At 34.6% G+C, this 280,611-nt stretch overlaps 9 protein-coding genes and 1 long non-coding RNA gene across 11 annotated transcripts; 5 read left to right on the forward strand and 5 right to left on the reverse strand.

The window, feature by feature from the left end:
• Positions 1 to 2,562: 2,562 nt before the first annotated feature.
• On the reverse strand, positions 2,563 to 2,739 carry LOC144342148 (uncharacterized). The gene is made up of 2 exons (XR_013418710.1): positions 2,677 to 2,739; positions 2,563 to 2,646 (listed from the first exon to the last, which is right to left on the reverse strand). It is a non-coding gene; the product is annotated as an uncharacterized LOC144342148 (long non-coding RNA).
• A 3,583-nt stretch (positions 2,740 to 6,322) lies between these two features.
• LOC146748008 (leucine-rich repeat serine/threonine-protein kinase 2-like) lies at positions 6,323 to 78,810 on the forward strand. Its single transcript, XM_085497526.1, has 67 exons — positions 6,323 to 6,452; positions 7,017 to 7,105; positions 7,198 to 7,277; positions 7,881 to 7,969; positions 8,296 to 8,424; positions 8,971 to 9,102; positions 10,112 to 10,240; positions 10,681 to 10,800; positions 11,416 to 11,522; positions 11,687 to 11,766; positions 11,966 to 12,072; positions 14,617 to 14,746; positions 20,720 to 20,850; positions 21,559 to 21,687; positions 22,526 to 22,609; positions 23,377 to 23,519; positions 24,295 to 24,412; positions 24,632 to 24,732; positions 26,313 to 26,432; positions 27,079 to 27,178; positions 27,338 to 27,436; positions 27,706 to 27,915; positions 28,100 to 28,216; positions 30,958 to 31,104; positions 32,108 to 32,239; positions 32,336 to 32,436; positions 33,402 to 33,495; positions 34,519 to 34,736; positions 35,445 to 35,555; positions 39,998 to 40,134; positions 42,820 to 42,971; positions 48,027 to 48,147; positions 49,860 to 49,971; positions 50,222 to 50,296; positions 50,795 to 50,905; positions 51,750 to 51,845; positions 51,949 to 52,091; positions 52,520 to 52,640; positions 53,059 to 53,188; positions 53,328 to 53,487; positions 53,871 to 53,925; positions 54,030 to 54,164; positions 55,112 to 55,270; positions 55,711 to 55,799; positions 56,107 to 56,207; positions 56,419 to 56,519; positions 57,569 to 57,640; positions 58,494 to 58,576; positions 60,193 to 60,320; positions 66,740 to 66,849; positions 68,435 to 68,508; positions 68,842 to 68,905; positions 69,203 to 69,268; positions 70,120 to 70,287; positions 70,437 to 70,535; positions 71,018 to 71,146; positions 71,464 to 71,571; positions 71,680 to 71,784; positions 72,571 to 72,681; positions 72,789 to 72,899; positions 73,522 to 73,715; positions 73,869 to 73,947; positions 75,627 to 75,796; positions 76,908 to 77,042; positions 77,907 to 78,094; positions 78,513 to 78,590; positions 78,701 to 78,810. Exons 1-67 carry the CDS (start codon positions 6,323 to 6,325, stop codon positions 78,808 to 78,810), a joined length of 7,857 nt encoding a protein of 2,618 aa, XP_085353652.1.
• Positions 78,811 to 80,894: 2,084 nt separating this feature from the next.
• LOC102801074 (aminoacylase-1-like) lies at positions 80,895 to 115,883 on the reverse strand. The gene is made up of 16 exons (XM_085496616.1): positions 115,782 to 115,883; positions 115,542 to 115,671; positions 112,926 to 113,095; positions 112,331 to 112,402; positions 111,819 to 111,841; positions 111,385 to 111,461; positions 110,395 to 110,481; positions 110,216 to 110,272; positions 109,904 to 109,977; positions 108,594 to 108,643; positions 108,394 to 108,457; positions 108,221 to 108,301; positions 106,844 to 106,912; positions 106,175 to 106,254; positions 105,683 to 105,743; positions 80,895 to 81,451 (listed from the first exon to the last, which is right to left on the reverse strand). The coding sequence occupies exons 2-16, from the start codon at positions 115,645 to 115,647 to the stop codon at positions 81,299 to 81,301; spliced, it is 1,224 nt and encodes a 407-aa protein (XP_085352742.1). The 5' UTR covers positions 115,648 to 115,671; positions 115,782 to 115,883; the 3' UTR covers positions 80,895 to 81,298.
• Positions 115,884 to 118,944: 3,061 nt separating this feature from the next.
• On the reverse strand, positions 118,945 to 141,122 carry LOC100377599 (aminoacylase-1-like). The gene is made up of 15 exons (XM_085497250.1): positions 140,923 to 141,122; positions 138,792 to 138,961; positions 136,315 to 136,386; positions 135,900 to 135,922; positions 134,181 to 134,257; positions 133,565 to 133,654; positions 132,613 to 132,669; positions 132,124 to 132,197; positions 131,734 to 131,783; positions 130,263 to 130,326; positions 129,315 to 129,395; positions 125,370 to 125,438; positions 124,968 to 125,047; positions 119,874 to 119,934; positions 118,945 to 119,660 (listed from the first exon to the last, which is right to left on the reverse strand). The coding sequence occupies exons 1-15, from the start codon at positions 141,029 to 141,031 to the stop codon at positions 119,508 to 119,510; spliced, it is 1,230 nt and encodes a 409-aa protein (XP_085353376.1). The 5' UTR covers positions 141,032 to 141,122; the 3' UTR covers positions 118,945 to 119,507.
• Positions 140,384 to 147,258, forward strand: LOC100377449 (putative protein-lysine deacylase ABHD14B). 2 transcript variants are annotated; one of them, XM_078006043.2, is made up of 4 exons: positions 140,384 to 140,474; positions 145,168 to 145,521; positions 146,417 to 146,643; positions 147,058 to 147,258. In XM_078006043.2, exons 2-4 carry the CDS (start codon positions 145,221 to 145,223, stop codon positions 147,241 to 147,243), a joined length of 714 nt encoding a protein of 237 aa, XP_077862169.1. In that variant the 5' UTR covers positions 140,384 to 140,474; positions 145,168 to 145,220; the 3' UTR covers positions 147,244 to 147,258. The 2 variants fall into 2 exon arrangements, with proteins under 2 accessions (XP_077862169.1, XP_002741871.1); XM_002741825.3 differs by lacking the exon at positions 140,384 to 140,474 and adding an exon at positions 141,328 to 141,389.
• An 11,150-nt stretch (positions 147,259 to 158,408) lies between these two features.
• LOC144342154 (putative protein-lysine deacylase ABHD14B) lies at positions 158,409 to 188,900 on the forward strand. Its single transcript, XM_085497251.1, has 4 exons — positions 158,409 to 158,525; positions 162,055 to 162,519; positions 184,107 to 184,333; positions 186,530 to 188,900. Exons 2-4 carry the CDS (start codon positions 162,075 to 162,077, stop codon positions 186,713 to 186,715), a joined length of 858 nt encoding a protein of 285 aa, XP_085353377.1. The 5' UTR covers positions 158,409 to 158,525; positions 162,055 to 162,074; the 3' UTR covers positions 186,716 to 188,900.
• A 5,178-nt stretch (positions 188,901 to 194,078) lies between these two features.
• On the forward strand, positions 194,079 to 203,431 carry LOC146748009 (uncharacterized). Its single transcript, XM_085497252.1, has 3 exons — positions 194,079 to 197,246; positions 198,365 to 198,524; positions 201,933 to 203,431. The coding sequence occupies exons 1-3, from the start codon at positions 194,134 to 194,136 to the stop codon at positions 202,068 to 202,070; spliced, it is 3,411 nt and encodes a 1,136-aa protein (XP_085353378.1). The 5' UTR covers positions 194,079 to 194,133; the 3' UTR covers positions 202,071 to 203,431.
• A 12,305-nt stretch (positions 203,432 to 215,736) lies between these two features.
• On the reverse strand, positions 215,737 to 235,624 carry LOC100378046 (putative protein-lysine deacylase ABHD14B). Its single transcript, XM_002741829.4, has 4 exons — positions 235,410 to 235,624; positions 220,276 to 220,755; positions 217,544 to 217,770; positions 215,737 to 217,117 (listed from the first exon to the last, which is right to left on the reverse strand). Exons 2-4 carry the CDS (start codon positions 220,739 to 220,741, stop codon positions 216,932 to 216,934), a joined length of 879 nt encoding a protein of 292 aa, XP_002741875.1. The 5' UTR covers positions 220,742 to 220,755; positions 235,410 to 235,624; the 3' UTR covers positions 215,737 to 216,931.
• A 1,571-nt stretch (positions 235,625 to 237,195) lies between these two features.
• Positions 237,196 to 239,523, reverse strand: LOC100378195 (putative protein-lysine deacylase ABHD14B). Its single transcript, XM_002741830.3, has 3 exons — positions 239,031 to 239,523; positions 238,111 to 238,337; positions 237,196 to 237,564 (listed from the first exon to the last, which is right to left on the reverse strand). The coding sequence occupies exons 1-3, from the start codon at positions 239,491 to 239,493 to the stop codon at positions 237,379 to 237,381; spliced, it is 876 nt and encodes a 291-aa protein (XP_002741876.2). The 5' UTR covers positions 239,494 to 239,523; the 3' UTR covers positions 237,196 to 237,378.
• Positions 239,524 to 243,618: 4,095 nt separating this feature from the next.
• Positions 243,619 to 273,819, forward strand: LOC100378346 (short transient receptor potential channel 4-like). Its single transcript, XM_085497527.1, has 9 exons — positions 243,619 to 243,768; positions 265,464 to 265,614; positions 267,573 to 267,742; positions 268,008 to 268,181; positions 269,235 to 269,971; positions 270,738 to 270,963; positions 272,228 to 272,407; positions 273,142 to 273,204; positions 273,640 to 273,819. Exons 1-9 carry the CDS (start codon positions 243,619 to 243,621, stop codon positions 273,817 to 273,819), a joined length of 2,031 nt encoding a protein of 676 aa, XP_085353653.1.
• Positions 273,820 to 280,611: the final 6,792 nt, after the last annotated feature.

Below are 280,611 nucleotides of genomic sequence, written 5' to 3' on the forward strand. Positions count from 1 at the left end.
CCGATGCCCGTTCTAAACCTAGTGTAGACATGGAGGTAGAAACCAAGGCGTTCGACATTCCAAACATTTTTTTTACCAGGACACGGTTTATAGACATTCTAATTAAAGTCTGTCCGTGGTTTATAGCTCCTGTCTATCTTGAAGTTACGTAATCGTTTTGCGGGACTTGGCTTTATTCTCGTATATTCTAAGATGGCGGCGTTGTCGTTAACTAAGGTTGCGAAAATCGTGAGAAATGGTTGAAAAATAAACTACAACGAAGACAAACTGACCAATATTTCTGTCGAGGGAACATTAGGTTTTAGTTTACCTTTGGAGGTATTTTGCTTGAGGTAAATCTACATGTTTTTGTTTTTTTCTGACCAGTTATATAAGTCGGCAGTTTTTTGCCATTTTTATCATTTTGCTTCACAGTAATGATGTGTATATAATTGACAGACGCATCATGAATTTTCAAGGTGAATGTTCCGGCGAAGGAATATCCGAACGGAACAACACCGTGCAAGCGGACGATGTGACAGACGCAGTAAAAATAAAATACCTTTCGGGACCAAGTCATATCTAGGTCAAAGGGTCAGATTGCGTATTTGAACTTTTGACGGCTATTCAACGTCTATGAAAACCGGAAAGAAAGCATTAAATCATGTAAACCTCGAAAAATCTGTTTAGTAGTCTGAATTTTAAATGCGTGCGAGCGAGCGTTTGCGCGGTCGAGAATAAAGCAGAAATTATCCGGTCGAATTCAACAAGCGGTCGCAATATCAAGCGAAAAAAAGTGATTGAAAAGCGGAAGTGGATGGGAAGTTGGGCGAAATGAGTGGTGCTATGAAATTTGTAACAAGAAGACAACAATTGCTATTGCCATATAAACACCTTGGCTGTGAGAGTTAATATTTAATCGTACAGAACATCGATTGTTCAGTATAATAAACTTTAAGGATGGTTACATAATATCAATGTTTTGAATTGTTTAATCAAGCTTTTAATGTTTTTCACAGTTGGCTAATGGATCGTAAACGGCGTGTCAACTCTTCAGGGGCCGTACGACCAATAAAATATAATAAATTTTATATGCCGGAGGTCGCTTCAACCATAAACCTAGAGACTTGTCAAGATGGTGTGTGCAATGGTCAGGTAATTCATTCACGAGATTACACACAGTGAAAGCTAGAAACTCTTACTGTGTTAAGTATTTTGACAGCCAAAACAATATTGTTCGATTTGGATTAGTTGACTTTTTTGCTATCCCTCACTGTTGGTGTAAGAATGAACAAAACTGTGTTTGCACCGTCAAATCAATTTTGGCATGCATATGTCGTCTTGAGTCAGAGCAACGATCAAAAATCCTTGCATTTGCTGGGTTGGAAAATTTCCTCAACATTACACTGAGCCACATACACCCGTGCAAGTCTGAGAGTAGGAACATAGATCTGATTCAAATTAATAATATTTTAGGTCTGTGTGTAAATGTTTCAGTCAACAATGTTAGTTATGTATGTGAATTTGGAAATATGGTGGAGTGTGATTAGATTCACAGATAATTTGTTCAAAATTGGAATTATATCTTGCATATCACTTGTGCAATCATTTTCAAAAATGTATTTAGTAACTATACATATACTGTCTACAGTTCTCGAGCCTGATAAAAAATCACTTTTCAAATGCTGTAGGTGTTTTTAATGAAATGCCGAGAGACTGTTATAGCATGTAACGCCCTCATGCGACATTACCTGGAAATTGCCCGGTGACGTTCCTGTTGAGACTTGTCACTCTTCAACTACTTCCTTGGTGACTCGTTTCTCTCATGATTGGTTGATCGGTGTATGGCATAGTTTGAGTGACAAATCTCCGCAGGAATGTCATGCCATGAGGGCGTTTCATGCTATAAAAGTCTCTCGGGCCTTACGGCTCTCGCTTGAAAAACCTTCGGCATATCTTTAAAACGCCCAAGGCGTTTGAAAATAAGTTACTCTTTATTAGGCCCGAGAACTGTTGACAGTCTAAACTATACAGTGCACATGTATTTATTTGGATTCTAAGGGACACAAAATTCTGTTGGTAGTATCAAAACCAAAATTCACAGGAAGGAATTTAGATAAATTGAATATTTGTCACAAAGTAAATATTATTTTTTGGGAAAGTTGAAACAACAATCAAATTGAACTCAATTTCCAAACAAAATATTTTTATATTATTAACGATGGTTTCAAATAAAGCATTTCAAAAGTGTATCACATTTGAACATGGCTTTTGGTACTATATAGTTATTTGTGTCTCTCAGAATTGTATAATATAATAGAAACAACCCCTCCTCCCCCCGAGACACCTAGGGGTGTATTTCATAAATGCAATTGCATTTAGTCCAGTGTTGCACACACATTTATAGCAAATCTGTAGTCAAGAATAATTACAGTTATTGTTGTAAAATAAAACCAGTTTTTGTTGCTGTAAATTTTAAAAGGTTTAAATAAAATTTATCATTAATGCAACACATATTTGTAATGATGATTATTTTACTCTTTAAATGGTTCAAAGGGTGCTTGTGCAAGTCGGAAGCTAGAGTGAAATTGCATAACTTCTTATTTTATTGGTATAGTACAAAAATAGCTGGCATCTTGTCCCATAGAATTCAGATTTTATTGGCACCTTCTCGCATAGTATGAAAATAGTTGGCACCTTCTCGCATATAATTCAGATTTTATTGGCACCTTCTCGCATAGTATGAAAATAGCTGGCACCTTCTTGCATAGAATTATGCTTTTATTGGCACCTTCTCGCATAGTATGAAAATAGCTGGCACCTTCTTGCATAGAATTATGCTTTTATTGGCACCTTCTCGCATAGTATGAAAATAACTGACACCTTCTCGCATAGTATTAACACTATGCAAGAACTAAGCAGCTAGCCGCATAAAGCTGCTTAGTTTTTGTTGCATAGGATTTCTATGCGAGAACCTTCCCGGTTAGTTCCCGGAAGGTACCAGGAAGGCATCGGGAAGGTTTTATCAAAGTTTCATTTTTATAAGGGCTGGCACATACTGTTTCTGAGTTCACCTAACTTCTGGCACATACTGTTTCTGAGTTCACCTAACTTCTGGCACATACTGTTTCTGAGTTCACCTAACTTCTGGCACACACTGTTTCTGAGTTCACCTAACTTCTGGCACATACTGTTTCTAAGTTCTTTAAGTGCTATTCCAACACCTATAGTCATGAGGTTGGAGGCTGTGTTTATCAATTCTTTATGGAGCAGAAACAAAGGCATGCATGTACCTCATCCACCATTTTGTAAATGACTTCCAGAACATGTTTTATTTTGTAATACTTTCAGTAAGAATCTATCAAAAATCTAATGAGAACATGCACAGATTCTTGCTTAATCTGATCAGAATTTGTCATGAGCAAGAAAATTTACAGATTTTTTAGAATCTAGCAAGAGGAAATCATACTGGTTCAAATGATGACACTGAGGCACTTTTAGTTATGATTACAAATTATTTTTTTTAAATCTTGCATCACAGTTATGAATCCTGACTTTAAACACTTGAAAGCGCTCTTAGAAGCATGGTTAAAATCAACAAATATTTTCAAAAGTGATTATGCTAACTATGTGTCTCTTTAAATAATTTTCCATCTAATATAATACAGTACACAAAATGTTTGTTGTTAAATTGAATTTCTTTCAAAATTTGATTATCGCAGATAAAATTATCAACACTCATGAATTAATATCAGCTGATGAATACAGATGCAGGTTCAGTCTTAGTTATGCAGTCAATTAAAAATTATGAAATAAACAGAAATTATCATTAAAGATAAAAAAGAAGTTGACTTTACCAGTGCTTTGATAAAGGTGTATATAGTTTGGTGTTAGTTTATGTTAAATTTGAGGTATATGCATGCTTCTATGGCAAAATTGCACAAAGCTCTGATTAATACTGAATATGTCAATTTATTTCATAGTGTCATAGTAAATAGATGGTCAAAGGTTGATGATAATAAGATTGAACTGATATGGATACATTGTAACAACATGGCAGATGTCCTGCAAATGGATCTCTCTTAAAAAAAAATTTGCAAGGTGAGTTCAGTTGGAGGAATTGTTTTTTTTATGGTTCCTAAATCTTGTATTGGAACTTGTTTCTAAACATTATTTGGAATATCACACTTACATACTAAATTTGCACGAGTTTTAAGATTCAGTACTTTGAACTGATGTTTATGTCAACAACGATCCACCCCCTTTTCAACATTATTATTTAGAAACAATTTTTTCAAACTTTTCTATCATGTATGTTAATGTCTTGTATGCTTGCATGTGTAACAATGGCTTTGATAATGAGTCAATAGATTAGCATCTTGTGTGTAAGTTTTTATGTACCATTTTTCAGAAATTATTCCATTACACCATACTAGTAGTTGTACCAAAATGTTGATTTTTAATTATATTTATAGTAGTGTTAATATTAGTAGCATGTATTATGTTTTGATAATTTCAAGTTATTTCTTATTAATTAAGTATTGTCCAAATTAAGGATTTATTTTGCAAATTAATTACTGCCAAATAAAGTAGATATGCTCTCATTTTTTTTTATTATTAATTGTTAACCAAAACAACTCTGAATGCAGTATTAAATTATCAAATGTTAATCACCATGATACCTTGTGACTATCATGTGTATTATATTGATGCATTGTGTATGGACCTTCTGGTTATTGACATTTGAATTGGTAATGACCTTGTCTTTTGGAATGTAGTATTATATAGTATATTTTATTTGACTCAAATTAATAAATTGGAAATACATTAACCATGGTCAATAATCATACACAAAAAACACAATATAACGAAATACAAATATAAAAAATAAAATGTTAAAACGAATAACACTAACAACTATAAGGTAATACATTGTAAAATTATGTTGATTTACACTAAAGCTGGCTTTCGGCCGGCTCTGCCTTTCCAAAAAAACAAGCGAAAATAAGTTTAAGCTAATGGTGACTAAATTTTAAATTACACTTGAACTGTACTTTAGCTCAGTACATGGGTTACTCAAAAGGTAGAATGCCTTTTCATATAAGAACAGTAAGTATTATGTAAATCTATAGGTGTCAATGTGAATATTTATTTTTTTATAACTATAACATATTGCATTGAACATGTTTTACAGGAATGTTGTTTTTTTTCTAGTAAAAAGTTATAATAGATAAATAAACTTTTACTGGGTAGACTATAAATTAAAGTGATATTAGCTGTGATTTGAACATTTTGTTGTTTAAATATAACCATACAAATCTTACTGAAATATTGTTTTAAACACAATTGCATGGGCAAAGTGACCCTACAAAAGGCTATATTGTAGAGTAAAGTGCTTTTTCGAGAATCAAGAAAACTAAGGGTTGAGCAGTTCTCATTTCATTGAAATCGCTCAGATTATGGAAACTGTAGAAAATTGTGATTCATGATGCACACTATTATGGGATGTAACACATAAAATCATCCTTGAGAAGTCATCAGAGATAAAGTTGTCTTCTTGTACTGTAATCTTCTCAGGCTTGCTTGACAAAATTGGATTTTAATAGACAGGGCTCTCTGGAGACCCAGACACAACCCAGCTGCCATCTTTTTCCATTTGCACGTAATTTAATGTACAACATGGGTACAGTGTATATAGCATGTATGCTATGTTTTCAGCTATGCCTGTTGTAAAGCAGGTCATGTTGTCAAACAGATAATAGATTGAAGAACTGTGTACTTTGTTGTTGTTTTTACAGTTGTGTTCAAAGTCCTACATGTAGAAACCATACTGGAATGCATTTTATATACTATTTTTAGAAAGTTAAAGTGATTAGATCTCAAAGATAAATAAAAGAGAGAACAATATTGGAAATCAAAATTGACAAAAAACAGAAAGACATTTTTAAACATTGTTAAATTAAAGTGTCATACAACAATTCATATAACATTGTTTATTTTGCCATCATTTGTGAGTAGATGTCTTTCACTGGAACTATTTTGTATAAATTTATCAACTGGAATATAAATTGATCCTTTTTAGGAATTTAAATTTTGTTTTCAGTGTCCGGCAAGTTTATAGTTTCATCCTGATTTATGTAATTTTTTAAACTATTTGCTATTTTTTTGTTTATTTCTGAAGAGTGTATGTGTTTGGTATTTGTTATCATCTACTTCATTTTGCCGTTCATTTTTTCAGCATACAACAGGATGTTAATGTTCACAAGATTCTATCATACTGATTTAATATAAGAAGCCAAGACGTTGATGATCCCATAAGGTACAGAGTGAACTACGTAGAAAGATGGAGGATGGATTTAATATCTTCCATGAGGAAGAGAAGACCCTAGATCTCTTGCTTCAACTAAAGAATGACTACACTCCTGAGGGTTTACGTATGGCTATCAAGGAAATAGTGCTATTAGCAGACCATGGTATGTACAATCAACGGTACATAAGATAAGGCTATGTAACTTACATTATCTGTGTTTAGGGATATGCGATAAGGTATACATGTACCATACCATAACGGTGCCTGATTGATGACATAACATAACATAACACAATGATTGTTGGGAAATGTTTTATTGTGGTAACAGAAATGAGCATGGCTATGGCCCTATTTAAAATGCAAAAACATGTAATGTACACTCCACAATTATGCAAGAACATAGAAACAAACAAAACTAAACTCTAGCTTTCTTTCAAAGACTCACTCATTCCCTTATATTTCTGAAAATGTACATTTGGCTTGCAATATTACCTGCTAATTCATGTGTCTTTATCACATATACCCTGGTATATTTAACCTTGGTAGAATGCATTTTGTACATTTGATACAAACAAATATTCTATTATTTTTGTTTCAATTGTGAAACAGTGTTCATAACTTGAAGTTGTTAACTTTGGTTGCACGAGTAGATAGCACAAACGTGTTCATAAACAATCATTAGAATTTAAATTAAACTTGTTTTCCTCTTATTGTCTGTTTAATATAGATGGTTGTACAAGAATACTGGAGGCTTACCATGCACATCGCTACATTATAGATATAATGGCAAACCATAAAAATGCTGGCATTCAAGAGGTACGAGTTCACTCAATTCACAGTATACATTATTTATATTTTTAAAGCTGGACTATTTCAGTGAAAACAAGTATTTAATTTTTTTTGAATAGGTTGGATGTACTGCTCTGAGTAAGTTCATAAAGAGGAGCTTGAAACTGAAGAATTTAATAATACAAAGCCAGGCACATAGGTAATTACAACTATTCAATGTTTATACATCAGCCACTGAAAATGATAGTAGAAATGTCAATCCGACGGTATTCAAACCAGTATTTGGAGGTTTTAAAATCTGTGTTTGGTGTTATTTAAATCAGTATTTAGCAGTATTGAAATTAGTATTTAGCAGTATCCAAATCAGTATTTAGCAGTATTGAAATCAGTATTTAGCAGTATCCAAATCAGTATTTAGCAGTATTTAAATCAGTATTTAGCAGTATTGAAATCAGTATTTAGCAGTATTGAAATCAGTATTTAGCAGTATTGAAATTGGTTTTTGACGATATTTACTTGGGTATTCGGTGGGTGTTCAAAACAGTATTACTGGTAGGTGGTATATTAGAACCAGTATCTGGTGGTATCCAAATCAGTATTTAGCAGTATTCAAATTAGTATTTAGCAGTATCCAAATCAGTATTTAGCAGTATTCAAATCAGTATTTAGCAGTATTCAACTCAAGACTAGTATTTGGTGGCATTCAAATCTATATTTTGCAATATTCAAATCTGTGAAAATTGAATATCAGATGTTGTAGTGGTGTCTTTGTATATATTTGTCATTATTTTTTTTACTGTAGATATATAATGCAAGCTATCAGTAATCATTTGGAGGATGGTGCTGTCCTTGCTGCTGCTTTTGACACTGTCAGCTATCTAGCTAGCTCATGTAAGAATCCATTCAACTTTTTATAATAACATCAGACTATTATTTGCTGTCTTAGCACATATTTGTTGATATCATATAATCCAAATTATTTCATAATTCTTTGAAGGAATTTAATATTTTTGTTATGTTGGTAAACTATTCACAATTCCAGTATAATGTATGCTATATATACAAGCTAAAGGAAATGTTTTTAGTAGAAAAGGATAGAGCAAAATATAATTATGCACCGTTATTTTATTACCTATAAATTTGTTATTGTAATGAGCATCTTGAGATTTTTTAATTTCCATGGTAATATATTAAGTGTTTTTTCATTGTTACAATAGCTTCTCGTTGCTTGGCAATGTTTGAAAAAGATATCCTGGAAACTATTTTTGGTACAATGAGAATGTTCCCAAATGATGTACACATTCAAACAGTCAGCTGCAAAGCACTCAGTCAGTTACTGAGAAATGGTGAGACAAATTAAAAATTCTGATTCCAAGATTGCTTTTTATTTATTCTATAATTGAACCAAGACATTATGAATCAACTAAAACCCAGAAAACCGAGATACTGTTATGGATCATCATTAACTTTAATCTACAATGCAGTTTTGTTTTGATATAGTAAGTTCACCATGAAAACAAATGATTGGATTTTCTTGACTTTTACTCCATGGTTTTATTTTATACTGTTGTTCAGAAATCCCAGATAATAATACATGACAGTGATTCAGATTCACCGGTCATCAGCAGCAAAATTTCCTAATTTTGTTCAATCATTTCAGACAAAGTGTTTTCTGTTAAATTTACTGTTTTATACCCCGAATATTACAAATGTCCTATGACACTAGTCGCCATTTTGGACAAAAATTATTTAACTATCAGATATTGATTTCTGCTCAGTGGGAAAATGTTTTAAAATATATACTATATTGAATAATAATTTTGTTATAAATGCAAAACAAATATTAAATTACATAAAAATGTGTTATTATATTCATATCTTGTTATTTGTAGATTCTAATCATCAATTAGATGTGGTCTCTTCTAATGATTATCATCTCATTCTATCAGCCATTAAATATCACAGCCAATCAGTACATTTGTTACAGTATGCATTCAGGACTTTACAAACTATTGCGAACATTGGTAAGTGATTGAAGTGATTGAAATTAAAACTAGTCTCAGCTTTTTTTTTATTGTTTTTTTATGCCCTCCCTGATAATATTTATAGTGGCCTTCCATCATGTATTTCCTAATCTGATTACAGCTGGTTACCATCTGTAACAGTTTGAAGGGGGGGGGGGCTATGTCATTTTGTTTTGTTTATGTGGAAATACATACAAATTATATTGAATGACTAGACACTTATAACGACTGAACACTGATAATGACTAGACACTGATAATGACTAGACACTGATAATGACTAGACACTGATAATGACTGAACACTGATAATGACTGGACACTGATAATGACTGGACACTAATAACGACTGGACACTGATAATGATTGAACACTGATAATGACTGGACACTGATAATGACTGAACACTGATAATGACTGGACACTGATAACGACTGGTCACTGATAACAACTGAACACTGATAATGACTGGACACTAATAACGACTGGACACTTATAACGACTGAACACTGATAATGACTAGACACTGATAATGACTGGACACTAATAACGACTGGACACTGATAATGACTGAACACTGATAACGACAAGACACTGATAACGACTAGACACTGGTAAGACTGGACACTGATAACGACTGGACACCGATAATGACTGGACACTGATAACGACTAAACACTGATAACGACTGGACACTGATAACGACTGGACACTGGTAAGACTGGACACTAATAACGACTGGACACTGATAACGACTGGACACCGATAATGACTAAACAATGATAATGACTGGACACTATAATCACTGGACACTGGTAATGACTGGACACTGTTAACGAATAGACACTGGTAAGACTGTACACTGATAACGACTGGACAATGATAATGACTGGACACTGATAACAACTGGACACTGATAATGACTGGACACTGATAACGACTGGACACTGATAATGACTGGACACTGATAACGACTGAACACTAACTTTAAATTAATGTATTTTTATGCAGAGGAAGCTTGTGAAAACCTCTTGTCAGGTGACATCCATCTACGAGTGATGAATGCAATGAAACATTTTCCTAAAGCTGTAGACTTACACACAACTGGTTGTGCACTTCTAGAAGCTATGGCCTACAATGGTATGTTTTTTATAATGTTAAATACTTATTTTAAATACTATAATTGTGATATTTCTACTGAATGTTACAGTATGCAAGTGCTAACTGTATATGTAGTGCCTTTTGCAGAAGAAATCATATCAATGTATGGAACTACATAGAAGGGTTTGTGGCCACAACAATGCCTGATCAAACATAAGCACCGAGAGTTGCACCTGTAAATAAGTGAAACTCATGTATAAGTGGCTTTGTGATTCCCATTGAGTCTGTACATGGAACTCACACACAGGATGTAAAATAATTATACCTAAGAAATGAACATCAAATTAAACCAGAAATTGTCTGTTAAGTTTTGATTTAAACTTAAAAAATGTATAATGGGGTAACTACATTGTAGCTTATACATGCAAGATACTAATTATTAATTCCTCTCATATGACTAGACCATTTTATTTTTATAGATGATTATAAACATCTTCTTGAGGTTCATGGATCTTCTGCCACCATCTTGAAATCCCTGCATTCGTTCCCTGATGATGGCCGGCTACAAACTTGTGCACTTAGTGCTTTGGATAAACTCAGTAAGTACATGTATATAATCTTAATACCTCGGTATATTATCTTAAATGGTGTGAATAATGCATCCTGAATGAGACACTTCTGAATTGTTTGATGAAAGAGACCATGATTCACTTAAAATTTTTAAGGAATACACATTATAAATATTAAAATGCTCCCAATTACTGTGCTTGTCAGTTAAAAATATGCAAAAAGTCAGTTAAAATAATTACAGAAAAATCTGATTTTCATAAAAAAAAGCACAATTTTAATGGCAATTAAAAATAAAAAAAAAACATGCACATGTAGCAAGCTTGGAAAAACAAATTCACCCAAAAGTGTAATTTTTTGGGGTTGTTAACTAATATTGTAGAATTTATTTTGAAAATTTAAAAATGCCACATGTTCTAGAAGACAAATGGGCTTAATTACATTACATAAAACACAGTGGTGTTATTTTACAGCATGCTTACATTAAATTCACAATGAAATTAAAGTTGTTACTAAGATTTCCAATTATAACTGACTATCACAAATTAAATTGGTTAAAAATATCATCAAAATCATGTTAATATATTTCCCAGATTTTTTTTTAGCAGGACATTTTTTATGTAATTTCTCTCTTGTTTAAACATTAGGTGATGCAGTGTTGAAAACCAAGTCTCAATTTTATTCAGTTGGTTATGACTGGCTAGAGGATATTACGCTAGTCATGGGGAAGCACAGAGCTCATGCTGGAGTGCAAGTAATTTGAAATTTAATGCATTTTGTTTTTTTATTTCATTACTTATAATTCAAATGGTTATGGTATTATGTAAATTACATAAATCATAAGATTTGTGTTGTTTTTATCTATGAAAGTAATTATTTGTATCATGTGATTCTTTATTATAATATCGTACTCTGTAGGAGGCTGCATGTCGTGTATTATGTAAAATACTACAACATCAACCACAGCTCAAGTCAAGGATTGGTGAAGACATTCATCAGTATGTCTGTTTTATTGCTTGCTATTACACAATGTTGGCATGATCCTAAATGTGTACAATAGTTTGATGTCATACTGAATTGCATAATTATTTTCATTAGCATATTGTATTGCCATAACCACAGAATGAAATGTCCATTGTCCAAATCAATCCATCTACATGAGTACAAATTATTAGAATTTTATATTATATTTATCAGATTAAGCATCCATGTGAATGTAATGGCTAGTATAATGCTTCATGAAGATGATAGCACCTTGTACTGTTCTGCATGCCGTGTAATTTACATCTTGACAACAGAAAATGGTAAGTATATGAAAACTGCTGAATGAAATACCTTCTTGCAGCTATAATTTTACCATTGTCTGAATATGCCGGTATTTAACAGTGAGCTGTAATCTAATTTTTCTGTTTTGAATTGTCATGCTTGGTATGGTTTAGGCACTCATTGAGTGAAAAATTGTAAAATACCTAGATTTTGTATTTTCCAAAATTTATTTGAATTTCACAATTGTGTCATTCTTAACCCAACATCACTTCCTATCAAGATAATTTTTGTTTTCTGGCTTGAATTGTGGATACATGTTGGCTCAACTGAGTAAGATGTCTACTTTGTAAATCATCAATTTGAAAATAGTAATAACAGTTTTTAAAAGCTGGTCACATTTATTTGGACGAACTAACTTCTTAGTCCCCATTCAAATGCAGTTCGAAAACCAGCACTAATGTTTTGAGATCCGTGTGTCTCAACCTGTATCTCAGACATGCCTGGTCTCATCAAATTCAAATACATTGCATATCTTGTACAACATATGCACATCCATTTGTTTCATGGTCCGATATGTGCTACAAATTCATCAAAATCAAGTATTTCTGCAATTCCAGATCTGGAGCTTGGTCAAGCATTGACAGATTTTGAACTTTATGGGACATTGATGCACATCATTTTGTATTTCAGATTGGATTCAAAATGGATGATTGGCCATTTTGTTTTAATGAATGCTGTTCTTAAACCAATTTTCAAACTTTATATATGTATTATACATCATGTCACACATCTGCACACACAATTGTTTCGTGATCCAATTCAAGATGGCACAATTGCAGTCAATTTTGTGTTAAAAATCCAGCAAAATCCAGCATTTCTGCCATTCTGAAACCAGATTTCAGTCATATATGGATGTTGCGTTCAAACTTGGCACAAATACATGTATTGGGCATTATGGGTTCTGATGCATATCTGTTTGGTTTTCGGATCAGATTCAAAATAGCCAACTGCGGCCATTTTGTACAGGTTCCTTAATATAACTTAATATATTTCTTAATCTCGAGATCTCACAGGGACTATATGTATAATGTGCCTTACTTGTTTTCTATAAGCTTCTGTCTTGCAACATTTCATTGTAACTTTTTAGTGATCGACATTTCGACAGAGTCCTCTTCTGTGAGCTAGCTGTTTCTTAACTATAGAGCAAGCAGTGGTGCTGGTTTCACATCTATTTGGTGACTTATATTGATATGATAATGGCATGATAATCTTTTTACTTTTTCAGACCACCTGAAATTCTTGACAAATGCAAAGCATGCTGGGAGTAATATAAGTCACTTATTCTTTTATGTTTTCTCCTCTCATCTATTGCCTCATCTTTCCTCTCCGCTTTCTTTCTCTTCACTATAATTTCCTTTTTAAATTATTTAAAACAGTTTTGCTCTGTGGTAATCTTAGTTAAAGTGCAATTTGATTCTATATATTTTTTCGCTGTCATTTCCAATATTCCCTGTCACTGAACCATATATGTCAAACTTTCTGATATGTGGTTTTCACAATGTACAGATTTCATTGGGTATCATACATTATAACCATTCTTAACACAAACATGTAATGATATCAATGAAGGTAAATTGTGGGAGAATTTCATTTCATGTTTTTCCTTTAACTTACATTGCAATATTAATGATTCCTTGAAATGTGCACAGCCCTTTTCTCCTATATCTTAGCTTTCAGAAAATGTATAAATTGCTATGATCACAGGTTTCAGTAAGGTAATGGAGAACATGGATTTTCTCATGTTGCGGTATTATACTCTAGAGGGCGGTGGTCATACAGCAGATATGTTCCAATTTTGTGTGATTGTATCCTCGGGGGCGGAGCTACGTCACAGACGTTCCATGTTGCTAAGACGTGCACCACTGTACCATGCATTTCTATGGGCTCTGTGCGCGCTGCTTTGGAACGCCGGTCGAGCCGGTGAAAATTTGAGAAAACAACACAAACTCAACTTTGAAGTAATCCCGAACAACCAAATTTATATATGTTACACACGTAGAGCTAATCTTGTTGCACTGTTCAGGGGACTCTCAACAATCATCCCAAAGTACCGTTTTCTGCGAGTTTTGGGCCTTTGTTTTCACCGCCGCGGGTTGCCAGGCGGTGAAAATGCCCGGATGTCCGCCCCCGAGGATACATCACTATGGAACCAATGCATGGCATGTATAACAGCCATGGGAGACTGCTTACTCAGCAGAGAAAAGATACATTCTGCCCAGTCTGGGAAAATCTCATTCTTTCAGATGGATGTAAAGTTAATAGTCCTGTGTACTGTTCCTATTTTCATTGTATGTAAAATGTTCAGTTGCACTTGTCACAAAGTGTAGCACTTTCACAGAGCAAATACCACCGTCCTTTAATTTTAAATTAATTGTTCCAATTCTTATGATAAATTTTCAGAATACAGGTAATTGTTGCTGGTATTTTAGACTGATTCACATCACATTTCAATTGTTTGTCTGTCTATACATAAAGCTGCTTCTATGTATGTATAACTGTATGTCAATTGGATTCCATTGCAGAGACTTTACAAGACTTGTTTATGGAGAAAGGTGCATACATACCTATACTTAAAGGTTTACATATACATCTATCTATACCTAAAGCACAACAGTTAGGATGCCAGGCTATTAGAGGACTCACATTGTTTTGGTAATTTATTTTTATAATATATTGTCTGTAAATGTAACACACCGTTCACAAAGCCTCACAGATCATTGATTCAGTGGGACAAATGTGTACGGGAAAGATAAATTTTGGGGCTCGGCACAGGAAAGATACATGTGGTTCATCGATATAGTCACCAAGACCGGAAGCAGGGGCAACAAAACCAGGCGGCACACACAGGCACTTTAACTCCACAATCTTTAATGTAATCTACTTCAGTAAAATAAACAAAGGTACAATAATTAGCATATGCATATAAATATGTGAGATAGGATATCCTGAAAATATATCAAGGAAAGAAAGAAAACCTAACCTTAGCTAATTAGAGTTTGAGTTTAAATGTGCTAATCGGTCCCTCAATGAATAATAAAATCAGCTAATTTGTCCCTAACAAAGCCAATGTTATCAACAATAACTGAACAATAACCATCAATCAATCAAAAAACACAAGTGTACATAAGTAACAAACACATGAATACGTCAACAGTTCAGCATCGATGTTCACATCAGGTCACAGTTCACTCACAGTCAGCTTCTGTGTGCAGTTCCTGAGGCTTGACAAAATCCACCGTTGGGGGCGCTGCACGACGAAATAGGGCGTGGCCTGGGTGTGTCCGGTGATTGCCCAGGCACGGCGTAGAGGGCGCTGTTCAACAACGGGCGTGGCCTGAGTGTGTCCGCAAATTATTCTGGCACAGTGTTGAGGGCGCTGTTCAACAACAATGGGCGTGACCTGGGTGTGTCCGCAGATTACTCAGGCACAGCGTTGAGGGCACTGTTCAACAACAATGTTATCAAAAGTTCATTCGTAGAAATTCTGAACAATAGTCATAATCAATCGTCATAATTCAGAAATAGTTCTCTGTACAGTGGGACACAACTTGACTACCAATCCCAACTCACAGTACAAGTGTTATTCAGCAGACAGTTTGAAAGTAGAAAGTTGAGAGGTAGAATTACTGTACCCTATATTAGCTTAGTTACAGCTGCTATCAGATGTCACCAGTCAGCGGTTCTTTTGATGGATGAGAACAGATGTCACCACAGAGTCACCAAAAGTTCAGGGTGAGATTCACCCACTCCCGTTGCATAGGAAATCTTGAACTACAGCTGGAAACGTTGATTCCGGTCCGATCTCCCGAAAACACAGTTCTCTGAGTTCCTCTTCTCATAAGCTCTCTGAATATGAGAACCACATCCCAGCTGACTCCTGGTTTAAGCAGGAATGCAACTGCTCCCCACAGAGCTGTCCCAAAACACTGTCGACACTCTGGGAACTATCTGCTGACTAATTCAAACCTGCAAGCTAAGCTAGTATCTTTACTGGGGGTAACTCCACCCTTGGACGCACCCCATAGGTCAAGGAGTCCATCATCTGATAATGACGGTGTACTTTTCGACAGGTATTAATGACTCTAAAATTCCCCAATCCCTATATGGAGTGAAACACAGTTCAGCCCATTGTTTCTGAAAAAGTGGGAAAATTGCCTGGAATGTGCTTATAACTTTGAAAATCTGGATAATTGTGCATGATTATCAATAACAATAAAACTAAAAAATAAAGAAACCTACGTCAATACACTATTATCATATGTCTAATTAGTTAACTTATTAATCTCGCGACTAATTAATATTAATCACCTCAATTCCTTATTAAGCTATTCTAATTAATTTCTGCCCTAATTAGTACTAAGTAGCCATTAACTTGCTTGTAATAAGTGATTTCATCTTCATCTTCAATTATGTCTCCATGGTTACCCCATAGCTACCAAGAAAGCTACAGTACCTTGTATAGGAAACTTAAACAGTAAACACAGTAATTCTTGAAGAAATTAAGCAACGCTCAAAAGCTCCTAATAAAAATCACAAATTATCTACGATATACTACGGCTAATCTTCAAACATTAAATCTTTGCTAATTATACTCATTACCACATAATTGGCTTTGACCTAATTCTTACTTTCCCTGTAGTTTTAACTGAAGTTCACACACACTAACCATAACACTAATTAACTGTCACTCTCACCAACTGATAGTGGGTTCTCAAGTATCAATGAACACCAGCTGGTATACATATACTCACATGTACTAGCTATCGTACCCTACTCTTAATCGTATGAAATCATTAAGGTCTAATTATTTCAATCGGTTACACTCTCCCCGTCCAAAAAGAAAGGTAGTTCCAAATCCATGGAACTCCTTAAAAACCAGTAATCTCTCAAATAGAGTCTTATCACAGTACATCTTCACTGTCATCAGGTAAACCCGATTCTAGATCATATACACAGGATAAGAACACACCAGCTGTATAGAAATAGATCAATGCTTACTGTACAAAAACGCAAATCTGGCTTCACCTTCGCCCAATACAGGGTTCCGGTTCACCAGTAGATACCTGGAATTGTCATCCCTTAATGTCCTTGCACAGTGGCCAAATGCGTCAGATCCCTCTGCATCTGTCTGCACCACCGTTCTTAGCATCCAAGGGGATTCCGTCAGTACCATTTGGATTTCTTGAGTCCAAGCTCCGCTTACACAGCAAAGGCCCATCTAAGACTGATTTAATACTATAATCCTATCATTCTGTACACAAATCATTCATTCCATTCTAACTTACCTTTATGAATTCCCACACCACCAGGATCACATTCACTGACACAGGTGTTGGGATTTCATCTTTTTCTGCCATCTACCTGGACAATTTACCATCAGTCCTAAGGTTACATATTCAACAGGTGTTTAACTCCACACAAGGAGTTTCTCTGCTATCAGAACACCTTATATGCATCACATCTCATTCAGCCCACTGTGCACAGATAATTTCATCAGTTATGAATAATTAATTTATTCAGATTAACAACTGAAAATTACATATAAAAAATCAGCTTTTCCACTCTTCGTTCTTGCAATTTTCATCTCTGTACCTGTAATCAAACAGAAAAGAAATTGTAATCATCATCCCAAATTCCATGTTTACATCCTCCCAGAACGCTCATTAGGTAGGTTTAATTCCAGACCCCACCCTGGGTGAGTTTTACATCACATCAGGACACACCGTGGGTGAGTTCTACGTCATCCTAGAATGCACCTTGAGTGATTTTCATGTCATCCCAGAACGCACCTTGGGTGAGTTTTACGTCACCCCAGGACGCACCTTGGGTGAGTTTTACGTCATCCCAGGACGCACCTTGGGTGAGTTTTACGTCATCCCAGGACGCACCTTGGGTGAGTTTTACGTCATCCCAGGACGCACCTTGGGTGAGTTTTACGTCATCCCAGGACGCACCTTGGGTGAGTTTTACGTCATCCCAGGACGCACCTTGGGTGAGTTTTACGTCATCCCAGGACGCACCTTGGGTGAGTTTTACGTCATCCCAGGACGCGTCCTGGCTAGCTCAGTCGGTAGAGCATGGGACTCTTAATCCCAGGGTCGTGGGTTCGGGCCCCACGTTGGGCGCCAAGATGTAACACACCGTTCACAAAGCCTCACAGATCATTGATTCAGTGGGACAAATGTGTACGGGAAAGATAAATTTTGGGGCTCGGCACAGGAAAGATACATGTGGTTCATCGATATAGTCACCAAGACCGGAAGCAGGGGCAACAAAACCAGGCGGCACACACAGGCACTTTAACTCCACAATCTTTAATGTAATCTACTTCAGTAAAATAAACAAAGGTACAATAATTAGCATATGCATATAAATATGTGAGATAGGATATCCTGAAAATATATCAAGGAAAGAAAGAAAACCTAACCTTAGCTAATTAGAGTTTGAGTTTAAATGTGCTAATCGGTCCCTCAATGAATAATAAAATCAGCTAATTTGTCCCTAACAAAGCCAATGTTATCAACAATAACTGAACAATAACCATCAATCAATCAAAAAACACAAGTGTACATAAGTAACAAACACATGAATACGTCAACAGTTCAGCATCGATGTTCACATCAGGTCACAGTTCACTCACAATCAGCTTCTGTGTGCAGTTCCTGAGGCTTGACAAAATCCACCGTTGGGGGCGCTGCACGACGAAATAGGGCGTGGCCTGGGTGTGTCCGGTGATTGCCCAGGCACGGCGTAGAGGGCGCTGTTCAACAACGGGCGTGGCCTGAGTGTGTCCGCAAATTATTCTGGCACAGTGTTGAGGGCGCTGTTCAACAACAATGGGCGTGACCTGGGTGTGTCCGCAGATTACTCAGGCACAGCGTTGAGGGCACTGTTCAACAACAATGTTATCAAAAGTTCATTCGTAGAAATTCTGAACAATAGTCATAATCAATCGTCATAATTCAGAAATAGTTCTCTGTACAGTGGGACACAACTTGACTACCAATCCCAACTCACAGTACAAGTGTTATTCAGCAGACAGTTTGAAAGTAGAAAGTTGAGAGGTAGAATTACTGTACCCTATATTAGCTTAGTTACAGCTGCTATCAGATGTCACCAGTCAGCGGTTCTTTTGATGGATGAGAACAGATGTCACCACAGAGTCACCAAAAGTTCAGGGTGAGATTCACCCACTCCCGTTGCATAGGAAATCTTGAACTACAGCTGGAAACGTTGATTCCGGTCCGATCTCCCGAAAACACAGTTCTCTGAGTTCCTCTTCTCATAAGCTCTCTGAATATGAGAACCACATCCCAGCTGACTCCTGGTTTAAGCAGGAATGCAACTGCTCCCCACAGAGCTGTCCCAAAACACTGTCGACACTCTGGGAACTATCTGCTGACTAATTCAAACCTGCAAGCTAAGCTAGTATCTTTACTGGGGGTAACTCCACCCTTGGACGCACCCCATAGGTCAAGGAGTCCATCATCTGATAATGACGGTGTACTTTTCGACAGGTATTAATGACTCTAAAATTCCCCAATCCCTATATGGAGTGAAACACAGTTCAGCCCATTGTTTCTGAAAAAGTGAGAAAATTGCCTGGAATGTGCTTATAACTTTGAAAATCTGGATAATTGTGCATGATTATCAATAACAATAAAACTAAAAAATAAAGAAACCTACGTCAATACACTATTATCATATGTCTAATTAGTTAACTTATTAATCTCGCGACTAATTAATATTAATCACCTCAATTCCTTATTAAGCTATTCTAATTAATTTCTGCCCTAATTAGTACTAAGTAGCCATTAACTTGCTTGTAATAAGTGATTTCATCTTCATCTTCAATTATGTCTCCATGGTTACCCCATAGCTACCAAGAAAGCTACAGTACCTTGTATAGGAAACTTAAACAGTAAACACAGTAATTCTTGAAGAAATTAAGCAACGCTCAAAAGCTCCTAATAAAAATCACAAATTATCTACGATATACTACGGCTAATCTTCAAACATTAAATCTTTGCTAATTATACTCATTACCACATAATTGGCTTTGACCTAATTCTTACTTTCCCTGTAGTTTTAACTGAAGTTCACACACACTAACCATAACACTAATTAACTGTCACTCTCACCAACTGATAGTGGGTTCTCAAGTATCAATGAACACCAGCTGGTATACATATACTCACATGTACTAGCTATCGTACCCTACTCTTAATCGTATGAAATCATTAAGGTCTAATTATTTCAATCGGTTACATAAACAATGACTTTCAGATAGTAAACACTGTTTTTGTAACCCTGAATGAGGCAAACATACTTTTAGAACAGATATTTCATGAAACTTTTTTTTTTCTATTTTATTAATTTCCCCATTTGTTTCTAATTAACCCTCAAGTCCACATGTGTGAACTGACTGTTATCTTACCGGTAGTATTTTTTTCATCATCTTTCGATAATATATTTTTTTCCATTTTTAATTTGATATTTTTTATTTAAACTTTATATGCTTGTATATATTTCTAGTTAAATAGAAACAACATTGACTATAAAATACTCCAAGTGATATTTTATTTGTTGATTATTTTATTGTTGTGCATTCATTGGTTTTAATAGTCTATTGTATAAAGAGACCCTTGTATCATATGGAGCTTTGAGTGACATCATTGCTGCCTTAGTATCGTATCCAGAGGATTTAGGTGTAGCTCAAGAAACCATTGGTGTATTAGCATGTCTCGCTGATATTGGTAAGCTATCAAACAGGAGAAATAAATAATTTACACTCCTTAACTAGCTTCAAGGCGAATTAAAGATGATCATCTCAATGTTTTCATTATCGTGGTTTCATGTCCCTAGGCTACAAAAAATGAAATACAAAATTGGGGTCATGTGAAAGAAGATCGAGTGCAAAGTGTCATGGGAAATGCCAAAATTTTCGAACTGCTTAGTTAATTTATTTCTGATGAAATTTTTGTATGGTGAAGGTTATGTATTGCAATATGTGCAATAACATGGCTTATAATGCATAGATTGAATTTAGACTCAAACTGCCTTAATCTCTACCGAATTAAATTCATTTTGTACATCACAATTTTGTTATTCTTAATTAGTAAGAATTACAAAAAGAGGGCTATAAATGTAATTTCCAAACTCTGCAGCCTGATGAAAGTTTTTTGTACACATTCAATCTTTAGAATTTCTAAATTCCAATTATTTGAGTCACATTCAAATCCATTTTGCCTTTATCAGATTCACCAACAATAAGTGTGATGGAAATCTTGTTGAATGCAGGCATGATTCTAAAAATATTACATTTTGGGTTTTTATCTTTCAATTAAAACTACTGGGGTACAAGCAGAAAAAATATGAAATTGGATCAGTTTGATATAATTGCCATTTTGCATACTGATATCATCTGTCATTCTTTATTTTTCTTGGATTTTATTTTATCTCAGAAATTGTCCGTCATCAGTGTATAACTGAGGGCATTCATGAACTCATTGTTGACAGTATGGTGAGCCACACATCATCACAGTTACTACAGGAAATGGCCCTTGAAGCACTAGCTGTCCTCTCTACCACAGGTGATTGATTCATCTAACAAGTGATTTTCGCTTCACATATATGCATGAAAGGCACAGACCAAATGTCTGCTACAAAAGTCAAATATATTTTTTTTATAGTTAAGGTAGTTTGCTTTTTAGAAAAAAACTTCTTGAAATCCAGCAAGAAGAGTTGGGTTTTAATGTTCCAAATTCTGAAATAAGAATATGAAACCTGAAAACTGGAAAAATTGATGAATGGTTTACAATTGGTTGCTATGGAAGAAACATTCTCAAAATTTTGTTCCTTGACCAATTCTAAAAAAATGATATGTAGTGCTATGAAGGCTACATAAATTATGTATTTTGAATATTTGTATAAGTTATCCATGAAAATGTTTTCCAAAATGGCTGCTTTTTAGATTATTTTGCATAGTTATGTTTTCTTGGAAACATGTCCTTCTTTCTCCGTGAAAACTTTAAATATGTATGACTTGCATGTCAGTGAATCACAACAATATTTTAATGATTCACTCTATATTTAAATGGTATTGATCTACCTTGAATATTCAAATGCTGAAGTTCTAGAAGGGAATATGGCATTGCGATACACTTATTTCATCAAAATTCACCATCATCCAATGTTTTATATCACATTATTAAGCATGGAAATACCCCATGTTTTGACTTCACTGCGATGATATGATCTTTGTCCTGTTTTTATGATTGTTTAAACATAAGGCAGGATCTCACAGTGAAAGGAAAATAGACTATTTATCTACCAGGTAATTCTAGTTTATTATGATAACAATTTTGATTAATATAAGTTAGTGTTATTGAAAATGTATTTGACACATATTATTTTTTCTCATTTTTGTAGGAGGTGTTTACGATGGTTTACTGAGAGAAACTGGTGCATTAGAGTCAACTTTAAAAGCTATGAAGACATATGTCAATTCACCAGGTAAGAAGTAGTAAGTAGCCATACACCACATATATCAAGACAAATTACCACTAGCAGTGTCGGTATTTTGCATTATGCGGCACTCAAAGAGTGTCAGGGAGTCACAAATTATGTTTATTGTAACAAAAATTATGTTTCTTGTAACATAAATTATGTTTCTTGTTAGTCACAAATTATGTTTCTTGTAACATAAATTATGTTTCTTGTAACATAAATTATGTTTATTGTAACATAAATTATGTTTCTTGTTAGTCACAAATTATGTTTCTTGTAGGCAGATATAGTACAGCAGGAATAGTGAAAATTACAGAAATTGTTAAAATGTGTAAAGTTTGATTTCATTCATTTATCTTTTAATCTTACAATGTACAAATGAAATATAATATCTGTCTGATTTATAATGTTGAAGTTGCACCATCCATGATGATTTGAGAATGTACTATCTATCAACGAAACTATCATGGCATTACAACCTCAACCTGGTGGTTTAAAATTGTATGATTAATTAAATCACTATTCAGTTTGAAACAATGTATGTTTTTAAATACTACTCAAGTTGAATGAGTGAAATTTATTACCAAACTTCATTCAAATATTTCCTGATATAGCTGATAAATCTCAATTTTCATAAATGCTACTTTATTTTGTAAATCTTGTGCAAGCCCAGCATGTATAGTAGGATATTACATTTGTACCAATACTGGATATTTATACAATATAGATAATATTTATATTAATTCAAATGATGTTTTGTGATTCTTCTCCAGCTATTCAGAAAAAAGGCTTAATTTTACTTCAAGTGTTGATTGATTCTAATTTGCTATCCAGTCCAGAATTCTGTCAAGAACTGACACAGCTGATCAACTCAGCAATGAGTAACTTTCAAGAGATCTTTGGAGTACAGGCAGAGGTAAAAAATAGCACACTTGTAGAGACTGCCACTCTCGAAGCTAGTTCTTCAGATAACGTGTATATAGATAGGGGAGGATATGAAAGAACTATATATTATGGTATACTTGCAGTCTATATGCAGCACTTAATTAACTCAAAACAAGATAGCTCAGTGCTAATTAAAATATTTCCAACATTTTTCAGTGATAAGAGAACTAACCAAATTTGAAATAGTCAATTTGTTGCCAAATCGTGCATAGCTCAATGTAGAATACAGCTCAACTCACTCATGAACTAATAACTCTTGACGTCCACAGTTCACATGATATTAGATTACATCAGGTAACTACTCATCTGCAGTCTCATCAGGTATTGCCTGTCACATATTAAAATGGTATTGACCTATCTACAAACTACCTCATTAGGGAATGCCAAATACAAAATAATGTTGATCTATTCAAAGATGGTGATGCGTTGAACATTTTTTAAACAGATTTTTTACTCTTGTGTGTGAAGCACACAATGGGAATCTTTACCCTGTGTGTGTGTGCATGTGCATGTGTGTGTGTGTGCGTGTGTGTGTTGGCTGTATATATGTCTGTTCCATCATTATCTCAAGAACCAATCATCACATTTCAATGAAACTTAGTACATTTGTTTTCTATTTTTACTTCATATGCCTCCTATTCAGCACACATGAGTTCTTTCTAAGCTTCCTTAGATTTGAACATGGTACCTGTTGCTAATGATTTGTGTCATGAAAATAATATTGATTCAATTTATTTTCTCATCAGGGGTGTGTTGCAATGCAAATCTTAGCTGAGATGTCAGACACTATGGCAGAAACTCTCGTTGAACACAAATCTCATGAAAACCTGTTTTATATTATGGACAACGACAGTGAAAACACTAGTAGGTTTTATATTGGTCATTAATTACTGGTTGTAATCCAATCATATTATTTACCTAATTTACATAAAGTAGCCTATTATTGGCTGTTCAACAGATATTGGTCAGAAAACCCACTCAAAAATGTACATATCTACCGGTATTATAAGTGCTGTGGAACTGTCCACAAACCTGCTTAGATTTGAGTTGAAACCTGTGTTTATTAAGTAACTTTAATTTTAGGTTTGGTAGAGTTGGCCTGTGAGTGCCTGTTTGTTCTCAGCTGTGTGAAAGATCTGAAAAACCAAATTTTATTGTCTGCCAGTGAAAAAGGTCTTACACTGGTGAGTACTTTACTGTAAGCACATGACTCTAATACTGTACTGCTTCTTTACTATTACAGTAACTCAGAATGGTAAGTACTAGCACTGACTATAGTATGTTACAGTAACTCTGAATGGTAAGTACTAGTACTGACTATAGTATGTTACTGTTACTTTGAATGGTAAGTACTTGTACTGACTATAGTACTGACTATAGTAATTTTCTGTTACTGTTAATCTGAATGGTAAGTACTTGTACTAACTATACTACTTTACTGTTACAGTAACTGTGAATGGTAAGTACTAGTACTGACTATAGTACTTTACTGCTTCTTTACTGTTACAGTAACTCTGAATGGTAAGTACTAGTACTGACTATAGTAATTTACTGTTACTGTTACTCTGAATGGTAAGTACTTGTATTGACTAGTACTTTACTGTTACTGTAACTGTTACTCTGAATAATAAGTACTAGTACTGACTATAGTACTTTATGGTTACTGTAACTGTTACTCGGAATAGTAAGTACTAGTACTGACTATAGTAATTTACTGTTACTGTTACTCTGAATGGTAAGTACTTGTATTGACTAGTACTTTACTGTTACTGTAACTTACTCTGAATAATAAGTACTAGTACTGACTATAGTACTTTATGGTTACTGTAACTGTTACTCGGAATAGTAAGTACTAGTACTGACTATAGTAATTTACTGTTACTGTTACTCTGAATGGTAAGTACTTGTATTGACTAGTACTTTACTGTTACTGTAACTGTTACTCTGAATGATAAGTACTAGTACTGACTATAGCACTTTTTTGTTATTGTAACTGTTACTCTGAATGGTAAGTACTAGTACTGACTATAGTACTTTATGGTTACTGTAACTGTTACTCGGAATAGTAAGTACTAGTACTGACTATAGTAATTTACTGTTACTGTTACTCTGAATGGTAAGTACTTGTATTGACTAGTACTTTACTGTTACTGTAACTTACTCTGAATAATAAGTACTAGTACTGACTATAGTACTTTATGGTTACTGTAACTGTTACTCGGAATAGTAAGTACTAGTACTGACTATAGTAATTTACTGTTACTGTTACTCTGAATGGTAAGTACTTGTATTGACTAGTACTTTACTGTTACTGTAACTGTTACTCTGAATGATAAGTACTAGTACTGACTATAGCACTTTTTTGTTATTGTAACTGTTACTCTGAATGGTAAGTACTAGTACTGACTAGTACTTTACTGTTACTGTTACTGTTACTCTAAATGGTAAGTACTAGTACTGACTATAGTACTTTACTGTTACTGTTACTCTGAATGGTAAGTACTAGTACTGACTATAGTACTTTACTGTTACTGTTACTCTAAATGGTAAGTACTAGTACTGACTATAGTACTTTACTGTTACTGTTACTCTGAATGGTAAGTACTTGTACTGACTACAGTACTTTACTGTTACAGTAACTGTTACTCTGAATGGTAAGTACTAGTACTGACTACAGTACTTTACTGTTATTGTTATTCCGTATTTAAAATTACCATGACCATATTATATCAGAAAAATAAATGACTTTTTTACTTGGTTGAAGGGTGTTGAATGTCTTCTGCAGCTTGATGCTGATGTTAATGTTGGTGAAGGTATTAATACCCCGTTGTGCTATGCATGTCAAAGACAAGACATTGAAATGGTCTGGTTACTGCTGAAACAGGTATGAAATCAATACAGCGCCCTCTGAGTTAGATTCCATAAAATTATAATTTTACAAGTTATTTTATTAAAATGACAAACAGAGCAGTGATTCATTGGTGATCTTCTGTTAATTGTCATGTGATCTGTTCAAAAAATCACAATTTTATGATAAGATTATGCTAAAAATTGTATTTAGAAAACATTGCTATTGAAAGTTAGTTGTTCATTTCCTTACCAACCAAACCATGCCCATAGCGATGACACATATAATTATATTAGTATAATGTGAAAATGTATGCCCTGCCTTTCATGTAGTGCATATTAATAACATTGATTATTTTTAATATAATTTACTGTTGCGTTTTCATGCTAAGTGGAGATATCACATATTGATTAATCGTTATGATTTGTTTTTCGTTGACCGTTTTTTTCTCATATAGTTATGAGCTTGAAATGGTACTATATAAGTAAACCTCAGTATAAGTGTTACAGTTTACAGACTATGCATTGGAGCTGTGCAATTAATTTGAGCCCTTTAACTAATGGCTACATGATGTTGATACATGCAAGACATATTGCTTGTATTTAGAAATGAATAAAGAATAACTTACATTTAATCAGGTCTTCAGACTTACAAATGTATCTCACTTGACTTTCTTTTGTAGCGTGTAACTGACATGCAGACTGCTTTGAGGTTGAGTTTAGATCAAAAGAGTAATTCTATTATTGGTTTATTACTCAAACATATGGGACATGACAAAGAAGGTATGGTGATGTTATGTTTGTATGCAATTAACAGTTTCTTTCATTATCTGCTTTCCATCAACTAAAAACTAGCACTTACATGTATGTACATGGAAAATATGATTATTCTTATAGGTAATATTTTTACACTTTATAAATACAAGATTTTTTTTTTTTCAGCTGGCATTGTATCATGGAGTGGTCTTGATTTGTGTACATTGCATCCTGAATGGTTCTATCCTACTGTTATGGGTCGTACATACACCAGTATACCCATGGGTACTGTAAAAATATTGTAACTTAGGGGGCCAGATGGTTACATTATATACTGATTGGTTCTATCCTACTATTATAGGCCGTACATACACCAATATACCCATGGGTACTGTAAAAATATTGTAACTTAGGGGGCCAGGTAGTAACATTATCCTACTGTTACAGGTCTGGTCATGCTATCAAAATAAATTATAATTTGTGATTAAAAACTGCCAAATAATCTTATTTATTTCTATGTGTGAAATTAATTTCATTGGCAATACATTTTGTAGGTTCAGGAATTGGCAAAGAGTTGGCACACAGAGTGCGAAAGTCTGAAGAAAAGAGAGAAAAAAGAAGGAAAGCTGTATCTGAAATGTGTGGATTACCAGGCTTACATAGTCGAGAGAATAAACTTAGTATAAGATATCCATGGTATGGTAGCAATCCATCACTGCATTCAATGGCATCAGACAGTTGTATAACAAGGCTTCTTGTTACAGGTATTGTACATGTATAAGCACATGACCAATTTTGGCATTGTTATGTAATATTGCATTGCAAGTTCTAGTCCATAGTCCATACACTTGTGTGCTACATGTATTTGTCTGAAAGGTAGTTGAAAAAAACTGTTCTCATTTATATGGACTTCTGATCTAGGTAAGTTGGCATATTCATGTTTTTCAGATAGCACTGATGATGAATCAGGTTTTTCGGAGATTGAAGAAACAAGGATTGCTGAACCTAGACGAAAAAGCAGACATGCCCCACTTGAACGCAGTGTATCATGTTTCATAGCACAAAGTGAGTGCACAACATAGTGACACAATCAAGTCAAAATTTACACAAATATTTTACACAAAATATAAACTTCTGGAAAGATTAATTCCTAAGATCTTTCTAAATTGAGGACATAAAGTAACAGCAAATTTAAAAACAACATATTGTTATTTAAAAGTATCAAGTGTTCTGAATCGAAAACAGAATTTCTGTGTCTAGATTGAGAACAAGTCATCATAGCTTAGCAGCTTAAAATCTCACTAGAACATCTACAGTCATTACTCTCTTAAACATTATATTTTCTTATGATATGCCCCAAATATCAAAATCATCAAACTGATATGCTTTCAAACATAGTGTTTCCATCTGAGATCACAAATTACAAACAAAATATGTATATACTTAATGGAAATTACTAACAAAAAATATATATAATCACAAAGTCAATTCATACATTTCTCTTTTCTTGCAAGGAATGAAAACAAAACTTTTGACTTGTTTTTTTGTATCAATGTTTGTTATTCATCTTTAGCTCCGCTGTCGACTTTGTCGAGCGAAGCTTATCATATGAGTGATTGTCCATTGTTTTACTTTTTTGACTTCTTCTTGAAAACTACAAGCCTGAATGCTTTGATACTTGGTGTATATGTACCTTGGGTAGACCTCTCTCAGATTTGTTCATTTTGTAATGATATCTTCAATTCTCTAATTTTGGTGAATATTTTTGTCATTTTTGGTAAAACATGATATTTTCGACTTCTTGTTAAAAAACGCAAGTCCAATTGCTTTGATATTACATATATAGGTACTACATGTGGACCTCTCTCAGATTTGTTCATTTTGTAATGATATTTTCAATTTTCTAATTTTGGTGAATATTTTTGTCATTTTTGGTAAAAGTGGTATTTTCAACTTCTTGTTAAAAACCGCAAGTCCAATTGCTTTGATATTACATATATAGGTACTACATGTGGACCTCTCTCAGATTTGTTCATTTTGTAATGATATCTTCAATTCTCTAATTTTGGTGAATATTTTTGTCATTTTTGGTAAAAAGTGATATTTTTGACTTCTTGTTAAAAACCACAATCATTTATGGTGAAAAATTATATTTTTGAATTCTTATTGAAAACAGCAAGTCCCATAGCATTGATACTATGCATATTGTTCATTTTCTAATGATATCTTCTGTTCTTTAATTGAAATGTGCATTGTTTACAGCGGAGCTATCTCAGCCGAGAAGCTGCTTGTTATTGCAATAAACTGTTAGAAACACTGTATTTCTAAGGATGGAATAAAGTTATTATTAATCTAGGGCATATGGTCAATTAGGTCCAAATTATCCTAAATATTTAGGATAATAACTGTCGCATACGACTTGTTTACCACTTCCGTGTGACTGAGAATGTTCTAGAACCGTACGGTGTCTGGGTGGAATTTTTAGAAACTGGTTGAATAGGTAATGGAACATTCTAGAAATTTGTAGTAAGTTCCAGACTCATTATGTATGCTGATGTAATGGTCTATTTATAGACAGTGTGAGTATATATAAGGGAGTTGTTCAGCACTGAGATCAGATCGGAGATCTCGTTGAATTGTATTGGAGTTTAAGTTATTGGAGTAGTGGAGTTTTACCGCGTTATTGTACTTGATGTTTGCAGAGTATAATAATACCAGTACCAGTTGAAACATCATCTGTTGGCTCCGTGTTCGCATGTTATCATCGCCGCCAGGGAAGTCTTTATGTTACTGTTGCCATTTTGGTATTTGAACCATCACACCTGTACTATACCAATTACAGTAATATTACGTTGCGTGTGACATCTGGGGGCTCGTCCGGGATCAGTGAAGACATATAGAAGACAACATGGCCAGCGGGATAAAAGATATGTCGAAACAAGAGTTGATGGAGTGAGCGGATGAACTGGGAATGACTGGAGAAGACAAAAGGAAATTTATTTTCGAGCAACTGAGTTCTCAGCGAGCTGAGAGACAAGCGGCGAGAGAAGAGAGAAAGGCAAAAATGGAAATAGAAGTAGAGGTGAGGAAAATGGAGATTGAAGAAAGAAAGGAAAAGTTACGGCTGGAAGCGGAAGCAGAACAGCGAGAAAAGGAAAGGGATGCAGAGATAAGGAAAATGGAGATTGAGGAAAGAAAGGAAAAGTTACGGCTGGAAGCGGAAGCAGGCGAAAGAGAGAAATTGCGAATGGAAGCAGAACAGCGAGAAAAGGAAAGAGAATTTGAGTTGAGGAAATTAGAGCTGCAAGCAGCAATGCCGGGGCTCCAACAGGCTGATGTTGGCAGTCAACGAAATGTGGTCAGTGATGCACAGCCACCAAAGTTGCCTGCATTTGTTGATGGTAAGGACGAACTTGATAGTTATTTATTGCGGTTTGAGAGGTTTGCAACGAATGCGAGTTGGCATAGAGATGGATGGGTCACAAAATTGAGTGCACTGTTGACTGGTAGAGCACTGGAAGTATATTCCAGGATGTCCGACACTGATGCAGTTGACTATGATTGTGTGAAGGTGGCGCTGTTGACAAGATACGATTTCACAGAGGATGGGTACAGAAAGCCATTCCGTGAAATTAAACCTGAAAGTTCCGAGAGTCCTGACCAGTTAATTGTGCGGCTTAAGAATTATTTTGCTAAATGGGTTGAGTTGTCAGGCACTGCAGCAACATATGATGGTGTTACCGACTTGATGGTGAAGGAGCAGTTTATTGGTGCCTGTACAAAAGATCTTGCAGTTCATCTTAAAGAAAGAGCACCCAAAGAATTAGATGAGTTGGCGGTAATAGCAAAGCAGTACCTAGTGGCACATGATCGACAGTTATCCACGAAGAACCAGGTGAGGCGTAATGATAATGACACTGCCATTGGTGATACTGATGTGGGACAGGGCAGTAGTATCCGGTGTTTTGTACGTCAGGGTGTTGGTCATCGAGCAGCACAATGTCCATCCCGCGTTACTGATGTCGACCATGGATAAAACCAAGTTTGCAAATGGCCGAGTGATGAGATGGGCGATGACTCTGCAGGGATATAATCATCGTGTTGAGGATATTCCTGGACTGAGGAACTTTTGAACAGTATAGTAGAATGTTATTCATTTATGACTGTATTTTATATTTTATTATATTCTACTGTATGTGATTTTCGAATTTTTGTACTCAGAGCTTTATTCAGTTCGATTTGATATATTGTATTGTTGTTTTATTTAAAATTGTTATCGTATTCGTATCATTGACGTCGTTGCTAGTCATGTAATATTATATGTTATAATATTCTTGAGAGGGGAGGCATGTCGCATACGACTTGTTTACCACTTCCGTGTCACTGAGAATGTTCTAGAACCGTACGGTGTCTGGGTGGAATTTTTAGAAACTGGTTGAATAGGTAATGGAACATTCTAGAAATTTGTAGTAAGTTTCAGACTCATTATGTATGCTGATGTAATGGTCTATTTATAGACAGTGTGAGTATATATAGGGGAGTTGTTCAGCACTGAGATCAGATCGGAGATCTCGTTGAATTGTATTGGAGTTTAAGTTATTGGAGTAGTGGAGTTTTACCGCGTTATTGTACTTGATGTTTGCAGAGTATAATAATACCAGTACCAGTTGAAACATCATCTGTTGGCTCCGTGTTCGCATGTTATCATCGCCGCCAGGGAAGTCTTTATGTTACTGTTGCCATTTTGGTATTTGAACCATCACACCTGTACTATACCAATTACGGTAATATTACGTTGCGTGTGACAATAACAATTTAGGAGAAAGGAAAATAGGGGCATTCAATAGCCACATCTTTCAACCTGACCACTTGATGAGATTCATATTACATAAACAGATTTGAATAATTTTCAATTTATATTGAAATATATATACTACATGTAATTATGATTTACAGAAAGTAGGATAGAGAACATCGTTGAGATTGCAGCATTGACTGCAGAAGAAGAAGACTGGCAAAGATTTAGTATCACCAGTGCCAATCTACCATCCAGTCCACAGGATCCTCGCTCATCATGGTATTCATCAGGTAGACTATACACACCAGTCCTGTCCTGTATTTTCATCTTTGGTTTTACTAAATAAGAGTTTAGATGTGACGATGTCATATCACATGTTCTTACAGGTGCACTACATCAACTTTCTCCATTCAGCACCAGAGGGGAACAAGATGAACAATCAATATCACCTAGAAGCTCTCCAGTATTTTTTACAATTACCAACAAGGTAAAAACCTTAGACATTATAATGATTACTTTCTTGCATAGAAGTACAGAGGTAGTCTAAGTATATTTGTATCATGCATGGTCTGAAATACAGACCAATTTTTCAAAAGAAAGCTAGAAAATCTATATTAGGCAGCTGAGAAACATTACCAATTGAAAGAAGATGTTTTCTTTCGAAAAAAATAAACTACAAAGGAGATGGTACGTTTATGTTTCACTGTGTATATATGACCGGGACAGTTTTTCAACCCTAAAATACCAAAAAAAAAATATAGTCAAAGATAATTTGCTTGTTCGTTTTTCTCACATATAGGTAGAATAGTGTGCTAATTTTTAGAGGCTGGAATGATTTAGAAGAAAATGGCACTTTTTTATGCTGCAAGCTGGACACATGGTGTATTGCTTATTTTGTACACAAGAAAGATGTCTTCAATCAATATTTATGAATTCGCATTCTGTTGTGTTAAAGTACATATTTCGTTAAAATTGACCAGATATTATTCAATATTGTGGAGGTGTTTTGTTTTGCTTGTCTTCTTTATTGAACTTGATTCAAATGAGACTGTGATTCAATAAAGATTCTCAATATTCAAAAATTGCTAAATAACACAAAATTGTAGCATTTTTTAAAATCCATATTTTTGTAAATAATTCAGGATAACAAAAAGTACCTCAGATTAGGCTTCTATCTTAATTTTAGTAATTTCTTAATGACTTCATAAAAGTGAACATGGGAAATGATATTGATAAAATTATACTAAAACAACAGATATATAATTTATTATTGTATTGTATGTGTAGTTTATTGTAGTTTATTTCAAAAAAGCATTAATACAGCAATTACCAAAACTGAAATGTCAGATTTCATTAAGGATGTAATAAAGCATTATTCTATTCTATTCTATAGTATACGGCTTACAAGAACTAATACTTGAATTTCAGAATAATCTTTGTTTTGTTCTGTAGGCTGATTCATCATTCCCTACAAAAAGGGGTCAAGAAAACCAGTTACAATTTTCATCAAGAACTCGGTCTTTAAGTCAACTTGGTCCAGTTGAAGGTACTGTATATGTCATGTGTACATTATTTAAAATCCAAATCATCACTCAACCATATGAAATCTTTGATGGCAATATACATGTACTCATATGGAAATGTGTAGTGCATGGCATAATAAAATAGTTTGTGTTGAATTTTGATTTGATCAATCTTGATGAATTGATTTTGTCTGATCGAATCTTGTAAACATGTAAGGAACTGCTCCTCGCTCGGAGATGATGGAGAGGGTGATTTCATTCAATCTTTGATCATGCGTATTGAGATAAGGTACATGCATGTCTTAATTTTATTCAAGATTCAGACAGAAATAGATGACAGGTGCATGGCCATTTTGTTTTTATTTATGTCTGTGTTAATTTTTCACAAATATATTTTACTGCCTGATTCAGTTAAAAGTTTACACACACAGTTATACTGTACTCAGTTACAACACTGCATGTGATCCAACTCTTTGTTTTCACAGGCATGTTTTGACCGACTATTCCAGTGCAAGGCATTCTCTAGGAAAATTATCTAGATACCTGCCAACCATTTAGATACAAAGTCCACACTTGTGTTATTTTGAAACCATGACTGTCAGCTGTGACTTCTATATATATTTATAGAAAATACAAAATACTAGATGGCCCTGATTGGGTTCAAACTCACAACTATAAACATCTTGTCCTTTAAAATCTACTAAATATTCTATATATCAGTAGTCGGTTTTCCAAACTTATCACTCTCAAAATGTAGTCATGAGTATTAATAAGTTGATTATGCAGAGAAACATCATCTATCTTCGATATCTTTAATGTAATTGTTATATGAACAATTGAAATAAAACCTGAAATGCATGTATCAGTTGAGTGTGATTGATCAAACTAAAGCTGGTTGACATATTGTAAGTCAGTAAGTGGACCAGGGGAATAGGATTTTTCATGGCCTGTTATTGGTTGTATTACGAAAGATGACAAATAGCCTTTTTTCTCTTTAATTAACAATGACTTTTGTTGTGAACTCTCTTTTATATGTGTCACTTCAGAACATAGTAGACTGCGCAGCTCATCCAGAGTCAGCTCTACCTCCATGGTAACAAAGTTTCAACTTGGGATAAAACACATGGACCTGTCGTCCAATCAGATTACTACCTTAGATCACATGGGTTTGACAGATAGCATGCTAATGAGCAAGTTCTCTTTTATGGAAAGAATGGACCTCAGTAACAACTCACTAACGGATTTCCCTACTCTGCTTGCAAGTGTAAGTATAGTTTTTGACTCCTGTACGTGTGTCTGTTTCATTGATATTAATTACCTAATAAGTTTCAGCTGTTCCCCTGAATTTTAAGTACAGACTTCAATGAAACTTGATTAATATAGGATTATCCACAGTCCTGATTAGTTCTTGGTTGAATATCTATTTTGCATAAAAATTTGACAATTTTGGGCTATTGGTATATCTCAAGAAGCACTCAATAGATTTGAATGATACTTCTCAAATCTGATTAGTTTTGGATTGAGCCCATGCATATCAATTACCTAATTTGCATGAATTACTCAATTCTGTTCTTAGGAAACTGGTACATAGGTGTTGTGGGATAATTTCACAGGGGTGGAACTATTAATTATTTAACACACATAATAATTAATTCTCCTACTGATTTACAGTCAAATTTATTCAATGACATTAATTGTTTAATAATAAATTTCTGATTGCCTCCAATACCCAGATTAGCATGCAGGAGTTCTCACTACATTATTAAAGCTGTCTTAGGGGGTTGACATTGAATGTTACAGAAACTGTTGTCTTTTCTGACTTTTTTGCAAATTGCAAGTGTTGACTGTACATTCATAATTTGTTATAAAATGCCACATTTGATTTGTAAAATAAATAAATAAATAATTTGTCTGAGATGTATATTATTAATATTAACATTTCTTAATAACATATATATCTGTATGTTTACAGTCACTGCCAAATCTACAGCAACTTGATCTGCGGGCTAATAAATTTGTAGTCTTTCCATCACATATATTGACGATCAGTACACTACAAATCTTAGATCTGTCTCACAATAAAGTAAGTTAGAAGGTATATTATATGTAAAAGATATAACATGGTGACATGCGTTTTATCGAGTATAGAAATTAAGTAAAATTTGATCAATCAGATTATATTTTGACCAAAATGAACAAACATATAAAGTTCATCAGTTATTTAGCAATTTAATTTGCAGGACCCTCAATTAATATTTAGGGAACTGTGTTAATCTCAAGGTCCCTTATAGAATATAACATAAACTGTATAAAACCATTGTTATCGTCTGGTAATTGCAAGTATTATCAGGCATACGATGAAAATTGTACATAATGCCATACATTCCAATTATTCCTTTCAAACTATAACTGATCTATGAATGAAGGCAAGGTGATAGATGTACATAATGTCATACATTCCAATTATTCCTTTCAAACTATATCTGATCTATGAATGAAGGCAAGGTGATAATTGTACATAATGTCATACATTCCAATTATTCCTTTCCAACTATAACTGATCTATGAATGAAGGCAAGGTGATAATTGTACATAATGTCATACATTCCAATTATTCCTTTCAAACTATATCTGATCTATGAATGAAGGCAAGGTGATAATTGTACATAATGTCATACATTCCAATTATTCCTTTCAAACTATAACTGATCTATGAATGAAAGCAAGGTGATAATTGTACATAATGTCATCAATTCCAATTATTCCTTTCAAACTATATCTGATCTATGAATGAAGGCAAGGTGATAATTGTACATAATGTCATACATTCCAATTATTCCTTTCAAACTATAACTGATCTATGAATGAAGGCAAGGTGATAATTGTACATAATGTCATACATTCCAATTATTCCTTTCAAACTATATCTGATCTATGAATGAAGGCAAGGTGATAATTGTACATAATGTCATACATTCCAATTATTTGTTTTAAACTATATCTGATCTATGAATGAAGGCAAGGTGATAATTGTACATAATGTCATACGTACCAATTATTCCTTTCAAACTATAACTGATCTATGAATGAAGGCAAGGTGATAATTGTACATAATGTCATACATTCCAATTATTCCTTTCAAACTATATCTGATCTATGAATGAAGGCAAGGTGATAATTGTACATAATGTCATACATTCCAATTATTCCTTTCAAACTATAACTGATCTATGAATGAAGGCAAGGTGATAATTGTACATAATGTCATACATTCCAATTATTCCTTTCAAACTATATCTGATCTATGAATGAAGGCAATGTGATAATTGTACATAATGTCATACATTCCAATTATTCCTTTCAAACTATATCTGATCTATGAATGAAGGCAAGGTGATAATTGTACATAATGCTATACATTCCAATTATTCCTTTCAAACTATATCTGATCTATGAATGAAGGCAAGGTGATAATTGTACATAATGTCATACATTCCAATTATTCCTTTCAAACTATATCTGATCTATGAATGAAGGCAAGGTGATAATTGTACATAATGTCATACATTCCAATTATTCCTTTCAAACTATAACTGATCTATGAATGAAGGCAAGGTGATAATTGTACATAATGTCATACATTCCAATTATTCCTTTCAAACTATATCTGATCTATGAATGAAGGCAAGGTGATAATTGTACATAATGTCATACATTCCAATTATTCCTTTCAAACTATATCTGATCTATGAATGAAGGCAAGGTGATAATTGTACATAATGCTATACATTCCAATTATTCCTTTCAAACTATATCTGATCTATGAATGAAGGCAAGGTGATAATTGTACATAATGTCATACATTCCAATTATTCCTTTCAAACTATATCTGATCTATGAATGAAGGCAAGGTGATAATTGTACATAATGTCATACATTCCAATTATTCCTTTCAAACTATAACTGATCTATGAATGAAGGCAAGGTGATAATTGTACATAATGTCATACATTCCAATTATTCCTTTCAAACTATAACTGATCTATGAATGAAGGCAAGGTGATAATTGTACATAATGTCATACATTCCAATTATTCCTTTCAAACTATATCTGATCTATGAATGAAGGCAAGGTGATAATTGTACATAATGTCATACATTCCAATTATTCCTTTCAAACTATATCTGATCTATGAATGAAGGCAAGGTGATAATTGTACATAATGTCATACATTCCAATTATTCCTTTCAAACTATATATGATCTATGAATGAAGGCAAGGTGATAATTGTACATAATGTCATACATTCCAATTATTCCTTTCAAACTATATCTGATCTATGAATGAAGGCAAGGTGATAATTGTACATAATGTCATACAGAAACAAATAAAGGTCTACAGAGATCAATCAATAATTTGGAGAAATATTGCCAAAATTGGAAACTCCAAGTGAATATGTCAAAAAGTAAAATTGTAATATTTAAAAGAGGATACTTGAGAAATACTGAAAAATTTACATATCAAGGTCAAAATATTAGTTGTGTATTTTCATACAACTACCTTGGGGTATCATTACAGTCGAATGGTAAATTCAGCGACACAAGAAATAATTTGGCAGACAAAGCCACAAGAGCTTTATATGCAATGATGACTTCCGTGCCAAAAGAAACTGACTGCAAAACAATGTTACACCTATTCAAAACATGTATAAGACCAATACTATTATATGGATCAGATGTATGGGGCTTCGAAATTCAAGAAAATAATAAATGGGACATTACACCAATCGAGAAAACCCATCTGAAATTTAGTAAAAGAATGCTTGGATTGAATAAATTTTCATCAAATCTAGCTTGTAGAGCAGAAATAGGTGAACTACCATTACTAGTAGACATCAAAATAAATCTTATAAAGTATTTGGCACGGATCAAAGAACTTCCAGAATGTAATTTAACAAAACAGGCATACCATGAACAGATAAACTGCAAACTCCCATGGATTATGTCAATTTACAAAGAGTTAAATAAGGAAGATAACACATTAGATATAAAGAATATCAATGACAAATTGAATGCAACAAAACAAAATATAAAGAGAATAGGAAACAATATTAAACAAAAATATATTGAATTCTGGAAGGAGACAATTATGGATAAACCTAAGTTGAGAACATATACTCAATTCAAAACAAACTACAACTTTGAAAGTTACTTAATTATACTGAATCTAAAACATAGAATTTCTGTCTCTAGATTCCGAACAAGTAATCACAGCCTAGCAATAGAAAAGGGTAGACATACCCAACCTAAAATTTCTTTGGAAAACAGGATTTGTAAACAATGTACTTTAGCAGAAATAGAAGATGAAATGCATCTCCTCATCAAATGCCCAAAATATCACACACTGCGAATGGATATATTCTCAAATATACAGTTTCCTGATGAAACAAAAACTGACCAACAGAAATTTACATACTTAATGAAAAATTCTAACACAAATGTAATCAAACTTGTTGGAGAATTTATACACAGCTCGTTCTTAATGAGAAACGAGAAAGATACTTAACAAAAACACTAAAATCTATCATTTATTATTTGCTATAGTTATTTTGTTCTTTTGTTTTTTAATATCTTACTTTTGTTGCTATAAACTGATGGAAACACTGTATTTCTAAGGATGCAATAAATTATCTCTTTACTTTACTTTACTTACGTTCCAAGTATTCCTTTCAAACTATAACTGATCTATGAATGAAGGCAAGGTGATAATTGTACATAATGTCATACATTCCAATTATTCCTTTCAAACTATATCTGATCTATGAATGAAGGCAAGGTGATAATTGTACATAATGTCATACATTCCAATTATTCCTTTCAAACTATATCTGATCTATGAATGAAGGCAAGGTGATAATTGTACATAATGTCATACATTCCAATTATTCCTTTCAAACTATAACTGATCTATGAATGAAAGCAAGGTGATAATTGTACATAATGTCATCAATTCCAATTATTCCTTTCAAACTATATCTGATCTATGAATGAAGGCAAGGTGATAATTGTACATAATGTCATACATTCCAATTATTCCTTTCAAACTATAACTGATCTATGAATGAAGGCAAGGTGATAATTGTACATAATGTCATACATTCCAATTATTCCTTTCAAACTATAACTGATCTATGAATGAAGGCAAGGTGATAATTGTACATAATGTCATACATTCCAATTATTCCTTTCAAACTATATCTGATCTATGAATGAAGGCAAGGTGATAATTGTACATAATGTCATACATTCCAATTATTCCTTTCAAACTATATCTGATCTATGAATGAAGGCAAGGTGATAATTGTACATAATGTCATACATTCCAATTATTCCTTTCAAACTCTATCTGATCTATGAATGAAGGCAAGGTGATAATTGTACATAATGCTATACATTCCAATTATTCCTTTCAAACTATAACTGATCTATGAATAAAGACAAGGTGATAATTGTTTTAAATTCTAGATTCAAGATGGCAGCAGTGATATGACAAGGTTTTCACCTTCTCTTCGAGAGTTATCATTGTCGCACAACGAACTTACAGAGATACCTAAATGGATTGGTGAATGTGTGCCATTGTTAGAGAAGCTCTCACTGGAGGGGTGAGTCAGTCTCCTAAAACAAATCAAACTCTAATGTCACATTGCCATGCTAAATTTTAATGACTGAAACAAATCAAACTCTAATGTCACATTGCCATGCTAAATTTCAATAACTGAAACAAATCAAACTCTAATGTCACATTGCCATGCTAAATTTTAATGACTGAAACAAATCAAACTCTAATGTCACATTGCCATGCTAAATTTCAATGACTGAAACAAATCAAACTCTAATGTCACATTGCCATGATAAACTTCAATGACTGAAACAAATCAAACTCTAATGTCACATTGCCATGCTAAATTTCAATAACTGAAACAAATCAAACTCTAATGTCACATTGCCATGCTAAATTTTAATGACTGAAACAAATCAAACTCTAATGTCACATTGCCATGCTAAATTTTAATGACTGAAACAAATCAAACTCTAATGTCACATTGCCATGCTAAATTTCAATGACTGAAACAAATCAAACTCTAATGTCACATTGCCATGCTAAACTTCAATGACTGAAACAAATCAAACTCTAATGTCACATTGCCATGATAAACTTCAATGACTGAAACAAATCAAACTCTAATGTCACATTGCCATGATAAACTTCAATGACTGAAACAAATCAAACTCTAATGTCACATTGCCATGCTAAACTTCAATGACTGAAACAAATCAAACTCTAATGTCACATTGCCATGATAAACTTCAATGACTGAAACAAATCAAACTCTAATGTCACATTGCCATGCTAAATTTCAATGACTGAAACAAATCAAACTCTAATGTCACATTGCCATGCTAAACTTCAATGACTGAAACAAATCAAACTCTAATGTCACATTGCCATGCTAAACTTCAATGACTGAAACAAATCAAACTCTAATGTCACATTGCCATGATAAACTTCAATGACTGAAACAAATCAAACTCTAATGTCACATTGCCATGCTAAACTTCAATGACTGAAACAAATCAAACTCTAATGTCACATTGCCATGATAAACTTCAATGACTGAAACAAATCAAACTCTAATGTCACATTGCCATGATAAACTTCAATGACTGAAACAAATCAAACTCTAATGTCACATTGCCATGCTAAACTTCAATGACTGAAACATATCAAACTCTAATGTCACATTGCCATGATAAACTTCAATGACTGAAACAAATCAAACTCTAATGTCACATTGCCATGCTAAATTTCAATGACTGAAACAAATCAAACTCTAATGTCACATTGCCATGATAAACTTCAATGACTGAAACAAATCAAACTCTAATGTCACATTGCCATGATAAACTTCAATGACTGAAACAAATCAAACTCTAATGTCACATTGCCATGCTAAACTTCAATGACTGAAACAAATCAAACTCTAATGTCACATTGCCATGCTAAACTTCAATGACTGAAACAAATCCAACTCTAATGTCACATTGCCATGCTAAATTTCAATGACTGAAACAAATCAAACTCTAATGTCACATTGCCATGCTAAACTTCAATGACTGAAACAAATCAAACTCTAATGTCACATTGCCATGCTAAACTTCAATGACTGAAACAAATCAAACTCTAATGTCACATTGCCATGCTAAATTTCAATGACTGAAACAAATCAAACTCTAATGTCACATTGCCATGCTAAATTTCAATGACTGAAACAAATCAAACTCTAATGTCACATTGCCATGCTAAACTTCAATGACTGAAACAAATCAAACTCTAATGTCACATTGCCATGCTAAACTTCAATGACTGAAACAAATCAAACTCTAATGTCACATTGCCATGCTAAATTTCAATGACTGAAACAAATCAAACTCTAATGTCACATTGCCATGCTAAATTTTAATGACTGAAACAAATCAAACTCTAATGTCACATTGCCATGCTAAACTTCAATGACTGAAACAAATCAAACTCTAATGTCACATTGCCATGCTAAACTTCAATGACTGAAACAAATCAAACTCTAATGTCACATTGCCATGCTAAACTTCAATGACTGAAACAAATCAAACTCTAATGTCACATTGCCATGCTAAACTTCAATGACTGAAACAAATCAAACTCTAATGTCACATTGCCATGATAAATTTTAATGACTGAAACAAATCAAACTCTAATGTCACATTGCCATGCTAAACTTCAATGACTGAAACAAATCAAACTCTAATGTCACATTGCCATGCTAAATTTTAATGACTGAAACAAATCAAACTCTAATGTCACATTGCCATGCTAAATTTCAATGACTGAAACAAATTAAACTCAAATGTCACATTGCCATGCTAAATGTCAATGACTGAAACAAATCAAACTCTAATTCAATGACTGAAACAAATCAAACTCTAATGTCACATTGCCATGCTAAACTTCAATGACTGAAACAAATCAAACTCTAATGTCACATTGCCATGATAAACTTCAATGACTGACTAGTCACAGTTCTATACAGTATAAGTGTCAATGTTGATTTTGGCTTTAGCTATTAGAGATGGGCATAGTGACGAGTGAGTTGTCAATAATAAAATAAAATAATTTTGTTGGTTATAGACATATATGCTTAGTAACCTTTTGAGAGTGTCTCAATCACAACTAGATCAATTTTAACCCATTTGTACATTTTTTTTCTACTGCTACCTTAACTGAAATTTATTTATTGATTTTTTTTCAGAAACCAATTGGAAAAACTGCCAGACACTCACTTCTTGTTGAAACGACTGAAAGTCCTCAATCTATCTCATAACAATCTTCAGACCATTCCTCCAGATTTTTTTACTAAACTGGTTGCCTTGGATACCCTACATTTAAGTCATAATCAGCTTGGTATGTATGTTCTCTAATCTACGCTTTGTATCTCCCACAATTTGCATAAAATACAACCTGGTGTAAAAAATAATGCCATTCAAAAAGTTATTGTGGTAATGTAATCTTCATAAATGATGTACTATGTTACAATGAATGTGGTAATGTAATCTTCATAAATAACGTACTATGTTACAATGAATGTGGTAATGTAATCTTCATAAATAATGTACTATGTTACAATGAATGTGGTAATGTAATCTTCATAAATGATCTACTATGTTACAATGAATGTGGTAATGTAATCTTCATAAATGATGTACTATGTTACAATGCATGTGGTAATGTAATCTTCATAAATAATGTACTATGTTACAATGAATGTGGTAATGTAATCTTCGTAAATAATGTACTATGTTACAATGAATGTGGTAATGTAATCTTCATAAATAATGTACTATGTTACAATGAATGTGCTAATGCAATCTTCATAAATGATGTACTATGTTAAAATGAATGTGGTAATGTAATCTCCATAAATGATGTACTATGTTACAATGAATGTGGTAATGTAATCTTCATAAATGATGCACTATGTTACAATGCATGTGGTAATGTAATCTTCATAAATGATGTACTATGTTACAATACATGTGGTAATGTAATCTTCATAAATAATGCACTACGTTACAATGAATATGGTAATGTAATCTCCATAAATGATGTACTATGTTACAATGAATGTGGTAATGTAATCTTCATAAATAATGGACTACGTTACAATGAATGTGGTAATGTAATCTCCATAAATGATGTACTATGTTACAATGAATGTGGTAATGTAATCTTCATAAATGATGTACTATGTTACAATGAATGTGGTAATGTAATCTTCATAAATAATGCACTACGTTACAATGAATATGGTAATGTAATCTCCATAAATGATGTACTATGTTACAATGAATGTGGTAATGTAATCTCCATAAATAATGTACTATGTTACAAGGAATGTGGTAATGTAATCTTCATAAATAATGCACTACGTTACAATGAATATGGTAATGTAATCTCCATAAATGATGTACTATGTTACAATGAATGTGGTAATGTAATCTCCATAAATGATGTACTATGTTACAAGGAATGTGGTAATGTAATCTTCATAAATGATGTACTATGTTACAATGCATGTGGTAATGTAATCTCCATAAATGATGCTCTACGTTACAATGAATGTGGTAATGTAATCTCCATAAATGATGTACTATGTTACAATGAATGTGGTAATGTAATCTTCATAAATGATGTACTACATTACAATGAATGTGGTAATGTAATCTTCATAAATGATGTACTACGTTACAATGCATGAGGTAATGTAATCTTCATAAATGATGTACTATGTTACAATGCATGTGGTAATGTAGTTTACATAAATGATGCACTATGTTACAATGAATGTGGTAATGTAATCTTCATAAATGATGTACTATGTTACAATGCATGTGGTAATGTAATTTGCATGAATGATGCATTATGTTACAATGAATGTGGTAATGTAATCTTCATAAATGATGCACTACGTTACAATGAATGTGGTAATGTAATCTCCATAAATGATGTACTATGTTACAATGAATGTGGTAATGTAATCTTCATAAATGATGTACTACATTACAATGCATGAGGTAATGTAATCTTCATAAATGATGTACTATGTTACAATGAATGTGGTAATGTAATCATCATAAATGATGTACTATGTTACAATGCATGTGGTAATGTAATCTCCATAAATGATGTACTATGTTACAATGAATGTGGTAATGTAATCTCCATAAATGATGTACTATGTTACAATGAATGTGGTAATGTAATCTTCATAAATGATGTACTACATTACAATGCATGAGGTAATGTAATCTTCATAAATGATGTACTATGTTACAATGAATGTGGTAATGTAATCATCATAAATGATGTACTATGTTACAATGCATGTGGTAATGTAATCTCCATAAATGATGTACTATGTTACAATGAATGTGGTAATGTAATCTCCATAAATGATGTAATATGTTACAATGAATGTGGTGATGTAATCTCCATAAATGATGTACTATGTTACAATGAATGTGGTAATGTAATCTTCATAAATAATGTACTATGTTACAATGAATTTAGTAATGTAATCTTCATAAATAATGCACTACGTTACAATGAATGTGGTAATGTAATCTCCATAAATGATGTACTATGTTACAATGAAATCTTCATAAATAATGCACTACGTTACAATGAATGTGGTAATGTAATTTGCATGAATGATGCATTATGTTACAATGAATGTGGTAATGTAATCTTCATAAATGATGTACTATGTTACAATGCATGTGGCAATGTAATCTTCAGAAATGATGTACTATGTTACAATGCATGTGGTAATGTAATTTACATAAATGATGCACTATGTTACAATGAATGTGGTAATGTAATCTTCATAAATGATGTACTATGTTACAATGAATGTGGTAATGTAATCTCCATAAATGATGTACTATGTTACAATGAATGTGGTAATGTAATCTCCATAAATAATGTACTATGTTACAATGAATGTGGTAATGTAATCTTCATAAATGATGTACTATGTTACAATGAATGTGGTAATGTAATCTTCATAAATGATGTACTACGTTACAATGAATGTGGTAATGTAATCTCCATAAATGATGTACTATGTTACAATGAATGTGGTAATGTAATCTTCATAAATGATGTACTATGTTACAATGAATGTGGTAATGTAATCTTCATAAATGATGTACAACGTTACAATGAATGTGGTAATGTAATCTTCATAAATGATGTACTATGTTACAATGCATGTGGTAATGTAATCTCCATAAATGATGTACTATGTTACAATGAATGTGGTAATGTAATCTCCATAAATGATGTACTATGTTACAATGAATGTGGTAATGTAATCTCCATAAATAATGTACTATGTTACAATGAATGTGGTAATGTAATCTTCATAAATGATGTGCTATGTTACAATGAATGTGGTAATGTAATCTTCATAAATGATGTACTATGTTACAATGAATGTGGTAATGTAATCTCCATAAATGATGTACTACGTTACAATGAATGTGGTAATGTAATCTTCATAAATGATGTACTATGTTACAATGAATGTGGTAATGTAATCTTCATAAATGATGTACAACGTTACAATGAATGTGGTAATGTAATCTTCATAAATGATGTACTATGTTACAATGCATGTGGTAATGTAATTTGCATGAATGATGCATTATGTTACAATGAAGGTGGTAATGTAATCTTCATAAATGATGCACTACGTTACAATGAATGTGGTAATGTAATCTCCATAAATGATGTACTATGTTACAATGAATGTGGCAATGTAATCTTCATAAATGATGTACAACATTACAATGCATGAGGTAATGTAATCTTCATAAATGATGTACTATGTTACAATGAATGTGGTAATGTAATCATCATAAATGATGTACTATGTTACAATGCATGTGGTAATGTAATCTCCATAAATGATGTACTATGTTACAATGAATGTGGTAATGTAATCTTCATAAATGATGTACAACGTTACAATGAATGTGGTAATGTAATCTTCATAAATGATGTACTATGTTACAATGCATGTGGTAATGTAGTTTACATAAATGATGCATTATGTTACAATGAATGTGGTAATGTAATCTTCATAAATGATGTACTATGTTACAATGCATGTGGTAATGTAATTTGCATGAATGATGCATTATGTTACAATGAATATGGTAATGTAATCTTCATAAATGATGCACTACGTTACAATGAATGTGGTAATGTAATCTCCATAAATGACGTACTATGTTACAATGAATGTGGTAATGTAATCTCCATAAATGATGTAATATGTTACAATGAATGTGGTAATGTAATCTCCATAAATGATGTACTATGTTACAATGAATGTGGTAATGTAATCTTCATAAATAATGTACTATGTTACAATGAATGTAGTAATGTAATCTTCATAAATAATGCACTACGTTACAATGAATGTGGTAATGTAATCTCCATAAATGATGTACTATGTTACAATGAAATCTTCATAAATAATGCACTACGTTACAATGAATGTGGTAATGTAATTTGCATGAATGATGCATTATGTTACAATGAATGTGGTAATGTAATCTTCATAAATGATGTACTATGTTACAATGCATGTGGCAATGTAATCTTCATAAATGATGTACTATGTTACAATGCATGTGGTAATGTAATCTTCATAAATGATGTACTATGTTACAATGAATGTGGTAATGTAATCTTTATAAATGATGTACTATGTTACAATGCATGTGGTAAAGTAATTTGCATGAATGATGCATTATGTTACAATGAATGTGGTAATGTAATCTTCATAAATGATGTACTATGTTACAATGCATGTGGTAATGTAATCTCCATAAATGATGTACTATGTTACAATGAATGTGGTAATGTAATCTTCATAAATGATGTACTATGTTACAATGAATGTGGTAATGTAATCTCCATAAATGATGTACTATGTTACAATGAATGTGGTAATGTAATCTCCATAAATAATGTACTTTGTTACAATGAATGTGGTAATGTAATCTTCATAAATGATGTACTATGTTACAATGAATGTGGTAATGTAATCTTCATAAATGATGTACTATGTTACAATGAATGTGGTAATGTAATCTCCATAAATGATGTACTACGTTACAATGAATGTGGTAATGTAATCTTCATAAATAGTGTACTATGTTACAATGAATGTAGTAATGTAATCTTCATAAATAATGCACTATGTTACAATGAATGTGGTAATATAATCTCCATAAATGATGTACTATGTTACAATGAATGTGATATTGACATCTTTGTGATTATATATTTCACTACTTGTTTTTTATATAACATACTCTTATCCGCATTTTGCTGGAAGTACCAGAAGTCTAAATAATGATTTCCATTCCATTTCTTTAATCTTAGAGTCACTTCCTGACCATATAGGAAGCAGACAAAGTGAGTTGAAGACCTTAATACTGTCTCATAATAGATTGGCACAGAAGGAACCATTATACATTCCAAAGTTTATACTTCAGCTAAAATGGTAAGTACACATATTTGTATAACTACATATTATTCAGAATAAATTATGTTCAACCCATCAAACATGTATCCAGTCAGGTCAATATTATTGTGGTATTTATTCTGGGAAATATCATTGTGGTATTCAGCCTAGGCAATATCATTTCGGTTTTCAGTCTGGGCAAAATCATTGTGGTATTTAGTCTGGGCAATATCATTGTGGTATTCAGTCTGGGCAATATCATTGTGGTATTCAGTCTGGGCAAAATCATTGTGGTATTCAGTCTGGGCAATATCATTGCAGCAATCAGTCTGGGCAATATCATTGTGGTATTTAGTCTGGGCAAAATCATTGTGTTATTCAGTCTGGGCAATATCATTGTGGCGTTCAGTCTGGGCAATATCATTGTGGCATTCAGTCTGGTCAATATCATTACGACATACAGTCTGGGCAATATTATTGTGGTATTCAATCCGGGTAATATTGTGCTATTCAGTCTGGGCAGTATCATTGTGGTATTCAGTCTGGGCAAAATCATTGTGGTATTCAGTCTGGGCAATATCATTGCAGCAATCAGTCTGGGCAATATCATTGTGGTATTTAGTCTGGGCAAAATCCTTGAGGTATTCAGTCTGGGCAATATCATTGTGGTATTTAGTCTGGGCAAAATCATTGAGGTATTAAGTCTAGGCAATATCATTGTGGTATTCAGTCTGGGCAATATCATTCTGGTATTCAGTCTGGGAAATATCATTGTGGTATTCAGCCTAGGCAATATCATTTCGGTTTTCAGTCCAGGCAAAATCATTGTGGTATTTAGTCTGAGCAATATCATTGTGGTATTCAGTCTAGGAAATATCATTGTGGTATTCAGTCTGGGCAAAATCATTGTGTTATTCAGTCTGGGCAATATCATTGTGGCGTTCAGTCTGGGCAATATCATTGTGGCATTCAGTCTGGTCAATATCATTACGACATACAGTCTGGGCAATATTATTGTGGTATTCAATCCGGGTAATATTGTGCTATTCAGTCTGGGCAGTATCATTGTGGTATTCAGTGTGGGCAATATTATTGTGGTATTCAGTCTGGGCAATATCATTGTGGTATTTTGTCTGGGCAATATCATTGTGGTATTCAGTGTGGGCAGTATTATTGTGGTATTCAGTCTGGGCAGTATCATTGTGGTATTCAGTCTTGGCAATATCATTGTGGTAGTCAGTCTAGGCAATATAATTGTGGTATTTGGTCTGGGCAGTATCATTGTGGTATTCAGTCCGGGCAATATCATTGTGGTATTCAGTCTGGGCAATATCATTGTGGTATTCAATCTGGGCAATATCATTGTGGTATTTAGTCTGGGCAATATCATTGTGGTATTCAGTCTGGGCAAAATTATTGTGGTATTCAGTTTGGGCAATATTATTGTGGTGTTCAGTCTGGGCAATATCACTGTGGTATTTAGTCTGGGCAGTATCATTGTGGTATTCAGTATGGGCAATATCATTGTGGTATTCAGTTTGGGCAATATAATTGTGGTATTTAGTCTGGGCAGTATCATTGTGGTATTCAGTCTGGGCAACATCTTTGTGGTATTCAGTCTGGGCAATATCATTGTGGTATTGCAAGCCAGGTGATGGCTTGTTAGTATATGTTGTGGTTGATCATGATGAAATTTGATTGGCTGATGACAGCATGATGTTGTCATTTGTATGTGTATCTTTATTTTCTAGGTTGCGGAATATTGATCTAAGTCATAATGAACTATCAGGAATTCCTCCACCATCAGCTTGGAAATCACAGACTCTTAGAGAGATACTTTTAAGCCATAACAACATAAAGAAGGTGAGGCAGTAGGTGTCATTTGTGAACTGTGCCACCACAGGCCACAATGAAATATTCGTTTTACTTTGTTTTTATGGCAATTACTGTACTTCACTGATACGAATAGTGTACATAGAATGAATGTTTTAACAACTATTTACACTTTCTAATTGATTTCTTGCAAAGTACACTCAGTATATATGAATTGTAATTTAGTAACTGATTCCAACATACAAAGTTATTATAATTGTTGTATTATGTTTATTCTTAGCTAAACATTTCTGATGGTATAAAACAGTGGATGTTGGTGGAAAGACTGTCAGTCAGTCATAATTTACTACAGGAGGTATGTAAATTATAAACAATATCTTAAGTTAGTAATGATATATTGTGCCTTAAATTGTACCCTGCTGGTGTCTAACATAAATACTTACTCTCATAAATGACATTATTATACATTTGATTTGTTTCACTTACTGAATGGCATTCTACATTAGTTCTATTTTTAGTAACATCTTGCAGTCACGACAACACTATACAGTAATGGCAGCCATTTAATCAGTTTTGGAATTTGTTTTCATCTTTTATCGAATGGACATAATATATATTTTTTTTTCCAGGGAATAATGTTCTCTGTATCGTTTTGTCCATCAGTTACATGAATTTTTCAGACCTTATGAATATAATTTCCCGTCTCAAAAATGGAAAAAATGACATAGGTTTATTTTGTGAAAGGTGACGGAAGTTTACTTTGGTGAAAGATATAATTTTGATTCTATAGCAGTGATACTAAAATATTAGCATATTTCTTTATTATTTAAGATTTATATATTTTTGTTTTCAGGTGCCTAAGGAGTTTGGCCAGCTGGTTTCCTTAACCTCTCTGAATTTTAACAACAACAAAGCCATCAGCACTATACCAGATGAGTTAGGAAAGCTTCAAAAGCTGTGGGAAGTAAGTAACTGAAGAATGAAATTCAACATTTTTAGCTCCGCTGTCGACTTTGTCATATGAGTGATTGTCTGGTGTCGTCTGTGTCAACTTTTTACTTTTTTAACTTCTTCTTGAAAACTACTTTTCGTATTGCTTTGATACTTGGTGTATATGTTCCTTGGGCAGACCTCTCTCAGATTTGTTCATTTTTGAGTAATATCATTAATTCTCTAATTTTGTAGAATATTTTTTGTAATTTTTCCTAAAAAGCGATAGTTTAGACTTATTGTTAAGAACCGCAAGTCGAATTTTTTTGATAATATATTTATGGGTACTACATGTGGACTGCTCTCAGATTTGTTCATTTTCTAATGATATCTTCAATTCTTTAATTGAAATGTACATTGCTGGCAGTGGAGCTATCTCAGCCGAGAAGCTGCTTGTTTAAATAGCAAAGGTGCATTACAATGTTTAAACATAATAGTATGGTATAATATTCTTGCTATATGTATTATTGGTAATTTGTGTTCACATCATTGATTTCTTTTCTTTCTAATTCTACATCCTAATCTTAGTGATGTCAAATATTGTATATTGGTGTTTATGCCTATCTGCAGGAGGTCACATACACAAGTATTCTGGCTGTATTAATTTTATCACATACCTCTCAGAAGATATACATGAATTTTAGTTTTTAAAATAATCACTAACATTTCCAGTAAACCAAATCCAGGTAAATTCTTGTGACTACAAACTACCCCACATGTTTCTATTCTAAATTATGTATCAAATTTTAATGAAAGTAAAGGCATGTGATAAAAGATTTAGATACCTTGTAAAACAGTGTATCAATGTTTATTTTAAGCTTCCACTTAATGACCTGAAATTAGACTTGGATCCGGTTTTACTGAAAGGAAGAACAAAGGATATCATTGGATTCCTGAATGAGAAACTAAAACGAGTATGTAATTTGTCAGTATTCTCAATATAATGTCATGTATTTGATATTATTAATGTTAACACAGTCTAAATAAAGATTCTAATAATTGGTAATACTCTTTCAGGCTGTACCATATTACAGAATGAAAGTGATGCTAGTTGGATTTGGTGGCCGAGGGAAATCCACATTGCTAAGACAACTACAGAAACTGAAACCATCACCCCTTGATAACCTAGCAACAGTAGGAATCAAAGTCAAAGACTGGAAGTAAGCTACAACATTTTTGTTTTTTGTGACTGACTCTAGCTTTGCATTGAAGATGCAACTTTTCCAACACATATTCAAAGGGAAAAAAATAATTAAATTTCATTACTGAGACATGTGTTTTATGGGTGAAATTGCTGGGACTGCACTTTGTCCAAAATGTATTATAATTTTATGTTAATTTTACTAGAAAGAAAGAATGCTGACAACTTGTTTTCCTCTATATTGTAATTATAAATCCCATTAAATCATAGATGACTAAGTTAATAGTTTATTGGTAACACACATGACAAATTGGAATTCATAATATTATTTGTTGAAACAAATACTTTTTAATATATATATTATTATTTAAAATATTTTTTATGTAATTTGATATGTCCCAAAGATTGCAAGGTTGTGACTGCATTAAATTTTAATTTATTCGTTAGGTTATCAGTGAGGAAAGGACGTAAAACTGTGCAGTATTGTTTAAGTACATGGGACTTTGCTGGCCAAGAAGATTTTTATAGTACTCATCCAATATTTTTATCACAAAGAGCTCTCTACCTGGTAAATTGTTTATTTTTCTTGTAATTTAAAACACTATTCTAAGCTCAATCTACAATGAATGTTGAGATATTCACACCAAGTCAGGGAGGAATAGTGATGACAATAAAACAAAGGAATAATCATCATCAAACTTATGTTGTGAGGGCGCTATTAAATTTCAAAACTTGTGTTCGCAAGTACTGTGGAATACTTTATTTTCGCTTGGAATTTATTTTCGCTGGAGGGATGATTCCGTGAAAATAAAATCCAGTGAATATACTTTTTTTTCCTATATTTCACATTACACTCATCAAAAATCAGTGAAAATAAACTCCATACAAAACGCCCAAAAAGCCTTTTCAGCGAAAATTAATTCCAGCGAAAATAAAGTATTCCACAGTATACAAGAGTGAGATAATAATGGTTATTTATTTGTTAGGTTGTATATGATGTGAGTAGAGGACCAGATGAGGTAATTACTCTGAAACCATGGTTACTAACAATCAATGCAAGGTCACCCAATTGTCCTATTATTGTGGTTGGAACCCATAAGGATAGAATACAACCAGGTGATAATTGCTATACAGATTTCAAAACTTACAACTTTATGGGAGTGTCAGTGTTTATATGTATGTTCATGACAATCTTGCTTTCAATGAAATATAAATTATCAAAAATGTTAAAACTAGCATGGTATTTAAATTGTAGATATGATGGAAGAATTCATACATGATATGCGAGAACGTATCTTAAAACTCTGTAAATCGCCTGGATTCCCTCGGGTCAAAGGTTACATTGAGGTGTGTAGTATTAATGAGAATCCCAGTATTGAGGCATTGAGAAGACTTTTATTTGATGTCATTGATGGGTGAGTGAGTACAGTCAATAATTAAAAAAGTCTATTAATAAGCATGAATTGATTAAAACAAATTGTATTTAATATTTTTGGAAAGTTGTAGTTTTCATGACCTAAATATGTATGTTGCATTTGTCTTAAACCATGTTGATTATAACATGTTTATAAACAAACAGTGTATTTTATGTTGTATGCCAATATTGAAAATAAAATAGTGATTTAATTGTACAGGGAAATACGACTATATTATTGTAAATTTGCTGACCTTATGTCCCTCCATGTATGAATGAAACTTTAAGACACCATTACTCTCAGCTTTCTTCCTATGTGACTGAGTCAAAAAAACAGCTGGTTGCATATAATACATTAACTATGATTGAACTATTATTTTGAAGGTTCAAGGTCAAAGGTCAACCTGTCATGGGACAAATGATTCCACACAGTTACATGGTAAAAATTGTTTACACATAATTCAGTTTACTGCATTTCTCATCAAGCATTAATCCTAGCGTAATTCCAAAAAGAAATTGTTTTTCAATTTGTGTTGCCTATAGATAATTGAGGAATTAATCCACGAAGAAGCCAGAGTCTTGAAGTCTGATGGCCTACCTCCTATTCTACAACAACGCAAGTTACTGAAACTGGTGAGAGATGCTGATGTTGAATTAGACGAAGATGAACTCTCTCATGTAAGTGTTTCATGTCATTCTCTGATTACTATCTGTGCTTGAAAATGATGGTTAAATATGTAAATATTGAAGGACTACCAATATGTAGTTGTGCTTGTGTTTGACAAATAATCAGATTCTACAATTAATTTTACATGTGTTGCAACTATTTTCACCATATGTCAAAAAAGTCCTTTAATATGCCAAAGAGAATCAAGGAAAGATGAGTGGTAAGAGGTCCTCTATAAGCCGTATAGACACTACATGTCTGTATGTTGGAGGTACTGTCATACACATAACACTAAATAAAGAAAAGATGTGTAACTTGAGAAAAAAAGCAGAAATCAACCCTCAAGGTATCAGTATCATGGACACAGTTTAACCGGAAATCAAATTTTTCACTATATACTGAGCATCTTACTGCCCATAAATGCAATGCATTATGGGAGATAATCTTTCATTTTATATAATGGAAAACTAAAACTGGAAACTGACTTAATTATATGCAACTTTTAGAAATGATTTCACAATGCTAGATTTGATATCAATAATATACAACTTTTTCATTTTTCTAAATTTTAACATATGAATTCTGACCATTTTTCATTATATTTCTCAAGTGACCCAATTTTTTTTTAGTATTTTTTTTCCATTTTTAGTATTCTGCCAGTATGAACTCATAATAGTGAAAGTATGATGAACTTGACATATAATCTTTAATTTGAATTTAACTTCCTAAATATTGCCTTTTCACATATAATTAACTTCAGCAGTTTATATCCAGTTGAAACTAATTGTAGAGATCTATACACACTGTATTGATATGCTAATTAATTGTTTTAACTTATTGTAAAACTAGGGAAATCTTCTTTAAATCATTACTAAGTGAGAAATCAACAATTACATCTAGGTAAATCTGTTATTTTCCAATCAATAGACATTTTACACCATCATTAACATTTCCTCAGGCTGTTCGATTCCTACATGAATCCGGTGTTCTCTTGCATTATGATGACCCATCATTACAACTAAAAGACCTGTACTTTGTGGATCCTGAGTGGCTTTGTAAGATGATGGCTCAGATTGTTACTGTACGTGAAATCAATCCATTCATCAATAAACAAGGGGTATGTATAATTGTCTCCATTGGATGAATGATGCTTTATACAAATTAATTCCTCTATATTGTATTTGAAATATCATTTATTGAATAATTCATGAATTAAATTCAGCTCAAGTTCCTGATTAACTGGTCAAATTTAATAGCAATACCATAAGGTTATACATTCCATGACTATTTTTTTGTAAATTTTATGGGGAATACCACTGTAGTTCAGGCATATATCTGCCCCTAAACACATCTCCTATTTTTTTTTTATGAAAAAAGTTCTAAATATAAGTGGCTACAGTATAAATGTACAAATTGGTGTGTTAAAAGGTACTGGAAGGCATGTTGTTTGTGGAAACGTTTAACCCAAGTAACTCTTAGTGTTACCCCCTGGTAATTAGAGTTTACATTAATTACAAGAAGGAAATAGTTTTCAAATTTTCTGTTGTCTATCATCAGGTTTTAAAGAAGAAAGATATACATGTTCTATTCAGCAATGGTGATTTCCCAGCAGCACTAATTCCACAATACCAGAGACTTCTTCAAAAGTGAGTTTCACTTATAACACATACACTGAATGTCTATGGAAATTTGCCCTTGAAGACCCTTGTGCTTCATTCAAATCCCAAAAATATGATCTCATTCATGCCTTTATGAAATACAATGTACCATTTATACTTAATACTGTAAATTAGGAAACATTCATATATATTCATTACTTGAGAGTGTTTGTTATGACAAACTTTCACTATCAAAAGTTTGGTGGAACATCCACTTTTTAATAAACAATTAATTCAGTATTTAAATATTATTTGTTTGTAGTGATGTAATTTTTTTTTCAACAATTTCTCATAGATTTGAAATTGCTATTCCTAAAAATGAAGATGAATTACTTATTCCATGTAAGATGCCTGTACGCAGACCACGAATACAGTTACCAGCTCAAAACAGTAAAGGTAAACACCCTTAATTCATAATGGTTCACCCTTAATTCATAATGGTTCAACCCTTAATTCATAATGGTTCAACCCTTAATTCATAATGGTTCAACCCTGTCTGGAAAAACAACAAGGAGTGAGTTAGTTTATATGTTTTTATAGATGTCTGATGCATGAAAGCTTGTTTAATTATAATTAAAATAATTAATTATTTGATGATTCTTATCAGGACTGCTACATCGACGATATGATATGCCATATATCCCGATTGGTTTTTGGTCAAGGTTGATCTGCAGACTACTACTCTTCTCCAAAATGATTATTGATGAGGTGAGTTTAAACTCAATTACAAAGATTTCCAGTATTTGGAATTCAAGGTGGTTCACCTACTTGTAAATACACAGCTAAAAATGACTTGTAGTTGACAGCTTTGGATTTGACGTTTGTATCAGAATTATGTACATGCATTTGTTTCAGAATCTGATTCAAGATGGCTGAATGGCAGCCATTTTAAGATAGAAGCCTACTCATAAATTAAAAAACTCAGAATTTATTCATTTTGCAATAAATTGTACTCCAAGGCAATATAAGAATATTGGCCTAAAAAAAGTTGGGGGTCACCAGCCTTTTTTCCCGAGAAATTGATGGTTGTATTTTAGTGGAAAGTCGCCATTTTGACACTATTATAACACTTTTACCACAGGTTCCTATGGCAGAGATATTATGCAATATCTCAAAATCTAGCCTGGTGACATAGGCTGAAAAAATCATATATTGTTAATGATGGAGTACTTTTTGTTGTTCTGAATTATTTAAAAAATCTGGGTTTTATAAAGTGTCAAAAAATGCAATTTTTCTTTAACATTGTGTTCTATGGAATTGTTCTAAAATAGCAATTTTCAAGAAATATTAGGACATGTTTTCTTAAAAAGCATAACTGTAACACACAAAATAATGCTATTTCATTGTACCATGAGACATTAGCTTCATGATTGTACATAATAAACTAATGCACATTGTCATGTGATTTATGACTAATTTTGTCAAAAATTATGACTAGGCTTCTGCCTCAAGGCCAAAAATGCATGAAAATCACACAATGTCATAGCAACAGTAGGGCTGAACTAACTTTTCAAATTTGTCCACTATTCAGGTGTGACCTGACCTCTAATATTGGTCCAGACCCCCAAATAATCACAGACAAAGTTTAGTTTTAGAAGCAAAAATGGTTATGTTAATTTAATAATAAATATTGAGTTCACTTCGTATGAGAGTAATTTCTAGTGTTCATTTATATTCATTAAAATATAAGTCACGCCGTCAGTGTTTGCCTGAAATTGTTATTTAAAATCTTATTAATTTTATTATATTCATAACAGTCTGACAGTCACCAAACTTCAAAGGTTGTGTACAAATACTGGAGAGAAGGCATTTATGTCTGTAGATCACCGGTAAGCATTGTATTATATGGTTTACTATTTTGTGAGAAATAAATTAATCCATTTGTTCAGAAAGATAAAAGCAGTATGACTATATTATCATATGCATATCATATTTTACCAAACAAACATTTCAAACATTTGAATTTTAACTTTTACAAGAACCACATTCATGACTAAATCATGCATTGTGTTGTCAAGGAAAGCCATTTTGCTCTTTGACGGCAACTGTGGTTTTTAATTGGCCTCTTCTCAAATCAATGAAAAGTGAGCACTAATTGTTCACACAATTGATAATTATATGCCATGAAATTGAGAGTGATAATAACAAATATATTCAGACTGCTAGACAATAGATACAGCTGAGTTATAAACAGATATATAGTAAACAGACATTATTTGAATACTGTAAAATACTTCATTTTTGTTTGGAATTAATTTTTGTTTAAGGAATGATTCAATGAAAATAAAATCCGGCGAATATACCATTTTTTCTATATTTATGTTCAACTTGTCAAAAATCAGTGAAAATACAAAACACCCAAAAAGTCTATTTAGCGAAAATTAATTCCAGCTGAAATAAAGTATTTCACAGTATGTACTGAGCACACCCATTGACTGCCATTTACTGACATTAAAACAAGAAAATGAACACTGAGGGCAGTATACACCTGGAATAAAAATTGTCTTGCTGATCCTTTTTTGAAGCCACTAATAATTTTGCTCCTTTCAGCACAGAATGTCACTGATCTGTTAATGAACCACTAGCTGCTATAAAATTAGTTTTCCTCTCACTGGTGAAATTCATGAATGTTTTTGTATCTCGTAGAATGGTTTACTGTATAATTTTCATGTCTTTTCTCAGCAAGAATTTTTTTTAGTAGAACCACTATCTGAAGACATTGACATGCTGGAGATTACAACTCCCTGTACAAAGAATGGCATCAGGTAATCTGTGGATGTCACAATCTTTTATGTCACTTGTTTTTTGTTATAACAATCGTTATAAAATCAAGTGCTATAAGTTTACATAAAAACATTGGATTTGTATGATTTATTTTCACTGTAGATTTTATTTTATTTTCTGGATTCATTTCAAAATGGCAGACTGGTGATCATTTGATTTTGTTAAACATCTTCAAAATGCCAGGGTTGATAAGGTTCATACATAATCAGACATCATATATCGGACAAATGCACATGCATTTTTGCTGCAATCAAATCAAAAATTGCTGGCTGGCAGCCATTTTGTTAAAATGAATGTAGTTCCACAGATCTCAATCATGCCTGTTAAATTAAGTTTAAACTTCACACATACATTACACAACATGCCTATAATGCAAATGGGAACTATGTCATTGACCTTGGCTTGTTAGAAGATGGTACAGTGATGTGTGCATTTTTTATCTGTTTATGCCCTGGAATTTCACAATATTTTGCCAAAAACTAAAAAAAAGTTCTGACACACAACATTCAACTGAAGCAATTACTGACCATTAACAATTGAATCTAATTTTGTTTGATCTTACTTTACAAAATATAATGCATGATAAAAGTTATTGAAATATGTCATTACATGTGTGTATATGCATGCGTGCATGCCTGTATTAGTCCGACACAAAATTACTATGCCTGGTCTTGTTGTTTGCACACATTAGGAAATCTTTGCAGGGTCATACATGTGTCAATGTTGCGTAGAACAAGTCAGATCAAAATCTGCTCTCTCATTGGCTGACAGTTTATGATAATCATTAGCATGAAACCTGAATGTAAACATGGTGCTTCTACTGAAGGGTGATGCAGCAGAATTACCCAGTCATTGACCCTATTGTTGCTTTATCACCTCATTGTGATAAAACTAGGTGTAAATAAGAGTAAAATCAGTTAAAATAAAGAAATGCTACAATTTGTAAAGACACTCCACACGGTAAACAAGTAAAAGGCAAAGACAAGTTTATTGAGCAAAAAACGACTTACATACATACACAAACTACAAAACTAATAAAATTACAGTTTAAAAATATACAGTTCATAAAAAACTACAAAATGGGGGTCAGGATGAAATCCAATGCCCAGGCTGGTGGGAAGAAGCTAGCCAAAAAAAGAGGGGGACGAAGGGGATGGTGGTGGGATAACGAGCGAAGAGAATACAATGCTTGAGCAGTGACGCGTAAAAAACAATGAATGAAACTGCTGAACAAAAGAAAACAAAAGAGGTAGGGACACTACAGTCCGTGTGCACAAGCTGGCTATGATTGGCTGGCGAAAAGAAGCTCATTGGTTGACAAAGATGTGAGCTGATTGGTCGAAATAAACAGGCTGTGATTGGCTGAGAGCGGAGCAACCAGACTCCTAAAATGTACCAAGCTCAAGGGTTCCATGTCTTTACAAACTCACACTTGTGCAGGCACAAGTGAACAATATGTACTTTCAGTGGGAGAGATAAAAATGAAAAAGCAAAAATTACATTGAAGCTGGTGAAATTATATTGTTACCTTGGAGATAACAGAATATTTCCACTGAGCATTTTGTAATCTATCTACCTATCTATACCTGATCTTCAGGTTACTTGGTCATGTGGTTGATCATATAGATATTCTGATTGAAGAATGGTTCCCAGGGTTATGTGTTCTTGACCCTATGTCTGGTAAAATGCCAATACAACGACTGGTACCATGTGTCTTGTGTGAAGGTGAGTTGTGTGTAACCAGACAGGTGCCATGTGGGTCATGTGAATGTGCAAATTGTGTTCCCAGATTGATGTCATATGATTTGTGTGAATGTGAGTTGTGTGTAACCAGGCTTGTGCCATATGGTTTGTGTGAAGTTGAGTTGTGTGTAACCAGACAGGTGCCATGTGGTTTGTGTGAAGGTGAGTTGTGCATAACCAGGCTTGTGCCATATGGTTTGTGTGAAGTTAAGTTGTGTGTAACCAGACTGGTGCCATATGGTTTGTGGGAAGGTGAGTTATGTGTAACCAGACTGGTGCCATGTGGTTTATGTGAAGGTAATTTGTGTAATGGGACTGATACCATGTGGGTTATGTGAAGGTAAGTTGTGTATAACCTGACTGGTGCCATGTGGGTTATGTGAAGGTAAGTTGTGTAATGGGACTGGTGCCATATGGTTTGTGTGAAGGTGAGTTGTGTAACCAGACTGGTGCCAGATGGGTAATGTGAAGGTGAGTTGTGTGTAATGGGACTGGTGCCATGTGGTTTATGTGAAGGTAATTTGTGTAATGGGACTGGTGCCATGTGGGTTATGTGAAGGTAAGTTGTGTGTAACCTGACTGGTACCATGTGGGTTATGTGAAGGTAAGTTGTGTGACCGGACTGGTGCCATGTGGGTAATGTGAAGGTGAGATGTGTAACCAGACTGGTGCCATGTGGGTAATGTGAAGGTGACTTGTGTAACCATAATGGTGCCATGTGGGGTATGTGAAACTGGTTGTGTACAACCAGACTGGTGCCATGTGGGGTATGTGAAAGTGAGTTGTGTATAACCAACTGGTGCCATGTAGGGGATGCGAAAGTGATTAGTGTATAACCAGACTGGTGCCATGTGGGGTATGTTAAAGTGAGTTGTGTAACCATACTGGTGTCATGTGGGGTATTTAAAAGTGAGTTGTGTATAACCAACTGGTGTCATGTGGGGTATGTGAAAGTGAGTTGTGTATAACCGGACTGGTGCCATGTGGGTATGTTAAAGTGAGTTGTGTAACCATATTGGTGACATGTGGGGTATGTGAAAGTGAGTTGTGTAACCATACTGGTGTCATGTGGGGTATTTAAAAGTGAGTTGTGTATACCCAACTGGTGTCATGTGGGGTATGTGAAAGTGAGTTGTGTATAACCGGACTGGTGCCATGTGGGTATGTTAAAGTGAGTTGTGTAACCATATTGGTGCCATGTGGGGTATGTGAAAGTGAGTTGTGTAACCATACTGGTGTCATGTGGGGTATGTAAAAGTGAGTTGTGTATAATCAGACTGATGCCATGTGGGGTATGTAAAAGTGAATTGTGTAACCATACTGGTGTCATGTGGGGTATTTGAAAGTGAGTTGTGTATAACCAACTGGTGCCATGTAGGGGGATGCAAAAGTGAGTAGTGTATAACCAGACTGGTGCCATGTGGGGTATGTGAAGGTGAGATGTGTAACCAGACTGGTGCCATGTGGGTAATGTGAAGGTAACTTGTGTAGCCATACTGGTGCCATGTGGGGTATGTGAAACTGGTTGTGTATAACCAGACTGGTGCCATGTGGGGTGTGTGAAAGTGAGTAGTGTATAACCAGACTGGTGCCATGTAGGGGATGCAAAAGTGAGTAGTGTATAACCAGACTGGTGCCATGTGGGGTATGTGAAGGTGAGATGTGTAACCAGACTGGTGCCATGTGGGTAATGTGAAGGTAACTTGTGTAGCCATACTGGTGCCATGTGGGGTATGTGAAACTGGTTGTGTATAACCAGACTGGTGCCATGTGGGGTATGTGAAAGTGAGTAGTGTATAACCAGACTGGTGCCATGTGGGGTATGTTAAAGTGAGTTGTGTAACCATACTGGTGTCATGTGGGGTATTTAAAAGTGAGTTGTGTATAACCAACTGGTGTCATGTGGGTATGTAAAAGTGGGTTGTGTATAACCAACTGGTGCCATGTAGGGGATGCGAAAGTGAGTAGTGTATAACCAGACTGGTGCCATGTGGGGTATGTTAAAGTGAGTTGTGTAACGATACTGGTGTCATGTGGGGTATTTAAAAGTGAGTTGTGTATAACCAACTTGTCATGTGGGTATGTAAAAGTGAGTTGTGTATAACCAGACTGGTGCCATGTGGGGTATTTAAAAGTGAGTTGTGTATAACCAACTGGTGTCATGTGGGTATGTAAAAGTGAGTTGTGTATAACCAGACTGGTGCCATGTGGGGTATGTGAAAGTGAGTTGTGTAATCATATTGGTGTCATGTGGGGTATTTGAAAGTGAGTTGTGTATAACCATATTCGTGTCATGTGGGTATGTAAAAGTGAGTTGTGTACAATCAGGCTGGTGCCATGTGGGGTATGTTAAAGTGAGTTGTGTAACCATACTGGTGTCATGTGGGGTATTTAAAAGTGAGTTGTGTATAACCAACTGGTGTCATGTGGGGTATGTGAAAGTGAGTTGTGTATAACCGGACTGGTGCCATGTGGGTATGTTAAAGTGAGTTGTGTAACCATATTGGTGCCATGTGGGGTATGTGAAAGTGAGTTGTGTAACCATACTGGTGTCATGTGGGTATGTAAAAGTGAGTTGTGTATAACCAACTGGTGTCATGTGGGGTATGTGAAAGTGAGTTGTGTATAATCAGACTGATGCCATGTGGGTATGTAAAAGTGAGTTGTGTATAAGCAGACTGGTGCCATGTGGGGTATGTAAAAGTGAGTTGTGTATAACCAACTGGTGCCATGTAGGGGGATGCAAAAGTGATTAGTGTATAACCAGACTGGTGCCATGTGGGGTATGTGAAAGTGAGCTGTGTAACCATATTGGTGTCATGTGGGGTATTTGAAAGTGAGTTGTGTATAACCAACTGGTGTCATGTGGGTATGTAAAAGTGAGTTGTGTATAACCAGACTGGTGCCATGTGGGGTATGTTAAAGTGAGTTGTGTAACCATATTGGTGCCATATGGGTATGTGAAAGTGAGTTGTGTATAATCAGACTGGTGCCATGTGGGTATGTTAAAGTGAGTTGTGTATAACCAGACTGGTGCCATGTGGGGTATGTGAAAGTGAGTTGTGTAATCATATTGGTGTCATGTGGGGTATTTGAAAGTGAGTTGTGTATAACCATATTGGTGTCATGTGGGTATGTAAAAGTGAGTTGTGTACAATCAGGCTGGTGCCATGTGGGGCATGTTAAAGTGGGTTGTGTATAATCAGACTGGTGCCATGTGGGGTATGTTAAAGTGAGTTGTGTAACCATACTGGTGTCATGTGGGGTATTTAAAAGTGAGTTGTGTATAACCAACTGGTGTCATGTGGGGTATGTGAAAGTGAGTTGTTTATAACCGGACTGGTGCCATGTGGGTATGTTAAAGTGAGTTGTGTAACCATATTGGTGCCATGTGGGGTATGTGAAAGTGAGTTGTGTAACCATACTGGTGTCATGTGGGTATGTAAAAGTGAGTTGTGTATAACCAACTGGTGTCATGTGGGGTATGTGAAAGTGAGTTGTGTATAATCAGACTGATGCCATGTGGGTATGTAAAAGTGAGTTGTGTATAAGCAGACTGGTGCCATGTGGGGTATGTAAAAGTGAGTTGTGTATAACCAACTGGTGCCATGTAGGGGGATGCGAAAGTGATTAGTGTATAACCAGACTGGTGCCATGTGGGGTATGTGAAAGTGAGCTGTGTAACCATATTGGTGTCATGTGGGGTATTTGAAAGTGAGTTGTGTATAACCAACTGGTGTCATGTGGGTATGTAAAAGTGAGTTGTGTATAACCAGACTGGTGCCATGTGGGGTATGTTAAAGTGAGTTGTGTAACCATATTGGTGCCATATGGGTATGTGAAAGTGAGTTGTGTATAATCAGACTGGTGCCATGTGGGTATGTTAAAGTGAGTTGTGTATAACCAGACTGGTGCCATGTGGGGTATGTGAAAGTGAGTTGTGTGATCATATTGGTGTCATGTGGGGTATTTGAAAGTGAGTTGTGTATAACCATATTGGTGTCATGTGGGTATGTAAAAGTGAGTTGTGTACAATCAGACTGGTGCCATGTGGGGCATGTTAAAGTGAGTTGTGTATAACCAACTGGTGCCATGTAGGGGATGCGAAAGTGATTAGTGTATAACCAGACTGGTGCCATGTGGGGTATGTGAAAGTGAGTTGTTTAACCATATTGGTGTCATGTGGGGAATTTGAAAGTGAGTTGTGTATAACCAACCGGTGCCATGTGGGTATGTAAAAGTGAGTTGTGTATAACCAGACTGGTGCCATGTGGGTATGTAAAAGTGAGTTGTGTATAACCAGACTGGTGCCATGTGGGGTATGTGAAAGTGAGTTATGTAACCATATTGGTGTCATGTGGGGTATTTGAAAGTGAGTTGTGTATAACCAACCGTGCCATGTGGGTATGTAAAAGTGAGTTGTGTATAATCAGACTGCTGCCATGTGGGTATGTTAAAATGAGTTGTGTATAACCAACTGGTGCCATGTAGGGGATGCGAAAGTGATTAGTGTATAACCAGACTGGTGCCATGTGGGGTATGTGAAAGTGAGTTGTGTAACCATATTGGTGTCATGTGGGGTATTTGAGAGTGAGTTGTGTATCATTAACCAGTGCCATGTGGGTATGTAAAAGTAAGTTGTGTATAACTGGACTGGTGCCATGTAGGGAATGTGAAAGTGAGTAGTGTATAACCAGATTGGTGCCATTTAGGGTATGTAAAAGTGAGTTGTGTAACCATACTGGTGTCATGTGAGTATGTAAAAGTGAGTTGTGTACAATCAGACTGGTGCCATGTGGGGTATGTTAAAGTGAGTTGTGTATAACCTACTGGTGCCATGTAGGGGATGTGAAAGTGAGTAGTGTATAACCAGACTGGTGCCATGTGGGGTATGTGAAAGTGAGTTGTGTAACCATATTGTGTCATGTGGATTATTTGAAAGTGAGTTGTGTATAACCACCTGGTGCCATGTGGGTATGTAAAAGTGAGTTGTGTATAACCAGACTGGTGCTATGTGGGGTATGTTAAAGTGAGTTGTGTATAACCAACTGGTGCCATGTAGGGGATGCGAAAGTGATTAGTGTATAACCAGACTGGTGCCATGTGGGGTATGTGAAAGTGAGTTGTGTAACCATATTGGTGTCATGTGGGGTATTTGAGAGTGAGTTGTGTATCATTAACCAGTGCCATGTGGGTATGTAAAAGTAAGTTGTGTATAACTGGACTGGTGCCATGTAGGGAATGTGAAAGTGAGTAGTGTATAACCAGATTGGTGCCATTTGGGGTATGTAAAAGTGAGTTGTGTAACCATACTGGTGTCATGTGAGTATGTAAAAGTGAGTTGTGTACAATCAGACTGGTGCCATGTGGGGCATGTTAAAGTGAGTTGTGTATAACCTACTGGTGCCATGTAGGGGATGTGAAAGTGAGTAGTGTATAACCAGACTGGTGCCATGTGGGGTATGTGAAAGTGAGTTGTGTAACCATATTGTGTCATGTGGATTATTTGAAAGTGAGTTGTGTATAACCACCTGGTGCCATGTGGGTATGTAAAAGTGAGTTGTGTATAACCAGACTGGTGCTATGTGGGGTATGTTAAAGTGAGTTGTGTATAACCAACTGGTGCCATGTAGGGGATGTGAAAGTGATTAGTGTATAACCAGACTGGTGCCATGTGGGGTATGTGAAAGTGAGTTGTGTAACCATATTGGTGTCATGTGGGGTATTTGAAAGTGAGTTGTGTATAAGCATCCGGTGCCATGTGGGTATGTAAAAGTGAGTTGTGTATAACCAGACTGGTGTCATGTAGGGGATGCAAAAGTGAGTTGTGTATAACTGACTGGTGCCATGTGGGATATGTGAAAGTGAGTTGTGTATAACCAACTGTGCCATGTAGGGGATGCGATAGTGAGTAGTGTATAACCAGACTGGTGTCATGTGGGGTATTTGAAAGTGAGTTGTGTACAACCAACTGGTGCCATGTAGGGGATGCGATAGTGAGTAGTGTATAACCAGACTGGTGCCATGTGGGGTATGTGAAAGTGAGTTGTGTAACCATATTGGTGTCATGTGGGGTATTTGAAAGTGATTTGTGTATAACCAACTGGTGCCATGTGGGGTATGTGAAAGTGAGTTGTGTATAACCAGACTGGTGCCATGTGGGGGTATGTGAAAGTGAGTTGTGTATAACCAGACTGGTGCCATGTGGGGGTATGTGAAAGTGAGTTGTGTATAACCAGACTGGTGCCATGTAAGGTATGTGAGTTGTGTAACAAGATTTTGCCATGTGTATTCAATTTGTTGTGTACAATAATAAATAAATTGTGAAAATATTATTGTAATGAGAACCAGGTACATATTTTTATTATTCTTGTAATTATTCTTTCATTCATTGTTTGCAGATGATATATGTTTCCATGACTACATATTAGATGAGCTAGTAGTTTGTTCTGATGTAGATGATGAAATAAAATGTCCTAAAAAAGATAGCTTAGTACCACTGTACAAGTTGGTAAGCCATGTATTATATTTTTCCAGTCTGTTGTTTTTTTGCCACCCAAGTTATTTTCCAATAATTTAAACATTTTATTGAATGACATTGAAATAAATATTATATGATACCCTGATATGTCTGGTATATTATATGATACCTTGATATGTCTGGTATATTATATGATACCTTGATATGTTTGGTATATTATATGATACCTTGATATGTCTGGTATATTATATGATACCCTGATATGTCTGGTATATTATATGATACCTTGATATGTCTGGTATATTATATGATACCTTGATATGTCTGGTATAATATATGATACCTTGATATGTTTGGTATATTATATGATACCTTGATATGTTTGGTATATTATATGATACCTTGATATGTTTGGTATATTATATGATACCTTGATATGTTTGGTATATTATATGATACCTTGATATGTCTGGTATATTATATGATACCTTGATATGTTTGGTATAATATACATGTATGATACCTTGATATGTCTGGTATATTATATAATACCTTGATATGTTTGGTATATTATATGATACCTTGATATGTCTGGTATATTATATGATACCTTGATGTGTTTGGTATATTATATAATACCTTGATATGTTTGGTATATTATATGATACCTTGATATGTCTGGTATAATATATGATACCTGATATGTTTGGTATATTATATGATACCTTGATATGTTTGGTGTATTATATGATACCTTGATATGTTTGGTATATTATATGATACCTTGATATGTTTGGTATATTATATGATACCTTGATATGTCTGGTATAATATATGATACCTGATATGTTTGGTATATTATATGATACCTTGATATGTTTGGTATATTATATGATACCTTGATATGTCTGGTATATTATATGATACCTTGATATGTGTTGTATATTATATGATACCTTGATATGTCTGGTATAATATATGATACCTGATATGTTTGGTATATTATATGATACCTTGATATGTTTGGTATATTATATGATACCTTGATATGTCTGGTATATTATATGATACCTTGATATGTGTTGTATATTATATGATACCTTGATATGTTTGGTGTATTATATGATACCTTGATATGTCTGGTATATTATATGATACCTTGATATGTCTGGTATATTACATGTATATCTTCCCTTGAAATGTCTGGTATATTATATGATACCTTGATATGTCTGGTATAATATATGATACCTGATATGTTTGGTATATTATATGATACCTTGATATGTTTGGTGTATTATATGATACCTTGATATGTCTGGTATATTATATGATACCTTGATATGTGTTGTATATTATATTATATGATACCTTGATATGTCTGGTATATTACATGTATATCTTCCCTTGATATGTCTGGTATATTATATGATACCTTGATATGTCTGGTATATTATATGATACCTTGATATGTCTGGTATATTATATCTTCCCTTGATATGTCTGGTATATTATATGATACCTTGATATGTCTGGTATATTATATCTTCCCTTGATATGTCTGGTATATTATATGATACCTTGATATGTCTAATATATATGTTATCTATCAAAGGCTCCTGATGTTGTCTTGGGTGATCTTGAAGATCGCTTCCAGATTGACTACGATCGCTTTCAGTTTGAACCAAAGTATGTAAATAATTCAATTTCTCAAACATTTGTTATCAAAATCCTTTTGTGTTCTATGGATTATACATACTTATATGAATACATGCTCACAATTTTATCCTCCTGGTTTATCACTATCACTGTCTCTTGTACATGTATGGAGTATATATACAAAGACACAGCAACTTTTAATCTCAGTTTTTAGATTGAAATGGCTTTAATTCATCAAAATATATGCTCATTATTAGATGAAATTAATATTAGAAATATTTATAGGAATACATGTACATGTAGTTAAGGCAATAAGAGATTATACCAAATTGATGAATTATATTATTTATATATTGTTTACAGTCCAGAGCATCTTCTTGGTGATGGTAGTTATGGATCTGTTTATAGGGCTTATTACAAGAACCAGGTAATGGGGGGAGGGTGGCAAGTGTTATTTTTATTGATATAAATACATTTAATTTAGTAATAGCTCAAAAATAATTTCAATGATTTTTTAATAACAAAAAAATACTGTACTTTCATTATTTCACATATATGAAAATTAACTTTTTCATAATAATTGTTGAATTTTTATGTTGCAATGTAATGACTTAAAACACTGAGAACACAAAAACAAACATATTTGTTGATTGAAGTGGAGACCGATAAAATAAAAGGCTCCTTGTTGGTATAGTGAATTTAATATTTGTTTCCTATTTCTCAGCCTGTTGCTGTCAAAGTGTTTAGTCCAGTTGGAGACATCCATCCACATCGGATGCTGAGACAGGAGGTTTGTATACATGTAAACACAAAAATACCATGTAAAGGAGGTTTGTATACATGTAAACACAAAAATACTATGTAAAGGAGGTTTGTATACATGTAAACACAAAAATACCAAGTAAAGGAGGTTTGTATACATGTAAACACAAAAATACCAAGTAAAGGAGGTTTGTATACATGTAAACACAAAAATACCAAGTAAAGGAGGTTTGTATACATGTAAACACAAAAATACCAAGTAAAGGAGGTTTGTATACATGTAAACACAAAAATACTATGTAAAGGAGGTTTGTATACATGTAAACACAAAAATACCATGTAAAGGAGGTTTGTATACATGTAAACACAAAAATACTATGTAAAGGAGGTTTGTATACATGTAAACACAAAAATACCAAGTAAAGGAGGTTTGTATACATGTAAACACAAAAATACCAAGTAAAGGAGGTTTGTATACATGTAAACACAAAAATACCATGTAAAGGAGGTTTGTATACATGTAAACACAAAAATACCAAGTAAAGGAGGTTTGTATACATGTAAACACAAAAATACCATGTAAAGGAGGTTTGTATACATGTAAACACAAAAATACCAAGTAAAGGAGGTTTGTATACATGTAAACACAAAAATACCATGTAATTCTAAAACCAGGACTATTGTAAAAATTTCATTTCAGGTGATATGATATGATTTGATATGATATTGCAATGATAATAATAGAAATAGCTAATATTGTTGTAATATGCATTTATCTATTATGTATGGAACTATATAATCCTGAACATAAAACTATAATTTCTAAGCTATGAATATGAGATATTTTAAACTTGTTTTGTTTTCTTGCTCAAAATCTAGGTAACAGTACTGAGAAAACTTCGCCATCTAAGTTTGATATCTATGATTGGTGTAGGATTACGTCCCAGAATATTGGTAATGGAGTTAGCACCACTAGGATCTTTGAGTTCAATACAGAATGCTGATAGACCATTAAGTAGAGGATTACAACACAGAATAGCATTACAGGTAAGTTTGATATCCATGATTGGTGAAGGGGTTATGTCCTAGAATATTGGTAATGAAGTTAGCACCATTAGGATCCATACTAGTACTGTATTTAATTGTTATTCTTATATGATTTCATGGCTGATGATTGAGTTGTCTCATTATTGCAGGTTGCCGAAGGTCTGATGTTTTTACACCAACATAGGATAATTTACCGAGATCTCAAACCTGATAATGTTCTTGTATTTTCTTTATCTAGTGGTGTTCTTGTAAGTATAAATTAGTGTGGATTGATATATATTGCAGGTCCATTTAATTATTCTTCATTGATTGGTTCATATCTGTCCATTATAAATATGCATCTCAAGTTACTTAATGAATTGATGGCTGATCAGCAGCCATTTTGTACATAACATTTGTTATTTGTGATATCCATGAGTGTCAGCAGCTGTTTCACGGCGATGATTATGATGATTTGGATCAAAGTTGTCATGATGATCATACATATTGTACTACAGATGCAAATCTTAGGTTTATATGCACTTCTATCGGGTTATTCTAAAAGAGCATTTATTATACAATTTCATGTGATACAAGAATGATCTAATTTCTAAGAGGTGTCACGTTGACTGAATAAAATCTAGACACAGTGCCATTTGAAGTAACATCAAATTTTTAACATGCTTAAAATTCTATACCATCATGTAGTTTTTATTTTAATAAAATCTAAAGACGTGTAATTTGACTACAGGTGAATGCCAAGATATCTGACTATGGCATATCTAGATTTGCCACACCACTTGGATTAACTGCGTCAGAGGGCACACCAGGATACAGAGCACCTGAGGTTGCTAAGGGAGATGTGGTCTATAGCAACAAGGTGAAGTTACCTATTCTTCTATATTTGATGATGGCAGAATTGTGTATAGACTTTATATATTTTTATTGAAATGGCAGACAAATATTAGTTGCCAAGCTTCTTGTTTTAAAAGGCTAATCTTAAATTTTGAATTAGTTATTAATATGCCTCTAATACTCAGCACACAGGAGTTCTTTTTGAGCTTTCTTTGATATATTTTGTTTTCAAAACTATTCAACATACATTTGAATAAATTGTCATGACAGTTGTAAAACCAACAAGAATTGTTATTTTTAACTTTATTATTACAATATTTATGTTTTTATTTGACCCCCTAGATTGATGTATACTCATTTGGTATATTACTGTATGAACTTGTGACTGGTGGGAGAAAACCATTTGAAGAGTTGGCATTCCGAGTTGAACTAGATGAGGCAGTGATGAAAGTAAATACAAAATTAATTGTTTACTACACACCACCTATATTCATTGATTAATTGAATTATTGACATGGATATAGGGAAATTTTCAATTAGTATTTTGTGCATTTACAGGGTAGAAGATTGCCACAGATAAGTGATGTAGGATGTGCTGCATGGCCTGATGTACAAGATTTGATCCATCATTGTTTAGAACAAGTACCAGAAGACAGGCCAACAGTATGTGTACCAACACAATAATATACTATAAAGTTGTTTTCATCTCAATTAAGTAAATCTTATCTTTTTGTAAATACTAGTCTATCTGGAAAAAAAAGAATAGTCACTGAAATAATAAATTAGACAAAGCAGTCTGAGATATTGCAGCCCTGTTAGCAATGAAGTCCATATATAATATCAAAGCAATCAGATATGAGGTTTTTAACAAGAACTCAAAAATATCACTTTTTACCAAAAATGACAAATCTGAAAGATTTCCATCTGTAGTACTTATATGTGTAGTATTAAAGCAATCAGACTCACAATTTTCACCAAGATGTCGAAAATATCAGTTTATACCAAAATTGACAAAAATATTAGAGAATTAACGATATCATCATGAAATGAACACATCTATAAGAGAGCTCCACCCAAGGTATATATACACCAAGTATCAAAACAATGAGAGTTGACGAGGAAAGCAACGGAAATCAGTAATATGATTAGCTTCGTTTAACAAAGTCAACAGCAGAGCTAATAAAAAGGTAGTTATAAACACTGGTGATGAAAGATATCTTCCCTCAATCATTTTGCTACTGGACTGTTTAATAATGCCCGGAAACCTGGAAACAAGGAATATATAGTGGTAGAATTTAATAAACTAGATGTTGTAGACAGAAATATTTTGTGTTGTCATTGTAGATATTATGATATTCTGTGCCTATACATTTGAAGCGATATTGATAATAGAAAGATTTTGTGATTAAAATGCTTGTCATGAGTAATTGTCTATTGTTTCATTCTCAGTCTGAACAAGTATTTGATCGTATCAACTCAGCTGAATTATTATGTTTGAAGAAAGAATATTTAGTCTTTAAGAGCTATTCTGCTGAATGTGTTGTAATCAGGGTAAGGATTGTCCAAAATCAAGTTATTCTCACTAACTCTTTAGAGCTGAGTGGGTTTGTGAAGTTCCTAGCAAGTCAAGATATTCACTTATGACTTATCTCAAATAATAATTGCAGGAAGCACATGTTAACAAGTTTGAAGTGTGGATGGGTGGTGGAGACAGCACTACTGGTGTGGTGTCCTGGATTATTGCCAATAATAAACATTCACCTGGGGCAGTTGTAGAGGTAAATACTGTTTTGTTTCTGATGTTGTCATATAGTCCTCATGTTTGTAAGAGCACTTAAACATGAAACACTTTATCTTGAGCAAAGAAAAAGTAAATAATGTAAAGAAAAATATCAGTCATCTGCATACAACTTGAGCTCAGTTGTTTCTATGGAATTGTATTCTCATTTGTATGTAAGCAAATAGTTGAATGGGTCTATTGAATTTCTATAAACATTCTATAAACTCATTATATAGAATCACCTGTATATAGAGGTTATCTGAGATTTAGTCCATTTCTTTTTTGCATTTTTATTGAAATTGTATTGGTTTGTGATAAACTTAAATATTGTCAATAATTTACCATAGAGAATTACACTAGAATTTTTTCAGAATTCTATAGAACATTTTCATAAGGGAGGGCTAGGATTGATCAGTATTTCTGAGTTCAATCCAAGACAACATTTAGTGACCATACATGTATGTGGTGCAAAAACCACTCATCAATAAAATCTTTATTTATAAGTCATCTTTCAACCATAGACCATTATGTTAGAGATATGAACTGGTTAGTAATATATAAATTGAGTCTCAAATGTAGTGATTTTGATAATTTTTGTTTGATTTGATATTTTCTACTAGGGCACTGTACTCAAAGTGAAGGAGTGTGAGCATAGTGAAAGTCGTGTGATGTGTCTTTGCTGTTTAGGTGCAAACAATGTACTAGCTGGTACAGCCAATGGTAATATCTGGTTACTTGATGCCATAACACACACAGTTAAACATCATATGCTGCCATTGTCTGATGCTGTGCTTTGTCTGGAGTCTTGTAAAGGGTAAATAAGTAATGTCAAATTCAAAAATTCATTTGTACAAAATGTATGCTTTTTATTGTATAATTATCCTTGGTATGTGAAACACTGACATGAATATTGTTTGGATGTTGTTTTATGTAACTAATATAAGAAGTATTTTGTATTTTTATCAAGGCGCCATGGACAGGAATTAGTGTTTGCTGGAGTGGCCAGTGGTCATGTGGCCGTCTTCTCATCTCATATGATGAAAACTGTGAGTGTCTTCATTACATTGTTAGTACAAAACAGAAAGACATTTAATAACAATGACTGACATTTTACTTTTAAATTAGTATTGTAAATATTTTATCACTAATATTTTTATTGTTGTCAATCAATGGAAATTACTTCTACAGATGTAAACATTTATTACATTACATTGTTACAGTGTATCCTGCGCTTCCCTTCATATTTATTTATATAACACCATCAAAACTAATAACAAAAAAAATCATTGACATTTTATATTTAAAAACTAATGGATGATAGATCGACCCACCAACCCATAATGGTCAACAGCACACTTTACATGACATATGTGTGCAAGGCACCAGTCAAGCTTGAGTTCTTTATTATTATTATTTTGCAGCATTATCAATACCAGTGAAATTTCTGCCATTATAATCAGAAAACAGTAAATGGAACAGTTTCACAGTCACTGATTGATGCTCCCTGAAACAGCATAATTTAAAATGTCATTCTTGAAATTGTTTTTTCACTCAGGCATTCACAATCTCATATGACAAAATAAAATGAGAAAAAAACTAGTTTTGGTATATAAAATATTAAATGTATATTTACATTGTGAGTGGCGGGTGGCTGATGTGGGCTTTCCAGTAGTATTGTAGTGAATGCCCGGCAACCCAGTGAATGGTATGTGGGTATGCCATCTCGGTGCAGAGTCATGGCCATGCATTACGATACGCTGACTTCCAGGATTGACTGTATGTGTTTAAAGGGTGCTTACCTGGGGTACATGTACATAGTTGTTTTGTTACCCCATCCCATGAATATGTTCAAAGCATCTGGGTAGAAGTTTTAATATTGACCATGCCAGATCGGTGATTTGATGATTAATTTGAAACCAAACGAAAGGCAATTGATCAAACATGACTGGAAAGTCTGTGGGTATTGGACATTCAAGAAGAGAAAACAACTGCAGTGATTTTGACGTGACTATATGAATAAAATAACAGGGATACTTTCATTTAGTCTTGTTTCGCAAATAAAGTAGTGTTACCTACTACAAATAGATCAGATCTATCACTCTGTACTCGGGCTCTGTAGTCATACTCCAACTTTGCTTCCCACATTTGCTTGGATAAATCATTCCCCAGGTAAACCTTTATAGTTCAAGGACCATAATAACACAAGAGCAGATGATGTATTCCAAAATTGTCTGATTTCAATATTGTAAATTCATTGTTATTGGCAATGGACAATTTTGATGCTGATTTCATTATTTAGTACCTTATAGTTTCTCTTCGTTTTAAATACCCTCTTCTTTATACATTTTAGAAAACAACACAGTATTCATATTCTGCAGCAATGTTGCATATAAAATATGCAGGACTATCCAATTGTTATATGCCACTAGATACTAAAAACAAATATTTTTTCTAGTCATTACAGAATAATTATGGGCACAATTTTGACTAGAGTTTTCGCTGAAAAAAAATGTTGCCATTAAAATTCAACAATATTATGACTGCAATTAACATTTGTTGCATATTAATTGTGTATTTTCTCGTTTATCTGGTGTTCCTTATAGCAAGGACACTTTGGATGTAGGTTATATGGGCCTGGGCTAAACCTTGTTACCATGATAACAACACCATCATTGCCTCATCTAGTGCAGTTATCACTTTATCAACACAATTTTCTTTCTAACAGGGTCCATGCATTCCAGACAAGATTCTCACTCTATCTGATACACATGACCCTGTACGTTGCATGACAGTCGCCCGTAATAAGCTTTGGATTGGCTGTGGAGGTCAGGTGATCAGTGCTACCATGGATACGCTGTCTATAACAGTGCATCCTGGAATGAGGAACGCCAATATGTAGGTTTTCATTTTTTTTTATTTAATTATAACTATTGTTAATTATGATACAACAATACAATCCTTCACATCAAGAGATTTTTTTTTTTTCATTATGGAGACATCAAACTTATTTCATTCATGTGCAATGTAGCACTTATCAATGAGAGTGACCCTCATTACGTTAGATTGTATAATTTTTTCACTAACTTGGTATGAACACTGGTTTGATTACTCACTTGGTGTTATTTGTAGAAACACTGGTTTGATTATTCACTTGGTGTTACTTTGTATGAACACTGGTTTGATTATTCACTTGGTGTTATTTGTAGAAACACTGGTTTGATTATTCACTTGGTGTTATTTGTAGAAACACTGGTTTGATTATTCACTTGGTGTTATTTGTAGAAACACTGGTTTGCTTATTCACTTGGTGTTATTTGTAGAAACACTGGTTTGATTATTCACTTGGTGTTTTTTGTAGAAACACTGGTTTGATTATTCACTTGGTGTTATTTGTAGAAACACTGGTTTGATTATTCACTTGGTGTTATTTGTAGAAACACTGGTTTGATTATTCACTTGGTGTTATTTGTAGAAACACTGGTTTGATTATTCACTTGGTGTTATTTGTAGAAACACTGGTTTGATTATTCACTTGGTGTTATTTGTAGAAACACTGGTTTGATTATTCACTTGGTGTGTTATTTGTAGAAACACTGGTTTGATTACTCACTTGGTGTTATTTGTAGAAACACTGGTTTGATTATTCACTTGGTGTTATTTGTAGGAACACTGGTTTGATTATTCACTTGGTGTTATTTGTAGAAACACTGGTTTGATTATTCACTTGGTGTTATTTGTAGAAACACTGGTTTGATTATTCACTTGGTGTTATTTGTAGAAACACTGGTTTGATTACTCACTTGGTGTTATTTGTAGAAACACTGGTTTGATTATTCACTTGGTGTTATTTGTAGGAACACTGGTTTGATTATTCACTTGGTGTTATTTGTAGGAACACTGGTCTGATTATTCACTTGGTGTTTTTTGTAGAAACACTGGTTTGATTATTCACTAGGTGTTTTTTGTAGAAACACTGGTTTGATTATTCACTTGGTGTTTTTTGTAGGAACACTGGTTTAATTACTCACATACTGGTAGGCAAACATTTGTGGTTATCTCGCCGTGGAAGCACTATTCTTGAAGTCTGGCATCCCAATAAATCAATTAAAGTAATTGAGATAAACTGTGAAAATATCATCAGGTAAGATGTAATATTTGCAAGCTTGTTATATGAATGTTACAACTCTTAGTTGTACTTAGTGTACTGAAACACTTTTCCAGTGTGGTCTTTGGGGGGGGGGGGGGGCTGACATACAATGACTACTACTATATGTGTCACAGTCTAGTCACAGTGTTCTTGCATTCTGACTGAAACAAAAATATTTTCTTATTACAACAAATGTAGTTTATGGCAGTCTAGACTTGGTATTGCTATAGTTGCAGAAATTATTATTTTCAAGGATTTATAAGATCCTGAATAAGGCAGAATTGAATAAGGCAGAGAGTTGTGAAATGATCACAAACCAACATATATAGGAATCTTGATGTAAATAACTGATTTATGTTCATCATACATACATGTAGCTATGAAAGCTGTGTATCTGATAAATCCCAATTATACATGTGGAGTAATGACATTGAACCTGTTCCAGACTATTTACATTGGATGTGGTTACACCATAGCACAAGGCAGAAATATAATGACGGCATGAATCTCATAAAACATTTTCTCTGTCATTTTAGTTTCTTATATTTCACTAAAATACAACAAGAAATCATAGAGTTGCTGATCATGTCTTTCAAACTGAGAAGTAAATACAAAATAAATGCTGAAAATACACAAATGTTGATGCAATCATGTACTTTCTGAGTGCAAGTTTTGCTGTATACTCATATTAACAATTAACACTTTTCACAGGAAGACATGACAAAAACTTACATGTGCCACAATGTTATAATTAAGTCAATAAAAACAAAAGTACACTATACATGTTCATGTCACCAGCACCACTAGGGGCAGTCTCCACTAAAGCTGTTCTGTCAAAATGATTTCTGTGTTCTACAGAAGATACTGTGAGAGTGTTGAAAGTAAAGATTGCATTGTGAAGTCAGTATCATTGCATCAGTCTACAGTATGGGTTGGTACAGCAGGTGGATATATACTGATGTTAGATACATCTACACATCAACCAATCAAAGTCATGCATAGACATAACGGACCAATCAGAGCCATTGCATCCAAAGAGACAATGGGTATGTTCACTACACAATGTCATTATGCTTGCAAGGTAAACATCTCTCCTACCACACACATTTAATCTAACAAAGAACATTTTTATAATACAGGTAAATATATCATAATTGCTCCATTTAAAGATCTCACCAGCCTTTCTCTCTAAACAACTGAGATTACCCAACCTAGATTTCAAATTAGACATGAATAACCCAGCCTCACATTGAAATTAGACGTGAATTTTAATTAGACCAGTCTTTATTAAAATTAGATTTTCAAAATTGTACCAAGTTTTGCAAAAAATCAAAACATTTTAGGGGTATAATGCCAGTGGGGAAAAACTAAGATTCATATTTTCATGGAAACAAATCTATGAAAATAATTCGTTTCACTTTCATGTATCCTCCTTTTGTTAAAGTTGTCTTCATACTTCTCCAGGTTATAATGGTGAAAAATCAATTCTTGTATCAGTTGGTTGTGGATTTGTTAGCCGTCCTGGTCACACTGCTCAAATTGGTATGATATTTGCTACCATTTTAAAACATATTAATTCAGGAAAGTGAAAAAAAAATAAGGTGAAATGCTTGTATTTTATCTTCCACTTATTATATTTTATTTGCTGACAGATGATAACTATATTTATGCCTTGGTATGGGAAGGTAACATCAGTAGTCAAGTCAAGCACCTCAAAGCAGACCATAAACGAAGACAAGAATGGCTGGAACGAAATCTGTAACAAGTAAATAAATAATAAAATAAATAAATAAATAAATAAATAAATAAATAAATAAATAAATAAATAAATAAATAAATAAATAAATAAATAAATAAATAAATAAATAAATAAATAAATAAATAAATAAATAAATAAATAAATAAATAAATAAATAAATAAATAAATAAATAAATAAATAAATAAATAAATAAATAAATAAATAAATAAATAAATAAATAAATAAATAAATAAATAAATAAATAAATAAATAAATAAATAAATAAATAAATAAATAAATAAATAAATAAATAAATAAATAAATAAATAAATAAATAAATAAATAAATAAATAAATAAATAAATAAATAAATAAATAAATAAATAAATAAATAAATAAATAAATAAATAAATAAATAAATAAATAAATAAATAAATAAATAAATAAATAAATAAATAAATAAATGGGTGATTAAGTAATGCTACATATATTAGATATTCTGTTTCATTGAACCATTGTAGTAATATTTTGGCATAACCAACTTTATAACATACTCATGTAAAAGTCTTTTTGGTTACTTCATCTCAGTGAGAGCTTGTTTATTAAACTAAAAGTGTGTAGTCTTTGAATAAACACTGTATTAAGGTAGAGATGCAGTTTACCTGACAGGTATTTTAATTAGTTAATTAGGAAACCAAGATGACCTCCATTGTCCACAAAACTATATATTTTTCGGAAAGCTTATTGTATGAATTTTAAAATTGTGTTAGTATTTTATTTTTATGGACACTGTAGTTTGAAATATGCACAAAAATGTGCTTTTTTGGTCAAAAGTGATTAAAAAAATTTAACTTCTAAACCATGCTTCGCTCTGTTTCCTCTTCAAAATTGGTTTATGAGTACATCTGTTTACTATGAAGAAAGTGCCGTCTTGTGCTATTTTTTTTTAAAGTTCTGGAATGTGCACTAAAAAGAAGCTGAGATAATTGCTAATTTGCATAACAATTCACTCAGTAGGAAGTTTGCTAATGCTCTTAATAAAAATGGCTGTAACAGTTCCAAATTTAAACCTATTATTGTTTTATAAAAGTTAAATATAGTGCATAATATGGAGATCCTGTCATTTCTTTTTTTCACCATGTTTCTTTTTTATTATTTATGTACAGCCTTGCTAAATCTTGCTAAGCATTCAAAAGAAATAATTTTGCACCTGTTATCTATATTTTAAAATCTTTTTTTGAGTATGTTCCACTATTCACAATTCTACAAAATTTTAACAGTCTATAGCCAAGACTGTTTGGATAATAAAAAGCAAAAAAAAAAAAATTCACTCCCAAGTGCCCACGAACCTGCATCTCTACCTTAAGTATTGTGAAAGATGCAGGAGTGACTTTGTGACTTTCCATTTAATACTGTATATAGAAAATGCAGTTTCTTTTTAAGGCAGAAGCCTACTTTTGCATGGCTGTAAATTGCATGACAATGGGCAATCTTTGAGTTAATGTCACATGGCACCATCAAATAACAGTGACTTATTAGTACTGGTAGTAACAATAACTTGTTGCTATTTTTAGAACAGTTCCATAGAGCACAATGTTGCATTTTTTGACACTTTTCTAAATCCAAAAATTATGGAATAATATATACGCCATAGGAACTTTCGCTAAAAGTGTTACTATCCACCAAAATTCTTGAAATAATCTGCCGACCCCAGATTTTTTCAACTAACTTATTGCAAAATGAATAAATTCTGTGTATTTTCATTTATGAGTAACTTCTACCTTAAGTATCTCTTTATGACAATTTGGTTTGAAAATGACTAAAACTAATGGGTCATCACATTTTCATATATTTCCTCATATTATTAAGGTAAAACTGGTGTCCATTTTGAATGGCATTTGATTGATGTTGGGATTTTTAAATAGATTCCACTCATGAAATTGAGGTGGAACCATTCACAGGATATATAATATAATTCTATATTATTCAGTACTCATTTACAAATTGAATGCCTTGGGGAGAGGTAAGCTTCCGTGTTACCATGTTACTATTGTAAAATAAAATTTAACAAATACAATGTAAAATGTACATCTTACATGCAAAGAATATTATATTATTCATTTACACTTTATTTATTACTCTTGGATATTTACAGTCACATCAAATCATGAGAGAATGATGACAAAACTAAACTGGTGCAATTTTTTTTTTCAATATATTTTATTTGTATTTACAACACACAAAAGAATATTTTATTAAATGATATTCACTTTTTGTTGTAATAATTAGTTAAATATATATTTTAACAATTTTTGTTTTTTGTAGCATTATTTTACAAGCATTCATCTATGGTATTTTATGAGATACAAATATACTATTATATATTTGCGTACTCGTGTGGGTGGGACATTGGCCAATCAGCACACTAGTACATCATCACATGATTTTCATATAGCTGGGACATTGGCCAATTAGCACGCTAGTACATCATCATGTGATGATCACATGATTTTCATATAGCTGGCACATTGGCCAATGCCGGTATGATCTTCTCATATATGGTGATGCCTTTGAGAAAGATTTCTTCATTCAGGAATTCATTGTGATCATGCAGTAGAATTGGTGTCTTGTTCATTGGTGAAAAACCAAGGGCAGAGTAACCTTTCTGTAAAATAAAACCAAATTACATTTATATTATTTGAGTGTTTTAGTCCTACCTGTCCAGCACAGATAAATATGACCAGTAATCATTTATGGATGGTCTCCAATAATGACCTATAATAGTCTCATTACATGGCCAGTCACATTTGTTCTCCATAATGGCCATTGTTAAAGTCCCATATAGACCAATCACATGTACAGCCAGTGGTCTTTAATATATATTCTCTACAATAGCCTATATTGGAGACAATATTGGCCAATAATATATATGGTCTACAATGGCCTATATTGGGGTCAATATTGGCCAATAATATATATGCTCTACAATGGCCTATATTGGAGACAATATTGGCCAATAATATATATGCTCTACAATAGCCTATATTGGGGTCAATATTGGCCAATAACATGTAAAGCCAGTGGTCTATAATATATATTCTCTACAATAGCCTATATTGGAGTCAATATTGGCCAATAACATGTAAAGCCAGTGGTCTATAATATATATTCTCTACAATGGCCTATATTGGAGACAATATTGGCCAATAATATATATCTACAATGGCCTATATTGGAGTCAATATTGGCCAATAACATGTAAAGCCAGTGGTCTATAATATATATTCTCTACAATGGCGTATACTGGGGTCAATATTGGCCAATAACATGTAAAGCCAGTGGTCTATAATATATATTCTCTACATTGGCATATATTGGGGTCAATATTGGCCAATAACATGTAAAGCCAGTGGTCTATAATATATATTCTCTACAATAGCCTATATTGGAGACAATATTGGCCAATAATATATATGCTCTATAATGGCCTATATTGGGGTCAATATTGGCCAATAACATGTAAAGCCAGTGGTCTATAATATATATGCTCTAAAATTGCCTATATTGGGGTCAATATTGGCCAATAACATGTAAAGCCAGTGGTCTATAATATATATTCTCTACAATAGCCTATATTGGGGTCAATATAGGCCAATAACATGTAAAGCCAGTGGTCTATAATATATATGCTCTACAATGGCCTATATTGGGGTCAATATTGGCCAATAACATGTAAAGCCAGTGGTCTATATTATATATGCTCTATAATGGCCTATATTGGGGTCAATGTTGGCCAATAACATGTAAAGCCAGTGGTCTATAATATATATTCTCTACAATAGCCTATATTGGGGTCAATATAGGCCAATAACATGTAAAGCCAGTGGTCTATAATATATATGCTCTACAATGGCCTATATTGGGGTCAATATTGGCCAATAACATGTAAAGTCAGTGGTCTATAATATATATGCTCTACAATGGCCTATATTGGGGTCAATATTGGCCAATAACATGTAAAGCCAGTGGTCTATAATATATATGCTCTACAATGGCCTATATTGGGGTCAATATTGGCCAATAACATGTAAAGCCAGTGGTCTATAATATATATTCTCTACAATGGCCTATATTGGGGTCAATATTGGCCAATAACATGTCGACCCAGTGGTCTTTAATATATATTCTCTACAATAGCCTATATTGGAGACAATATTGGCCAATGATATATATGGTCTATAATGGCCTATATTGTGGTCAATATTGGCCAATAACATGTAAAGCCAATGGTCTATAATATATATGCTCTATAATGGCCTATATTGGGGTCAATATTGGCCAATAACATGTAAAGCCAGTGGTCTATAATATATATTCTCTACAATGGCCTATATTGGAGTCAATATTGGCCAATGACATGTAAAGCCAGTGGTCTATAATATATATTCTCTACAATAGCCTATATTGGAGACAATATTGGCCAATAATATATATGGTCTATAATGGCCTATATTGGGGTAAATATTGGCCAATAACATGTAAAGCCAGTGGTCTATAATATATATTCTCTACAATAGCCTATATTGGAGACAATATTGGCCAATAATATATATGGTCTATAATGGCCTGTATTGGGGTCAATATTGGCCAATAACATGTAAAGCCAGTGGTCTATAATATATATGCTCTACAATGGCCTATATTGGGGTCAATATTGGCCAATAACATGTAAAGCCAGTGGTCTATAATATATATTCTCTACAATAGCCTATATTGGGGTCAATATTGGCCAATAACATGTAAAGCCAGTGGTCTATAATATATATGCTCTACAATGGTCTATATTGGGGTCAATATTGGCCAATAACATGTAAAGCCAGTGGTCTATAATATATATGCTCTACAATGGCCTATAATGGGGTCAATATTGGCCAATAACATGTAAAGCCAGTGGTCTACAATGGCCTATATTGGGGTCAATATTGGCCAATAACATGTAAAGCCAGTGGTCTATAATATACATGTTTTACAATGGCCTATATTGGGGTCAATATTGGCCAATAACATGTAAAGCCAGTGGTCTATAATATATATGCTCTACAATGGCCTATATTGGGGTCAATATTGGTCAATAACATGTAAAGCCAGTGGTCTATAATATATATGCTCTATAATGGCCTATATTGGGGTCAATATTGGCCAATAACATGTAAAGCCAGTGGTCGATAATATATATGCTCTACAATGGCCTATATTGGGGTCAATATTGGCCAATAACATGTAAAGCCAGTGGTCTATAATATATATGCTCTACAATGGCCTATATTGGGGTCAATATTGGCCAATAACATGTAAAGCCAGTGGTTTATAATATATATGCTCTACAATGGCCTATATTGGGGTCAATATTGGCCAATAACATGTAAAGCCAGTGGTCTATAATATATATGCTCTGCAATGGCCTATATTGGGGTCAATATTGGCCAATAACATGTAAAGCCAGTGGTCTATAATATATGTTCTCTACAATGGCCTATATTGGAGTCAATATTGGCCAATGACATGTAAAGCCAGTGGTCTATAATATATATTCTCTACAATTAAGGTAGAGATGCAGTTTACCTGACAGGTATTTTAATTAGTTAATTAGGAAACCAAGATGATCTCCATTGTCCACAAAACTATATATTTTTCGGAAAGCTTATTGTATGAATTTTAAAGTTGTGTTAGTATTTTATTTTTATGGACACTGTAGTTTGAAATATGCACAAAAATGTGCTTTTTTGGTCAAAAGTGATTAAAAAAATTTAACTTCTAAACCATGCTTCGCTCTGTTTCCTCTTCAAAATTGGTTTATGTGTACATCTGTTTACTATGAAGAAAGTGCCGTCTTGTGCTATTTTTTTTAAAGTTCTGGAATGTGCACTAAAAAGAAGCTGAGATAATTGCTAATTTGCATAACAATTCACTCAGTAGGAAGTTTGCTAATGCTCTTAAATATAAATGGCTGTAACAATTCCAAATTTTTGTTTCTTGTAGCATTATTTTACAAGCATTCATCTACAATGGCCGATATTGGGGTCAATATTGGCCAATAATATATATGCTCTACAATGGCCTATATTGAAGACAATATTGGCCAATAATATATATGCTCTACAATAGCCTATATTGGGGTCAATATTGGCCAATAACATGTAAAGCCAGTGGTCTATAATATATATTCTCTACAATGGCGTATATTGGGGTCAATATTGGCCAATAACATGTAAAGCCAGTGGTCTATAATATATATTCTCTACAATAGCCTATATTGGAGACAATATTGGCCAATAATATATATGCTCTATAATGGCCTATATTGGGGTCAATATTGGCCAATAACATGTAAAGCCAGTGGTCTATAATATATATTCTCTATATTGGGGTCAATATTGGCCAATAACATGTAAAGCCAGTGGTCTATAATATATATTCTCTACAATGTCCTATATTGGAGACAATATTGGCCAATAACATGTAAAGCCAGTGGTCTATAATATATATTCTCTACAATGGCCCATATTGGAGTCAATATTGGCCAATGACATGTAAAGCCAGTGGTCTATAATAGATAGTCTCTACAATAGCCTATATTGGAGTCAATATTGGCCAATAACATGTAAAGCCAGTGGTCTATAATATATATTCTCTACAATAGCCTATATTGGAGACAATATTGGCCAATAATATATATGCTCTATAATGGCCTATATTGGGGTCAATATTGGCCAATAATATATATTGGGGTCAATATTGGCCAATAACATGTAAAGCCAGTGGTCTATAATATATATTCTCTACAATAGCCTATATTGGAGTCAATATTGGCCAATAACATGTAAAGCCAGTGGTCTATAATATATATTCTCTACAATGGCCTATATTGGAGACAATATTGGCCAATAATATATATGCTCTACAATGGCCTATATTGGAGTCAATATTGGCCAATAACATGTAAAGCCAGTGGTCTATAATATATATTCTCTACAATGGCGTATATTGGGGTCAATATTGGCCAATAACATGTAAAGCCAGTGGTCTATAATATATATTCTCTACAATGGCGTATATTAGGGTCAATATTGGCCAATAACATGTAAAGCCAGTGGTCTATAATATATATGCTCTACAATGGCCTATATTGGGGTCAATATTGGCCAATAACATGTAAAGCCAGTGGTCTATAATATATATTCTCTACAATAGCCTATATTGGGGTCAATATTGGCCAATAACATGTAAAGCCAGTGGTCTATAATATATATGCTCTACAATGGCCTATATTGGGGTCAATATTGGCCAATAACATGTAAAGCCAGTGGTCTATAATATATATGCTCTACAATGGCCTATATTGGGGTCAATATTGGCCAATAACATGTAAAGCCAATGGTCTATAATATATATGCTCTACAATGGCCTATATTGGGGTCAATATTGGCCAATAACATGTAAAGTCAGTGGTCTATAATATATATGCTCTACAATGGCCTATATTGGGGTCAATATTGGCCAATAACATGTAAAGCCAGTGGTCTATAATATATATGCTCTACAATGGCCTATATTGGGGTCAATATTGGCCAATAACATGTAAAGCCAGTGGTCTATAATATATATTCTCTACAATGGCCTATATTGGGGTCAATATTGGCCAATAACATGTCGACCCAGTGGTCTTTAATATATATTCTCTACAATAGCCTATATTGGAGACAATATTGGCCAATAATATATATGCTCTACAATGGCCTATATTGGGGTCAATATTGGCCAATAACATGTAAAGCCAGTGGTCTATAATATATATTCTCTACAATGGCGTATATTGGGGTTCAATATTGGCCAATAACATGTAAAGCCAGTGGTCTATAATATATATGCTCTACAATGGCCTATATTGGGGTCAATATTGGTCAATAACATGTAAAGCCAGTGGTCTATAATATATATGCTCTATAATGGCCTATATTGGGGTCAATATTGGCCAATAACATGTAAAGCCAGTGGTCGATAATATATATGCTCTACAATGGCCTATATTGGGGTCAATATTGGCCAATAACATGTAAAGCCAGTGGTCTATAATATATATGCTCTACAATGGCCTATATTGGGGTCAATATTGGCCAATAACATGTAAAGCCAGTGGTCTATAATATATATCCTCTACAATGGCCTATATTGGGGTCAATATTGGCCAATAACATGTAAAGCCAGTGGTCTATAATATATATGCTCTACAATGGCCTATATTGGGGTCAATATTGGCCAATAACATGTAAAGCCAGTGGTCTATAATATATGTTCTCTACAATGGCCTATATTGGAGTCAATATTGGCCAATGACATGTAAAGCCAGTGGTCTATAATATATATTCTCTACAATTAAGGTAGAGATGCAGTTTACCTGACAGGTATTTTAATTAGTTAATTAGGAAACCAAGATGATCTCCATTGTCCACAAAACTATATATTTTTCGGAAAGCTTATTGTATGAATTTTAAAGTTGTGTTAGTATTTTATTTTTATGGACACTGTAGTTTGAAATATGCACAAAAATGTGCTTTTTTGGTCAAAAGTGATTAAAAAAAATTAACTTCTAAACCATGCTTCGCTCTGTTTCCTCTTCAAAATTGGTTTATGTGTACATCTGTTTACTATGAAGAAAGTGTCGTGTTGTGCTATTTTTTTTAAAGTTCTGGAATGTGCACTAAAAAGAAGCTGAGATAATTGCTAATTTGCATAACAATTCCCTCAGTAGGAAGTTTGCTAATGCTCTTAATAAAAATGGCTGTAACAATTCCAAATTTTTGTTTCTTGTAGCATTATTTTACAAGCATTCATCTACAATGGCCGATATTGGGGTCAATATTGGCCAATAATATATATGCTCTACAATGGCCTATATTGGAGACAATATTGGCCAATAATATATATGCTCTACAATAGCCTATATTGGGGTCAATATTGGCCAATAACATGTAAAGCCAGTGGTCTATAATATATATTCTCTACAATAGCTTATATTGGAGTCAATATTGGCCAATAACATGTAAAGCCAGTGGTCTATAATATATATTCTCTACAATGGCCTATATTGGAGACAATATTGGCCAATAATATATATGCTCTACAATGGCCTATATTGGAGTCAATATTGGCCAATAACATGTAAAGCCAGTGGTCTATAATATATATTCTCTACAATGGCGTATATTGGGGTCAATATTGGCCAATAACATGTAAAGCCAGTGGTCTATAATATATATTCTCTACAATGGCGTATATTGGGGTCAATATTGGCCAATAACATGTAAAGCCAGTGGTCTATAATATATATTCTCTACAATAGCCTATATTGGAGACAATATTGGCCAATAATATATATGCTCTATAATGGCCTATATTGGGGTCAATATTGGCCAATAACATGTAAAGCCAGTGGTCTATAATATATATGCTCTACAATGGCCTATATTGGGGTCAATATTGGCCAATAACATGTAAAGCCAGTGGTCTATAATATATATTCTCTACAATAGCCTATATTGGGGTCAATATTGGCCAATAACATGTAAAGCCAGTGGTCTATAATATATATGCTCTACAATGGCCTATATTGGGGTCAATATTGGCCAATAACATGTAAAGCCAGTGGTCTATAATATATATGCTCTACAATGGCCTATATTGGGGTCAATATTGGCCAATAACATGTAAAGCCAGTGGTCTATAATATATATTCTCTACAATGGCCTATATTGGAGTCAATATTGGCCAATGACATGTAAAGCCAGTGGTCTATAATATATATTCTCTACAATAGCCTATATTGGAGACAATATTGGCCAATAATATATATGGTCTATAATGGCCTATATTGGGGTAAATATTGGCCAATAACATGTAAAGCCAGTGGTCTATAATATATATTCTCTACAATAGCCTATATTGGAGACAATATTGGCCAATAATATATATGGTCTATAATGGCCTATATTGGGGTCAATATTGGCCAATAACATGTAAAGCCAGTGGTCTATAATATATATGCTCTACAATGGCCTATATTGGGGTCAATATTGGCCAATAACATGTAAAGCCAGTGGTCTATAATATATATTCTCTACAATAGCCTATATTGGGGTCAATATTGGCCAATAACATGTAAAGCCAGTGGTCTATAATATATATGCTCTACAATGGTCTATAATGGGGTCAATATTGGCCAATAACATGTAAAGCCAGTGGTCTATAATATATATCCTCTACAATGGCCTATATTGGGGTCAATATTGGCCAATAACATGTAAAGCCAGTGGTCTATAATATATATGCTCTACAATGGCCTATATTGGAGACAATATTGGCCAATAATATATATGCTCTATAATGGCCTATATTGGGGTCAATATTGGCCAATAACATGTAAAGCCAGTGGTCTATAATATATATGCTCTACAATGGCCTATATTGGGGTCAATATTGGCCAATAACATGTAAAGCCAGTGGTCTATAATATATATTCTCTACAATAGCCTATATTGGGGTCAATATTGGCCAATAACATGTAAAGCCAGTGGTCTATAATATATATGCTCTACAATGGCCTATATTGGGGTCAATATTGGCCAATAACATGTAAAGCCAGTGGTCTATAATATATATGCTCTACAATGGCCTATATTGGGGTCAATATTGGCCAATAACATGTAAAGCCAGTGGTCTATAATATATATTCTCTACAATGGCCTATATTGGAGTCAATATTGGCCAATGACATGTAAAGCCAGTGGTCTATAATATATATTCTCTACAATAGCCTATATTGGAGACAATATTGGCCAATAATATATATGGTCTATAATGGCCTATATAGGGGTAAATATTGGCCAATAACATGTAAAGCCAGTGGTCTATAATATATATTCTCTACAATAGCCTATATTGGAGACAATATTGGCCAATAATATATATGGTCTATAATGGCCTATATTGGGGTCAATATTGGCCAATAACATGTAAAGCCAGTGGTCTATAATATATATGCTCTACAATGGCCTATATTGGGGTCAATATTGGCCAATAACATGTAAAGCCAGTGGTCTATAATATATATTCTCTACAATAGCCTATATTGGGGTCAATATTGGCCAATAACATGTAAAGCCAGTGGTCTATAATATATATGCTCTACAATGGTCTATAATGGGGTCAATATTGGCCAATAACATGTAAAGCCAGTGGTCTATAATGGCCTATATTGGGGTCAATATTGGCCAATAACATGTAAAGCCAGTGGTCTACAATGGCCTATATTGGGGTCAATATTGGCCAATAACATGCAAAGCCAGTGGTCTATAATATATATGCTCTACAATGGCCTATATTGGGGTCAATATTGGCCAATAACATGTAAAGCCAGTGGTCTATAATATATATTCTCTACAATGGCCTATATTGGAGTCAATATTGGCCAATGACATGTAAAGCCAGTGGTCTATAATATATATTCTCTACAATAGCCTATATTGGAGACAATATTGGCCAATAATATATATGGTCTATAATGGCCTATATTGGGGTAAATATTGGCCAATAACATGTAAAGCCAGTGGTCTATAATATATATTCTCTACAATAGCCTATATTGGAGACAATATTGGCCAATAATATATATGGTCTATAATGGCCTATATTGGGGTCAATATTGGCCAATAACATGTAAAGCCAGTGGTCTATAATATATATGCTCTACAATGGCCTATATTGGGGTCAATATTGGCCAATAACATGTAAAGCCAGTGGTCTATAATATATATTCTCTACAATAGCCTATATTGGGGTCAATATTGGCCAATAACATGTAAAGCCAGTGGTCTATAATATATATGCTCTACAATGGTCTATATTGGGGTCAATATTGGCCAATAACATGTAAAGCCAGTGGTCTATAATATATATGCTCTACAATGGCCTATAATGGGGTCAATATTGGCCAATAACATGTAAAGCCAGTGGTCTATAATGGCCTATATTGGGGTCAATATTGGCCAATAACATGTATAGCCAATGGTCTATAATATATATGCTCTATAATGGCCTATATTGGGATCAATATTGGCCAATAACATGTAAAGCCAGTGGTCTATAATATATATTCTCTACAATAGCCTATATTGGGGTCAATATTGGCAATAACATGTAAAGCCAGTGATCTATAATATATATGCTCTACAATGGCCTATATTGGGGTCAATATTGGCCAATAACATGTAAAGCCAGTGGTCGATAATATATATGCTCTACAATGGCCTATATTGGGGTCAATATTGGCCAATAACATGTAAAGCCAGTGGTCTATAATATATATGCTCTACAATGGCCTATATTGGGGTCAATATTGGCCAATAACATGTAAAGCCAGTGGTCTATAATATATATGCTCTACAATGGCCTATATTGGGGTCAATATTGGCCAATAACATGTAAAGCCAGTGGTCTATAATATATATTCTCTACAATGGCGTATATTGGGGTTCAATATTGGCCAATAACATGTAAAGCCAGTGGTCTATAATATATATTCTCTACAATAGCCTATATTGGGGTCAATATTGGCCAATAACATGTAAAGCCAGTGGTCTATAATATATATGCTCTACAATGACCTATATTGGGGTCAATATTGGCCAATAACATGTAAAGCCAGTGGTCTATAATATATATGCTCTACAATGGCCTATATTGGGGTCAATATTGGTCAATAACATGTAAAGCCAGTGGTCTATAATGTATATGCTCTATAATGGCCTATATTGGGGTCAATATTGGCCAATAACATGTAAAGCCAGTGGTCGATAATATATATGCTCTACAATGGCCTATATTGGGGTCAATATTGGCCAATAACATGTAAAGCCAGTGGTCTATAATATATATGCTCTACAATGGCCTATATTGGGGTCAATATTGGCCAATAACATGTAAAGCCAGTGGTCTATAATATATATGCTCTACAATGGCCTATATTGGGGTCAATATTGGTCAATAACATGTAAAGCCAGTGGTCTATAATATATATGCTCTATAATGGCCTATATTGGGGTCAATATTGGCCAATAACATGTAAAGCCAGTGGTCGATAATATATATGCTCTACAATGGCCTATATTGGGGTCAATATTGGCCAATAACATGTAAAGCCAGTGGTCTATAATATATATGCTCTACAATGGCCTATATTGGGGTCAATATTGGCCAATAACATGTAAAGCCAGTGGTCTATAATATATATGCTCTACAATGGCCTATATTGGGGTCAATATTGGCCAATAACATGTAAAGCCAGTGGTCTATAATATATATGCTCTACAATGGCCTATATTGGGGTCAATATTGGCCAATAACATGTAAAGCCAGTGGTCTATAATATATATGCTCTACAATGGCCTATATTGGGGTCAATATTGGTCAATAACATGTAAAGCCAGTGGTCTATAATATATATGCTCTACAATGGCCTATATTGGGGTCAATATTGGCCAATAACATGTAAAGTCAGTGGTCTATAATATATATGCTCTACAATGGCCTATATTGGGGTCAATATTGGCCAATAACATGTAAAGCTAGTGGTCTATAATATATATGCTCTACAATGGCCTATATTGGGGTCAATATTGGCCAATAACAGGTAAAGCCAGTGGTCTTTAATATATATTCTCTACAATAGCCTATATTGGAGACAATATTGGCCAATAATATATATGGTCTATAATGGCCTATATTGTGGTCAATATTGGCCAATAACATGTAAAGCCAATGGTCTATAATATATATGCTCTATAATGGCCTATATTGGGGTCAATATTGGCCAATAACATGTAAAGTCAGTGGTCTATAATATATATTCTCTACAATAGCCTATATTGGAGACAATATTGGCCAATAATATATATGGTCTATAATGGCCTATATTGGGGTCAATATTGGCCAATAATGTATATGGTCTATAATGGCCTGTATTGGGGTCAATATTGGCCAATAACATGTAAAGCCAGTGGTCTATAATATATATGCTCTACAATGGCCTATATTGGGGTCAATATTGGCCAATAACATGTAAAGCCAGTGGTCTATAATATATATTCTCTACAATAGCCTATATTGGGGTCAATATTGGCCAATAACATGTAAAGCCAGTGGTCTATAATATATATGCTCTACAATGGTCTATATTGGGGTCAATATTGGCCAATAACATGCAAAGCCAGTGGTCTATAATATATATGCTCTACAATGGCCTATAATGGGGTCAATATTGGCCAATAACATGTAAAGCCAGTGGTCTATAATGGTCTATATTGGGGTCAATATTGGCCAATAACATGTATAGCCAATGGTCTATAATATATATGCTCTATAATGGCCTATATTGGGATCAATATTGGCCAATAACATGTAAAGCCAGTGGTCTATAATATATATTCTCTACAATAGCCTATATTGGGGTCAATATTGGCCAATAACATGTAAAGCCAGTGGTCTATAATATATATGCTCTACAATGGCCTATATTGGGGTCAATATTGGACAATAACATGTAAAGCCAGTGGTCTATAATATACATGTTTTACAATGGCCTATATTGGGGTCAATATTGGCCAATAACATGTAAAGTCAGTGGTCTATAATATATATGCTCTACAATGGCCTATATTAGGGTCAATATTGGCCAATAACATGTAAAGCCAGTGGTTTAAAATATATATTCTCTACAATGGCCTATATTGGGGTCAATATTGGTCAATAACATGTAAAGCCAGTGGTCTATAATATATATTCTCTACAATAGCCTATATTGGAGTTAATATTGGCCAATAACATGTAAAGCCAGTGGTCTATAATATATATTCTCTATATTGGAGTCAATATTGGCCAATAACATGTAAAGCCAGTGGTCTATAATATATATTCTCTACAATAGCCTATATTGGGGTCAATATTGGCCAATAACATGTAAAGCCAGTGGTCTATAATATATATTCTCTATATTGGGGTCAATATTGGCCAATAACATGTAAAGCCAGTGGTCTATAATATATATTCTCTACAATGTCCTATATTGGAGACAATATTGGCCAATAACATGTAAAGCCAGTGGTCTATAATATATATTCTCTACAATGGACCATATTGGAGTCAATATTGGCCAATGACATGTAAAGCCAGTGGTCTATAATAGATAGTCTCTACAATAGCCTATATTGGAGTCAATATTGGCCAATAACATGTAAAGCCAGTGGTCTATAATATATATTCTCTACAATAGCCTATATTGGAGACAATATTGGCCAATAATATATATGCTCTATAATGGCCTATATTGGGGTCAATATTGGCCAATAATATATATTGGGGTCAATATTGGCCAATAACATGTAAAGCCAGTGGTCTATAATATATATTCTCTACAATAGCCTATATTGGAGTCAATATTGGCCAATAACATGTAAAGCCAGTGGTCTATAATATATATTCTCTACAATGGCCTATATTGGAGACAATATTGGCCAATAATATATATGCTCTACAATGGCCTATATTGGAGTCAATATTGGCCAATAACATGTAAAGCCAGTGGTCTATAATATATATTCTCTACAATGGCGTATATTGGGGTCAATATTGGCCAATAACATGTAAAGCCAGTGGTCTATAATATATATTCTCTACAATGGCGTATATTAGGGTCAATATTGGCCAATAACATGTAAAGCCAGTGGTCTATAATATATATGCTCTACAATGGCCTATATTGGGGTCAATATTGGCCAATAACATGTAAAGCCAGTGGTCTATAATATATATTCTCTACAATAGCCTATATTGGGGTCAATATTGGCCAATAACATGTAAAGCCAGTGGTCTATAATATATATGCTCTACAATGGCCTATATTGGGGTCAATATTGGCCAATAACATGTAAAGCCAGTGGTCTATAATATATATGCTCTACAATGGCCTATATTGGGGTCAATATTGGCCAATAACATGTAAAACCAATGGTCTATAATATATATGCTCTATAATGGCCTATATTGGGGTCAATATTGGCCAATAACATGTAAAGCCAGTGGTCGATAATATATATGCTCTACAATGGCCTATATTGGGGTCAATATTGGCCAATAACATGTAAAGCCAGTGGTCTATAATATATATGCTCTACAATGGCCTATATTGGGGTCAATATTGGCCAATAACATGTAAAGCCAGTGGTCTATAATATATATGCTCTACAATGGCCTATATTGGGGTCAATATTGGCCAATAACATGTAAAGCCAGTGGTCTATAATATATATGCTCTACAATGGCCTATATTGGGGTCAATATTGGCCAATAACATGTAAAGCCAGTGGTCTATAATATATATTCTCTACAATGGCCTATATTGGAGTCAATATTGGCCAATGACATGTAAAGCCAGTGGTCTATAATATATATTCTCTACAATAGCCTATATTGGAGACAATATTGGCCAATAATATATATGGTCTATAATGGCCTATATTGGGGTAAATATTGGCCAATAACATGTAAAGCCAGTGGTCTATAATATATATTCTCTACAATAGCCTATATTGGAGACAATATTGGCCAATAATATATATGGTCTATAATGGCCTATATTGGGGTCAATATTGGACAATAACATGTAAAGCCAGTGGTCTATAATATATATGCTCTACAATGGCCTATATTGGGGTCAATATTGGCCAATAACATGTAAAACCAGTGGTCTATAATATATATTCTCTACAATAGCCTATATTGGGGTCAATATTGGCCAATAACATGTAAAGCCAGTGGTCTATAATATATATGCTCTACAATGGTCTATATTGGGGTCAATATTGGCCAATAACATGTAAAGCCAGTGGTCTATAATATATATGCTCTACAATGGCCTATAATGGGGTCAATATTGGCCAATAACATGTAAAGCCAGTGGTCTATAATGGCCTATATTGGGGTCAATATTGGCCAATAACATGTATAGCCAATGGTCTATAATATATATGCTCTATAATGGCCTATATTGGGATCAATATTGGCCAATAACATGTAAAGCCAGTGGTCTATAATATATATTCTCTACAATAGCCTATATTGGGGTCAATATTGGCAATAACATGTAAAGCCAGTGGTCTATAATATATATATGCTCTACAATGGCCTATATTGGGGTCAATATTGGCCAATAACATGTAAAGCCAGTGGTCTATAATATACATGTTTTACAATGGCCTATATTGGGGTCAATATTGGCCAATAACATGTAAAGCCAGTGGTCTATAATATATATGCTCTATAATGGCCTATATTGGGGTCAATATTGGCCAATAACATGTAAAGCCAGTGGTCTATAATATATATGCTCTACAATGGCCTATATTGGGGTCAATATTGGCCAATAACATGTAAAGCCAGTGGTCTATAATATATATGCTCTACAATGGCCTATATTGGGGTCAATATTGGCCAATAACATGTAAAGCCAGTGGTCTATAATATATATTCTCTACAATGGCCTATATTGGGGTCAATATTGGCCAATAACATGTCGACCCAGTGGTCTTTAATATATATTCTCTACAATAGCCTATATTGGAGACAATATTGGCCAATAATATATATGCTCTACAATGGCCTATATTGGGGTCAATATTGGCCAATAACATGTAAAGCCAGTGGTCTATAATATATATTCTCTACAATGGCGTATATTGGGGTTCAATATTGGCCAATAACATGTAAAGCCAGTGGTCTATAATATATATTCTCTACAATAGCCTATATTGGGGTCAATATTGGCCAATAACATGTAAAGCCAGTGGTCTATAATATATATGCTCTACAATGGCCTATATTGGGGTCAATATTGGCCAATAACATGTAAAGCCAGTGGTCTATAATATATATGCTCTACAATGGCCTATATTGGGGTCAATATTGGTCAATAACATGTAAAGCCAGTGGTCTATAATATATATGCTCTACAATGGCCTATATTGGGGTCAATATTGGCCAATAACATGTAAAGCCAGTGGTCGATAATATATATGCTCTACAATGGCCTATATTGGGGTCAATATTGGCCAATAACATGTAAAGCCAGTGGTCTATAATATATATGCTCTACAATGGCCTATATTGGGGTCAATATTGGTCAATAACATGTAAAGCCAGTGGTCTATAATATATATGCTCTATAATGGCCTATATTGGGGTCAATATTGGCCAATAACATGTAAAGCCAGTGGTCTATAATATATATGCTCTACAATGGCCTATATTGGGGTCAATATTGGTCAATAACATGTAAAGCCAGTGGTCTATAATATATATGCTCTACAATGGCCTATATTGGGGTCAATATTGGCCAATAACATGTAAAGCCAGTGGTCTATAATATATATGCTCTACAATGGCCTATATTGGGGTCAATATTGGCCAATAACATGTAAAGCCAGTGGTCTATAATATATATGCTCTACAATGGCCTATATTGGGGTCAATATTGGCCAATAACATGTAAAGCCAGTGGTCTATAATATATATGCTCTACAATGGCCTATATTGGGGTCAATATTGGTCAATAACATGTAAAGCCAGTGGTCTATAATATATATGTTCTACAATGGCCTATATTGGGGTCAATATTGGCCAATAACATGTAAAGTCAGTGGTCTATAATATATATGCTCTACAATGGCCTATATTGGGGTCAATATTGGCCAATAACATGTAAAGCCAGTGGTCTATAATATATATGCTCTACAATGGCCTATATTGGGGTCAATATTGGCCAATAACAGGTAAAGCCAGTGGTCTTTAATATATATTCTCTACAATAGCCTATATTGGAGACAATATTGGCCAATAATATATATGGTCTATAATGGCCTATATTGTGGTCAATATTGGCCAATAACATGTAAAGCCAATGGTCTATAATATATATGCTCTATAATGGCCTATATTGGGGTCAATATTGGCCAATAACATGTAAAGCCAGTGGTCTATAATATATATTCTCTACAATGGCCTATATTGGAGTCAATATTGGCCAATGACATGTAAAGTCAGTGGTCTATAATATATATTCTCTACAATAGCCTATATTGGAGACAATATTGGCCAATAATATATATGGTCTATAATGGCCTATATTGGGGTCAATATTGGCCAATAATATATATGGTCTATAATGGCCTATATTGGGGTCAATATTGGCCAATAACATGTAAAGCCAGTGGTCTATAATATATATGCTCTACAATGGCCTATATTGGGGTCAATATTGGCCAATAACATGTAAAGCCAGTGGTCTATAATATATATTCTCTACAATAGCCTATATTGGGGTCAATATTGGCCAATAACATGTAAAGCCAGTGGTCTATAATATATATGCTCTACAATGGTCTATATTGGGGTCAATATTGGCCAATAACATGCAAAGCCAGTGGTCTATAATATATATGCTCTACAATGGCCTATAATGGGGTCAATATTGGCCAATAACATGTAAAGCCAGTGGTCTATAATGGCCTATATTGGGGACAATATTGGCCAATAACATGTATAGCCAATGGTCTATAATATATATGCTCTATAATGGCCTATATTGGGATCAATATTGGCCAATAACATGTAAAGCCAGTGGTCTATAATATATATTCTCTACAATAGCCTATATTGGGGTCAATATTGGCCAATAACATGTAAAGCCAGTGGTCTATAATATATATGCTCTACAATGGCCTATATTGGGGTCAATATTGGACAATAACATGTAAAGCCAGTGGTCTATAATATATATGCTCTACAATGGCCTATATTGGGGTCAATATTGGCCAATAACATGTAAAGCCAGTGGTCTATAATATATATGCTCTACAATGGCCTATATTGGGGTCAATATTGGCCAATAACATGTAAAGCCAGTGGTCTATAATATATGTTCTCTACAATGGCCTATATTGGAGTCAATATTGGCCAATGACATGTAAAGCCAGTGGTCTATAATATATATTCTCTACAATTAAGGTAGAGATGCAGTTTACCTGACAGGTATTTTAATTAGTTAATTAGGAAACCAAGATGATCTCCATTGTCCACAAAACTATATATTTTTCGGAAAGCTTATTGTATGAATTTTAAAATTGTGTTAGTATTTTATTTTTATGGACACTGTAGTTTGAAATATGCACAAAAATGTGCTTTTTTGGTCAAAAGTGATTAAAAAAATTTAACTTCTAAACCATGCTTCGCTCTGTTTCCTCTTCAAAATTGGTTCATGTGTACATCTGTTTACTATGAAGAAAGTGCCGTCTTGTGCTATTTTTTTTAAAGTTCTGGAATGTGCACTAAAAAGAAGCTGAGATAATTGCTAATTTGCATAACAATTCACTCAGTAGGAAGTTTGCTAATGCTCTTAATAAAAATGGCTGTAACAATTCCAAATTTTTGTTTCTTGTAGCATTATTTTACAAGCATTCATCTACAATGGCCGATATTGGGGTCAATATTGGCCAATAATATATATGCTCTACAATGGCCTATATTGGAGACAATATTGGCCAATAATATATATGCTCTACAATAGCCTATATTGGGGTCAATATTGGCCAATAACATGTAAAGCCAATGGTCTATAATATGTATTCTCTACAATAGCCTATATTGGAGTCAATATTGGCCAATAACATGTAAAGCCAGTGGTCTATAATATATATTCTCTACAATGGCCTATATTGGAGACAATATTGGCCAATAATATATATGCTCTACAATGGCCTATATTGGAGTCAATATTGGCCAATAACATGTAAAGCCAGTGGTCTATAATATATAATCTCTACAATGGCGTATATTGGGGTCAATATTGGCCAATAACATGTAAAGCCAGTGGTCTATAATATATATTCTCTACAATGGCGTATATTGGGGTCAATATTGGCCAATAACATGTAAAGCCAGTGGTCTATAATATATATTCTCTACAATAGCCTATATTGGAGACAATATTGGCCAATAATATATATGCTCTATAATGGCCTATATTGGGGTCAATATTGGCCAATAACATGTAAAGCCAGTGGTCTATAATATATATGCTCTACAATGGCCTATATTGGGGTCAATATTGGCCAATAACATGTAAAGCCAGTGGTCTATAATGTATATTCTCTACAATAGCCTATATTGGGGTCAATATTGGCCAATAACATGTAAAGCCAGTGGTCTATAATATATATGCTCTACAATGGCCTATATTGGGGTCAATATTGGCCAATAACATGTAAAGCCAGTGGTCTATAATATATATGCTCTACAATGGCCTATATTGGGGTCAATATTGGCCAATAACATGTAAAGCCAGTGGTCTATAATATATATGCTCTATAATGGCCTATATTGGGGTCAATATTGGCCAATAACATGTAAAGCCAGTGGTCTTTAATATATATTCTCTACAATAGCCTATATTGGAGACAATATTGGCCAATAATATATATGGTCTATAATGGCCTATATTGTGGTCAATATTGGCCAATAACATGTAAAGCCAATGGTCTATAATATATATGCTCTATAATGGCCTATATTGGGGTCAATATTGGCCAATAACATGTAAAGCCAGTGGTCTATAATATATATTCTCTACAATGGCCTATATTGGAGTCAATATTGGCCAATGACATGTAAAGTCAGTGGTCTATAATATATATTGTCTACAATAGCCTATATTGGAGACAATATTGGCCAATAATATATATGGTCTATAATGGCCTATATTGGGGTCAATATTGGCCAATAATATATATGGTCTATAATGGCCTATATTGGGGTCAATATTGGCCAATAACATGTAAAGCCAGTGGTCTATAATATATATGCTCTACAATGGCCTATATTGGGGTCAATATTGGCCAATAACATGTAAAACCAGTGGTCTATAATATATATTCTCTACAATAGCCTATATTGGAGTCAATATTGGCCAATAACATGTAAAGCCAGTGGTCTATAATATATATGCTCTACAATGGTCTATATTGGGGTCAATATTGGCCAATAACATGCAAAGCCAGTGGTCTATAATATATATGCTCTATAATGGCCTATATTGGGATCAATATTGGCCAATAACATGTAAAGCCAGTGGTCTATAATATATCTTCTCTACAATAGCCTATATTGGGGTCAATATTGGCCAATAACATGTAAAGCCAGTGGTCTATAATATATATGCTCTACAATGGCCTATATTGGGGTCAATATTGGACAATAACATGTAAAGCCAGTGGTCTATAATATACATGTTTTACAATGGCCTATATTGGGGTCAATATTGGCCAATAACATGTAAAGCCAGTGGTTTAAAATATATAATCTCTACAATGGCCTATATTGGGGTCAATATTGGTCAATAACATGTAAAGCCAGTGGTCTATAATATATATTCTCTACAATAGCCTATATTGGAGTTAATATTGGCCAATAACATGTAAAGCCAGTGGTCTATAATATATATTCTCTATATTGGAGTCAATATTGGCCAATAACATGTAAAGCCAGTGGTCTATAATATATATTCTCTACAATAGCCTATATTGGGGTCAATATTGGCCAATAACATGTAAAGCCAGTGGTCTATAATATATATTCTCTATATTGGGGTCAATATTGGCCACTAACATGTAAAGCCAGTGGTCTATAATATATATTCTCTACAATGTCCTATATTGGAGACAATATTGGCCAATAACATGTAAAGCCAGTGGTCTATAATATATATTCTCTACAATGGCCCATATTGGAGTCAATATTGGCCAATGACATGTAAAGCCAGTGGTCTATAATAAATAGTCTCTACAATAGCCTATATTGGAGTCAATATTGGCCAATAACATGTAAAGCCAGTGGTCTATAATATATATTCTCTACAATAGCCTATATTGGAGACAATATTGGCCAATAATATATATGCTCTATAATGGCCTATATTGGGGTCAATATTGGCCAATAATATATATTGGGGTCAATATTGGCCAATAACATGTAAAGCCAGTGGTCTATAATATATATTCTCTACAATAGCCTATATTGGAGTCAATATTGGCCAATAACATGTAAAGCCAGTGGTCTATAATATATATTCTCTACAATGGCCTATATTGGAGACAATATTGGCCAATAATATATATGCTCTACAATGGCCTATATTGGAGTCAATATTGGCCAATAACATGTAAAGCCAGTGGTCTATAATATATATTCTCTACAATGGCGTATATTGGGGTCAATATTGGCCAATAACATGTAAAGCCAGTGGTCTATAATATATATTCTCTACAATGGCGTATATTAGGGTCAATATTGGCCAATAACATGTAAAGCCAGTGGTCTATAATATATATGCTCTACAATGGCCTATATTGGGGTCAATATTGGCCAATAACATGTAAAGCCAGTGGTCTATAATATATATTCTCTACAATAGCCTATATTGGGGTCAATATTGGCCAATAACATGTAAAGCCAGTGGTCTATAATATATATGCTCTACAATGGCCTATATTGGGGTCAATATTGGCCAATAACATGTAAAGCCAGTGGTCTATAATATATATGCTCTACAATGGCCTATATTGGGGTCAATATTGGTCAATAACATGTAAAGCCAATGGTCTATAATATATATGCTCTATAATGGCCTATATTGGGGTCAATATTGGCCAATAACATGTAAAGCCAGTGGTCGATAATATATATGCTCTACAATGGCCTATATTGGGGTCAATATTGGCCAATAACATGTAAAGCCAGTGGTCTATAATATATATGCTCTACAATGGCCTATATTGGGGTCAATATTGGCCAATAACATGTAAAGCCAGTGGTCTATAATATATATGCTCTACAATGGCCTATATTGGGGTCAATATTGGCCAATAACATGTAAAGCCAGTGGTCTATAATATATATGCTCTACAATGGCCTATATTGGGGTCAATATTGGCCAATAACATGTAAAGCCAGTGGTCTATAATATATATTCTCTACAATGGCCTATATTGGAGTCAATATTGGCCAATGACATGTAAAGCCAGTGGTCTATAATATATATTCTCTACAATAGCCTATATTGGAGACAATATTGGCCAATAATATATATGGTCTATAATGGCCTATATTGGGGTAAATATTGGCCAATAACATGTAAAGCCAGTGGTCTATAATATATATGCTCTACAATGGCCTATATTGGAGACAATATTGGCCAATAATATATATGGTCTATAATGGCCTATATTGGGGTCAATATTGGCCAATAACATGTAAAGCCAGTGGTCTATAATATATATGCTCTACAATGGCCTATATTGGGGTCAATATTGGCCAATAACATGTAAAGCCAGTGGTCTATAATATATATTCTCTACAATAGCCTATATTGGGGTCAATATTGGCCAATAACATGTAAAGCCAGTGGTCTATAATATATATGCTCTACAATGGTCTATATTGGGGTCAATATTGGCCAATAACATGTAAAGCCAGTGGTCTATAATATATATGCTCTACAATGGCCTATAATGGGGTCAATATTGGCCAATAACATGTAAAGCCAGTGGTCTATAATATATATGCTCTATAATGGCCTATATTGGGGTCAATATTGGCCAATAACATGTAAAGCCAATGGTCTATAATATATATGCTCTATAATGGCCTATATTGGGGTCAATATTGGCCAATAACATGTAAAGCCAGTGGTCTATAATATATATTCTCTACAATAGCCTATATTGGGGTCAATGTTGGCCAATAACATGTAAAGCCAGTGGTCTATAATATATATGCTCTACAATGGCCTATATTGGGGTCAATATTGGCCAATAACATGTAAAGCCAGTGGTCTATAATATATATGTTTTACAATGTCCTATATTGGGGTCAATATTGGCCAATAACATGTAAAGCCAGTGGTCTATAATATATATATGCTCTACAATGGCCTATATTAGGGTCAATAGTGGCCAATAACATGTAAAGCCAGTGGTTTAAAATATATATTCTCTACAATGGCCTATATTGGGGTCAATATTGGCCAATAACATGTAAAGCCAGTGGTCTATAATATATATTCTCTACAATAGCCTATATTGGAGTCAATATTGGCCAATAACATGTAAAGCCAGTGGTCTATAATATATAGTCTCTACAATAGCCTATATTGGGGTCAATATTGGCCAATAACATGTAAAGCCAGTGGTCTATAATATATATTCTCTATATTGGAGTCAATATTGGCCAATAACATGTAAAGCCAGTGGTCTATAATATATATTCTCTACAATAGCCTATATTGGGGTCAATATTGGCCAATAACATGTAAAGCCAGTGGTCTATAATATATATTCTCTATATTGGGGTCAATATTGGCCAATAACATGTAAAGCCAGTGGTCTATAATATATATTCTCTACAATGGCCTATATTGGAGACAATATTGGCCGATAACATGTAAAGCCAGTGGTCTATAATATATATTCTCTACAATGGCCTATATTGGAGTCAATATTGGCCAATGACATGTAAAGCCAGTGGTCTATAATAGATAGTCTCTACAATAGCCTATATTGGAGTTAATATTGGCCAATGACATGTAAAGCCAGTGGTCTATAATAGATAGTCTCTACAATAGCCTATATTGGGGTCAATATTGGCCAATAACATGTAAAGCCAGTGGTCTATAATATATATTCTCTATATTGGGGTCAATATTGGCCAATAACATGTAAAGCCAGTGGTCTATAATATATATTCTCTACAACAGCCTATATTGGAGTCAATATTGGCCAATAACATGTAAAGCCAGTGGTCTATAATATATATTCTCTACAACAGCCTATATTGGAGTCAATATTGCCAATAACATGTAAAGCCAGTGGTCTATAATATATATTCTCTACAATGGCCTATATTGGGGTCAATATTGGCCAATAACATGTAAAGCCAGTGGTCTATAATATATAGTCTCTACAATAGCCTATATTGGAGTCAATATTGGCCAATAACATGTAAAGCCAGTGGTCTATAATATATAGTCTCTACAATAGCCTATATTGGGGTCAATATTGGCCAATAACATGTAAAGCCAGTGGTCTATAATATATATTCTCTATATTGGGGTCAATATTGGCCAATAACATGTAAAGCCAGTGGTCTATAATATATATTCTCTACAACAGCCTATATTGGAGTCAATATTGGCCAATAACATGTATAGCCAGTGGTCTATAATATATATTCTCTACAATAGCCTATATTGGGGTCAATATTGGCCAATAACATGTAAGGCCAGTGGTCTATAATATATATTCTCTATATTGGGGTCAATATTGGCCAATAACATGTAAAGCCAGTGGTCTATAATATATATTCTCTATATTGGGGTCAATATTGGCCAATAACATGTAAAGCCAGTGGTCTATAATATATATTCATTACTATTCAGGTGAAACAAGGTAGGAAATGCCCTCTATGGTAGGGAATATTAAGTCCATTATCAACACTGTATTAGTCATCAGTCTGGATATGAATTTTTTCATGGACGACGATGTAGGCATTTATCAAAAGGTCAACACCTTTGTGGAACACTATGCTGATAATAAACAATAAAACTGGCTATTTTTAGAGTTCAAAACATAAATAATGCATAAATATACAAATTAATTTTTATTTTATATACCAATTGACTTACTATTCTTAAATGATTGCAATCAGTGGACGCTGGACAAATCGCTGGTTCCATCTGCATTTTCCTGGAAAATAAAAATAATCCAGTGATGTGGAAAAGCTGATATGAAGACTTTCTCTGTACCCCATGACAGAAGTTTGTTTTTTAAATCGGGTAATAAGAAAATAAAACAAAATGCACACACTATTCTATTGTAAAGTGATTCATTCAGATTATTTTGCCCAACAATATTTTAATCTGCTCAAAATAAGGTAATAATTAAATAAAAAATTTATAATTGTATTTTTCAATTTGTATTCAATTATAGTTTGTTTTTTCATATTAATACTTGTAGCTTTATAAAGTATTGATAATCATGAAAACCCAATTGAAACAACATAAGATGCAGTTACACAATAATTAAGTTAAAAAATAAAATATATGAAATAAAAACAAATTCATGCCATACAAGATTGTAGATCACCTATAGTTTGATATGAATAAGTGTACACGTACATTTCCTTACATGCATTACTAAATGCATTCCACCATGGATTACTCGGGTTGATAGAAGTCGTATTATTCACTTTGCATTGCTGGTAGAAAATAAATACAAAATGAGAAATTGTCTGGAGTTAGCAAATTCTTAAAATAAAAATTTAACTGTTAAATTTACCACTAATAAAATTATCCAGTGTATCTTGTAGAAATCATAGCCTTAGTTTAGAATGCAGTGGCAACTATTGTCAAGTTGATGTCACATAATCATTGCATCATTCTCTAATATGTAATATGTTCAATATCATTGTCACCTTCCCCTTCTTAGAACCTTTATTTCAATAACTTTGTTGCATGTACATGTAGTCCTAACTTGAACCTGAAAAATTCTGTACTGTACTATTTCATGGACAATGACAGTTATATATAATATGATCTAAATATGGCTTATGTCTGCCCAGATCTATATAACACAGTATCAGTATTGCAATGTTAGCATTCAAAGTTACAAATATAAAAGCAAAATCTGTGATTCGTTGTATACGTTAAGTATGTTTGAATGGCTCCTAATATTTATTTTGTACCATCTTTATCGTTTTACCCTACCACATACTACGACATAATTATTTAATCATTTATGATGTTTCCAGTCTGTCTACCCAGGCATTACCCATAAGCATTACGTACCACAACAAATTCACAGGTAACAGCATCACCTGCATTTTTACACCAACCTTTGATTTTGTCCTCAAATTCCTATGAGAAAAGAAACATTTAGTTGCGAAATGTACTTGTTATTTCAATAAATTGCTGGTCCCTGGATAATAGTATATTGCTGGTCCCTGGATATAGTATATGGGTGGTCCCTGGATGATAGTATATTGCTGGACCCTGGATATAGTATATGGGTAGTCCCTTGATATAGAATATTGTTGGTCCCTGGATATAGTATACGGGTGGTCCCTTGATATAGAATATTGCTGGTCCCTGGATATAGTATATGGGTGGGCCCTGGATAATAATATATTGCTGGTCCCTGGATGATAGTATAATGCTGGTCCCTGGATATAGTAAATGGGTGGTCCCTGGATGATAGTATATTGCTGGTCCCTGGATATAGTATATGGGTGGGCCCTGGATAATAGTATATTGCTGGACCCTGGATATAGTATATGGGTAGTCCCTTGATATAGAATATTGTTGGTCCCTGGATATAGTATACAAGTGGTCCCTTGATATAGAATATTGCTGGTCCCTGGATATAGTATATGGTGGGCCCTGGATAATAGTATATTGCTGGTCCCTGGATGATAGTATATTGCTGGTCCCTGGATATAGTAAATGGGTGGTCCCTGGATAATAGTATATTGCTGGTCCCTGGATGATAGTATATTGCTGGTCCCTGGATATAGTATATGGCTGGTCCCTGGATGATAGTATATTGCTGGTCCCTGGATATAGTATATGGGTGGTCCCTGGATGATAGTATATTGCTGGTCCCTGGATATAGTATGTTGTGATTGTGCAAACACATACATGTTTACTATTATTATAATAACTATGATTTCAACTTTTAATTCGGAATTATTGTATTATTATGATTTGAGACCTGTTGAATCTATATCTATATAATTACATGTACCAAATAGTTACAAGGCAATAATTACTATTAAGTGGTACAATAAATTCTTCATGTATTACTGAGCAAAATATTTTCATCAAATAAAATGAGCATATAAAAAAAAAGCAGTAACCAAACTTGTTTTATGGCAATGACTTTAATGGTTTCCCTATAGCATTTAACCCTACTCTTTGCTATGGGTACCTGTTTTTTCTTCACATTTTCAAATTACCAGTCATGTGGTCAAATGACACAAACTTTCAAGAAACATGAACGTGTCATATGTACATGTCACCTTTGACATTAAATTAACATAAACGACACAATTTCAAAATATTGCCAATAGGAATTTTGAAAAACATGATGCTGTGATAGGCCTAATGTTACTATGGAAACCATATCTGATATATTCACTATATCAATATACAGCTACATACACATACTTGCAAATTAACTGTTGGTGAGATACGGATATCAAATGATGCAGTAAAATTCACAGGTACCACATTATGTGCAATACCACCCTGGAATAAAAAAATAAAAAATAATTTACTGTTTATTCTTTGTTCTAATGTTTGTAAGTGTATGTATACAAAATGTGTTGTTTTTTACTTGCCTCGACTTTGGTTAGATTTACTGTAGTGACATCTCCAATTTTAAGCTTTTGATTTGTCTCAAGTCTGAAAAGTAAGATGATATATACATATATGATTTATATTCAAATACTAATATTAATAGTGTTTAAGGTATGTGGAATATACATATTACCATAGTTACACTTCCACTCACACTTATTTAATAATAATATACACTTACTCTTTTTTCTGTTCTTCTCTGAATGAAAGAAAAGAGTTGATAACTTTTCGCTACAGGAAAAAAAAATAGCTAGAATGGTCATTCCAGGACTGGGAGCCATTTCTTTTTATTGGCAAAAAGATGAAGATGTCGTTTCGTAGATTAGCAGATAATTGCTATCTATTCGTATGTAAATTATTCAGGTGCCATTGCACCTGCTCCGATTGGTTAGTGGCTAAGTAGCCAGGTGTTCATGAGTATATAGTAAGAATAGTATTCTATTGTATTCAGTCTCGGTTGCAAACAACTCACAATGTATTTTTTTATTTTATTTTTATAAATGTATAGTATTCTTAATATGGACGACTCCCGACATCCACCCCTAGGTACATCTGACATTGCGTCGGGTACAGGTTTCCGTATGTTTTCTCCCTTGACGGGTTTTTATATCTGTTTTTTCCTGGGCGGTCGATGTATTCGCGATGGGGCTTTGGCATCAATTTCGTGTATATTTACATATGTAAGGGGGGATAAATAAACGTTATAATAAACGCGTGTGGCTCCTGGGTGCTGCAACCACCGCATACCGCATTTCATGCTTGTTGTGTAATTTGTATGAATAATTGAAGTTAAGTATAGATAAAGTGTTAATTTCAATTAACTAAAAATGACTATTTCAATTGCTTTTATAGTCAGATTCAAACCTTTTGAGATTTTACTCTCTATTCTGAATTGATTGCCTTCGTATGCAGGTGCTTTGGTTGACCTCTCAGATTTGTTGATTTTCCTAACAATAATTTAGTTTATTAATTATTGGTAATTTCGAACGTCTTTTTTGAAAACCACCAACCCAGTCGTTCTTATATGTATATAATTATGTAAGTCACTGTCAGATTGATTTGATTCCTTCTATCAGATTATTTAGTTTTGATAACTGAAATTTCCTTATTCTAGTAAATACAGGTATCCCTGTTATGTTAAAAATTGATAGTCTGATTAATTTGATATTTCTTTCTCATTATGCATCTGAAACAGTGGAGCTATATCAGCTGACAGGCTGCTTGTTGTTGACGCTGGATTATTCTATTAGTCTCTCAATTATGACTATACTACAAATTCATTCGAAAAATAATTGACCTGGTTACATGACTAGTGATTTACATATCTTATGCATTTAGCAATACATCATGTCCATAACAATTCAATTTGTGATTAGATAAAAAAAATATATTTATGACAGCTATCTTGCTTTTTTTCTGTATTACTCTATCTAATGCATGAATACATCAGGGACTGTTATAGATATTTATTTGTATAAAGTAGAAACTCACCAGTTTTTCAGCAGCTGTATTTTCAATGAATCTGGATCCATGTCCAGGATCACCTGAGCATATCACATTCAATTCTATATAAAGAGTAAATAGTATAGTATGCACAGTGGTGCTCTTGTAAAATATCTGAATATAATTCACATTATTTTAACTCATACTAAATTATTAAATTGGATGTGTCTCTTTAAGTCATTAAAACTAAATACTGACCTTCACTTTGATACCTCAATAGTGTAATAAATGCACATTCTAGTATATATTTTTCAATCATTTTTCTGTGCAAAACAAATAATTTGAGGAGTCATTACTCACGCCAAATGGTTCTCTCTCCATAAAACACGGTAAAAACATCATCTGGATTTGCAAGACCTACAGATGAAAAATGTGATTTATATAGTTATAATTGTTGGAAGATTCAGCAGACCCCTTGTGGAAAGAAATACTTATTTATGTGTAATCTTGAAAACATTGACATCTAATCTATTTCTCACCTTCATCTAAGACATATCCCACATTCATCTCTTCAAACTCAGGTCTCTTTATAAACAGACTCATTCCAATGCTATCAGTTTCTTCATCTAGAATGAATGCAAGCTTAGACATTGGTTTTTAAGGCAAACATGATTGAATCTATGGCAAGTTGGCAAAACAACATCAAATTTATGTGGCATTTTCAGATTGTGTAGTAATATGTTGAAAACAATTGACTGTATAAGTAATTATCAAAATTGCATGACCTTTTAATGATAATTGGTTTTGTCTATTTGAATCATATCACACACAAAGTGTGTGCATCTGTAACCCATCATGCGTCAAGCGTCATGTCTATACAATGTTTTATTAAAATTAACCAAGACATGCCAAGAAACTGATGACGATATATTCATATGTACTACTAGATTATCAAGAACTACGGGATGTAAGTTTTCAACTGAAGTTCACAATACAAAAATGTAGTTTTACTGAAATAGGCTGAAAACTTTCCCGAGATAATATTATCATTAAATAGCTTCCCAATGCATCTGTGTATCATGTTTCATTGAAATATGTTTTGACATATTACTACAAATTGTCTAATTATTATGCAAATTAGTTAATTAATAAGCATACATTTATAATAACCTAACCATGTCTGTATACTATCCCAATGCATCTGTGCACCAAGTTTCATTGAAATATGTTAAATGGATATAGAGAAATTGGTGGAAAAGCTGAAATATAAGTTTTATTGAAATTTGAAAACATACCATTACACATATACCATATATGCTTTGCAATTGAATTGCAAACAAACGAAAAACAAATTGATATGCATTTGTGCCAAGAAAATAAACCCACAATGTCTGAAAAAGGAAGCAGGACAGACTGACGAACAGAACCCAAAACATTTCTGGCTGTGATTAATAAGATAATAACAAAGATAATAGATCACCAGCATGCAATGAGGAATCTACTTCACAAAGTATTCTTCCAATACTTACTGGGCATGAATGTAATATATATATTTCTCAGTAGTTTTTCTTCTTTACTTTTCAATCTTCGTACTGCTTCGATATACCTACAATATGCAAATGATATGTTTATTGTTTGTTGCATGCATGTCAAGAGTTATCACATCACAAGGATGATACTCCTCTCTAGTACTCAGATCTATGGCTTATTGATTGCAATAAAATCTAATTTAACAGTGATCTAAATATTCATTAAATATATACCAGTAAATACGAGTGAAGAACGGAATCTGGAGACTGGTGTAGCAGCATTTAACATCTTTTGATTTCTTGTTTAATGCATGGTTTGTTCTTAAAACACTGGAAAAGCTATCGGTATTGTGAAAAGCATGTAACCTGTCTAACCTAGGCGGTATACAAAACAATGTAGCCGTGTAGACTGAGAACTGAATATAAATACTTACTGTATTGTCACACTTTTCATATCCTGTGAAGAGAAACAGTTGTATCAAAACATGTATGTAAGATATTGGAATTGTGAGTTTAGTTTAAATAAACATTCTATTTTTAACCAAATGTACATATTTTATGTGAGACTTAAGAATAGTAACAATAAGAATTTGAAAATTCTATTCTATTCGTTTCAGATGTACCGGGCCGGTACATCTGTTTCAAAGTTTCAGACTGTATGGAAGTGATATGTACATTTTAAGTTCTATTAATTCCTGTTATTTCATTTGATATGGGATTTTTAATTTAAAGTATACTGAAAAAATAAATAATAATAATTCAAATTACACTCTTGACCAATCAGAATGACATATCTGGGCCAATGAAATGCTGGTGTAATATATTGATTGTTATATACATGTATTTTTAGAAAGTCATGTCTTAATTCCTGTCTATTACAGCTATATTAGTTGATCCAAGACACTATTGTACAAAGAATATGAATAACCAGTTTCATATACTGTACCTGTGTTCCTCTGCCATAAATGTCACCATTGTCCATTTTCTTGGCTTCAAACGCGTCACATTTCCAGTGCTCCTGTAAAATGTCAATGCAAATAATGTATCCATTGCCACAAGTGTGGTAAAGTCTGATAAGTGTCAATATTAATTAAACATTGGTTTAAAAAAAACAACTGTTACAATAAATTAATTTGCATGATAACATTTTAATGTAATAATTGATGTTTTAATACAACTAATCTAAAATCATTGGTGAATGTAGAAAGTGATTACAAGACCAGTAGTTAATTAGTGAAAGTTGCTCGGACCAATACACTATATATAAAGTGGTAGTAGATAATTAAATCATTGGTAATTAAACAATACAACCAGATGTTATATCCAGATATTGAATAATAACCAATTAATTAAGACCAATTAATAGTCGTTTATTTTGCGGCCATGCTGGTCACCTGCATGGAGGTTTTATTATTGTTTGAAAGCTATTGTCAAATGATATGTATATAAGAACGAGTAGAATAGTGGCCATCAATCTATTGACATTTAAATCAATGTCCAAATCAGAACATGATTACAATAAAAAATACTACTATTACTACCTGGAATACGGGCACCACATCCATATGAGAATTTAACATCAAAGAAGGAAGAGATGGATTCTTTCCTTTCCATGTTATTATACCAACTGGTTTTCCAGGATGAACTTCAATGCACTTAAACGGTAGCTCCAGTTCTTTTGCCATACGTTCAAGAAATTTTATGGCTCCATCTGTATTTAAAAAAAAAAACTAAGATAAAGAGCTTTGTTCTGTAACTGCAGCCACTTAAATTGGTGTGCCACTGGCATCAACAGCCATGTATAATTTTATAGACACTTGACAAATTGAGACAATCTTGAATCATGTTTTAATAGAAGTTTGGAAATATTATACTAAATATTTAAAGTTTTTACTTAATGTGTGTTAATTGTGGGAAATATGTAGTACATGTAAATTTCTAATTATCAGTTATTTTCAGCGTGTCCAAACATTGGCGATTAACAAATCTATCAGTCGACTATTTTCAACCTGATCTAGGGGGAAAAGATGTGTATCAAGGTCTTATTGATCTGTTCAATGTACGTACAAAATTTTAATCAAATATGTCCATGCACGATCAAGATCCAGTCCAGAAACACTTGATTAATGCCTATAATGGTCACCATTTGCCATTTTGAATTGGTTCATCAAACCATTAAATTTGTATACCTATGACATGATGTATAATGAATATATAAAATTTGAACATGGCTAATATTCGGCTATCTTGAATCGGATCGTTAAATAAATTGATGTGTATATGTATAATAGTATGTACGAGTCTCAGCACATGCCGAAAGTCGTGTTTGAAGCAAGTCGTGCAGAGATTTCCTGCCTGAACTCTTAGCACAAACCGAAATCGCACTCGGTGGTGAATTTAAGAGAACAGCTTGGTAACTAATATTTGTCTGCTATTTGAGATGTACAATGTGAAAACAATGTGATCCACATTATTGAAGTTTATAATACTTACAGAAAATATATTTGATCTTATATCTGTGGTTTTCAGTCTCACTTATTCGAGAGCACTTCTACCACTAGTTCAATTTAAATCTGAGTATCTATGAACCAAATTTCAATGATAATTATGCACATTGTGCAAATTCAGCAATTAGTAATCTTGAATTCCAATTAAAAACTACAGTAATGCGTTTAGTCAGTCGAACAAAGTTACCTATAATCAAACACTTATACAAAAAGTCTTATTGAAATGCAATAACTATTTTTTTTTAAAAAGATTGGGTAATCATTATGCAAATTAAGCAATTATTAAGCATATATTTGAATTCCAAACTAATCAGGTCTGTGTATTGTTCCAGAGCATACATGTATCAAATTTCATTATAATGTGATGATCAATTCTTAAAAAATGATTAAGCCAAAAAGTAAATTATTAACCCAAAACTAATTAGAACATTGACTGTCTTTTAGAGTATTTATGTACCAAGATTCATTGAAATAATAAATACTTGAGATATTAATGGAAAAGTTGAAATAGATTTAAGCCAAATTAAACGCATTGTCCTAAAGCATCTATGTACCAAGTTTCATTCAAATGTGATTTTTAGTACTTTAGATATCAGTGAAACAGTAATGGAACTGTTACAGCTTTGCACACAGAAGTAAAAAATACCAATAATTTGAATCCTTCTACGTCGTTCATGTGCATGTCTCATATTAAATACCATAACAGCAAATTATGATTTGAATAAAGTAAGTATTATTATCAATGTATGCATATCATCTGCCATGTTTGGGTCAAATATTGAGGGCATGATTCCCAGATTATTTTTGAGAAAATGATGATTGTATTTTAGTGGATAGTGGCCATTTTGGCAGTATTATAGTGATTTTACCATAGGTTCCTATGGCGGAGATACCGGCATTATATTTTATATCTAAAATGTAGGCAGGTGACATAGGCAGAAAAAATTATATGTTGTGAATGATGGGGTAAAAAATGCAATTTTTCTCTAACATTGTGTTCTATGGATCTATTCTAAAAATAGTGACTATACCAGTTTCTCAAAATCTGTCACTGTAAACACACAAAATAATGCCATATGGGACATTGGCTTCATGACTTTACAGCACATTACGCACAATGTCATGCGATTTATTATCAATTTTTTCAAAAATTATTAAAGTTGTTAAAAGTAAATTAATAAATGTCTTGACAAATAATAGCCATTGTACTGTACATACCTGTAGTTTAAATAATTTCCACCATGGCAAGTTATTAAATTAATGAAACAAATATACCAATATCTTTAGATCATCATATGATTGAACACAGTCCCTCTATATGATAGAGGGACTGTGGATTGAATTTAATCGCCCCTCGAAAAAATGTTACCCCCCTAAAATCAAGCAGAAACCTTTTGTGTCAGAAAAAAATTGCCCCTCATGCAGGAAATAGCGTTTCAGAGGGTCTAGATTTCAAAATATTTAAGGGGCAGCATGCCCTCAACCCCTCCCCCTCCCCCTACCCCCAGGAAGAGGAATGGTGAGAGAATCTGGCCCCTCCATGCAAAATTTCGTGAAGCCCTCAGAATCGGGGTACGTCTATCGGGACATGTACGGAGTCTGCTTCAAAGCAATATGCGTGAATAAAAAAAAAAATATCTTGTTTCATACCGTAATCGGGGTCGGGATGCACTGTCTTTATCTTAACATATTCCCTAAAATTGGTAACAGCCGGGTCTTCTTTCTTCTTCGAGTTCGTTACATTTCCTGGTTGCATTGTAAACTGCAGCCCGGCTCACAGCTGTAATTGTGATAATCAAATGAGAATATGCAAGGCGTACATCACATGATAGGGTTCCGAGAATTACGTGTTCTCTAGTTAAATACAACGTCTATTGTTACATCACTCACTTTACAGTGTATTCCAGTTTTGCTATACAGATTGTTTTGTCTTCGTTACTGGACGTCAAATGACACACTGGTTTCGCTAGTCAGTAATCGTTGGTGGCCTTTGACCTTTCATCTGTGTTCACCAGCTATGTGCTTTTCTATATTCGGGTTTGACCAGTGTGCATATATCAGGTGATTAAAAGTAGAATAGTAATAGACCATAAAATGTATTCTAATCCATCTTAATTCTGCCCTGGGAATGTTGTATGGCAGATCAGTTTTTTTTTTTTTTTGTTTCTTTTATTTATTAACACACAACATAAAATGGTTACAAATCAGATATTAGTAAAAGAAAAATAACTACATAAAAAGAAAAAAGAAAAAAAAGCATAAAGAAAAAAAAATGACAAAAATTTGTATACAAGGAATGTGTTACTGGCTTAGTTTATGTAGGTGCTGCTGTCTTATATTAAAACAGTTTTTTAAATATTGTGCTAAAGGAATTGACTTTTTCTCGTCACTTAGGAATAATACGTGATTCCAGACCAGCGACGAGTAACAAGACATTACGGTTATATTGATGAATATATTTGTTAAGATTGCGTAGAGCGGCCTTTGAATATTGATAGTTGCCATTGTGAAACCATTGGAATATATTACAGTCGTGACCACCATTGCGGACGTTTCATACCCTGTCATTATTTCTATTAGTATATAACCCTACCCAACCCTACCCTTAACCATAAATCCTGTTGCAAGCGCCCGTGGTCGTGACTATACAACTGCGGTAGTTCTTGGAATATTGCATTCTCCATCTATATTTACTTTTTTTATACATTAAAGTGTGGCACTGAGATTTCCGTATGTTATTGTACTGTTTCAATATATCGTTATCGAACTACCCGCGACATAGACGAAATTGTAAAATTCCCGATTTCCCATTGCTACCCGACTGAAACAAAATTAACTAATGAACCTTATTTTTAAAATTAGATTGGACCTAAAAAGCTGAAACGTCAAAGTTTGATATTGAAGTGCATGAACAAATTATTAGTATTCAATTTAAAAATTCTGGTTTTCATTTAATAATTGTACAGCCAAATCAGTGATACTTGTATCATTATAAAATTCACAGTAATCATGAAAAAAAAAAAAAAAATTCAAATATGGGAGGAAATCTGCCCTTTGACTTAAACATTTAATTTTAAATTTAAGGGAGTTTCAACGGAAGTTTCAATCATAACATCTTGACACAGTCCCTCTAGGGACTGTGATCTTGATGACAATTAAATGTTAAGGTGCACAAAATTAGCTTTATGTGGTCCAATCCAGCAACTGTACATTTTGTGATTTAAAGGAGAGAATCTTTTTGCTCATGATCAGTATACTGTTGTTAAAATGTTTTGGAATATACAATTCTCTGAGCAGTGAATTATTGTATTTATAGAATCGCACACAATGCCTTTTTTTCATTTTGGTACCCTCACAACTTGCCTTTGTGGCACACACCCACTTGGAAATCACATTGCCACCATTAGGTTGAATCATCTTCCAATCACACGATAAACTAAACACAGAAAAATGAGTAGAAAATTATAGGTACACGTATATAACACGGTATTTACTGTCCTTAATATGTACTTCCACGGTGTTACAAACGCTTAATTCATCAGTATCATCATTGAGACATTTCAAGATACAATGTTCCGGCAAATTGCCTCCACATACAAAGAGCGGGATTTCTGAACGACAATCGTAACCGTAACCAGGCGAATTTAGTGTAGCAAATATGTAACGCCCATTGAGTGACTTTCGGTAAGTCCCAATGTTAACGATAATAATGAGTTTCAGCGATACTGTTTTGTTTTGATTTTCATTTTGAGTTGTTTTAATGTCTACATTATTTCTGCAATTGTCAATGTTATCATTTGTGTATGGGCTATCCCACATTCCAGAAGGAGCAGTACTACATAACTAGAAACTCTTTCTGTAATGCTCAAAAAGACATTCTGACTTCACAATGACTTATCACAAATTTAAAATTATATATATCAGTGTGCATTCACTCATAGACAAGGTATCTGATTCACTGTACGTTTAGTTCTTTTTTTAGCAAAGTCCGGGAGGGGGCTTGTTCGTCAGTCCGTTCGGAGTGATTTCTCGGAGCTGGCTGGACCGATTTTTTAGAAACTTAGTACAAAGACATAGTGGTCAACCATACATGTGCACGTCAATTTATTTTCCGATTTGATCAAAAATGGCCGACTGGCAGCCATTTTTAATGCCAAAATTCAATCAAATTCAGTCCTTGTGTGTCTATCGTCATTTCTCGGAGACGGCTTGACCGATTTTGTTGAGACTTGTTACAAAAACAAAGGGACCACCCATACAGATGCACATTGTTTTACTTTTATGAAATGATAAAATATGGCCGACTGGCAGCCATGTTAATCATGGCTTTTGTCTGTACATAGATATTTCTCAGAGATGCCTCACTGATTTTAATGATACTAGGTACAAAGACACTGTGAGGAGGTATACATATTCACATGGATTTATTTTCTGGTTTGATAAATATGGCTGCCTGGCGGCCATTTTGAATGTCAAACTCCTGTAAAATCCATTTTTTTGGGTGTGTTCATCATCATTTCTGGGAGATGCCTGGCCCGATTTTGCTGAGACTTGGTACAAAGACAGAGTGACCACTGGTACAGATGCACATTGATTTATTTATTCTTTTTTTTCCTCCATGATTCAAGAAATCAATTAATGAGCTCATTTGCATATTTCATTATTAATTTGAATTCTTGTTAATATCTTTTGAACTAATAGTCCAAATTAGACCAAAGTTTGTATAGACTTACTTGATCTGTCAATATATGATATGTGCTATGCAATATTGACTAACAAGCTCAATTGCATATTTAATTTTTTATTTTTTTTAATATCTTGTGAATTATTAGTCCAAATAAGACCATACTTCGTATATTTAGACTGACTTGTATTTCATCATTGTTTCAAATTTGCTGTTAGACTCAATCAAATCAATTTAGTGTGTGTTAGTAATACAGCTTTAAAATTTGATGAAAAAATTTCCAAGTTACTACCGTAGTAGCAATAAAACTATGATCTGTGTTTGTTTTCCATGTACGTAAATATAAACAAATTCAAAGTACTCCATATATAAAATGTGGCACAACATTTATTCAATTACACAAATATATCTTTTGAAGATGTATTTGGAATGTAATTACTGTAGTCTTTCACAAATAATTAAGAGTTTTCATATTACTGCAATGGAAGCTCTATATTAGAAATGATTATATTTGTATAATGTAATGTACATTGCTTTTCATTGTCATTATCAGTTTGAAGGTACACTGTAACCTCAGTATAATGAACACCGTTATAATGAACTTCCTGATATAATGAACACATAGCGTGTCTCCCTCTCACAACAAACCCAATGTATTATGTGCTTCATTATAGTGAACATTTCACTATAACAAACTAATTGTATGTCTCCCAAAGAGTTCGTTATAGTGAGGCTACAGTGTAATTTAAATGTGTATTTTATTCTTCAGTTGAACATGTCATTGATTTAGCCAATAATCATGCTAGTACATCATCACATGATTTTCATATAGCTGGGACATTGGCCAATCAGCACACTAGTACATCATCACATTATTTTCATATAGCTGGAACATTGGCCAATCAGCACACTAGTACATCATCACATGATTTTCATATAGCTGGGACATTGGCCAATGCCGGTATGATCTTCTCATATATGGTGATGCCTTTGAGAAAGATTTCTTCATTCAGGAATTCATTGTGATCATGCAGTAAAATTGGTGTCTTGTTCATTGGTGAAAAACCAATAGCAGAGTAACCAACCTGGAAACAAATATAAAGTATATACCAATCTCAATATAGTATGTTCCATTCTTTGTACATTGATTATATTTGTGAGGTTGGTTGTGGAGTCTTTGAACAGAAAGTAAGCTTGATTTTTTTAGTCTTGACATTCAGAACATATCACTGGTCATATTTGATGTAGTGCTAATTTTGAATCAGTGTGTTTAACTAAATATGACTTATTTCTCTTACTGCTCGTAAAAAACGGCTGTCAGTGGCTGCTGGGAACACCTCCGTTTCAATCTTCATGTTCCTATAAATAACAACAGTGACATCAGACAAAGTACTGCAATGTTTATTGGCTGAATTGGTCATGTTCAAACAAGCATTATTAGCTGTCATGCATGTCATCCTACAGTGTTCTATTACCTATTCAACCATTTCCTAAAAAATATAGAATATTCCATCCAGACACAGTACGGTTCTAGAACATTCTCAGTGACACGGAAGTGGTAAATAAGTCGTATGCGACAGGGACCAGGCATGTCTATGCAAGAAATGGTTGAGGACAGTGTACTTTTAGGACCAGGCATGTCTATGCAAGAAATGGTTGAGGACAGTGTACTTTTGGGACCAGGCATATCTATGCAAGAAATGGTTGAGGAGAGTGTACTTTTGGGACCAGGCATGTCTATGCAAGAAATGGTTGAGGACAGTTTACTTTTGGAACCAGGCATGTCTATGCAAGAAATGGTTGAGAACAGTGTACTTTTGGGACCAGGCATAACTATGCAAGAAATGGTTGAGGAGAGTGTACTTTTGGGACTAGGCATATCTATGCAAGAAATGGTTGAGGACAGTGTACTTTTGGGACCAGGCATGTCTATACAAAAAATGGTTGAAGAGAGTGTACTTTTGGGACCAGTCATGTCTATGCAAGAAATGGTTGAGGACAGTGTACTTTTGGGACCAGGCATATCTATGCAAGAAATGGTTGAGGACAGTGTACTTTTGGGACCAGGCATGTCTATGCAAGAAATGGTTCAGGACAGTGTACTTTTGGGACCAGGCATGTCTATGCAAGAAATGGTTGAGGAGAGTGTACTTTTGGGACCAGGCATGTCTATGCAAGAAATGGTTGAGGACAGTGTACTTTTGGGACCAGGCATGTCTATGCAAGAAATGGTTGAGAACAGTGTACTTTTGGGACCAGGCATGTCTATGCAAGAAATGGTTGAGGACAGTGTACTTTTTGGACCAGGCATGTCTATGCAAGAAATGGTTGAGGAGAGTGTACTTTTGGGACCAGGCATGTCTATGCAAGAAATGGTTGAGGACAGTGTACTTTTGGGACCAGGCATGTCTATGCAAGAAATGGTTCAGGACAGTGTATTTTTGGGACCAGGCATGTCTATGCAAGAAATGGTTGAGGAGAGTGTACTTTTGGGACCAGGCATGTCTATGCAAGAAATGGTTGAGGACAGTGTACTTTTGGGACCAGGCATGTCTATGCAAGAAATGGTTGAGAACAGTGTACTTTTAGGACCAGGCATGTCTATGCAAGAAATGGTTGAGGACAGTGTACTTTTGGGACCAGGCATGTCTATGCAAGAAATGGTTCAGGACAGTGTACTTTTGGGACCAGGCATGTCTATGCAAGAAATGGTTGAGGAGAGTGTACTTTGGGGACCAGGCATGTCTATGCAAGAAATGGTTGAGGACAGTGTACTTTTGGGACCAGGCATGTCTATGCAAGAAATGGTTGAGAACAGTGTACTTTTGGGACCAGGCATGTCTATGCAAGAAATGGTTGAGGACAGTGTACTTTTGGGACCAGGCATGTCTATGCAAGAAATGGTTGAGGACAGTGTACTTTTTGGACCAGGCATATCTATGCAAGAAATGGTTGAGAACAGTGTACTTTTGGGACCAGGCATGTCTATGCAAGAAATGGTTGAGGACAGTGTACTTTTGGGACCAGGCATGTCTATGCAAGAAATGGTTGAGAACAGTGTACTTTTGGGACCAGGCATGTCTAGGCAAGAAATGGTTGAGGACAGTGTACTTTTTGGACCAGGCATGTCTATACAAGAAATGGTTGAAGAGAGTGTACTTTTGGGACCAGGCATGTCTATGCAAGAAATGGTTGAGGACAGTGTACATTTTGGACCAGGCATATCTATGCAAGAAATGGTTGAGAACAGTGTACTTTTGGGACCAGGCATGTCTATGCAAGAAATGGTTGAAGAGAGTGTACTTTTGGGACCAGTCATGTCTATACAAGAAATGGTTGAGGACAGTGTACTTTTTGGACCAGGCATGTCTATACAAGAAATGGTTGAAGAGAGTGTACTTTTGGGACCAGTCATGTCTATGCAAGAAATGGTTGAGGACAGTGTACTTTTGGGACCAAGCATGTCTATGCAAGAAATGGTTGAGGACAGTGTACTTTTGGGACCAGGCATGTCTATACAAGAAATGGTTGAAGAGAGTGTACTTTTGGGACCAGGCATGTCTATACAAGTAATGGTTGAGGACAGTGTACTATTGGGACTAGGCATATCTATGCAAGAAATGGTTGAGGACAGTGTACTTTTTGGACCAAGCATGTCTATACAAGAAATGGTTGAAGAGAGTGTACTTTTGGGACCAGTCATGTCTATACAAGAAATGGTTGAGGACAGTGTACTTTTTGGACCAGGCATATCTATGCAAGAAATGGTTGAGAACAGTGTACTTTTGGGACCAGGCATGTCTATGCAAGATATGGTTGAGGACAGTGTACTTTTTTGGACCAGGCATGTCTATACAAGAAATGGTTGAAGAGAGTGTACTTTTGGGACCAGGCATGTCTATGCAAGAAATGGTTGAGAACAGTGTACTTTTGGGACCAGGCATGTCTATGCAAGAAATGGTTGAGGACAGTGTACTTTTTGGACCAGGCATGTCTATACAAGAAATGGTTAAAGAGAGTGTACTTTTGGGACCAGGCATGTCTATGCAAGAAATGGTTGAGGAGAGTGTACTTTTGGGACTAGGCATATCTATGCAAGAAATGGTTGAGAACAGTGTACTTTTGGGACCAGGCATGTCTATGCAAGAAATGGTTGAAGAGAGTGTACTTTTGGGACCAGTCATGTCTATACAAGAAATGGTTGAGGACAGTGTACTTTTTGGACCAGGCATGTCTATACAAGAAATGGTTGAAGAGAGTGTACTTTTGGGACCAGTCATGTCTATGCAAGAAATGGTTGAGGACAGTGTACTTTTGGGACCAGGCATGTCTATGCAAGAAATGGTTGAGGACAGTGTACTTTTGGGACCAGGCATGTCTATACAAGAAATGGTTGAAGAGAGTGTACTTTTGGGACCAGGCATGTCTATACAAGAAATGGTTGAGGACAGTGTACTTTTGGGACCAGGCATGTATATGCAAGAAATGGTTGAGGAGAGTGTACTTTTGGGACCAGGCATATCTATGCAAGGAATGGTTGAAGAGAGTGTACTTTTGGGACCAGGCATGTCTATGCAAGAAATGGTTGAGGAGAGTGTACTTTTGGGACCAGGCATGTCTATGCAAGAAATGGTTGAGAACAGTGTACTTTTGGGACCAGGCATGTCTATGCAAGAAATGGTTGAGAACAGTGTACTTTTGGGACCAGGCATGTCTATGCAAGAAATGGTTGAGGAGAGTGTACTTTTGGGACCAGTCATGTCTATGCAAGAAATGGTTGAGGAGAGTGTACTTTTGGGACCAGGCATGTCTATGCAAGAAATGGTTGAGGACAGTGTACTTTTGGGACCAGGCATGTCTATGCAAGAAATGGTTGAGAACAGTGTACTTTTGGGACCAGGCATGTCTATGCAAGAAATGGTTGAGGACAGTGTACTTTTTGGACCAGGCATGTCTATGCAAGAAATGGTTGAAAACAGTGTACTTTTGGGAACAGGCATGTCTATGCAAGAAATGGTTGAAAACAGTGTACTTTTGGGAACAGGCATGTCTATGCAAGAAATGGTTGAAAACAGTGTACTTTTGGGAACAGGCATGTCTATGCAAGAAATGATTGAGAACAGTGTACTTTTGGGACCAGGCATAACTATGCAATAATTGGTTGAGGAGAGTGTACTTTTGGGACCAGGCATGTCTATGCAAGAAATGGTTGAGGACAGAGTACTTTTGGGACCAGGCATGTCTATGCAAAAATGGTTGAGGACAGTTTACTTTTGGGACCAGGCATGTCTATGCAAGAAATGGTTGAGGAGAGTGTACTTTTGGGACCATGCATGTCTATGCAAGAAATGGTTGAGAACAGTGTACTTTTGGGACCAGGCATGTCTATGCAAGAAATGGTTGAGGACAGTGTACTTTTGGGACCAGGCATAACTATGCAAGAAATGGTTGAGAACAGTGTACTTTTGGGATCAGGCATGTCTATGCAAGAAATGGTTGAGGACAGAGTACTTTTGGGACCAGGCATGTCTATGCAAGAAATGGTTGAGGACAGTGTATTTTTGGGACCAGGCATGTCTATGCAAGAAATGGTTGAGGACAGAGTACTTTTGGGACCAGGCATGTCTATGCAAGAAATGGTTGAAGAGAGTGTACTTTTGGGACCAGGCATAACTATGCAAGAAATGGTTGAGGACAGTGTATTTTTGGGACCAGGCATGTCTATGCAAGAAATGGTTGAGGACAGTGTATTTTTGGGACCAGGCATGTCTATGCAAGAAATGGTTGAGAACAGTGTACTTTTGGGACCAGGCATATCTATGCAAGAAATGGTTGAGGACAGTGTACTTTTGGGACCAGGCATAACTATGCAAGATATGGTTGAGAACAGCGTACTTTTGGGACCAGGCATGTCTATGCAAGAAATGGTTGAGGACAGTGTACTTTTGGGACCAGGCATAACTATGCAAGATATGGTTGAGAACAGCATACTTTTGGGACCAGGCATGTCTATGAAAGAAATGGTTCAGAACAGTGTACTTTTGGGACCAGGCATGTCTATGCAAGAAATGGTTGAGGACAGAGTACTTTTGGGACCAGGCATAACTATGCAAGAAATTATTGAGGACAGTGTACTTTTAGAACCAGGCATGTCTATGCAAGAAATGGTTGACGACAGTGTACTTTTGGAACCAGGCAAACTACATCTTAGGATAGACTAATATCCAGTATTAATATAAGATTAAAAGTGGATCAATTATTCAGAGAATTCAGGGCTTTAGTGTCATCCACCACCAATTGGGTTTGTTGTTTGTTGAGACTATCATGAAAATTTAGTCTGTATTTCAATACACCTTAAAGTATCCTTACAGAGTGGATTGGAATACACTTACATTTGTTTACAAGCATTACTGAATGCATTCCACCATGGGTTACTAGGACTGATAGATGTAGTAGTGCTATCCATATGTCTCTGTTGGAACAATTGATAAACAAACAAGTGCCAATTATTCACATCAAATAATTTGACCAATCAATTAAATATAATTAATATTCCAAAAAAACATAGAATTTGTGTGGTTTATTGCTGTTATTTCTTTTTTTATAGATAAGTTAATCAAGTATTGTATACGATAGGATAGAATGTATGCTACGATTGTGTTTTTGCCATATGGCACTGTCTTATTAGACAGCAAATACAAAATGTATTATGGTATATTAAAGAAGCATGATAGCCAAATGAAAAGCCTTTAAAAGTATTAAACTTCACACACATTGGATGAAGCATTACTTACCTGTACAAATTCATGAGAGACACCATCACCTGCATCATTACACCATTTAGCAATTTTTTTCTCAAATTCCTGAAAAAAATAAAGTCACCTTCAATTAACTCTAATTGTACCAGCCTCATAGAGTTTTCAAATTTGTAGACAAAATAAAGTATTGAATTATGAATGGGATCAGCGCAATATTTCACTTCAGAACACTTAGCAATCCCAACCTTGGCTATCCCAACCTACTGATCTCCCAACCATGGCTATCCCAACCTACTGATCTCCCAACCATGGCTATCCCAACCCATTGATCTCCCAACCTTGGCTATCCCAACCCATTGATCTCCCAACCTTGGCTATCCCAACCTACTGATCTCCCAACCTTGGCTATCCCAACCCATTGATCTCCCAACCTTGGCTATCCCAACCCATTGATCTCCCAACCTTGGCTATCCCAACCCATTGATCTCCCAACCTTGGCTATCCCAACCCATTGATCTCCCAACCTTGGCTATCCCAACCTACTGATCTTCCAACCGTGGCTATCCCAACCTACTGATCTCCCAACCTTGGCTATCCCAATCTACTGATCTCCCAACCGTGGCTATCCCAACCTACTGATCTCCCAACCGTGGCTATCCCAACCTACTGATCTCCCAACCGTGGATATCCCAACCTACTGATCTCCCAACCTTGGTTATCCCAACCTACTGATCTTCCAACCTTGGCTATCCCAACCTACTGATCTTCCAACCGTGGCTATCCCAACCTACTGATCTCCCAACCGTGGCTATCCCAATCTACTGATCTCCCAACCTTGGCTATCCCAACCTACTGATCTTCCAACCGTGGCTATCCCAACCTACTGATCTCCCAACCGTGGCTATCCCAACCTACTGATCTCCCAACCTTGGCTATCCCAACCTACTGATCTCCCAACCTTGGCTATCCCAACCTCTCCAAACCGTGGCTATCCCAACCTACTGATCTCCCAACCTTGGCTATCACAACCTACTGATCTCCCAACCGTGGCTATCCCAACCTACTGATCTCCCAACTGTGGCTATCCCAACCTACTGATCTCCCAACCGTGGTATCCCAACCTACTGATCTCCCAACCGTGGCTATCCCAACCTACTGATCTCCCAACCGTGGCTATCCCAACCTACTGATCTTCTAACCATGGCTATCCCAACTTACTGATCTCCCAATCGTGGCTATCCCAACCTACTGATCTCCCAACCTTGGCTATCCTAACCTACTGAACTCCCAACCGTGGCTATCCCAACCTACTGATCTCCCAACCTTGGCTATCCCAACCTACTGATCTCCCAAACGTGGCTATTCCAACCTACTGATCTCCCAACCGTGGCTATCCCAACCTACTGATCTCCCAACCGTGGATATCCCAACCTACTGATCTCCCAACCTTGATTATCCCAACCTACTGATCTCCCAACCTTGGCTATCCTAACCTACTTATCTTCCAACCGTAGCTATCCCAACCAACTGATCTCCCAACCGTGGCTATCCCAACCTACTGATCTCCCAACCTTGGCTATCCCAACCTACTGATCTCCCAACCGTGGCAATCCCAACCTACTGATCTCCCAACCATGGCTATCCCAACCTACTGATCTCCCAAACGTGGCTATCCCAACCTACTGATCTCCCAACTGTGGCTATCCCAACCTACTGATCTCCCAACCGTGGTATCCCAACCTACTGATCTCCAAACTATGGCTATCCCAACCTACTGATCTCCCAACCGTGGCTATTCCAACCTACTGATCTCCCAACTGTGGCTATCCCAACCTACTGATATCCCAACCTTGGCTATCCCAACCTACTGATCTTCTAACCGTGGCTATCCCAACCTACTGATCTCCCAACCGTGGCTATCCCAACCTACTGAACTCCCAACTTTGGCTATCCCAACCTACTGATCTCCCAACCGTGGCTATCCCAACCTACTGATCTCCCAACCGTGGCTATCCCAACCTACTGATCTCCCAACTGTGGCTATCCCAACCTACTGATCTCCCAACCGTGGTATCCCAACCTACTGATCTCCCAACCGTGGCTATCCCAACCTACTGAACTCCCAACCTTGGCTATCCCAACATACTGATCTTCTAACCGTGGCTATCCCAACCTACTGATCTCCCAACCGTGGCTATCCCAACCTACTGAACTCCCAACCTTGGCTATCCCAACCTACTGATCTCCCAACCGTGGCTATCCCAACCTACTGATCTCCCAACCGTGGCTATCCCAACCTACTGATCTCCCAACCGTGGCTATCCCAACCTACTGATCTCCCAACCGTGGCTATTCCAACGTACTGATCTCCCAACCATGGCTATCCCAACCTACTGATCTCCCAACCGTGGCTATCCCAACCTACTGATCTCCCAACCTTGGCTATCCCAACCTACTCATCTCCCAACCTTGGCTATCCCAACCTATTGATCTCCCAACCTTGGCTATCCCAACCTACTGATCTCCCAACCTTGGCTATCCCAACCTACTGATCTTCTAACCATGGCTATCCCAACCTACTGATCTCCCAACCTTGGCTATCCCAACCTACTGATCTCCCAACCGTGGCTATCCCAACCTAGTGATCTCCCAACCATGGCTATCCCAACCTACTGATCTCCCAACCGTGGCTATCCCAACATACTGATCTCCCAACCGTGGCAATTACAACGTACTGATCTCCCAACCTTGGCTATCCCAACCTACTGATCTCCCAACCGTGGCTATCCCAACCTACTGATCTCCCAACCGTGGCTATCCCAACCTACTGATCTCCCAACCGTGGCTATCCCAACCTACTGATCTCCCAACTGTGGCTATCCCAACCTACTGATCTCCCAACCGTGGTATCCCAACCTACTGATCTCCAAACCGTGGCTATCCCAACCTACTGATCTCCCAACCGTGGCTATTCCAACCTACTGATCTCCCAACTGTGGCTATCCCAACCTACTGATTTCCCAACCTTGGCTATCCCAACCTACTGATCTTCTAACCATGGCTATCCCAACCTACTAATCTCCCAACCGTGGCTATCCCAACCTACTGAACTCCCAACTTTGGCTATCCCAACCTACTGATCTTCTAACCGTGGCTATCCCAACCGTGGCTATCCCAACCTACTGAACTCCCAACCTTGGCTATCCCAACCTACTGATCTCCCAACCGTGGCTATCCCAACCGACTGATCTCCCAACCGTGGCTATTCCAATGTACTGATCTCCCAACCGTGGCTATCCCAACCTACTGATCTCCCAACCGTGGCTATCCCAACCTACTGATCTCCCAACTTTGGCTATCCCAACCTACTGATCTCCCAACCTTGGCTATCCCAACCTACTGATCTCCCAACCTTGGCTATCCCAACCTACTGATCTCCCAACCTTGGCTATCTCAACCTAAATGATCTTCTAACCATGGCTATCCCAACCTACTGATCTCCCAACCATGGCTATCCCAACCTACTGATCTTCCAACTGTGGCTATCCCAACCTACTGATCTCCCAACCGTGGCATTTACAACGTACTGATCTCCCAACCGTGGCTATCCCAACCTACTGATCTCCCAACCTTGGCTATCAGAACCTACTGATCTCCCAACCGTGGCTATTCCAACCTACTGATCTTTCAACCTTGGCTATCCCAACCAACTGATCTTCCAACCGTGGCTATCCCAACCTACTGATCTTCCAACCGTGGCTATCCCAACCTATTGATCTCCCAACCGTGGCTATTCCAACCTACTGATCTCCCAACCATGGCTATCTCAACCTACTGATGTCCCAACCTACTGATATCTCTACTTACGTGTCTCCAACCCTTGAATATCCCAATCTATTGATGCCAACTGCAGTTATTGCAACATGGTACAATTGCTAAAACTACAGTATATGTATTGGAGACCATGGTATATGTACTTACTTTCATATCAACATCAATTGAAAGACGAATATCAAAGGATGCAGTGAAATCAACAGGCACCACATTGTGCGCAATGCCTCCCTGCAATGAAAAAAAAATTAATGTAAAAGCATTTATTTTCAATATTTTGTTTGAAACTTCCAGATTTTTCAGTAAAAGCCTGAGTTGTTTTAATTTTACATGTTCAAGTCAAATTAACTCAGAGAAAGTAAGCAAACATCACATGAATTTGTTACTGCAATAAAATTATTATTATAATAGCATTTCCATATGTGCTACTGATAATAGTCATAGCAATTTGTCACGGGGTCCTTTCTCAGTAGCTTAACTTTAATTGTACATGTTGGAGTGTATATTTTTACAGTTTAATTATTTTGACCATAGAATTGCGCTGTATTTGACACTGTAATGGGTGTAACTAACCCATCCGAAAATGAAACCTTCCTGAATAAATTACTAGTAACTTGTCACATGGTGTAAAACAATGGGATCACTTCTCCCTGCTGCCTGTCACAGTTAACATCTTGAGAAGTTTGTTAGTAGCTCCTGATACTTTGGGTTGGAAACCCCATGGCCAACTGCATGTGCTTCAACTATTGTATCCTACATGGTGACGTCACTGAGTCTCCATAGTCGTGCTGCAACTTATTTGTCAAACCGTCATCGGGACATAATTCCTAGGAGATTGTCAAACCACCATCGTGACATTAAATCGTGCGATACAACGAACACTGTGCATGGAACTGAGTCAACTACAGAGGCTACTTATATATATCAATACCAATATACCTACATTATTTATATTGTTTATTTTGGGGTAAAGAACCCAACCACAAGGTCAGTGACAGTACTTTATTTTGGCCATTGTATTTTTGTATTACGTTTGGCGATTCTACCACACCATAGTACTTCACCGTATAATTTGAGACACAATTCAAGCTAACTTACCTGTAGTTTGGTTAGATTCACAGTTGTTACATCACCAAGGCGAAGATCAACATTTTTCTCAAGCCTATATGGAAAAAACACAGTTATTAGTTGATGATTAACTTATCATTCTGAATTTATTTTCCTTTTACGAAAATTTCAATTATGCCTGACTTGGCCACATGTGAATCATAACAAGATTGTACATGCAGTCTGGTCATTTTGATCTGGTGATATAACCCTACATTAATTGTCAACAGTGATGCAAGATTTTGAAAACACAATCTCTTGACAAACAAGTCTAAATTAAATTATAGCAATTTTTAGTTGTTTTGAAGAAACTTCTGAATCAGATCAACATTTAACTGCAAATATCAATTATTGCAAATATTATATTACCCATGCACTGACCACTCACAAATGAGCACATATTTTAAGTTTCATTTAAAGACATTCAAAGTATTAAATTTACCATACACATTTTATTGTTAAGCTTAGTTTATTACTTCATTCACCAATATCTCACAATTTCCCCTCAAAACAATATGAAACAAGTCATTGTCAATGACACATCCCCGTTCCGTTCATATTTGAGTGACATATACATTCAAAGTAGATCATGACCGGAGTCTCAGACCACTTCCAGTGGTCTGATCCGAAATGCACCTGCATATGTACAACACATTGTATGATGTGTGTGAAGTGTGGTCTTGATCTGTCCAGGCATGTCCGAGATATCCATCGAAAACTAAATTCTTTAAAACAAAATGGCCGCCAGTCGGCCATTTCGAACTTGATCCGGAAAAAAAAATGACGTGCATCAAGGTCCTATTATGTTTAATATATGCACTAAATCTGAACAAAATCCATCCATGCATGACTGAGATCCGGTTCCGGAATTGTGAAAATACGTGATTTTGATGCATTTTCGGCCTTAAAATGGCCATCATTCAGCTATTGTTAAGCGGATCATGAAACAAATGCACATATCTATTTGTGACATAATGTACCATGTGTGTGTGAAGTTTGAACTCGATCAATCCAGGCATGTCTCAGATACGAATCCAGAACTGAATTCTTTAAAACAAAATGGCCACCAGTCAACCATTTCAAACTCGATCCCCCCCAAAAAAAGATGTGCATCAAGGTCCTGTTATGTTTAATGTATGTACCAAATTTGAACAAAATCCATCCATGCATAACTGAGATCCGGGTCCGGAATGGTGAAAATGTGCGATTTTGATGCATTTTCGGCCTTAAAATGGCGGTTATTCGGCTATCGTTAATGGGATCATGAAAAAAATGCATGTGCATATGTCCCATGTAATATGTGATGTATGAGTGAAGTTTAAACTTAATAAGTCCATGCATGTTTGAGATACAGGTGATCACGGACGCACAGACGCACGGATGCACACAGGGCAAACCATAAGTCCCCATTTTCGGACTACGTCCGAACGGGGACTAATTAAAAACACATGCATATACACACCTTTTTTTCTGTTCTTCTCTGAATGCAAGGAATGAGTCAATAACTTTTTGCTGAAACAAATTTAAAGTGAAACAGTTTTATAGATGATGACTTTAACTAATTCACTTCATATACATGTACTATCTCAGACTCAGAGATGGGATTTGCAAATGTGTACCAAGCAAAAAACATGCATATTAATAACCCCCAGCCCACACACATTGAACCATCATAACTCTTATCGACCATAACCACTCACATTACCACGTTTATGCAAAAGGTAATTGATTGTGCACTTCAATCTCTTTGAGACTAATCAGTTCCTAATAATAATAATAATAATAATGCAAAAATCAATTTAATAATAGCGAGAAAAATCTTTGAAAATATTGATGAGCAATATAAACTCACCAACTTCTCAGCAGCTGTGTTTTCAATAAATCTTGAACCATGTCCTGGATTACCAGTACATTTTACATTCACCCCTATAAATATATAAAATGACAGTATAGGATTACCTGCCAACCATAAGTTTAGAATAAATTCTATTCTGAAAACATCTCTCCACAAATTTTCCATTTCACAATTACCGCGTTTTACTTTTGGCTAAAGTCAACTTTAGTCATAACCTGAATTATGTTTCCCGATTTTTATTTCAAATTTCTCCTGCAGCAATGTTTATGTTTATTTGGTCCAAAATGAAGTTATAGAAAAATACTTAAAAATATGCAACATCAACATTTTTGTGGGAAAAACTATGGCCTCTATTGGGTGTACTATACAACACATACATCAAGCATGGTCTCAGCTTGAGAAATTTAACACATAACAAAACGTTTTTTTGTAAAAAACACAAAATGCATGCATTTCAAATACACTTCATTAAAATATTTTACTTACACCAAACTGGTCTCTCGGCATAGAATACTGTAAATGCATCCTCTGGATTGGCAAGACCTGATGAACACATGACAAATTGTATCAATGGTGATTGACAAATAAATATTTTACTTTCAATTTAAAGGTACCAATAATTCAATAATAATAACTTTATTACACTACTAAAAACTTTCAGAGGGTTTTTGTATGGTAAGGAACATAAATACAAGGAAATACAAAAAACATACAATACAAAAGAGATAAAATAAAGTGTTAGTAAAATAAAAGAAAAAATAAATTAATTACTTTCAATCTGTGGTTTTAAAAATTGTGCTCTTCAAATATTTTGCTAAGGTTATATTATTCTCCATAACCTTTTTAAATATGGAATTCACATCCATTGTGTAAATATTTATTGCACACTCATCAAACAGTTTTTTTCTTTGTTCTATATAGCCAGTACAAAATATCAGGAAATGTTTTTCATCTCCTAACGCTTCAGTTCTACATTTTTTACAGTGTCTATTTTCTAATTCTATTTTGGGCTTTGTTCTTCTACCTAATTCTATTTCTAAGTTGTGGTCACTCAGATGAAATTTTGAAAGCATTTTCCTGAGGCTGAAATTTGAAATGTTTTGCAAATAATTTTCCATATTATAACTTACTTTGAATAATTTGTATGTTCTCAGTTTTGTTCCCCTGTTTCATTGGTTTCACTGAAATTTAGTTCTTCTCAATGGTGGTTTGGGCATTAAGTGACTAGGTAAATGGAATTTTGATTGGCTCACTGACCCCGAGGAGTAACCAATGTACATGTATGTTGAGACTAGAGCAAGATGGATTCTGATGCATTTTGCCAATTGTTGGCATAACTTGTTGTAGCCACGCAGTACTAAAAGTAAATCCCCAGTAGTGATTAGTTAGTAGAAGCTTATACAGTATTGTATTGCAATTATTCTAATGAATTTCTCACCTTCATCTAAGACATATCCCACATTCATCTCTTTAAACTCAGGTCTCTTTATAAATAAACCCATTCCAAGAGTACCAGTAACTTCTTCATCTAAACAAAATACACTAATGCATATTTATATAAGAATAGTTTATATTGAGTCAGTTGACAATTTTAGTTACAAGCTTGCACCAAATATATTCTTATTAATGTGTATGTGAGACATATATTTGTCACATCTAATTCAGCATCTTGGTTCTTCCACCATGAATACATTTAGAGAGAAAAACTTTTTTGAAAATTAATTTCAGACAATAGTATAAGTGCAATAATTTAACAGGGACTTAACATCATAATTTGTCTTATCACTGGTGCCCTCTACATCTAAGAATTTGACAATGACTTTATAAAATGTACCACTTTCATCTAGCATAATCGCACACACACAAAGGTAAGTCACTTTCTTCAATATGTATTTTTTTTCATGAATTTAGTTGACACTCCAGGACACTTTCCTGTCGCTACTTGTGTTATTTATTGATCACATTGCTGTTTATTTTTTCTGTTTGAAGGTTGCACAAATAATCATGCTTAGTTATGTGACTAATATTTCACATAATAAATAATTCATACTAACCAGGAACAAATGTCATATATATAGTCCTCTGTGGTGTTTCTCCCTTACTTTTCAACCTCCGAATCGCCTCAATATACCTAGCATAGAAAGAAGTGTAAGAATTATGTACATATAAAAGACAGTATTGGGTTTATTGAAAACCGACAGCTAACAAATGATACGATGTATAGAACAAAGGAATTATTAAAAAACATGTATTTACAAACTAGTACCTGTGTAACCACAAGTACACAAATCAATAGCATCATAAAAAATTACACAAGCGATATTGACATGTCATCGCTGCCCATAAGAAATTCTAATTTATTTTTAATTGAAAAGAATGTAGTACTTGGTATGAGATTTACATAATGTCTGAAACAAGATGAAAACAGGTTTATTTTCTCTATTAGTAGCGTTATTAATATTAATTAATATTAAGATTTATATTATTTTGTGGCAGTGTCAATACTAGTAGATTTACTACCATTAAAAAAGCACAAAACTTGGAAAAATCAGATCGCACCAATGCAGGTCAACTGTGTGTGCATAGGAGTGTGTTCACATGGGTATGTATTGATATCCTTACTCCCATTTTAAAAGTGTTTTCAAAGCATCAGAGGAGATGTTATTGCCTCCTGTCATGCCTGCAAAATAGTTATTTCCCAATGCTGAGTGAGGCCAGTGAACTGTTGAGTACTTGAAGCCAAATGAAAGGTGTAGTGAGTTCTCAAATCTGACAGGAAAGCCTGTATTCAAGTCAATGTGCATTTAGACCTGCTGCCACTAGTTGCAACAGAAATATCTTCCCAAACAATATATCTAAAATCTATACCAATATCTAAGTAGGGGAAAGTTTTAAAATAAAATCTTGTTATTTATATACTATTTGCTCAGTTATATTTAGTTACTTTCTGATATGTTGCTAAGGAAGGTATTTGTGACATGTTACCATGAACACATATTCTATTGCAATTATAGTGGTAGGTTAGACATGATTTGACTAATACACTTCAAATACAGCAAATATGTATGATATACATAACATCAAAATGAGACAATGTTGTAGATGCATATATAGTCTGAGGATAAATGGAACATACAACATCATAACAGTAAGTTGTTAGTCAAGTAACTGAGATGGTAATTTACAAAAAATCTTTCTAGAGTATACTCAATAATATTATGTTACAAACGCCATTCGGCTAAATTTAGATGAAAATGCAAAATAACTGAACACAACATTTAACGTTTTATATCTTGCCTTTGTACCAAATTTAACCCAAATCTGTACAATCATAGACCTTAGGTCCATGACACAATCATGTCTCTGTAAAATGAGCAGAACACACAGCAAAAAACAAAATGGCCACCAGTCCACCATTTTGAATCCAATGATGAAAAAAAAAGGTATGCATCTGTAACCCACTATGACTGATGTCAATGCCAAGTTTGAATGAAATCGGCCCAAGAAACGGTTGATGGCCAAATGTTGATTTTTGGTCTTTTTTGGTACAAAAATGGTCGCCAGACAGTCAAAAGTCAGCCAAATCAAAAATAAATTGATGCACACATGTCCTTCATTATGACTAGTCTTTGAAGAAAATCTGTCCAGGTGTCTCTGAGAAATGACGACGGATGCATGGATTGACAGACGGAACCCAAAACATAAGTCCCTGTTTCGGGCTACATCCAACGGGGGTAATAAATGCAGTGATTGTAGATATTGATTCCACTTACTGTATTGCAACACTCTTCATATCCTATATGAATTATGAAAATGAAATACAAGACAATATTATTTTTATAATATCAGACACTTTACAATAAAATCTAAAAGATATATGCTAATGACAATCATTTCCATTACATATTAAACGTGACAATGTTCAATTTCTATGTGTTTTGCAATATGGCTGGTATCTATAGACAGCAGTAATATGTGCTATTATAACTTCTCATTTGTAACCCTAAGTTGATTTTCATGTAATCACACAATATTAAATTTTTTAGATTTTCATTGAGATTATCATGCAGTACATATCGATATACTCATATGACAGTCACTCATTCAAAATAACTACCGTGGTTATATTAGAAAAGTATCAAAATTCATATCAATATGAAAGGAATTCAAAATAATGGAGTGTATTACCTGTGTCCCTCTGCCATAAATGTCACCATTGTCCATTTTCTTGGCTTCAAACGCGTCACATTTCCAGTGCTCCTGTAAAATACCGTATCTCACAGATTATCATATTTTTACCATAGTTACACACCAGTGTGCCCTCTAAGCTAATATGACGTGCTACTTAAACACAAAGATTTCTATGACAAAACTAGTTGTGTTAATTCACTGGCACATTATTGTATGGACTTGTCTGATATGTTAATGGTTAATTTCTTTAAATGCAAGGAAAATAATATGGTCAGTTGACATCATTTCAAACATAAATTTTGTTTTTATAGCGACCATGTTACTCTTTCAGCTCAGTTGACTTTACACTGCATGCTTCACAATTTGCTAACAATTTGTTCATTGCTATATAAATAGTAACTCCTCAATTTCATATGGTGGCACAGATTGCTATAAAAATCATTCAGGCCTTAATTTGGCTCTTACCAAATTCACACAAACATTTCATAGTTAATTTTATAAACAAATTAGACCCGAGGGTAGTCTAGCAGCAGTAAATTATGAGGTTATTACGAGGATACCTCAAAGTATGCATGAAGATAGTATAGCTGGAGTATTGACCGACGCGCATAATAACCTTTATTATTATACATCTTTTCCTTCCAAAGATACAACATTGGGAATGCCGAAATCCAAAATGTTTAGAACAGAATCAGCGAACTTCTTTGTGTGGAGTCCCGTCAAACTCTGGTGGCAAGCAGCCATGTTTGTTTTTATTATTAGAGAACGCTTACGTGCGTAGTCATTCAATATTTGAAATTTTCATTTCCTAACTTATAGCGTTACGGTGACAGGTGTATAATAACATAATTTATACCAAAAATTGTCATGACTCATGAGTATGACAGGTATAAATAATCACTTCTACTCAGTATATCTATAATAATATGCTAGCTGGTTCCAAAGCCTGTTCACATTTTACTAAAGATACATGATAATTAATTATTATAATGCCATCCATACACCAGGCAATATAATAGTAATAAACCATCACCTGGCCATGTATACAACTCTATTTTGTACATTAGCACATACAGACATTCTATAGCTTGTATGTCATGCTTCTGTGCAAAATCTTGCAGTACACCAAGCCAGATGATGGTTGAATAATATTGCTTAAGGTAGCGGGACTATTATTTGCATACTTGTTTTCATCTTCTAATTGTGACTAAATGACTACAAATAGACCCGGGAAAGTATATATTTTTAGAATCGCCAGACTTCAAGCTTTTCACAAGTGTATTTTGCATGCCCGTATCTGCATTCTACTACGCGTTACTCAATCAAAGGTGAAAAATTACTTTTTCTGTAAAAAAAAAAATTACGCATTTATGCTGGCGATAAGAAGTATTTTTTTCACTTTTCCTAGTTGTTCAATAGTCTGGTAAATTGAATGTGTCTAGTTAGTTTTATTCAAGCAACGCGTTTTAAAAAATAGTGTCCTGAATTTCAATTACTGTTTTAGTCGCATTGCCCCCAACTCAAACCACAACTCGTTGGTAAATAATCGATGAAATAGTTTGTCTGGACACATTCAAGTTCCTCTCATTGTCACCTTAAAGCTGTGAAAATTTGGTGTTAATCCGACGACAATAAGTATACGTTATTTTTTGTTAAAGACCTTGTATTTTGAAAAAACATAAACTCCTAGAAAACGTCCATGAAGTAACAGCAAAGATTTTCAAGCTTGTTTATCGGCACAATCAATTTGTTTTCCCATCAAGGTCTGTTTTACCATGTGTTGGGACATCCAAATGTGTAAGGCTATTGGAAACCAAAAACATAAAGGAATGGGATAGCTATAATTGGATAAATTCGGCATATGAAAACACCAAAATCAATGATTTTTTTCAGTGGCTATGTGACCTTGTGTCTGACACATTCATATGCAAATGACTAATCTGTGAAACAAACAGGGGCGGAGACAAACCACTCAAATGTTTGGAAACACTCATTGTGTGTCAGATAGCTACTGATAACACATCCTAACATTGCTTTGTCTTGAGTTTATCTTTGAAACTTATAGGCACACAAATTAAACCTGTGTTGTTGATTTTGGAAAACACTACTGAGGCTGCCTTGCTTCCCTTCAGAAAATCTACATTTTAACCAACTTACATGACATTCTATGTTATATTGACTTTATCATATGAAAGTTTATGGTGCATTTCATCAATTAATAAATAAATGTGAAAATCGTAATTTTCAACACAAATAATAGTCTCCCTACCTTAAAGGACGGTGGTGATTATCCAATGATGATTATCACATGCTCAAATATTGTGCAAACAAACAAATTGTATACATTGTATAGGACCATAGACCCTCAGACTACTGGAGGGTCTATGATAGGACCCAGTATTGAGCACAGCAGTCACTGTCCTTTACACATACATGTATCATGATTGACATAATAAGTCCAACTAAGTCAATACCTGGAATACAGGCACCACATCCATATGAGAATTTAACATCAAAGAAGGAAGAGATGGATTCTTTCCATTCCATGTTATTATACCAACTGGTTTTCCAGGATGAACTTCAATGCACTTAAACGGTAGCTCCAGTTCTTTTGCCATACGTTCAAGAAATTGTATGGCTCCATCTGAAAATAAAGTAGAGGATGTCTGTGAATTGCTATTTTTTAATTTGGTTGTCTCTGACAACCACTTGAAAACTCACAAAAATATTGCTTGGCCACGATATGAGAAACACAATAAATGCTAGTCATGCAAAAATATATGTTGATCGCATCGATCAAAGTGTCATGGACTTGATGCAACCTGAACTGCCTGAGTGCATACTTTCTGGTATTCTCGTGATAACCTTATTAGTATACATCTTTTACCTGTTTGTAATGAATGCCAAGACAGGTCTTTACAAAACAGCAAATTCTATTGTTTTTAGTGCTAGATGTATAATAATTTTGCATATCACGATATCCAAATTTAAATATATTATATGTTCAAGAGAACTCAAAAAATATTGCTAAGCTGGTGAATATTTATACAAAATATACACAATACACATTGCAAAATTTATTTTGATCTCGATTTATCATCAAGCTATGGATTCACCTTTGTGAACCCATTTGATCACATTTACAGACAAAATATTAAGACGAAATCAAGCCACACTGTAAATTATTGCAAAAATAAAAATGGCAGAAAAATATTAATATAAACTGAAACACCTGTAGATCGTATTATTGCATTTTTTACATTGTCGAAAAATTGCTTGAAAACTGCTGCACCAACTTATAGTTACATACAGAGGGGGTGGCACGAAATTTTGCATGAGGGGGCGAGATCTGAAATCTAGACCCCCTGAAATGCCATTTCCTGCATTTTGCTGACACAAAGGGTTTCAGCTTGATTTTTGTATATTCTTATCTCACACATATACTGAGATGGGTAATGCATACAAATACAGAAGGGGCAGAAAGTAATATACAAGCTTGAAGAAACAACCAAGACGTACATTAATTAGTACAACAAAATCAGATTTAGTTTGGGAAAGGTTATAATGCCGTTCAGAGAGTTCATAAAACACTAAATACTGTACAATAAAAGTACACACCAATATACACAGCACTTACAGCTGGACTCAGTGTTCGAAATTAACGTCGGTCCGTCGGCCTCACGCCGACAGTGGGTGTAAAGGGCCTAGAGCTGTGAAAAACCATCAGTCCTTGTGACCGACCATAAATTTATATTTAAAAAAAAAACGTTCCATTATTTAGTATGATTGTAAGACCAAATATATAATAAATATCGATAGTAACTCCAGAATTGTTTCAAAATTGCGTTTTCTTGCACGTTTGATCAACAAATGGCATCACTAATCGACCTGGGCATACGAGTCATAATTCAAGCTTGCCGAATGATCGCGAAATGCGCCGAACATGGGAACTGTAACAAACGATCTGATTGGTTGTAGGCCGATCAAGCCTCCGATTCAAACCAATAGAAATCGCGCTTACATTTTATGTTCCGCCATCTTTGATTTGCATCAAACACGCTGAAAACTACGAACGGTTTCGGCGTAAACCACGCACATTCCAAATTAGCTGGCAGGCGGAGTTCAAAGACTGGTTACTTTTTGATAACATCAACAAGGTGATGTATTGCCGGCCTTGTCGAGGATCGTGCAGCAGAATTGATCCTTGAAGCTGAGGCTGACGCCAATGATTGTGAACACGATGCAAAATGCATGTCAGATTCAGAGTCGGCCAGTGATCATGTCAGTGTTTTTTCTGAAGATTTTGATGAGTTTAGTGACGATGAAAGAAATGATGACCTCTTTGAGGCAGCAGATAATACATCTGATTAATTAGTAAATAAAGGTTTTGCAATTGCAAGCTTGTATTATCCGTTAAGTCTTTGTTTGTTAAATATCAGGGCCTACAGTGAGCTCGAAGGACCTACAGTTTCAATTTGACATAGGTCCTTCGGGCCTTTTATGATTTTCAGTTAATTTCGAACACTGGCTGGACTTTAATATGGCGTGTCTGTTGATCGTATGATTATTTGTTTGTAATGTACTGCCACAGTGACATGCTCTTACCGTAATCAGCATCTGGGTGAACTGTCTTTATCCTGAGATACTCCCTGAAGTTCGTGACAGCCTGATCTTCATTCTTCTTCCGTTTAGCATGTGTCTCTTCTTGGGGCATTGTTTTTCGTCACAGTAGACTGCAGTCGCCAATTTTGGCACTGATGACTTTTGTCACACAGCTGATCAATCTTTTTCATAACGGGGGGCACACACACAATGTAAGAAACGTACTTACATGTACACGTATGTAATTGATAAAACACGTCCACTGTATCGTGTCTGCATTACCATCTACAGCAAACTATATCATTGTAGATTTCCCCAAGATATTATAAATTTGTTTCTAGCCATACTGATAAAACAAAGCATTTTTACAGTCTACTTAAACACAACATTTTAAAACGTGTCACCCCCTTGGTTTACGCACTTTGAACTGAGCAAGTGACCGGGGTTAACCAGGGGTGATAACCAGAGAGGTACGTTTTATATTTGTTATTGAACTGGATTACAACATGCTAAAATACAGATACAGTTAATTATGAACTATGTGTATACTGTGTTTATGTAGATATTCATTCATGATTATCACTTGCCTTTCCTTTCATAAAGTTTCGTTGGAACACAGCATGAATTCGAGTACAATGACACGCCCACTTTTTTACCTGGGGACGAAATAGTCACAGATCCATGAAGACTTCAGTGGATGTGCTATACAAAATCAAACATCGACAGATATTTGTTTTTCCGGAGGGTGGGCGCATTAAATAATGTGTAGATAATATTGGGAACATGTCATTGTAAAAGTCGGACAATTTGGGAACATCGAGTTAACTTCGAATGTAAATGACTCATTACTTTAGCAAATAAGCAAACAAATTAAATATGCAAATGATCATGACATGTATAATCTGTACAGATACAGAAGATAAAGGAGGTAACTTTTGACAAGTTATATAGTGACAAATTATTTTAAAACATAGTTGAACTATGGTGACCTTGCCCTTTGTTATATAATATAATTCCCTTTATAAACATAGTTTGTTTCAATATAAATATACATTGTCATAATTAATTTTGAATACAAAAAAGTTTTGGGGTTGAACTAACAGTGGGGAATCAGTCTACCGAATGTCCTTTAAAGATGTAAATATCTTACAAAAACATTGGTGCCTTATTTGTTTAATTATTTTAAGGGACATAATTTCCAGCTTTATTCAAAGTAATTCAGATATTTTAGTATAAAAACAAATGCCTCATTGCAAAAAAAAGTGCTGCATTTAGACGTGAATAGATTCATAAAACATGCAAGATAACAGAAAATCTTAGCTGGCTTTTGTCCAAGTATTTTGTACAGGTGTCTGTCAAAAATTAATGATTCACTGAGACAAATATGAACTGCCTCATTGTGTGACTACTGTATTATATGAAAAGTAAAAAAAAAAAACACCCTTTATGAATAGCTATCATGTTGCAAGCTCTGCTTTAAATAGTTAGTTGGTGTCCAGTGGAGGGAGAAGTCAACAGTACTGTTGCCTCCTGAGAATCTACATCTTCAAACACTGCAATCTTTCTTTGAAGTGAGTTTTTAAACTAGGACTGTATTATAAAAACTCTATCATTCTGTTCTAATAGCTGAAACATATTCCTGTGAGTTTTCATTTGTCGAATGAACTGTTTGTCAAATACAGAATACATATATTTTAGAACAATTTTCTTTATAAAATGTGGATGAAATGTTTTGCTTTTTATGTATTTTTTATGTATTGTTTTTGATTTGATAACTTTGAACTAAACAGATTTTTTATTAGCTTCAGATCTTGATCAAAGTTTGGCACCCAGTTCATAGCAGTGCTTATATTGATTTTCTGACATCTTGTTTTCTGTAAAGATTTATTGGTAGGTTTGCAAATGTGTATCAGACTGTGCAATCTCTCTATGAGTTGGTTTTGAAACCCAGTAAGGGATTCTGAGATACATTACCAAGGATATTATTACAAGATAAAACATTTGCTTCATTGAACACATACAACAATGCATATTTCCACTGAGATCAGTGACCTTTGATGTGTATCACCAGTGATCAGTCAAGTAGAAACAGTCGAAATATTTTATCAGTTTTTCTCAATTTTTGCTTGATATTTTCATACAGGACATCTGTTGTTCAAACTCAGGGAAGACTTTATACTGATGAACAAGGTGACCAAGTTTGATGAAGTTTGGAATAGAATTAGTAAAGTTATCATGCACACAATAACAATTATTAACGACGACGACGACGACGACGACGACAACGACGACGACAACGCCGGACAAAATCTTTCCCTTAATATACCTTTCCCTTCCATCTTTGATGGTACGGGCAAGGTAAAAATGTCTGATAAAACAGAAATATTTTATACAAGTCAAAACAATAATCATCATGGTATATTGTAAGGATTAGCTCTTAAGCTTAAAGTTACTGAAATTATACAATTGTATATTAATATATTTGTATAAATTATAACAAGTTTTGTCTGTGCGACTTTGCACAGCAACGGATTACTGATTAATTGTCGTTCGTTCTTCAACAAGTGCATTTGCATCTTCTTTAAAACCAGTAGCCTGAGTGTTTTGATACTTTAGTATTGTATTTTTGTGAATATTTGGGGTCAGTTTGGTCAAAACTGCTATTTTCAATGACTTCTTTTAAAAACTATACTGATTTGATACATGTTATGTAGGTATCTTGGGTTAATCTCTGTTAAATATTTTTGTGACAATAATCTATTCTCAATTCCTAACAATTATTTTTTTCATGTTTAATAAATAAAAATGATATGTGGTCATTCTTGAGATGTTTGTAGAATCATTAATTAATAGAAGGGAATTAGAAGAGACAACTTTTTCACATTTATTCTTGTAAAACAATAGATATGCACAAACAGAGGTGCTTGTGATTTTGCTCGATTGTTGTATTTTGTTTTGTATTTACTGATAGTTTCTGCGAAAGGGCCTTTATTTATTTATTTATTTATTTATTTATTTATTTATTTATTTATTTATTTATTTATTTATTAGGATCAGTATTTCAGAGAATCTCGTGACTTCCAACAACAGATAATTTCAATAAGATAATTGTAATATGTATGAAATATATGGTGGGTGGATGTCGGCCACCATTCACTATCTCAAAAATAGTTTCTACATTTGAGATACACTTAACAACTTAGCTCTCTGCCGTTGATGCACCAATTAACAGCAAAACACTTGTTTTCATTGAACAATGCACATTATTTATGAGAATCCACTAAACCACAGAAAAATTCAAGAACTTCACTGCGCATGTGCAACGATCTCAACCGGAAGATTTAGCACACGGACAATTTTTAGCATGACACCGGGCTTCCGAAAGAGCAATTACAAGTTTGTAATTTTGTATGAATTACAAAATTTAATGTGAAAAATGCTTTATACACTTACAAAAAATAAGATCTTTGTAGGAATTACGGAAGAAAAAATTAAAATTACATTTTATTTATTTGAATTACATTATTACGAAAATAAAAACAATTGATTACAGCTAACGAAAATACCCCTTGCCGACCCTCTTCCTACACTGTACATAAATCACATTTGCACCAGACAAAAAAAAATAATAATAAAATTGCTCACTGTAATTTTGTTTTTGTTTTTAACCTCTTCTAAATTAATTTAGGCTAACATTATCAGGGATATGATAAAATCCTGCTCTGTACTATCTTTGTCAATTAATAAATTTCAAAGCTCCTATTTTCATCAACACAGCCATCAATGTCATCATTTATACACATACTACCCATAATGCAACATGTAATATTTCACTGCAAATGTGTTTGAACAAAAAACCATGCAACTAAATGAAAACAAATAACAGGGTACCATGAAAATAACTAATTTTGATCAGTAGATGACCAGGATACCTTTATTAGTGGGTTATATGTATTTTATTTCACTGTAGTTACATATGCACTGTAAACCATATATTTCCATGAGAGACACAAAATTAATTAAAAGTCACAAAATCTTCTTGAATGCTATTATTAAATATATTCAACTTGTGAAAATGATTAAAAATAGTGATTATAATATTTGCTTTATGAAATAATGAGCAACATAAAAATGCTTTGATTAACTATGGCAGCATTTGAAATTCACATTCACACTTTACATGAAGAGTGATCATATGAACTGTTCATTTAACAGTTTTTGCTATGCATGGCATTATTGTTTTCACAGTGGTAAAGAAGTCCAAGTTATTGATTACTCAGCAGTACGTTTCTCCCAACGAAATGGCTGGCCAATCTGATAGTTGGAGAACCTGTCCTCTAAAAGAAGTTCCTAAAGAACTGTGTTTCAACATAGAAGAGCCAGATCCAAATTACGAAATCTTAAAGATAAAGATAAAAGTGGAAGGTGCCACTGGCGATGTTTTCTATCAGGAGATTTCAGACAAGAATAAAAAAGATCAGTTAAACGGCTCAGTGTTGCTGCTGCATGGAAAGAGATTTACATCACAGAACTGGTTTGATATTGGTACGCTTCAGCATATGATCAGATTTGGTTATAGAGCAGTGGCAGTTGATTTACCAGGTATATAAATACAGTGATATGTAGATCAAGGTTTGGTATGTCAATGAGAATACGTTATACTAGTATATTCTCCGTAGAAACCTGCCTCATTTAGTTTATTAGGTTAATAAATATATTCTCATGAAAGTATTGAGAAATTGCTATACAAGGTTACATGCAAAAATAGTTTCAAATCAAATTTTTAAGTTAAATATGTTATTTTACCCTGGTTATTTATTATGTGTAATTCTATGGAGAATATAACATAACTCATTTAATTAAAAAAAGACATAAAAAATGAAACAGTGTGTGTTTAAAAAAATCAACAAACTTGGGGGTCATCAAAAATTGCATTGATAATGTGCTAGATTCTTATAATATGAGGTTATTACGAGGATACCTCAAAGTATGCACGGATATACAGCAGGAGTATTGACCGACATGCAGCAGAGGTTGACGCAACAGTGTACTGTCTGAGTGCATACTTTCAGGTATCCTCGTAATAACCTTATTATTATACATCTTTTTCTTCCAAGGATACATCATTGGAATGCCGAAATCCAAAAAGTTTAGAACAGAATCAGCAAACTTTTTTGTGTGGAGTCCAGTCAAACCCTGGTGGCAGCCATGTTTGTTTTTATTATCAGAGGAAACTTGCGTGCGTAATCATTCCATATTGGAAAATTTGCATTTTCTTATATGGTAGGATAAAAATACCCCATAAAATACTGCAAAATTACGGCACGCTGTAACTTATGGTGTTACGGTGACAGATGTATAAAAAATATGAATGTAGATACATATTACATGAACACATAAGTTACTACCAGAGCTAATACAGTACTTACTGTATGTTATACCTTTATTGTGTATTTAAAACAGTATATAATCCTTGATTTTGAATTCCAATTACAAGGTTATGGTTTATCAAAAGATGTTGAACTGACAGTTGATAAAGGAGAATTCTTGCTGAATATTATCAAGGCTTTGAAGCTAGAGCATTCTGTGATTGTGTCGCCATCGATGAGTGGTACTTTTGCCTTGCCATTGCTGATGAAGCACCCAGAAGTATTCCGTGGATATGTACCAGTTGCTCCTGTTGAAACGGAGTTGTACAGTGCTGACCAATATGGCAAAATCCAGGTACATCAGAAGAATATTACAAGTGGACATAAAATCAATTTTTCTTCATGTTTTTTGTGACAATGTGTACCTTGGTTACAATAAGGACCTGCAACAAAAGTCTTGTAATGCAGTCTTGTAAGATGAAATGAAATAAATTCCTGTTCCTGTAACTCCACCTGTTTTTTAGGGAAAATTGAAATGTTTATTCATGAGCTAAAAATAAGCTATGTTCATTTATTCTGATAACCTAAACTTTTTCAGACAGTGAAAGTGTTTTTACATTATCTTTTCTTTGTACAGACCTTTATAATATCAATCATATTTTAGCCTATAACTTAATATTTTAGAAATATTTGTTCTGTATATATTATTGTATTCTCATTCTGATATGAATTATATAATATCATGTATTTTTTTTTTATTCTGTCATAGGTTCCAACCTTTATTGTTTATGGAGAGCATGACACAGATTTTGGTCAGAAATCTATGAACAACCTCAAGAATCTACCAAATAGTCGAATATATGTTATAGAGGGCGCTGGTCATCCTGCTTGGCTTGATCAGCCAATAACGTGGCATAATTTGATGTATAACTTCCTCGTGCACATTCCCAAATAAATGAAATATAATGATTTTTTTATCTCGTTTAATTTTCAGTAGAAACATTAGATTTTTTGTAAAATAAACTTTCCACTCAAAGCCAATCTGGTACATTATAAACTTTTGTTTTCTTATTTAAAAAAGTAATTGAGCAAGACATATAGCTTATGGGAAACTGATTTTTAGATAAACACATGGCAATTTATAAAATGTTGGACTATGGTGGTATTCAAGAAAAATATTAGATCAGGAAATAAAAGCCAAATATCCAAGTATCCAATCTGAGTTCTCAACCAGTGGTATATAGTGGATCATCATACCTGTTTGGTTCAGTATAGATTCTCAGACCAGTGATCTAATATGGGTCCCCAGACCAGTAATTCAGTATGGATCCTCAGACCAGTGATCCAGTATGAGCCCTCGGTCCAGTGATCCAATATGGGTACTCATACTAGTAATCCAGTATGGGTCCTCAGACCAGTGATCCAATATGGGGCCCCAGACCAGTAATTCAGTATGGATCCTCAGACCAGTGATCCAGTATGAGCCCTCGGTCCAGTGATCCAATATGGGTACTCATACTAGTAATCCAGTATGGGTCCTCAGACCAGTGAATCCAATATGGGTCCTCAGACCAGTGATCCAATATGGGGCCCCAGACCAGTGACCCAATATGGCCCTCAAACCAGTGACCCAGTATGGGCCCTCAGATCAGTGATTCAATATGGGGCCCAGACCAGTGATCCAATATGGTCCTCAGACCAGTGACCCAGTATGGGCCCTCAGACCAGTGATCCAATATGGGTCCTTGGACCAGTAATCCAGTATTGGTCCTCTGACCAGTGCTCCAATGTGAGTCCTCAGACCAGTGATCCAATATGGGTCCTCAGACCAGTGATTCAACATGGGGCCCCAAACCAGTGATCCAATATGGTCCTCAGAGCAGTGATTCAATATGGACCCTCAGACCAGAGATCCAGTATGGGTACTCATACCAGTGATCCAATATGGGTCCTCAGACCAGTGATCCAATATAGATCCTCAGACCAGCATTCCAATATGTCCTTAGTCCGGTGACCCAAAATGGGACCTCAGAGCAGTGATCCAATATGGGTAATCAGACCAGTGATCCAGTATGAGCCCTTGGTCCAGTGATTCAATATGGGTACTCATAATAGTGATCCATTATGGATCCTCAGATCAGTGATTCAATATGGGCCCCAGATCAGTGATCTAATATGGGCCCTCGGACCAGTGATTCAATATGGGCCCTCAGATCAGTGATCCAATAAAGATCCTCAGACCAGTGATCCAATATGGATCCTCAGAACGGTGATCCAATATGGATCAACAGAACAGTGATCCAATACGGATCCTAAGAACAGTGATCCAATATGAGTACTCAGACCAGTGATCCAATATGGATCTTCAGAACAGTGATCCAATATGGATCAGCAGACCAGCGATCCAATATGGATCCTCAGGACATTGATCCAATTTGAGTACTCAGACCAGTGATCCAATATAGATCCTCAGACCAGTGATCCAATATGGATCCTCAGAACAGTGATTCTTTATGGAGCCCTAAACCAGTGATCCAATATGGTCCTCAGACCAGTGACCCAGTATGGGCCCTCAGACCAGTGATCCAGTATGGGTACTCATACCAGTGATCCAATATGGTTCCACAGACCAGTGATCCAATATAGATCCTCAAACCAGTGATCCAATATGGATCCTCAGAACAGTGGTCCAATATGGATTAGCAGAATAGTGATCCAATATGGGTCCTCAGACCAGTAATCCAGTATGGGTCCTCAGACCAGTGCTCCAATGTGGGTCCTCAGACCAGTGATCCAATATGGGTCCTCAGACCAGTGATTCAACATGGGGCCCCAAACCAGTGATCCAATATGGTCCTCAGACCAGTGATTCAATATGGGCCCTCAGACCAGTGATCCAGTATGGGTACTCATACCAGTGATCCAATATGGTTCCACAGACCAGTGATCCAATATAGATCCTCAGACCAGTGATCCAATATGAGTACTCAGACCAGTAATCCAATACAGGTTCTCAGACCAGTAATCCAATATGGGTCCTCAGACCAGTGAATCCAATACGGGTCCTCAGACCAGTGAATACAATACGGGTCCTCAGACCAGTAATCCAATATGGGTCCTCAGACCAGTGAATTTAATACAGGTCCTCAGACCAGTAATCCAATATGGGTCCTCTAACCAGTGAATTCAATATGGGTCCTCAGAGCAGTGAATCCAATACGGGTCCTCAGACCAGTGAATCCAATATGAGTCCTCAGACCAGTAATCCAATATGGGTCCTCAGACCAGTGATCTAATGTGGATCCTCATACCAGTAATCCAATACGGGTTCTCAGACCAGTGAATCCAATATGAGTTCTCAGACCAGTTATCCAATATCAGTCCTTGGACCAGTAATCCAATATGGGTCCTCAGACCAGTGAATCCAATACGGGTCATCAGACCGGTAATCCAATACACGTCCTCAGGTCAGTAATTCAATACGGGTCCTCAGGTCAGTAATCCAATACAGGTCCTCAGAACAATGAATCCAATATGGGTCATCAGACCAGTAATCCAATACGGGTCCTCAGAACAGTGAATCCAATACGGGTCATCAGACCGGTAATCCAATACACGTCCTCAGGTCAGTAATTCAATACGGGTCCTCAGGTCAGTAATCCAATACAGGTCCTCAGAACAATGAATCCAATATGGGTCATCAGACCAGTAATCCAATACGGGTTCTCAGAACAGTGAATCCAATACGGGTCCTCAGAACAGTGAATTCAATACGGGTCCTCAGACCAGCAATCCAATATGAGTACTCGGACCAGTGACCCAATATGAGTTCTCAGAACAGTGATCCAATATGAGTCTTCAGAACAGTGATCCAATATGGGTCCTTTGACCAGTGATCCAATATGGGTCTTCAGAACAGTGTTTTAATATAAGCCATTGAACTTGTGTTCATCTAAATTTTTGGCAGGAAAAATTATGACACCTGAAGTGTTATAATATTGCACCACTCGCCTATGCAGAGTGACTAATGCATATAATCGAACCAGGAGTACAACTTGCAATATCTTACATTTGAACCAAACCAGGAGACCGCTTCCAATGTTTTAGTTTTGAACCCAACCAGCAGTACCATTTATGGTGTTTTAGTTTTGAATTCTCTCAACCAGGAGTACCACTCATGATGTTGTCACACGCAACGTAATATTACCGTAATTGGTATAGTACAGGTGTGATGGTTCAAATACCAAAATGGCAACAGTAACAAAAAGACTTCCCTGGCGACAATGATAAAATACGAACACGGAGCCAACAGATGAGGTTTCAACTGGTAATGGTATTATTATACTCTGCAAACATCAAGTACAATAACGCGTTAAAACTCCACTACTCCAATAACTAGAAACTCCAATACAATTCAACCGGATCTCCGATCTGATCTCAGTGCTGAACAACTCCCCTGTATATACCCACACTGTCTATAAATAGACCATTACATCAGCATACATAATGAGTCTGGAATTCACTACAAATTTCTAGAATGTTCCATTACCTTCTATTGCCTTCTACAGTGTCCTATTACCTATTCAACCAGCTTCTAAAAATTCCACCCAGACACAGTACGGTTCTAGAACATTCTCAGCCACACGGAAGTGGTAAACAAGTCGTATGCAACATGCCTCTCCTCTCAAGAATATTATAACATATAATATTACATGACTAGCAACGACGTCAATGATACGAATACGATAACAATTTCAAATAAAACAACAATACAATATATCAAATCGAACTGAATAAAGCTCTGAGTACAAAAATTCGAAAATCACATACAGTACAATATAATAAAATATGAAATATATATAAACGAATAACATTCTACTATACTGTCCAAAAGTTCCTCAGTCCATCAATCTACTCAGGTAGTCTGCTACCACATTGTCCCGTCCAGGAATATCCTCAACACGGTAATCATATCCTTGCAGAGTCATCGCCCATCTCATCACTCGGTCATTTGCAAACTTGGCTTTATCCAGGTAAGACAATGGTTTATGATCCGTCTGCAAAATGAACTCCACACCGGCTAAATATAGGCGAAATTTATTCACGCCCCATACAATGGCTAAACATTCCCTTTCTACAGTTGAATATTTCTTTTCTGCAACGGATAACTTCTTACTTGCATACACAACTAGATGAAGCTTCTCACCATGATTCTGCATAAGTACTGCTCCAATTCCTACCTGAGACGCGTCCGTCCGCAACACAAATTGTTTCTGTGGGTCTGGCAACTTCAAAATTGGTTTGCCCAACAAGTATTCCCGCAAAGTGTTATATGCTTTCTCCTGGGCCTCTCCCCATACAACATATTTACATGATACGTCTTCACTTTGTCACTTACCCTCACTCGATAATCGTTTTCATCTATTACCTGCTCCACCAATTAAGGACCCCTCCACTGCATCAACAGCTTGTTGTTGTCAGTTGGCAGCAAAATTAACACCTTATCTCCTTCCTTAAGCACTCGTTTCTTCGTTTTACAATCATAGTAACACTTGTATCGGTTCTGTGCCTTCTGTAATTCCTCTCGAGCAATCTCTAAAGTCTGTTTTAGCCAATCTCTCAACTCAAACATACTGGTAACTATTAACTATCTCAGGAGTATTGCTTTCTTTGGTCCATAACTCTTTAAGGATCTTCATTGGGCCTCTAACCGTTCGACCATATAACAGCTCAAATGGGGAAAAACCAGTTGACTCCTGTGGTACCTCTCTATACGCAAAGAGTAAAGCACTAATATACCGATGCCATTGCCTTGGTTGTTCATGGCACAACTGCTTTAACATCTTTTTCAAAGTACCATTAAACTTTTCCACCAGTCCATTACAGATGGGGTGATAGGGCGTAGACGTCAGTCTCTTAATGCTGAGCAATCTTGATACTTCTTGCATGCATTCTGACACAAACTGAGTCCCCATGTCACTTAGTACTTCTTCTGGAATCCCCAATTGGCTATAAAAGTCAATCAACGCCTCGGCTACAGTCTCCGTATCTATATTTTTAAGTGGAACGGCCTCTGGATACCGTGTAGTATAGTCCACCATAGTTAAGATGTATCGATGACCCCCATCACTGGCTGGTGTAATTGGTCCAACCAAATCTATAGCCACACGCTTGAATGGCATATCAATTAAAGGCATCTTACCTAATGGGGCCTTCACAACTGATCCCTTTGAAACAGTCTTCTGGCACACATCACACGACCTACAAAAACTGGTAACATCTTGATGTAGCCCAGGCCAATAAAAGCTAGTCACAATCCGGTCTTCTGTCTTCTTTATCCCCATGTGTCCACCAAATATTGAATCATGGGCAATCTCCATAACACGAGTCCTCAACAGTTTTGGCACAACCACTTGACGTACCGTCTTGCCTCCTGAAACTGAACGATCCTGATACACACGATATAGCAAGCCTCCATATACCTGGAACTCGGTTGTATGGTGCCCTCTCACTTCTGGTTCTCTCTTATTATAATATTTCTTCAACGATGTGTCGGCTTGCTGCATCTCAATTAATTTGTCTTTTGTTAAATGTGCTCCAGTCTTTACATCACACACTTTGAGCGGCTTCACCTTACCAGATTTCTTCACTTGCGCTCTGGTTGTTACTGCTCCACTCACATTCCACACTGGATCCGGGTCATCTGGTGGTCTTGCACATTCCCAACAATTAAATCATAGATTGGGTCCTGCACACATAATGCTTCAACCGTGCCTCTCAAATATAGCATATCAATTTCCACCATGGCGACTGGAACCCTTCTTACAGTACGATCAACCATCAATATATGACCCATCTTTTTTGTTTACTGGTCATCTGGTACCAAGCTCTTCTTGACTATAATGCCATTACACCCAGTGTCTCTCAACATGGTCACAGCTGTGTCACCAACCTTCCCTTGACCCACAGGCAAAGTCCTGTCCCCCACAACACCACTTCGATCCATACATGCACCATTCACAACCTTTAACTGCTCCCCGATGCTAACAACAAATGGTCCTTCTCAACCATTTTAGGCACATCACCGTTAATTTGAACAGCACAGCTAGCACTGATATTAGACTCCTCTTTAACCACTGCAGCTGCACCAGTAGTAGTGCTGGGTTTGACACTCTTTCTTTCTTGACCCCTGTGTTGTCCACTACGGCAGAACTTAGCCACATGTTCTATAGCACCACACTGAAGGCACTGTTTACCTTTGTCATGGTTGACATCAGTAACACGGGATGGACATTGTGCTGCTCGATGACCAACACCCTGACATACATAACACCGGATACTACTACCCTGTCCCACATCAGTATTTCCAATGGCAGTCTTATTGTTGTTACGCCTCACCTGGTCCTTTGTGGATAACTGTCGACCATGTGCCACTAGGTACTGCTTTGCTATTACTGCCAACTCATCTAAATCTTTGGGTGCTCTTCCTTTAAGATAAACTGCAAGATCTTTTGTACAGGCACCAATAAACTGATCCTTCACCATCAAGTCGGTAACACCATCATATGTTGCTGCAGTGCCTGACAACTCAACCCATTTAGCAAAATAATTCTTAAGCCGCACAATTAACTGGTCAGGACTCTCGAAACTTTCAGGTTTAATTTCACGGAAACGCTTCCTGTACCCATCCTCTGTGAAATCATATCTTGTCAACAGCGCCACCTTCACGCGATCATAGTCAACTGCATCAGTGTCGGACATCCTGGAATATACTTCCAGTGCTCTACCAGTCAACAGCACACTCAATTTTGTGGCCCATCCATTTCTATGCCAACTCGCATTCGTTGCAAACCTCTCAAACCGCAATAAATAACTATCAAGTTCGTCCTTACCATCAACAAATGCAGGCAACTTTGGTGACTGTGCATCACTGACCACATTTCGTTGACTGCCAAAATCAGCCTGTTGGAACCCAGGCATTGCTGCTTGCAGCTCTAATCTCATCAACTCAAATTCTCTTTCCTTTTCTTCCACTTCCAGTCGTAACTTTTCCTTTCTTTCCTCAATCTCCATTTTCCTTACCTCTGCTTCACTTTCCTTATCTCGCTGTTCTGCTTCCATTCGCAATTTCTCTCTTTCACCTGCTTCCGCTTCCAGCCGTAACTTTTCTTTTATCTCCATCTTCCTCACCTCTGCTTCTATTTCCATTTTTGCCTTTCTCTCTTCCCTCGCCGCTTGTCTGTCAGCCCGCTGAGAACTCAGTTGCTCCAAAATAAATTTCCTTTTGTCTTCTCCAGTCATTCCCAGTTCATCCGCCCATTCCATCAACTCTTGTTTCGACATATCTTGCTGGCCATGTTGTCTTCTATATATCTTCACTGTTCCCAGACGAGCCCCCAGATGTCACACGCAACATAATATTACTGTAATTGGTATAGTACAGGCGTGATGGATCAAATACCAAAATGGCAACAGTAACAAAAAGACTTCCCTGGCGGCGATGATAAAATACGAACACAGAGTCAACAGATGAGGTTTCAACTGGTACTGGTATTATTATACTCTGCAAACATCAAGTACAATAACGCGTTAAAACTCCACTACTCCAATAACTAGAAACTCCAATACAATTCAACGAGATCTCCAATCTGATCTCAGTGCTGAACAACTCCCCTGTATATACCCACACTGTCTATAAATAGACCATTACATCAGCATACATAATGAGTCTGGAATTCACTACAAATTTCTAGAATGTTCCATTACCTTCTATTGCCTTCTACAGTGTCCTATTACCTATTCAACCAGCTTCTAAAAATTTCACCCAGACACAGTACGGTTCTAGAACATTCTCAGCCACACGGAAGTGGTAAACAAGTCGTATGCGACAGATGTTCTAGCTTGTACCCAAATAGGAGAACCACTTATTATGTCTAGCTGTCAGCATCATTTAAACTATGTTTTGCCATATTACCTCAAACCCTGCAAATAGAAGTGTGCCTGGAATCATAGGAAGAAATGGTGTGCATTAATTGCTGTATAATAACTGTCATAAAGGTGATTGACAGGTCATACTTGTTTTAAACTCTGGAAAGACAAATGGAATCTACCAGGTGTGCTTGTGATTTACATAACAAAGGATGTTTACAACTCTGGAAGGACAATTGGAATCTAACAGCTGCTAGCAAGATCCCATTCTGATTGTCTCATGTGAAAATCCAAGTGGTGAACCTGAATCTGGGCCATTTAATAAATTGGCGAGACTGAGGACAGTTGTGGTCCATCAATTGAAATGAGAACCCTGTGTGTTGCTGCTGCGATATTGTTAGACAAGTGATACATGCTTCAATCATCATTCTGTTAGACTTGCATGAACTGCTCTGCGATATCCTGCTATCAGTGGTACCCTCCAGAATAACAATTCCTAGGCAATCTCCTATTTTGGTGAATTTATTCATTGTATTTTTCTGTGCTTTGTTCCTTGTAATTATTTTGAGAGGTATTAAAGCCAGGAGCTTTAACTTGATATTTTGGTGTATGTGTATTTTATTTCGCTACTAATGTCTTGTCTATCCTATTCTACCAGTAAAAGAACCCTCTGTCCAGTGTGAGTTATGTGGGTGCCCCTCTCAATAGAAATAAGCAGGCCTTACACTGTGCAGGGCCGTAGCGAGCTTTTTTTCACTGGGGGGGGGGGGGGTAGCAAATGCATTTCTTTAATTGCGTATAAATGTATGAAGGCGTAGAGGTGTGCAGTTGCGCCATAAGTTAATGGCTATATATATCTATCTATTTTTAACAATAAAATCATCTTGATATATTGTATTAATATATACAAAACACCTTTGTTCTATCTTCATATAGGAGCAACATTAATTTAATGTACAGGACTGATTAATACAATTGATAGTTGTAAAACACACAGTTTATGTTTACAACTTTGGCGGCAGCATATTAATTTATCTCCAGTTAGCTTTCCATGAATAAATCACTTTTGGGGAAGGCATGATGTCTGTGCCTCGGTGTACTAGTAACATTGCAAGAGCACTGAGTCTGTCTTGAGCCATGCTACATCGTGTCCATAACTTCACCCGCCGAAGTGCAGAAAAAGAACGTTCACATGACACGCTTTCGACAGTTGTTGTAAAGAATATTGTGAGAATTCTGTGGATGGCTGGGAAATAGTTCACATCACAAACAACAATAGATGAAGTAGCATGATTATGCGTTGCTCAATTGGTGTATCACTGAACTTTGTTATCCACTTCTCAATTTCAATATTCAAAAATTCACCCCTTTGCAACAATTTCCCATAGTAGTTGTTAATTGAGGTCACATGGGTTGATCTGAGCTGACCAATGTTGCATCATGGTAAAAGTGTTTGTGCAGCTATCAGACCACAGTGTGATCAGCAAATCGCGTCTCAAGATCTTGGATTACATGATCCAAGTAAAGATAATATACATTCAATATTTTTGAATATATTCCGCATCGTTTACGAAATTCTGTCATTTGCTGCCCGCCGCCGTGAGGCATTGCAGACCCTGTGGAATCTCGACCACCAAGAAGATCATAATGAAGTGATCGAGCTTGATTAGTGGCTTCATAGCAACAAAACTAAGCGGCCATTTTCAGTGCCAGCGCATATTCCAAAAAGAGAGAAGCCGTAATTTAAATGATTTATATCATCAGATTGTGGCGAGTGTGATCGATTTTCAGTTGAATTTACTGCCATACATACTGTCAGGGCAACGTCATACATCAATCATTCTGGTATTCTTCACATTACTGCTTGTACTATAAAAATTCAACATTGTGTGCAACGTTTCTTCGAAGCTGACATGGCTAACGTGTCAATCAGAAATACTTGAAGGTAACGTTTGACCCTCTGTGCGTCAAAGTGTCAACGCGCTCAGTAATAAATAAGTACAGCAACTGGCTTATGTTTTATTTTAAATCGTGTACAAACCAAATACGTAGTTGCTCGAAACTTTTCTATTTTAAGTTTTTTTGTTTTTGTTTTAAACTCCCAAAGTAGGGGGGGGCAGCTGCCGATCCACAATTACCACGATTTTCTACAATTTATTTGGCATCTACGAAAACAAGACATTGATTGTTCAAATAGGTTACATGACGAAAGCGTCAAAAATCATATATTATGGTTGAAAATAACAATTACCAAATGGTTCAGCTGCTGTGTGATTGATTGATTGCACAAAATGCAGCGGAACATTTGATAAAATTATTGAGAGCTCAAAATACGTTAAACAGTGCTTGAACTGCTCAATAAAAACGTAATTGTGAATTAATTGTAACTATTATTTAACTATCATGGCATTCACTTTGTCTGAGATATTTCACACTGGACACTGTGTAGCCCCAATTTTGTGACAGAAAACTTAGTTTCGTACGAAAAAAGTCATTCATCCTTTTATTACAATTATTGTTCTCGCGAACACATTTGACGATGTTACGATGAAATAGTCTTGGAAGAATTTGCATCGACCTATTTTACTATGATCCTATGCTTATCGTGTTTCACTGTAGTATTTCTAGCATTCAAATACCAATAGTTGCCTATGGCTTCATATTCTTTTTATTGAGATAGTAATACTGTTCAATGCTCAATAATTACCTTTGTATTAACTTTAAATGTTAACAATATCAGAAAAGTACATTATTATTGTTAATAAGTTGTTAAAATAATCAACAATAATAATACAGCTTATACATTTTCCAGCATTCTATTTTTTCTTTAATTCTTTGAATTTCATTTATTAAGCCGCAGGTAAAAATGAAATGTTTTGCATTACAGCGTCTTAAATATAATATTGTTATAACATGTATTGCAATGACTGTGGCGCCCCCTGTGTCCAGCCTTTGACCTCTTGGTCGATAACCTCTTAGTTAGCGATTTATTTGCAGCCCTGTTTTCAAGAAGTAATGACAGCAAAGACGCTGAAAACCGTCGCTAATTTGTTTAAATAATACAAGGCTTCACAAATTATAGAATACCATGTAATGCACGTTAGCATGGTTTCGGTTTCAATTGTTAGTACATACTAGTACGAATTTACACCGATGCTAAAAATGTTCACACATTCGCTCAGTCCGTTTCACCTGTACGTTTTCTATTGGTGTTTTGGTAGCGCAGAAACTCCCGAGGATTTGTTGTAATATTGTGTAGGCGTGTCAACGATTTGATATTACAAAGCTATCCTGCTTCGCAAACTTTGGGTAAGAAGCTCTAAAAATAACGTATATTTTGTTTATACGTATATTGTTGGCATGAAGTTGCACAATTCGTATATTTACAGTAGTCCCTGGGTTTCCTCACAACTTGGGAACTGTTTGTATTCCAGTAGCCCTGCGTACAGTGCTGTGTGTACGGGGACGCGTTCGGTTGATAAATGTCCCCACATCTATGGGGGACATATATCAACCGAACGCGTCCCCGTACACACAGCACTATACGCAGGGCTAGTATTCCAGGTACTAATAGCATGTGATGACTGAACACAACTTGGAAAATACACTTTCTGTATAGTCACTGGTCTTGTTTATTCATTTGAATGTGGGCCAATTTATATTTTCTCGAATTTCCACATTCATCATTGCATATTGCTGCAGTGAGTAAATGCCATGTTTATTATTGTTGCTGTTGTTTAATTATGCTACGATATGCTAGAAAACCGGATAACTAAATCACACACACACACACACAAATTGTTTGGCAGAAAAGAGGTATACTTTAATACAAAAGTAGGCCAGAACATGGGCTTCAAAGTACCTCAGACCAAGGCGGAGCTGCCAAACAAAGTGATCGGTAAGTTTCCCGCATTTAATACATGAAATGCAATATACAACATTCATAGTGATACAACTGAACGGATATTTGACCTCAACATCTCTCTTGGGACCAAATATACGATTAGTGTCTGTAATAAAAGGACAAGTATTACACCTAGGACGATTACACGGGACAGAAGCATATTTCTCAGGGTCTCCCCTTTCACCCGTATGCATCAATAACCTCCTTAAATTAGTGTCACGGCGCCAGGCAGTAGTACCGATAGGCATCAGTGGAAACGTAGAACTTATCTCCTCGCTGGTCTGTAAAATGTGAAAATGTCCAGTTGTATCACTATGAATGTTGTATATTGCATTTCATGTATTAAATGCGGGAACTTTATATTGGTTCTACAGTTCGTCGATTGAGTGATCGATTTGCTGAGCATCTACGGCAAACTAGACAGAAAAATCGTTATTATCCGGTTTCACTTCATTTTAATTCTAGTGGACATAATATTACAGATATGTCTATTTCTGGTGTATGTGTTGTCAATAGCAACGAAAATCAGCTCAGGCGTGTCGAGGAGGAAACTATATTCCGCCTTGGAACTAAAGAACCCCATGGAATTAACAAACAGTTCAACTCATTTGTTGAGCCCACTACCTATTAAAGGCGCGTTATTGTGGAATTTTTTGTGATTCTACTTGTAGTTCATGCGCGTTCTTGCGTTCCTATGTTCTACTAGTACGTTATAACATTTTCTTCTATGCTATCGATAAAGAGCCATTGTTCGAAACATCTAGCAATTTTTAATAATTATTAAGGACTACGATTACCAAATATTATCTTCTATATATTGTGTTAAATATGTTGTGTACACCAGCTGACAGTGGTCAGCACTTCCATGTATGTGTGCGTATTTAATAATACATGCATGTTAAATATGTTGTGTACTCCAGCTGTACTTCTAATTCGTTGCTTGGCTAATGTTATATAATTACCTATGAGAGTCAGGCCCATGGGCCTATTTTTATCTAAATGAGGTCACTATAGACAGGTGGGCTTTATCTAGTGGTGGTCAATATAGACAGGTGAGCTTTATCTGGTGGTGGTCACTATAGACAGGTGGGCTTTATCTGGTGGTGGTCACTATAGACAGGTGGGCTTTATCTGGTGGTGGTCACTATAGACAGGTGGGCTTTATCTGGTGGTGGTCACTATAGACAGGTGGGCTTTATTCGGTGGTAGTCACTATAGACAGGTGGGCTTTATTCGGTGGTAGTCACTATAGACAGGTGGGCTTTATCTAGTGGTGGGCACTATAGACAGGTGGGCTTTATCTAGTGGTGGGCACTATAGACAGGTGGGCTTTATCTAGTGGTGGTCACTATAGACAAGTGGGCTTTATCTAGAGGTAGTCAATACAGGCAAGTTGAATGCATTTTAAAGATTCAAATCCAGTGGTTTATGGCAAGGTATAAATCAGTAATCTATGTTTGTAATGGTATATTTATATTAAGCTTTTTCAGCTGATACCATTAGAATGATTTGCATATTGAGAATGCCACGTCTGTGAACCTAGTAATTCCATAGTTATTTTGTGTTTATTAAATCATGTCAGCAGGTAAATCTATGCTTTTTTTTATCATGATTCCGTGTAGTATCGCTGTGGTTTCCTTGTTTTACTGTGAATGTTCTGTTTAGTTCTGATTCTTTCCATTAGTAATAGTTATCCAGGGTATCATATATTATTATTAAGCTGCCTCTACAGATTAATTTAACTAACATTATTCTTCTTGTTTAGCTTTGAGAAATGCACCTTACAATGTCTTGCATGGTACATATTTTGTATGTAAACCATTTTTGAAGCTTGAGCAGTCAAGCTAGTTAGAGGTCAAAGGTCAACCCAAGTTTTGGCTGGTCTCGTCAGGGTCAAAGCATAAAATAATTTGCGTACATGTAACTATCAGGTTGGTTTCAAAACAACAAAATAAATTTATTCTATTAAGTTTCACAATTAATGGTTGAGTTGTTCACAAAAATAAAATTTATTTTGAAATTCTATCTCAACAAAAATTATGTCTTGTACTTTAGGTTGTATAGTAATTAACTATCATTAATTAATTTTGTTTTCTTCATATAATAATAAATTCATTATCATTGTTTATAAAACTTTGTGTGTTCTCTTGAATGTAGTCCTGATTGACAATGATTGACACTACCGGGGCACAATATAACAATATATTCTATTCACTACTTCAGAAAATACTATTATTATGTTTTTATTTTAGACATAGTCCATATTCAAAGAAAAAGATACAAACAAATATATAAGATAAAATTACAGATTTGAAAACTATGGTAAACTCAGTAGACTACCTTTGTCCAATTTTGCACTAAAGCAGAATTCCATCTCACATCACTATTGAACATGGCACACACTAGCGTATTGCTTGATGTTCGTAATCGATCAATAAAAGCATAAATAATAAACCGATTAATGTATTTGTCTGGTTTTCAAAAAAATGTTGATAAAAATGATACACATTTAAATCATAAGCATAGTTTTTTTTTATAAAAAAGAAGAATTAGATGTAGCTAAATATATTATAAATATTTAGGAATAGAATTTAAACCAAGAGAAAGTTTGATCTAGCCAAAGAACATGCAAGAAAGCTTTAAAAACGTTTTACTAATATATTAAAAAAAATTATCAACATCAACAAACATTTGCGCTACATTTATGACAATGGTTGTACCCCCACAGTTTACAAAAAGTGTTATTATAACATTTGATTTTCACTGTATTCGTACTGACCTCATAAAAGTAACAAAAGACGACATGTTGCATCAGTTATTTTAGCATAATGATCGTATTGGATCCAGCATTTTTATTTGATATATGTAAATTAGCCTTCACACTTGCAGTGAGTGTAATTTAAATTTGTTTTTTATTTTGATATTTTTCTGAAGGTGTAAAATCAGACAGGCAGATGACTGTTAATGTGAACAAACCTTTATTGGCGGGATTAGCCATCGTTGGTGCATATTTTATATGGACTAACTTATTTTCTGGAGGTAGTACTATTGGCAATAAATCTGTCAATGTGGTAGATCTTTCACAGTCGTCCAACCAGTTATCTGGTGAAACTGACAACTGGAGAACTCGCCCACTGGAAGGAGTTCCCAGAGAATTATGGTTCAACGTAGCTGAGCCAGACCCTAATCATGAAGTCATAAAGATGAAGGTGAAAGTAGACGGTGCCACTGGTGATGTTTTTTATCAAGAGATTTTTGACAAGACTAAAAAAGACCAGTTAAAAGGCTCAGTGTTGCTGCTGCATGGAGCAAAGTATTCTTCTCAGAATTGGTTTGATATTGGTACACCACAGCACTTTGCTAGATTTGGTTATAGAGCCGTGGCCATTGACCTGCCAGGTATGTTTGCGATTTGAAATTTGAGAAGTTTATAAAAACAGTGCCAATTACATTATGCATCGTTAGCTCCGCTGTTGACTTTGTCGAGCGTAGCTTATCATATGAGTTGATTGTCCATCGGCGTCCGGCGTCCGTCGGCGTTCGTCGTTCGTGGTCCGTGTCAATGTTTTACTTTTTCGACTTCTTCTGGAAAACTACAAGCCTGAATGCTTTGATACTTGGTGTGTATGTACCTGGAGTAGACCTCTTAGATTTGTTCATTTCATGATGGTATCTTCAATTCTCTAATTTTGATGAATATTTTTGTCATTTTTGGTAAATAGTGATATTTTTGACTTCTTGTTAAAAACCGCAAGTCCAATTGCTTTGATATTGCATATATAGATGCTACATGTGGACCTTTCTCAGATTTGTTCATTTCGTGATGATATCTTCAATTCTCTAATTTTGGTGAATATTTTTGTCATTTTTGGTAAAAAGTGATATTTTCGACTTCTTGTTAAAAACCGCAAGTCCAATTACTTTGATATTACATATATAGATGCTACATGTTGACCTTTCTGAGATTTGTTCATTTCGTGATGATATCTTTAATTCTCTAATTTTGGTGAATATTTTTGTCATTTTTGGTAAAAAGTGATATTTTCAACTTCTTGTTAAAAACCGCAAGTCCAATTGCTTTGATATCACATATATAGGTACTACATGTGGACCACTCTCAAATTTGTTCATTTCATGATATCTTTAATTTTCTAATTTTGGTGAATATTTTTGTTATTTTTGGTAAAAAGTGATATTTTCGACTTCTTGTTAAAAACCGCAAGTCCAATTGCTTTGATATCACATATATAGGTACTACATGTGGACCACTCTCAAATTTGTTCATTTCATGATGATATCTTCAATTCTCTAATTTTGATGAATATTTTTGTAATTTTTGGTAAAAAGTGATATTTTCTTCTTGTTAAAAACCCCATTGCATTGATACTATGCATATTGTTCATTTTATAATGATATCTTCTGTTCTTTAATTGAAATGTGCATTGATAACAGCAGAGCTATCTCAGCGGAGAGGCTGCTTGTTTTCAAAACAATGTGTTTTTGTTCATTGACAATCACATACAGTTTGTATATATGTATGCATGCAAAAAAACCACACTCAGTATCACATTTAAACTTTGCATTTACCTCCTGCATCTTGGGATACATACAGTTGTATATACTATAATATAATATAGAAATATCCATCAGTTGCTTTGTAAAAATGCAAAAAATGCTTTGATACAGCATAAAAACTGCATCACATTATAAATTAATGAAAAAAAAAATAATAATGGAAAAGTATACAATAAAATAAAGAATACTGTAAAATACTTTATTTTAGCTGGAATTAATTTGCGCTGAAAATACTCTTTGGATGTTTTGTATGGAATTTATTTTCACTGATTGTTGACAAGTTCAATGTAAAATATAGGAAATAAAGTATATTCGCTGGATTTTATTTTCATTGAACCATTTCTTCAGAAAAAATTAATTCCAAGTGAAAATAAAATATTTTACAGTGTATTAACAAATATTATTTTACCATCAAATTAAATGACATGTTGTAAATGGTCAATAACACTTCAACACATTGCTAGAAAGACTGGTATATTAAAATGCCAAATCACGTACATACAGCACTTTCAAAAATAAACTTGTAAACTTGCAAAATTTGCTAACAAAGGACAATTTCAATTTATACTCGAATCAAAACACTACAATTTCAATTTATACTTGAATCAAAACACTACAATATTGTAATTGCATTATCATACTAAGTGAAAACTTGTAAAAGCATTTTATGGAAGGCCAAGTGTTGCAAGCAATATCCATTAAAAATATAAAATATATATGTGCAAAAATTCAAATGGCATGTTTATATTCATAAAACCTCCTTTTGTATTCATAAAAATTGACATTTGCATTCGTGAAACCTCTATTTGTGTTCATAAAACGTCTATTGTATTGCGTCAAATCTCTATTTGTATTTGTGGAAACCATCATTTCTATTTGTATTTGTGGAAACCATCATTTCTATTTGTATTTGTGGAAACCATCATTTCTATTTGTATTTGTGGAAACCATCATTTCTATTTGTATTTGTGGAAACCATCATTTCTATTTGTATTTGTGGAAACCATCATTTCTATTTCTATTTGTATTTGTGATAATATTAATCTATATTCTTAAAACAATTTGTGATGATGGAGAGCACTGATCTGACATGAAAGATGGCAGAAGATGACGAGGCACTGACTGTGAATCACACTCTCCTGATCTAAAATAAATCAATCAGTACTTTTTTTTTACCTTGCCTGTAACAGGGAAAAATTTCTGTCCGGCGTTGTCGTCGTCAGCCTTGTTGTTCCCGTCGTGAATAATTGTCATTGTGTGCATAATAACTTTACTAATTCTATTCCAAACTCTATCAAACTTGGTCACCTTATTCATCAGTATAAAGTCTTCCCTGAGTATGAATGACAAATGTCTTGTATGAAAATATCATGCAAAAATTGAGAAAATCTAATATTTTGACTGTTTCTACTTGACTGATGACTGATACACATTCAAAGGTCACTGATCTCAGTGGAAATATGCATTGTTGTCTGTGTTCAATGAAACGAATCATTTATCTTGTATTAATATCTTTGGTATCCCATGGGAATACTAGACTGGGTTTCAAAACCTACTCACATTTGCAAACCTATAATCTTTAGAGAAAACAAGATGTCAGAAGAAAATCAATATAAGCACTCCTATGAATTGGGTGCCAAACTTTGATCAAGATCTGAAGCTAATAGAAAATCTGTTTAGTCCAAAGTTATCAAATCAAAAAAATACATAAAAACAAAACGTTGCATCCACATTTTATAAAGAAAATTGTACTCAAAAATAGGTACTGTAGAATAAATTATTTTCGCTTGGAATTTATTTTTACTATTTTCGCTGAAGGGATGATTTCGTGAAAATAAAATCCAGCGAATATACTGTTTTTCCTATATTTCACATTAAACTCATCAAAAATCAGTAAAACTAAATTCTATACAAAACGCCCAAAAAGCCTTTTCAGCGAAAATTAATTCCAGCAAAAATAAAGTATTCCACAGTATTCTGTATTTGTCAAAGAGTTCATTCGACAAATGAAAATTCACAGGAATTTGTTTCAGCTATTAGAACAGAATGATAGAGCTTTTATAGTCTCCACTGGACACCAACTACAATGTAACTATTTTATGATGTTGCAAGGTTGTCTTCACACTAGTAAAACAAAATAGTTAATTTTGTATTTAGAATAGTGCTAAATATTAATAAAAATGCGACGATAAACAGCTACGCGTGTCATTGTTTTTCTACATGCTTAACGACGAGGCTAATTAAAATAGATTGACAGACGATTATGCAAATCACTGCCTCCTCCTCGTTGAAAGTTCTGCGCATGCTCCACTCAGTCATAACATCAACAATATGGCTGCCGCCGGTGCTAACACGTTTATATCGTAAAACGTTCCTTGTAAAAAGAGAAAACCTGGTCCGCCAAAAAAAAACAAAAAAACACATGAATGCAGAGGTACAGTTCAACCTGAAATTATTTGATGCTGGTTCATATTATGACCAAGATGTTTTCATGAGTTCTGACTCCAATTCGGGCTGATCAGTGACATGATGACGCTTTGGACCACAGTCCCTCTTTGTTGAAGGACAACATTTTTTTTGTCCGAAGGCATTATAAAACTGACTAATTATACATTTGTCGTTTCGCTGTAACGATCACCGTGCTGATAGCATTGCGATGTAGTAGTGGATAAACACCATTCAGACCATCGCTGTGCTGTCATCGATAACTAACGTTTCAGAGGGAAAATACACTAACTTGAAATGCTCGGTTACTTAAAAATAAAAAATACCCCGAAAATTACAGAAACATCGGCAACGAGATGCTGTTTTTAAACACCGCGGAAAAATCACGCACTCTGCGATGCCATCTCGGTTACCATAATCGGAAACCCCCTTGTCAGCTAGCATGCATCTGTAGTGATGTTGCAAAGTACGTTGTATGGCCGTGCTCTGCGACCTCTGGTACTATATGGCACTCTATGAATGAGCTATTTCCAGAGGTCAGGGTATTTACAATAGTTGTCTTCCATTTTGACTTTTTCTCACCGGCGTTTGAGCGATTGAGCACAAAAACTGTGAATAGCCGTTGTGTAGCAAAATATTACGACCCATTTCAACCTGGCCGTCTAACTTTGCATGGTTCATTTCACCGGAGATCGTGAAAAACTGCGTCAGACAGAGTATTTTTTAAAGGTTTGAGGAATGGTAAATTTAGACTCAACTCACCCAATGGGGATCGCTATATTTGTATAACTGTATGAATATCTCATCGGCTTTACGTAATCCATTGTGCCCCTTCCTAAGTGGAAAAGACAACACAACGCCATGACAGTTTTCACGAAAGGTTTCATAAATATTTTTATTTTATTTTTTTATCTGACGATTGAACATCAGCAAGCGTCGGTGTATGATGGATTTTGTCATGTCATCGTGAAGCAATAGCCATTTTTGTGGACGATTAACGTCACTTTCATAAAACGGCCATTATCTCCGTTCGTGTTTTCTGGTTGGTCAGAGAGATTAAAAATTAATTAGCTCCTACAGTTTTTGTCAGTTTGTCTTGACATTCTCACACTATTTTGACGATGTCTCTACGAACAAAAGGATGTCTGGGCATATTTTTAAAGCTTTGCATTCTCGGACAATGACATTCAAAGTGTGAAATACATGTACTGACCGGGATTGACTATACGGCACACATCCTGCTTGACAACTTTGTAATATGAAAACAAAACATACTACATATACGCCTGGATGCCCCTTTGTTAATAAACAACTGATAAACGTTGTGTGAAAGTTTCACTCAAAATAAACAAGAATTGTGCAAGCTATTTAGATTTTAACTTCTATGGTAAACTGAAAAAGACAAGTGGAGATAATGGCTAATTTGCATAACCATTCACTCAGTATAAAGTTTGTTAATATTCATAATTAAAATGGCTGTAACAGTTCCAAATTTAAACCTATTATTGTTTTGTTAAATGTTAAATATAGTGCATAATATGGGGATCCGTCATTACTTTTTTTTCACCATGTTTTTTTTTTGATTATTTATGTACAGCCTTGCTAAATCTTGCTGAGCATTCAAAAGAGAGAATGTTTGTACCAGTTTTCTATATTTTAAAATCGTCTTTTTAGTATGTTCCACTATTATATATATATTATAATGCTGTGAAAGTCCGTAAACCGGGACTTATAATTCGGTTTCCGTCCGTGCGTCTGTTCGTCTGTGCGTTCGGAGTCATATCTCAGAATCCCTTGGGCCGATTCTGTTCATTCTTTGCATGTGCTTAATACTTTATGTGGGACATACAGTACAGTTCTTGTGAAAGCTTTCAAATTGGCTTTTGTGGCATCATTGTTGCCTACGCATGGCTTCATTGTCACCTCAGCTTCGCGTCATTGTAAATTGAAGCTGTGTTCTCCTCGCTTATTCTGTGACATCATCAAGGCCTCAGCTTCGCAGTCTCATGGCATCAACATGGCATCAGCTTCAAAGTATTGCGACATGAGTATGACCTCATTATTTTCACATGGAAAGGCAGTAAAGAAAAAACACATATACAGAAGTTCAATATGTAATCGATTTTAAATTCAAAGCGGTAAGGGGAATAAAATAATATGACCAAGAGTAAAATGACATTTTAAAAATATATCTTGTTTAATTATTTAATGTTGCGAGTATTGGGTACCAAAAACTACAAGTACATTGCAATCTGCAAGGTGACGAGTGTCATATTGACTGCAAGGAAAATTATGATAAATTTAAATCACACAATGCAATCTTCGTTCGGATACAACGCAATTTGCTATATGAAATGAAACAGTTCTTGTTATAAAATTACCTTATTTTCGTTCATTTTATTTGCTGGTAAGAGAACAGATTCAGATTTCTCATTTCGGTGGTATTTTTGACTCCCGTGTGCGAAGCACAAAAGGAAGTCTTTGCAGTTACCCTGTCTGAATGTCTGTCTGTCTGTATGTATGTATGTATGTATGTAAATGAGCATACACACGCCTTCACGTCGCTCTCCTGGTAAATCGATTTTTCATCCTTTTATAGGTCAGTTATTACACTTTATTTCACTGCACCTTTTTTGTAACCTTCCCGTTTTTGGTTGGTGCTTCTCTTGGTTGTTTTGGCAAAAATCTGCCTTGTTCTCAGTTGTTTTAGTTTTCTCTGTTTGTGTTACTCGTCAAGAGGCCTGCCAAGATGGCCGCCTCCATGACGAGTACACGTGTCAACCCCTTTGCCGGGTTGACACGAAAACATGGAGTTAAATGCATGTCACTGGATGGCGTTAAAATTGAAAAATATGTTGAGGCTTTCTCACAGCTTTGTGGTCCGGAAAAAATTGTTGCAGCTTCTCGTGCTAATGGCAGCGTAATTGTTTTCTTTAATTCACTTGAGTCTGCCGAATCTGTGTGTGCATCTGGGTGTGGAATTGAGCACACATTTATTACTGTACAACCACTCGTGAAACCCGCAACGAAAGTCGTGCTATCTGGTGTACCCCCGTTTATACCCGATTACCTACTACAAGAACAACTTTTACGGTATGGTAAAGTAGTGAGCAAAATAAATACAATCCCACTAGGCTGCAAAAGTCCCAATTTGAGACATGTTAAAAGTTTTCGCAGACAAGTATACATGCTGTGCGATCAGGATAAACTAGAAGGTGTTCTTAATATCGTTTTTGAGGAGCGTACTTATCGTATTTATTTGTCAACGGACGAAATTATTTGTTATAAATGCCACAAAAAAGGCCACACTCAACGTAACTGTATTCAGACTATAACACCTGTACCTACACCCGCAGTCACTAACAATACAAACCCACAAACTGGTATTCAAAACGATAATAACGTAAATCAAAACCCAAACCATGACGATAGCACTCCCCCAAATGATATGCAAATCGATAATGTTACAGATAGTGAAAACAACACAATCGATACCATACAAAACGTTAATATAAGTAAAGACACAAATATGAACGAAGCGATCGACACAACGTCATCTGAACCAGCTCAAAACAAACAATCTGCCACGCGTTCAGTCCTTTCTAATGCAAATGATGCCTCTCAAAATGAGTGTGTCAATGACAATACACCCACACCGTCACTCATTCAAACAGACCCGCATTCCACTGAAACAATTGACACAACCACTCGCTCAACTGAATCTGAACCAAACGGCTCAACAACTACCACTGGTGCGGCAGAGGTACAAACCCTCTCCGCTTCTCCTCTCTCTTACGCTGCTGTCACTGCAACGCCCATTGATGTCTTTGACAGGAAGCAGACCTCATCATCCTTTCCCTTTCACGACATGGACGATGTGGAGTCTGTCGCTTCTGACGTGTCAGATGTGTCCCAATTTCTCCAGGAGGAGAGTGCAGCTGATTTAGAAGTTTCTCTACTTCCACATGACTCTTTGCAGAAATTTCTAGACGAGTCCTACAACTCAAAACATCTTATGGAACAAGCAAGCCAGTTTTGTCCTGACCTCCGCTTACTAATAAGATCGCTAACTGATTTCCGCAAAAACAATGACCTGCCTTCCAAGGAAAAGGTCCGCATCCAACGACTATCCTGCAGAATCGCTAAAAATATTGGGATCACAAGAACACCAGTTGAAAACAAACGGAGCAATGAAATCCTCGATAAAAAGCGTGGTATTTCTACTACCTGTAGTAGAAGGTCAAAAAGAGATAAACAGTAATTGTATCAACTATAATAATGGATTCTCCACTTGTGACGTATCAATGGTCTATTTGTTGTTCTCATATTCATCCATATATGAGTCTTAGTTTTATTATATTATTTATTGTTCCAATAACTGGATATATGTTCTTCATAGTCATTGCTTGTCAGATTTTAACATCTGTCTTCTTGCCTACATTGTGCTATTTAATATCCTTATTTGTCACAATCATCAAATCGATTTTGGGGAGTGTTTTCACAGTTGAAATGAAACTCTGCTCTGCTACTAGTCTTTCAGGTATGGTCACTATGGCAACAATGCTTCTTGGGTATAATTTGTACTGCTCAGTCGTTGATATTATAAAATCAAACATGCAGATTGCTCTTGCAGTCGATATTCAACTATCCTCCGTTATTTGTATGATAATTTTGCCAGCTATGTTCACCATAGCAACAACGTCCGAGCTCTTCGGGTATTGTCTACTCTGTTCATGGTTTAATAATGTAAAACCATGCCTGGAAATTAATTCCGGAGTTGATGTTCAACTCTTTTATGTTACATCAAAGATTGTAACTGGTGTGTCAACTATCACCGTAGCAGCAATGTTTGTACTCTGTGGCAATTTTTTACATTGCTCATTGCTTAATACTATATACACAGTTTTTGGTTTCACAGCTGACTTTCAACTATTCTATGTTACACCTGAGTGTGTAACGAGTGTACAAGCTATTGTCACCATGACAGCAACGTCGTTATCTGGGCTGTGTCTATATCACGCATCGTTTAATATTTTAAAATCAAAATTGAAACTGGTTCTCATAGTTGAATTTCAACTCTCCTATGTTACACCCGAGTGTGTAACAAGTGTACAAACCATGTTCACCATGGCAACAACGTCGTTATCTGGGCTGTGTCTATCTCACGCATCTTTTAATATTTTAAAATCAAAATTGAAACTGGTTCTCATAGTTGGGTTTCAACTATTCTATGTTACACCTGAGTGTGTAACAAGTGTACAAACCATGTTCACCATGGCAACAACGTCGTTATCTGGGCTGTGTCTATATAACGTATTTTTTAATATTTTAAAATCAAACTTGAAACTGGTTCTCATAGTTGGGTTTCAACTATTCCATGTTACACCTGAATGTGTAACAAGTGTACAAGCTATTGTCACCATGACAACAACGTCGTTATCTGTGTTTTTCCTATATCAGGCACTGTTTAATATTTTAAAATCAAACTTGAAACTGGTTCTCATAGTTGGGTTTCAACTATTCCATGTTACACCTGAATGTGTAACAAGTGTACAAACCATGTTCACCATGGCAACAACGTCGTTATCTGGGCTATGTCTATATAACGTATCTTTTAATATTTTAAAATCAAACTTGAAACTGGTTCTCATAGTTGGGTTTCAACCATTCCATGTTACACCTGAATGTGTAACAAGTGTACAAGCTATTGTCACCATGACAACAACGTCGTTATCTGTGTTTTTCCTATATCAGGCATTGTTTAATATTTTAAAATCAAACTTGAAACTGGTTCTCATAGTTGGGTTTCAACTATTCTATGTTATGCCTGAGTGTGTAACAAGTGTACAAGATATTGAATTGGTTTTTCCTGGTCTTGTTCTCTGTTTCGTACATGGCTGATGTATCTGCGCTGACATGGAACGTCCATGGATGTCGTGACGCATTTAAACGATACCAACTTTTCGAGTTTCTCAAAATTAATCATCCTAGTTCATTTTATTTTCTACAAGAAACACACACCATCCAATCCGATGAATCTACTTGGCAAGTTGTCTGGAGAGGACCGATTATTTTTAGTCACGAAAACACACACTCAGCTGGGGTGGCAATATTATTAAACCCAAACAGAAATTTCACTATTTTAAATGTTGACAATGTGATCACAGGACGACTATTGCATGTTCATGTTGATATCAACGGTCTCCCGGTTCATTTAATAAATGTTTATGCACCCACCAATGGCCCAGAACGTGTAGAATTTTTTCAACACGTAAAAAGTCTCATTAATAGATTGAATAATGACCCCATTATAATGGGAGGGGACTTTAACTGTACTCTCAATGCTAATGTAGACAGAGCTGACAGCTCTGAACCACATGCTCACTCTTCAACATCTTTGCAACACATTATCCGTCGTTTCAAGCTCGCAGACGCATGGCGTACTCTTCATGCTACCGCTAAACAATTCACGTGGTCAAGGCATGAGAGTAAATCGCGGATTGATACATTTTATATCTCGAAATCTATTGTATCAAGAGTCAAATCATCATCAATTCAACCACACTGTAATATGTCTGATCACTGTCCTGTTAAAATACTTGTATCTTTTAATCACACGAGTACTCGGAATCCTGTATGGCATCTCAATCTCAGCCTCCTCCAGGATCAAGAATACTGTAATATAATAAATGAGTACTGGTTAAAATGGCGTCGAGAAAAAGCTCGCTTTGAGTCTCTATCTGTATGGTGGGACATTGGTAAACTTAAAATTCAACAGCTGACTAAACAATACTCTGCTAGACTTGCAAATACATACAAACAGAATAAAATCAAATTAAATGATGAAATTAAATCTATTGAACAGGAAATAGCTAACAATCCTGCACTTAGCAACAAGCTGGACGAAACAAAGTCACTTCTTGAAAAATTAATGATGACAGAATCTAAAGGAGCCGCTATTAGATCACGCTATAAAATGTTAAATGAAAACGACGCCCCAACATCGTTTTTCTTTGATCTTGAGAAATACAAAGGAAATAGGAAAATGATGTCGCAGCTAAAACAACCGAACGGCGAAGTTACTGAACTACAAAGTGGAATGCGAAAACTAGCATGGGACTTCTACAGCGATCTTTTCTCTCCAGACAATGTCTCACCAGAGTGCCAAAATGTAATCTTGGCGGATCTACCCCAACTGAACAGTATCAAGCGTGAAAATTGTGACGCACCTATCACTCACGAGGAACTGACAAATGCAATGAAATTAATCTCTAGCAACAAAACTCCGGGAATAGATGGTCTGCCCGTTGAATATTACAAACACTTTTGGCCCATTTTGGGCACTGATCTTCACCAGGTATTTGAAGCTTCGATCGAGGTTAATCAGCTTCCTATTTCTTGTAGGCGAGCGGTCATAACGCTTCTACCAAAGAAAGGGAACACCAATCTTTTAAAAAATTGGCGACCAGTGAGCTTGATGTGCGCTGATTATAAGATCTTAACAAAGGCACTATCCCTCCGTTTAAAAACCGTCTTAGGTGATATTATTCATTCTGATCAAAGTTATTCCATTCCTGGTCGACAGATATACGACAATATACACCTCGTCAGAGACGTCGTTACATATGGTAATGAACTAAATATAACATTGGGTATTGTATCCCTCGATCAAGAAAAAGCTTTTGATCGGGTGCACCACGGATACCTTTTAGAAACCTTAAAAGCATTTGGGTTTGGCCCAGAGCTGATTAAGTATATACGACTTTTATACACCGACACACAAAGTCTTGTTCGCATAAATGACTCTTTGACCAGTCCCGTGCAGTTTATGCGTGGTATCCGACAGGGATGTTCACTGTCAGGACAATTGTACAGTATTGCTATCGAGCCGCTCCTGCACAAAATTCGTACCCAAAGCGGCATTCGCGGTATCATAATTGATAACATGCCTGAACAAAAAGTAAACCAAACTGCATATGCTGATGATATCAGTTTTTTCATCACCGAAAACTCCGATTTTGCCAAACTGCAGGAGTGGCTTTCAATTTACGAGAAAGCTAGCAACTCGCGCATCAACTATGGTAAATCGCAGGGCTTATGGGTTGGTGCATGGAAAACTAGAACTGACAAACCACTTAATATAGGTTGGAACAATAACGGGTTGAAAATCCTTGGTATCTATATCGGAAATAATCCCACGTTCGTGGATAAAAACTGGTCCGGTATCTTAGAAAAAGTTGAGGTAAAGCTAGGTCAGTGGAGCAAATATGCACCTGTCATGTCCTATAGAGGGCGTGCTATTGTAATTAATAACCTTGTAGTATCCAAATTGCTTCATGGGTTGATATGTCTGTGCCCGCCCACACATATTGTTGAGTCTGTCCAACGAAAGCTCCTTGACTTTTTTTGGCAAGGTAAACACTGGGTAAATGCAGAAGTTGTCTACTTACCAATAAATGAGGGTGGACAAGGACTGACGCATCTACCAACGCGCATTACTTCATACCGTCTGCAATTTATACAGCGATATCTTTACTTCAGCTCAGGTCACCCTTGTTTCATGTTTACTGACTTCTTTCTTAGAAAGTTCCAACACCTGAAATATGACAAACAATTGTTTATTACTGAATTCCCACAACATTATAATATGCCTGATTTCTATCGTAACTTACTAAAAACCTGGCGGTCAGTCACATATATTCGTAAAGATACGCCATCTAATATGCATAATCTATGTCAAGAACCGTTGTTTCACAATAAACTAATCCTACACCATCTACATAAAACGCCATTGAATCTCACACACTTTATCGAGGCCGGCTTCACAAAAATTGGTGATCTCATCGATGGTAATGAATGGCGCTCAGCTGAACTGCTCCATCCTCATATTAATATGTACTCCAAACGTGTTCTTAATATCGCATTGAATGTAATACACAAAGCAATCCCAGCTCAATTTAAAGAAATATTACAAAAAACTAACAATGCGCCAAATACGAATGTCACGACTACCACATATTCTCTTGAATTAATCTATAGAGATGACGATAATGACATATTAATAAACTGTCCACTGTATAAATTAGAAAAGGGCACAATTTATAAATTTCTAATCTATACCCGAAAACTGATAAAAGATCCCACCCACCCAGGCACACTTTGGTGTGATCTGTTATCTCTTGACCCCGACAAACCAATATTTCAAGATTGCTACATTGCACCGCTAACGAAAAAAGATGGAGATTTACAGTGGCGACTTCTTCATGGGGCATACCCTACTGGAGGTTTTCTGGTTAAGTCTGGTTTACAACAAACAGATAACTGTCCATTTTGCCAGGATAAAGACGATCTCGTCCATATTTTTGTAGAGTGTACAAGACTTGAACCACTCTTCAAATTGTTCAACAGCATCATACAAAATCTATTTGACGGAGAAAGAATACCACTATCACAGTATCTACTAGGCGCCACTAGAGGCAAGAGCATAACACAGAACCATAGATTACTATGCTACATACTCGTCTCATTGAAAGCAGCTATCCACGTGACACGGGTAAAGAAAATGAAAGGACTACCGAAAACGGACGTCACTCAAGCCTTTAAGGCGAGACTAAAATGGAGAATTAACACAGAGTACAACTACCACTATCTCAACCATACCGTTGACCAGTTCAAGTATCGGTGGTGTAACAACAATGCGCTGGCATCCATTGCAGAAGATATACTCGTCTACGCGGATTATTTGAAATAACACCCTTATGAACATTATCATCATCGTATTTGTTAATAACAATGAGAGCTGTATTATTTATAACGATTAATACTTAAATAGTATCTTTACTACCTACCTGAACAATACTTACTCGTCGTATTTATTCGAATTTGATATCTTGGTTTTCATGTAAACCTATATTTTTATCTTTTTTAGTTATGTAATAACAGAAATGTAAATATCTTTTTTATACCTGCGAATAAAAATTAGAAATGTATGTATGTATGTATGTATGTATGTATGTATGTATGTATGTCACTTTTTTTGTTCCACCATTATCTCAAGAACCACTAATCAAATTTTGGTAAAACTTGGTACATAGAGGCTCTGGGATAATGCGCAGAGTTGATTAGGTTTTGGTAAAAATCTATGAATATTAATTACCTAATTTGCATGATACTTAACTGATTTTTAGCTGTTCCAAGACTGTTCCACTGATATCTAAAGAACCACTCATTGGATTTTGATGAAATGTGGCACATGGATGCTCTGAACTAATGCGCAGATTTGATTAGTTTTGGGTAAAAATCTATGAATATTAATTACCTAATTTGCATGATAATTAACTGATTTTAAGCTGTTCTATGACTGTTCCACTGATTTTTGATAAACCACTCATTGGATTTCAATGAAACTTAGCACATGGATGCTCTGAACTAATGCGCAGATTTGATTAGTTTTGGGTAAAAATCTGTTAATATTGTTAATTATCTAATTTACATAATGATTAATCAATTTTCGGCTTTTCCACTGATATCTCAAGTACTAATTATAACATTTCAATAAAACTTGGTACATAGGTGTCGTATGACACTGCACAGACCTGATAGTTTTTAGGGTAATATCAGTACATATTAATTACCTAATTTGCATAATTAATTAATTTTCAGCTTTTGATATTTCGAGTAGTAATGATCATGTTTCAATGAAACTTGGTACATAGTTACTTGAGGACTGTGCAGAGACCTAATTAGTTTTTGGGTAAATATTTGTGCATATTAATCATCTTTTTAGCATAATTAGTTAATTTTCAGCTTTTCACCTGATATCTCAAGTACTAATCATCACATTTCAATGAGACTTGCGACATAGATATTCTAGGACTATGCAGAAACCTGATTAATTTTGGGATAAATAATTGTGCCTATTAATTACCTAATTTGCATAATTAGTTAATTTTTTGCTGTTCTATGGCTGTTGCACTGATGTCTAAAAACCACTCATTGGATTTCAATGAAACTTTTAAAGAGTACCCATCACATTTCAATGAACCTAAAACTTTGCACCATATTAGTTTTGGTAAATATGTATGCTTCTTAATCACCTAATTAACATAATTAATACTGATATCTCAAGTATTGATCATCACATTTGAATAAAACTTGGTCCATAAATGCTCTAGGACAATAGACAGCCTGATTAATTTTGGGTTAAAATCACCTAATTAACATAATTAATACTGATATCTCAAGTATTGATCATCACATTTGAATAAAACTTGGTCCATAAATGCTCTAGGACAATAGACAGCCTGATTAATTTTGGGTTAAAATCTGTTCATATTAATTCTCTAATTAGCATAATAACTAATATTTTTTTGGTTCTAATCACATTTCAATGAAACTTGGTACATTGTGCAGACCTTATTAGTTTTACACTTAAATCTGTTCATATTAGTTACCTTATTTGCATAATTAGTTTTCAGCTATTCCGTCAATATCTCAAGTATAAGTAATTTTGAATTAATTTTTAATGTGTCTCCAAAACTCTCAGCACACGGGAGTTCTTTCTAAGCTTTTTTTGATTCTGTGTTTGGTTTAGTTTTAGCAGAGTCCAATCCCATGCTCGGACTACTAATACATGCAAAACACACGTACACCGCCTGGTGCGTCGGCGTTGTCGCCTGCCATCTTGGTACAAAGTTCCAAAACAAGTGCGTACATTTCTAACTATGATTGGATGGTTGTGGTGGAGTCGGTCTGGTAAAATTTTACATCCAATTTTTAAAATTTAGTCACGATCAGTGACCTAAGCTCGACCTATACGTACTTTAAAAGTATTCTCACAAAAAATATTTGTGAATAAAGACGAGCCACATGCCCTGTAAAAAATTGAATAGCACTTGACATGCAGAATTAATTTATTGGGCTTCAGAAAAAAACGTGTCCAGTGGTGCCCAGTCGATGAACAATTTGAAACTCAGGATACACACGGAAGTCATTTGATACTGAATACATGTATCATCGACCCCAATCTGGTTTACCTTATTTCCCAACTTGCAAAACTGATTTGTATCTCAGCCCAGTTTTTTTTTAATTTTTTTGAACTGAGGTCAAATCTTGGCCGTTTGTCAAAATATACCGATGTTTTTTAGTGAATAATTGTGAAGCCTGTCACAGCACAAACAAACTATGTGAATCGACGCAGGAGATTGGATGGTACGACGACCCTTAAATTAGCGTCAAATACAACAACATGTTACTACATCATTGATTGGCCGAGAGTCACCTGATCGGAGCACACAACCTGGGTCACAGAACCATATTTGTCCGTATTATCAACTTTGCGAGAGAACCACACCCACATTTTCAACCATTTTTAGCACGGAAGTTGCCAACAAATGTTGAAAAACTCGTGAATTTTATGGATTTGAATAAAATAAAGCTAGCGATTGGTAAGACTGGTTAATAATGTATCCCTCGATGCTCTTCGATTTTTTAAAATTTTATTTCAAGGTCAGAAATGCGTAATTGAAGTTCCATCGATTTCAAGGCGACTGTTTCACCGCGACAACTGTATGCCGTGTTGTAGTTTTGCAAGGTAAAACAAAAATATAATAAATAGTACTTGTTTAATTATTTGGTTTTATAGCCCGCAAATTACGGGACATGATCCCCATGAATTACGATGAATAAATGCTGATTGTGTTGAATGACTGATGTCGGGACCGTTGGAGAAACCAATGGTGATATTCCAAACAAATTATTGGTACACGGTCGGTAGAAAGACGAGATTTTTCCAGATATTTACAAACATATTGTCATACTAAATATATGCAAAATTGACAAATACACTAAGAGATATTAGGCTTTATTTTAGCCTTAGAAATATTTTCTTTCACTTTAGCTTTTTAGCTTCATGGTCCTTCGGCTTGTCTTCTCCTTGGGGAAATAACAATAATTATACAAATTGTAAACTCAACACAGTCAGGAAAAGAAACCCAGACAACCATGTCATACTTCTGTTGAAATACATTTTGTAGCAGTGCGTCACCTCAGAATAAGTTGTTTAAAATAAAATAGTCAATCCCAGCCAAATCTAGGTCAAAGGGTCAGATTGCGTGCATAGATAGTTAAAACAAAAAGTATTTGAACTTTTGATGGTTGTTCAACATCTATGCACGGTTACTAAACTTGATCTATGAAAACCAGAAAATTGTTAGTAGTCTGAATTTTTGCACAGTCAAAAATAAAGCGGAAATTCAACAAGCGGTCGCAAAAGCGAGCGATTAAAAAACGGAAGCGGGCGAGAGGTTGGGCGAAATGAGTTCTGTACTTCTTTGTTTGATGAAGCGATGCTGATGCCACATTGTCGCCATAATGAGGCCGCAATGAAGCAAAGCGATGACCGCCTCAACTTTTTATGTTGCGACATTGAAGCGACGCTGAAGCCATAACAATGCCATGATGATGCGATGCTGAATTGAAGCGAAGCTGATGCTGAAGTGAAGCCAAAGATTCCGCGAGAACTGTACTGTATGCACATGCAGTGGTTTAGCAATTCGATTCAAAACGACCGACTGGCAGCCATCTTGTTTTTTGAAAATGTTGTATTTTGAACATGCTTTGTCAGTTTTCATTTAAATTTAGTACATATATTATACATGTTAGGATACATGTCCCTGACCATTCGTGAGTTCCTGAGTCTGTCCGTCCGTCCGTCCGTCCACCTGTGTGTCCGTGCGTCAGTCTGTCCAGTCATATTTCAGAATCCTGTGGACCAATTCTGTTCATTCTTTGCATGTGCCTAGTATCTTATGTGGGACATATGCACATGCAGTGGTTTAGCGATTCGATTCAAAATGGCCGACTGGCAGCCATCTTGTTTTCTGAAAATGTTGTATTTTGGACATGCTTTGTCAGTTGTCATTCGAACTTGGTACATAGATTATACATGTTAGGATACATGTCAATGGCGATTTATTTCGCAATTGGATCAAAGATGGTCGACTGGCAGGCATCTTGTTTTTTGTTTTTTTATGTGGTATCTTGGACGTGCTCTGTCAGTTTTCATTCAAATTTGGCACATACATGTACTTTATACATGTTAGGATGCATGTTCATTCCAATTTGTTTCAAAATCTGGTCAAGGATGGCCGATTGACAGCCATCTTACTTTTTGGCCTTACTGCTATATTTCCACAATTTATGTACAATATTGATTTGATTTTTACACATACATTATACATATCAGTGTGTTTCATAATCAGATCCAAGATGGCTGAATAACGGTTGTTTTTATTTTACTACTACACGGAACACATGTTTTGATGTAAATAAACAATCTGTTGTATACGCCACTTGGAACTGAAGTTTCAAGGACACGCTCGCGACAACCCCTCCGCTTTAATATGACGAGATTGAGATTTTACAATTATATAATTCTAACAAAATAATGCCTTCTATGCTCACTTGTCATTTTTTTTACAAATTTCAAACAGATGATTCATGAATACAAATAAAGATTTTACAAATATAGCAAATTTCACAAAACCAATTGAAAATTTGTATTACGAGTACGAATCAAGAATTCACAAATACAAATGGAGATTTTACGAATACAAATTGAGATTTTATGAATATGAATGTCATTTATAGATGTGAACATAAATATTTTTAATGAATATTCACTCAGCCTTCCATGGGATTTAAACAAAATAATTTCTATTACCTTTCTCAGTTATCTCATTTTATTATTATTGAAACTTTTATTGTATTTTCAGTTACTTTATTTTTGATCTTTATCTTCTTGTCTCTGTCATGCCTTAACTGATCTTAAACTTTATATATACTTCATGTTACAATTATTCACATGCATTTGATTGACAATCTAATTAAGGTAGCGGGACTATTATTTGCATACTTGTTTTCATCTTTTAATTGTGACTAAATGACTACAAATAGACCCGGGAAAGTATATATTTTTAGAATTGCCAGACTTCAAGCTTTTCACAAGTGTATTTTGCATGCCCGTATCTGCATTCTATGATTACTCAATCAAAAGTGAAAAATTACTTTTTCTGTAAAAAAAATAATTACGCATATATGCTGGCGATAAGAAGTATTTTTTCACTTTTCCTAGTTGTTCAATAGTCTGGTAAATTGAATGTGTCTGGTCAGTTTTATTCGAGCAATGCGTTTTAAAAAATAGTGTGTTGAATTTCAATTACTGTTTTAGTCACATTGCCCCCAACTCAAACCACAACTCGTTGGTAAATAATCGATGAAATAGTTTGTCTGGACACATTCAAGTTCCATTCATTGTCACCTTAAAGCTGTGAAAATTTGGTGTTAATCCGACGACAATAAGTATATGTTATTTTTTGTTAAAGACCTTGTATTTTGAAAAACATAAACTCCTAGAAAACGTCCATGAAGTAACAGCAAAGATTTTCAAGCTTGTTTATCGGCACAATCAATTTGTTTTCCCATCAAGGTCTGTTTTACCATGTGTAGGGGCATCCAAATGTGTAAGGCTATTAGAAACCAAAAAAATAAAGGAATGGGATAGCTATAATTGGATAAATTCGGCATATGAAAACACCAAAATCAATGATTTTTTTCAGTGGCTGTGTGACCTTGTGTCTGACACATTCATATGCAAATGACTAATCTGTGAAACAAACAGGGGCGGAGACAAACTACTTGAATGTTTGGAAACACTCATTGTGTGTCAGATAGCTACTGATAACACATCCTAACATTGCTTTGTCTTGAGTTTATCTTTGAAACTTATAGGCACACAGATTAAACATGTGTTGTTGATTTTGGAAAACACTACTGAGGCTGCCTTGCTTCTCTTCAGAAAATATACATTTTAACCAACTTACATGACATTCTATGTTATGTTGACTTTATCATATGAAAGTTTATAGTGCATTTCATCAATTAATAAATAAATGTGAAAATCGTAATTTTCAACACAAATAATAATCTTACTACCTTAAGCGACTATTAAAATTAAGTATTTTCTGTCATTTTGGAACCAGATATTTGTGCACACAGACATGTATGTAATTTTTTTTTTGATCCGATTTGTCTTAAGTCATTTCTTTTTTTTTTTGACCATTTGTTATTTCATTCTCACAGCCTTTTTGACTCCTGTGTGCGAAGCACAAAAAGGGAGTCTTTGCAGTTTATAGTGTGCCCCACTGTGTGTGTGTGTGTGTGTGTGTGTGTGTGTGTGTGTGTGTGTGTGTGTGTGTGTGTGTGTGTGTGTGTGTGTGTGTGTGTGTGTGTGTGTGTGTGTGTGTGTGTTTTCCATCGATATCTCAAGAATCATACATTGTTTTTTGATGAAACTTTGTGCATAGATGCTCTGGGCCAATGCGCAGATTTGATTAGGTTTTGGTAAAAATCCATGCATATTAATTACTTAATTTGCATGATAATTAACTGATTTTTAGCTGTTCCACTGATATCTAAAGAACCACTCATTGGATTTTGATGAAACTTGGAACATAGATGCTCCAAACTAATACACAGATTTGATTAGTTTTGGGTAAAAATCTGTGCAATATTAATTACCTAATTTGCATAGCGGTTAATCAATTTTCGGCTTTTCCACTGATATCTCAAGTACTAATCATCACATTTCAATAAAACTTGGTACATAGATGTCATAGGACACTGCACAAACCTGATAGTTTTTAGGGTAATATCAGTAGATATTAATTACCTAATTTGTATAATTAATTGATTAATTTTCATCTTTTGATATTTCAAGTAGTAATCATCACATTTCAATGGAACTTGGTACATAGATGTCATAGGACACTGCACAAACCTGATAGTTTTTAGGGTAATATCAGTAGATATTAATTACCTAATTTGTATAATTAATTGATTAATTTTCATCTTTTGATATTTCAAGTAGTAATCATCACATTTCAATGGAACTTGGTACATAGATGTCATAGGACACTGCACAGACCTGATAGTTTTTAGGGTAATATCAGTAGATATTAATTACCTAATTTGCATAATAAATTAATTTTCAGCTTTTGATATTTCAAGTAGTAATCACATTTCAATGACACTTGGTACATAGTTACTTAAGGACTGTGCAGACCCCTGATTAGTTTTTGGGTATATTTGTGCATATTAATTACCGTATTAGCATAATTAGTAAATTTTCAGCTTTTTGCCTGATATCTCAAGTACTAATCATCATATTTCAATGAGACTTGCTACATAGATCTTCTAGGACTATGCAGAGACCTGATTAGTTTTAGGGTAAATAATTGTGGATATTAATTATCTAATTTGCATTATTACCGGTAGTTAATTGTTTCTATGAATGTTCAACTGATATATAAAGAACCACGAATTGGATTTTAATGAAACTTTTAAAGAGTACTCATCATTACATTTCAATGAATCTAGAACTATGCAGAGACCCAATTAGTTTTTGGTAAATATTTATGCTTATTAATCACCTCATTAACATAATTAATTAACATTGATATCTTGTTTACTGATCATCACATTTGAATAAAATTTGGTAGATAAATGCTCTAGGACAATAGACAGTCCTGATTAATTTTGGGTTAAAATTTGTTCATATTAATTCTCTAATTAGCATAATAATTCATAATTTTTTTGTTCTGTTCATATTAGTTACCCGTTTTACACAATTAGTTTTCAGTTTTTCCATCAATATCTCAAGTACAAGTAATTTTTAATTAATTTTTAATGTGTCTTTAATACTCACAGCACACGGGAGTTCTTTCTAAGCTTTCTTTGATTTAAACTGACATGTGCATCGGCCAGAAAAAAATCATTTTTCTGGGGGTTTTCTGGGGGTATGGGACTTAGATTGCAAATGTATAGCAGTTGTAATCCAATTATTCTGGTGAATGTTTTAATAATCTCATTTCCTGAATATAATTAACGCTGTGATTTCAAATTTCCAGGTCTTGGTTTATCAAAAGATGTGAAACTGACAGTTGATAAAGGAGAATTCTTGCTGAATTTTATCAAAGCTTTGAAGCTAGAGCATTCTGTGATTGTGTCGCCATCGATGAGTGGTACATTTGCCTTGCCATTGCTGATGAAGCACCCGGAAGTATTCCGTGGATATGTACCAGTTGCACCTACTGGAATAGATCTGTTTACTCCAGAGCAGTTTGCCAAAATTGAGGTAAAGTTTAATACCGGGGGTATTACATGTCCATTAGTTTTGTTGATGATGCAAACATTTACTTAGTAAAACAGACACGATGGAAAGTGGGAAAAATAACATTGTTGCAATTCAGTTATTATAATTTTGTTTTTCACTGTCGAACATAGTCCAAAATGGAGATTTCTGTTTTGTGGACTGTCCATCCGTCCATGATTAAACTGATTTTATTTAAATTTCATACAAAAAACAACATTTGAACGTATCATGAACTGTTTGTCAACCACGTCTGCGCCAATTTTTTTTATAAATTTAGTATAAATATCGCATTATGTTTTGTGATTTTATTCAAAATGTAGAACTGGTTTATGTGTGGATTGTGCAGTTTTATTTGTATGATATGAGAATTTATTGCTGTCAAAACTGCACTGAAAAATTCTTTTAAAACGTGTTAATTCTTGTGTTCTTTTTTTATCATCAAAGACTGTATTTACTAAGAATTATATTAAAGTGCCTGTGCAATGCCCACCCTCACGTTTCCCATTTTAGATCTGTGTCCCACTGAAAAGGGTAGTTATTGATTTTTTTGCTGAAAATGATTATTCGTATCCAAGTAAATTTGGAATATTTCTCGTGTTGTAGCCACGCCCCACCTATCCTGAAACGGTTGACTGTTTCCGGATTTCCGTCTCCCGCCGAAAGTGCACCACCAAATGACAAAATGTGAGAGGAAGTCATACCTCTGAGCCGTAATAACACTGGTCGTTCAGTATACTTTTATACGATATACATTTTTTGGTCAGCGTTTTTTCTTTTCTTTTTTTTTGTCTATTTTATTTTTTTTTGAGAGAGAGAGTTTTTAGAAGTTGTGTTGTGGACAGTTGCAGTGAAACGTATAGCCATAGTGTATGCATTCACACGTTTCTAATCGATCCAAAGGTGCGACATCACTTAACCTTAGATTCATTCAACTGTCCTCGTCTGCGTAATAATTTATGAAATAAGAATCCGGGCTTGGTCAATGTGTTTCCACCAAATAAAGTTTTAATATGATGTTATAATTATGACAATCACGCCATGGATCAAGCTAACTCGAATCCACTCTGAATTTATCTGTATTTGTGTCGATCTTGATTATTTTTGTTATCCAATTAAACGCCGCTTTTAACACACTTGCCCTCGCCGTGACCCGACGCGTTCACCTATTTCAACAAAATGTTGATTTATTTCCACGCGGCTGTCATTTATTTAGTAACTGTGATTTGTCGTTTTTTTAATTATTTTATAGTGATCACTATAATAGTCTAATGTTTAGAATGTCAAAATATGTTCTCTTTTATTTTAATTTTGAAAGTTTTACTCAGACGATCGATGAAATAAAACAGTGTAGTGACGTATCTAGTAACCTGCTATATAACGAGATAATTCTGACGTCAAATTCTATTTTGTCCAGCGACAGTGTACAAACGTGCGTCGGTGACGATCACGGTGACCAGCTACACCAGAACGGACATATTTCACATCTAACTCAACCCCATGCAACAAAAATTGATACTATGTGTTCATTATGGTCCATTCTTCCTCGACGAACAAGTACATAAGTGACAATATAGTCAAAGACGAGAAAACTGCACAAGAAATTTGCCTTATTTACACGTATCGGCAATGCAAGCTGCCATGCGACTTCCCCTTCTGACGTCACAAGGGGAATTTCTGTCTGCAAATGAGAAGCTAATGAGGAGCCTCGTTTTAAAATACACAAAAATAAAGTTGCCATAGACTGAGTTTAAAACACATTTTTTCACTTAAAAAAAATAATTCATGCCTAGAAACATAGAAATTAATAATATTTATGTATCAATTGATAATTTTAGGCGTGAAAATAGCAGCCATTTCACAGGCACTTTAAGCATGTTTTTGATTATCAGAGTAGAAATAACTATGGTTATATGGACACTGGTAGACATGCATATTGTCATTCTTGATAACCTGTGATGTACTGATATGTGTGTATACTGAATAGCTTGTCATACACATACATGTACATCAAATCCACTATAATTAAACCAAGTGAATATAATATTCCCCCTTCTACACTACCAGCACTAATTTGTTATAAATAAAACTGAATAAAACTAACCGTTATAGAAATAAATACTTCCCAATTATAACTGACTTCATGGATTAATCCATTTCTCTTTTTTTATTTTGATACAGGTTCCAACTCTTATTGTGTATGGAGAAAATGATCAGTCACTTGGTGAAACATCTATGAAGATTCTTAGAAATATACCCGATAGTCGGGTATGTGTCATAGAGGGCGCTGGTCATCCAGCGTACTTAGAGAAGTCCACAAAGTGGCATAATTTAATGTACAACTTTCTCACAAATATTCCCCAGTAAATGAGATACTAGGTTTGTGAAAGTAATAATAATCAATTAATTCGAAAGGATTATTTAAGTAATCAATAATTTACCAGTGAATTGTGTTAAAGTTAGATAACTGGCAAAACTTATTTGACAGTACTTTTAATTTTAAGTAATTTTACCAAAAATCGTCAGTTTACTGATCAGCCTCACATGTTGTGCTGCAATAGACTAAGTTATGATTTGACTAGACTACAATAAATCCCATAATGCATTTCAGTTCCACTTTTACTTTGGGTTTGCAATGTTGGCTTGGACACAATAACAATGTATAAATTCATCTGATACATTAAAAGGATGGAACCTAATGGCTCTACATGAAACAATTCAACATTCTGGTTTTGCTACAATGTATGTTAATGAAAAATGCTTCACATTGGATACTGATAAGAACATCTTCGAATGTCAAACAGAAAATCCAACATATGACTTGATGACACATCATTTCTATTTATGATGTAGTAATTGTTATAGGTGAAATACTCATTTATTTTTGAGAAGTTTGTCTTGTGACCCAGTTTTTTTTGTGTGTACATTTTTCTGTTAAATTTCTAAACTGAAAGTATTGGTCATAAAATAAACTTTCCTCACACCTCTTTGTATTTATTTATTTACACTTTATGTTTAACCTCTATGCTGCTATTAAAATGCTTTAATGAGAACTGTTATTGTTATGTATTAATTAGTAACCCTGACAAAATATGTTTATCTATGTTGATTTTATTGTTTCATCATGACTAGGAATTTTTTTATTGCAGGGAAGGGCTCTATTGGCAGAAGGCAGCTTTGTTTATTTGTCTACAGCAGTCTTGTTAGACAATAGTTACTATGCAAATTTTGCTTTACATATTTAATGTACAACTGTGATTCTCTAGCAAAGCACATGTTATGTAATGATAAAGAATAATTAGTCCTGATGTCCCAAAAGGAAAAGTATTCAGCCTTTATTGTCAAAAAATATAATATTGAGAATCAAATCCTAGTAAAATCTCAACTAGCCAAACTGTGCGAAACTCAACCTTGCATGTAAATAAGTTGATTACTCACCAGTGTTGAGTTAATATCATGAATTCTGTGTTTGTGAATCAGGTTTAATATAAAATGCATAAATTAAGAGGGATGTTTCACAGAGTACTCGCAATTAATGGAAACTTGGACAGCTGACTGAGAAAATAACGGCTTAGTCTTTTCCACGAAACGAAACAAAACGAAATGAAACCCAAACCCTAACCCTAACTCGCATTTTTTTTTTCATTGGCCCAATAATATCTGAGAAAATTTCACACTGTGAAATACGAACGTGACGATGTTTGAGGTCGTTCAAAATCTAAGGTTAGGGTTAGGGTTAGGGTTTCGTTTCGTTTCGTTTCGTTTCGTTTCGTTTCGTTTTATTTTGTTTCATTTCATTTCGTGGAAAAGACTAAGCCGAAAATAACGCTTAGATTGTATGAATTATTTGTGAATCATTATTGGGATAGTTTGCAGGCTTGACTTTGAACTCTAAATTTTTCTTCTTTTTCATGCACAGTCTATGAATAAATACTATACCGATAATTGTACTTTTCTGCATGTGGAAAACCATTGAAATTATTCATGTTTGTGATACTGTTTTTGAGATACAATTTTAAAATCTTTTCTAGACAAACAGTTTTTCATTTTCAAATTGTCTTTATGTATATTCTTGGTTATTTGAAGGAAAATTATCACTTTTGAAATTTTACTGTTTCACAGATGCTTGATAAAATGACATACTTGTTTGGTAGGGCTGGTGTTCATTGTAACATTGCATGGCTGACATAAAAAGACTGGACTAGGTGTTCATTGTTACATTGTATGTCATGTGTGTAAAAGTAAAATATTCCAATGATCCTATCAACTTTTTTTTTCTTTATTTCAATGATTTGTTATGGGTGATCATAGATTTGTGACTAACACATCGGGGGGGGGGGAGTATGCACTATAATAAATTGGATATAATGTATATTCAGTTCCTATATATTGTCCAGATTGTATATCAAAAATATGATGCTGTTCTATTACAGTATTGGAGTGGGGTTTAACTTGAAACCAGCAATTGGGTGCATATTGTGCTAGTTTTTGATTTTGGAATCTTAATGTATTTTGATCGTGGGATTATATTATTAAAAAAATCTTTAATTTAGCAGTTGTTGAACTCTTGTTGTTCCTGTGAGTGTTTGTAGTTCTGAAAATTGTTTCAAATTCAGTTTAGTGAGATCATTGTTGGAATACTAATAACCATGTCAAATTATGCAAAACATCAATTTTCTTTTTAAAAAAAGCACTATATAAAAACAGCTGAGCTAAGTCAATAGTGATGTTGCATGTTTTCTTTAAAATTTAATTTGCTGACACTTTATTCTCCAATGTCTGATCCATATTCTCATCATATTAGTAATCTTTTAATAGTTTGTCTATTTCACATTTGTTATTGTGGCATACAATCACTGTGGTAATATTCATAGACACATCTACTTTAGTGTTAGAAGGTCCTTCTGTTTATACCTCCATGGTGTTATGTAGTGACCTTAATGCTGATATAAAAAAAGATGGGAACTCTATGGGTTTGCAGCAGCTTGATTTGAGAGGAAATGATCTCCATTGTTCATGATCCATTATGAACTGTACATCTGTCATTCATACATGTATACTTTTTGCTCTTCTATGAATTACATCACAATATCAATGACAAATGTTTCAATTTTTCTGGCACAAATGTATAATGCAAAACAAAGAAATCCCAACACGCGCCGTGTACCAGTATTAAGTCCATAAATTGCCACCTTCGATCACAAAGGCACAATGATTTTCGGAAAGTTTTTTTCCAAAATAATCTGATCAATTATTAAATCTATAATATGTCTGCAAGCTGCACACTTTTAAAAAATATTCCACCTATATATTTATTACTGTGGTTATTATGTTTCAAGCAATATTGAAATTTACCTAAATCTAAGAAAAATTATTAGACAAACACTTATTAGACACAAAACATGTTCAGGTGTAAAATGAAATCAAATGAGTTATGGCAGAGGTACATTACTTGGGGTTTGCAACGCGCACAGTACTCTATGGTGACATCATGCCAAGATCCCATTCAAGTCTCATCTCGCAGATAGCGAGACTGATGCTACGACTTTCTGACATGACATAGGCGGTTTATAATAAAACGTGTATTATCACATTCATAGTGAAAAAATGTAATACATCGAAAATGTACAGAAAATATAGTTATCGTAATCTGTCATATCGTGAGCAGCGATTTAGATCCACCTGGACATCCCAGTATCCTAGTTACCTCGGGCATGCGCATTCGCATTTTTCTGAGTTAGAACGCATTGGCGGATTTAGATGGGGGCCGCGCCCCCCTTATTTTCAACAACTAACAGGGCTTCGCGCCATCAGCGCTCGCGAACTTGGCATTAGGCCAACCTATCGCCCCCCCCCTATTCCAGAATCCTAGATCCGCCCCTGGAAAGCTTATGCAAGAGCGAGATTGAAACGGGATCTTGGTATCATGTCACCGCAGTTGCAAACCCCAAGTAATGTACCTCTGGTTATGGGTTTTCTACATGTATTTCACAAATTTCATCTTTCCGCCATATATATCGCATTACAGGAGACGTTTCAATACCATGAAATGAACTTCAGTTTGAAATAGATTATTTGATTACTACAACTTGAAGAGGTACTTGAACTGAGGATCTGTTTGGTAGTAATTAAACTGTATATGGTATTATGAGGTCGGTGTAACACGACATCGTTATATTCTAATTGTACTTATTAAATTTGAAGAGTGTCCCTGTGGATTGGTGTTAGTTAAAGGGCGGCAGTCGTCGAGCCGCGTCCTGTTCGATATGGGACTCATAGCGACGTATACAACGCGTGTAAAATACATTGTTTATTTACATGAAATTCGAACACGTGCTGCGCGACAACCACCGCGCTTTAACGCACAAAACATGTAAATGTAAGTAATTTTTAAACTCATAGTTGCTGTCGACATAGGAAGTAAAGTAAGCAAATAACACCGAATAAACGGCAAGGTAAAGACTATGTCTAATTATAGTAAATACGTACTGCGTGCGTGATTCGAACCGGCGCTCGCGTACGGCACCTAATCGCCTAGCTTCACGCCACTACACGTCTTCCCCTCGGCCACCGGGCATCCCCAAAAAAAGGATGCTTAATAACCGAGCTTATTACGTGCAGAGAACGTGAAACCCGTCCACGCGATACGCGCCACACAGCATGGCCAGAATGCGGCAAAGGCCTTCAGATCTGGCTGTAGTAGGATGGTGAAAGTAATGGTACAGCATTTTAACAGTGAATAAGTACTGAGAAATAATTATTAAACTCATAGTTGCTGTCGACATAGGAAGTAAAGTAAGCAAATAACACCGAATAAACGGCAAGGTAAAGACTATGTCTAATTATAGTAAATACGTACTGCGTGCGTGACTCGAACCGGCGCTCGCGTACGGCACCTAATCGCCTAGCTTCACGCCACTACACGTCTTCCCCTCGGCCACCGGGCATCCCCAAAAAAATGATGCTTAATAACCGAGCTTATTACGTGCAGAGAACGTGAAACCCGTCCACGCGATACGCGCCACACAGCATGGCCAGAATGCGGCAAAGGCCTTCAGATCTGGCTGTAGTAGGATGGTGAAAGTAATGGTACAGCATTTTAACAGTGAATAAGTACTGAGAAATAATTAAAAATTATTTTAAAATTAATAATTAATAATTATTTCTCAGTACTTATTCACTGTTAAAATGCTGTACCATTACTTTCACCATCCTACTACAGCCAGATCTGAAGGCCTTTGCCGCATTCTGGCCATGCTGTGTGGCGCGTATCGCGTGGACGGGTTTCACGTTCTCTGCACGTAATAAGCTCGGTTATTAAGCATCCTTTTTTTGGGGATGCCCGGTGGCCGAGGGGAAGACGTGTAGTGGCGTGAAGCTAGGCGATTAGGTGCCGTACGCGAGCGCCGGTTCGAGTCACGCACGCAGTACGTATTTACTATAATTAGACATAGTCTTTACCTTGCCGTTTATTCGGTGTTATTTGCTTAAATGTAAGTAAGTTTCCAGCTGGTTTTCCCAAAACTAGTAATTAATTTTGAGTTTCAAAACTATAGACCAAATACTAGGTTACCAAATAAAATATTATGGATCCCGATTTTTTTTTTTATTTGGAGGCATGTGTACGCCAGGAATGCGTGGACAGTATTCTCAGTAAATATGCGCAGAAACGTCAGCGCATTAACAAAATTAAATGACGTTGAGGGCAGTATCACTAATGCATGAGATGTGTGAACTGATACGTTATGACACATATTGTTGAGCGACTCCATCACCCGGGGGGCTACTTCCACATTAAGTGGGTAGGGGTGTGCAGCCATTTTTTTCTATTTATATACCCCCTTCTAAGCACAGTGTTTTCAGCGAAAAAAAAAAAAAAGCTCACTACTTTCGCAACCAGTGAGCGCATCCGGGCGATGCATTTCCCGGTATTTGGCTTTGAATATAAGGACCTGTGAAAAGTAAATAAATTATAAACACTTCTAAACCAAACCATTGATAAATGACCACCCACTTCTAAACAAAATAACGTGAAATGACACCCCAGTCGGGCGGCACATACCCGTATTGCACTTTTATGCAAATAACCCCCCCCCCCCGGGCTCCATCACTGGTAGACAATGTCAACCAACCAATGTGAATTATATTGTAATTGGTAAAAAAATATATGACATTACAAACAGTTTTCTCTGCGCTCTAAAAACATGCATATATGTCTGTTTCGTTTTGTCTATTTTGCTAACTTGAATAACGAACGTTTTAGAGGTAACACCGAAAAACTTCTCAGTTGTTGGACATTGCGTATCAAAATGAAATAGTGAAGATAGTGAAGTAATTAATATATTGCTTGACTGCCGCTATCACGTGACAATAAACTCGTTTTCACTAATTGCATGTGGTCATCGTGAAAAAAGGGAGTTAGGAATTTAAGCTACGTCGTGTAATTTTTTGTCGCAGTGTTTAAATTTACACTGAAATCCGTCACACCGTACGAGCCCAGGAAGACCATTATTACATTAAATTTTACAGCATATGACACAGCAAGTCATTCATAACATAAGATTATTTGTAGTAAATCTCTTTGAACCAGGGTAATTTCACGTCGATATTTGCGCAACTTAGATACTATTATTATTAATCTTGCAGACGCTTCGGTGCGACGAAAACCGTTTTGCATTGTTACAGTACCGTGTTATACATGATACACGAGTTATATCTTCGAGATCAGATGATGATACACACATCTCACAGTACTATATAATTTACATGTTCAATGTTTTCTTAGATATCATTACTAGGTTTGTACAAGCATAATTCAGACTGTGAATACATGTTTGTGAATGCGAACACGAGATTTAATCCAAGCAATCAAACTAAGTTTATAGTATCATTATTGCCCTCCTAAACACGCATCGTGCGTAATTTTTTTTACATAATATTAATAATAATAATAATAATCTTTATTGCATAATCATATCCGTATTTGGATATTGACTCAGAAAAAGAAAATTACAATAAAGATGAAAAACTGAAGAAGTAACAAAATGGAAGCGCTAAAATTGAATAGAATAGTAATAAAAAAAATAGTTTATTTATTTAGGGGCAGCTGGTAGTTTTTTGAAATAATTTTTTCTGGCACTGAAACAATTATAGATGTAGCTTGCTAGTTTTGTTATTTTTTGGCTGTTATTGCTTGTTAGCATTGTAATCAATTTATTGGTATTTGTGTTGTTGCAATGTATTCAATTTATTTCCTTCAACATTTCAGTTCTCTCATTTTCATACAGCTTGCATTCAAGTAAGAAATGCATTTCGTCTTCAATCTCATTTTGGTCGCAAGCAGTGTACTTTCTACCACTGCAAGGAATATTTTTGTATCGTCCTTTCTCTATTTCTCTATTATGGGCAATAATTCTTAATTTTGTTAATGCTGCTCTATGTTTTGCATTTGTTAGTACTGATGTTAGGTAATTGTCATACTGGCATTTTTTCTTTAGCAGTCTATATGTACGCAGCTTATTCTTTTGGTTCTTAACACAACCAACGGCATTTTGGTATATCGATTTGATTAAATTGTATTTTAGATTTTGTTTCACCTTGAATCGACGCTCGGGACTTGAACTAAATTGAAAAAAAGGTAATTGCCGAAAACGTGTTGTGTGCCCTCTTGCGGTCAAACACGAAAACTTTCTTTCAAATTGAGGCTACAACTTTCTTGGACATTGAACTCAAACTGACATCTTGGATTTTGGAAGTTGGTTGTGTGAATTTGTTGCGTTGTCGTCATGGATTCAAACTGGCCTGACGGCGACACCGAGTGGAGACCAAGTGCTGCTAGACGAGGACAATACCAACACAACGACGAAAAACCCTACATTTGGACTGTGACCCGGAAAGATGGCGAGGGTCATATTTCACCAGTAACAACAGACCGACGAAGGGTTGCAAGTCGCGGCAATTCGGATGATCGACGCAGTGAGTATACTTATGTTCACGTCACTGATAATATGTCTTACAAGCGTGATTCGCATTATTCATCGACGTCTGAATACAAAAGCGATCAACCAGAATATGACCAGAGACGTTTTGTTTTTAACTCAGACGTAAATAAAACTTGTACTGCTAATAATAACGAGACTGATGAACGTATAATTTCCAGGAAACATGAACGCATTGCTAATGCTGGTCGAGGTCGTGGGCAAATCACGTCACCGTCACTTAGAACGACTTCGCACACACGCTCGCATAAACCAAGGGATGATTTATTAGTGTCTAATCGTGAGAGTGGCTCGTCAGATAGTGGCAACAGTGACTTTCCCCACGTGGCAAAGAAAGTGAGAACGCCACCTGTCAGCGGGGCGTTTGCAAATTCCAAAAGTATGTTGAATCAGCTAGTTAAAAAGCAGGTGAGACAAAACAGTGTTGTGGATTATGCGACTAAACCACTGTTTGCTTCATATTCGGATAAACAAGTGAAATCACAAGATATAATGCCATCTAGTGCTGTTGGCAAAGTAAAGAGACCCAGTGTACTAAAACCACAAAATGCACCATACCGTCCATATTGTAGTACACCCAATGATACAAGCAGACACGAGCTTGATACACCAAGAAAAAGAAAAAGAATTGGAAATAAAGCTTGCATCGAAGATCAGATTGACCCCATGGAGCCCTCTGATGTTGAATTGTTTGAAAGTGATAAGCATTTGTTTTATGTTGATGCTTCCTGTGACACTGATATTTCAACAAATGAATCAGTTAAAGAAAGTACATTGAACTATAGGGATTCTGTAGTTGATAAACGATTGATATTCGTCGGCGACAGAGATGAAAACAGCAGCACTGTACCTCGCACTAGAAGACTGTCGGCTCTTGATCAGCTAACTGAATCCTATTGCCCAACCGACAGTGAAAGCAGTAATGATTTTGGTGATGATGTAGCAACGCTAAGTCAGGATTTCAGTAGCCAGGAATGCTCCTCATCAACAATTCTGGATAAATTGATTTCTGAGTCACCATCGACATTTGTTGCACATAGCAACATATCGATATCATCTATTACTCCAAGCAGACCTTTGGCGAATATGAAAATTACTACACCAAGTAGTTCTGCTCATGCTGAGTCTAATGCTTGTATATCATCCAAAGATGATATAATACCACCAGTTTGTAGGTCTGCCACAAGGGGTAACAATTCAACTGCTTTCTCAAAGATGTATGACCCTATGAAGTCTGCAAGTAACCACAAATGGAAGCCTCTGTTTCCAACAGAATCAACAAGTCCCACACCATCCTATCAGTCTCAACCTAGACAGACATCAGATTCTCTCAACAAGAATTGGCTGTATGAGAACAAATCACCAAGGTATGAATATAAACCTCCTAAAAAGCCCCCTTTATTGCCTCTACCATCATCAGTAGTAGATGACCAAAGAAAAAACATTTCACAGGCAAAGGGTAAGCTTCCTCTTCAGCCTTATCAACTCACTAGAAAGCCACCACCGTTATTGAAATCTTTAGATAAACATGAAAAAAACATTTCACAAAAAAAAGATATGAATCAGGCTTATAAAGCATCATCAAATCCACCATCCTTATTATCTCTACCACTGCCAGCAGCTGAACCTGAACAGTCCATTTCACAAGCAAAAAGTCTGTATCAGCCTTACCAACCATCTCAAAGACCGCCTCCCTTATTACCATTGCCATCAAAAAGTCATCATGAGGTTTATGAAAGGTCAGACCAAAATGCCTCGAAGTGGTGTGTCTCACATAAAACAAGCAATAAAGAAAGTTTTCCCAAAAAAAGTGGTCGTAAATGGTTGTATGCAGATGCCGCTAGTAGTGAAAGTGACGACGACTCATCCAGTGATTTATCAGAATGTAAACAGAATGACACTGGTACTTCATACACAAGTAGTGACACATCACCACCTCGCCGCAAAAGATCTTCCAGAGACAAATATGAATCTTTGAGGCACAAGAGGTCATCGAATTATGATGTTCCACCCAGATTTAAGAAAAAACACTTTCGCAAAGAGAGATCAGAGTCTAGAAGAAAAACAAGCCGCTGTGATGGTGATGCTGATGACTTGCTTATAGAGCAGCGAAAACATTGTAGAAGAAGTTCAGTCGATTCATCAGATAAATCACCAAAGGAACGAAAAGTAAAGTCTGTAGTTGTTGAAAGGAGCACACATAGAAGTAAATGGGACAGTCCATTCCAAAGATACAACCAGCCGATGCAGATTGACACGAAAAACATGTATTCCCCACTCCGTAGCAGACAAAATTACAATCCTAGCTATCAAGCTAAGAATGCACCTTCTCCTTCGTTAATTCGTTACAAGAGCTATCGTCCGTTCAACTCCTCTGATTTTGGCGAGGCTCCTTTCCTAGACACCCATTGTCACATTGATTATTTATTTCACAGAATTAGCTTCAGGGGGACTTTTGCTAAGTACATTTCTGAGAATCCATTTCCTGCTAACTATGACGGTTGTGTTGCTATATTCTGTGACCCTGATGCATTTTACAAAGAAATGTGGAAAGACCTGCTGAAGGAAGATAGAATCTGGGGTGCTTTTGGAATTCATCCACATGCTTCTGATGAGTACTCATATGAAATAGAGGAAAGGATCAAAAAAGCACTAAAACATCCAAAAGCTGTGGCGCTTGGTGAAATTGGACTTGACTACTCAGACCACTGTAAATGTGACAAGAAAATTCAACACATGATATTTAAGCGACAATTGGAAATCGCTATCGCACTTGACAAACCTGTGGTGATTCATTCTCGGCAAGCTGAGAAAGATACACAGGAAATTATAGAAAGCATTGTGCCAACTGATTATAAAATTCACCGCCATTGTTTTACTGGTACTGCCGAAGAAGCCAAGTAAGTGTATTATTACTGATAGATCTATTGTATATATGTTATTACATTAAATTGCTCTTCTCAGCGTTATGTGACGATAATACAATTACAAATTTGTTGACAGTCATCTACATGTAAATATACTATTTATGTATATAAAACAAATAGTTGTCATACTTAATAATAAAATAATTAATTAACATTTTCAAATTACAACTACCCGTATGTAATATCGTCCAATTTATGAACAAATGGATTGCTATGAGTAATCCAACTAATTCTAGTGAGGTCAATCATTGTATAGGTCATCACACTAGTTTACATTTTTATCGCATTCATGTGTGTAGTTAGCAAGAATCAGTCATTCACACCCGTAGATAAAATGAAGATGCTTCTGTTACGAAACACTCATGTACGTGCCCATTTCATAGAACAACTCATGGCCAATGTTATATTTGATAAGGGAGAGACATTTATTGTCATACATTCACATGCTGGCTAAATGTACGTAAACAATGACGTCACAATACGCAACGACCTATAGGTTATAGGTTATAGTGTAGTGCATTCAACCTCATGTTCACAAGATTCCTATACAATATTTCCAATTTGCACTGACTTCACAAATCTCCCATTTCAAATACATACAAACTTTGAGGGATTAACTTGATAATATTACAATTATATTTTTTGTTCCGAGTAATCTGTTGTGTTGGCATAAAATTACATTTGAACTTGACATTATAATGCTTGGTTATTTCCATGTGTGTGGTAGGGGTTATTACCATCTAATATTCTGGAATTAGGTTTTAATGCTATGTGTATGAATGTATTGCAAGGAAAATGTATAATGGTGTATTTACACACATGTATCGAGATGATGTGTGCACACTAAACTCTATTAACACATTTTTGATGTGAAATACTTTTAAATTATTTTTACTTTTAGTTTGTTTAGATCAGTATATTTTAATTTTTCATTTCCATCAGTTCCTAATATGCATGTTTATTTGATATTGTGTTAAATATCTCAACAATATTCAGCTTCTGGGCCATTTAAATGTTATTATGCAGATTTAAGCCAACTGGAATTCTGTTGTACAGTGTGTATTACTAAAAATGAATTAATCTTATTACAGCCATATGTTATCTCTGTATCCGAACTCTTTTATTGGACTTACTAACTTGGTATCATATTGGACAGCTAAACAGGTACACAACACTGCCGCAGAGATTCCACTAGATAGAATCTTACTAGAAACAGATGCTCCATTCTTTGTGCCTCAACAAGTTAAAAAGGTAAGCAATCATAGCTTTTTATTTGCTGACTGAACTGAACACAAAGGCATTGATATTTTCATTGTTTTGACTGAACTGAACATAAAGGCATTGATATTCTCATTGTTTTGCTGACTGAACTGAACATAAAGGCATTGATATTCTCATTGTTTTGCTGACTAAACTGAACATAAAGGCATTGATATTCTCATTGTTTTGCTGACTGAACTGAACATAAAGGCATTGATATTCTCATTGTTTTGACTGAACTGAACATAAAGGCATTAATATTCTCATTGTTTTGACTGAACTGAACATAAAGGCATTGATATTCTCATTGTTTTGCTGACTGAACTGAACATAAAGGCATTGATATTCTCATTGTTTTGACTGAACTGAACATAAAGGCATTGATATTCTCATTGTTTTGCTGACTGAACATAAAGGCATTGATATTCTCATTGTTTTGACTGAACTGAACATAAAGGCATTGATATTCTCATTGTTTTGACTGAACTGAACATAAAGGCATTGATATTCTCATTGTTTTGACTGAACTGAACATAAAGGCATTAATATTCTCATTGTTTTGACTGAACTGAACATAAAGGCATTGATATTCTCATTGTTTTGACTGAACTGAACATAAAGGCATTGATATTCTCATTGTTTTGACTAAACTGAACATAAAGGCATTGATATTCTCATTGTTTTGACTGAACTGAACATAAAGGCATTGATATTCTCATTGTTTTGACTGAACTGAACATAAAGGCATTGATATTCTCATTGTTTTGACTGAACTGAACATAAAGGCATTGATATTCTCATTGTTTTGCTGACTGAACTGAACATAAAGGCATTGATATTCTCATTGTTTTGACTGAACTGAACATAAAGGCATTGATATTCTCATTGTTTTGCTGACTGAACTGAACATAAAGGCATTGATATTCTCATTGTTTTGCTGACTGAACTGAACATAAAGGCATTGATATTCTCATTGTTTTGCTGACTGAACTGAACATAAAGGCATTGATATTCTCATTGTTTTGCTCCACCTTTTGCTATATTTATTCAATGCTCTAGTTTGGACTATTGCTGGGTATTTTTGAATTTTAGTAAACCTTTTAAGTGAACTGAAATAATCATCCACCAATGTCATATTTTTATTAATTTCATACAGTTATTTTAAGGAAATATATTCTGAATATATTTTTCACATCTGTAGTTAAGCCATGATCATGTCCTCACGAAAACTAATAAAAAAATTAAAATGATATAAAAATTCCTGCTTACCAACCGAATATTTTTAGCTCTGTCGTTAGTTTTGTTGAGTGGAGCTTATCATACAAGTGATTGTCTGGTGTCGTTCGTCATCTATGTCAACATTTTACTTTTTGACTTCTTCTTGAAAACTACAATTTTTATTGCTTTTATACTTGGTGTATACATACCTCGGGCAGACCTCTCTTAGATTTGTTCATTTTGTTATGATATGTTTAATTCTTTAATTTTGATAAATATTTTGGTAAAAAGTGATATTTTCTACATCTTGTTAAAAACCGCAAGTCTGATTGCTTTGATATTATACATATATAGGAACTACAGGTAGACCTCTCTCAGATTTGTTTATTTCGTGATGATATCTTCAATTTTCTAATTTTGATGAATATTTTTGACATATTTGGTGAAAAGTGATATTTTGTGATGATATTCTCAGTTTTCTAATTTTGATGAATATTTTCGACTCCTGTGTGCGAAGCGCAAAAAGGGAATCTTTGCAGTTTAATAGTGTTTCTGGCTCTGTGTGTCTGTTCCACTGATATCTCAAGAACCATACATTGATTTTTGATGAAACTTGGTGCATAGATGCTCTGGGCCAATGCGCAGATTTGACTAGGTTTTGGTAAAAATTCATGCATATTAATTACCTAATTTGCATGATAATTAGCTGATTTTTAGCTGTTCCATGATTGTTCCACTGATATCTAAAGAACCACTCATTGGTTTTTGATGAAACTTGGCACATAGATGCTCTGAACTAATGCGCAGATTTGGGTAAAAATCTGTGCAATATTAATTACCTAATTTGCATAATGATTAATCAATGTTTGGCTTTTCCACTAATATCTCAAGTACTAATTATCACATTTCAATAAAACTTGGTACATAGATGTCATAGGACACTGCACAGACCTGATAGTTTTTAGTGTAATATAAAAATTGCGCAAAAGTGGGGAGTGGGCACTTGACCGGGCATGGGATCTAACGCCGTTGAGTACAGTAGGTACTACATGTGGACCGCTCTCAGATTTGTTCATTTCGTTATCTCTTCAATTTTCTAATTTTGATGAATATTTTTGTCATTTTTGGTAAAAAGTTATATTTTCGACTTCTTGTTGAAAACTGCAAGTCTGATTGCTATGATACTATACATATAGGTACATGTACCTCAGGTAGACCTCTCTTGAATTTGTTCCTTTTCTAATGATATCTTCAATTTGTGTTTGGCATGAAAGTGTTGCTATCCATTGCTGCATTACTTTAGCCATAGCCTGATTTAATTTGCATTTTGTCATTCAGCGGGTGGTATGCGTTTCCAAGTTAAACAAATTTCAATCAAATTTTATCGACAGACTGCATTTTTGTCAAAAAAATTAAATCACAAAATTTGAATACCATCATTTTACTGATACACATAGTTTTTAACAGATCAACTACAAAATGGCTGATGGCTTATTTTAAAGAAATGCTGTTCTGGGTCATATCTTTGGCATGCCTTCACCAATCACATTCAAATTTCACAATACAATGTACATCATATTATACATATATACATGCATTTGTTTTATTTATGGTAGCTTTTTTAATGTTAAAAATGCATCAAAATCTACCTCCCCAGAACTGGATCTTGGTTGTGCATGGATATGTTCAAATATGTTCATGCAGATTTGGATGCACTCTACAGAATGATGTAATCTAGCATCATACTAATAAACCAACTTAACACATTTAAATAGGTCATTGCTTTCTTCAACAATTGTATTAATAATATTTTTCATACATAGTCCATTCTTTATTTTGGAATGTTTTGTATTTATCTCATAAAAAGATAATAAAATATCACAATACCAATGGGGTGGGGGTGTCTTTGTCATTTTCAGTGACTTCTATTTCAGTCTGATCAATACCTGGTGATTTGTGAATCCAAACAGGATCCTGGAGGTTTTGACTGTAAATACTGTATTTCTGATAATGAATGTATTTATGTAAATGACAGATGATCCGAGTGTCTGGTTATAATAAATCTTATGTCAATATTCCAGTATACAATGAAATTGTTGTTTCACATGTGCAAATATGGTAATTGTTGTACCCGACTGCTAATCAAACCAGTAGTGACTGTATCCAGTATTTTCTTTGCAGAATGATAGGAGTGTGAGATGGGCCAATCCCGGTATGGCAGTGTATGTGGCACAACGGATTGCAGAATTAAAAGGATTAAGGCTTAATGATGTACTTAGACAAACTAGAAAGAATGCCAAGAAGATGTATGGTGTATGATCTCTGTATACTGTAACCGTCCTCATTACAGTGTTAGGAGAGAACCACTCACAGTTTATTGATTTAGAAAAAGCTGGGGATCCCTTAACTTAGTAGGAAATCATACCTTCATTGATAGTTAATTGTATGCTAGAGAGTTTACAAATTCCTTCAACCTGGTTTCTTAGCAACACTGCTCAAGATGCGTTTTGTTAACATTTAATTTTTTTTTATTTTTTTTTATTTTAAACATGTCTTAAATAGGACATTATCCTAATTTCAAGAACAAATTTTAATGGTAAAGTCACCATTTCCATGACCATTGTTCTGTCTAAACATGTATCAGAGAAATAAATGTGGTCTTATCGAGAAACCAGAATGATGTCTGGTATAAATGACTTTATTGTAATATCATCTGATTTACTTAGATTATCCTTGCTTTGCACACTGGGAATCTCTAAACTATTATGACACATGGTTGGTCTAATTTATCACAATCTGAGGTTTTGACCTCTACAGTATTGCTATTGTCTTATTTCATTTGGAGATTACATAATTCCCTGTGCTGCAGTTCTATGGTTCAGCTTTGACCATTGAAGATGCCCCGACACTGATCAGTTCCGAGGCCTATTGTGACTTGCATAATATACATAGTTTGTAGGTATATTGTAAAGGTCTCAGCGCTCAAAAAATATGAAAATTCTATGGATATTGAACTTTGAAATATGCATAAATTCTAGGCGTATTTTAGAGGGCTCAGAGCTTAAACCATGTGTTACAACCAGAAATAGTAAATTCTGCTATTTTTCATTGATGCAAAGAAAAATATCATACATTGAAATAGTGAGGATGAAACTAAATCCTATTTGAAGTTATCATGGTTATAAATTTTAATTTAATTTAATGATCGATAGTACCTCGTGGAGGCCTACCAGACTTCTTTTCAATTTCATAGAACACTATGTTGAAGTAAAATAACATTTTCGTCACTTTTTAAAACCTAGATTTTTTTAAATAATTCAAGGTAACAAAAATGACCCTATCATTCATGACTTGAGACTTAATATATCTGCTATAGAAACCATTTGTAAAAGTTTTTACTTTATCGACAACTACCTTTCATGATACAACCATCATTTTCTTGAAAAAAGTAATTGTCATTTGTTGACCAGGAGTATACTTTATTGTAACATGAATAAATTCTGGGTATTTTCCTTCATGTGTGGGCTTCTTTCTTAAAGTTGCATATATCATTAGAATATGCGACTTGCACAATATCAAATAGAATTGAGTTTATTATTATTACTATGTGTTTGGTCTTTAATTCCTGTTGATATTGCTTATTTTATGCAGATTAAAGTGTCTATTCAAACTTAACTGAATCAATGTACCAAAATATTTTCACCAAAAGAATGTTCAAGCTGAAATCAAGTTTTGTAGAGTACATGTTACCTTTCCCTGTCTGGTCTTCAGCTGAGGATAAAACAGTGTTAGCCACAGTGGCTATCTTCAGCTGAGGATAAAACGGTGTTAGCCACAGTGGCTATCTTCAGCTAAGGATAAAACAGTGTTAGCCACAGTGGCTATCTTCAGCTAAGGATAAAACAGTGTTAGCCACAGTGGCTATCTTCAGCTAAGGATAAAACAGTGTTAGCCACAGTGGCTATCTTCAGCTAAGGATAAAACAGTGTTAGCCACAGTGGCTATCTTCAGCTAAGGATAAAACAGTGTTAGCCACAGTGGCTATCTTCAGCTAAGGATAAAATGGTGTTAGCCACAGTGGCTATCTTCAGCTAAGGATAAAACAGTGTTAGCCACAGTGGCTATCTTCAGCTAAGGATAAAACGGTGTTAGCCACAGTGGCTATCTTCAGCTAAGGATAAAACAGTGTTAACCACAGTGGCTATCTTCAGCTGAGGATAAAACAGTGTTAGCCACAGTGGCTATCTTCAGCTAAGGATAAAACAGTGTTAACCACAGTGGCTATCTTCAGCTGAGGATAAAACAGTGTTAGCCACAGTGGCTATCTTCAGCTAAGGATAAAACAGTGTTAGCCACAGTGGCTATCTTCAGCTAAGGATAAAACGGTGTTAGCCACAGTGGCTATCTTCAGCTAAGGATAAAACAGTGTTAGCCACAGTGGCTATCTTCAGCTGAGGATAAAACAGTGTTAGCCACAGTGGCTATCTTCAGCTAAGGATAAAACAGTGTTAACCACAGTGGCTATCTTCAGCTAAGGATAAAACGGTGTTAGCCACAGTGGCTATCTTCAGCTGAGGATAAAACAGTGTTAGCCACAGTGGCTATCTTCAGCTAAGGATAAAACAGTGTTAGCCACAGTGGCTATCTTCAGCTAAGGATAAAACGGTGTTAGCCACAGTGGCTATCTTCAGCTAAGGATAAAACAGTGTTAGCCACAGTGGCTATCTTCAGCTAAGGATAAAACAGTGTTAGCCACAGTGGCTAAAGATCACAATATTTTGAGGTTCATGTAAACAAATTACATTTAAAATTATTGAAACAGATACAATTTTTTAGATCTGTTTTCTTTTTCACTCCGCATGGCATTGTTATATATAATAAATAAATCGCGGGATATAAAGTATCTGATGTGTTGTGTATGAACGGCGTTTGTGAAAATCTTTTTAAGCTCTATAGTGAAATGAAGTACACAGGAAACGAAACTGGTCTTCCCGAAACATGATTTGCATATTACTGTTAAGCTTCAGTGATCAATCAACATTAATTAAGCAAGATTCATGCAAATTACACAGTTAAAGTAAGACCATGGCACATGTGTTTGTAATAATTTAAACCTAGTTTATAAGGTGTTCTATTCGCAATAGAATTTTGAAATTTTCACTCAAGAACAAGGACGTTTTCTGCTTTATGAAAAATTAAAAAAGTGAAAAAAGTAAAATTCCACCTATAAATGCATTTTCCCGTGCAACGCCACCTTAATATACTTCTCTGTAGGTGATGACTGCTTATAATCATTCACAGAGAATTTGGTTTGTAATTTGTCTAAGCCAGCAGTGGCGAAAGTAATTCACCACTGGCAATGGGTTTGGTTAGCGGAAGTCCAGTCTCCAAGCAAACTGTGATAGTGAGAAATAATCAGATGTGTACTACACATACATGTGATTGTTTTGGTTTACACAGTGTCTGACTTGACGTGACCTGACCTTACTGTGAATGACTTTGTCCTTGTCTGTCAAACCTTACCTTCAATGATGACTTTTGAACAAGCCCTACTCCACTATGAATGGCAAGCCATGGCTGTTGTATACATTTATTTGCAATAACTAAGTGCTGTACAGTAGCTGTCTTTTATTTTCTTGTTAACATGTATCTCTTTTAGATTTCCCCCATTCATTGAACAAATTTAAAATTCAAAGACTTTTCATATTCCATCCATTCTAATTAATTGGGTTCCTTCATTAGCCTTCGCAGACGAAGTCTGCCGAAGGCTTATAGATTGGGTTCTGTCCGTCCGTCCGTCCGTCTTTTACCTCTTATAACTTTGATATGCTTTGTCCAATTTTTTTAAAAGTTGGTGCAAATGTAATTCTCAATGCCATACATATGCACGCCAAGTATTTTTTTTGATTCGCCAAAGTTTCATTGTGTTTTTCTGTGATTTTCAACATTTACTAGTACAAGTGCCGAAATTTGCCGGAAAAATCCGAGTTTTAACGACATCTCGCAAGAGAACTGCCATACCGTATTGCGCATGCGCCAGTCTAACCGCTAAGGAAATCGCCGTCGATTTCGTCTGAGGATATTGTATTCCGGGACTGTATCTTTCTTTGCACAAGGCTTACATAGATTAAATTCTATCTCAAAGGTAAAAAACTGTGCTTATGGTATTTATTATGAACTTTGATTTATCCTTTTGTGTCCTGACTTTAGTGATTACAGATTGATAGTTCTACAATCACATCACAACTAATATAGTGTTGTGTAATTTTGTTACAGTAGCCTGGCAGTTCTACAATTACATCGCAACCAAAAAAGTATTGTGTAATTTCATTACAGCCTGGCAGTTCTACAATTACATCACAACGAATATAGTGTTGTGTAATTTCATTACAGATTGACAGTTCTACAATGACATCACAACTAATATAGTGTTGTGTAATTTCATTACAGACTGACAGTTCTACAATTACATCACAACTAATATAGTGTTGTGTAATTTTGTTACAGTAGCCTGGCAGTTCTACAATTACATCGCAACCAAAAAAGTATTGTGTAATTTCATTACAGCCTGGCAGTTCTACAATTACATCACAACGAATATAGTGTTGTGTAATTTCATTACAGATTGACAGTTCTACAATTACATCACAACCAATATAGTGTTGTGTAATTTCATTACAGACTGACAGTTCTACAATTACATCACAACTAATATAGTGTTGTGTAATTTTGTTACAGTATGACAGTACTACCATGATATTACAACCAATATAGTGTTGTGTAATTTTGTTACAGACTGACAGTTCTACAATTAAATCACAACGAATATAGTGTTGTGTAATATCATTACAGACTGACAGTTCTACAATTACATCACGACCTATATAATGTTGTGTAATTTCATTACAGATTGATAGTTCTACAATTACATCACAACTAATATAATGTTGTGTAATTTTGTTACAGTAGCCTGGCAGTTCTACAATTACATCGCAACCAAAAAAGTATTGTGTAATTTCATTACAGCCTGGCAGTTCTACAATTACATCACAACGAATATAGTGTTGTGTAATTTCATTACAGACTGACAGTTCTACAATTACATCACAACTAATATAGTGTTGTGTAATTTTGTTACAGTATGACAGTACTACCATGATATTACAACCAATATAGTGTTGTGTAATTTTGTTACAGACTGACAGTTCTACAATTAAATCACAACGAATATAGTGTTGTGTAATATCATTACAGACTGACAGTTCTACAATTACATCACGACCTATATAATGTTGTGTAATTTCATTACAGATTGATAGTTCTACAATTACATCACAACTAATATAATGTTGTGTAATTTTTTTACAGTATGACAGTACTACCATGATATTACAACCAATATACTGTTGTGTAATTTCATTACAGATTGATAGTTCTACAGTTACATCACAACTAATATAGTGTTGTGTAATTTTGTTACAGTCTGACAGTACTACAATGACATTACAACCAATATATTGTTGTGTAATTTCATTACAGACTGATAGTTCTACAATTACATCACAACCAATATAGTGTTGTGTAATTTCATTACAGACTGGCATTTCTACAATTACATCGCAACCAAAAAAGTATTGTGTAATTTCATTACAGCCTGGCAGTTCTACAATTACATCACAACGAATATAGTGTTGTGTAATTTCATTACAGATTGACAGTTCTACAATTACATCACAAATAATATAGTGTTGTGTAATTTCATTACAGACTGATAGTTCTACAATTACATCACAACCAATATAGTGTTGTGTAATTTCATTACAGACTGATAGTTCTACAATTACATCACAACGAATATAATGTTGTGTAATTTCATTACAGATTGACAGTTCTACAATTACATCACAAATAATATAGTGTTGTGTAATTTCATTACAGACTGATAGTTCTACAATTACATCACAACCAATATAGTGTTGTGTAATTTCATTACAGACTGATAGTTCTACAATTACATCACAACTAATATAGTGTTGTGTAATTTTGTTACAGTAGCCTGGCAGTTCTACAATTACATCACAACCAAAAAAGTATTGTGTAATTTCATTACAGCCTGGCACTTCTACAATTACATCACAACGAATATAGTGTTGTGTAATTTCATTACAGACTGACAGTTCTACAATTACATCACAACAAATATCGTGTTGTGTAATTTCATTACAGACTGACAGTTCTACAATTACATCACGACCAATATAGTGTTGTGTAATTTCATTACAGATTGATAGTTCTACAGTTACATCACAACTAATATAGTGTTGTGTAATTTTGTTACAGTATGACAGTACTACAATGACATTACAACCAATATAGTGTTGTGTAATTTCATTACAGACTGATAGTTCTACAATGACATCACAACCAATATAGTGTTGTGTAATTTCATTACAGACTGATAGTTCTACAATTACAACACAACCAATATAGTGTTGTGTAATTTCATTACAGACTGATAGTTCTACAATTACATCACAACCAATATAGTGTTGTGTAATTTCATTACAGACTGATAGTTCTACAATTACATCACAACCAATATAGTGTTGTGTAATTTCATTACAGACTGATAGTTCTACAATTACATCACAGCTAATATAGTGTTGTGTAATTTCATTACAGACTGATAGTTCTACATTTACATCACAATGAATATAGTGTTGTGTAATTTCATTTCAGACTGACAGTTCTACAATTACATCACAACGAATGTAGTGTTGTGTAATTTCATTACAGACTGGCAGTTCTACAATTACATCACAACTAATATAGTGTTGTGTAATTTTGTTACAGTATGACAGTACTACAATGACACCACAACCAATATAGTGTTGTGCAATTTCATTACAGACTGACAGTTCTACAATTACATCACAACCAATATAGTGTTGTGTAATTTCATTACAGACTGACAGTTCTACAATTACATCACAACCAATACATGTATAGTGTTGTGCAATTTCATTACAGCCTGGCAGTTCTACAATTACATCAAAACTAATATAGTATTGTGTAATTTTGTTACAGTCTGACAGTACCACAATTACATCACAACCAATATAGGGCTGTGTAATTTCATTACAGACTGATAGTTCTACAATTACATCACAACTAATATAGTGTTGTAGTATTTTGTTACAGTATGACAGTACTACAATGACATTACAACCAATATAGTGTTGTGTAATTTCATTACAGACTGACAGTTCTACAATTACATCACAACCAATATAGTGTTGTGCAATTTCATTACAGACTGATAATTATACAATTACATCACAACTAATATAGTGTTGTAGTATTTTGTTACAGTATGACAGTACTACAATGACATTACAACCAATATAGTGTTGTGTAATTTCATTACAGCCTGGCAGTTCTACAATTACATCACAACTAATATAGTATTGTGTAATTTTGTTACAGTATGACAGTACTACAATGACATTACAACCAATATAGTGTTGTGTAATTTCATTACAGACTGACAGTTCTACAATTACATCACAACCAATATAGTGTTGTGCAATTTCATTACAGACTGATAATTATACAATTACATCACAACTAATATAGTGTTGTAGTATTTTGTTACAGTATGACAGTACTACAATGACATTACAACCAATATAGTGTTGTGTAATTTCATTACAGACTGACAGTTCTTCAATTACATCACAACTAATATAGTGTTGTGTAATTTCATTACAGCCTGGCAGTTCTACAATTACATCACAACTAATATAGGGCTGTGTAATTTCATTACAGCCTGGCAGTTCTACAATTACATCACAACTAATATAGTATTGTGTAATTTTGTTACAGTCTGACAGTACCACAATTACATCACAACCAATATATGGCTGTGTAATTTCATTACAGACTGATAGTTCTACAATTACATCACAACTAATATAGTGTTGTAGTATTTTGTTACAGTATGACAGTACTACAATGACATTACAACCAATATAGTGTTGTGTAATATCATTACAGACTGACAGTTCTACAATTACATCACAACCAATATAGTGTTGTGCAATTTCATTACAGACTGATAATTATACAATTACATCACAACTAATATAGTGTTGTAGTATTTTGTTACAGTATGACAGTACTACAATGACATTACAACCAATATAGTGTTGTGTAATTTCATTACAGACTGACAGTTCTTCAATTACATCACAACTAATATAGTGTTGTGTAATTTTGTTACAGTATGACAGTACTACAATGACACCACAACCAATATAGTGTGGTGTAATTTCATTACAGCCTGGCAGTTCTACAATTACATCACAACTAATATAGTGTTGTGTAATTTCATTACAGCCTGGCAGTTCTACAATTACATCACAACTAATATAGTATTGTGTAATTTTGTTACAGTCTGACAGTACCACAATTACATCACAACCAATATAGGGCTGTGTAATTTCATTACAGACTGATAGTTCTACAATTACATCACAACTAATATAGTGTTGTAGTATTTTGTTACAGTATGACAGTACTACAATGACATTACAACCAATATAGTGTTGTGTAATTTCATTACAGACTGACAGTTCTACAATTACATCACAACCACTATAGTGTTGTGCAATTTCATTACAGACTGATAATTATACAATTACATCACAACTAATATAGTGTTGTAGTATTTTGTTACAGTATGACAGTACTACAATGACATTACAATCAATATAGTGTTGTGTAATTTCATTACAGACTGACAGTTCTTCAATTACATCACAACTAATATAGTGTTGTGTAATTTTGTTACAGTATGACAGTACTACAATGACACCACAACCAATATAGTGTGGTGTAATTTCATTACAGCCTGGCAGTTCTACAATTACATCACAACTAATATAGTGTTGTGTAATTTTGTTACAGTCTGACAGTACAACAATTACATCACAACCAATATAGGGCTGTGTAATTTCATTACGGACTGATAGTTCTACAATTACATCACAACTAATATAGTGTTGTGTAATTTCATTACAGATTGATAGTTCTACAATTACATCACAACCAATATAGTGTTGTGTAATTTCATTACAGACTGACAGTTCTACAATTACATCACAACCAATATAGTGTTGTGTAATTTCATTACAGACTGATAGTTCTTCAATTACATCACAACTAATATAGTGTTGTGTAATTTTGTTACAGTCTGACAGTACAACAATTACATCACAACCAATATAGTGTTGTGTAATTTCATTACAGACTGACAGTTCTACAATTACATCACAACCAATATAGTGTTGTGTAATTTCATTACAGACTGATAGTTCTTCAATTACATCACAACTAATATAGTGTTGTGTAATTTTGTTACAGTCTGACAGTACAACAATTACATCACAACCAATATAGGGCTGTGTAATTTCATTACAGACTGATAGTTCTACAATTACATCACAACGAATATAGTGTTGTGTAATTTCATTACAGACTGGCAGTTCAACAATTACATCACGACCAATATAATGTTGTGTAATTTCATTACAGACTGATAGTTCTACAATTACATCACAACTAATATAGTGTTGTGTAATTTTGTTACAGTATGACAGTACTACAATGACATAACAACCAATATACTGTTGTGTAATTTCATTACAGACTGACAGTTCTACAATTACATCACAACCAATATAATGTTGCGTAGTTTCATTACAGACTTATAGTTCTACAATTACATCACAACTAATATAGTGTTGTGTAATTTTGTTACAGTATGACAGTACTACAATGACACCACAACCAATATAGTGTGGTGTAATTTCATTACAGCCTGGCAGTTCTACAATTACATCACAACTAATATAGTGTTGTGTAATTTTGTTACAGTCTGACAGTACTACAATGACATTACAACCAATATAGTGTGGTGTAATTTCATTACGGACTGACAGTTCTAAAATGACATCTCAACCAATATAGTGTTGTGTAATCTTTCTTAAGTTATTTCTCGGTGTTGCATAGCTTACATTTTGAGCATAACAGCACTTAGGAGACTGAATTCATACATACATAAATACATACACAGCTAAAAATTGACAGACCTGTTACAGGCCTGACAGAATTGGCATGATGCAGGTCTGATGGAGCAGACCTGTTATAGGCCTGACAGAATTGGAATGCTGCAGGTCTGATGGAGCAGACCTGTTATAGGCCTGACAGAATTGGCATGCTGCAGATCTGATGGAGCAGACCTGTTATAGGCCTGACAGAATTGGCATGCTGCAGATCTGATGGAGCAGACCTGTTACAGGCCTGACAGAATTGGCATGCTGCATGTCTGACGGAGCAGACCTGTTACAGGCCTGACAGAATTGGCATGCTGCAGGTCTGATGGAGCAGACCTGTTACAGGCCTGACAGAATTGGCATGCTGTAGGTCTGATGGAGCAGACCTGTTATAGGCCTGACAGAATTGGCATGCTGCAGGTCTAATGGAGCAGACCTGTTACAGGCCTGACAGAATTGGAATGCTGCAGGTCTGATGGAGCAGACCTGTTACAGGCCTGACAGAATTGGCATGCTGCATGTCTGATGGAGCAGACCTGTTATAGGCCTGACAGAATTGGCATGCTGCAGGTCTGATGGAGCAGACCTGTTATAGGCCTGACAGAATTGGCATGATGCAGATCTGATGGAGCAGACCTGTTACAGGCCTGACAGAATTGTCATGCTGCATGTCTGATGGAGCAGACCTGTTACAGGCCTGACAGAATTGGCATGCTGCATGTCTGATGGAGCAGACCTGTTATAGGCCTGACAGAATTGGCATGCTGCATGTCTGATGGAGCAGACCTGTTATAGGCCTGACAGAATTGGCATGCTGCATGTCTGATGGAGCAGACCTGTTACAGGCCTGACAGAATTGGAATGCTGCAGATCTGATGGAGCAGACCTGTTATAGGCCTGACAGAATTGGCATGCTGCAGGTCTGATGGAGCAGACCTGTTATAGGCCTGACAGAATTGGCATGCTGCAGGTCTGATGGAGCAGACCTGTTATAGGCCTGACAGAATTGGCATGCTGCAGGTCTGATGGAGCAGACCTGTTATAGGCCTGACAGAATTGGCATGCTGCAGGTCTGATGGAGCAGACCTGTTATAGGCCTGACAGAATTGGCATGCTGCAGGTCTGATGGAGCAGACCTGTTACAGGCCTGACAGAATTGGCATGCTGCAGGTCTGATGGAGCAGACCTGTTATAGGCCTGAGAGAATTGGCATGCTGCAAATCTGATGGAGCAGACCTGTTACAGGCCTGAGAGAATTGGCATGCTGCATGTCTGATGGAGCAGACCTGTTACAGGCCTGACAGAATTGGCATGCTGCAGGTCTGATGGAGCAGACCTGTTACAGGCCTGACAGAATTGGCATGCTGCAGGTCTGATGGAGCAGACCTGTTATAGGCCTGACAGAATTGGCATGCTGCAGATCTGATGGAGCAGACCTGTTACAGGCCTGAGAGAATTGGCATGCTGCATGTCTGATGGAGCAGACCTGTTACAGGCCTGACAGAATTGGCATGCTGCATGTCTGATGGAGCAGACCTGTTATAGGCCTGACAGAATTGGCATGCTGCAGGTCTGATGGAGCAGACCTGTTATAGGCCTGACAGAATTGGCATGCTGCAGGTCTGATGGAGCAGACCTGTTATAGGCCTGACAGAATTGGCATGCTGCAGGTCTGATGGAGCAGACCTGTTACAGGCCTGACAGAATTGGCATGCTGCAGGTCTGATGGAGCAGACCTGTTATAGGCCTGACAGAATTGGCATGCTGCAGATCTGATGGAGCAGACCTGTTACAGGCCTGAGAGAATTGGCATGCTGCATGTCTGATGGAGCAGACCTGTTACAGGCCTGACAGAATTGGCATGCTGCAGGTCTGATGGAGCAGACCTGTTACAGGCCTGACAGAATTGGCATGCTGCAGGTCTGATGGAGCAGACCTGTTATAGGCCTGACAGAATTGGCATGCTGCAGGTCTGATGGAGCAGACCTGTTATAGGCCTGACAGAATTGGCATGCTGCATGTCTGATGGAGCAGACCTGTTACAGGCCTGACAGAATTGGCATGCTGCAGATCTGATGGAGCAGACCTGTTACAGGCCTGAGAGAATTGGCATGCTGCATGTCTGATGGAGCAGACCTGTTACAGACCTGACAGAATTGGCATGCTGTATGTCTGATGGAGCAGACCTGTTACAGGCCTGACAGAGCATTAAGCTGCAGACCTGAATCCATATTCATGTGCCTGACCTGTTGGTCAGATGTGCACCATACATGGCACAGGCCTGTTGCAGATCTGATCAACTTTAGTTGTATACATACATTCTTTTATTATGACTGATTATTATTGTTGCAATCCCTTTCCAGTACCAAAAGTTCAAAAGTTGCTTGATTGTCCAAAAAACTGATAATTCTCCCAATTTGGATAGTTTCATTGTTGCAAACTCTAAGTTTAGTGGTTAATGAGACAAAAGCTGTTATTATGTGAAACTTCTCATTTTAAGAAACATTTTTCTGATCCAGTAACAAGACCTGAGACAAATCATGCAATCAGGTAAGCGTGCATGTACCATTATTAAACATACATTTCCTTCACGTGAGTGTTGTGCACTTTTGAAGAAAACAAAACAATTTAAGTGAAAGATTCAGTAATCAATTGCATTGCTTCGAGCATAGCTTAATATACATAAATATGAAAGATATACAAAAGACGGTCTTTTAAGATGTGACAAAACTAACAGTGACCAAGCAGAAGTACTCCATTGAAGTTATAAGTTTTGGTGCTTTTTCTGCAGTTCCGTCGTTAGAAACCAGGGTGTTGCTGCTAAAAAAAGGACAATTTTGAAATAGTGGTAAAACAAACTCGTTCAGAAAAATTGTTCGCGTACTAGTAAATGGGGAAAAGACAAAAACGTTTGCTAGTAGACAAACACTGTTTAGACCAAAGAAACTATTTTCCTAGTGAGTGTGACAAACGCTGCTGGATGAAAACTGCTCTCTTCCAGAAAAAACACAGAAACAATTGTATTTTCATCTGTGAATGAATTTTTTTTTCAATGTAGCCACTTGCAACACATCTCATAGGGCATTATCAGACAGATTGCCTTCGATGTGATGTGTATTGTATTGTATTGACACTGTCTACATGTGATGTCTCTAGATTTAAAATACTTTGAGTCCATATCATGTTAAAAACTGACTTACTACTATGCAAGTTTCTTGTGAACAATATTTGTAGTCTACGCCGCTCGTGTTTACAGAGATCTAATAAAATCATAGTATAAACAGGTGTGTACTTTGAAAACATTCATTGAATTGGTCTGTATCAACACCAGGTGATGTCAACACTCTTAACACTTACACTCCACTAGTACGTTATAATATATTATAAATTACCATCACAATTAGAGGTTTTATAACGTTGCTTAACATTATGACGTGATCACGTAAATCTCAATTTGCAGGTAATTTCATTTTAACAATCTACCCCAAGATTTAAAGCGGTGAGGTCGTCACCTGCGCATGCGTCAGATGGCGATAGCATGTCATTGTTTACAAACAAGCGTCTAACCATGAACCTTTGCGTTTTTAGCGTGTGTTGTTATCGTCGTTTGGGACTCAATTCCCGTGCGTGCGCAAGTGACGACCCTCCCGCTTTAACACAAGTCGTTCAATTCTGATGGTTGTGATCATGATTTCTTACATCAATAGTGATTCCCCATGGTGTTGTATTAGATTAGGGGAAGGGCCTAGATGCAATATGTTCGGCTACACCTCGCACACATTTCCATTAAACCTTTATCCAATTCAATATAGCGCTGTTTTGGATACATTATTGTATACATAAATACCCAGTCAATGAATACATTTCACTTTACCATGTGATATCATCAATTAACGATCAATTTATTGTACCTTACTGCCTACAGTTTGAATCGCTATTTTCATTCACCTTATTGACTTTACAGAAAATAATCTCTATCGATAAAGTCTAAGATATCTTAGTTGTTTTTACATGTCTTAAAAAAATCTTAATACTGTTGATTTTCAAATTACAGCTGTATTATTTGACATCGAAAAAAATACAATGCTACTATATTCGACAAACAGCTAAAAAAATAACAATCACCATTATATCTGCTCTTAGTTTAAAACAAAACTGTAGGATAATTGAATGCACTTTATTATATCCATTTATCAACTCAAACCAAATTTATCCAAATTATGTTGCTTATAGTACTCACAAAAATACTACCATATTTGGAGTTTTGTTTACATAACGTACAATTTAGGGTTTTATAGCTGCTGAAGAGCGATGGTTGTCGCGTCGCACAGTGCTGCATCCTATTCGATATTAGACTTATACCGAGGCTATACATGGAATTTCGGAAACTAGCGCCCCCTATAGCTGAGGGTTTGCTTGTGTAAAGAAAATAATTTAATATCTGAATTTAGTGTGGTCAATATTTTTATAATTACGATAAAAGTACAAAATTATCCCTGTTCGCATAACCAAATAAATAATTGTCTTCCTCAAATGTGAAGATACTTCTTGCATGTGCATGCAATTCAGTCTACTCCGGGTTGGCTCCCCTCTTCTCGGTGTGTGCACGCGCGTGTGATGTAAACGGTATAATGGTCATCACAGTGCTTTATAGCCATTCATTTAAGAAATTTACATTATAAACGGTCTCTAAGCTACCACTAAAGTGGTGAATGCATAATAGCATCAATCTCAAGGATATGCCTGTAATTTCAAGAACAGTTTGGTGCAGAATTTAAAGAAGGTACTTTATTTCGAAGAGCAATTTATGTTAGTGTTTCAATTTTAGCAACTAGAGTTTGTTTTCGACTTATGGCGAGTCGTATGCAGAATGTGTACTGTGGTACTAAAATTAGTATAATTCTTTGTCTGGGATGCTTTGAAAATGTGATACTAGTATATTTTGTCACAGCGCCCTCATCGACGGACTTCAACTGAGAAGCCGTCGGCGAAGGCGCAGCAACATTCACGAAACTGAATTCAATGATGAAGAACATCTTGGTGGGTAGATATCGATCGACAGCACTACTTCGGCACGTTTTTCAAAAAATTATATAGTAACTGGTGAAATCTGTCTGTGAAATCTATGTAGGCTGCATGGTTAGCCTTGTGTATCTTGTGCAACTGAATGTCCGGCATATGTTTCAAATGTTCGTACGAAGTGTCGCCAAGTTGTGTGTCAAGTTCACCATACACTATCATTGTAGGAGTCTGCAAATAAAAGGTTAGTGTGTAGTTAATAACAACGAAATTAGAGGATTTCCGATGACCGAAATTGTAATATTACCAGTTTTGTGATTTATATTCGTGCGTGCAACAGCTAACAAGAGATTAAATAAAGACGTTGTGGTCAAAGGTCATCCGTTGTGCTAGGAAGCACGCAATGCGAGTGTCATCACGTTTACATTTAGTAACCATGCTGTCACGTGTTGCTTAATGAAACATTGCATATTTAGCGAATGCCCCCCCCCCCGTTGGAAAATTTATTCAATTTGTTTTTGTATAATGTAAACAAAATCATTAACTTAGTCTGGCGATTTTAAAGTTCCCCCCCCCCCAATCCTGTATCCGCCCCTGGTGCTGTAATTCCATTCCGATTACGTATATTCACGTCACCATATTCTACAACATACATACTTTATTTTCAGCATACTGTTCGTCGGTAAAGTTTGACGTGCTAGTTGGCGCCACCGGGACAAATCCTCGTACCAAATCAGGTCTTTTCATCACCAAAGGCAATGCGTAGTCGCCGCTCATTGAAGGGCTGATGATAACAGGCCGCCCAAGGTTTAACCTTTCTATCAAGTTTGCCAGGAACGTCGATGGATCTCCCTGTAGCGCGGCGTTTTTGGAATTTACATAACCTATACAAGTAAACAGAGGCATTTAACAAATAAATCGGTATATTTATGGAAAATGCTATCCCGTGGGTCACTTGATAATAAGGTTTGAACATGAAGGGTGCGGCTGATGCATATGTTGAACAAAGACTTCTGGATTTCGAGGAAAACGGTTAATCATTTGCGTGACAGGTTTGAACGAAACTAACATGATCTCACGAGATTAAAGTGCCTGTGAAATGGCTGCTATTTTCACGCCGAAAATTATCCATTGATACATAAATATTATTATTTTTTTATGTTTCTAATCAAGAATTATTTTTTTAAGTGAAAAAATGTGTTTTAAACTCAATCTACGGCAACTTTATTTTTGTGTATTTTAAAACGAGGCTCCTCATTAGCTTCATATTTGCATACAGAAATTCCCCTTGTGACGTCAGAAGGGGAAGTCGCATGGCAGCTTGCATTGCCGATACGCGTAAATAAGGCAAATTTCTTCTGCACTTATGTACTTGTTCATCGAGGAGGAATGGACCATAATGAACACATAGTATCAATTTTTGTTGCATGGGCTTGAGTTAGATGCGAAATATGTTCGTTCTGGTGTAGCTGGTTACGGTGATCGTCAGCGGCGCACGTTTGTACACTGTCGCTGGACAAAATAGAATTTGACGTCGGAATTATCTCGTTATTTAGCAGGTTACTAGGCACGTCACTACACTGTTTTATTTCATCCATCGTCTGAGTAAAACTTTCAAAATTAAAATAAAAGAGAACATAAATTGACATTCTAAACATTAGACCATGGTGATCACTATAAAATAATTTAAAAAAACGACAAATCACAGTTACTAAATAAATGACAGCCGCGTGGAAATAAATTGAAATTTTGTTGAAATAGGTGAACGCCTCGGGTCACGACGAGGGCAAGTGCGTTAAAAGCGGCGTTTAATTGGATAACAAAAATAATCGAGATCGACACACATACAGATAAATTCAGAGTGGATTCGAGTTAGCGTGATCCATGGCGTGATTGTCATAATTATAACATCATATTAAAACTTTATTGGTGGAAACACATTGACCAAGCCCGGATTCTTATTTCAGAAATTAGTACGCAGATCAAGCTGCAAGCATGGATGTAAAAAAAGAACAGAGGTGTGAATTCGACATTCAACACAAATCACCAAACAATTCAGAAACTTTTAGCCTTCGAAAATGAAAACAATTAGCCGTGTGTAAGGGCTGTGTAATTTCCTGTTTGTCCGACGCTTCGTTTTCGTGTTACAGTCAAAATTATTGCTACCTTTTACTTAACAGGGACTAAATGGTCTCTATAAAACGATAATCAGGATCGCAAAAAAGTCAACTCATTTGAAACACTTGCCGGACGTCACGGTCTCTCTCTCTTCTGAAATCCGCCTCGGTGATCATGGAATCTATTTCTTTCACAAGTGTTGCGCCAGGTTTATGTTGTCGGCGTTTCTCTTTAAACCTAGTTGTTTTTTTCATGGACGAGGACAGTTTTTCTAAAAAATGAATCTGAGGTTAAGTGGCTTTCGTCCACTGATGTCGCACCTTCGAATCGATTAGAAACGTGTGAATACTTACACTATGACTATACGTTTCACTGCAACTGCCCACAACACAACATCTAAAAACTCTCTCTCTCAAAAAAAAAGAAAATAGACAAAAAAAGAAAGAAAAAAAACGCCGACTAAAAAATGTATATCGTTAAAAAGTATACTGAATGACCAGTGTTATTACGGCTCAGGGGTATGACTTCCTCTCACATTTTGGCATTTGGTGGCGCACTTTCGGCGAGAGTCGGAAATCCGGTAACAGTCGACCGTTTCAGGATAGGTGGGCGTGGCTACAACACGAGAAATATCCCAAATTTACTTGGATACGAGTAATCATTTTCAGCAAAAAAATCAATAACTACCCTTTTCAGTGGGATACAGATCTAAAATGGGAAACGTGAGGGTGGCGTAGTATGATGCTGATGAACTTGAAATTCGAACCCATTAGTCATCTGATTCCGAGCATAACATAATAATGGGATGAAATGCCAATCAATCGTGGTCAAATATGATGTTAAAGGGAAAGTCAAGGCTAACAACATAATACTCCTCGATGAAAGAGCTCGGCAAATGTAAGAACATGCATTTTACATTTTTTTATATCACTTCTCATTCTCTAGATATTCAATTTTTCATCAATTTATGTAGACCGCCATCTTGATTCTTCAGCAAAGGATTATGGGTAAAGTATGAAATCATTTTCTCAATTTCTGACAACAGACTCTATGATGTCATACTTTACCCATAATCCTTTGCTTGAGAATCTAGATGTCTGACTACATAATACCGATGAAATGTTGAATATCTAGAGAATGAAAAGTGATAAAAAAAACAACTGTAAATTGCATTCTCCTAACATTTGTGGAGCTTTTTCTTGGGGGATTATGGTGTGGTTTGGCTTGAAAAAAAACAAAAACATGATCATCATTAGAAAAAATATTCCTACCTGGTAAATCAATAGCTACCGCTCTATATCCTAATTTCGCAAGTTGGTGCAGCGTTCCCAACTCCAGCCATGTATGAGAAGAGTACTCGGAACCATGAAGTAGCAACACACTGCCCTCTATGCTCTCCGCCTTGCTCTCGTCGAGAGACTCACGAAGATAAATCGGTTCACTGGCGCCCTCTACGAGTAGCGATGATTCTCGAATCCCTATGGTGGAGTAGTCATTCCCCACTTTAAGATCCTGTGGAATTTCTTCTATCTCACGCTCACTCCAGTGTAGAGGGCGCTCAGTCCGTGTAAAGTTGGATTGGAATTGTTCATATACAAGCAAACTGGAATTAGACTGGAGCGAAGAGTTTGAACTGTAACTATGTGAAAATATGAGCTTGATAAAGAGAAATAAAAACACAAAGGCGATCCCGACACATATCCCCGTTCCTCTAAGGTTTATCCTGATTGGCTGCATCGTGGAACGAGTACCTGCAACAAACGTATACAATTAAACGTATTAGTGATATACGTGATACAATGCCAACGTTTAAAGACTGGCATTTATTTTGAAAGTAAAGCACATCTATTCGTGCCACTAATCATTTTTCATTATAGAAATTCTCTATTTTTTATTGTTGATTTTGACCGAAAATGTATGATTGATTGAAAACATTGGTCCCGGGGCCCCTCAATTCAGGAATGTTTGGAATGTAGACAAAACTCGTATCGTCGATTTGCACGTGTATGCTATTTTCTAGGCGTTGATGCGAGAGCTTGACGGAGTTAATATCACTCAGACTTGTACTACTAGTCTGAGATATTACACAACAGTCTCTGGAAATGAATGTTCAGCTTATCAGACATGTGGTTGTACCTCATTTTACTATGGAAACCAAAGACGACAGGCGGCACTATGTGTGGAATTCTGATGCTGACCATGACCAAATTGCCATTATTTATAACAAATAACTCTTAGATTAAACGATCAGTCCCTATATATATATATATATATATATATATATCTAAATGTCCGTTCATATTGACTTTTCAGATAAACATAGTAGCAATCTTAAAATCAATGTATGTTGACTCATTTGCATATACGAATTGCAAACCAACGTCGATGACGTCATTCATAAAACTGAAAAGTCCGTGTTTAACGATTCCTGGTAAACAGTTTCCTGAATACTGTCTGGATACTGTCTGGACGCACTTCACTTTGATTAGTAACAGACAATCACAGTGTAATACTAGTACTCAGTTTGGGATGTGCGTTATTCACATCAAATGATTAAAGATGCAATATGGTGAAAGCGTATGTTTTTATAATTACAAATATTGACGACAACTTAATTTATCTACATATAGTTCATACAGTTCCATGAAACATTATTTATAATAATATTCATATAATTGCTGAATGTATGCAGTGTTTATTATGAAAACAAATCGCGAGTTAAATTATATTGTGCTTCGAGCAGTAGTTGAATTTCTGAATAAAAACGACTTCACGGTTTAGTCACGTTATTAGGTTATTATATTTACCATACTGAGTGCGCCCTCTATAAACCTGTCAATGAACGCTACAATACTGACTTGCATGTACCAAGCACACAACCCCTTTCGTAGCTGTTACTTTTCGAAGTTGCATTCAGCTGATCAGAGTAGTTGACACACAGTACAGTCAATCCAAATATGACAAGACAGATTTTATGATATTACGTAAAGTTAACGAGATTTTACATAAATGTAGGCTGTTATTAGAACAAAAATTGAAATCAATATCGGAAATAAAACAAATTAATAAAAACGTTTAGAATACATGTATAATTTTATTTCTCAACCCAATTCCTCTACAAGATGTCGTAAAAAATCTATATAAACAATCGACAATACACTGTAAAAGATCGAGCGTGCATATTTAATGAATAATATTGTCATTATGACGTTCCCGACTGTCACTCATAATTCCTTCCATAAGCAGTCACAGCTGTGATGGGCCATTGTTCGTGGCTGCGAAGACAAACAGACACTGTAATGGTTTTTAATGTGACCCGTTGACCCATTCAATAATATTGAGCAAATTTCTGTGTAATAAAACTATATTTGTGAAAATAAATTAGTGAATCTAATTAAATCTAATACTTTTATATTTATTGCTGAAATGTATGTGATTACACTATTTTCATTAGACATGAGTTAATTTCTGGGATTTGCAGACGACATACACAAATTACTACCGCCATTTGTTACAAAATGTGTATAAATCAAACCACTTTTATTATTGAAAAACTGTTCACACTAACTATTATGGTAACAGGCTGATGGCGCACGTAATTGTTCAGTATGTAAATTATGCTGTACCCTTTTGCAGCCCTGAGACGATGACTTGTATAATAATTACATGTTTACAATTTATACAAGGCCCCTGTATTTATAACGATGTGACATTGCTCTGTAAAGATTCTACGATCGTCCACCGAATGGCGTTTCAGTATCTGATTGAGTTACACCCGGTATTACGGCTGGTCCTCGAGTTGGCCAGAACCGGCAAGAACATGTTATGGATAGTCTATGCGCTGCTCTTGCCGGTGTGTGTGCGTCGCACAAATTAACGGGAATGCCTGGACATCTTTTAGTATACCAACCAACAAAAACAACCACCCCTCCACGAAGAGGCGATATAAAACGACACAATTGTATCTTACCTAATGTTTGCCGTAATTTCATTCCATTGGATGACATTATTAAAATGAAATAAAACCAAAAATGGACACGAATCTACCATCCGTACAGTTGAACGTCTATAGGGTGTTTTACTCCATTTTCTCCTAAATCATGCTCTGTATCAAGGTAAACGACGTCCGAAGAACGCATATATTGTGACGTGTTCCCCGACTGCCAATTATTCAGCAGGTCATGTGATGAGTCCACGATAATACCACGCACGTATGGCAAGTATTAACTGCGTATAGGAATGTATTAGACTGCTTATGTTGGAGTAATTTGGACAGGCAATGTCATGTTACACAACGCCCCCCCCCCTGCTCTCATACTGTAGGTCGATAAACAATGAAAATATATAACTGTAATGAAGTTGTTTCATAATTAGGCTTGTAGAAATCGTAACTTGCAGGTCATCCTCGTTATTGTTAAAATTATTATCATTTGTGTGAATTGTTCCATAATCTACGCCTACAATAATCAGGTTTGAAAATGTCTTTTTTACTGATGACTATGTCTGTTCTCATTGTTTTTTCGTAATTGTAAATTTGTTTGTAGATTCTGATGTTGACGGAGTTTGTTCATTGGTGAGTACTAGAATTCTATTTGTTACCATGTAATAATAAATGAATAGTATCTCATGTTTATTATATAGCTGTATTCATTCACACAAATACAAGGTCCTATGTCATGATATTATTTTCCATGTACTCGTATATAACAAATTTCAAGAATTAGTGTTAATATACCCCTGGAGTATTTTAGTTGTTTAATTGTGAAGTCTGTGCGAATATGCACATTAACTACCAATAACACATGTGCGGAGCAGAACGACTACTTGAGATAGTCACAGTTGGTGGTTTCAGTGAGTGAGTGAGTGTAAAGTAATAATATTATGATTACTTCCCCGATAAAAATACTAGCGTTCGAACTTAACGGTTATTGGTGACCACGATACTTACAGCTAGCACAGTAGTTACATGCAGAAACAATGCAAACCAAATGCAACCTCAGAAATGCAGGTCATGAAACAAGGGCATATTATATGTGCACACACAGCACATAACGTAACACGCTAATCAGGGACTCACGGCGGGGAGAGGGGGTCACATGATGTTTTTTTCTTCGAAACAAAAGCTGTAAGTTTATACCGAACTACAGCCCAAACATTCCCAGTTCGTGCCGGGCTGACACATGGCTATAGTTTTAAAATGAAAAAGCAAACATTTGCACTAATGTAAACATCACGCAATGTTTATTGGGTAAACAATCATAATATTATTAATTTACACTCACTGTAACCATCATTGGTAACTATGTCGAGTAGTTGTTTGTCTCCGCTCAGGTGTTACCAGGACTACTACTAATTGGATCTTGTGCTCATGAATTAAGCAAATTTGACAAACGGGCCAATAATGATGTGCATATCTAACATTCACCACTAACATGATAGTGTGTACAAAGCTGGTAATGTGATCTCATTAATTATGTACATATCTAACTTCTAGAGACATGTTATAGAAGTACATTCACCACTAACAAGATAGTGTGTACAAAGCTGGTAATGTGATCTCATTAATTATGTGCATATCTAACTCTTAGTGACATTTTATAGATGTACATTAACCACTAAAATGATAGTGTGTACAAAGCTGGTAATGTGATCTCATTAATTATGTGCATATCTAACTCCTGGAGACATTTTATAGATGTACATTCATCACTAACATGATAGTCTGTACATAGCTGGTAATGTGATCTCATTAATTATGTGCATATCTAACTCCTAGAGACATTTTATAGATGTACATTCACCACTAACATGATAGTGTGTACAAAGCTGGTAATGTGATCTCATTAATTATGTGCATATCTAACTCCTAGAGACATTTTATAGATGTACATTCACCACTAACATGATAGTGTGTACAAAGCTGGTAATGTGATCTCATTAATTATGTGCATATCTAACTCCTAGAGACATTTTATAGATGTACATTCACCACTAACATGATAGTGTGTACAAAGCTGGTAATGTGATCTCATTAATTATGTGCATATCTAACTGCTATTGACATTTTATAGATGTACATTCACCACTAACAAGATAGCGTGTACAAAGCTGGTAATGTGATCTCATTAATTATGTGCATATTTAACTCCTAGAGACATTTCATAGATGTACATTCACCACTAACACGATAGTGTGTACAAAGCTGGTAATGTGATCTCATTAATTATGTGCATATCTAACTCCTAGTGACATTTTATAGATGTACATTCACCACTAACATGATAGTGTGTACAAAGCTGGTAATGTGATCTCATTAATTATGTGCATATCTAACTGCTATTGACATTTTATAGATGTACATTCACCACTAACAAGATAGCGTGTACAAAGCTGGTAATGTGATCTCATTAATTATGTGCATATTTAACTCCTAGAGACATTTCATAGATGTATATTCACCACTAACATGATAGTATGTACAAAGCTGCTAATGTGATCTCATTAATTATGTGCATATCTAACTCCTAGTGACATTTTATAGATGTACATTCATCACTAACATGATAGTGTGTACAAAGCTGGTAATGTGATCTCATTAATTATGTGAATTTCTAACTGCCAGTGACATTTCATAGATGTACATTCACCACTACCAAGATAGTGTGTACAAAGCTGGTAATGTGATCTCATTAATTATGTGCATATCTAACTGCCAGTGACATTTCATAGATGTACACTCACCACTAACAAGATAGTGTGTACAAAGCTGGTAATGTGATCTCATTAATTATGTGCATTTCTAACTGCCAGTGACATTTCATAGATGTACATTCACCACTACCAAGATAGTGTGTACAAAGCTGGTAATGTGATCTCATTAATTATGTGCATATCTAACTCATAGAGACATTTTATAGATGTACATTCACCACTAAAATGATAGTGTGTACAAAGCTGGTAATGTGATCTCATTAATTATGTGCATATCTAACTGCCAGTGACATTTCATAGATGTACATTCACCACTAACAAGATAGTGTGTACAAAGCTGGTAATGTGATCTCATTAATTATGTGCATTTCTAACTGCCAGTGACATTTCATAGATGTACATTCACCACTACCAAGATAGTGTGTACAAAGCTGGTAATGTGATCTCATTAATTATGTGCATATCTAACTGCCAGTGACATTTCATAGATGTACACTCACCACTAACATGATAGTGTGTACAAAGCTGGTAATGTGATCTCATTAATTATGTGCATATCTAACTGCTATTGACATTTTATAGATGTACATTCACCACTAACAAGATAGCGTGTACAAAGCTGGCAATGTGATCTCATTAATTATGTGCATATTTAACTCCTAGAGACATTTCATAGATGTACATTCACCACTAACACGATAGTGTGTACAAAGCTGGTAATGTGATCTCATTAATTATGTGCATATCTAACTCCTAGTGACATTTTATAGATGTACATTCACCACTAACATGATAGTGTGTACAAAGCTGGTAATGTGATCTCATTAATTATGTGCATATCTAACTCCTAGAGACATTTTATAGATGTACATTCACCACTAACATGATAGTGTGTACAAAGCTGGTAATGTGATCTCATTAATTATGTGCATATCTACCTCTTAGTGACATTTTATAGATGTACATTCACCACTAACAAGATAGTGTGTACAAAGCTGGTAATGTGATCTCATTAATTATGTGCATATCTAACTGCTATTGACATTTTATAGATGTACATTCACCACTAACAAGATAGCGTGTACAAAGCTGGTAATGTGATCTCATTAATTATGTGCATATTTAACTCCTAGAGACATTTCATAGATGTACATTCACCACTAACATGATAGTGTGTACAAAGCTGATAATGTGATCTCATTAATTATGTGCATATCTAACTCCTAGTAACATTTTATAGATGTACATTCATCACTAACATGATAGTGTGTACAAAGCTGGTAATGTGATCTCATTAATTATGTGCATATCTAACTGCTATTGACATTTTATAGATGTACATTCACCACTAACATGATAGTGTGTACAAAGCTGGTAATGTGATCTCATTAATTATGTGCATATCTAACTCCTAGAGACATTTTATAGATGTACATTCACCACTAACATGATAGTGTGTACAAAGCTGGTAATGTGATCTCATTAATTATGTGCATATTTAACTCCTGGAGACATTTTATAGATGTACATTCATCACTAACATGATAGTGTGTACAAAGCTAGTAATGTGATCTCATTAATTATGTGCATATCTAACTCCTAGAGACATTTTATAGATGTACATTCATCACTAACATGATAGTGTGTACAAAGCTGGTAATGTGATCTCATTAATTATGTGCATATCTAACTCCTAGAGACATTTTATAGATGTACATTCACCACTAACATGATAGTGTGAACAAAGCTGGTAATGTGATCTCATTAATTATGTGCATATCTAACTCCTGGAGACATTTTATAGATGTACATTCATCACTAACATGACAGGGTGTACAAAGCTGGTAATGTGATCTCATTAATTATGTGCATAACTAACTCCTAGAGACATTTTATAGATGTACATTCACCACTAACATGATAGTGTGTACAAAGCTGGTAATGTGATCTCATTAATTATGTGCATATCTAACTCCTAGTGACATTTTATAGATGCACATTCTCCACTAACATGACAGTGTGTACAAAGCTGGTAATGTGATCTCATTAATTATGTGCATATCTAACTCCTAGAGACATTTTATAGATGTACATTAACCACTAACATGATAGTGTGAACAAAGCTGGTAATGTGATCTCAGTAATTATGTGCATATCTAACTCCTGGAGACATTTTATAGATGTACATCCATCACTAACATGATAGTGTGTACAAAGCTGGTAATGTGATCTCATTAATTATGTGCATATCTAACTCATAGAGACATTTTATAGATGCACATTCTCCACTAACATGACAGTGTGTACAAAGCTGGTAATGTGATCTCATTAATTATGTGCATATCTAACTCCTAGAGACATTTTATAGATGTACATTCACCACTAACATGATAGTGTGAACAAAGCTGGTAATGTAATCTTATTAATTATGTGCATATCTAACTCCTGGAGACATTTTATAGATGTACATTCATCACTAACATGATAGTGTGTACAAAGCTGGTAATGTGATCTCATTAATTATGTGCATATCAAACTCCTAGAGACATTTTATAGATGTACATTCACCACTAACAAGATAGTGTGTACAAAGCTGGTAATGTGATCTCATTAATTATGTGCATATCTAACTCCTAGTGACATTTCATAGATGTACACTCACCACTAACATGATAGTGTGTACAAAGCTGGTAATGTGATCGCATTAATTATGTGCATATCTAACTGCTAGATACATTTTATAGATGTACATTCACCACTAACATGACAGTGTGTACAAAGCTGGTAATGTGATCTCATTAATTATGTGCATATCTAACTCCTAGAGACATTTTATAGATGTACATTCATCACTAACATGATAGTGTGTACAAAGCTGGTAATGTGATCTCATTAATTATGTGCATATCTAACTCCTAGTGACATTTTATAGATGTACATTCATCACTAACATGACAGTGTATACAAAGCTGGTAATGTGATCTCATTAATTATGTGCATATCTAACTCCTAGATACATTTTATAGATGTACATTCACCACTAACATGACAGTGTGTACAAAGCTGGTAATGTGATCTCATTAATTATGTGCATATCTAACTCCTAGAGACATTTTATAGATGTACATTCATCACTAACATGATAGTGTGTACAAAGCTGGTAATGTAATCTTATTAATTATGTGCATATCTAACTCCTGGAGACATTTTATAGATGTACATTAACCACTAACATGATAGTGTGAACAAAGCTGGTAATGTGATCTCAGTAATTATGTGCATATCTAACTCCTGGAGACATTTTATAGATGTACATCCATCACTAACATGATAGTGTGTACAAAGCTGGTAATGTGATCTCATTAATTATGTGCATATCTAACTCATAGAGACATTTTATAGATGCACATTCTCCACTAACATGACAGTGTGTACAAAGCTGGTAATGTGATCTCATTAATTATGTGCATATCTAACTCCTAGAGACATTTTATAGATGTACATTCACCACTAACATGATAGTGTGAACAAAGCTGGTAATGTAATCTTATTAATTATGTGCATATCTAACTCCTGGAGACATTTTATAGATGTACATTCATCACTAACATGATAGTGTGTACAAAGCTGGTAATGTGATCTCATTAATTATGTGCATATCAAACTCCTAGAGACATTTTATAGATGTACATTCACCACTAACAAGATAGTGTGTACAAAGCTGGTAATGTGATCTCATTAATTATGTGCATATCTAACTCCTAGTGACATTTCATAGATGTACACTCACCACTAACATGATAGTGTGTACAAAGCTGGTAATGTGATCGCATTAATTATGTGCATATCTAACTGCTAGATACATTTTATAGATGTACATTCACCACTAACATGACAGTGTGTAGAAAGCTGGTAATGTGATCTCATTAATTATGTGCATATCTAACTCCTAGAGACATTTTATAGATGTACATTCATCACTAACATGATAGTGTGTACAAAGCTGGTAATGTGATCTCATTAATTATGTGCATATCTAACTCCTAGTGACATTTTATAGATGTACATTCATCACTAACATGACAGTGTATACAAAGCTGGTAATGTGATCTCATTAATTATGTGCATATCTAACTCCTAGATACATTTTATAGATGTACATTCACCACTAACATGACAGTGTGTACAAAGCTGGTAATGTGATCTCATTAATTATGTGCATATCTAACTCCTAGAGACATTTTATAGATGTACATTCATCACTAACATGATAGTGTGTACAAAGCTGGTAATGTGATCTCAATAATTATGTGCATATCTAACTCCTAGTGACATTTTATAGATGTACATTCATCACTAACATGACAGTGTGTACAAAGCTGGTAATGTGATCTCATTAGTTATGTGCATATCTAACTCCTAGTGACATTTTATAGATGTACATTCATCGCTAACATGACAGTGTGCACAAAGCTGGTAATGTGATCTCATTAATTATGTGCATATCTAACTCCTGGAGACATTTTATAGATGTACATTCATCACTAACATGATAGTCTGTACATAGCTGGTAATGTGATCTCATTAATTATGTGCATATCTAACTCATAGAGACATTTTATAGATGTACATTCACCACTAAAATGATAGTGTGTACAAAGCTGGTAATGTGATCTCATTAATTATGTGCATATCTAACTCATAGAGACATTTTATAGATGTACATTCACCACTAAAATGATAGTGTGTACAAAGCTGGTAATGTGATCTCATTAATTATGTGCATATCTAACTGCCAGTGACATTTCATTGATGTACACTCACCACTAACAAGATAGTGTGTACAAAGCTGGTAATGTGGTCTCATTAATTATGTGCATATCTAACTCATAGAGACATTTTATAGATGTACATTCACCACTAAAATGATAGTGTGTACAAAGCTGGTAATGTGATCTCATTAATTATGTGCATATCTAACTGCCAGTGACATTTCATAGATGTACATTCACCACTAACAAGATAGTGTGTACAAAGCTGGTAATGTGATCTCATTAATTATGTGCATATCTAACTGCCAGTGACATTTCATAGATGTACATTCACCACTAACAAGATAGTGTGTACAAAGCTGGTAATGTGATCTCATTAATTATGTGCATATCTAACTGCCAGTGACATTTCATAGATGTACATTCACCACTAACAAGATAGTGTGTACAAAGCTGGTAATGTGATCTCATTAATTATGTGCATTTCTAACTGCCAGTGACATTTCATAGATGTACATTCACCACTACCAAGATAGTGTGTACAAAGCTGGTAATGTGATCTCATTAATTATGTGCATATCTAACTGCCAGTGACATTTCATAGATGTACACTCACCACTAACAAGATAGTGTGTACAAAGCTGGTAATGTGATCTCATTAATTATGTGCATATCTAACTCCTAGAGACATTTTATAGATGTACATTCATCACTAACATGACAGTGTATACAAAGCTGGTAATGTGATCTCATTAATTATGTGCATATCTAACTCCTAGATACATTTTATAGATGTACATTCACCACTAACATGACAGTGTGTACAAAGCTGGTAATGTGATCTCATTAATTATGTGCATATCTAACTCCTAGAGACATTTTATAGATGTACATTCATCACTAACATGATAGTGTGTACAAAGCTGGTAATGTGATCTCAATAATTATGTGCATATCTAACTCCTAGTGACATTTTATAGATGTACATTCATCACTAACATGACAGTGTGTACAAAGCTGGTAATGTGATCTCATTAGTTATGTGCATATCTAACTCCTAGTGACATTTTATAGATGTACATTCATCGCTAACATGACAGTGTGCACAAAGCTGGTAATGTGATCTCATTAATTATGTGCATATCTAACTCCTGGAGACATTTTATAGATGTACATTCATCACTAACATGATAGTCTGTACATAGCTGGTAATGTGATCTCATTAATTATGTGCATATCTAACTCATAGAGACATTTTATAGATGTACATTCACCACTAAAATGATAGTGTGTACAAAGCTGGTAATGTGATCTCATTAATTATGTGCATATCTAACTCATAGAGACATTTTATAGATGTACATTCACCACTAAAATGATAGTGTGTACAAAGCTGGTAATGTGATCTCATTAATTATGTGCATATCTAACTGCCAGTGACATTTCATTGATGTACACTCACCACTAACAAGATAGTGTGTACAAAGCTGGTAATGTGGTCTCATTAATTATGTGCATATCTAACTCATAGAGACATTTTATAGATGTACATTCACCACTAAAATGATAGTGTGTACAAAGCTGGTAATGTGATCTCATTAATTATGTGCATATCTAACTGCCAGTGACATTTCATAGATGTACATTCACCACTAACAAGATAGTGTGTACAAAGCTGGTAATGTGATCTCATTAATTATGTGCATATCTAACTGCCAGTGACATTTCATAGATGTACATTCACCACTAACAAGATAGTGTGTACAAAGCTGGTAATGTGATCTCATTAATTATGTGCATATCTAACTGCCAGTGACATTTCATAGATGTACATTCACCACTAACAAGATAGTGTGTACAAAGCTGGTAATGTGATCTCATTAATTATGTGCATTTCTAACTGCCAGTGACATTTCATAGATGTACATTCACCACTACCAAGATAGTGTGTACAAAGCTGGTAATGTGATCTCATTAATTATGTGCATATCTAACTGCCAGTGACATTTCATAGATGTACACTCACCACTAACAAGATAGTGTGTACAAAGCTGGTAATGTGATCTCATTAATTATGTGCATATCTAACTCCTAGAGACATTTTATAGATGTACATTCATCGCTAACTTGATATGGTGTACAAAGCTGATAATGTGATCTCATTAGTTATGTGCATATCTAACTCCTAGTGACGTTTTATAGATGCACATTCATCACTAACTAGGTATTGCGCACATGGATAAATATATTTGAATACACATTTAGCTGATCATGTAACCTTATTGTACTCCAATTCCCAGAGACCAATAGCAAATATACTTTTAGTAATATTTGGAATTAAAATACTTTTCCTTTGTTGACAAATGGGTGTAATATCAATTATCATTAACATATCCATAGAATCATAGTTCAACAACTTGTAAGCTGCAAGCCGATTATTGATGCTGGCAACTATATTTGTTGTTATTGAAATTGTACGGATTCATTAGAATCAGGAAGTTATCAAGCAAGGAAAAAATACATTTGCCTATTTCGCAGACACCCCCCCCCCGTTATACAGTAAAATAAATTACATTGTGACGCTGAAGTGGGGACATTATTATATTGAATAGTAAGTAGACAAATGGAGACGCGTAGTCTGTTTATCTGTTTATCGCATAATACAGCGGTTGATAAAACAGCATGACAATGTCTTACACTGCGTACTCTAAGGCTGTTTGCATTGTTTGTCGTATTTTGCACAGGGATTTCTATGAAGGGTATAAAATTATAAAACACTTTCACAGAAATAGGACGTGCCAGTAAATAACGAAGCAAAAAACTTGTGCAACTCAAGACTTGAAGTTGCATGTAACTAACACGCATTTCTGTCCTGTGTTGTAACGACATTTGGAAAGAATCGGAAATTTAAAACTGGTAGTAGCCAACAATTTGTCACAATGCTTGGCTTTTGAATTACGGCGTCATTACATGTACCCATTCTTGAACACCAATCATTAACATTTTTTGTATTCAGTTTCAAATATTGTCACTTGAACAAAATCTGTAAATATGGACAATTTAGCAACAAATTCTATAGAAAATTCTATAAAAAATAAATATTTACAAATAAGTTTTATGACAACCCTATGTCCCCATTTTTCACAATATGTTACCGACCACAGTTATGGTGAGATCAGTTACTATGGAAACCTAAATTTTGATCCACTGTTTGTCGCGAAAAATAGTTAAAGGGGCACCTCCAGTTAAGCCTAATCCCACAGCAAATTTACTTTCTGGATTAAAATTACAATGGATAACAAAAGATAGGTTAACATTGTAAACAACATAAACATAGTGTCCCATGATACTTTGGTGCACTCCCTGGGTTTGGAAGATTCTATGCATTTGGAATTGATGAAGAACGGTGTAAACTAAAACCAAATTATAAAAAGCTGAAAATAAAATGATTTATGTTGAGAAACAGTGATAGCCCTAATAATACCGATAATTTATTAATTGCATGTTATCCTCTTTCACGGTTCTCCATATTTGGATAATTATATTTATCGTATTCCTTGTTACCGAAGAATTGTAACATACTATCAACAGTTATGATCCAAGCTCGATATTGTTAACAGGTTTCTTTTTATTTGACACAAACTCCTCACAAGTGACCAATCAGAAAACCACCCTCACATGTAACTAACCAGAAAACCACGCATTTGTGGCTTTGTAAATATGTTGGCTTTGGCTCAACGACTTTGCAATACATAGTAAGTACAATTAATTTTCTACTAGATTTCGAGCTCGAGGAATGGACTAATTATTTAATTAATTAATGTTATAGATATATGTTATCATCGATTTATACGATTGTTATCAATATGTTCACAGCATATCATTCAGTCAGATTTGTATTATATGTAGTGTAGTTAAAGATTTTGAACTAATATGAAATATTAGATGCTACGTATTTACGCACATTGCGGAAAAACGACGATTCTCCAGGATTCTGTCCTGTTTCAAATTACTGCGGAAGAGAAGCTAATCTTTTTGAATCCATGCCCATTTTTTAAAAGTGTTTCGTCACTATTAAATAAAAACCGAAGCGATCGCCAGTGTTTGGACATGCAGAATAGTCCTGAAATTTGACCTGCTATGACATATATTGAATATTTCAAGACCCAAGTGAGACTCCGCGAATGTTCTCAGCGTACACGTCCCAGTTTGTGTTGAAATACTAATGATGAAATATATTCAGGGCGTCTGACTTCAATAAATATTTAAAGAACTCAGATCACATGATATTGTATTTTATTTCATTTCATTTGGTAAAATATTGGGCATATGGTGCATTCAAGTTGTTTGAACATTTACTGAAAGTAGATTATATTCTATCTATGGAAGGTGATGAAATCCTCCAGACATATCAGCTCTGTAGTTGGAGACCTGCGTTTATATTTAGAGTAAAGACACCATGTTATGACAGATGTGCTGTAATAACTTGGAGTCCAATCCATCATGTCAGTGTGGACGAACTCAATTAACATATTCATGAGTGAAAAGCTGTCGTGCTATCCGCTTTAATTATGTGACACAGCTTGCGGGTACGCGGGTCATAGTTCAAATCAGAAAATATACCCATCATATACCCATTCGCTATATAACGAAGAAAAAAAACACAATTCTAAAAAGAAGCGAAAATTTTAAAAAATATTCTCGGGTAATTGTTATAAAATATCTAATTCAATAGGACAACTTGAAGATGTAGTATAAATATAAATTGCGTAATTAAAATAACAGACTAAATTGGATCGTGATTAATTCCCTTGGTAACATAGCTGTACCACCGGTCACACGATGACGTTTAGAATCGGTACTACGATGACGACAATGTACATGATTGGTCACCATAAGCCAATTTCAAAGTCATTACTTACCTGTAAATATCTAATCAACATAAGATGCTAAAACTACCCCACAGAGTGTGTATCTTCAATTCATTCGGTGTCAACTCGGACGTCATAAATGGCATCGATCCATTGCCTCTGACATCATATTTGTCACTGACGTGTCCACTTGTGGCAGCACATGTTAAAACTCCGTTTTTCGGCATTGTTTACTGTCTACATAATTATTCATCCCCGCCACAGATGCTTCGTAAGGAGAATGTCCGCACGAGGGCGCTACATTTATTTAAATACATTACAGTTTATTTGACAATTGGCAGGCAGCATTTCTAATGTATTTTTAAAATCTGCCTATAGCTTTATGGTTTATTCCTGTGTCTAGCCCAAGTCAAGTTCTAGGAATGCCTGAGGCATTTACTAGTATATCGACCTTGTGATAGTGTTGGCTTTGAGTAAATACACTGACTAAAATTAACAGTACTAAAAATAGCTGGTTCAAATTTACTTTGGTGTCGGTTATTGTCTTTCGAACTATGTTATGAATATTCATCAGTTGATCGTTTGCAGCTTTGAATATAGCCCTCTCAATATACTCATTTTATGAGAACAATAGAAAAAAATTGAGAAACTTTTACATACGCGTTGAGCATTCATGCGTAGTGTAATAAGTGCTCCAAGGCCTTTAATAGTGTTTTATATATTGTTTTCAATTTGCAAACGGAACGACCCCAGAACGACATTTACCTGTGAAAATAGACTTTTTGAATGTATTTTAACATATGCTCTCGAAATGTATATATATATATATATATATATATATATATATATATATATATATATATATATATATATATATATATATATATATATATATATATAGGGTATTTTATTTGAGGTGGCAGACAGTTAAGGCTGAGGTTGCAGACAGATAAGGCACCGCGTATGCGAAATCCGAGTATTCTGGATACAAATTCATTTTCCGCAGTTTATCTTGGGTCGGACTTTATATCCCAAAAAAGTCTGTGTACTTGAGAATTATACACATATATATGTATACATGTCAAGTATGTGCGTATAAAACCACCATCCTTTACTAGCTTCACAACCTACAAATACAGGCATGAAAACGTGTAAGAAACTTTAAACTACGATTACGCCGTGACTTGTTGTGTAGGTAAATTTATGGAAGTATAGAGACAGCGTAATTTTAATTTTGAGTAGTTTTTGGATCTACTGGATCTACCATTACAATTTTGATGCTGTACAATGGATTTGTAAGGGATTCCAATAAACTTTGTTTAAATAAAGAATGCAAGTAGGGTATGCAAGTAAGTTTACATCATTTCTGTCATTTAGGATCAATATAATGTAACAATTAGATGTGTTGCCATTCTGTTTATTAATTTGGTGTTTATATACGATTATGCTTCTTATGAAAATACCAGATGTGTGCATATGCAGTCAATGAAACCTAATCTAAGGTACCAAAATAATCCAATATCAATCCGTGGATTAGGGATCGGAAAATCATATTCAAACAGCGACTTGTCAATATTTACGTGGATCGGGTGGGAGGAATCATAAAAGTGTGTGTATTACATCAATTGTGCAGGAAAATGGCAATTCAAGAGTAGTAGATACACATATAAATTATTCTCATGACTAAACCCTAATATCTCATGTACTAAAAACAACTCACTATATTATTATCAACAGCCATGTGACTCCTAGCAGTGTATAGGCTGTGATAACAATACTGTATGCCAGAGTGACGGGGGGGGGGGAATTTGGCTAGTAAAATATATGCAACCAACGGTTGAAATGTCGCCAGAAACTTTATTTAATGATAAAACCTACCGACAATTCAATTTGTGCTAATTGATACCAGGTTTCAATCTCGAGCATTTTTTAATTAAAAACATATTTTTTGGATTTTTGTCTTGAAAACCGCCCCTGCCATAGACTAATATGGCGCAGTATATCCACCAATATATTATTATTATTTTGGTATTGATCTCATAAAGCTGTAAAGTAGTTTATGCCATCGTTCAGGCTGGTCTATGTATGCGGGATGTTTAGCGTGTTCCATTATTTCGATGTGGTTGATGGGAAGGTTCTTTAAGTTAGTCACTGATTCAGGTCCAAGTGTTTCGTCCTGATCGCCGTATATGATGAGTGTTGGTACCTGAAACCAAATTATGAACATTTTTATTCCATTGGCATATTAACGTATATCATATCCCATCACAAAATCTATGGCTGTGTCGTCGGATTGCGGGCTATTTGTTGCCGGGTTTGGGTGAATCTTTGTCAGGGGGAAATGATTGATGCTGTCTGGGTTAAATTTGGAGAATAATGCTTGGCTTTGAGAGTACCTTCTGGGAATCGCTATTTACACAAGTCACTGCATGTCGTTTTCATCATTTATAATATAACAAACACAAGAGTTGTACGTTTCAGGGCCCAAATGTACATAAACACAGAGTGGTGAGCCGTACTTAACCGACCTGTCGTCCACTCAGTCTTCGCCCCAACTCTCTCGTCGCCAATCTCGAGGCCTCCACTCTTACCGTCTTACCGTGATATCACTACGCTCTCTTGAAGAATTTATTCATTCGCATTTTGTTGCAGAACACGAAAACACACTTTTCCATATTTGTAATACAAAAATTACAAGTAAAGCACACAAACTAGTAGAATGTAATATATTTAAAGTGATGCTTCTACTTACATGACACTGTCTGTACTCGTCCACCGTGAACTTTGATGTTCCTACCGGAGCAACAGGCACATATCCACGCACAACATCGGGATGTTTCAAGACAAGCGGCAATGAGTACTCGCCACTAACCGATGGGCTTATTATAACAGGTCGGAAGATATTTAGTGTTTTCATCACGTTCAGTAGAAATTGGGCAGGATCGCCGGAGTACGTCAACGAATGCGACATACCAAACCCTGTAATGAAAAAAACACAAGAAGAAAAGTTTTATTTTTAGTATAATAGGATAAAATATTTATTTGAGAGCTGAATCTGAGCAGAATTGATACAGCACTGAGATGACATTGACCAGCAGATAGCGATATTTAGAGATGAAAAAGTCAAATCGTAAAATGATGTATTTATTTTCTGGATAACCAGTTTAATCCTACCGTCACACTTTAACTATGTCATTGCATGATTAGTGTGTAGTGTTTGCTTCCTGATGACGATGATATCGAAACATTTATGAATATTTTAGTAAGAATATTGATGTACTAATGATGACGTGTCATTCATACGACCCATTATGTGTATTGTTGATGTTGTAAATTTGTATTATACCACAGTATGGTGCAAGTCGCACTATTATTATGTATCACACATATACACACATGCAGAAATCAACAAACTATTGAACGGCAAGGCCAACTGTTATCTTCATTCACAACCTTAAAATAAATACACGTAATTTCTTTATCGAAAATTATAGTCAACATGGGAAATTATGTCCAACTTGTTTCAAAATTAGGAAAGAAAGAAAAAAAGTCCAAAAAACAAAAATGTGTGAAAATTAAAATTATGGTAGGAGCTCAGATGAAATGAAATTCTGCTTTCGTTTATCCCTATTCAGCTTGCAGTGATCCCCATGCATTTCAATTGTTCCTGACCTGGTAAATCAATGGCTACTGCCCTGTAACCAATCTTCGCCAGCTGGTGCAGTGTTCCCAAGTCTAACCATGTCTGTGCGGAGAAGGCTGCGCCATGCAACAACAAAACATTGCCTTCATAAGCCCCATCTCGTGATTTATCCCAAGCCTCACGACAGAACAGGTTCCCCGTGGCACCCTCAATGTTCACTTCAGATGCGATGACCATGATATCGGGGTCCTCTTTGTTGGTCAACATTTCAGATGGAATTTCCGCGACAGAGAAGTCCCTAGCGATGAAATCGCTAGCCATTCGTTCGATGTCCGCTAGATTAGACTTCCTGATAGACGATGAAGACGACGACGCGAAGTAGCTATACGTGAAGTATAGCACGAGAGTGACCCCAAATAACCCCACTAGCGTAGTGAGACTGGTATTATTTCTTGTTAGCGTAGCCATCGTGCTAACGTGTGGGCGCGGCATATGGATATCACGAACTGAACGCAGTGACAGAAAGCTGACAGCACCACACCTCACATAAATCCGGGTAAACAGCTGTATGATACGTACATACCATGTGTTTACTCTAACTGTTAAATAATAATAGTGAGGCATTCTACTAACTCCATATGACATATGCAACCATTCGTAAGGAAGAAATATTTTTGGAAATCCATGAAAATTTAATTATTCATCAAAAAATGACAAAAATATTATATACTGTATATATGAAAAACATATTTTGCATGATAACGATTATTGCATTAGATCACGTTAAAGTTCGTCGTACATATTTAAATTGGCACTTCCTGCATAATTTTGATATATATTATTTAGAGTGGTATTTTACCAATGAGATTCGTTTTACCATGATGTCGTGGTTGTCATGTTTTTCACTTCTTTGTTCGCGTGTACCATATGTATGGATGGCTATTTTACATGTAATTCCCACTGTACAGGTTTTACGTTCAGGTTTTACACAGACATGTTCACTATCAAATACACATACAACATAGTATTTAGAGCATTTTTGAATCCTGAAAGTATATTTGCTCTCAATTTAATCTGGAAAGGACATGCCATGTTTTTTGAAAAAGAAACCCGATAAAACATATTCGGAACAAGAATGAATATCGCCATAATGAGAAACATAAACACACTAAATCAAGGAAGCACTTCAAGTTTTTTCAGTAAAACACATTGTTTTAATTGAAAATAAATTAAAATCCCATGCAAAAAAAAATTTCAAGAGTTTAAAGAGTGGGTGTTTACAAAAAAATAAATGTTTCATTAAAGTGTTTTCTGATAAACAATTATTGATTAATACAACCAGTATTATGCCATCAGCAATAATAACAAAATTGAGTGAAAATTGTCAAACTGTAGTCCGCGAACTATAGGGGAACTAGCAGATAAACACTATGGTATATGCCATCGATATAAATGGCCGACCACCTAAGGGGAAATCTTTCGAAGGAATTAAGTGAGATCTGTAAAGTATTTTGCAAACAATTCTTAGTGTGGAAGGAGAAGTCCTTGGACATATGTGCATGTATGCGTGAACGTTGACTATTTGAAATTTCTAGTCACCATTCTCATACAATTTGCATACAGAAATTATGGAAGATATACATATTAGTTAGCTCATAAATATTCATGATCTAACTCGAAAAATATAGCCAAAAATTCAATGGTCAACGTGTCTGGCGAAGCTACTTTGTGGTTTTCATCTTATTGACACAGTAAAACCTGAGCAATGTCTTTGATGTGACGTGATCTGTATATAAGTCAACTTGAGAGAACATTTAGGAGAATAAGTCAGACCCGGAAGCAGGCCTCCTGGGAGGAGGACTTCACATCTTCGACGGGTTACCAGAAGAAATCTGGTTTGATAAATATACTGTCCCGTTTAGGGGGTGTTTTTATAAGTGAAAATAGACAATCAAAGCATTGGAAAGATAGAAAGGTGGAAGTGGAATTAAATGAACAATGTGTTTTAAAATGTTTTAAAAAAAATTTTCCGTTTTCGACATTGTGAAATTCCTTCGTTTGTTTAACAAGAAATTCAGAAATTTATTAGGAATAATTCATAACGAAATGTATTTCATAAACCAATAATAGTTTACCGATTGTGCAAAAAATGTCAATTTTCATTTTTCAGTTATAATAATATTTAGGACTTGTAAACCGTATTAATATTCGTAGTATTATACAAAGACTCTGTACAAATCTGGCATGGATTATGTACTTATAAACAATTTGGAGACCATCACTTTTTTTTTATAAACCATGAAAACGCCACCAACGTCCATGGTTTGCAAATAAAGTTATATTCGCCGAGTTGCAATTATTCATACACTTCGATGTTCGGGCTTCGTTATTTACATTTAATGAGCTTATTCTAATTTATTTATCAATGAAATAGGAAATACACGATTCTGTATTATTATTTACAAATAACGAGATTATTTAAATATAATGGTATTTATTTATAAATAATGCATTTCTGATTATATACGAAACACAAATGTTTGTATATAAATCACATAAATATAAATAAAGAATATAATACATTGATCCTTGGTTTGTAAATAAATGCTGCAATAACAATTATTTTCATAGCATTGAACTAGACCTTCATAATTTCTTTATATGTATACCATATCTCAAGTCATAATTAAATAACATTTGGGACATTATTTATAAATAATAAAATGTACATATTATATACATATTAGTCCGAATCCTATTATTCATGAATAAAACAAACTTGTTAATTCGTGATTTCTATATAATTGATTTGAAATATCAATATTTATTAATAATGAAAAATCACGTAATTGTTTACATACTGAATTGAATTTATTCACTTAATTTACAGGCAATATTGATAAAAGAATACAATACAAACAACACTGAAATACATAATGAATAGGAGGCTGCAAAATAGTGTAAGAATCCACCTCCTTTTCTAGGTTAAAAAAACTACGTGTACAATAATAAGTAGACGCTAAAATAAATTACATACAACTCAATTATGTAAAAATCTGTTCATTTCTTCATTGAAAAGAATTTCTTCTGGAAGTTTATTCCAGAGTTTGGCCACAGCATATTTGATTGAATGTTGCCCCGAATTAGTATGGTATTATGGATGTAATAAGATTACCTAATGCTTTTGATTTTGTGTTATAAGAGTGTTGGATAGAAGAAAAATATTGAGGAAATCCTGGTGGTAACTTGCCATTGAGATTATCATGAACAAACAAAGACATTTACAAATCATGTTGTTTATAGATATCTAGTATATGGAGCTGATTAAAAAGTGAAGAAGTGTATAAGAAGCGATCTGAGCCTGTTATTATGAGAAGCTTAAATCCATAAAAAACGCTATATAAATAAATAAATACATAAACGGCACCCACATTACATTGTACATATGCGTTATAAAAATAGGATGAACCCTCCGAGTATTTTACGATTACAAAACATTTTCATTGTATAATTTATCACACGACGTTATTGGTTAAAAACAAATTATTTGCGCCGTGTTACAACTGCAACGTTCGTGACGGACAAACTCGTATCGGTCGTCACGAATTGCACCCCAATTGGACCGGTTTATTTGGTCTAGGACGACCCTACGTACATTAATCTCATACAATATTACTGGAAAGCCTTTGTATCATTTTCATGGTAGCATCTAGTGATATATTTTCGACGTCATTGTGAGCGTCACTGTTGGAGTTGTCCATCGTAATGTGCGTTTTTGTAAAAATTACGTAACTTTCAACCCTATATCGCAATTTGACGTGCTGTACACCGGGTTTTACTAGTCTTTTTGAAAAATGACCTTGAAATGGCCGGTCGAAGCTCACGCGACTGCCACCAGTGAGTTGACTCAGTGCATGAACGTTCTTCCAAACAATAGCAGATAAGTTCAAAGTCTCCAACGATGTTTGATTTCTAAATACGTGGTATTTATCAAAGCCATGTCTTTCTTGGTGGGAATAAACTTTGTTGCTAGAAAGTTACGGAGTCTCTCTAAGGGTGATTTACAGCCTATAATCCACCACAAATATTGAATTCTGATTGGTTAACAGGTGTGATTAGTGGTTTGGGGCCTACATGCGTTGCAATGCGATGTGATGAATGTAGCGCATTTATATAGATTCTGTTTCGATTTTATAATGACCGTTGAGACTTACAACCACGTTATTAACATTAGTGCTGTGCAAAAATAGTTTGGCGATATGTTGCTGGTATGCTACTCTTTCTAGCTGCACGTCCAATGTTTTGACAGTTGCGTGGTGACAGTATAAGGCTAGTATATCTTATTGTAATGAACAATTATTCTAACTAGTTTCTTAGTTTTCTGAGTGATATTATGGAGCATATGAGATGTTGACAGCGGTCTTCTACAGATTCGTAAAGACCACACCAAATTATCTGAAACGAGGTTGACCTAAAGACATGCCGTTTTACGAGGGTGTCGTGCTATAATACCTGTGTCGGACGAACAGCACATGATATCTGCTCTCAATATCATCAAAGCTTTTCTCTTACCTCTTACCTTTTCTCTTACAGCATTCTCTGACGGCCCGTACTAGTATGACCTCCAGACAGTTGTTTCCTGTTACGCTTCGTCAACGGAACTATCTATCAGAAGACCATGCCTGCCCAGCTCTTACAGAACAGGAAGTGAAATTTCTGGAGATGGTTGAAAACGGGCAATTAGAAGATGTTATGTCTATACTAGAAGTAGGTACCAATAATATGTGAACCAGATATACAACATTAATATGATAACTGTAACCACGACATTCCGTGATAACGAACAATATATTGTCATAGTAATTGTTATCAACATAATGTCATAATATATCAATGTTACTATGATAGCTGATATCCCAACTATCGTGATAACTCACAACATAATGTCATAGTAATTGTTATCAATATAATGTCATAATATATCAATGTTACTATGATAGCTGATATCCCAACTATCGTGATAATTCACAACATAATGTCATAGTAATTGTTACCAACATAATGTCATAATATATCTATGTTACTATGATAGCTGATATCCAAACTATCGTGATAACTCACAACATTATGTCATAGTAATTGTTATCAATATAATGTCATAATATATCAATGTTACTATGATAGCTGATATCCCAACAATCGTGATAACTCACAACATTATGTCATAGTAATTGTTATCAATATAATGTCATAATATATCAATGTTACTATGATAGCTGATATCCCAACTATCGTGATAACTCACAACATTATGTCATAGTAATTGTTATCAATATAATGTCATAATATATCAATGTTACTATGATAGCTGATATCCCAACTATCGCGATAACTCACAACATAATGTCATAGTAATTGTTATCAACATAATGTCATAATATATCAATGTTACTATGATAGCTGATATCCCAACTATCGTGATAACTCACAACATAATGTCATAGTAATTGTTATCAATATAATGTCATAATATATCAATGTTACTATAATAGCTGATATCCCAACTATCGTGATAACTCACAACATAATGTCATAGTAATTGTTACCAACATAATGTCATAATATATCAATGTTACTATGATAGCTGATATCTCAACTATCGTGATAACTCACCAACGTAATGCCATGGTAATTGTTATCAATCAACATAATGTCATAATGTATCAATGTTACTATGATAGCTGATATCCCAACTATCGTGATAACTCACAACATAATGTCATAGTAATTGTTATAAATATAATGTCATAATATATCTATGTTACTATAATAGCTGATATCCCAACTATCGTGATAACTCACAACATAATGTCATAGTAATTGTTACCAACATAATGTCATAATATATCAATGTTACTATGATAGCTGATATCTCAACTATCGCGATAACTCACAACATAATGTCATAATGTATCAATGTTACTATGATAGCTGATATCCCAACTATCGTGATAACTCACAACATAATGTCATAGTAATTGTTATCAATATAATGTCATAATATATCAATGTTACTATGATAGCTGATATCCCAACTATCGTGATAACTCACAACATAATGTCATAGTAATTGTTATCAATATAATGTCATAATATATCAATGTTACTATAATAGCTGATATCCCAACTATCGTGATAACTCACAACATAATGTCATAGTAATTGTTACCAACATAATGTCATAATATATCAATGTTACTATGATAGCTGATATCTCAACTATCGTGATAACTCACCAACATAATGTCATGGTAATTGTTATCAACATAATGTCATAATGTATCAATGTTACTATGATAGCTGATAGCCCGACTAGCGTGATAACTCACAACATAATGTCATAGTAATTGTTACCAACATAATGTCATAATATATCAATGTTACTATGATAGCTGATATCTCAACTATCGCGATAACTCACAACATAATGTCATAATGTATCAATGTTACTATGATAGCTGATATTAAACTATCGTGATAACTCACAACATAATGTCATAGTAATTGTTATCAACATAATGTCATAATATATCAATGTTACTATGATAGCTGATATCCCAACTATCGTGATAACTGACAACATAATGTCATAGTAATTGTTACCAACATAATGTCATAATATATCAATGTTACTATGATAGCTGATATCTCAACTATCGTGATAACTCACCAACATAATGTCATGGTAATTGTAATCAACATAATGTCATAATGTATCAATGTTACTATGATAGCTGATAGCCCGACTAGCGTGATAACTCACAACATATTGTCATAGTAATTGTTATCAACATAATGTCATAATGTATCTATGTTACTATGATAGCTGATATCCAAACTATCGTGATAACTCACAACATTATGTCATAGTAATTGTTATCAATATAATGTCATAATATATCAATGTTACTATGATAGCTGATATCCCAACTATCGTGATAACTCACAGCATTATGTCATAGTAATTGTTATCAATATAATGTCATAATATATCAATGTTACTATGATAGCTGATATCTCAACTATCGCGATAACTCACAACATAATGTCATAATGTATCAATGTTACTATGATAGCTGATATCCCAACTATCGTGATAACTCACAACATAATGTCATAGTAATTGTTATCAACATAATGTCATAATATATCAATGTTACTATGATAGCTGATATCCCAACTATCGTGATAACTCACAACATAATGTCATAGTAATTGTTATCAATATAATGTCATAATATATCAATGTTACTATAATAGCTGATATCCCAACTATCGTGATAACTCACAACATTATGTCATATTAATTGTTATCAACATAATGTCATAATGTATCTATGTTACTATGATAGCTGATATCCAAACTATCGTGATAACTCACAACATTATGTCATAGTAATTGTTATCAATATAATGTCATAATATATCAATGTTACTATGATAGCTGATATCCCAACTATCGTGATAACTCACAACATAATGTCATAGTAATTGTTATCAATATAATGTCATAATGTATCAATGTTACTATGATAGCTGATATCCCAACTATCGTGATAACTCACAACATTATGTCATAGTAATTGTTATCAATATAATGTCACAATGTATCTATGTTACTATGATAGCTGATATCCAAACTATCGTGATAACTCACAACATTATGTCATAGTAATTGTTATCAATATAATGTCACAATATATCAATGTTACTATGATAGCTGATATCCAAACTATCGTGATAACTCACAACATTATGTCATAGTAATTGTTATCAATATAATGTCATAATATATCAATGTTACTATAATAGCTGATATCCCAACTATCATGATAACTCACAACATAATGTCATAGTAATTGTTATCAACATAATGCCATAATATATCAATGTTACTATGAAAACTGATTTCCCAACTATCGTGATAACTCACAACATTATGTCATAGTAATTGTTATCAACATAATGTCATATTGCATCTATGTTACTATGATAGCTGATATCCCAACTATCGTGATAACTCACAACATAATGTCATAGTAATTGTTATCAACATAATATCATAATGTATCAATGTTACTATGATAGCTGATAGCCCAACTAGCGTGATAACTCACAACATAATGTCATAGTAATTGTTACCAACATAATGTCATAATATATCAATGTTACTATGATAGCTGATATCCAAACTATCGTGATAACTCACCAACATAATGTCATGGTAATTGTTATCAATATAATGTCATAATATATCAATGTTACTATGATAGCTGATATCCCAACTATCGCGATAACTCACAACATAATGTCATAGTAATTGTTATCAACATAATGTCATAATATATCAATGTTACTATGATAACTGATATCACAACTATCGTGATAACTCACAACATAATGTCATAGTAATTGTTACCAACATAATGTCATAATATATCAATGTTACTATGATAGCTGATATCTCAACTATCGTGATAACTCACCAACATAATGTCATGGTAATTGTTATCAACATAATGTCATAATGTATCAATGTTACTATGATAGCTGATAGCCCAACTAGCGTGATAACTCACAACATATTGTCATAGTAATTGTTATCAACATAATGTCACAATGTATCTATGTTACTATGATAGCTGATATCCAAACTATCGTGATAACTCACAACATTATGTCATAGTAATTGTTATCAATATAATGTCATAATATATCAATGTTACTATGATAGCTGATATCTCAACTATCGCGATAACTCACAACATAATGTCATAATGTATCAATGTTACTATGATAGCTGATATCCCAACTATCGTGATAACTCACAACATAATGTCATAGTAATTGTTATCAACATAATGTCATAATATATCAATGTTACTATAATAGCTGATATCCCAACTATCGTGATAACTCACAACATTATGTCATATTAATTGTTATCAACATAATGTCATAATGTATCTATGTTACTATGATAGCTGATATCCAAACTATCGTGATAACTCACAACATTATGTCATAGTAATTGTTATCAATATAATGTCATAATATATCAATGTTACTATGATAGCTGATATCCCAACTATCGTGATAACTCACAACATAATGTCATAGTAATTGTTATCAATATAATGTCATAATGTATCAATGTTACTATGATAGCTGATATCCCAACTATCGTGATAACTCACAACATTATGTCATAGTAATTGTTATCAATATAATGTCACAATGTATCTATGTTACTATGATAGCTGATATCCAAACTATCGTGATAACTCACAACATTATGTCATAGTAATTGTTATCAATATAATGTCACAATATATCAATGTTACTATGATAGCTGATATCCAAACTATCGTGATAACTCACAACATTATGTCATAGTAATTGTTATCAATATAATGTCATAATATATCAATGTTACTATAATAGCTGATATCCCAACTATCATGATAACTCACAACATAATGTCATAGTAATTGTTATCAACATAATGCCATAATATATCAATGTTACTATGAAAACTGATTTCCCAACTATCGTGATAACTCACAACATTATGTCATAGTAATTGTTATCAACATAATGTCATATTGCATCTATGTTACTATGATAGCTGATATCCCAACTATCGTGATAACTCACAACATAATGTCATAGTAATTGTTATCAACATAATATCATAATGTATCAATGTTACTATGATAGCTGATAGCCCAACTAGCGTGATAACTCACAACATAATGTCATAGTAATTGTTACCAACATAATGTCATAATATATCAATGTTACTATGATAGCTGATATCCAAACTATCGTGATAACTCACCAACATAATGTCATGGTAATTGTTATCAATATAATGTCATAATATATCAATGTTACTATGATAGCTGATATCCCAACTATCGCGATAACTCACAACATAATGTCATAGTAATTGTTATCAACATAATGTCATAATATATCAATGTTACTATGATAACTGATATCACAACTATCGTGATAACTCACAACATAATGTCATAGTAATTGTTACCAACATAATGTCATAATATATCAATGTTACTATGATAGCTGATATCTCAACTATCGTGATAACTCACCAACATAATGTCATGGTAATTGTTATCAACATAATGTCATAATGTATCAATGTTACTATGATAGCTGATAGCCCAACTAGCGTGATAACTCACAACATATTGTCATAGTAATTGTTATCAACATAATGTCACAATGTATCTATGTTACTATGATAGCTGATATCCAAACTATCGTGATAACTCACAACATTATGTCATAGTAATTGTTATCAATATAATGTCATAATATATCAATGTTACTATGATAGCTGATATCTCAACTATCGCGATAACTCACAACATAATGTCATAATGTATCAATGTTACTATGATAGCTGATATCCCAACTATCGTGATAACTCACAACATAATGTCATAGTAATTGTTATCAACATAATGTCATAATATATCAATGTTACTATGATAGCTGATATCCCAACTATCGTGATAACTCACAACATAATGTCATAGGAATTGTTATCAATATAATGTCATAATATATCAATGTTACTATAATAGCTGATATCCCAACTATCGTGATAACTCACAACATTATGTCATATTAATTGTTATCAACATAATGTCATAATGTATCTATGTTACTATGATAGCTGATATCCAAACTATCGTGATAACTCACAACATTATGTCATAGTAATTGTTATCAATATAATATCATAATATATCAATGTTACTATGATAGCTGATATCCCAACTATCGTGATAACTCACAACATAATGTCATAGTAATTGTTATCAATATAATGTCATAATGTATCAATGTTACTATGATAGCTGATATCCCAACTATCGTGATAACTCACAACATTATGTCATAGTAATTGTTATCAATATAATGTCACAATGTATCTATGTTACTATGATAGCTGATATCCAAACTATCGTGATAACTCACAACATTATGTCATAGTAATTGTTATCAATATAATGTCACAATATATCAATGTTACTATGATAGCTGATATCCAAACTATCGTGATAACTCACAACATTATGTCATAGTAATTGTTATCAATATAATGTCATAATATATCAATGTTACTATAATAGCTGATATCCCAACTATCATGATAACTCACAACATAATGTCATAGTAATTGTTATCAACATAATGTCATAATATATCAATGTTACTATGAAAACTGATATCCCAACTATCGTGATAACTCACAACATTATGTCATAGTAATTGTTATCAACATAATGTCATATTGCATCTATGTTACTATGATAGCTGATATCCCAACTATCGTGATAACTCACAACATAATGTCATAGTAATTGTTATCAACATAATATCATAATATCATAATGTATCAATGTTACTATGATAGCTGATAGCCCAACTAGCGTGATAACTCACAACATAATGTCATAGTAATTGTTACCAACATAATGTCATAATATATCAATGTTACTATGATAGCTGATATCCAAACTATCGTGATAACTCACCAACATAATGTCATGGTAATTGTTATCAATATAATGTCATAATATATCAATGTTACTATGATAGCTGATATCGCAACTATCGCGATAACTCACAACATAATGTCATAGTAATTGTTATCAACATAATGTCATAATATATCAATGTTACTATGATAGCTGATATCACAACTATCGTGATAACTCACAACATAATGTCATAGTAATTGTTACCAACATAATGTCATAATATATCAATGTTACTATGATAGCTGATATCTCAACTATCGTGATAACTCACCAACATAATGTCATGGTAATTGTTATCAACATAATGTCATAATGTATCAATGTTACTATGATAGCTGATAGCCCAACTAGCGTGATAACTCACAACATATTGTCATAGTAATTGTTATCAACATAATGTCACAATGTATCTATGTTACTATGATAGCTGATATCCAAACTATCGTGATAACTCACAACATTATGTCATAGTAATTGTTATCAATATAATGTCATAATATATCAATGTTACTATGATAGCTGATATCCCAACTATCGCGATAACTCACAGCATTATGTCATAGTAATTGTTATCAATATAATGTCATAATATATCAATGTTACTATGATAGCTGATATCCAAACTATCGTGATAACTCACAACATTATGTCATAGTAATTGTTATCAATATAATGTCATAATATATCAATGTTACTATGATAGCTGATATCCCAACTATCGTGATAACTCACAACATTATGTCATAGTAATTGTTATCAACAGAATGTAATAATATATCTATGTTACTATGATAGCTGATATCCCAACTATCGTGATAACTCACGACATTATGTCATAGTAATTGTTATCAACATAATGTCATAATATATCAATGTTACTATGATAGCTGATATCCCAACTATCGTGATAACTCACAACATAATGTCATAGTAATTGTTATCAACATAATGTCATAATGTATCTATGTTATTATGATAGCTGATATACAAACTAATATGACAACTCACAACATTATGTCATAGTAATTGTTATCAACATAATGTCATAATGTATCTATGTTACTATGATAGCTGATATCCAAACTATCGTGATAACTCACAACATTATGTCATAGTAATTGTTTTCAATATAATGTCATAATATATCAATGTGACTGTGATAGCTAATATCCCAACTATCGCGATAACTCACAACATAAGGTCATAGTAATTGTTATCAACATAATGTCATAATGTATCAATGTTACTATGATAGCTGATATCCCAACTATCGTGATAACTCACAACATTATGTCATAGTAATTGTCATCAATATAATGTCATAATATATCAATGTTACTATGATAGCTGATATCCCAACTATCGTGATAACTCACAACATAATGTCATAGTAATTGTTATCAACATAATGTCATAATATATCAATGTTACTATGATAGCTGATATCCCAACTATCGTGATAACTCACAACATTATGTCATAGTAATTGTTATCAATATAATGTCATAATATATCAATGTTACTATGATAGCTGATATCCCAACTATCGCGATAACTCACAACATAATGTCATAGTAATTGTTATCAACATAATGTCATAATATATCAATGTTACTATGATAGCTGATATCCCAACTATCGTGATAACTCACAACATTATGTCATAGTAATTGTTATCAATATAATGTCATAATATATCAATGTTACTATGATAGCTGATATCCCAACTATCGCGATAACTCACAACATAATGTCATAGTAATTGTTATCAACATAATGTCATAATATATCAATGTTACTATGATAGCTGATATCCCAACTATCGTGATAACTCACAACATTATGTCCTAGTAATTGTTATCAACATAATGTCATAATATATCAATGTTACTATGATAGCTGATATCCCAACTATCGTGATAACTCACAACATTATGTCATAGTAATTGTTACCAAAGTAATGTCATAATATATCTATGTTACTATGATAGCTGATATCCCAACTATCGTGATAGCTCACAACATTATGTCATAGTAATTGTTACCAACATAATGTCATAATATATCAATGTTACTATGATAGCTGATATCCCAACTAGCGTGATAACTCACAACATAATGTCATAGGAATTGTTACCAACATAATGTCATAATATATCAATGTTACTATGATAGCTGATATCCAAACTATCGTGATAACTCACCAACATAATGTCATGGTAATTGTTATCAATATAATGTCATAATATATCAATGTTACTATGATAGCTGATATCCCAACTATCGCGATAACGCACAACATAATGTCATAATGTATCAATGTTACTATGATAGCTGATATCCCAACTATCGTGATAACTCACAACATAATGTCATATTAATTGTTATCAACATAATGTCATAATATATCAATGTTACTATGATAGCTGATATCCCAACTAGCGTGATAACTCACAACATTATGTCATAGTAATTGTTATCAACATAATGTCATAATGTATCAATGTTACTATGGTAGCTGATATCCCAACTATCGTGATAACTCACAACATTATGTCATAGTAATTGTTACCAACATAATGTCATAATATATCAATGTTACTATGATAGCTGATATCCCAACTATCGTGATAACTCACAACATTATGTCCTAGTAATTGTTATCAACATAATGTCATAATATATCAATGTTACTATGATAGCTGATATCCCAACTATCGTGATAACTCACAACATTATGTCCTAGTAATTGTTATCAACATAATGTCATAATATATCAATGTTACTATGATAGCTGATATCCCAACTATCGTGATAACTCACAACATTATGTCATAGTAATTGTTACCAAAGTAATGTCATAATATATCTATGTTACTATGATAGCTGATATCCCAACTATCGTGATAGCTCACAACATTATGTCATAGTAATTGTTACCAACATAATGTCATAATATATCAATGTTACTATGATAGCTGATATCCAAACTATCGTGATAACTCACAACATAATGTCATAGTAATTGTTATCAACATAATATCATAATGTATCAATGTTACTATGATAGCTGATAGCCCAACTAGCGTGATAACTCACAACATAATGTCATAGTAATTGTTACCAACATAATGTCATAATATATCAATGTTACTATGATAGCTGATATCCAAACTATCGTGATAACTCACCAACATAATGTCATGGTAATTGTTATCAATATAATGTCATAATATATCAATGTTACTATGATAGCTGATATCCCAACTATCGCGATAACGCACAACATAATGTCATAATGTATCAATGTTACTATGATAGCTGATATCCCAACTATCGTGATAACTCACAACATAATGTCATATTAATTGTTATCAACATAATGTCATAATATATCAATGTTACTATGATAGCTGATATCCCAACTAGCGTGATAACTCACAACATTATGTCATAGTAATTGTTATCAACATAATGTGATAATATATCAATGTTACTATGATAGCTGATATCACAACTATCGTGATAACTCACAACATAATGTCATAGTAATTGTTACCAACATAATGTCATAATATATCAATGTTACTATGATAGCTGATATCCCAACTAGCGTGATAACTCACAACATTATGTCATAGTAATTGTTATCAACATGATGTCATAATATATCAATGTTACTATGATAGCTGATATCTCAACTATCGTGATAACTCACCAACATAATGTCATGGTAATTGTAATCAACATAATGTCATAATGTATCAATGTTACTATGATAGCTGATATCACAACTATCGCGATAACTCACAACATTATGTCATAGTAATTGTTATCAACAGAATGTCATCATATATCTATGTTACTATGATAGCTGATATCCCAACTATCGTGATAACTCACGACATTATGTCATAGTAATTGTTATCAACATAATGTCATAATATATCAATGTTACTATGATAGCTGATATCCCATCTATCGTGATAACTCACAACATTATGTCATAGTAATTGTTATCAACATAATGTCATAATATATCAATGTTACTATGATAGCTGATATCCCAACTATCGCGATAACTCACAACATAATGTCATAATGTATCAATGTTACTATGATAGCTGATATCCAAACTATCGTGATAACTCACCAACATAATGTCATAGTAATTGTTATCAACATAATGTCATAATGTATCAATGTTACTATGATAGCTGATATCCCAACTATCGTGATAACTCACAACATAATGTCATAGTAATTGTTATCAACATAATGTCATAATATATCAATGTTACTATGACAGCTGATATCCCAACTATCGTGATAACTCACAACATTATGTCATAGTAATTGTTATCAACATAATGTCATAATATATCAATGTTACTATGATAGCTGATATCCAAACTATCGTGATAACTCACAACATTATGTCATAGTAATTGTTATCAACATAATGTCATAATATATGAATGTTACTATGATAGCTGATATCGCAACTATCGTGTTAATTCACAACATTATGTCATAGTAATTGTTATCAACATAATGTCATAATATATCAATGTTACTATGATAGCTGATATCCAAACTATCGTGATAACTCACAACATTATGTCATAATAATTGTTACCAACATAATGTCATTATATATCAATGTTACTATGATAGCTGATATCCCAACTATCGTGATAACTCACAACATTATGTCATATTAATTGTTATCAACATAATGTCATAATGTATCTATGTTACTATGATAGCTGATATCCAAACTATCGTGATAACTCACAACATTATGTCATAGTAATTGTTATCAATATAATGTCATAATATATCAATGTTACTATGATAGCTGATATCCCAACTATCGTGATAACTCACAACATAATGTCATAGTAATTGTTATCAATATAATGTCATAATGTATCAATGTTACTATGATAGCTGATATCCCAACTATCGTGATAACTCACAACATTATGTCATAGTAATTGTTATCATTATAATGTCACAATGTATCTATGTTACTATGATAGCTGATATCCAAACTATCGTGATAACTCACAACATTATGTCATAGTAATTGTTATCAATATAATGTCACAATATATCAATGTTACTATGATAGCTGATATCCAAACTATCGTGATAACTCACAACATTATGTCCTAGTAATTGTTATCAACATAATGTCATAATATATCAATGTTACTATGATAGCTGATATCCCAACTATCGTGATAACTCACAACATTATGTCATAGTAATTGTTACCAACATAATGTCATAATATATCAATGTTACTATGATAGCTGATATCCAAACTATCGTGATAACTCACAACATTATGTCATAGTAATTGTTATCAACATAATGTCATAATGTATCTATGTACTATGATAGCTGATATCTCAACTATCATGATAACTCACAACATTATGTCATAGTAATTGTTATCAATATAATGTCATAATATATCAATGTTACTATGATAGCTGATATCCCAACTATCATGATAACTCACAACATAATGTCATAGTAATTGTTATCAACATAATGTCATAATGTATCAATGTTACTATGGTAGCTGATATCCCAACTATCGTGATAACTCACAACATTATGTCATAGTAATTGTTATCAATATAATGTCATAATATATCAATGTTACTATGATAGCTGATATCCCAACTATCATGATAACTCACAACATAATGTCATAGTAATTGTTATCAACATAATGTAATAATATATCAATGTTACTATGAAAACTGATATCCAAACTATCGTGATAACTCACAACATTATGCCATAGTAATTGTTATCAATATAATGTCATAATATATCAATGTTACTATGATAGCTGATATCCCAACTATCGCGATAACTCACAACATAATGTCATAATGTATCAATGTTACTATGATAGCTGATATCCAAACTATCGTGATAACTCACCAACATAATGTCATAGTAATTGTTATCAACATAATGTCATAATGTATCAATGTTACTATGATAGCTGATATCCAAACTATCGTGATAACTCACCAACATAATGTCATAGTAATTGTTATCAACATAATGTCATAATGTATCAATGTTACTATGATAGCTGATATCCCAACTATCGTGATAACTCACAACATAATGTCATAGTAATTGTTATCATCATAATGTCATAATATATCAATGTTACTATGACAGCTGATATCCCAACTATCGTGATAACTCACAACATTATGTCATAGTAATTGTTATCAACATAATGTCATAATATATCAATGTTACTATGATAGCTGATATTCAAACTATCGTGATAACTCACAACATTATGTCATAGTAATTGTTATCAACATAATGTCATAATATATCAATGTTACTATGATAGCTGATATCCAAACTATCGTGATAACTCACAACATTATGTCATAGTAATTGTTATCAACATAATGTCATAATATATCAATGTTACTATGATAGCTGATATCCCAACTATCATGATAACTCACAACATTATGTCATAGTAATTGTTATCAATATAATGTCATAATATATCAATGTTACTATGATAGCTGATATCCCAACTATCGTGATAACTCACAACATTATGTCATAGTAATTGTTGTCAATATAATGTCATAATATATCAATGTTACTATGATAGCTGATATCCAAACTATCGTGATAACTCACAACATTATGTCATAGTAATTGTTATCAACATAATGTCATAATATATCAATGATACTATGATAGCTGATATCGCAACTATCGTGATAACTCACAACATAATTTCATAGTAATTGTTATCAATATAATGTCATAATATATCAATGTTACTATGATAGCTGATATCCCAACTATCGCGATAACTCACAACATAATGTCATAATGTATCAATGTTACTATGATAGCTGATATCCAAACTATTGTGATAACTCACCAACATAATGTCATAGTAATTGTTATCAACATAATGTCATAATGTATCAATGTTACTATGATAGCTGATATCCCAACTATCGTGATAACTCACAATATAATGTCATAGTAATTGTTATCAACATAATGTCATAATATATCAATGTTACTATGATAGCTGATATCCCAACTAGCGTGATAACTCACAACATAATGTCATAGGAATTGTTACCAACATAATGTCATAATATATCAATGTTACTATGATAGCTGATATCCAAACTATCGTGATAACTCACCAACATAATGTCATGGTAATTGTTATCAATATAATGTCATAATATATCAATGTTACTATGATAGCTGATATCCCAACTATCGCGATAACGCACAACATAATGTCATAATGTATCAATGTTACTATGATAGCTGATATCCCAACTATCGTGATAACTCACAACATAATGTCATATTAATTGTTATCAACATAATGTCATAATATATCAATGTTACTATGATAGCTGATATCCCAACTAGCGTGATAACTCACAACATTATGTCATAGTAATTGTTATCAACATAATGTCATAATATATCAATGTTACTATGATAGCTGATATCACAACTATCGTGATAACTCACAACATAATGTCATAGTAATTGTTACCAACATAATGTCATAATATATCAATGTTACTATGATAGCTGATATCCCAACTATCGTGATAACTCACAACATTATGTCCTAGTAATTGTTATCAACATAATGTCATAATATATCAATGTTACTATGATAGCTGATATCCCAACTATCGTGATAACTCACAACATTATGTCATAGTAATTGTTACCAAAGTAATGTCATAATATATCTATGTTACTATGATAGCTGATATCCCAACTATCGTGATAGCTCACAACATTATGTCATAGTAATTGTTACCAACATAATGTCATAATATATCAATGTTACTATGATAGCTGATATCCAAACTATCGTGATAACTCACAACATAATGTCATAGTAATTGTTATCAACATAATATCATAATGTATCAATGTTACTATGATAGCTGATAGCCCAACTAGCGTGATAACTCACAACATAATGTCATAGTAATTGTTACCAACATAATATCATAATATATCAATGTTACTATGATAGCTGATATCCAAACTATCGTGATAACTCACCAACATAATGTCATGGTAATTGTTATCAATATAATGTCATAATATATCAATGTTACTATGATAGCTGATATCCCAACTATCGCGATAACGCACAACATAATGTCATAATGTATCAATGTTACTATGATAGCTGATATCCCAACTATCGTGATAACTCACAACATAATGTCATATTAATTGTTATCAACATAATGTCATAATATATCAATGTTACTATGATAGCTGATATCCCAACTAGCGTGATAACTCACAACATTATGTCATAGTAATTGTTATCAACATAATGTGATAATATATCAATGTTACTATGATAGCTGATATCACAACTATCGTGATAACTCACAACATAATGTCATAGTAATTGTTACCAACATAATGTCATAATATATCAATGTTACTATGATAGCTGATATCCCAACTAGCGTGATAACTCACAACATTATGTCATAGTAATTGTTATCAACATGATGTCATAATATATCAATGTTACTATGATAGCTGATATCTCAACTATCGTGATAACTCACCAACATAATGTCATGGTAATTGTAATCAACATAATGTCATAATGTATCAATGTTACTATGATAGCTGATATCACAACTATCGCGATAACTCACAACATTATGTCATAGTAATTGTTATCAACAGAATGTCATCATATATCTATGTTACTATGATAGCTGATATCCCAACTATCGTGATAACTCACGACATTATGTCATAGTAATTGTTATCAACATAATGTCATAATATATCAATGTTACTATGATAGCTGATATCCCATCTATCGTGATAACTCACAACATTATGTCATAGTAATTGTTATCAACATAATGTCATAATATATCAATGTTACTATGATAGCTGATATCCCAACTATCGCGATAACTCACAACATAATGTCATAATGTATCAATGTTACTATGATAGCTGATATCCAAACTATCGTGATAACTCACCAACATAATGTCATAGTAATTGTTATCAACATAATGTCATAATGTATCAATGTTACTATGATAGCTGATATCCCAACTATCGTGATAACTCACAACATAATGTCATAGTAATTGTTATCAACATAATGTCATAATATATCAATGTTACTATGACAGCTGATATCCCAACTATCGTGATAACTCACAACATTATGTCATAGTAATTGTTATCAACATAATGTCATAATATATCAATGTTACTATGATAGCTGATATCCAAACTATCGTGATAACTCACAACATTATGTCATAGTAATTGTTATCAACATAATGTCATAATATATGAATGTTACTATGATAGCTGATATCGCAACTATCGTGTTAATTCACAACATTATGTCATAGTAATTGTTATCAACATAATGTCATAATATATCAATGTTACTATGATAGCTGATATCCAAACTATCGTGATAACTCACAACATTATGTCATAATAATTGTTACCAACATAATGTCATTATATATCAATGTTACTATGATAGCTGATATCCCAACTATCGTGATAACTCACAACATTATGTCATATTAATTGTTATCAACATAATGTCATAATGTATCTATGTTACTATGATAGCTGATATCCAAACTATCGTGATAACTCACAACATTATGTCATAGTAATTGTTATCAATATAATGTCATAATATATCAATGTTACTATGATAGCTGATATCCCAACTATCGTGATAACTCACAACATAATGTCATAGTAATTGTTATCAATATAATGTCATAATGTATCAATGTTACTATGATAGCTGATATCCCAACTATCGTGATAACTCACAACATTATGTCATAGTAATTGTTATCATTATAATGTCACAATGTATCTATGTTACTATGATAGCTGATATCCAAACTATCGTGATAACTCACAACATTATGTCATAGTAATTGTTATCAATATAATGTCACAATATATCAATGTTACTATGATAGCTGATATCCAAACTATCGTGATAACTCACAACATTATGTCCTAGTAATTGTTATCAACATAATGTCATAATATATCAATGTTACTATGATAGCTGATATCCCAACTATCGTGATAACTCACAACATTATGTCATAGTAATTGTTACCAACATAATGTCATAATATATCAATGTTACTATGATAGCTGATATCCAAACTATCGTGATAACTCACAACATTATGTCATAGTAATTGTTATCAACATAATGTCATAATGTATCTATGTACTATGATAGCTGATATCTCAACTATCATGATAACTCACAACATTATGTCATAGTAATTGTTATCAATATAATGTCATAATATATCAATGTTACTATGATAGCTGATATCCCAACTATCATGATAACTCACAACATAATGTCATAGTAATTGTTATCAACATAATGTCATAATGTATCAATGTTACTATGGTAGCTGATATCCCAACTATCGTGATAACTCACAACATTATGTCATAGTAATTGTTATCAATATAATGTCATAATATATCAATGTTACTATGATAGCTGATATCCCAACTATCATGATAACTCACAACATAATGTCATAGTAATTGTTATCAACATAATGTAATAATATATCAATGTTACTATGAAAACTGATATCCAAACTATCGTGATAACTCACAACATTATGTCATAGTAATTGTTATCAATATAATGTCATAATATATCAATGTTACTATGATAGCTGATATCCCAACTATCGCGATAACTCACAACATAATGTCATAATGTATCAATGTTACTATGATAGCTGATATCCAAACTATCGTGATAACTCACCAACATAATGTCATAGTAATTGTTATCAACATAATGTCATAATGTATCAATGTTACTATGATAGCTGATATCCAAACTATCGTGATAACTCACCAACATAATGTCATAGTAATTGTTATCAACATAATGTCATAATGTATCAATGTTACTATGATAGCTGATATCCCAACTATCGTGATAACTCACAACATAATGTCATAGTAATTGTTATCATCATAATGTCATAATATATCAATGTTACTATGACAGCTGATATCCCAACTATCGTGATAACTCACAACATTATGTCATAGTAATTGTTATCAACATAATGTCATAATATATCAATGTTACTATGATAGCTGATATTCAAACTATCGTGATAACTCACAACATTATGTCATAGTAATTGTTATCAACATAATGTCATAATATATCAATGTTACTATGATAGCTGATATCCAAACTATCGTGATAACTCACAACATTATGTCATAGTAATTGTTATCAACATAATGTCATAATATATCAATGTTACTATGATAGCTGATATCCCAACTATCATGATAACTCACAACATTATGTCATAGTAATTGTTATCAATATAATGTCATAATATATCAATGTTACTATGATAGCTGATATCCCAACTATCGTGATAACTCACAACATTATGTCATAGTAATTGTTGTCAATATAATGTCATAATATATCAATGTTACTATGATAGCTGATATCCAAACTATCGTGATAACTCACAACATTATGTCATAGTAATTGTTATCAACATAATGTCATAATATATCAATGATACTATGATAGCTGATATCGCAACTATCGTGATAACTCACAACATAATTTCATAGTAATTGTTATCAATATAATGTCATAATATATCAATGTTACTATGATAGCTGATATCCCAACTATCGCGATAACTCACAACATAATGTCATAATGTATCAATGTTACTATGATAGCTGATATCCAAACTATTGTGATAACTCACCAACATAATGTCATAGTAATTGTTATCAACATAATGTCATAATGTATCAATGTTACTATGATAGCTGATATCCCAACTATCGTGATAACTCACAATATAATGTCATAGTAATTGTTATCAACATAATGTCATAATATATCAATGTTACTATGATAGCTGATATCCCAACTATCGCGATAACTCACAACATTATGTCATAGTAATTGTTATCAACATAATGTCATAATGTATCTATGTTCTATGATAGCTGATATCCAAACTATCGTGATAACTCACAACATTATGTCATAGTAATTGTTATCAATATAATGTCATAATATATCAATGTTACTATGATAGCTGATATCCCAACTATCGCGATAACTCACAACATAATGTCATAATGTATCAATGTTACTATGATAGCTGATATCCCAACTATCGCGATAACTCACAACATAATGTCATAATGTATTTATGTTACTATGATAGCTGATATCCCAACTATCGCGATAACTCACAACATAATGTCATAATGTATCAATGTTACTATGATAGCTGATATCCCAACTATCGCGATAACTCACAACATAATGTCATAATGTATCAATGTTACTATGATAGCTGATATCCCAACTATCGTGATAACTCACAACATAATGTCATAGTAATTGTTACCAACATAATGTCATAATATATCAATGACGATATTCCGGTGAGATATAACAAGTCAAAACAGTTAGGCGTAAACTGCTTTTATTAACATAACATGAGGTGTTCTTACTATAACCGTTTACCAGTACAAATCACTTCTGAATGTCTTCTTGTTATTTATTAAATCTACTCTACATTTCTTTCTATCTACGAATATTCATCTGATTGATGTTAAACTCATTCTATGAAATAAAAATACATGAATTATCACACAACAGGAAAAACTAATGCGCATGGCAACCCTCAACATAGCTTTGGGTGCAGCAGATACAGTTAACAATGAAAGACTCCATGTAATCTCTTCAATCCTATGTGACAATAGTTGCTGCATTTCCCGGTCATTATTTTCATGTGTAAAATACCACAGTGCCTGTTACGACCTATATTATACTAGGTTCATTTAAACTTCGAAATATCTGACTATTTTATCTGTGTCATGCCATGATTGTTGCCTTGTATGTGCACCAAATATTATTGTTTGTTTGTCTGGTTTCAATGCATCCAAATATGTCCTTAATTTTCGCCCCATAAGCAGCAGTTTGTTTTCGTTTTTAAGTGTGGCGTCACGTATATTTAAATACAAATCGTGACACATTTGTCCATTCTCCAGCTACAAGGTTTTATCATTCCTCCTTTGAACTGTATTGACCGTCCTGTCAGGATATTTGACCCAGTATGGCGAAGGTGTCAGGTGCATAATCACATTTGCACATGTGAACCGGGAATCATTGTAGTTGGCAATTAATCTATGCAATGAGAATAGTACTCTCAGTTTAATTGTAGTGCCGTCTGGACATACATCAATTCATTTGGAATCGACATCAGTCACAATAAGGAAAATTCAGAATCGTATTTTGGGATATATCCATGGATATAAATGGGCATGGTCGCGGATGATGTTTCATATGGTCATTTGTATTTCTTGTCAGACGGTTTATCAGTCAAAACTAAGCTTCGCATAAAACTACATGTTTTATCTCCACAGACACTGAACAAAACAGCATGTCACATTTCAGTATCAGTATTTTGGTTTGAAATGAAACATTACGTCGCATGTGTCTTCAACATTGAACTATCTTCCCAAACGATGTAATTTAATGAAACGAGTACGTAGTTTTCCCGTTGCCAATATGTTATGTCTTTACACAAATGTTCCCTTCGTGTCGATAAATCTGTTTCACTGATGAAACAACGCTAAGAGAACTAATATTTATTAGATATCTAATTCTTCTACTCTAAGTTTTTTTTTTCATAATGCTAGTTCATAATTTCTTCGAACTCATAGAAGGCGTTTGTCAATCTTAGTTTTATTTCTCAGAACGACGATGACTAAAATATTCTTTTGATTGCAATGATCTGATGATCTAACCATCCTTTTAATGGCCCCTTCTGTGAACAGATGATATACTCACATACATACACATACATATCTGTATACATATATGCTTAAATATGCAATCTGTATAATTTAGGGTATTTTTCAACATGTTTAGATAACAAATTAGGATATAATTTATCACAAATACAACCATATATTTCAAATATTGAATCAATGCATCAGGATTCTAGTACATTTTCTGACATTATGTTTCGGTAAAAAAGTCTTACAATTATCAGTTGGTATTTCAGAACTAAATCAATTCTGTTATACACGTGTCGCCTCCACTTTGATATTCAAATTATTTTCAAAAGTTAAAATTAAAATTGAAATGTAATTCATCTATTTCCATTATACGATTGACATTTGACATGCCATATTTATCATGTACACCAGGTTAGTCTACCTGCAACTCTGGTCAAAATATAGCCAGCCAGTGATCAGAAAAGTGTCACATGTTATGTGTACATGACAAGAACTCTGACGTAATGTCTACACAATGTGTGAATCACACACGTACAGTAGAACGACCGACGGATGGATTAAGTCATTGGATTAATACCAGATGTGAGTGGTGGGTGAATCCAATAAATCATCTACGTCATAATGACCTAACATAAAGGCATACTCTCTAAAGGGTTGACACATATTGATATTAGCACGGCGTCGATATGTATTTTGTATTCGTCGCTAGTGGTAATAACCAGCAGAAATAATGACTACACTTGCATAAGACATTTAAATGATGTCAGTAACCGGTTTAGTATATTTATCACGTAACAATTGCAAAGGTTCATATATAAGCATTATTTTACGTTACATTTGGCAATTTCATCTCTCCATATTTCTACGTGTTTACAGACTGGCCAAGTCAACATAAATTGTGTCGGCAAACGAAGAACTCAACCAGTAACGGCGCTTTTACTAGCTGCAGAGAAAAACGATTTTTATATGGTTAAACTGCTGTTAGATAAAGGGGCCTACGAGTTGAAAAGACCGTCGATACCAAACGGTTCGTATTAGGATTATTGAATTTATTAAACATATGCGTTTTATTGTTACATAATAGTGCCTTTAATTTTTTGTCGGCATGATGATACAAGTTCATTTTATTTGTTTAGTGTAAAATGATGGGGTTTGAACATAATGAAAAACTGTTCCTTCCAGTAAAAAATGCAGCGTTTACTAGAACTGGTAGGCCGTGTACTATACATTACAACAACTCCGTGAGTTTTGTGAAACTAAATAATTGCATTATTAAAGGGAGTATCAGACAAGTAGATAAGTCCCTTGTACACTGAATCACTCGATATTGACACCCCAGCATTACCGAGGAACTATATCCCTTGTTTACTCTTTGCAGATGATTTCTGTAAGAACTAATACTAGGCTGCAAATGGCGTTAAACAAGCTGGAAACATACTGCAAAACTGTAAATTAAACATAATCAAAAACTATAATATTCAATAAAAGAGGAAAAGCTCTCAACAATTTCAAATTGCACATTAAATGTAGTTTGAAACGGTGTTTCACTTACCTAGGAATAATATTAAACATAAAAGGGACAATTGGGAAAACACAATTCGACCTGAACGATAGGGCCATGAAACAACTACTGTATTCAGAAACATTCAATACCATGGTTAGACCCATTCTGTTATACTGCTCTGGTGTATGGTCTGATAACATCTGCTCCCAATTGAAAAAAAACTCACATATAATATTTTAAAATCCTTCTAAAGGTAAGTAGCCGAGCAACCAATCTAGCCTAGCCCTAGAACTAGGTCTCACTTAGTTTGTTATGCATAAAAAAAAATGATGACATATTGGCTAAGAATTAACATATTAAATGACAGACAACACACTGGCACATGGATTTCAACTAGACAATGCTGGTATACAAACCTGAGTATCCATCATTAAACATTTCCTAAATATGATAAATATGAAGCCTTTGGGAAAAGGAAAATCTGAAGACAGAAATGGACAAATTAAAACAATATTCGAACAATTGAAAATTAAATTCTAAGATAATATTACAAAAGCATTAAATGATGACAAGGGAGCACAAAACGTAAACTGTGCACATATAGTCTCATTTGAAAAATATTTATTTTCGTTAAGATTAAGTTGTAGCTAATTAAGAATTAGCTTATTCTACAAATTGAAAAGAATTTAACAATGTTGATATTTCAGAAAGCAAATGGGCTATTTGTAAACATTGTCAAAGACATCGAAGATGGGGCGCATTTTTTGCTGAAATTCCGTCTTTACTAACATAAAGAAACACATTAATAAATAAGCTTACATTTCCTCTAACCAACAGAATAGATGATGAAACACTCATTCTGGGTTTTGTTTGTTTATTTACATTGAAAAAATGTCAACAGAAATCAAATTCAGCTATCGTTATATAGAAACATATAAAACACACAATTGACAAAAAAAAAAAAAAAAAAAAAAACACGCCAACTTGCTACTGATAAAAACACCACGACTGACAAGCTATGCAAATGCCAGAAGAAAACAGCATGTCCAATGAACAGCGTCATATACCAAGAGAAAGTTACGTGAATAACCAACAAAACTAGCGAAAAGTACGTCAGACTTACCGGAAACGATATAAAACGAGTCAGTAAAGAACAATAGCATTAATCATAAAATAACAAAGAAAATTGATCAGAATTATCACACCCCACCACTTCATACCGAATAAAGAAATGAATATGTGTCATCATACCGTTACAGAGGCGCTAATATTTAACAATACTTTTTAATTGATATGTCAATTGCGATATATGCATATGTATTCTAGCTGTGTGTCTAAACCACTTAGTTATATATATTAAATATAATCAATGCCACATAGTACAAGTATAGAATGGTCAGTCAGTTGGATTACAATTTTAGGTCAGCAGAAGATTAGGTATGAATAACAAGTTATTCCCCACGTCTGTAAAATGACTCTAGGTATACGAGAAGATATATCAGAGGATGGGTTACGTTACAGGATATATAGAGCCATGTCGACTCCCGCATACATTAGTTTAGCTTACATAGACCCAGTGAAGGCGGCATTTGACCTTTCAACTGATATTGACTCTATGGCACAATCAAGAAATATTGAAGACACCTCCCAGGTAAGAAATATTCATTCATTCATTCATTAATTCATTCATTCATTTCCTGACTGTCTCTTGGAGCAACAATTGTAAGGCCAGCCTTATTGGCTCTTTAAGTTCACAACTGTATGACCATAACTTTCGAAGTTGGATGACGATTGTTGTGGATGGCGATGTTTGGGATTGTACCCTACTGTGACTGTGATTGTGACTGTACCCTACCCTACCCTACCCTGTATCATACCCTAATTGAAATGCTTCATTCATCTACCACCGACGACAGGAAATGTACAATGAACTCAGTAACAGCATACGGGCATTTGCAAGTGAAATCTTGGAACATTGCACTAACTCCCAAGAAGTATACATTTTATTGAATGGTAGAGAAACGGCTACAAGAACAGTGGACCCACCCTTCAGTCTACTAAAAAGAGCACTGGTAACAGACCAGAAACAGGTCGGTTAACTTATTCAGTTATTTATATTACAGGGAAGTGCACGTCCGTTTTGTACACAAGTAATCGATTTGGTGTTCGCATATACTTTGGTCACTCATTATCATTGCCTGTGTTTTTGTTGATTGTATACGTCATTTAACATCGCAATATTCTATATTATATCATTCAAATTAAGAGGTACAAAACGCAAGTTATAGATTCAGGTTACAGGATAACATTTAAATTTGGTATAGAACAATACAATATGAAGCCATACATTTAGACCGCGTTGGTGTTGTCAGTTGCATTTTTTTACATGACTGTTTATATGTAAATGTCGCTATATTGGTGCATTTTGCGTGAGAATCATATAGCGTCCATCTACAAAATATGTTCTGCAGTTCGCTCGTTCGTAACCAGTGGATGGTTTAATTACTAAAAAAATAATAATTATTACTCCTTAAATTTACAATGACAAATGTATTATAAACTAAATATCAATATGGAGCATTAAATTCTGAATCTAAATCTAAATTAAACCCGAAATTAAATATATGTGCACTAGGCTTATGCATTGTCAAACTAAGTAGTAACTTTATTAAACTCGCATGACATAGTTTCCATTCGGTAATACGCTAACCCATGTGCATATGCGGCCATCACGTACCTTGGTTAACATCTGGTATTGAGATATTTCGATATATGTGTCCGAATCTATCGTCGCTAGACTAAAAATCACATTAATGGAAAACTTTGCAGACACAAAGTCGGTCAAAACTTGAAATAAAATATCGACCCCGGACATTTATGAAACTGACATTGCGCACATGTGCAGACGAAACGCTAATAAAGTTATCACATCCAATGGTCGTGCGCACAAAAACATATTTTCAAGATAGCCGCTCATGCGAATTTAATTACAGCCTGGTAATTCAATAAAAGCGCAAAAATTATAAACTTCGGGCGATTGAACGAGGGTGTCCTCCCCGTCACTGATTCACTGGTAATCTGAATCTATAACCTATAACCCGCGTTGATAGATTTAAAATTTAATTTCTGTTCTATCACTGTAGTTCGTTGGTCATCCCAAATGTCAGAAAATTGTGAAGAAGGAATGGTTAGATAGACAGCCTTTGTGGCACACACGAAACGGTTGGTTGTGGACTATCCTGTATGGGCTTTACTGCGTCTTAGTTTACGAGTGTCTGATGCCCATACTCGCACTCATTTACATAATAGCACCGTGTTCGCCAGTCACTAAGATATTGGACAACCCCAAAGCAAAGTTTATTATGGATATGTTTTCGTGCTTTAACTTCTTGGTTTTAGTAATTGTCTTGAATATAATTATAGATAGTCCGGGTGATGTGTCGAGCAACACGCTCTACTCTCGCTTCCTCGTCACTATATTTGTTTATGACATAGCCCTCCTCTTGAAGGAGATCCGCCAGGTGGTTAGACATGGCGGCAAAGCACATTTTGTGAACGTGTTAACTTATATCGATATTATAATTTTGGTGTCATTTTTGGTGGATATCATCATGCGGTTCTTGATGTATAATCATGTTGGAAACCTGCTGTACATGTTACTGTACAAAGATCTGTGGACACCAGGAATTCTCATCCTGGCTTGCATTCGCTTCATGCATTACATCTATAATAGTTTGTACCTTGGATCCATGTTGTTACTGTTCACCGCCATGAAGGACGACGTTGTCCGTTTCCTGTGCATCTTTGCAATGGTTGTTCTTTCATTCGCTCTTGGATTTTACTACATGTACGTTGGAGTGGATAAGACGGCTTTCAATGAGTGAGTACAATGTACCTGTTCTACACAATGACCAGTTCACCTGTGCCGTCTGGGGGTGTATTCCGAATGCATGTAAATTCTCATCTCATATCGCACGATGTTGTATCTGATCGGACAAGTCTATTAATAAAAATGATTATACCAAAAAGGTTCAAGACACCACACTTTCGCAAATCTGTCTGTTTGATGTGTTCGCGGCGTTCGACAATACAAAATAATATTAAATTGTTGATACATTTTCAATGACGTTTCCTAATCAGGCTGTCAATGTGAACGACCGTGCATACCCTTTTACGTTACATACGTCACAGCAGCACCACGTCACATGAGGGCGCAATTTATTAATATGTGTCGTTTTTCGACTGTTTCGACTTGGATATCTTAATTTAACGGTTTGTTTGGTGCCAATAAAGAAATATATTTATTAAGTTATCTAATAGGAAATATTAATACCTTATATTAGTGAAGCTTACCCTCTCGGCAATCTGGGTGTCATATTCAGTAAATTACGAATAAAAAATAACCAAACTCCGGGAAACAAAAAGCAAACTTATTCTCACCGCCCTCTTAATAAATCATAACATCAAAATATTAACAATTAACCTTTAGACGGCTGATATTTTTCCTCATGTAAATAAACTAATCAATTAATAACCACATCTCAAACCATAAAGAATCATTATGGGCAATACACCTCATCTTGTACATTCACGTTGACTTATGAATAAAAAAACATTTCCATCTTTATTATATCTCACACTCTCAGGTTTAGCTCAACTGTTGCAACTCTCATTACGGTTATATTCGGAGCCGATGCGTCTACAAATCTCAAAGTGGAGGTACTATACAACACAACAGGTGGCAAATACGACGCTACTCGCCCATTTTGGGTGATAGGATACTGGCTTTATATTTTGTTCGGAACGTCCACATTGGTCGTACTGCTCAATATCTGCATCGCAATGATGTCAGACACCTATGCCAGATTAAAGGTGATATTTTCTTCTACATTTGAGTCTTATTATAATAAATATATTACGTCAACTGTTGTCTTTGATATCCTAGAAGCAGTGTGTTAAACGGAAACTGCTCTGAATATGAAATGTTTTTATAATATAATTGCTGCACATACTTCTACAGAAAACGGGAAGGAATAAAGCACCATTTGAAGGGTGAACACAAGTCGTGTGACTCTCTCGCGCATAGCGAGATCTCAATAATTCCGTATAAGATATATAATCAAAAAATTTCTCAAAAAAGAGGGGTTGAGATATCGGAAAGTGACGATGACAACTATATGTAGAAACAAATTGGTTATCGTTAGTTCAAAGTATATATAAATATGTGCTGTTACTTTCCACCGGCGACATTTTCACATGCAATAGGTGAATCGACAATTATCAGAATTTAGAATTATGTATTATTAAATAGTCTGGAAAGTCAATTTTTACAGGTGATTTCAATGCAAACTGTGGAGTTGAACAATTTTATAAAAAGGGGACTGCATCAAATTTGTATCTCTTGGTTCATATTACAAATATGATACACAGTTAAATACAAGAATAGTTATGATAAAGAAGAGAACATCATATGAAAACAACTGATAAACGTGTGTTTGGGTTTACAAATGCGTGTTTATACATGTGTTGGGTTTTATATGAAAAGGCTACACGCTAAACATACAATGCCTTATTTAAAATATATAATTTATCATCTTTGTCAGATCATTGCTCCCTTTCAATTATAATGAAATCGAATTAAGTAAAAAACAAATTCTAGGGACAAATCACTATTTTGATTAATTTCGATTATTATGAATAATAGATTCAATACCTTTCTACGTAGATATGACATCTTTATTAAATTATATAAGTTACTATATAGCGGCCATTATAAATCACAAATTACGAAGTTCAATGACTAAAATAAGAATTTACAACCATAGATTACATTTACCTGTGAAATATAAATGACATTTGTGATTATAGCATGAATCACATAAACTACAAATTAAGAAATACAGGGAAAAAGTCATAAGTTTTCCTTCTTTCATTTTTAGACGAAATTCTGTTTTTTTTTCTTTCATCGACTGTATTATGAAACAGGTAGATCATTTGTTATTGTTATTCTTTAGACCATACTGCATTACTATTTGTAGTCGGTGTTGTGATGTTGAATAAACATATATTTGCCGAACGACAAGATAATTTTTCCCTGAATAACGAATGAGGTATACTCATTATATTCAAAATACAGGAAAGCATTGACATGCTTTGGAAATTTCGTAGAACACAGATATGGGTTGACTACTTCAACGCTCCAGTATTGCCAGCTCCATATAATATCATACCATCCGTCTCGTGTGTCAATGCCTTAGTAGCTTCATTTTGTTGTACGAAGGAAAGGACGATAGAGGGCACTACGGACACTTTTCAGGTAACAAGTGTTCGTCTATAATTGCATGTGATTATTGCCATGATATTAGTAACATTGTACACCGACCAATTGATTGACAGAACGATTAGCCAATCATCGTTGCAGCTGTTTTTGTCTTGCATTAGCGAGAGGCAGGCCATGGTGTTACTGGCCATAATTTCCACTGTAAACGTTAAAGCAGCTGGCCTGAAAGTTTTAGTGTGTTGTTGAGAGGGTGGGGTTATTTTAAGCACTGAAGTCCCGTAAAGTAGATGTGGTCCTGGTTTCTGAGGACTCAGTGTCAACATTAGATAGTGATTTGTTGATGGGGGAAATTATGTTGACCGCGCCTTGTACTTCCACCTCTCAGCAACACACTGAAGATTTTAAGATCAACTGCATCAAAGCATACAGTGGGGTTTATGCAGCTATTCTAACCTAACACGATTACGCAAGAGGGTCGTTGGGATAGCCATAGATGGTCGGTTTCAGCAAACAGTGCAAATTTGATGATGGCGTGCAATGTGAGTCCGAATACATCCGAAAGATGAATGAGTCAAATACTGAGGTTTAATATGATCAACTGACAAAAAAACGTATATATATATATGTATATGTACAATTGATTGCCCATGTTTCCACATTGAAGTATTAGGATTTTGTTGATAAATAGTGTATTTTATTCGGCACATTAATACAATTGTAATAACAACGTTGATTGCACAATGCAATGTATAGTTTGGTTATTTTTTCAGATGAATGGTGGCACTTACCTGAGACAGGAACATTCATTGAAAACACCTTTAACATATGACGAGGTATAATGATTTTATTCACTCAAGGCACATTTATTTCATGTGCACGTGATACCATTCATTCCAGCACTAGACATACAACATCAATTTATTTGATAATTGCAATCAATTTCAAACATAACTTGGTTTTCGACAACTGTATGATAAATTGTAATGTTTGGGCTGTACTAGTGTATTGGTAGTTACAGATATCCGTGCATTTCTGTGTTAAAATCTTACACAGGATATACCCGCTACAAAATCTAAAAAAGGGATTATTAACATATTACTTTTAAGATCCAATGTATTAATAACACTGAATTATTCCAGTTCTATTGGAATGGATTTGTTGTGTATCGCGATTCTATTATCATTTACATCCAATTCACTTATGATGTTTCATTTTATTCATTTTGTTTCTAACTACTTTTTAATTTTTTTTTGACTTGTTACCCGCAGCTGATGACAGTTCTACTAACACGCTATGTCGCTGAGACTGGAATTGCAAAGATAAAGAACTTCCCAACAAAAACACATCCCGACTTTCAAATGCACTTCCGGCAAGGACATACCTTACATAATGGGTATATTCAAAGTTCGCGTAACCGAGCATATATGGCCGACATCGTTCTTGGTTAAATTATTCTACCATAGATGATTTTTCCAACAAGATGTACATATAAAAGCAAACAATAATTGTAAACATATTTCATGTTAGCCTAGGTTGGTATACTAACATTTGAAAGACCTATAAATTATTAGTGAAGTGAACATATAGGATAGTAGTATCTGAGTCCGAAAATCAGAATCCGTTATTTGTAATATATAGATATATAGATATATAGAAAGATAGGTAGATATGTGGCTAAATGTTGACATGATATGTGTACCGAGTTTTACATGGACGGTCTCGATTTAGTTACTGAGAAATGGACACAACATTTAGACTTAACACTCAATATTTAGTCATTATTGTATTTGTGCTAACATTGATTTTATTTACATAGGGCACAAAAAATATGCACGATTTTTGAAAAAGTACACTGGTCTTTGGACTAGTAACATTATTATTTACTAGTCCACAATGTTGAACCCTAGTTTGCATAATGAGGAAGATAAAATTGAATCTGCGTTTTTGCAGCACACAGTTGCAGCACACAGTTTTAGGGCGTGGTATGTACCGATAGTCACATTTCACGCGTTTTTAAGGGCTTCATATGGGATATCATCTTTATCTATTATCCATGACACTGTCCATCAAAATAAAGACGGTTTTTCTGCATAGCTTTTATTTTCATTATCATTGTCACCCACCCAATGGTGGATTCACTTGCTAGCCGTCGTCTAATACTGACTTTCTGATATATCTACTTGTTTATCAGACGATGCTTTCAAGGTAGAGATGCAGTTTATCTGACAGGTATTTTAATTAGGAAACTAAGATGACCTCCCTTGTCCACAAAACTATATGTTTTCGGAAAGCTTATTGTATACATTTTGTTAGTATTTTTTTTATGGACACTGTAGTTTGAAATATGCACAAAAATGTGCTTTTTTGGTCAAAAGTGATTTAAAAAATATTAGCTCCTAAACCATGCTTCTGTTTCCTGTCAAAATTGGTTTGTGGGTACATCTGTTTACTATGAAGAAAGTGATGTCTTGAAATCTGTCTACCAGTTGTCAATTTTGCAGGGCAGCAGCCCAAATTTCACTACTTCAAGTTTATGCATGAATTAACACCCAGGCGAGTTGTCTGTACGATTGTTGTAACACTGTTCAACCAAAAACAATGCCCCGATATATAAACACATTGTCAATCATTTGTGAAAATTTCAAAACAAAAGGTCAAAACGTCTAGGAGCTATTGTTTTTAAAGTTCTGGGACGTGCACTAAAAAGAAGCTGAGATAATTGCTAATTTGCATAACAATTCACTCAGTAAGAAGTTTGCTAATGCTCATAATTAAAATGGCTGTAACAGTTCCTATTTACTCAACTCAACTAATGTGGTGTTAGTAGCTAGTCTTTAAGTGACTGCCTTGTGTAATGTTAGTATCTCGATTGCAATTGGCTGCCTAGTGTGGTGTTAGAATCTCAAGTGCAATTGGCTGCCTAATATGTTGTTCGTATCTCATCCATAGGTGACTGCCTTATGTGGTGTTAGCAACTTCATTGCAATTTGCCGCCTAGTGTGATGTTAGTACCTCGTCTGTAAGTGGCTGTCTCGTGTGATGTTGATGACTCGTTTGTAAGTTGTTGCCTTATTTCTGGACTGCAATTAGCTGCCTAGGGTGATGTTGGTATCTTTTTTGTAAGTGGCTGTCTAGCGTATCTCATCTGTAAATTGCTGCCAAGCGTGACGGTGGTATCTCACCTGCAGTGAGTGCCTGATGTGATGTCAGTATCTTGTCTGTATGTGATGGTGAAATGTGCTGTTGGCAACCCGACTGCAATTGTCTATCTAGTGTGATGTTATTACCTCGTCTGTGAGTGAGTGCCTGGTGTGATGTTGGTATTGTGTCTGTATGTCGCGGCCCAATGTGCTGTTGGCAACCCGACTGAAATTGCCTAGCGTGATATTTAGCATCTCGTCTGTAAGTGACTGCCTAGTGTATTGTTGGCATCTAAACTGCAATTGGTTCCCTAGCGTGATGTTGGCATCTCAACTGCAATTGGCTGCCTAATGTGTTGTTGGCATCTAAACTGCAATTGGTTGGCGAGTGTGTTGTTGGTATCTCGTCTTTAAGTGACTGCCTAGTGTGATGTTGGCGTCTCAACTGGTTCATCGCTACTGGCTTTCGGCCATGACTCTGTGATTGCAAGTGCATCAATATTATGTTCTACAATATAGTCAGAAAATAGTGTAGCCTTATTCCGAATTTAATGTACAACAACCAACCTGGAAATGCTGATTCATTGTAATTTTTACTATCATTGTCACTCCACCCAATGGTGGATTCACTTGCTAGCCTACGTCTAATACTGACTTCCTGATATTTTATCAAGTTTACTATGTTTATATGAAATAAAATAAAATAAGATAAGGTTATTGATTCTAATTCCAGCGTGATGTTAGTATCTCGTCTGTAAGTGCAACCTGGTGTTGATGACTCATCTGAAAGTTTTTGCCTAATGTGGTGTTGGCATCTCGGCTGCAATTGGCTGCCCAGGGTGATGTCTGTATTTGGTTAGTAAATGACTGCCTAGTGTGATGTTGGCAACCCACTGCAATTGGCTGTCGAATGTAGTATTGGTATCTTGTCTGCAATTGGCTGCCTAGTGTGATGCCAGTATCTCATCCGTAAATGTGGCTGCCTTGTGTGTTGTTGGCATCTTGTCTGTAAGTGGTTTTCTAGTGTGATGTTTGTATCTCATCCGTAAGTAATAGTGTAAGTAATAGTAAATTGGGAACCACTGAAATGGCTAATTTTTAAAAGCTTGAAGAACGGTGGCGGTTGCGCTGCGCATGTGCGACATTTCAATAAAATCACGAGTACGAGTTTTTACCGCCGGCGACTCTTTCGATGCCTTTCATTTACCGAACAAATGACCTAATTGAAGCATGGTAACGTCTCAGTTTGTACTCGTTGTGTTAGAATGTATCATCTCATTATCACACAAGATTTGATGTTATAGCGCCCTCTTGAGGGAACTTTTGTTTTTTGTATTAAAGAGTTCTTCCAGTTATACGTTAATACTGTGTTGACATCTCTGTTTATTTACTGTAGTCCAATCAATCCTACATAATTTCCCCCATTATGCATAATCCAGCACCTCAAACAGGTTATGGGCACGGCAGAGGGTTCCTTGGAAATTATACAAGACTGATATTCGATGGGAATGAAACTAAATAAGAACTATGGGAGATAAAATTCATTGGATACATACGACTACAGATATATGCAATAGATGATGGCAGGAAAGCATTGAAAATACTGCGAGCTCACTACGCTGGTACAGGTAAACCCAGAGTAATTTCCTTGTACAGAACTCACTTCACTAGTGAAGTCATTGAATGATACTGTAGCCGATTACAGAGATGGCAACTGCAGCTCTTAGAAATGTTAAAGAAACTATTTCCGACAATTTACTGATTGCTAAGGTTTTGAAAGGCCTGCCTGAAAGTTACACACCATTTATCGTGGTTATAACGCAAACTGAAGAAACCGTCATCGAGTTAAGCAGCGCTTCGAAGTTCTGAAGGAAACTGAATGGCCCGCATTGTAATAAATAATGATTCTGTTATTAAAACTAATGCTAAGAATTACAATCAAGAAACACTGTAGTATGTTATAGCTGTGGGAAACCAGGCCATAAATCCATTAAATGTAGAAACACGTTGAATATTAGACTCTGGTGTAGTCATTGTAAAAACACCAAACATAGTGATATGGCATGTCGTCGTAAATGTAAAGATAAAGACCACATGGCGAAAGTTGATGATCGTTTTAGTCAAGAAAACGAACACTCATTTGCATTCAAAGCAGGTGACACATGCTTGAAAAGTAATATGTCATCAGACGACTGACTGGGTGCAACTGCCTACATTATTACAGATGAGTCAAAATTTTCCAATTTTGACAACTCAATTCTATTCTGATAAACATTACATTGAGCTTGCTGATAGATCAAAGTCAAATAATATTGCTCTAAAGAGAGGAGATGTGGGTGTATCAATTTATGATACAAATGGAAAACAAGTCAAGGCAACAATGAAAAATGTTTTGTATATTCCGTCATACCCACAAGATATTTTCTCTGTATAAGCAGCAACGGAAAAGGAAGCAACTATCAACTTCAGGCCAGGTTGAAATTATTCTACAAGGATGTTTTTCTTATGTTTTTGTCATATTACCACAAACTTTGCAAATAGAAGTGTGCATGGGAAGGAACGGTGTGCATTGCCATGTGACAACTGTCATAAAGTGATTGACAGGTCATACGTTTTACAACTCTGGAAGGACAATTGGAATCAAACAAATGTGCTTGTGATTTTCACAACAAATGATGTTTACGATCTACTGACTTGCCCACGTGAGACAGCTGCCAGCAAGACCACATTCTGATTGGCTTCAATCATCATTCTGTGAGACTTGTATGAACTACTCTGTGATTTCCTGCTATCAGCGGTGCCCTCCAGAATTTTTCTGCAAGCAATACTCCTGGAACTGTGAGTTATCACCAATGCACACTTCCCTTGGCAATCCCCTATTTTAGTCTCTTTATTCATTATATTTTTCTTTGCTTAAAGATTGATATTTTGGTTTATGTGTATTTAATTTCCACCAATATTGTCTTGTCTACACCATTCTAAGAGTGAAAGAATCCAGTGTGAATTCTGTGGGTGTCTCTCTCAATAGTAATAAGCAGGCCTTATACTGTAACACATAGATTTCAGTCACTTCTTTAAAAAAGTCACCACATCACATCAAATAGAACGGCATAGCGACATTGGAGAACACTCTTTGAGATGGGTCGATGCCTACTCGTCTAATCTATGGCCATATTGTGATGGAAGCTACGTATATATGAAACAGAAGTTTTAATCATTGCTTGGAGCAGACGCAATACTTCGATTTAACTGGAAGAAAACCTAACATATCTAATATGCGAGTATTTGGGTCTGAATGTTATGCATATAGAAGTTGGACACCCGATGCACAAAAGGCAAGAAATGACAAGAATAGTACTGCCTACCTAGTATACTTTTCTGAAACTGACAAATGGCTGTTATACAGAGTTGTGAAGTACAACACAAATACTATTACGTCTATGTCCCAAAACAAGTAGAAACAAGTCAAAATCATCAATCAGGTGCTAACACAAAACTGGAAGTATTTCAATCTGAAAGCCAAAGCACTGTTAAGACTGAGTCAATACATTCAAATGAAAGATATCCAAAGAGAGCGAAGATGCCCAGCATACCTGAATCACTATGTTACCGAAGAAGACAATGAAGAGACAGACCAGGTTTCATCTACTATTGATTAGAATATCTAACTTACCTCAGACATGGAGAAGCTATTAGCTACACTACATTGGCAATCGGCTATGAATGAGGAAATGAACTCTCTTAAAGTAAACTACTTTACTTAAAGGTCGCAATTTAGTAGGCGGTCGTTGGGTATATGCTATTAAGGAGGGGTCAAATGGTTCTGAAATATACAAAGCTAGATATTTGCTAAGTGTTACAGCCAGGTCAAATGGATAGATTAGGAAGCGACGTTTGCCCCCATCTGCTGATATTGCCTCAATGCGTGCTTAAATTCAAATTGCATGATTTGATTTTGCATCAAATGAATGTTAAAGTTGCTTATCTTAATGCTCCAATGGATTGCGAAATTTACGAGGAGCAGCCTGAGGGTTTTGAAATTCGCTCTGAATATGGAGAGTAATTAGTATATAGATTAAACAAATCTTTGTATGGTTTGAAGTCGTCAGGTATAAATAGCAATAATGCATTACACGATTATCTAATAGAGGATGGTTTACACAAGGTCAGGTTGACCCTTGTATATATGTGAAACGTGTTGATGACATGATAACAGTAATATTTGTGATTATATTTATGATTATAGCATCGAATAATGATGAGTTAATGTATGATATTAAATGGGGATTCAAAAGTAAATTGCACATGAACGATCTAGGTAAATTATCCTATTCTTAGGCATTGATTTTGGGCAAAATGACGGATATGTAAAAATGAATCAAAGGAGATATTTATTTTAAATTGCTTCGGAAGTTTTAAGTCTGGTTATAAGCTGAAGTATACTCCTTCTGAACAAAAACTAAAATATATCTGTGGAGATCAAATTAAACCCAGATGTTATTCGAGTTTAATATATCTATGGTACAAGACCAGACATTGTCATTGTCACCAAACTATTGGCGATCCGCTCCGCTAGGATTGCCCTTATAATCACTTTTGTCGTTTTGTGTGTGTGTGTGTGTGTGTCTTTGATTTCCAGTGTTTCCACGTATAATTTCTTCTGTGATTTTTTTGGCTTGGCCGATTTCTTTCAAACTTGGCAGGTACGTCACACCTTCACCCTAGTTATTAGGAAAAATCTTATTTTTTTTTGGGCCCACCGTTGCCATAGCAAAAGTCAAAAAACTGATTTTTGGATAGCTTCGCGCCAAATATATCTCCTCCTACGGAAGAGCCAAATTTAACGCGTAAAAATAGAACGCGTATTTTGACCTCTATGTGACCAACCAATGGCTGGACACGATACGTTTGCGGTCGTTGCCATCGCCTGGCGATGCTCTTCCGTTTCACCCCCTCCGGAATGTTCTACTTTTGCAGCCTAATCGCAGGTTTTTCGAAAAACGTCGAAAAAACACAAGAATTAGTAGAAATGTTCCTATTTTTGGGCGGATTATTGATAGAGAATAATGTCTTTATTACAAAAAAGCTGAAAAACCGAGT

Source organism: Saccoglossus kowalevskii, chromosome 3 (assembly GCF_978046115.1).
Source record: "Saccoglossus kowalevskii chromosome 3, keSacKowa6.1, whole genome shotgun sequence".
Lineage (NCBI taxonomy): Eukaryota > Metazoa > Hemichordata > Enteropneusta > Harrimaniidae > Saccoglossus > Saccoglossus kowalevskii.

Coding starts and splice junctions, on each gene's coding strand:
- LOC146748008 (XM_085497526.1), top strand. CDS start 6,323: ATGGAGGATGGATTTAATATCTTCCATGAGGAAGAGAAGACCCTAGAT. Junction 7,970..8,295: donor CAGCTATCTAGCTAGCTCAT/GTAAGAATCCAT, acceptor TTGTTACAATAG/CTTCTCGTTGCTTGGCAATG. Junction 55,271..55,710: donor CATTCATCAATAAACAAGGG/GTATGTATAATT, acceptor GTCTATCATCAG/GTTTTAAAGAAGAAAGATAT.
- LOC102801074 (XM_085496616.1), bottom strand. CDS start 115,647: ATGCAACCAGGAAATGTAACGAACTCGAAGAAGAAAGAAGACCCGGCT. Junction 111,842..112,330: donor TTTATGGCAGAGGAACACAG/GTACAGTATATG, acceptor TTCTCTTCACAG/GATATGAAAAGTGTGACAAT. Junction 108,302..108,393: donor TAAATCTAACCAAAGTCGAG/GCAAGTAAAAAA, acceptor TTTTTATTCCAG/GGTGGTATTGCACATAATGT.
- LOC100377599 (XM_085497250.1), bottom strand. CDS start 141,031: ATGCCCCAAGAAGAGACACATGCTAAACGGAAGAAGAATGAAGATCAG. Junction 134,258..135,899: donor ATGAAGAGTGTTGCAATACA/GTAAGTGGAATC, acceptor TTTCTATGCTAG/GTATATTGAGGCGATTCGGA. Junction 129,396..130,262: donor TGAATCTAACCAAACTACAG/GTAAGTTAGCTT, acceptor TTTTCATTGCAG/GGAGGCATTGCGCACAATGT.
- LOC100377449 (XM_078006043.2), top strand. CDS start 145,221: ATGGCTGGCCAATCTGATAGTTGGAGAACCTGTCCTCTAAAAGAAGTT. Junction 145,522..146,416: donor AGTGGCAGTTGATTTACCAG/GTATATAAATAC, acceptor TCCAATTACAAG/GTTATGGTTTATCAAAAGAT. Junction 146,644..147,057: donor ACCAATATGGCAAAATCCAG/GTACATCAGAAG, acceptor ATTCTGTCATAG/GTTCCAACCTTTATTGTTTA.
- LOC144342154 (XM_085497251.1), top strand. CDS start 162,075: ATGACTGTTAATGTGAACAAACCTTTATTGGCGGGATTAGCCATCGTT. Junction 162,520..184,106: donor CGTGGCCATTGACCTGCCAG/GTATGTTTGCGA, acceptor TCAAATTTCCAG/GTCTTGGTTTATCAAAAGAT. Junction 184,334..186,529: donor AGCAGTTTGCCAAAATTGAG/GTAAAGTTTAAT, acceptor ATTTTGATACAG/GTTCCAACTCTTATTGTGTA.
- LOC146748009 (XM_085497252.1), top strand. CDS start 194,134: ATGGATTCAAACTGGCCTGACGGCGACACCGAGTGGAGACCAAGTGCT. Junction 197,247..198,364: donor GGTACTGCCGAAGAAGCCAA/GTAAGTGTATTA, acceptor ATCTTATTACAG/CCATATGTTATCTCTGTATC. Junction 198,525..201,932: donor TGCCTCAACAAGTTAAAAAG/GTAAGCAATCAT, acceptor TTTTCTTTGCAG/AATGATAGGAGTGTGAGATG.
- LOC100378046 (XM_002741829.4), bottom strand. CDS start 220,741: ATGCAGCCAATCAGGATAAACCTTAGAGGAACGGGGATATGTGTCGGG. Junction 217,771..220,275: donor GGTAGCTATTGATTTACCAG/GTAGGAATATTT, acceptor TTACTTGTATAG/GTTATGTAAATTCCAAAAAC. Junction 217,118..217,543: donor AACAGTATGCTGAAAATAAA/GTATGTATGTTG, acceptor TTTTATTTGCAG/ACTCCTACAATGATAGTGTA.
- LOC100378195 (XM_002741830.3), bottom strand. CDS start 239,493: ATGCCGCGCCCACACGTTAGCACGATGGCTACGCTAACAAGAAATAAT. Junction 238,338..239,030: donor AGTAGCCATTGATTTACCAG/GTCAGGAACAAT, acceptor TTTTCATTACAG/GGTTTGGTATGTCGCATTCG. Junction 237,565..238,110: donor ACGAGTACAGACAGTGTCAT/GTAAGTAGAAGC, acceptor ATTTGGTTTCAG/GTACCAACACTCATCATATA.
- LOC100378346 (XM_085497527.1), top strand. CDS start 243,619: ATGACCTCCAGACAGTTGTTTCCTGTTACGCTTCGTCAACGGAACTAT. Junction 265,615..267,572: donor AAGACCGTCGATACCAAACG/GTTCGTATTAGG, acceptor AAATGACTCTAG/GTATACGAGAAGATATATCA. Junction 268,182..269,234: donor TGGTAACAGACCAGAAACAG/GTCGGTTAACTT, acceptor CTATCACTGTAG/TTCGTTGGTCATCCCAAATG.